Below are 288,358 nucleotides of genomic sequence, written 5' to 3' on the forward strand. Positions count from 1 at the left end.
GTTTTGTCTATCCAAGAACTTGACTTGTTCCTCTCAAGTTTAAGTCTCTTTAATGACTGGGAGGCACATTCTCCAAAAGCAGCTATAAAGCATAGTTCAGATTTCCATGCAAAGATAAAACCTCCACAAGTCAAACCACAGAATTCTTTCCCACAGTTCTTGGCAAGGCACAAACGCCTTTAAAACATTCCATACTTTAATTCAGGCAGCAGAGAAGTTTACAAAACATAATATGAAGTGTCTGCTTACCACCCATACACTGAGGACAAGCAGATCTAAAAGCATTGAAAATATTTACTTAGAGATTCTTAAGAAAATATTTATTTTCTCCTGTGGTAGCAATATTGTTTCTTTACTGTCCTTGATTATTACGGTTCATGTGTGTTTGGCAAAGTAGTAACCTTAGGCAAGGTACAGGTCGCAGACACGTGTTCTTATGTAAAATTTTTGTGAACTACACCTTGTCTTTTTTGGAAATTCATTCAAATTATGTAAAACTGTGAGGGCACAGCAGTAGTAACCAGTGAACTGGAAATGCTTTGAAGAATGAGCATGAAGTAGAGCACCAAAAGGCATTTAAGAATGACTGATAATAGAGCAAATTAGGCAGAGGGAGAATTCAAGAGGCAGTGGGAGGCTCATAGCAGACGCATGCTGTAAAGGCAGCAAAAGGCAAGCGCCAGCAAGATGGAAAGTGGATGTGCACTAAAGAACAGGAGTGCCAGCAGACTGAAGAACCATCTGCAAGAATCGGATGATACAACTGACCTGAGAACCAACAGCAGGTAACTTCATTTGGAGTAAGGAACCAGAACAACATCCTCTTTCTTTTACAGATACCGGCCACCCAACACAATATTATTTACTTTCTTCTTTGAGTCTTCCTTAGGGATGAATTACTTACAAAAGTTGTAGGCAAGCACTGTTGTACCTAAATAGCCTAGAATCACTTGTGTGAGGACCAAGGATCTTTACAGCTGACTCTGCGCAGTTGCAGAAGGATCTGGCAATACTAAGTGATAGGGCAATAAGATAGCAAGTGAAAGTCTATGATAGGAACTGCAAACTAATGTAAACAGTAATGAAAATAACCCTAACTAAGCACACATAATAACAGGCTCTAAATTAGCCTTTATAATTGGGAGTCTTTGTCAGTTTTCTGCAAACACTAGCTTGCTACTCTGTAGCAGTCTAAAAGGCAAACAATGCTAAAAATTACTCCAAAAGCAGCCAACAAAGCAAAAGAGTTCATTACATCCCTATGTAAATTTCTTGTGCACAAGTGCTCTGTACAGTTCCAGCTTCTTCATATGAAAATGTGTAACTGGTAAATGCATATACACAGCTAAATATATATATAGAGAGGTATAGGAATACATGTGTGGGGCAATCATTTCTAGCTAGAGAAAAGACTGAGAAAGGATTGTCTTCTGATATATAAAATCCTGGATGATACTTAGGAGGCCAACAGGAAACCAGCATGCACTATTTACCATCACATGAGAGTTTAGGGAGACTCAGCAGATGATCAGGCAGCAGGTTTAAAATAGCTGGGAAGAACTTTTCCATGGCAAGCGTTATTAAATCAGATGGCTTGCTGCTCTACAATGCTGTGGAGCTGAAGGGACAGATGTTTTTAAGCAGGGATTATACAAATGTGTGAAGTATATCCACAGCTGTTAAGCACAACAGTTCTCTTTGCAGTTCCTGCTTAACAGGTGCTTGCCCATTGTCTGGAGAAAGTTGCCCTAGAAAGGACACTACCTGCTGTGTTTCAATGCCTTCCCCAAACATCAGTTCCCAGTCACAGTGGAGAGTAGGACACCAGATAAAACAGACCTTTACACTGGTACTATACAGCCATTCATATGGTTTATTCTTTTCTTTCTGCTCAATTAGGTGTGAGAAACTGAGGACAGACAGCACCTCTAGATATGAAAGCATACTCCTGCCTTTCCCAACCTTCTGTGGGAGTAAACTTCGTTCTTCATCTTCTCATTTGGGGTTTTTCCAGTCCCCCAAAGAGACTTTGGAAAAACAGTTTTTCTCAACAGTTTTGGTCTTCAGTTTCAATAGTGATAATCCATATGCACTCATCTGTTCAGATCAGCACCATTTTTTCTCTCCTTTATAGAAGATTGGGGCAGTACACAGCAAGAGAAATCCTGAAGCATAGTAACATAAGATAGTCATAGAACAAAAATACCTTCCATATTGATAGATCATCACAGGAATAAAATAAAAAAGATGGCAATTTCTCCTCATTGAAGAAACTGGAAAGGGAACTAGAACCACCCAGAGATGTTTTAAAATTCAAATTACATGTAAACATCTAACATTGATAACCACAATTTATGAGGAGTCTATTAAGAATATCCCTATTAAATAGAAGAAACTAGAAATCTGAAAAGCAAATCTGAAACGCAGTTTGGCAAAACCTCAAGAATCCTTGAAGACAAACATATGATACATCAGCTGGAGTGGTTAAATCTCATATAAACAAAATCTGTATGGTTCATACTCTATATGGTTATTTATCTCCAGTCAAACATAAGGAGAAGAGTTAGTTTTGTACTTCATTTCAGCAATGGATACTAGTTCCATGGCTTCATCTTCACAGGAATGCACATGATTTCTTTATTGTGTAGACTGCAAAACCAAAGCCATATAAACAGTTTAATATATGTGTTTTAAATCACAACAACAAAAAGAAAGAGATCTCTGTGACTGAAAGACTTCTTACTAAAATCCTTATAACCCTGCTGGCTATTACTAGCAATCTACTTTCTGTTTGAGACCAAATTCCTTAAAACTTCAACATTTAAAAAACTTTCCTCTCAGTAACTCCCCTAGAATAACTTTTAAAAGAGTCACAGTGGTACAGTTTCCTCTGCACTCTGAGAACTACTTCATTGACTTTACCAAAGCCACAACAAAGATCACCCAGTTTGATTGTCCTCAGGATGAAATGCCAACAATGCTGTTATATATGGACTCTGAGGCCATCTTTGTATCTTTGTCCTTTAAACAGGCAAAGGAAAACCCTACTGCGATATCTGTGTTTGGATAACTTGTGTCCAGAATTCTAGCAATAATTTTAAGAAGCTAAGCTGGTATGCTGTCATGGAGAAGAATGGCAAATTTTAGTGCCCGCCAGCATTATTATAATATAATATTATTATATGAACTGAGTAGAATATATATAATATGAACTGAGTAGAATATATATAATATGAACTGAATATAAATGAATTCTGTAGACTTGATTAAAAGTTTAAAATGTCAGTGGGCCAAGACATATGGTGCATGTTTTCACATGCCTATGCCTTTGATTTTGTTTTGCTGATTAAATGTAATATCACTCCTGCTATCCTTAGAAATAACAGACACATTAGGAGAGGGATTTAGTGTGCCTTGGATAAGTTCAGTTAGAATTCTGATACTTAAAATAACTACCAGCAATCTCAAAATTTTATTTGTGAAGTTGCTTATAACTTCAATTTCAGAAAGTATGTCCAGCATATATTTGCACTTCCAATAGTCTGGATGTCCACATAACTGAATACAGTCTGTTAACATTCTCCTGGATTTTTTAAAAGTACATCAGAAAAAGTTACTTATTAGCACTTTCTGAAGACTGAACTCAGAAGAGTTGGAAGAATTCCCAAGGTATTTTCCTTATTCCCATGTTCAAGATTTGTAAACACTCTCTCTAAAGATAGAGCAGGGTCTGGTCAGCAGTTAACTCTTCAGTCTTAGTAATGTGCCTATTTCATCTTAGCAGATGAAATAGAAGTCTTCTATTAATCTAACAGTCCTGTGTATAGTTCAAAACAACAGCCCCACCACCTATGAGATGTGTGGATCACATGGAACTGAAGTGCTATTTTCAAGCTGTGATTTACAATGTCTACAAAGCACCAAGGCCATAAAGGCCACCATCCCTCCAAGCAGCTCCTCTTTAAAGCTTCCTTTAAGGCATTTATAACCAAGCAGAGCTGAGCAGCAGATCCGTGATTTGCATTACGTTCAGCTGCACATTTCTCTTTACTCTCGTACCCAGCAGAGCTGCCTGACACAGAGCTGCCTCCTTTTGTCTTTACAGCTTCAGCTACCAGAGCTGCCTGAAGTGTCTGGAATCACCTGGAGGTTTTGCAAGTGCAATACAGCATCACACTGGCTGCTGGAGGTCTGACCATGCCTGTAATCCAAGCTTCTGCTGCTGTGCCTGTCCGTGCCTAAAGCAGAGGCTATGTATGAATGACCCAATACAGATTTGTGCCACAAGTTTTTCACTGAGCTCAAGACAGCAGCAGCTGGGGGTGGGCAGTCAGTGCAAGGAGAAGGAACAGAACCACCACACAGGAAAGACATGAAGGAGAAATTGCCCAGCAACATAATGAAGCTTAACAGAAAGCACACGCTTTTGAGTAACAGATACTGCTTTAAAAGTAATACTGGTGCCATAATATTCATTAAGTCCATATCAAATGTGCGTGACAATCAGTATACTTAAAAACAACGGAGAAATAAGACACAACAGAATGACATTACTACAGACTAATGTAAAGGCTTCTGCAGCTCATTGGTGCTAGAAATCCATCTAGAAGTTTCTAAATCATAGAATCACCAGGCTGGAAAAGACCTCTTGGATCATCAAGTCCAATCCCTACATCCAACCTAATCTTAAAGAATTTCACTTCCAGAGCACCACAGTGCACTCCATCTTTTCTGTCTTAAGATATGAATCATTTGGATTATCCAGCTTTTCCCAATACCTGAATTGATTTTCCCTCAGAAACTCACCCTCCGTGCCTCACCTCTTACTAGAATGTTTCCTATTATATCGAACTTCTTTTTTATTATCTTCCTTATCTTTCCTTTGGTTTGACTCTCTTTCCTCTGCTTTTCTTCCTAGTTTCTGCTCATTATCTCACTCAGTCTTTTACAGGGAAATCGCAAAAACATCAAGAAATGGTATAAAGAAGTGTTCTGTATATGGTGGTTTCAGGTTTTCAGCCACAATAATTTAAAAACTTATTGGGCTAATCCTGCATTTGCAAAACTATGAAAAGCAAGACAAAAAAAATCAGAAATAGACATGTGAGACTTGTGCAAGGAAAAATAATCACTTGAGTTTCAAAACTAGAGGGTTATGAAGAAATTAATGGTTTAAAATATAATGTAGAGAAAATATTCAAGATAAATTAGGATTCTGTCTTCTCTTAACTAATTACTTTAATTATTTTAATTATTAAAGTATTTTAAATTACATGTTTAAAACTGATACACCTTTAGATAACTTTCTGTCTGTGAAAAAAATAACACAAAGATTTCTTTGGTTAAGAGATTCTATATATAGGTTGATTACCTTGGAAGCAGGTTGAGTTTCAAAAGCAGTGTCAGTTTTAAGCTGTAGCCTCCATCTGCACATCCAGACCACCAGTGACCTCTGCTGGAACAGGGGCGATTGCCTCGCAGCGCTGCGGGATCAGCACCACCCTTGTCCCTTTGCTCTAGTGATGTCAGGTGAACTTAGAATCATTAACCCTCCTCCTTTCTTTTATTGTTTCTCCAGCTTACTTTACATAAGATTTACCACTATAACTGCAGTTCAAATCTGATATTCTGTGAAAAACTTGAGTAGAATCTTTGACAAAGTTTTAAGTGAATGTTTAGAAAATAGGAAGTTTAAAAAAAATGGTAGAGTGAGAATATGAAATGAGTAGTTTTCCTGAACTGGAGTCATGCACATAATTGCACGTTGGTTTCATCTTCAAAAGCTTCCACTTACATATGACTATTCGTTCCGTCTCTCATTTACTGCTACCGTTACTGGACAGGCAAAGGTGCCTGGAATCAAAGACATTAGATGATATCTCTGCAGACAAAGTACCCTGGGTCAGCAAATGGCCTATTAAGAGGAACAAAGAAGGATGCAAAGGAAATCCAATTGCACTGCTCAGTGCAAGCCTGGGCTCTGCCCCACATGAGGTACTCTAGTAGTGGTTTGTACCACCAAAGAAAAAGGTCTCAAGTTGGAGCCCCAAGGTCAGTGAAGGGAGCTCATTGCAATCATCAATTCACAGATCGCATTTAATATGCACGGCCCTCTTGAGAACCACCTTTTTCTTTCACTTAATGATCAGAAATACCCTCACAAAGACATTCAGGCAACACAAGCAAATTTGTATCTTTCTCCAGTTACAAGAACAGAAAACCCCTCTGCTGACCAACTGGTTATGACTCAATTAATGGATAAAATAATTTCTACTTAACAACATTTAGTATAATGCATGAAAACTGCATTACCTCATTTTCAAAAGGTACAAAAGCCCCGTTCAATGACAACGGAAAATATGGCTGATGAACACAGCTGAAATCCAAGTCACTTGCAGATAAGCACATTAAATTCTACTTATCAAGATTAAAGCACTATAACTGCAAAAAAAAATTACAAAACCCCCAAGAGTTTTAGCCAATTTACTAACCAGCAGCAAAAGGAATATACATGACACAGTTTTTTCCAGTACAAGAAACTAACACTCACCCTCACGACAGGTTTTTTTCTTATCAATGAAATGACCTAGAAAAGCAGGATGCCAGCTACTTTTCAGTTGTGCTATAAAACACAAATACCAGAAACAATCAAATTTCTACAAATACCAGAAACAATCAACACTGCTGCAGGACTTGAAAATAGCAAAATATATTAACACAAACTGATATTTTTTGTAAAGCCTAGTACATCAATGCTTTCAGGAAATATACTGAACTCTAAGGAGGCCAAGTAACAATTTTGAAGGATCTTCTAAAAAATGTTACTAGATGACTACAAATTACTCCACATGAGTCACCTAACAGACTGATTCAACAGTGACTGGTTTCAGAGTCACTTCTTAGGGTATCTCAAAGCCTCAGTACTGATTTCCTCCAAGTACCAGCCCAATTCTATTCAGTTCAAGACCGACTGAACAAGCAGGCAGAAGAGTTCTGTAGCCTGAAGCAAGACTACATACAGAGCACTGATCTTCCATGCCCAGGGGAGTATAGTGGCCCGCTATTCACACAGACAAGCAGTAACAGAAGCAGGACTGAGAAGGATTAAAAACCAGCACTGTTCTATGGCTACTTTGTAGTGTTACTTCAAGTCCTAGACAGTATTTTTTAATCCTCTGCATGCATCAATCATTCCCTCACGTAGATGTAAAGATGATTCTAGCAGATGATTCTTCTCTCCCATCTTGGATGGCCGTTTGAGTTTTCACACTCCCAGGGATGTTTATACAACCTAAACACACTGGCATCCACCTTCAGTGCCACATTAGACTGGGGATCTTGACAGAAGACACTCATCAGAAAGGCTAATTCTAACACCTAAATGAGGCATTTTTCTTTTTACAGCTGACAGAGACTCTCAGTGTTTCACCTAGCGCCTAAATAACATGGGCAACATTATCCTATACTTAAAAGCACTCTTGAGGAGATACAAACAAGGACAATAAAGATTTGTACATACGCTGAAAAGATGCTTGCACTGGCACAGTAGCTCACTCCTTGCAGACTCTGTTTTCACTTACTCTAAACATGCAGATGCATTGCATCCCACACGTTCAGCAGCATGTGTCAGACCCACTCTACAAGCGCGGTTTCTCTGCCATGTTTGCACAGTAGGACTGAGGTTTTCTAAAAACATTGGACTCGCTGCACAAGTACACTGTACAGTTAAGGCTGCAAAGGTGCTGTTTTGATGGTTCCGAAGTCTTGGATCTATGGTAACCTGGTCAGAATTATTTCCCCTGTATAAATACAGGAAAGCCCCAAATTCTAATCAGAATTTATGAGGATGATGAGGGAAACAAAACTAAAACAAACCCAACAGGACTTTTCCAGAGGAACCTCAGAGATGGCAACACCCCTCAAAAGCGAACCCTAGGCTAGAGACAGAGATAGGATACCATCCTTTAGGCTCAACCATAAACCCGTTTTGTTCATTTTTTGTTTTCTAACATTTACAACAAATTAAGCAAGAATTTTACAGCCTGCTTTAACCATTCAGCCCTGACTGAATTTTGTTCTTTGTGCCAAATTAAAAAACTGCTCTTGGGGAAAAAGCTGATGGTGAGTCATCACGGAATGTATCGCAACACATACTAGGGGAATGGAGAGAAGCAAAAGGAGGTTTCTTAGTTAACCTTTATTCTGCAATTTAAAGTTGCAGCATTTGAATACTGATATTCTTTTAACATAAGAAATAATACTGCTTTGTATGGTTTTAAATACACAATTTGTCACATAAAATTCAAACTTCTGAACCAATTGCAATGATAGTGCTCATTCTCATATACCCTCTCTAATGCACAAATATTTTTACTGATACTTCTTGTGAAGAACAGGCAATGAAGAAAAGCTATTTGAATGTGGCTGTTTCTTGTACTAGAGACCTATTAAACAAACATTTTAAAGTATTTGCTACATAAAACCCATTTTGTATGCTGCATGTAAGTATTCTGATCGCATTAATTTGATAGCAGGTGAAGTACCTACTAGATAGCTAATCTAGGATTGTATCCTAGCAGTATTCTGAGACAACTGACGGTAAAGCACAGAAGGGTAAAGTTGTAAATTTAGAGTAAGCATATTTTCCAGTTAAAAAAGATTATACCAAACTCTGCTCCTCCTCCATTTTTCCATCTCCTCCTCCAAACTCCAACCAGGGACCTTGCTTTAATGAGTATGTATCTTTTGGTGTTGGAAAACGGTGTGGAAAATTAAGTTTCACCCACACCTTTCAGCTACTTACAACTGGAGGTATTTCCCAATACCTTGTCATTTCTTTCTTCTCTTTTAAAAGTAAATAAAACTAGAAAAGAATGCCACCTGTTTTAAGTAAAAACATAGTTTAAATTAATGAAGAGACACAATACAAATCCACTGATTATAAGGTGCTGTGCTTCTGCACGTTTACTATTCAGACTGGGAAAGCCAAGAGCTTGGAGCACCATAAAGTAGGCTGCAAGAAAGGTTTCCAGGTAAGAAGTAGCATTCTTGGAAAGAACAAGAGGCTGAAGAAGCAGAAGGTGAAGACTGTAGAAGTGAAGGATGATCCTGGAGCTCAGTAAGCTGCATGGAAATAAATGCCAAAGGCTGACCAGGGACACTGGCCAGTGGGACCCAAGACTGGTGACTGAGCAGCTGCACAGCACAAACACATCTTTCTTCCCAGCCCTCTTGACAATAGCCATCTCCCTGCTAGAGAAGGAATCTGAGGCTAAATAAACCTAATGCTGCTGGTGGGGAGGGGAGAAAAGCAGCTAAGAGCATGAAGTTACGAGGCAGGAGAAAAACTCAGCTCTCACTGGTTCTTAAATAAACCCCACTATCCTAGTCTACTTTGGGCTGTCAATCACTCTACCTCCCCCACGCGACTCAATCCCCCTTATCCATGTAAATAATTCTCCCATCACATTAAAACTTTACAGACTTTCTGTCTTTACTCTGAAACCCAGTTCACTATCCCATGCCTGGTAACTAAGGAAGCAAGACTTGCATTCTCACCTCTCTCTTCCTGTGAGCTAGGGATTTCTTGGAAGGAAATCTTTCTGAAGGTGCTCAGAGCCAGAGGAAGTTACAGGATGCTCCACTGTCTCTTCTCATATCAGTCATCAAGGGACCAGGACTGGATGGAGGATGCATCCAAAAGCATGCTTGTCCCATGGTGTGCATACAACTAAAATTTATAAATTTTATCTGCATAAGGTATTTTAATAATCAGGATATTTTCAATTCAACAAATAGTATTCAGGAATACACAAAAATGTATTTTGCATCTGAAAATTATCCGTGCAAATACGTATTCGAACTACCTTTATTTACTCTTCATCACTGTTCCTCTTCATCCTGCTGAAATGCTGAATTGTTTAATTCATACATAACCACAAGCATTGAAAGCTTCTTAAAAAAACTCAAAAAACAAATGACAAAAATAACCCAACCCAACCTCTAAAAAAATAAAAGACCACCCCGAACTCCATTCTTTCCCCATATTTATAACCAAAAGACCTCAGGACAAGAAAGGATAAATGTAAGCAGCTCTAGCAGTCTGACCCACAGTCAAATGTCTTTTTCACTAAACAGCATACAAAGCATAATCAATACTTTTGGCCCAATTCAACAGAATATTTAAGAATGTATTTGAACAATTTTCTGTAATACAGCTATTTTCCTATATATAGCTTAATGCCATCAGGTTTACCAGCACTTTTTCAAACAGTTTTTTTATCTTCTTTGCATTTACTGCTGTACTTCAGTTTCTGAGACAATTTGGATCATGTGAAATGTCTTCTATTTTAACTGTTATAATCTGAATCATTACCAATTAACCAGCTGAGCCACAAAATGCTGACTCCTTTATTCCCCCATCACTGTAATTTCCATCTTGGAGGAGGAATTCAGTTAAACACGAGAGATATTTCTGTAATACATGATTATAGACTACTAGAAGAACAACCACCAGTTTACAATTTGTAATGCCTGCATAGTTATAAAACTGCATGTCTGCATTTTCAAAACCAGAAAGTTCCATATATAGTGAAAGAAGATCCACTAAGTAACAATTAAAGTACAGAAAAGCTGTCACTGTCCACAGGAACCATGTCTAGTCACGTTTTCAGTCAGTCAGTCAGCTAGCTGAGGGTCATGTCATTACTTAGTTTCTGTAGAAAAAACACAAGTACAAAAATAGTATCAAAAAGCAACATACCTATTTTTATTTAAAAACATAATTGTTACAACAGCATATAAATAACGTTTTTAATGTATTTAGAAAATATTAAAATTTTATATATGCTTGCCTAGCTTTTAAAGTTCCACCTTTATTTTTGAGCAGTGTGTCACAGCCGGCAACTTTTCTGTAGTATAATGTTGATACAAAATATAGTTAACTTTTTTTATTCTGGAGTATATTTTAACTATGATATGAGTACTTTTTAAAAAACATTTTTGCAGAGAAATAAGTCATTATAAATATCCATGTTAAACTCCAGGATTTTAATAACATTTTAACTAGAAAAAATGAATGCAAATTAAATCAGCGTGCAGGAATTTTTCAGGACAAGAATAAAAGACAAGAGTAAACAATCATTTAATGACAGAATAAACGTTTTTCAACTTATTATTTAAAATATCACTAAACATTTTCAGAAGGGGAAAAATGCAGTGAATCCATCTGCTATCACTGAAAGCCAATCACCAACAATTATTAGGAGCCACAGAATCCAGCCCTAGATATTTGTGGTTTTAAGTTCTAATACAGTGCTAGGCAGAAGCTCTGCTTTCTAAGGACTTGTTGAAAACTTCATGAAAAACGTCTGGGATGGGCTGGAGGGTTTGTGGTTTTTGGTTGTTGTTAGTGCATTGCTGGGAGGCTTTTAGGGGCAGTGTAGCATATAAATAGAACTACTAGGTTACAACAAAGATTAATCCAAATTCCACAATACATTCTTCTGCAAGATCCCAAATTATTTCCTTCTCCTCCTGTTTTTGAGAGAAATAATTTGCACAACAGGTGACAGATAATTGCAATGAGGTTCCCACAAAATACTTAAAACCATGCAAAAACCTGAGTAGAGAGCATAAGCTAGTCAACACCAAGGACATTAAGATAGCTTCTGATTTTAGCAACTGCCTAGAAGTAGACATTGTAGTTGTCTTCTCAAGTCCACACCAACTCAAAGCAAGATGGTTTAAAGTGATTGTTTCAACCACTAATACTTACTTAGCATAAGAGGGGAGAATCTCACCTAGAAAAACCCTTGTATTAGAATTTAATTGTTAAGAGAACTTTATAGGTCTTTATCTCCATTTCTCTGCTATTCTAACTACTCATATAAAGAATTGAATTTTCAGGGACTTGTAGGAGATCCAGAGCCTGCAAAATTCCTTAAGAGGATTAGAGTATTAATATACACATATTCAAGTTCTCCTGATAAAAAATGGTTGTTGTAAAACAATAGAATGTTCCTAGGATCAGAAGTTTACCTTGCAGTATCACTATCAGTAGCATACCATTATCATAAAATATTTTATAAGGAATCACTTCGTAAATTGTATATAAATCTGTTTTTAATATAAGAAATACTATTGGGGGAAAGGCTTCAAAAAAATCAGACAGAAACTGTGTTGACAAAATCAATATTTGATTTAAATTGAATTATACAACTGAATTTTTTTCAGATTGATTCCATCGAATCCACCAGTCTTATCATAGATTTTAATTAGAGAACCTTGCATAGAAAAGACTATTGCAAAAATCCAGCCACCTTGTTAGAGATAAGAGGCAAGAAATGCAACAGAACTTTAGAAAGGATTTTAAGCGGCAATTACTTAAGTGAAAACTCAAGGACATTTTAGATAATCTTATTTCCTCCAGATAAAATTCAAAAGGAACAGAAGTTAATATTCTTAGATATTTAAAAAAAACCCCAAAACTATTTCAGAAGTAGAGAGAAGAATTCCATCCCTCTTCACGTGTAAAGCTTTAATTGGAAGCAAAATATAAGCCTCTAAGCTACTGCAGAACTTGCTTGCCAGTCAGTCCAATGCAGGGTCACACAGTGGTAAGCCCAACATAAACGTACAAGCTTTTCTAAAAAGGAGCACAGATGGAATCTTTTATGTATCTCATTTGATTTTGAAAAACTGGCTAAAGGAAAAAAAACAAGCAAATAATTTTGTCTGTCCATCCTAAGATTTAAATGCTAAGACAACCTGCTAAGCAACTCAGTATCAGACACCTAATGCACAGGATATAACACCTCACACTTAGAAAACTTTTCTGTGTTAGTGCATGGATGCAGCAGATAAATGGCTAACCAGAGTGGTAATATTCAGCAGTCATTTGCACCAAAAATACATGCAATCTGTCCAAGACAGATTTAAGGTGTCCTTCTTTGAATAAACTATAACTAGTACTCCTTGTTACTTGAAAATTTGCAGAAATGCAAAAACCTAGAAAAGGACAAAGAGCTCTGCTGTGATTTTGCATAAGTACAATAATTATTCTTCAAATATGGCCTTATTTCTCCAGTTTTCTAGTTAGGTAAAATTGTAGAGCAAGGAATGCATATGCCTTGCCCTCACCTTATAATGATCAGGCTTCTAAATAGTCATACATAATACACATATGTATTAGAGTTTCCAGACATAATTTGAAATATAAAGTAAGTTTTAACCTTTTAAAAATCCCATTTGGTGACCAACTGCATCTTTTAACAGCTGGAGACCTTGAAGAACCTTCTGAAAAATAACACTGCGAGAGTGTGTGCTCATCTATGTGTGCACGTGTGTGTGTGAATAAAATAAATCAGCTTTAGCTTTACAATCAGAAGAGAACCTCTCAGTCTTCTCGCTCTTGTCTTTGTTAAAAACAAATAAATGAAAAGTAAGGATAAATCATCTTTATAATTTTGGATCCTTATTGAGTCTACATTTTTCCAGTAAAAATAGTCAAGGTAGACCAGGTATTACATTACCCTTTACATCATGTTTTTTCCTGTAGTGACCAAGAGCCTGCCCTTTTATTATTGGAAGCAAAAGTCATTAAAACCAAACAAAACCGCTGTAAAAAGATAAGAGCATGAGTACAAGTTACTTAAAATTGCATTCACCCGAGCTGCTGATTAAAAGCTTCAAGTGAGTTTGAGGTACAATCCAATGCAGAGAAAAGGATGCAAGAAATCCATTTCTTTAAAAAGCAAGTTGTGTTCAAGTACTAAGGCCATCTTTAGTAACTGCTGCTTATCAAAAGAACAACATGAAAGTTCATAGGAAAAAAAGGAGGAAGAGAACACTGTGGGCAAAATCTTTTTTGGTCTTTGCAGTTTCCAGGTCACAAAGAATCTCTACACAAAGAAAGGTACAAGGAGTGAAACTCAGAAGTAAGATACTGATACAAAAAGAGTCAGGATTTCCTTTGATGTTTTCTAAATAAGTTAAAGCAAAACTGCACATTCCCAATAAAGTTAATATGGCCATGAAATGATATGAAATTATTTGGAAAATAATAATATGAAATTATTTGGAAGCTACCATTGTAGCTGGGAGTTACCTTGTAGAAAACGGGGATTAGCTTCTCGCCCCATATAGTTCTCTTTTGGTAAGAATCCTGACATTTAATAAAACAAAAATTATATACTCTGGATCAGAACAATGTTTTAAAAGCAAAAGTTAATTTTGTCCCGTGAAGTCTATAAAACCTCCGAGCTCAGCCAACTTTGAGGGGACATAAGCATCAACTAATAATTTCTTAAACTAATTGTCTTAATCTCACACCTCAATCCCTCTACAACAGGCTTTAAAATATATTCTTATCTATCATATTCCAGATATGCCTTATTCCTAAGAATATAGATGACATAAATATCCCAAACTTTTGGTTTCATCTGGCAACCTTTCCTGTTCTTTCCATCTCCTTTTTAATTTCCCCCTTTCCTCCTCTAACCTTCAAGGGCTACTGTGCATCTTTATTTAACACCACTGTGAGGGCAAATGGTTTTGCTGAAAGAAAGACACACACAAGCTGATCTCCATTCCACTGTTTATTTTTGCATACTCTTTTCAATATTAACTGATACTATTATGTACATAAAGCGAGTATTTCTGTGAACATCCAGGCTGATGTTAGTCAACTGGTCCATATTTGTTCACAAATTATAAAAATAGATTTTTACTGAAGTGTAAGTGTCCATATATAAACACACACACCCCATATATGCATATATATGTATACATGCATATCACAAATTAAATGTGAAGTTGCTAGCTGTTCAAATGCTTTGCCTATCATTATCTCACACAGTTGAACTTCAGTTTAAGTAAGAGCTCAGAGTGGGTACTCACCTGCTCAGTAAGTTCTCTGACGTTTATTAGATTCTTCCGTAGGCGAGTCTGCCAACCTTACTTTAAGCCTGACTCCATTTACAATCTTGCCATGTAACGCAGTTATGGCATCACTGGCACTTGCTCTGTCCGAAAATTTTGCATAGGCCACATTTTTTCCAGCCACAAGGTAAACTTTTATCAAGTTTCCAAAACGACTGTAAAAAAGAACAAAAGCTAGTTTGCAGGTTTTACCACAACACAGATACCTATTGTCCAATCTGAAGTATATATAGTTTTTGTAGCTACCAAATCACATTCTCATATGTACGGTGCATTTTCTTGTGCTGTCTTCCTCCACAACCCCCAATTTTCATACTCTGTGTATACAGAATTCCAGGCAGAATAAAAATAAAACCAGGAGTTCACAGGCAGTATTTTCTACAGAATATTACAAAAGAACCACAAGCATGAGTAATTTGTCTCTTACTTAGAAGAAAATGTAAAGCTAATTGATACCACAAAAAGCCCCAACCCAAACCAAAAACAAATACAAACCAGTAGGTAATTCAAAGGCTCAACTTGCACCTCACTTAAATGAGCTTGCTGAGCTGAGATTAATCTTTGAAAAGGTTTCACTGAAATGACTCAGAAAGCAAGTGCAACAGCTTTGTGGAAAAACCCAGATTTCCAAGTCCTCAGGAGATTCCTGGACAGTGTATTAAGAAAGGTTTTAAGAAAATAAAGTCTGCTTGCTTCATACTCAAGTTACACAAGTGTCAAGACTAGAGTGCACAGCCACCTCCTTGTCCAGCTTCTGATTAAGAAAATCCACTGTATCAGAACAATACAGTTTCAAATTTCACCCAGCTGCATACTGTTTCTTTTCCCCTCCTGGTACCTTGAAAATATTTTGGCTTTCCAAAGATCTATTGCAAATGCCAGCTATTAGAAGAGGGAAATGTTGTCTTTTTCTTCAAGAGAGTACTAAAAGCAAATAGTATAAAATACTGGAAAACAGTTGAACCATATTTTTGTTTTAAGATGGCAAAAATACTTTCTCAAGTCTTTGCTCCTCATAGGGAGGCAGCGTGAAAGGATGCTTGAAACAGTGTGAATAAGATGCAAACCATCAAAATGTCTCTGGAAATTTCAGAAAAAAACCACGCCCTACACTTAATCCCCTAAATTATTGTGGAAATTACCAAAACTCTTAAATTCTCTTAAATACGTAAAAGAAAATGCCAAATAAATAAAGCCATAAGAACAGAAAGTACTGCATTCTTTGATTTACAAGTTTTGAGACTAGACATTTAACTGCAGCTGACTGATGATACACCATCAGTGTTTCAAGGTGAATTCCATTACTTGCTTCAAAAAGCAACTGTTACCTATTGATCATTTATTAGCTGTGCCCTGTCTTTTTTGGAAAGGGTTTTCATCACAACAATCTTTGTTTATTTTCAACACTTATTTTAAGCATCTCAAGGGTTTGGTTTTGGTTTTTTTTTTTTGTTACAGAATATTTTTTTGTAAACAGAGCCTTACCAGAACACATCCTCCAACACATTTATGGGTAATGGATACGGATGAAAAAGTACGAAAAGCCTTTCTTTCACAGGAGTATCAGGTGGAACTTTTTTTTTGGGTGGTGGAAGTATGGCATCTGTTTGGGGCTGAAGTAACTGCGAGCCGGAAGTTCCTCCAAGTACCTGCTGAAACAAGGGAAAAAATGCAAGTATAAACTAACCAATGGCAGGGTGGTAAGTCATTTTAGCTCACTGACAATTTTTGTTTCTATCGCAGGACAGAGAAGCTCTACCAGTTCTCACCTTAATAAATTTGTCTACTTTGGTTATTTCATTAAATTGGGCAATAAATCCAGGTAAGGTCAGACACCTTTAAATGGAATAAAAATGTACAAACCAAACAGAGGTACATCTTAAAAACGTAGCATCTAAAACATTTACAGAAAAAATGAGCTGCGAGCGGTGTTCTTTTTTGACATGTCTGAAGTTCCTTACAATTACGAAGAAAGTTAACAATATCCATTACATGAAACTTACAGGTGGTATCCTATACGGCTGAACAACTGCATTGTTATTCCGCAACACTGCTGACACCTGTGCTGTTACCAACTGTGTTGCCATTTTTCTGATGAGGCTGCAAGCAGAAGTGATAATAAACTCTTTAAAAAAAAGAACTAAGTTACAGGAATTTTATACTGAACAAGAGAAAATTAATCTTAATGCACATCTAAAGGCATCTCTGAAAATCTGTAAACTCCTGCAGGTAATGAAAAATCAAGTCAGGCTTTTGTGACACACTAGCGATGATCTGCAAGCATGTATGCTAGCTGCAGCTAATTGAAAACACTCATGCGTGTCTGCACATAGAGAAACAAAACTCTTCTTCAATTTTTTTTTAATACTTTAGAGGAAGAAAAAATTAACTCTACAGAGCCCACGACATTTTGTTAAAGGTGCCTAAAAGACACGAGACAGAAAAAAAATCACTGTTTCTTTCAAAAAAGACCACAGAGATTCAATTCAGAAGGCAGAAAATTATCAGAGAAAGTTTACTTCCAGCTCTCATTTTCCAGTAGCTTTCCTTCGTTATGTTGGGGAACAAGAAAAAGCAATTGCATTTTTTGCACAGATTCACAGCCCATGCTGTAGCACCATGAAACTGCAGGAATTATTCAAGAATGAAGGAAATTGTGTGAAAGAAGGATGCCTGCAATTAATTATATTTTTTTTAGCTAAGATCAGGCATGAACTTCTGAAGTAAATCTCTCCATTGCCCCTCCTTACTGTCCTCATTCTTATCATGGAACAGGTTTGACAAGAACTAGATCCCTTTAGAATGAAAGTAAGCCAAAGTACTCACTGGAGGAGCGTACCTAAGCTGCTCCAACTTGTAATGGGCATTCAAATCACCAGAACAGATTAGAGATGGTCAAAGTAAAACCTTAATGACCTTCATGCAGTAAAGGTGTCAGATCCTAAGCACTCAACAGTTCTACTCTACATACGTGCCTCACAAGGTTACTATTTGCAGTACTGCAAACACAACCAAGAGATTGTGTATATAAACCTGATTTTAACAGAAAACCTCATCTCCCACACCTTTCAGCCTTTTTTACATATTACAGACATTTACAAGGATTCTTAAAACATCCAAGATTTTCCAATGTATCTTAAGAATATATATTAGAATATTTTCTTTACTAAAGACTAGCAAGTTGCAAAATGTTTACTCTGAACAATTAAAAAAAAAAGAAACACAGTGACATTGCTGCTGCTTCTTATATTAAAAAATTATTTATTTATTCTTTTAAATTTTGTTCTCCAGAACCCAACTTACAACTTTCCATCTCTATGTACTGGTACTTACTCTGAGCTATCACTCCCATCTTCTAGAAAAATAACCGTTAATCGATTTCCAGGAGGGTACTCAAACCCATGTAGTTTATACTTGGCATATATAGCTGATGCAGCGGTACTGTACTGAATCACAGCATACCCTACAAATACAGTGCACACAGCTTCAGCGAGATACAGGTAAATCCCAAGTACCAATTACATTCAAATAAAGCAATATGATTAAACTGCATTTTAGTGAGGTGTAATATAAAACTTAGTTCTTTTTACCAGAAAGTACATTACTTGATAGCAACATCAGTAGTATTTGTGAAGAAAACTTAAGTGGAATTAACTTGTGACTGATCAACTATATTTATACTAACTTGAGAAGACAGTAATAAAGCAATGCAAGTAAAAACATATTTTCTTCCCTAACCCTGAATTATAAACATATATACAGTTACATTTAAGATGCAATTATCCCATCAACAGTTAATCACAAGTAGTGTAAAATTATATTTTAACTCTTGAAATCATGTCCATTTCAAGCTTCTTGGACAAGAGATCTCTTGCATGTTTTTCTCAACAACAGCAAAACAACAGAGACTGAAATCAAAACAATCCTTCTAATACACAACATTATCTGTTTGGGGACAATTTAATGCCCTTTACTCATGTCAGCTTCTACACAGAGACAGACACACACCTTATTTCAGGATGAAATCAGAGATCAGAACTAGATACCTAATAATTTTCCAGTTTTCTCCTTTTATTCAGGTCAGAACCATAAACTTAATTTGACAAAAAAAACCTTCAAGGTTTTGATTCTATCTTTCTTTAGATTCTATTACCTATTAAAGGTATTAAGGTTACCTGTACACAGGGGTTCAAGCAAAACTAAATTTTTGGGTTTATGCATCAGTGATAGTAGCAGCCACTGATACACGAAACATTAATTCTTTCTAACAAGTGTACTGTATCTCGCAATACAAGCGAATCAAAATAGAATGAAGATACCTTCCATTCATAAAAAACGACAAAAAAAAAAAAAAGTCCTTTTGTACTTCTACCTACCACTATTAGTATGAGGATCTCGCTGAACATCACAATATTCCAGTCCTGGGATTAGATCAAAGAGGGCAAACAGCTGCTCTTGGATAAAGGGAAGCCGCGATACCACTGACAGGCGTTTGGAGACTGGCTCTTGAATTCTGCCCTCAGTTTTTTCAAAAATACAACACTCCGGCTGCCCACCTCAATAATCAACATAAAAATCAATAATTCAAGTCATCACACCAGCATGCCTTTATTTCACATGTATTTTTCAGTCAATCTTTTAAAAGTAATCTAGGTCACCTATATAATAAAGGTGAAGTGTTTATTTCACCAATACGGATCACAAAATAATTAACCAACCAGAGCAAAGCAAGCCATAAAAATACAGAAACAAAATACCTACCTCATTTTTAACTCCAACACCTGATATACTACTTAAGTGTTGATCTAAGCCTCCGTTAGCTTCCCCTCTTCCAAAGTGCATTCTTACTTTGTGATCATACTCATGACTACAAATCACTTTTAGTATAAAGAGCTGTGACTTACAAAATGGAAGCATATTTCCTCTTGGTTCTTGCCTCATGTTATTACTAAAATAATCCTGTTCAACGGACTCTGATGATTTATTTTTTGGTTCAGCCAAAATGGCCCTGTAGCCTGAAAAAAAAAAAAAACCACACAAATAGCAGCTCCTCAGCCCATCTGAATTATCTGACCAGATTTGCATTCTTCAATTAGTACATTTAGAAACTTGTTATTCAGAAAACACAGTAAGTGCTGTCTTTAGGAAAATAACTAACGCATAATTCTTGAAGCCTGCCATAACAATGTGAGAGCTAACAACTTCCACATAGGACTACTTCTAGTCACAAATTAAGCACAACAGAGTGTAATTGCTGTGAGGGTGACTGAGCACTGGCACAGGCTGCCCAGGGAGGTTGTGGAGTCTCTACCCCTGGGGTTATTAAAAAAAGCTGTCTGGACAGGACACTGGGCCACGATGCAGGGGGGTTGTGTAAGATGACCTCCAAGAGCAATCGTCCAACCTCAACCATTCTGTGATAGTTGACAGGATTCAGAGGTGCTCCAGAAACAGTCATCTGAACTTCCATACTATAACAGTAGCTTATGCATGTTTTGCACTGATTTAGGTTTTGCTTTTCTGAAAAAATTAGGTATTACTCTCAGGCTATCCAACTAACTTCACTTTAACTTCACAGCAGAAAGGAAATAAAATTTAACTGCTAAGTAATCTCAAGCTCCTATTCCTATGCAAGAATTGTCACAAATACAATTTTTGCAGAACCACTTATGACAGATAGGAGGTAGAATCACTATGTGTATTAATGGGGGGGACAGCACACAAGAACAACAACAGAAAAAAACCAACCACATCCCCTGGCCAAGTTGCTTCATATTTGTGATTAAGTGAACATCATCAGGAGGTTGGACTGGAAGGCTGTTGTTAGGTTTTCCCAAAAGTCTTTCTCCTCCTGGATTAGCAACACGCCACATGTTTCCACACCTAACAACTGTGGCCGCCTTCTACCAGACTCACCAAAACCCATTAACATTTGGTTAACATTGGTACTAGGGCATACATGACAGATGGCTGGTCATAAAACCCAAACTCTTTCATTTTGTCACAAATGAAAACAAACTTCAATTAAGATAAACTTGTTCTTAAACGAATGCAATCACACCAGAATCACTATGGATTATCAAATCTACTTTTATATAGAAATATAATAAAGACATAATATAATATTTAATTAAAATAAATTTGATATTTGACTAAAAATGCATAACCTCAGGGACACATTACAATGGCGTTCCCCTATGTATGAAACCTAGATGACACACCAATAATAACTCATGAAAGAAAACTCTGTATCCATTTCCAAAATCTTTTCACTGATTCTACTTGCACATTTTGCCCTGCAATAATATAATCAAGTGGCTGTAAATACAGGCCTTATGAGGAATGGCTGAGAGAGCTGGGGTTGTTTAGCCTGGAGAAGAGGAGGCTGAGGGGAGACCTCATTGCTCTCTACAACTACCTGAAAGGAGGTTGTAGAGAGGAGGGAGCTGGCCTCTTCTCCCAAGTGACAGGGGACAGGACGAGAGGGAATGGCCTCAAGCTCCGCCAGGGGAGGTTCAGGCTGGACATTAGGAAAAAATTTTTCACAGAAAGGGTCATTGGGCACCGGAACAGGCTGCCCAGGGAGGTGGTTGAGTCACCTTCCCTGGAGGTGTTTAAGGCACGGGTGGACGAGGCGCTGAGGGGCATGGTTTAGTGATTGATAGGAATGGTTGGACTCAATGATCCAGTGGGTCTCTTCCAACCTGGTGATTCTATGACTGTTCTCAATCCAGGTCAATAATGCTGTTTTTTACTTGCAAGAGAACTTAATCTCACAATGTATTTACATCATAATTTACATACAAACAAAACTAACAATTTAAAGGTACATTAATGATGATACACACTTATTGTGAAAAACTTGAAAGAATTTAATCAGGTTCTTACTTCGATCACACTCTTCAATTGCTCGCGCAGCTTGCGATGGTTTTAAATACCTCACATAGCCCAAACCTTTACTTTCTCCAGTAGCCTTGTTCTTAATAATGCTACAATATTCAATGTCTCCATACATCTAGAACAATTAAAAACGGTATTAATTTACAATATTTGAAAATTCCCATTCCCTGCGTTAAACCCTTCTAATAATTTTAGAAGCCAGTTAAGAATAATAATTAACAAATAGTGAATCAGTACCTTAAACTTCTCCCGCAGATCTTCCTCTGTGTAGAATTTTGGTATCATAACAAAAATCCGTGTGAGCTCCTCATCTTCAACATCTCGGTGGCTTCCAGAAGCTCTTGACTGTGCAATAAACACCTAACAAAATAATTACATAGACATTAATCACTGCGGAAAGTATATTAATCATGTATCAACCATCAAAAGAAAGTTTGTTTTAACAAGTCGCTGTATTTTTTCACACAAGCTACCTTTCCTAGTAGGGAGGGTAAAAAAAATAAAAATCATAGATGCATCTGTGACAAGAAACATATGAATACAATACATCTCAAATGGTTTTGCAAACAGGACAGGGGACAGCAGAAGTTCCCACGGAGAATAACAAAGAATGATTCAGTAGCACTGCCAATGTCACAGGTGACAAGTGAGGTAGCAACAAATGCATTACTGCAACAGGTCTAGTAAAGCAGTAGCAACAAAATATAAACAAGCGAACAAAAAAAGCCTGGCAGCTTAATAAAATGTTAATGAGCAGTTCACTACTCAACTAGGCCAAAGTCTGTACACATACATAACTTAAAATCATTTTAATTAATGAAATTAATTTAATCTCAGAAGCGCACCCCAGAAGACAACCAAGGGGAAAAAAAACCAAAACAACAAAAAAACCCAAACATAAGCACAGCTAATGGAATCACAGAATGATTTAGGCTGGAAGGGACCTTAAAGATTAAAGATTCAGTTCCAACCTCTCTGCTATGGGCAGGGGCACCTTCCACTGGATTAGGCCATCCAAGGCCCCATCCAACCTGGCCCTGAACACCCCCAGGGACGAAGCATCCACACCTCCTCTGGGCAACCTGGGCCAGGGCCTCATCACCCTCGGAGGCAAAAACTTCTTCCTAGTGTCTAATCTAAATCTCCCCTCTTTCCCTTTAAAACCGTCACCCCTCGTCCTACCCCTGCACCCTCTGACCAGGAGTCCCTCCCCGGCTTTCCTGTAGCCCCCCTTTAAGAACTGGAAGGTCGCTGTAAGCTCTCCCCCGAGCCTTCTCTTCTCCAGGCCGAACAGCCCCATCTCTCTCCGCCTGTCCTCGCACGGGAAGTGCTCACACACACAGAATAACCAGGTTGGAAGAGACCCACCGGATCATCGAGTCCAACCATTCCTATCAAACACTAAACCATATCCCTCAGCACCTCGTCCACCCGTGCCTTAAACACCTCCAGGGAAGGTGACTCAACCACCTCCCTGGGCAGCCTGTTCCAGTGCCCAATGACCCTTTCTGTGAAGAATTTTTTCCTAACGTCTAGCCTAAACCTCCCTAAACTCCAAGTATAACAAAGCAGCAAGAGAAGAGCCAGTTTCCAGGCTCCGCGTTTCCCGGGCGTTCGCAGCTCCAGGAGGAGCCCGGGGTGGCGGCACCTTGATGGGCTTGGTGTCGGGCGCCAGGCTGCGGCCGTGCATCTCCTCCATGGCCCGGCAGGCCTGCGAGCTGCGCGCGAACTTGACGAAGGCGATGCCGCGGGACTCGTTGGTGCGCTTGTCCCGCAGCAGCCAGATGTCCTGGATGTCGCCGAAGGGGGAGAAGCGCTCGCGGATCAGCGCCTCCCCGGTGTCCTTGCTCAGCACCACGAACACGCGGCTGTTGGGCGGGTCGTCCAGGCCGTCGGCCGAGGCGCGGGGGCCACTGCTTTCCTCCATGGCGGCGCCGCCGGAACCGGGCGGGCAGCGGCCGCCGCGCCCCTTCCGACGCCTCTGGACGCGGCTGCGGCTGCTCCGTGGCGGCGGGCGGGGCTGGGGGCCAGAAATGGCGGCGGGCGGGGCTGCGGCCCAAACATGGCGGCGGGCCGCGTGGTGCCGTTTGGTGGCTCCAGTGTGAGACGAGCCCGTAGTCAGGGGGACCCGTGACTGCGCTCAGTCCCCAGCACGGTCACAACGTGTTCCCTGAGTCCCAGAGAGGACCTGCCGCTGCCCTGAGAAGAGCCGGGATCTCTCCGCTTCACTCCTTCCCCGCAGATCTTTATACTGATGCTGCGAAAAAGGCCAAACTCAATAATCGATGCTGTGAGAAACACTCATTAGATGTGTGGTCCAAGTCTTCGAAGCGAAGACAATAATACTTTTATTTTATGATTCAGCGCTGAATCGGATGCCCTTATAAAAAAAAAGGCATAACATCTTACAAAAGCAGTGGGTATATAGAATCATAGAATAACCAGGTTGGAAAAGACCCACTGGATCATCGAGTCCAACCATTCCTATCAAACACTAAACCATGCCCCTTAGCACCTCGTCCACCCGTGCCTTAAACACCTCCAGGGAAGGTGACTCAACCACCTCCCTGGGCAGCCTGTTTCAGTGCCCAATGACCCTTTCTGTGAAAAATTTTTTCCTAATGTCCAGCCTGAACCTCCCCTGGCGGAGCTTGAGGCCATTCCCTCTTGTCCTGTCCCCTGTCACTTGGGAGAAGAGGCCAGCACCCTCCTCTCTACAACCTCCTTTCAGGTAGTTGTAGAGAGCAATGAGGTCTCCCCTCAGCCTCCTCTTCTCCAGGCTAAACAACCCCAGCTCTCTCAGCCGCTCCTCATAAGGCCTGTTCTCCAGCCCCTTCCCCAGCTTTGTTGCTCTTCTCTGGACTCGCTCCAGAGCCTCAACATCCTTCTTGTGGTGAGGGGCCCAGAACTGAACACAGGATTCGAGGAGCGGTCTCACCAGTGCCGAGTACAGAGGGAGAATAACCTCCCTGGACCTGCTGGTCACGCCGTTTCTGACACAAGCCAAGATGCCATTGGCCTTCTTGGCCACCTGGGCACACTGCTGGCTCATGTTCAGTCACTGTCAACCAACACCCCCAGGTCCCTCTCCTCCAGGCAACTTTCTAGACAGACTTCTCCTAGTCTGCAGCACTGCATAGGGTTGTTGTGCCCCAAGTGCTGGACCCGGCATTTGGCCTTGTTAAACCTCATATGTACTAGTCGTAGACAAAGAACCACATTTTTTTTTTTTTTTTTAGATTTTCCAACCATGTCTGGAGATGCCTTTCAGGTTATCTCCTGATCTACAACAGCTGCATCTTACAAGACACATTTATATGCTAAGATAATTAAACACACAAAGCAAATGCAGCAAAACTTATAAATGAATTCTCACGATGGCAATTTGATTATCAAGCAGGTATTGCTTTAATATGTAATATGACATCAGACACAGGGAATCATTTTATCTAATGTGTGTGTCCATTGAGACTGGTTACAGGACTTTTATATTGGTTAAACATACATATTCACATAAATTCCGAGAAACACTGGTTATATATTTGGGAAATATTGGTTAATCATACATAGAACTCATTATCATGTCTTATCACCCACTCTCAAACGTACATCACAATTCCTTTGTGTCTTCAGAATCCTCTGATGCTTTTTATCTTATCTCTTTTCTCACTGTGTCCTCTTGGTGAGCTCAGGTCTGTCCTTTGTTCCTGCTGGGGGACTGTCCTTGTTCCAACTAGTAAACAAGCTAAATTGTTACAATCAGATTCTTTCTAACTGCAAGCTGGACAAGATTTCATTCTTATTATTCTGAATGATTTATTCTTTCCTTCAATACATAGAATGGTTTGGGTTGGAAGGGACCTTAAAAAGCATCCAGTTCCAACCCCCCTGTCATGGGCAGGGACACCTCCCACCAAACCAGGCTGCCCAAGGCCCCATCCAACCTTGCCTTGAACACCTCCAGGGATGGGGCAGCCACAGCTTCCCCGAGCAACCTGTTCCAGCACCTCACCACTCTCATAATGAAGAAATTCCTCCTTATGTCTAGTCTAAATTTGTCCCTCTCCAGTTTATGCCTGTTCCCGCTCAACCTGTCACCACAAACCTTTGTAGACAGTCCCTCCCCAGCTTTCCTGTAGCCTCCTTCAGGTACTGGAAGGTCACTACAAGCTCTCCTTGGAGCCTTCTCTTCTCCAGGCTGAACAAGCCCAACTCTCTCAGCCCGTCCTCATTTGGGAGGTGCTCCAGTCCTCTGATCATCTTTGTAGCCCTCCTCTGGACCCATTCCAACAGTTCCACGTGCTTCTTATGTTGAGGATTCCAGAACTGGACACAATACTCCAGGTGGGGTCTCACAAGAGCGGAGTAGAAGGACAGAATCACCTCCCTTGACCTGCTGGCCATGCTTCTTTTGATGCAGCACAGAATTCCAGGATACTTCTGGACTGCGAGCGTGCATTGCCAGCTCACGTCGAGCTGCTCATCAATAAGCACCCCCAAATCCTTCTCATCAATAAGCACCCCCAAATTCTTCTCCATAGGGCTGCTCTCAATTGTGTCATCCCCCATCCTACATTGAAACTCGGGATTGCCACAATCCAAGTGTAGGACCTAGCACTTGACCTTGTTGAACCTCATGAGGTTCACACCAGCCCACTTCTCCAGCTTGTCTGGGTCCCTCTGGATGACATCTCATCCTTCTGGTATGACAACTGCATCGCTCAGCTTGGTGTCATCTGCAAAATCCCTGAGGGTGCACTCGATCTCACCATCTGTATCAACAAAAATATTAAACAGCACTGGTCCCAGTATGGGCCCCTGAGGGACACTGCTTGTTCTAGATTTCCATTTGGACATCAAGCCATTGACCACTACTCTCTGAATGTGACCATCCAATCAATTACTTATCCACCGAACAGTCCACCCATCAAATCCATCTCTCCAATTTAGAGAAGGATGTTGAGGGGAGACTACATCAAAGGCTTTACAGAAGTCCAGATAGGTGACACCTGCTGTCTCCCATTCCTGCTAGAAAGAAGGGTGTGAGTCTTAGCCCCATCCCATGGATCCTGCAATGGCCATTCTGAGGAGAGAATGTACTGAGTGTTTTCTCTGCGCTTGGATGTTGCTTTGATGACAACTGCTTTGACAGGGAAAGTGCGGAGCAATGATTTGGGATTCACCGGGTCTGGGGTTGCTGGGTGACAGCAGGGCAGCCTTGGTGCCCTCTGAAAGCCAGAAGGTACTTGTTTATCCATCCTTTGTGAGCAGGCATGGCCCTGGGGGCTGTCCCACAGGGACCTTCACCCTCTACTGGAGCTGTTGCCTTCGGAAATCCCCCTTACCATGAATGTGTCTTGACAGGCACTGGAGGAGGACATAAAATCTATAATTCTAGAGGCATTCTAGGTAGCACTGTGACCCTTGGGGTAATCCTGAGGCACTACTGTTACTGTGTTTTAGATTGGCCTTCCAGACAGAAGTACATTGACCCTTACCCTTCTCATTGAAGGAGCAATCATGGGACTTAACGCTACCTTAACCCCCGAAGGTATAAATGGCAAATCCCATAATTCTGCCTCTCTCAGAGATGTAGGGAAAAAAAAGGTGCTTTTTCCTAATTGTAAATTGGATAACGTAAAAAAATAATTCATGACCACCAGCAACCAAATAATGTTAAGAAACTGTGCAGCTTAATGTCTTACCTAAACTTACCTTTATAATTAAACCTGGGGCAAATTTTCATTAGAGACACATTATTTTTTTATTATTGTGCAATTTTCTAAAATTGTACAAGGTGATAGATCTGACCAACAACAATGAACTCTTCTGTTAACATTGTTCAAATTTCCTTTCTTAAAATATTTTTTACATACTTCAAAATGGGTGACATGGAAAAAGATTTTTACTCAGAAATGTTCTCAGTGCCACACTGTTGAAAAAGACGGGGAGTACAACACGGGACCAAATATTTGGGGTATATTTGGCTGCAAAACAGGACAAGCTGCAAGATTTTCTCACTCACATGCAAACAAAAGTAAAGCTGAAACAGGTGACATGGATAAGTTGCAGTGTTGGAGGGAACATATATAGGAAAAAAATATTTTTCTTTAGAGGTTCAATAGAAATCCTAACACACAAGACTTCCACTCTCACAGCTTGTCTACTTTGCATTACTTCAGATAATCTGCACTATAGTTTCAGAAGCAAAAATCCTTGATCCCTAAAGCAAAACCAATTTTTACCTGTATTTAGTATGCTATGTCAGAAGGTGTGTAGCTTCCACAGAATCAATATTACATAGTATCAATGGGTAAAGATTCATGTCTGTTTCTTGACTGCTTTGAGAATTTATTTGCTGGTCACTACCCTCTACTGGCATCGTGGTGTGCTGCAGTTCTTTTGCTCAGTAACCCTTGACTAAATAGTCTTACCTACTAGTAACTCTCATGCATTTTCTTGTGTTTTTCACAGTCAGTCTTGAAAAGCAACGGAACATCTAAAAATGGGAAGTGTGGGTTTCATTGTTCATGTTTATATTATTTGAATATAAATTATATAATTAGAATCAAGCTACCAATTACAAATACAGTCTTTTTTTTTTGGTTGCTACGGTGCTTTAGAACTGGCAGACTTTTATTTTTCTGTCATTTCTAGGAAATGTTTTGTGACATTCACTTTATACTGGGACTTCCTTCACACAAAAAATCGTCAGCATATATTAATTATTTTTTCTCAATAAAAATTTAGTAAACAAGTCATATTAGTGCAAGTTTTTAAAAGAAAGTCAACAAAGTGATATCGAAATCCACTTCAGACAATGGAAAAAGTCAGGTCTGCAGGAGTCACACCCTGGATCCATGAGCCAGATACTCACGTCCAGGACTGACTGGGGTGGAGGTCGTTTATCCATGCAGTGATATGGAGGTCAACAAGGTCACTCTTAGGGCGAAAATCAAAAGCAGTATTTATTTTGGCTCTGGCAACCATAAACAGACCAAAATACTGGGGTGCACAGCCGAGACTTGGAGGTACAACTTCCCAAAGTAACAGAAACAAATCCCAAACTGTTTAGATCACGATCTGATCCCTGAATGCAACCCAGGTCAATTGGATCCGATCCGACATGCACACCATAAGGTAAAGGGAGTGAGACAGAGAGAAAGAGAGAGAAAGAGAGTGTGTGTGTGTGTGTGAGAAAGAGAGAGAGAGAGGGAGAGAGAGAAGGAAAGAAACAACCATGTCAAAGGGCAGCGGCAGTTCCTCGGGAACACATGGTCGCAGCAGCAGCTTCTTCCAAGCCGCATGGTCCAGGCTGGTCCGACTGAAGTGATGCAAGAGTGAGAACAGCACCCACAGCTGCATCACCTCCCCCTGTAGCAGCCAGCTCCGGACCCTGAGCTCAGCCAGGTGAGGGAGAGCAGTGCTTACTCCTGCGCCTCTCCTCCATTGAACCCGGCTTGGGATATCTCAAGCTCGTCCTTGGGGAGGTCTGCTGCTGCACCACTTCCACTACTGGTTGCTAGCACCACAAAACAAACACACAAATGGGCAGCCTTCAGGCAAAATGTTGAAGGCAAAGAAAGAAGCAAAGCCGGGCTTTACACCAGTATTTAGTATGCTACGTCAGAAGGTGTGTAGCTTCCCCAGAACTTTGTAGCATCAACGGGTAGAGATTCATGTCTGTTTCTTGACTGCTTTGAGAATTTATTTGCTGGTCACTACCCTCTACTGGCATCGTGGTGTGCTGCAGTTCTCTTGCTCAGCAACCCTTGACTAAATGGCCTTACCTACTAGTAACTCTTACACATTTTCTTGCATTTTTCACAGTCAGTCTTGAAAGGCAATGGAACATCTAAAAATGGGAAGTAATCCTGTGTGGGTTTCATTGTTTGTATTTATATTATTTGAATATAAATTATATAATTAGAATCAAGCTACTAATTACAAATACAGTCCTGCTTTTCCGTTGTTATTTTTGGTTTTGTTTTCTGGTGGCTAAGGTGCTTTAGAACTGGCAGCTTTTCATTTTTCTGTCATTTCTAGGAAATGTTTTGTGACATCCACTTTATACTGGGACTTTCTTCACAGAAAACATTGTCAGCACATTAATTATTTTTTCTTATTAAAAATTTGGTCATCAAGTCATATTGGTACAAATTTTTAAAAGAAAGTCAGCAAAGTGATATCGAAATCCACTTTAGACAATGGAAAAAGTCAGGTCTGGAGGACAGAAGAGAAACTTGAATGTGTTGTCATAGGTATTCCAGTAGTCTTCAGTACAATGGTAGGTTTCTGTTGACAGAGTCAAGTATTAGCAGGGTTGGAAGGAAACACTAATGGTTTTTCAACTTCTGTCAACATTTTTTCTAATGCCCTTCAATGGAGCACAACCTTGATGAATTTCCTGTAAATCTGTAGATGTTCATTTTCAACAAGTGTTTGAAATTAAAGTTGGATCTTCTGGTTACTGGGATTACAAAGACACTTTTATAGTTTAGAAGCAGTTGTATGTGAAAAGGTGCAAAGAACTGCAACTCTCCATGATGCAAAGAGGATTTACGTTTGACTTGCTAAAGTGGCACAAGGTCTACCTTGTACACTTTATATTATGTATAAATTATGCTCACGCTCTTCTTGGATTGTAGACACCTTCTGTTCAGGAGCATCACACCTTTGATTTGAAACCACTGATATTTTCATTAATATATGATGTTGGGCCAGCCTTATACTTTATTATGGTTTGTTTTTCAGGAGTTAACTGGAGTGAGAATATACTAATGGAGTATTTGGAAAACCATAAGAAATACATTCCTGGTACAAAAAATAATTTTACAGGAATTAAAAAGCATAATCAAAGAACTGGTGTTATTGCATGCTTGAAAAAAAAAATGTACTTCATGAAATGTTGCTGCAGCAGCTGTAGTAACAGTGAAAAATGTTTTGAATTTCAACTAGCTCCTATGTCAAGTTTTAGTATTTTGACATTAATTACTCATTAGGGACTGGCCTTAGCAAAATCAAACCAGGATATGTTTTAAGGTGCTATGTCCTAATAGACAACATTAGGAGGTGAGCGTTCTTTATAATGTATTATATATAGTAGACCTTTGTGAAGGATACTACAGAAACACATAAGGCGATCCAAAAGCCCAGTTCTGCAACTAGTCATTCAAACACCCACTGAAATTGTTATTCAGTTGTGGCTATGTAAATAAGAAAGCATCTGTAAGTATTGGGACCAAAAACTAAATCAAGTTTTTTGTTTGGGAAAAAAAATTCTCAGTATTGTCATCTGTGAAGGGAAGTACCATACACAGTAGATAACAAAACGTAACTGTGCATTAAAAGAACACAATATAAAGGATGATGGAAGTGGAATATCAGGAATATCATATATTTTCAGGGGACGAGTAACATTTCAGTAGTGATACGGAGCTAAAAGAATGTTGAGGAGATACCTGAACACCCACGACATTTTTGATTTAAAAGTATAACCCCATTAATTATATTGTTAGTGTTCCTTTGAGTATTAAGACCCCATAATCATCTACCAGTCATTTTTCAGAGTTGTGGATTTTTTTTCTCCATTTGAGAATAATATATTAAGGTATTCTTATCCTCTAATGTGTAGAATGAATGAGGGCTAACTAGCTCAAGCAAATGATGGCAGTAGATATCACCAACAGCAGAGGATTGATGAAGGTGATTAAAGTCCTCCTAAAACCTCATGAATCTCTACTGTCTGAATTGATTTATAATTTAATTTGCTGTTTATACAAACCTAATAGATTACAACATACTTCACTCAAACAAGGTTTCTTTATGTCATTGCTGAAGGGAGCACTAGTACAAAACTAATTTGCGATAGCGTTTATTCCCAGGTACTCACTTTATCAGTATTGTTCCAATGCTTACCCACCAGGGGCTTTAACTGATTGTCTTACAGTGCTCCATACAGTTGAACTGCAGTTTTTTAAGTAAGGAAATAAGACGGAGTTGTGTAAAAAGATCTGTAACACAACTGGAGGAGTTCTTGTTTTGTTTTTCTTTTTTCGCTGTACCTCCTTTCAGTTTAATAGTCAGGGACTGTTCTGTTGACTGTTTAGACAGTGAACGCATCTGCCTGAATGACAGATTTTTCTTTCAATTGCTTTTCTCAGTTGCATTTTGAAGAGTCCTATGCCACTGCCTTTCTGAATGAAGAAACACAGTCCACCCAAGAAATGCACTGACATTTCTCGTGATCCTTTTAGAGCATCTCTGTATGTTTGTGACTGAAGAGACCAGCTGAGCCTGGCTAAGGACTGCCCTGCTGTTGGAGTTGGACCTGTGCATCCATGCCGATAAAAAATGTGTCATATTTAAGATGAATCAGGTATAAGCTGCCTGTACCTCACTGCAGCATACCTGTAGCATTACGAAGGCAGCACAATCCTGTGCAGCCGACAACATCCACTTGCCTTTTGGCCCTCCCACAAAAGGCTGCAACTAATCAATCTCAGTCCCACGCATGAAGCTGCAGCCCAGCGGAGGGTGCATGTGGTTTACTCACTTGGCAAACAGCGCTATGATTTGATGTGTGCCAGAACAGAGACAGATACACGTTTCCTCCTAACATCCACTGATGCGCACCAGGCCAGCTATCTGAAGCAGGTTTTACCATGACAGCACGTCAAAAGTCTGCTCAGGTTACAAACAGAGTGTGTTCTTTAATCATCTTTGTCACATTTTATCTTTTAAAAAAGAGGATTATGGTTTATACACAGATTAGGGGCTGCAGAGTTCTTCATAATTAAGGTGTTACACTAAGTTGTTCACTACGTATTTCATGCAAGGGACACAACTGGTTTTGCTTCCTTCAATCTCGACTCTGCTATTTGAAAGTTTGTCAATATGTGTATTTTTGCTGCCATCAAAGCCCATGCACAACCCCATCAGCAAATAAACTGAAGATCCCGCAAGACTGAAGAACTGCCAAGGGAAGGGCTTGTTTCTACCCGTGCCTGGCGAAATTCGAAATTGCTTTGAGTGTTTATATGCAGAACTATCACACAGTAACCATTTTGTTGCAAACTCTGGTGTGAGCCGGACATAACCCGACTACAGAAGCAAAAGCGGTAGCGATTGTTTATCTGCAATTATTTCACTTGTCTGCAGACGCCTAAGGTCACTGCTTGAGAGCTCGGGGTGTGCCATTTCCTTCTTTAAAGCGGAGGCTTTGTGCCAGCGCTGCAAAGGCGAAAACGCCGCTGCAAAGGCGACGGGGGCAAGCGGGCGCCCTTCGAGGGCGACGGCGACACCAGCGACGGCGACACCAGCACCCGCGAGCGGCTCGGCGGCAGCACCGGCAGCTGCGCCCGGCCCCCCCACCGCCCCCGCTCCGCGCCTGCGCACCCCCCGCGCCCGCCCCGGTTCTCAATGGACGCGTCCCGCTGCGGCAGCCTCCGTGCGCGGCGGGGGCTCCCGGGACGTGCGGCAACGCGGGCACCGGGAGGGGAGATCCTTTCGTCTGCCCCTCCCTAAGAGCCGCCGCGCGGGGCTCCTCGTTACCCCCGCCGGTGGCGGGAGACGCGGCAGCGCTCCGGGGACAAACCGCGCCGCCCTCCCGGCCCGGCTGGCCCCGCGCTGCCGACTCGCCCCCCGCACCCGCTCCCCGTCCTTGCGGGCTCGCTGCCTGCGCCCCCGCCGGGGCAGAAGCTGTTTCGGTCGAGGATTTGCCCGTGTTTTCCCAGCCACCCGCACTCCCATTCATGAATTTCCCGAGCCGCCTCCATTCACTCTTTGGCGAGCGCGTGAACGGCGCCTTTCACGTGTCGAGATCCATGACTCCGGTTTTTCAATCGCTTCTGCGTAGGCACCGGTTTAACCACGAAACGTGCTCCACGTGCGCACGGGAATGACCCCGGTGCGTCTGCCTCGGGGGCTGCGACCGGATTCCGCCCGGGAGCCCCGCAGCCCCCCGGAGGCTTCGGGGCGGCGGCAGGAGCGCTCGCGTTACCTTCCCCCGCATCGCGGACAAAACGTCTCCCTCGATGTTCCCGACCCGGGCGCCCGGCAGCGCGGAGCCGCTCGGCGCCCCCCGCGGGGCAGACCCCTGCCCGCCCCAGCCCCGCCCCCGCCCCCGCGGCGGGGCTCGCCCGCCCTCCCTCCGCCCCTCCCGCTCGGCTCCGCGTCCTCCCCTCCCTACCCAGCGCTCCGAGTTACGCAGCAGCCGCCGCTGACGGCGCTCGGCAGGAGCGGTTCGCCCCGGCGCTCCCGGAGCGTGTCCGGAGGCGCGGCGGCACCGAGGTGACCAGAAGCGGCGACGAGCCGAGAGCCGGCGAGCAGATAAACACCTAGACTAGTACGAAAACGGCTCCTAATAAAAAGCAGGAGAAGGAGGTCGCGGGAGGAGGCGCGGGGGGAAGCAGGGGGCGAGCAGCCTCGAAGGAGGCGCCCCTCGTCGTCCCCCCCCGTCCCCGGGGCGGCGGCCCGTGGTGGCCGCGGGGCATGGGCACCGCGGGGGCTCCCGCGGACCGAGCCCCCCCCGCCGCCGCCACCATGGCGGCCGCCGCCGACCTCGACGTGGCGGCGGTGGAAAGTTTCCTCGAGCGGCACCCGGAGCTGGTGGAGAAGTGGCTGAAGAGGAAGAGCGCGGCCCCTACTAACGCCCCCGGCGGCCCGTCGGAGGAGCGGCGGAGCGGCGGCTGGGGCGGCCCCGGCGCCGGGGGGCTGCAGCGGCGAGCGTCCCAGAAGGAGCTGCGGAAGAGCTTCGCCCGCTCCAAGGCCATCCACGTCAACCTCACCTACGACGAGCACGTGCACGGCCGGGCGCAGGAGCCGCTGAGGAGCGCGCGGCGGCGGGCGCTGCTGCGGAAGGCCAGCTCCTTGCCCCCCACCACTGCGCACATCCTGAGCGCGCTGCTCGAGTCCCGCGTCAGCCTGCCCCGCTACCCCCCCACCGCCCTCGACTACAAGCGCTACCTCAGGGAGCACAACGAGCGCCAGTTCTTCCTCGAGCTGGTGAAGGACATCTCCAACGACTTGGACCTCACCAGCCTCAGCTACAAGATCCTCATCTTCGTCTGCCTGATGGTGGACGCCGACCGGGGCTCCCTCTTCCTCGTGGAGGGGGCGGCCGCCGGCAAGAAGAGCCTGGTCTCCAAGTTCTTCGACGTGCACGCCGGCACCCCGCTGCTGCCCTGCGGCTCCACCGAGAACGGCGACGAGGTGCAGGTGCCCTGGGGCAAGGGCATCATCGGCTACGTGGCGGAGCACGGAGAGACGGTCAACATCCCCGACGCCTACCAGGTACGAGCCGCGCAGGCTCCCGGCGCTTCGCTGACTCCGGCTCCCCGCACCGCGGCGGCTGCCGAGAAGCCCCGCTTGCCCGCCGCCCTGCCTGCCCCCGGGGCATCCCTGCCTCCCCCCGGGGCACCCCTACCTGCCCCCGGGGCATCTCTCCCCGCCGCTGCCTCCCCCCGGGCATCCCTGCATCCCAACCACCGTCGGGGCGGCGGGGGCAGCGCTCGGGGCAGCTGGGGACGGGGCAGGAGGGGACCCGAGTCTCTCCTGCGTGGCTGACGGGGCTGAAGCGGCCATAAAATCGGTACAGCGGCACTTCTGGATTTCGCAGGAGTGGTAGATGGCTTCGAAATGCATTTTGGAATGGGCTGAAGAAAAGTATAATAAAAGTATAATAAGTAATGCTCGTGACAGTCCCGATGATAGCGTTCTTAAATCTGCCTCACTAAATGTTCCCTGCGTGTCCGCTGCTGAAATAATCCGATTGCTTTCAAAAGAGCACACATTTTCACCTTTGCATGTGCCCATTCAGCCCACACGGCAGGTGTTTTAAATCCTGTTTCTAGGAGTGATATAAGCAGTCCTGTTATTCCCCTACAGGGGCTTTCCCCACCTTTTACTTTTACAGATGCGTTAGTGTGAATTGTGAAAAAGCAGCTCTGGCTGCAAGGCAAAAATTCCCTTTGACTTCAGGAGAGACAAACTTGCCTTTGCCTGTGTGTTTTAATGCAAACCAGTGCATTCAGGTTACTACCTTGACATTTATCTCAGCCCTAGGGGCTATTTCTAGTGTGACACTATGAGCAATTACAGGTTCTTGAGATATTAAAGATTTTCCAAATTAGGATTTCGGAAAGCTTTAGGAAGGTGTATGTCTTTAAGGATTTTAGTAATAACCATTGCCCAGTGTCTAACTGCTCTACAGTAATAACAAAGATAACAAACATTTGAAACCTGATGATGTTTTATTAGAAGAAACTTGAAAAATAAGATTGGGTTGGTTTTGTTTGAAACACAGAAGAGGCAGGGTAAATGTATTTTGGGCTGAATATTTGTTTATTTGTCAAGCAGTGAAAAATACTAGGCATTTCAAAGATCTAGACTGACAGAGGATCCCACCCCACAGAGTTCAAAGAGAAAGAACAGGCTTTGGTAAAAATGCTGTAATAATCAGCCTAAAATGATTGAGACTGAAAAAAAATTAAGCTTTGTTTATTTATTTAGTTTTCCTTTTCTCTATTATACACTTTTTCTTACCATCTGATTTTTATTACTTCTAAAACTGTACTCTTCTGAAAACATCTGCTGTTGGGGGTCAAGCAGAAGATGTTTTCAATAGTCTCAAGTGGCTAAACAGATAAAGGATGTTGGAGTTTGGCTGGGAAGGAGCTTGATCTGTCCTTTTAATTCTGGATAGCTTCGGTGATCTTTCTTTTCGAGGTGAGAATGCCACTGGAAATGCAATGTGTTTTCTATTTCTAGATGACTGTATTTTTTTTCTCCAGTGTTCACTTCCCTGTGAAAAAAAAGCAGGTACTTTAAACAGTTTGTTGTCTCTTTCATCTGCAGAGAAAAGTGAAAAATGATCCATCCAGTTGCCATTCCCAGTAACATTTATATTATACTTTTGTCTGGCTCCTATTCAAAATTGATTAAAATATTATAAATAATACAATTTATTGTATATTTAAACTGTAACTACATTAGTTGCAATTGAAGGGAAAGTTCTAAGCCAAGTTCATCCTGTCATATGAATTGCAACTTCCCTGCTCTCAGTGGTTACTTCTAATTGACTGTAGTGTGAAAAAAACTTCAGATATTGCAACATTTTGCTTCATAATAAAATGGGGGGATGTGCTTTCTCTTACGTTTATGAGTTAGTACAATTTATTATCTCTTACCTGGCATATTTCCAGTGTGCGTCATTAAAAGGAGACCTTTCTTAATCTAGTAGTATAAAGAGCCCTATGGAAGACACAGTACACGTGCATAAAGAAGTGACATCTGTTCCATTTGAGATCATTGTAGTGCTTACAATACAGCACTTTAAAAATTAATAAATGTAATTTTTGTCAGCATTGTCCATGATGATGGAAGCGTTTAATCAACTGTCAGGTAAAAAATGCACCACCAGGAAAGTTGGTCAGGCTGACAGATGGAGTTGCAGGAACAGGGGTGACATCACAGCACCATTTTGTCCGTTGAAGAGAGTGCCTACGTATTTGGTAGGAAAATACCTTGTATTAGGCCAGAGGAACACTTCTAGTTTAATTTAAAGTTCTTTTGCATGTTTTTTAAATTAACAAGCTTGTTTAAAAAGAGGTAAATATACTTTCAAATAATCAGTTAGCTAGGTTACATTATTGGGAAATCTCATATCATTCCACCATCTTTATTTTCTCAGAGTCCGATCAAAAACCAGTCAAACTTCTAGCACTGAGTACAAATTGGGTTGCCTGATTGTATCATCAGCTACTACTGACATTGGTGAGACACCAGTGTGATCAACACTACCTTTAAATCCTGTCATAGCCATAATCTGCTTCACGCAGCCAGTCTCCTGTGCCCATACACAGACTGGTTGGTTTAGGAAATACTTGTAAGTGACTTACAGTGTAGTTTTCAGAAGTAGTGCAAGTTTTCAATTACACATTTGTTTTTCTAAAGAGAAAAAATACTAAAAAATGAATCAAGTAATAGGTTGGGTCCTTTCCATGATTCAGGAGTTTGGTACTTTTTTTGAGCCTGACTTTCAAAACCTGCTCATGTAAACATTTTTCTTTAATTAAATAAGCATACTTAGATACAAGGTTTGGAATTATTATTGTGTATTGAGGACTGTATAATAACTAATTTTAATACTAAACATTAACTATACAACAACTAACAGTAATTTGCTTTATGAAGTTCAACAGTGACTGAACAAACTTTCTGGAGTTTCACAGCATCAGAATTTGACGAAGAGTTTGTGCAAAAGTTTAGGTGAATGTTATATAACTGATTCAAAAGTTGCACAATTTCACACATGACCTTGAATCTTCCCCTGTGGTAATTTTGGGAAGCATTTCTGACTCCATATTCTTAGGTGAAAAATGCACTATGTCTTGAGTGAACACGTTGGAAGAATCCAACCAAGGAAGTTTGAGACTTAAGTACCCACTAAGGTTCCTTTTAACAGAGCACGGATGTAGCTTTTGCTTCATCTATGAAGATTATTAAGCATGTTGTAAGTACAAAGGTAGAGGCCATTACACCTTTATGTGCAGTTCTTATGACTTGTTTAAAAATTTAAGCTTTCTTATTTAAAGCTATGCATTTTTTCATGTCATCCCTTCTCGCAGGTCTTCTATGATGTTTAGCTGAAATTACTGATCATTTGAGTTTTGCTCCATCTCCTAGAACAGTATTTAAATAGTAAAAATTTTTAAATCACAGGTAATATTTGGTTATTGTTATACCTTTATCTGTACAAAAGATGGGAGATACATGAGTAGTATCAAGTCTCTCCAACTAGCAGAATAGTAAACATACATCAGTAGTGAAATGTATGTTCTGCCATTTGCCATTGTCAGCTGAATAAAGTTTCTATGTCTTATATTAAATCTGGAATTTAAAAAGTAGCTTTCAAAGATTGAAGAAAAAATGGCTTACCAGATGGATGTTTTAATAAAATGGGGAGTAGAGAGAAGAGAAATATTAAGTTGAGTCATGCTAAGACACGAGGGTTTGTAAATTTGAGAAAGTGCCATAAAAGGTGATCAGAAATTATTTTTCAATACAGCTCAAGTCTTTAAAAAGAAAGTTTAATTATATTACTGGAACTAAAATCAAGCAAAATTAGATGAATGGAACTCTTTGTTCTGGACACTCCTGTTACCTCTTTCAGGTTTAGGCCAAGTGTAATGCAGCTAACGCACGCACAACACTTTACAGTAAATTTTAAACATCCTTGAACACTTTGGTGCAGGCATCAACATTGTCTTTTTCAGGCCCTCTGGGTGAGCTCTGAGCATTCGTTGTCTCCTGATGTGCCAGAACAGCATTACAAAGTTCATGCTCATGGGTGCAAAACTGAGCCTAGGAGGGCCTGTGTTGGATGGGGTGTTAGGGTAGAAGGTCACGAACAGGTGGGAGCTGTATTTTCTACACAAGGTAGCTGTTTGTTATCACTATTAACAGCGTGTCTCTTTCAATTTTAAAGAGCAGTTAAAGCATTAAAACCATGAGCCCTGGGAGGTTCAGTTCTGCAAATGGGAAGCATTTAGGCACTCTTTTATTCAGCAGCACTTGAGCAGTAGTATCAGCAACGTGTTCATTTCAGTGCTCACTCTTAACAAGAACAGAGGTTGCTTTTTAGAGAACAGAGAGCACAAAACCTGGCAAGCAGAATAAACATCTTTTTAATGTTTGTATTACAATAAAAAAAGAGTTAAAACAATTATTGCTGTGCATGAAACATGACCACGAAGTACTACAGGGAATGCAGGAGATAATTGCAACAGTAAAGAACTAAACTGCTCTAATGTGCTTTGCACAAAAGGACACTACAACTCATCATGCAAAATTCAGGAAAACTTGGTATTGTAGGTGCACACCAGTACATTAGTGAAGGGTTGTAATTATCTCTGAATCTCCAGCCCAGCAGTTTGTGTCACAGGAGCTCTCAGGGCAGTAGCTGAAGAAGGCTTCTCGCCTCCTGTCGCCTCCCTTGCTCGCAAGTCTTCTTCTCAGGGAGCAGTTTCTGACTGATGTGTAAAACATCCTAAGGCCACACTGGATCACAAAACCACTGCTCTCAGCTTGGAGATGTACACTGGAGGCAGGAGCTCCTGGTAGATACCAGGGCCATGCAAAAAGGCATGTGTCCAAAGCCACCCAAGGGCTCAGATTCAGTTTTGTGTCTCCATGCTACTGTTCAGGTGGATCATGAGGACAGACAGGGCTGCAAAACACAGTGTACACAGCTGGTGATAGCCCGCAGGTATCATGAGAGAACAAACCTTCCTTTCCCTGCTCGTGTGAGGTGGATGAGGTTATCTTACCGACCCGGTGGGCAGTGGCCCATCCTCCAGGGTTGCACAACACCTGCTCGTTGCCTCATCGGTGTGAAACCAACAGCTGGTGGTTTGGGGGTGGCTGGGCACAGGGTGCCCAGGTGGGGCTTGTTCACTGCAATTCCCTGTGCCGAGAGCAGCGAGGTGTCAGAGCGCTGGGGGAAGGAGTCTGTCCATACTCACGTGCAGTGAGTTTTCTGTACTTCCCCCTGGGCTGTTGGGTAATTATCAGCCATTTTGTGGGGCTCCCACACTTAAAATTAATGGTAAGGGTGGTGTGCTGCCTTGTTTCAGTCCTGGTGTGAGGAGGCGCTCAGGGTGTGTATGGGTTCCCAGGCAAACACAAGCAAGTAGGACCTTAGGGCAGTAAGAGGTTGGTAAGCTTAGGGTTTTTTTCTTAATATGATGAAAAAGAAATTTAACTGGCTCATTTCCTCAGTAGCCTTACAGGGCAAATGTTCTGTGCCCTGGCACCTTACACCTCCCAAAAGGAGGAGCTTTACGGCCTGGATCTCCAGCTCTCCCTCCTGCAGCAGGCTCCTGGGCTGTTGGTTGCACAGAGCTTAAGCAGTAAAAGCTTTTTTGAGAGCTGGGGTGGATTTCCAGTCCCCTCCCCACCCCTGATAAAAACATCTTTTGTCAATATGATAGGTTTATTGCTCAGCCAGTCCATCTATCTGAAGAAGGCAGACACTTTTAATTTAAGTTCCCCCCCAACACTTGTAAACTTCTGTGTGAAATGGATATGGATCTGGTGCCTCTGTAGGCTGTGACTTCCTTATAAGAAGGAAATGCATGAATTTAATTAGAGCAGTTAGTAACTATGAGAGAGAATGCAGGATTAGGCCCTTCAAATCTTAGCCGAGATCTTGTTACAAGCAGAAGACTGAGTAGATCTGTAGTTTTCCTTAGTAAATGATTTTGCTGTTCTGTTTGATTGGTTTTCAATTTTTCAGAACAAAAAAAGTTTCATTTTGGTTATTTACAGTAGTATGCTACTGTGTAGTTTGTCTACAGAATAACAAAGTTAATAAATGTACATGCATTGTTATGCAAGTTAATTTGGTTTACTTTTATAAAGCAACCCTATTGACAAACTACGAACAGCTCAAGGTAATGACTCTATAGAGCTGTTAGTTAACAGCATAACAGCAGCTATGTGTAGTCTGAGCTTAATGTCTATACAGCGCACACTTTAAAATGAGCATGGCTTAGTTAATAATGCTACTGCTTTGACACAATAGGATATTTTCAATTTATTATTCAAGAATCTCATTATACTGCTTCAGTAACGATTTAAGCTGTGTGTTTCTCACTTGAGTAATCAACTGCTGGTGGTAGACTTAAACCCACACACAGACTTCTGTTGAAATGCCCAGGAGTCTTGTTGATCTCTTTACTCAGAGGTGTATCAGTTTTTTAAAACACCCTGTGTATGTATATATATGTTTTTATAATAATGAATATTTAGGAGATCAGCACTACGACCTGGCTGCAAGTATAGCTGGAACAAGAAGGGAATGTGAACGTGAAAGAGGTTGTGGTTTGTTCCTGGCAGCGCATGTGTCAGGGCTCCACTGTGGTGGAGCAAACAGTAGTGGGTGTGATCTCTACATATTTAAAATTGGAGACAAAATATTTTTCTTTGTAAACATTATTTCTTTAATAATGATACAAGCAGAGTGGAAGAGCACAGAAGCTGTGATTTGTAAGACCACAACTTGATTTACTGCTGTGCTATTGATGATCTAACAGGATTTTGTTCTGAAGGAAGAAAACGAAAGCCTTATATGATGAATCTGAGTAGTTCTATCCTACAGAACTATCTTTACTAATCCCTATTGTTGATCAGGTTAGGCCATGAAGCATGAAATGTAGCTATGCTTATTAGCTCAGTAGGCATGTCTGCAAACTTACTAGTGCTTATAAAGTTATTTAATCCTGTCCATGTTAATTTTGTGCCAGTCATAAGTAGACAACACATTGTCTAATTAATAAATGAAGCAGTGGTCAGGAAAGGGTATAAATGATAGAACACATTCCCACCGATCAAACTAATCAAGAAGCCCCAAACACATTAAAAAAAAAAAAAGAACAAACTCAAGCAGAAAGCCACTAAAACTTTAGTATTGTAACATTGCAAATGAACACATTTTTGTTTGTTTGCTTTCCCCCAGGTAAGCTATTATTTTTAGTTCAAACTATATATGTAGACTTATTTACTTTTAAATCTGGAATTACGAAATTTTTAAAGTCAATGTTCCCTACTTTTTTAAGAGTTGCTTTGGGAGTGAAGGAATAGGCTCAGCTGAGATGTTTTATGCATTCTTAACCGCTTTTATCTTATAAGAAATATTGCTGTCATTCTATAAATAGACACAATATAACTGGAATGTGTGTTTATTTGCTTGGGAGAATTAGATTTCAGATGCTGGGGAACAGTACTAGTTTGTTCTCCTGCTTCCGTTGTCTCTGAGGTTTTAGGGATTTTGGGGGTGATGACAGGAATAGCTGCAGCAATCCTTGCATCTCCAGAGAGTCTCCTCTTCAGAGACTGCTTTATTGGATTCGATGTGCAAGTTTCTTCTCTACAAGGTTTTGCCCATATCTATTGTAGTGGTTTATTGTTTGTTTTCTATTTCTTGCTTGTGCACAATGTAATTTATACCATATGTGATTTTTAGAGAAGAGTATCTAGGATAGACTGGGTAGCTTAGTTTTTTCTTTGTATTTAGGTTTTGTTAGTGTTATGCTTTGAATCTAGATAACTTACTATCTTTTGGATTACTCTTAATTTTCTGTAAAAGTTTGCATTGTGTGCGCATAGGAAGTGTGATTAAGGAATTTAATAGGTCTCTCCCATCTTCTGTTTCTTTATTTCTGTAAATGTAGTGGCTCCTGCAAGATGGCTTCCTATAAAGTCAATCAAAAGTGTGTTAAATCAAATTCGTCTATCCCATGCAGTTTGGTAGTATGATAACATTCAGGTTAACAATGTTATCAAATGTATTGTTCTCGGTACCTGGTTTTGATACAATGTGGCTAACTCAATCAGTAATTTAAATACAGTGTATGCAAAGAAATTTTGCTGCAAGTTTTGGGTTTTTTTGTTGTTTTTTTTTCCTGAACTCTTCCTAAGAAAAAAACTCCACACCTATGCAGAGTAGGCCAGGCCTGTTAGTTGAGCCTGTCTTGTGTTCTTCTGTTCTCTGTGATTAAAAAAGTATTTTCAAACCATTAAAAAAATTAGAAATAGCTTTTCCTTGTAGCTGTTTGCTTTGGCAGAGTCACTTAGTCCATTTCACTAGAAATATATATTCAACACTTTCCGCTTAGTCTTTGGAGAAGGAGAAGAATGTCTTTGTGGTGAAGGGTTAGTTCCTGGAAATGTGTGCAGACAGGTTTCATTCTCCATTACATTGTTTGGCTATTGGCTAACTTGATTTAGGATTATACTTTTTGTCCATTCTAAATCATGCTAATAATGCTTACATAAATTGTACTAGCTTTGATAAAGATAAAAAGGGACATATTTTCTTTCAAAGTTCAAAGAGCTGTCCTATGTTTAAAAAAACAAAACAAAACCAAACCAAAATCCAAACCCAACAAACCCCGTACCTGTACGAACAACGTGTGAAACACCTACTTAAACTGAAAATCAACACTGAAATTCAGTTGCTCAGAAGTTAAAACTGTTTTAATTTCTAATGTAACCTATTTTGTTGCTTTCAAGGTCTTGAGAAAAGAAGAAATGTAAGTTTATGTAAGATAAATAAGAACAAAATACTTGTTTTGATGGTTTCATGGGAGTTACGAGACTCTCTATGGCCTTCTGTGGAATAGCGCATGTCCTTACATTTTTTTTTAGAGTTTGTTTTGGTTTTTTTTTTTAGTTAGAAATGTGTAGATTCTTTTAGAAAGTGATAGAAATTTTAATGCGGTTTTACCTGTTCTTCCTGGTCTGCATGCATTATTTCTTGTAGGCCTCCTCTAAGTGTAACTGTTCAGGTTTAATTGTTTCAGGATCCCTATGCTTCCTAAACTCCTAGTGTAGAGGAGCAAGAGACACAAACAGTAAACTTCCAAAATCCACTTGAAAAGAGAAGCAATATAGCAGGAATGAGTTGTTCTTTAAAAACTTTCCAGGCTGCTAATCCTTACTGTGTCTATGGTTCTGTATAGCATCCATTAAGGAGCACAGGATTGATAGCTCATTGTTAAATCGGTTCCTACCACTAGCAGCTGTACTGCATGTATTCAGACTGACAAGCCCATCCTGTGCACCACCATCTACTGCAGGTCAAACAGCATTTGGTGTATTAAACTTGAGGCCTATTGAAAAAACAATGACTGTGTGCTACAGGATTGTAAATTATATTTAAATTAAAATACCCATACTACAGTGAACTTTTGTTGCCTAAACAAAAGAAACAGAAATAAACATGAATACGTCTTACTGATTTTTATCCCAGACCTGTTCTGTCTTACAACAATGTATCTCTTCTATTAGGCCCATAAGATGTAAATCAACAACAATATTATTAGTCAAAATATGTTGTCCTTCCAGTGTTTCCCCATTTAGTCTGTTTCGCTTTGAAAAGAATTTGTGCAGCAGGAACTGTCTCTTCAGTAACACAAAGCATTGTATCAACATTTAAGCAATAGTAACCAATTCTAAATACCAGTTCAAACGTTATCAAGAAGTAGTTGAAGAAATGATGTTTAATTGCTTCATTGGTGAAGCCTACTGTGTGATGACTGCACTGTATTTTGCTTTCTTCTGTTGCAGAAAAAACACCCCTTTCTAGGCAGCATTTTCTACAGCGTAGAACACTTCAGCTTCTATTGAAGTTGATATGAAACTGTTCAGGAGCATGTGGAAAGATCACAAGGTCAAGCAGGTCTGGGACCTTGATGCCATTATTATAAACAGTTCATCATTGGTCTTTTGGTTCTCTTAAGGAAGTTATTAGGCACAAATAATTCAACAAATTCTCATCAAAGCCTTATCAAAGACTGCATATTAGTAATCTGGTCTCTATGGAAGTGAAGACTGTTTAATACACTCTAGAGACAGGAATAGGTCCAAGGAAGAACAACAACTCTTAATAAAGTTACTGAATTAAAACAGAACAAAAGAAAATAGTATAGTACAAAAAGAACCAAGAGCTCAGTATTCTGTGGCAGAAGACCATTATAAACTGCGTATGAATACTACAGTTGATTTCAATTCCTTATGGTTGAAAGGCATGTAAACTTTCAACAAGTAATAAAATAGCCAGATATATATGTTAATCTTTATGATGAATGAGTGTGCAGCATTTCTAAATGATGTGTCTTGTTAGATGACTAAAACAGTCTATAGCATCTGTAATTTACAGCAGGGAAATAAAAATAGAAATAAAATTGCCAGGGGAAAAAAAAAATCTCTCAGTTTTTAGCATCAGCAAAGATTTAATGAATTCACTCTTTCTCATCACAGTTAAATCTTGTCTTGGGTTAAGGACTTTATGGATTGTTGTCATCTCCTGAGACAAATATGGATGTTATTTTACACCCTGTGCTGTCTAAACTTTTGAAAACAAAAATCATAGTTATATTTTGTAGAACAGCTGAGTTACCTCATGTTAGGGCTGTCATAGCTGTCTGCAGCATAAATCCTAACTTCACCCTGGAGGAACGGAACTGCTGCCAGTAAATACCAGTAGTTCCCTTCCTGGCTGAGAGAAGAGCTGTTGAAGTATATTCTCTAGGAAGATGAACAAGGATGCTGTTAGCGCTAACTCTTCTGAATGTTGCAGTATCCTCTGAGTCACTTTGTGATCTGCAGTTTGAGTTGTACTGTTCCATAGAATGTGTTTCTGTGTTCTGCTGCATAAACAAATGAGACCTGGTTAGTTCTGTTCCCTTTAATATTTGTCAATCTGGATTGAAAGTAATTTTCTGTGAAGATTAGAATTTTGCTCTCAGCTGTTTGCTTACTAGAAATGTTAACATATTTAAGAAAAACGTCAGACTGGATAGAGTCATAGAATGGTTTGGGTTGGAAGGAAGTTTAAAGATCATCTTGTTCTGCCCCCGCTGCCATGGGGAGGGGCACCTTTCACAAGTTCTGTAAACTCTTACTATTCTGGCAAGCATAGAAAATTGTACAAAAATATATCTATTACATCTCTTAAACACTTCTGTTTGTATGTACAGTATTTTTTCTCCAGAGGTAATTAGCTGTGTATGCTTGCAAAATTATTGAATAAATTGTTGGTGCTTGCCATACAAAGCGTAAGGGTAAACTCTTATAGTGGAGATTCAGTTACTCAGTAAACAGTTGTTTGTTAACACTAATGAGTTGTGGTGTTAAATTTGCACTTTAAAAGCTCTACAGATTAATGAAAAAATACTCTGGCTTATGTATACTACATTTTAGGAACTTTCAGACTACCCAGATATTTGCCCATACCTTTTCTGCCTGCTGCACAATGGTTTAGTTGGATGTTGGTATTGTGAGGCAGTCTCCATGAAATCTTTAATTGTTTCATAGTTTGTGTAGTGTTTGACAAACAGAAATTTAAAGCATTACAACTTCAAGTGGCATTTCTGTCTGAATTCTTCCTAGTATTTCTCATGCACTAGTTATAAGGTGGTATAACCTATAACTTACGATGCACAGCTAAATGAGAAGTTTTCGTTTTGTGCAGGGATCAGGCAGTTGAGTAGTGCAGATCAGTAGAGCAACTTGTATGTAAGTATGCCCTGATCACTGATGAGACTGAACCAGCATAAATTTCTGAAAAACTGATAAAAAACTTTGGATGAATATATAGTATTGTGCTGGTATGTTCTCTGTTTTACATCGAAGTCCTAATTCTGCAACTGTCTATGCTGTACATTGCTAATGGACACCCTTGTTCTACTCTGGAGTAAATGTAGTAACTTCCCAGCCATGAATAGTCTAGAAATTAGTACTTACCACATCTGTGTGGCTCATTCTTCTCCTCTGTGTTCTCAATTATGGAGTGCTGTGCCAGCTTGTTGTCCTTTCTTACAAACCCCAACATCTGCCTGCTTCACACGCACTATGAAAAGCTGTGTCTGGTGAACTGCAAACAGCTTTCATTAGTGTGTGCCTTGAAAGAGCAGCAGTGTGTGCACAGAGGAGTTCAGTGCCTGCAAGGTCTATGTGGTTACCTACAGCTCCACTGGTAGGAATGTACGTGGGGAGCAATATAGATGGAGAGTGAGGCAAGCAGTATTGTTTAAGACTGAAGAATCTGAAAACTGAGTGGTGAGCAGGAACCAGACCACAGCTTTAACCACTGATGGTTTCCTTATCTACGCTGAAACCTGTGAAAGCTATGGGCAAGGTGAGTCTGACCATATATGACCAGTGCCAAGGTCTCCGATGTGCTTCCAGATGGCCCCAGAGCCATCAAAGACAGTACAGTCACGGTGCTGAGCTGTGGATGTAAGGAGATAGTGCTTGGTCACAGCCCAAAGTGTGTTGTGTAGTCTATCACCTTTTTTCTCCACATATTTATGTTCCCCACATGTTTAATTTGTTTTCTTTTTTCTTGTTCTCCTGATAGCTCCGTTAATAGCAATCCTTTAGGTAGGTTGCTCTTCTAACTGAGGCATAAACGTGGGACTTCAGTGAATAGTTATGTAATGATAGACCTTGTACTGATCCACTGAGAGCTATTTTTCTTAGTATCCTAACTGAGGAGACCTAGCTAATAAAGAATGGGGTAGTAATACAGAAGCAACAACATAGCATTACTGAAAATACTATATAAGATACCGAGAAAATAAAGTACTTTGCCTGTAGAAAGCTTAGATGTATGACATGCATGTTAATGCTTCCTTATTTTCTCTTGAAGGATCGCCGCTTTAATGATGAGATTGACAAGCTGACTGGATACAAGACAAAGTCACTCTTGTGCATGCCCATAAGAAACAGTGATGGAGAAATTATTGGTGTTGCCCAAGCAATAAATAAGACTCCTGGAGGTGCCCCTTTTTCTGATGATGATGAAAAAGTAAGATTACGTTTACCTTTTGTACTTTTTTTATCTACTTCTGTGACTCAGCAGACTCTTATAAAGATACTTAATCCAAATAAGTAAATGGCACGACTCTTTTGTTAATGGTGGATTTTTCAGAAGTGCTTAACACAAAATGTACATTTTTGTTATTCTCAATGTAAAATATGTACCTGGTCTGTAAATGTGCAAGAACTTGTGGCTGAAATTTCAACTTAATGGTCTATAAATCTTAGATAGATTTTTTTCATATAGTAGATATTAATAGGAAAATATCTTTTTTTTTTTTTGAAATCTGTATGTACAAATCAGTTAATGGGGGAAATTATCACAGAGACACTCCTAAGCTTGTTGACCTGAAAAATCACTACCTTTTCTTAGTGCTGTCCATGGGATAAAAGGCTATAACATATGTAAAAGAAACTTTACTTTAGAGAAGATTATGCTATTCTGACATACAGCAGACTTACAAATGCCTGTGAAAGGACAAAGAGAAGGAAAGGGGATGCTAAGGGTGTGTATATATGAAGTGACATTTAGAGACTGAAGTGAGCTCGAAAGGAGAATAGAGGGAGCCACAAGGAGGGAACTTTAATTCAAGTAAGTGGAGAAAAAGGGAAAGGATGCTGTCGAAGGCAGACGTATACAGCTGAGCATTATGCTTAAAGCCAAAAGATGGGGAAAAGAATGGTAGAAAGTAGCAAGCTGAGTAGGAGCAGAACAGCAATGCTGTCTGCCAAGGAGAGAGAAAGGGAGTCCCCTTTAAGCATGTAATAGGGAAATTTACTTCTGTGTATTGAAATAGTATTGAATTTCAATTGCTGTGAAAGTGTAGTTAGAGGCAGACTTTGCCCATGAAAGATTTTTGTGTTCATTCAAAAGCAGATATTTGATGCAGAACCATTGTCGGTGTATTACAAATATGTTGACGTGTCTGTGCTTTGACAAAAATGTTAATTAATGCCCATTGGAAGGGGAAAATCTGGTCTCACTGGTTCATCTAGATAGATGAAGATGATTTTTAGAATAAAGATAGCTTGACGTGAATGAAATGCATTGTGGACCTAAACTAACAGTCGTTTACAATGACTGTGAAATATTGCATAAATGAAACTTCTCTTCCTTAGAAAAAATAGTAAATGGATTTGAGTACTGCTTGAAGTTACTGTTACATTATCATTTCTACCTGTTATACGCTTACAGCAATATATTTAGAGCATTGGGCATAACCATTTTATAGTTTCAGACAATTCTATGGTGAGATTAGAATACAGATATTTACATTAATAATGTCTGTTAATAGTGTCACACTCTGGTTTGCTGTGCAGTGGGAGTAATTAAAAATTTATTCACTTTTGAAAATTTCAGTACGTGAAGGAACTTGTTGCAGTCCAGGTAGGAAAATCTTTGTTAAGTGAAATATTAACAAACAAGTGCATTAAAGTTGGGAGAGAGTAAAAAGGAGTACTGATTATTTTTAAACTTGTATTAGTTATCAGACATCTTCCAAAATAAAGAGTTGCAGGCAAATGTCTTGATATTTTTTTATTAGATTCAGCATAGCACAACTTCGCTATCAGGTGGAGATCTTCCAGTAGTTATTCTTAGCAACACCTAATTACGTGTTAAGAGCCAGCTTTCTTGTTGTATACCACTGCTTGCTTTTGGTGCTTTTCCTAAATCTGTTTCAGCATTGTATTCAGATCTGATGTGCCCTTGAGCTGCTCGTTAATTTCTTGTTAAGCTTCAAGCTTCAGATTCTCATTAAGATTGAGCCATTTGGATCCAAGTTGAAAGACTAGACGTGTTTGGATTATAATCTTCTATAAAGTAAGTTCAACAAATACAAGGAATGGAGGATAAATTTGGCTAACAGTAAGAAAGCTTATGGTTTGACAGACTAACAATACAGATGGCTTAGCTGCCCAGTTATATGTAGTACCATAGAGTGAGCTTTTAAAAAATTTTTTATAAATGCCAATTAACTGTGATTACTCTTCACACCAACACTGTTAGTAATTAATTTTGAAGTTTTATAAAATTACAAGAACATTGCAGTACGTGTGCGTATCTGGCATCATCTCTTGGTTAGATGTTTTCTTCTAGATGTGTGTTGAGTAACAAGGAAGAAAGTCACAGTCCTGGCAGTATTGCCTGTTCTAGCACCACATTAAAAACAACTTTTCTTTTCTGTGAAAATGTTATAAATTTGTTTCCGTAAAAAGAATTAAGCTTTTAATACCTGTTTCTGCAAGGTGTCTGTGTAACTTATTCTGCATTGTGATTTATTTTGAATGATATAACTTTAAAAATAATTCTCAATTTTCAGATGCTACTTTTTCAGACATCTGAAGTGACCCAGTGCTTCTTAAATTGTTTCTTTTTACATTTTCTAAACTTGTGTAGCCATTAGTTTCCTTCTGAATTTTGATTCCTGAAAATCTTGGATGTTGAATATGGATTTATTAGCATACAACACAAATCTGGCAATGTATGCTACAATGAGTAGCCAAATGCAAATTAAACAAAATGAGACTTTCTCTCAATACGCTTTCCCCTGTACTTCTTTTTGTTAGTAGTCTGTGTAAATGGAATTTTGACTAAAACGCAGCCTTTATCATGGATACTACTGAACATATTACTGTAAATATATTACAGAGTCATAGAATCGCCAGGTTGGAAAAGACCCACCGGATCATTGAGTCCAACCATTCCAATCTTTTCCCCTCTGACAGTTGCTTTACTACCATTTTCCTTATTTTCCAATACATTCATTTACAAAATCAGAAACCCTTATTATGCTAGTACTGAGGCTGTGGTATGTGCTTCCATTCAGTGACTGCTAAATATTATCTAAAATCAGCAAGTTGCCTGTAATTTAATTGCTATCTTTATATTATTTTTACTGGTCATTTATATCATTATTATAATTATGAGCCTGTATGCAAGAACTCTCCAAGAATATATTAAATGGGATCTCGAATGTAGAGCTTGTGGAAAAATAAATGAGAAGATAAGCATTATCATGCCATGTAATAGATCTTAGATTTAATGAGGCCTGGCACTGTGTGCTGTTATATCCAAATCTGTGCTTTTAAGTTTCCTCACTCACTGGTAACCTAGAAAGCACGATATGCATTTGAGGAGCAAAAGAACATACAATTCTAGGTGAATGTCCTGCAAGATTAGCAAACAGGTTTTTTTATCATAATACCAGCAAAAATGGTTGTGAGGAAAGGGGATAAGTGAAACCTGGGAAATCCTTTTGAAAATAAGAACAATCTACCTGGGTATTGAAGTGGTTTGTGCACAAAAGCCTGATGAAGGGCTGGCAAAAGACATAAATTCAGCTTTGCTTATGTTAGAATTTCCAACAATTAGCAGCTTCAGAATGGTTAGAAAATGACAATATAAACTACTATTCCTCTCCCCATGCCCCCAAGCACTTTTAAAGAAATGTCAGTGTTAAGTAAGTCTGATTCTTCTTTGCAAGTGTCTATCATCTCTTAGTATTGTGCGAAGTAATTAAAGTAATCTGTTGGGTTTTGGTTTTTTTCTACAAACCTACATGACTGTTTTGTGTAATGAAATGTCACCTGGGGTTGCACTGCTGTCTTGAGTCAATAGGAAACAGAGTTATGTTTTCAATTAGAATTAAGTAGAAGCTGGCATAATTTTTATATACTCTTAGTTATTTTCAGGAAGTTAAAAGCAAATGAAATATTTAAGATTTGAGGAGTTTTTAATGCTCCCAAGCTGTAACCAAGTTTATATTTTGCGATATGTAAAATGGAGCATTAGATTTCAAAGTTTTTCTAGTTTTGCTGTTGCTGGCAAATTTTCAGGTTTTTCTTTTGCATTTCTGACCATGGTGGTGATAACACAGCACTAATAATGAGTCTAAGTGAATTTTCCACTTGTAATGATTGTTTCCCACTGCCAAATTTCTCCTTTTGGTGTAATGGATGTTTCAGCCAATGCATTATTGAAGTACAGAACTACACTTGACAGCCACTGAGAGAATGTTCTGGCTCACAGCGTGATTTGTCTCCCCAGCATCAATGGCTCAATTGAAGACTTATTTTGGAGATTTCCATATTGTTACACAGAATGGTAAAATACCTTATTATTTTTGTATAGCAGCCATCACTATTACATTATTATGTAATTGGTAATTTTTTTTGAAGAATAGGCTGATGGTATACTTCTGTGTGTATTTTGCAAATGAAGACACCATCTGCATAGATACAGAGTAGGAAGATCAAAAAAACCCAAATCCTGCAAGCATTCCCAGTACTGTCCTGAAGCTTCATTTAAGTATCTGTGCTGTTTGCTTGTGAGTCATACTTGTTCCAGGACTGGTGAGAAACTCAGTCTAACAAGAGTTTGACGGTCTGTAGTTTAGATGAGTGTATGCCCTTTAGAGTCTTCGGAGATGCAGTGCCAAAACAAATCTAATCCTCCGTTACAGAGGCTTAACAAATAGCAGCAGTTCCACTGTCCCTTAAACTGGCATCTTGATTCTCTCCAGCTCTGATGTCCTAGCCTGAAAGAAGTGAATCGACTGCAGAGGAAACTACCCAGAGGAACCAGCTTAAATTAAATCCTGCTTGACTTACTGAAAAGCAGTAGTCTGAATGCAATGAGATCCCTCCAGAGAGGGGGAAGGAAGAAATGGATCTGTTGTTGGTACTCTGTGGGTAGTTTTATTAAGATATATATCTATCCAGGTTCCAGGACTCAGTTGGTGTATATTTGGTTTGTGCAGGCTTGGTTCTCACGCTCCAACGTTTCTATTTTTTACATTCCTAATAGCAGCCATGTGATTCTAAATTGCCCACTTTAATGTGCTTTTCTTGGTCCATACTAATTAAGGCTTAAGTATATTCTATACTGGGTCTACCATAGTTCAGGGATTTTGTTGTACCTGCTAATTTGCCTTCTGTGAGTTTCTACTTGATGGGCTTAGAGTCATGCTGGCAGGTAGCAATTTCAAAGTCAGTTAGGACAGTTTCTTTGTCTTGGGGAAGTAATCATATGTAAATACAACTACTAGGGAAGGGAGTGATCCAGAACAGGCAAGCATCTCTGACTGTCGAGAAAATGATGACCCCACTCTGAATGTGTGGAATTTACAAAAAAAAAAGCCACCTGAAAATTATTTTAATGGATTAATGAGAAAGGAACATAAAGGTAAAGAATTTTGTTTAATGTATTGCAGTACGTAATGACCTCCTGACAACATCTGCCTTGGTTGTCTGAAAGTCTGTATGGCAGTGAGACTTCAAAACCTACTATTTAAAACTAGTGTAATCCTTAAAGGTATCGTGGTCTGTATGACACTTACATACCAGAGCAAGAGACAAATTTACTGGAAGAAGACAGAAAATGACAGAGACATTTGAAGGATGAAAGTGCTGAAGCACTACAACTATTCGGGATAACTTTAATGGTCTATTAGGCACAGTTCTTGGAAAGTACTTGCTATGCAAATCTAAATTAAAATAAATCACAGTAATTGAATTATCTTGCTGTAGAATTTTAAAACAATTTCTCACTTGAATATTTGCTTTATCAAGGCAGTATCACATCACTGGTTTGCAACCGACAGCATCAAATGACTGCAGTGACAAATATTTGAATGGACTTTTCAGTCATACATAAACCCCGTCATGCTTTCAAGTTAAGCTGAAAGTCTAGATTTCTTTTTAATTACGCAACTCTATAAATGTGCTTGAAACTCAGCATATCTCTATCAATATCTGTGCTTTGAGACTGGCAGTTAACATGTGAATTGGATGTCTTCATCTGTGAGGCATGGAAACATGTCTAAGATGTATTACAGTGATTTTGGTGAACTATTTTGTCTTTTTTAATATAAATATATATTTTCCTAGACTTTGGGGCTGCTTTGTTGCTGTGTGTTTATGGCATGTATTGCACAAAATTATTAATACCTGTTTGGGGCCTCTAGATGCTATCATAAAAAAACCCAGAACATTGTCAGATTTGGCATCAGGGAGATTTTCTCTATAGAACAGTTCAGTGAAGATTTTTGTTGTTTTTTTTTTGGGGGGGACTGGGGTTTTGTTCTCGTCTTGTTATGATGGTGAGAGTGGTGAAGGTATCTGGATTCTTCCTGCAATTGCCAGCGGGAATCTGAGGCTATTGGTTCCTCTCGTATTTCCTGTACTTGTATCTTCTTAAATAATTAATACAGAGCTCTTGCCTGTAAACCTTAACTGTCGTTTGGCTCATGTTTGTAGTATTTGACTCGAAGTTCAATAAACTAAATGAAAGATTCTCTGACTTCATGGGCTTTTAAACATCAAATCTCTATCCATTTATAGCATAGAGCCATTTCATTAAATGCAGACTCCCAAGTCTGCTTCATAGAGCTTAAATTCATCTCAGTCAGAGCTCCGTAAATAAATTGGTTAAGGATCAGTTTGGGCTTCTGTATCCTTCCACTGGATGTAAGTGGGCTACAGTAGGCTGAACAGCTTGTGGTTGACTGTGCTGTTGATCAAATGCCTCTCAGATATCTCAGTTTACTAGACGTAAAGATGACTCCTTAACTCCTTTTGTGAACATTCGTTGAAAAGTCAGAAAATGGGAGAGGTGGTTATGCCAAATGCATGTCTTCCCCCCCGCCCAGGTCAGTCTCCTTCAAGTTGAGTGTATTTTTTTTTTCTAGGAGTTATTTTGTCAGCTAGAATCTGAAGTTGCCTCTGAGTTTGAAAAAAGGTCATCAGATCTAGAAATGGCAGTCAGTCCTGGAAACTGAGCTGTACAAAGATGCTTGTGATCAAAACAATCTGGTTGGCTCACAGAAGAACCCTATATGTATTTCTTTCAATGCTGTGTTCAGCCTCATCTCTATTCAGCTCTGCAAGAACTATGTTGAATGTAATCACAGTATGGGAATTGCTGGTTTTATGTGCCTGAAGCTAGTGCAGGTTAAGTTAAATCCATCCTATAGATACATTAAATGATCTTTGTGTCTCCTGGATCAAATATTTCAAGTGGATTAGAGAATTGCCAAGGTACCATTGTAGTGGTTATTGTAAGGCAGCCACTGCAACTATGTAAGGACCCACGGTCTTTTCATTGTCTAAAATACAGGCACACAGCTAATATGGCATTTGAGAACATGTTTCTGCTTTCCTTCATGTTTAGTTCACTCGTATTATCAAAAATTATACTTGCAATGATTTCTATTAATTATGTCCCTGTTTGATAAAACTCCAGCAGAGTTATGAGGATAAGTGATCTATTAGAGATGCTAATTATGAACCACTCAGTAGTACCTGGGGTCTAAGTCTTCCTAAGAGACCTCTTCCTGCAAATTCTGAAATGTAAAAATAGACCTGGAGCTTTTGCTCCATTTTCCCCTTTCATTTGTATGCACAAGGGTTTGTAGCAGATCTGGAGAATGGAGTCCAGATCTCCATTGGTCAAACACATGAACAGATTTCACAGGAAGACTGGTAATGCAACAAAATGTGGTGATTGTGGTGATTGCCTTTGTGCAGCTATATCAGGTTCTTCAGTGAGAAGCAGAATAGTGTAAAGTTTTCAATAGGTAGCCAGAAGCCAAGAATTCTGCATTTCTGATAGTAATTTTCAGACAGTTCAGTAACTAGAGACTGTGATATTAATATTACTTTTATCTTTTTTATTAATACTATTAATTTTCACTTAAATGCTTTGAAAACCACAACAACCATAATACAGAGGCTCAGGAGGATTAGAGTTTTGTTTGGTTCATCTGTCAGCAGAAAGAAAATCTGCCACAAAATAGTCCCTGGGCTGTGATGTGTATTTGTGTTACAGTATAACTCTTGGGTATTGTCTATATAAGGAATTAACTAGAAAATCTGTGTTTTCTCTGGAGCAAACCATGTTAATGCATTACCTAAGGAATAAAGTTTTTTTGCCTTAGTGTTCTTCCTTTTCTTGGCCAAACTTCCTCAAACCAACTAAATGTTTTTGATCAAATGGCTCATTAGGAAAATCTTGTTTGCTTCAAGTGAAACCTGCATTAGGTCCTTGTTGTGGAAGCATGTAAAAGAAAACCTTTCTGGTTGGCAGCTGGTGAAGGCTTCCTTGCTGACAATTACTGGAGTTGTGCCCTGTGGGCTGAATGTGAGGACTTTGTCCCTAGTGAAGCGTTTTCTGAACTTCTGGCAGCCTATTCAGTTCTCCATAGCTGTTCTTCATAATAACTCCAAGGCTTGATATAATTTTAGAAAATAGCATTTTGCATCTCTTGTGAATTGCTTTTCTATCTTGAAGCAGGATGAAATGTTCGTACAGCAGTTCCTGCCATCAAAAGTATTTCCCACTGGAATAGTGACGCCGAGCCTGTCTGTAGCTATAGGTTACATGAGATAGAGAAAACTGCTTAGCAAATCATTTTGCTAAAAATTAAGTCAACCTCTGCCCTCCAACATGTTATTACAGGCTTTATAAGAGACTAATTAAAACAGTGTTTTGTCCTTCTAGCACTGACTCACAGTATGTCTTTGGCAAATCACGTTACAGTGGTCTCTTCTGAAACATAATTCTAAAAATGGCATTAGGTGGTTCCGTACTATCAGACTTTCTATTTTATGTGTTTTTACTTTATTATAAAGAAAATATTTTCCCTCTTGTTGAGCTCAGCCTGAGCTTTTGAAGCCTTATTGAATGCTTTCTTTGCACAGAGCCGCTGTACTCCGGATGGATCCGATTGGAAAACAAAACAATGTCACAAAAATCAGTTTCAGTGATTTAAGAGTCCCAGCTTTACAAATATTTGTTATCTCTGAAAATTGTGCCACCCTCCTGTACTCATTTGGTTTGCAAAACTAACTGGTTTATAATTGGTGAACTCAGTCTTCCTCCATGCTTTGCAGTTGCCAGCCTGAGGGATTCATGTCTGCATCCCAGCAGTTGGAGTGTGAAAGTGTCAGTGTAGCTGTAATGCCTGCTACGAGTGTGGAGGAATGAGTTTTCCTTCTATCTGGGAAAACGGCTGTTTAATTCTGTGGCCTTGCGTGAGTACAATTAGTGTCCTCTTCTTTCATAGGTACGTGAGAAGAGGTTGGCCACCTCAGACAAAAGCTCTGTTGTCATGGTTTAACCCCAGCTGGCAGCTCAATCCTACACAGCTGCTTGCTCATTCCACCTCAGTGGGATGGGGGACAGAACTGGAAGAGGAAAAAGAGAAAATCTTGCAGGCTGAGATAAAAACAGTTTAATAGATAAAAAGCTGCACACACAAACTAAAGCAAAACAAGAAATTTATTCACTATTTCCTGTCAGCAAGCAGGTGTTCAGCTATCCCCAGGAAAGCAGAGCTCTCTCCATCCGGCCTAACATGGGAAGACAAAATGCTATGACTCTGAACGTACATCACTTTCTTCTTCCCCCAGCTTTTTATGGCCAGCATGATGCTGTATTGTATGGAATAATATCCCTTAGGTCAGCTGGGGCCAGCTGTCCTGGCTGAGTCTTCTCCCAACTCCTTGTGCACCCCCTGCCTGCTCACTGGTGTGAGAAGTGGGAAAGCTCTGTGCAAGCACTGCTCAGCAACAACACAAGCACCCCTGTATCATCAACACTGTTTTCAGCACAAATCCAAAACTCAGACCCATACTAGCTACTGTGAAGAAAATTAACTGTATTCCAGGCAAAACTAGTGATCTCGCTGTCAGCTGCTGAAAGCAAATGTGTGGGGTGAGGTGAGCATAGGATAGTACTTTTCTCATGTACTCCACCAGTTCCATGTGATTTGCAGCTCAGAGCCAGACATGATATCTTTGTATTTAATGCTACCCTAGGGATTTTCTGCTTGTGAATTTATGCAGGCATTTCTTGAAACAAAGGAAGCTTCTAGCTTTCACAACATCCTGGGTATTGTGTGAAGAAATGCCACTTGACTTCCATGCTCTTAATATTATTTTTACTTGTTTTGCTTTTGGTGACACAATGAAGAGTCATTCTGTATTCTTTTTTATGCCAATTGTTTTGCTCTAAGAATCTTCAGCCTTTAAAAGCTGTGAAGTTCCCTCCTGAAGCAACAGTCTCCCTTGCAGTCAGCTGTTTGCTTTGGCAGAGGGAGGAGTGCCTGCTCCCCAGAGCCCAGGGCTGTGCTTCTGGTCTAATGTGGCTGTGGCAGTTGGTACTTTCTCTCTCTGGAGACTAGTCACTCGAACTATTCTGCAGTACACTCTAGCCTGAAAAAAAAAAAGGAACTGCAGTTCTCTTGGTATTGTAAAACTCTCAGGTATGCCCAGAACTGTTCTCAAAAGCTAGGACAGGTTTTCGTTGCTTGTTGGTGTCTTGATTCCTCTGGGACATTTAAAAAAAAAGAGGGTAAAAAGAAAAAAGGTTTTATTCTTAGTCTAACCTAGCTAGTCTGCTTTGCCAGCTGTTAACTTTTGCAGAAACTGTTGTTCTTATGAAGAATTCCAGAGCTCCCAGAATCATTGGGGATGTTGGGAAACATGGTTTTTTATGAGAAAACCTTACAACAAAGCATAAAAAACATATCAGGTCACAAGTGAAAGTTAGCAAAAAAATTAACAGTTACTGTGTGGCAAGATTACATATTCATAGTGGAGCTGATAAGAATTGTGAAAGCTTAAGTAGTTTAATCAACCAATGATAATGATTTAGCATATCTCACCTAGCTGAAACACTAAACAAGTTAAAACAATCAATGTGATTATTTTTTTCAGTTGGAATATTGTTGGAGTTGTCAGAGATAATGGAGCCACGTTGTAATCTTGAATGGTGGTCAGATTTCAGCAAGGAAATTATGCACTATGCTTTCAGGTGACTTTTAACAGGATAAACAAACTGGATTTTGGAAACTATTTCCTGTGAATGGTATAGTGATACAGGCAGGGCACCAGGAAGAACACTGCGTTCAAGAGTGCTTTGTGAAATCGGTGAGTTAACACCTTAATTTTCCATTCAGTTGGAGGGAACCCTTTTACTTAGAATGTTTATCCACATACATTGTTTTCCAAACAAAACAGTATTTATACTGGCAGCTATCAAGGCTACAGTCTTTGGACTGAACTTGACATGAATTTAACCCTACTATTAATTTGCTGGCAAATTACTATCTATGTGGTAGTATGGATATGAACAAATCTGGGTTTTATTTATTTGTTTGTTTGTTTAAGAAAAAAAGGCTTTTGCTTTAACAGACTAAAATTTTGCCATGCTGGTGTCATGGTTACAAGGCAAATGCAATGATAATAGCTCTCTGGCATGATAATAGCTCTAGGGTGTTGTGGTGTGCTTTTAAACTGGAAGGTAAGTGCAAATACCCTGGTGCTGTAGTGAACAGGGCCCAGTAGTAGGGCTGTGTTGCAGGGGCCCCAAGTATGGGGAGGCAAGTGCCCAGTACTAATGGACTTGGGGAGATGCGAGAGCTGAGGATGTCCTAGCTGCCATGTGGTGAGGCGTCAGGGTGATGTCCTACAGGATAGCATGGCCACGTGTTGTGGTCTGAGCCAGAGCAGCCCTGCAGACTTGTCTTCCAGAGCAGAATAGCTCTGAATATGGTGCTGCTTCCTAAGGAGAGAAGACTTTGAAAGAAGGAAGCTTGCCAAGACGTATTACAATAAACAAAATCTGACTTTTCCTCTTGTGTCACACACAGTAACATGTTTATAGTGTGGTTGGTGGGGGTTACATGCTCACTTTTGTGCTTGAATCACAAAGGTTTATGATCTGCTCTAGCTTAGACTTTCAGGGCTTCAGCTCAAGGTGTGAAGTCATGAGCTTTTAATGCTTTATGTCCAGAAGTTTCAGTTCTTGTTCATGGCAATGATTGTTACTACCCTACCGGATGTGCACAGCAGCTGAAATGCAGCCTCAAAAATACCACTGTCGGAAGGGTGAACTCAGATCTCTAGTCTCTTAAAGAATATCTAATAATTCTTAACTTCGAGAAGTTGGCAACATTTGATAGACCAGTAGGGATGTGGATGACTTAGAAACATTGAAGTCTGCCTGCAGAAAGGTCAAACCAGTAGGCCATCAAGAAGCTTCTCACTAATAAATTAGAGCAACAAAATTCTGTATCCAATTGAAGCTTTAGAAAAGCATGCAACGTAGAGACTGTAATTTTCCTTACAAGCAGAAAAATGATGTCTGTGTCTCTTGAACATCTGACAAAATCTGACCACTGAGTGGCAAACAAAATAGTTGCTGCCAGCCCAACCCGTTCATATAGAAATGAAAGCATTTTTATTTTTCTGAAGTATATTTTGGGAAATCAGTGTACACATGGAGCAGAGGCCATAATTATGTGATTCCAGATGTGATAAAGTGTTAGCCACCGTAAGAACCTGTAGGAATGAGCATGAGCATTTCATGTGGTCAGTTATCAGTCTTATGAGATTTGAAGTTGATGCATTGATGTTTACATTTGGAAGAATAAAAACAGAAGGGTTTTTTCCTTTTTATTTTTGTTCTTCAATCTATTACAACTTTTCACGTATTTTTCTAAAAGGTAGGTTCTATTTTCAGAGTAGAAGTAGTGGAAGAGAATAGTAAGAAACTTACTTAATAAGTCTCAGTGTTCTATATATAAGGAGGATTATATATATGTTAATCAATAAAATGAATTCTTCCACTTACTGATTGGCGATAATCTTCCTTACTGATATAATGCTAAATTAGTATGTCCTGAACATCAAAACAAAATATTTCAATTACTGTTTCACCAGGTCCTCAGACTTTTTTTTAATGGAAACCAAACTAGAGATGAATAATTGGATTGATTTTAAATTTAATTTATTTTAATTTACATGGCCTGTTTTTCATCTGCTGCCAGTTTTGTGGATTTTATGATAATAGATATGTCAAGTCAGACGCTAAGATCTATTTTTGTTTCTATAAAAAGATTAATTTAGATGTTAGATGCTTGTAGTAGAATGGGATTTTGAAGTTGAAAATATCTTACTGTTAAAAATATGCATGAGATACTGTTTGAAACAGTAACCTCCTTTTCTGGGTTAGTTGCTGTAATTCTTATGTGAAGTTAATCAGGCAGTGTGATTTTATGTGGATGTGATTATGAAAGCAATGAAAGTCAGTATCAGGAAAGATGACCAGAACATTGTGTATCTGAATGCATCTTTTACAGTAGCAGAGTTACAGCGGTGTAACTGTGTTGGTTTTCTTTTCTTAGTGGGATTATATTGCACTTACTTTCTTCTTCACATTTAATTTTTTTGAGTCAATCCTGCATCCTGCTTTTCCTGGAGGACAGAGGTCTCTGCCTGACTGGCAGTGGCTGCTGCTTCTGGGAGTATTTGTTGCCACGCCCAATGGTTTGGCTACGGTATCCCCCTTAGTCTTGCACTGGGACCACTGAACTAATACTCAAATTTTTATTCTCGTGATCAGTACTGTTGTGTCAATCAGAGCTGCATACTGACACCTTATCACTTTCATTTGCAGTTACTGTCACACAAAAAAAGCCCCAAGAATGGGCTGGTGGTAAAATAGCATTCAGAAGCACGTGTAGGAATGCAGAAACTGTTGTCTTTCTAAGACAGGTTTTTGCAGCAGAGAGAAGTGGAGGCAGAGCTGGGTGAGTAATAAGCTGGGTCACACCCAGACTGAAGGCACAGCAAGTGATGGAGAAAACATCTTGCGCTCTTGCATTTCTTCAGTCCAACACTCATGTGCCACCAGAAAAAGGTCTGAGATCTGACCCCCTCTAGTGGCTTGCATTCCTGCGTGGTTATGCTAATAAAATTAAACTAAATAAGCACGTATAACTAAAGTAGTGCATCTCAAAGATAAGTTGTGTCTCTCCCTTAGCTTAACGTTTCTGATATTTTTTCGTACTTTTTTAGCACTGAAAGATGACAGCATGTTTGTAAGTCTTAAATATAAATCAAGTTACCCATCTTCATGCTTCTTCCACGTTTTCTGATAGACGTTTACTACACATTAATGCAGCCCAACTTTAGTCTGAGAAGGTTACAAGTGTTCGCAGCTCTCTACGTCAACCGAGCGTTTTACATTTGAGGGTTGAAACCGTTCAGTGCTCGAAGTCTTGCTATGCAGGTAGTACCAGCCTGTTCACACTGCCATCAAGTGGATACCAGGCATTATGGCACCATCGTTGTGTTAGAAGTTTCTCATCACCTTTGGTTTGTATTGCATCAAAATCTTAATAAGCCTAACTTCACTTACTTGCTTATCTGATTCTGAAAACACGTGCAGAGGTCTCTCCTTTCTGCCCACAATACTGAAGAAGCAGAGTTAGATCTCTAAAACCATGTGCTTATGTGGGAAGATAAATTGAGATTAATTTGCTGCATAGTTTGTCTGTGACTGGCTTACCACATGAGGTTGATTTTGATATCCATGCCCTTACCACGAGTGAATAATTGAGGCATCATTTAACTAACACTGAAGCACTCAAGCATTTAGTAACTGCTGTAGTTGCAGTCATGTTCACAACTGCATTCAGAGCTTCCCATGGGTTATGTTTGCTTTATGAGCAGTATTTTCCTGGGGTTTTTTTCTCCTGTGAATCTGTTGTGTAGCCTTAGACCTTATTTGCCTCCCACTTTTCAGTATTCTGAAGGTGACAAGACGAGATATCAGATCAAAAAATGGACTCAGACATCAAAAGCAAGACTTTGAGTGTACTTCAGGCATATTCACTCAAAAATAGTCTTATGGCTAGCTGATCCAGGAAACGTCTTGCACTCAATAGCTACCTCCCTTTTCATCCATGAAGTTATCCAGTATGTCTGCGTACACTGCAGCTTTGATTTGGCAGCGCCATCTGTTATTAAAAATGGAACAACCTTTTCTTATGCCAGATGCTGAAAGTAATTGAACATTTTCCAATGAGATAATTTTTCTGTTATTTATCGCTGTATCACAATTTAGGTGTTTAAGGTAAATGTTTCCATGCTGATTTTTTTTTCCCCTTGGGCAGAAACTCCTTTGAATTTTGCCTTTTTTTCTTTTCATCTACTCAAAATATGTTTGTCTCAAACTATTTTTGAAAATACTGTTTTTGTCATCCACACCAATGTTCTGAAAAGAGAGCATTGATGTATGACTGTGAGCTGGGATACATGTGGCTGACTACACGTTGCAGGTATTGTGAGGAGCCCAATGCTGTCCATGTTGTTTAAAAAATTTTTTTTGGATTGCATCCTCTGAAGTGTTTCATTCTGCTTTGTATTTTATGGCTTATTCTAAAACACTCACACTTTTCTTCACTAACTTCAATAGTTATATCATCCTTTTTGCAACAGGCTACACAGCCCAGTGCTGTACATGAAGCTTATCTTTACTCCGTGTGTTCCCTTTTTTCTTATCCTGTTGCTATCCTTTTGCCAAAGGGTGATTTCTCCCTATGTTTTGTGCAGATGGGTGTGTCTGGAAGGGATAAGAGTTTGAATAGATCAGCTGTTTGCTAGAGCTCTCCATGTGTCGGTTCTGGTGGTAAAAACAGGTTATGCCAGAAAATCTTTCGGTGTGTTCAAAGGACTGCTAGATTTCAGACCAATGAAAATTGCTACTGGGGGTTATCTCAGGCTGACACTGTTTGTCATACAACATGGAACCTCTCCACTTTCAGGTAACAGTAGAAATGAATACAAGGATATAGAATATCCTGTGTCCCCACTAAATTATTTGCACATAGGAATAGCTAACTTAGTTGTATAAACTAAATGTAATTATTTGCATAGCTGAGGGCTGGTTGTATACTCTTAAATATGCAAGGAGAAGAAATGTAATGTGGAGAAAAAAGGAGAAAGGGGAGAGAATAAACCAACCAAAGAACCAACAAACCAACCAAAGAACCAACAAACCAACCCTGATAGCACTTGAGCTTTTTAGACAGGGTAACTTTAACTGTTGAAAATTTGTCTTGAAATAATAGGCAAAGCCTCAAAAATTTTAGTAGAATGTTTGCTTCCCCCTCCCCCTCTTTAAGAGGCAAAATTGGTGATAACTAATTCAGTTCAGCCTTCTTGGAAGTAAGGTTAAGATACAAGTGTATCTTATTTTTTCTTGTTGTGTTTTGGTCAGTACCAAGCCTTTTGGAAAGTGTTTTTGAGGATGCTAAGTGCAAGTATATTTCAGGACAGTTGGTTCTTTGAACTCCAGTTTTAAATAGCTTGCTGGTAAGGTTCTGGTTTTTGACTTCTCATCACTCAGCCAAAGTTGTCTGCAGTAGTTAGTGTTCAGACAAGTGGTAACAAGCTTTCATACAAGCTTATGAAGTCTGCAGGAAGTCAGCTTTTCATTCTTGTTTTTTGATGTAGCTAACAGCTTTGTTTACCAGAACATTAATGCCTCTTCCAAAGCCCTAAATTTGGGGATTTTTGTGTGGCAAAGATGAGAATGCCTGCTGCCCTAGGTTAAATTGGGAGTTTGAAGGGAAAGTATACGAGAAGAAGGGAGCTTATGTAGTCAAAAAGAGAAAATCCATAAAACAACCAGATTGTTCTGCTTAACTAGATTGTCCAAGTGCCCTGGGATATAATATATGCTTATAAGACCAAAATAAAAGGTAGTAGTTCTGATATGGAAGCTAATGTGTTTTTTAAAACATTTAAGTCTTTTTTTGTTTAAAGAATTTAAACTGTAGAAATGAAAATAATGCCATTTTTCTTGAGTAGAGTCCCCAGTTTATTCTGTGTTGTTTCTTAGCTCTCTGAACTATTTTTATTAGTCACTATCTCTCTCCTGCAGAGGACAGCTGCAAGGAGATCCTGAAGTTAATTTTGTACTTAGATGTAATCACTGGGTCTATATGGATTTCTTAGCTGGCTCTGGAATGCCAGAAAGTGCTCCAGGTAAAAAATGCTCTGGATAAAATTCACCAGTCAACTGAAAATGCAGAATCCAGGGTTCATGCCCTGGCATAGCTTTAACCATGGCAGCACCCAGATTGAGATCTGATCGGGGAGGCAAGGCAGTTCCTTCTCGGGTGCTCACTCTCTACAAGTTCAAGCCAAACCTGTAAGTAAAGATATGACATGATTTGTGTCATCATCAATATGTGTTGCTTTTGAATAGTCCTAAATGAAATTCTGTTTTATGTTGTGACTTCTCTGTAGGAAATTGTATGCAGTACATCAAATTGCTTGGGTAGATACTTACGTTCTCTCAAAGGAATAACAGGAGTGGTAATTCTAATGAGAAAATTTTCAATACAGATGTTATGGAGACGATGAATCCTTGGCTTTTTTTTAGGCACATTGTAGTTTTATCTTTTTTTGAAAGTGTGTGCCTTTCCTTTATGTGCTCGTATATTATTTATGGGTTTTTTTAACAGAGAAGACCAACACGTGGGCCCAAGACCTTAGTACAATAGGTGCTGTACAGGCAGCAAGCAGGAGGCAGCTTCTGCAAAGAGACAGCAGGAAGTATTACAAAAAATGACAGATTGGATGTCATATATACAGGTCTGCTGACCTCTTAGTAGGCTTCTGTAGACCTTGTGGACACTTTGATGGAATTTAATTTTTGTGCTTTGTAAACTTTTCAGTTGGAAGTAGGCCACAAAAAGGAACATCAAGGGAAGAGGAAAAATTACAGAATAGCAGTCACAGTTGAGAAACTGTAGAAGTGGCAAACTCTTCACCTCTAAAACATAGACTAGGATTGCAGATCACACTTGCTCAGGTAATCACAAGGTAGTAGCATTAGGCTGAAAGTTGAATCTAGTCTGTCTAGGGACAGAATGGTAGATAGATACCTCTGTCACATTTGCATTAATGCAATTGTATGTTAGTTGAAGGGTGCTGATACAGTGTTCAAGATTCCTTTCTGCCAAAAACATACTATGGGTTTTCCTTATGCATTATAGTTTAATACTTAAAAAAAACCCCAAAACAACAAAACTATATTGACATGGTGAATGTTTTCAGGAATTACTCTTGAAGTACTTCTTCTCTTTGGAATACTTTGTTTTTCCTGGAAAAGGTTCCATAAATTCTGTTTATTTCCCAGTCAATATTTTTTTTGATCGACATACTTCAGTACACCTTTCTTTCTTGTACTCCTTTTGACTTACAATTAATTAAAATAAACTCCTTACAATTAAATAAACTCCTTTTACTTGCAATTAATCATCATAGGCACTATGTATCCTAGAGCAAAGACGTGGATAGATTCACACTAACAATTTTTCTTTCTTTTTCTGGAGGCATGTGGATTCTTTTGGGCAGGAAATTTTCCTTTATTCTGGACAACTACAACTGTATTCTTTTGTAAAAGAAAAAATGGCATAACTGATTAATTATGCCCTGTTAGCAGCATTATTAAAATGTAGTAGCAAAATATTACTCAGTGCTGCACAAGCATAGCAATACAAACCATGCTGATGATAATAGGAACCCAGGGTTAAACCTATATATATTATTTCAAAAAGCTTTCGCTACTACCTTCCATTGTCACTTGTTTTTCCCTTGCTGTGTGGGGTTTTTTTGGAATGGATTTCTGCATTTTTTAAATTAGTGAAGGGAATAGGTATATCACTATCAGGTTGTTAATAAAACTACCATTGAAATTGTTCAATGTATTATGCAACAGAACTATACAACACGCGAGACTTGTGGGGGATAAGGTTTTATAGATGGATGTATTATATATTATAAATAGCCTATCTACTTGTAAATTCTACTCATCTGAGAGCATACCAAGCATAGAGTTTTGTTCAAATCTGCAGCCCTTAGGTGAGAATCTGTTGTACCTGGCAGAAGCATTATGAAGAGAACTCAGTCCTGGATGTTGAGAAATGAGGCATTGTTTTAAATTTTCAAGATTGTTTGGTACTCTGGAGATGACTGCAATGTTTACTAGATGGAACAAACTCAGTGAATCTAATTTATTGCATCTACTCTGGACTGTCTCTGCAGTTGGTAAGATCTCCAAATGCCACCTCGTGCTCTGTGCTACTGTTCTATCCAATTATGCATGTGATTCTTACCCATGCATGTCTGCTTTCCACCTATATGCATCTTCTCCCATGGCTTAGGGAGAAGAGGAGGTGTTACTGGTCGCCTGTGTTGGGACTGGAGGAAGAAAAGGTCAGAATTTGTCCCCTTTAACTAAAAAATCCATCTTTTAATTTGCAGGGAGCACTCCTGTGTGTTACTCTTTGTGAGAAATACAATGTTTTCCACATGAGGTTTTTATTCTGTGTGCTTTTTAATGCTATTGAATATGGACCCCAGTTGTATTTTGTATTATACAGGATAACGCAAATAATTGGGTTCAGTACCATTCGACAGTTGTATTAGCAACTGTATGAATGAGCAACAGTTCACATCCAAAGAGCTCTCAGATACTCAGGTTATAGACTTCACACAGCTGGAAGTAAATGAATGTGGTGTTCTGCAGTATAGTTGAAATCAAGACTTTTTAATGCAAGATGACTCATGCCCTAAAACACGGGGAGACAATCGCAACACTCTTTCATATCTAAAATAAGAAGAGTGCTTTTCCTTTCATTGGTTAATGGAATGGTAAGTGCATTCTAAATGTGCATATTGATATTGTCAAGTGTTGGTCTAAACCTTAAAGTTGGTAGCTTTAATCACTTGGCTCTTCATTTTTTGACAGTCATTTGGAGCAATTAAGATCCTTTGTGGAACATACAGCTTAAGTTGGCAGATGCCCCCAAACTGATACGCACTTGTCCTAGCTCAAAACAACGGTGCTTATGTGGTATGTGCCTTTGTAAGCAGAAATAACAGATTTGTGGGCACAAAATAGTGAGAAGTAACAGAGCCCCGAGTAACATGGAAAGAAAGCTTTTAACTGAAGTCTGACTCAAAGGTTAGCACTTAAAGCAAAAAAATATTTCCCTGTTGTTTTTCTGCTTGGTTCAATGTGATGAGACTTAAATACATTCCTTATATAAAATAACACTGCTTCAAAATAATGTTTGCTTCCTTAATGCAGTTCTCCCTTTAATGAAACCAACATGCACTCATAATTGGGCTAAATGGGCCTGAAATGAAGGCGTGTAAGTGTGTGAAATTCACTATCTCTATCCAGATATAAATACTAAATCTGTACCTGCTCTCTGTGGTTAATCTTCTTGTAATCAGAAATAGCTCCTTCTCAGTGAAACAAGTCCTTTCCCAGCTTCTGCGTTTGCAGTTTCCCCACACGTTTCTAGAATTTGCAGAAGTGTGTGCGGTAGCCATTCATGACCTGACTATTGCCTTCAAAAATCCACAAAGCATAAGATGACTGGTTGCTGCCCTTTCACATTTCTATTGCACTTAATGGTTATTTTGTGTGTTCCTACAAAGTATCAGTTTACTGCTGGTATTGTTAATAGAATGCCGTTCCGTTGTCTGCCTTCATACAGCTCTTCAGTAGACAGCTGGGTAGTTGGAGATAAGTAAGGCTATTCTACACAGGTGGCCAAGAACAGTCGCTTAGAACAGTGAGGGATTGTGACCTGCTAGGACAGTCTATGGGGCTGTAAAGGTGGATTTTTTTGCAGTGCATGTTGCAGGCCAGCAGGAATATGCCCTGTGTGCTGCCTGGGCAACTGCATCGCTGCTCTGCCACCAAGTGAGACTGTGCAAGTGCTGGTGGTGCAGAGATTGCCTGTAGCCTGGTGGATGAAAGCAGATAAAGTCAGAAATACCCCCATGGTCTGGAGCCTCTTTTTTCATGTCAGGATGGATGTAGTCTCTGCACAGGGGTAAAGAAGGATAGATGGGAAGGAAGGAGTGGCAACGCCAAGGCAAAAAAATGTCTAGTTGATTCCATGTTAGCTCAGCAGCTCTGAGAATAAGAACAATTTAAAAATGTGTGTGGTTTGAGGGGTTGAAAGGAGTGTCAGTGTTTGGTGTTTTTTTTACCCCAGCTGGCATTCAAAATCAGATTTAGTGTTGCTAATTAAAAATGAACTGTTTCAGAATCAAGACTCTTTGCACAGGAAAAGGAACAGAAAGATCTTTATTTAAATGCTTCAGGCAACTTGTATAAGCATATAGAGATCTTTGGTACTTTGGATTTGATAGGACTGGCACTATCTATTGGCCTTTTTCAGTGAAATCTGTTTATGCTTTGAGTTCAGTTTCTTGGAAACACCGTAAAATCCACTGCCATATAGGTACTGGTAAAAATTTAATCATAAAAATAGTCCCAAGAATAAATCCTTCTTACTTGCCTGCATAGTATTTCAGGACAATTGACAGGCTGGCATATAGAATTCACCTATTCTTTCTCGGACTTTTCCAGTTCCACGAATAAGGGGAAGACTTAGCAGTAGCTAAATTAAAATTGGTTGTTCTGTAAGCAGTGACAGAATAAGAAATAAGAATTTTGAGAAGGCAATAAACTAGCATTAGAAAAAGGAGGCAGGAAAGATGAAAAAAAATGAGTGGGTGTAAGGACTGCAATAAGACTGAAAGCCTGTTGAAAGGTAACCTAAGCTAACACTGATAGTTGCTTTTGGTTTTGTTTTTTTTTAAGTAGCTAAAGGTCAGATAAAGACAATGGACATGGGGAAAAAAGTTTAAGCTCATATGGAAAGCGAATAAAAGCAGGAGGAGACCAATTGTTGGCAGATGATGTGGAAGGAGCTGAATTTGAATTTCTCTTTACAGTTCTGTCATAATTCTACTTAGCTGTAAGAAGCAAGGGTGTATGACCAAAGGTAGTTACATGATCATTCAGCCTTGCCTTGGTTAGTATTCATGGCTCGTTTAATGACAATTTTTGCATTCCAAAGTTCTGGAGTCAGAAAAAGAGCCAGCCTACTGAAATCCTGTTTAAAACAAAGAACACTGCTCTTTTCTTGCATAGTGTAATAAAATATCTATGAGAGAAGAATAGCTTGTATGATTACAGAACAGACTGTTTTCCTATTATTTCTGTAGCTTAACAACCAGGTATCCTTACCTAATTTGTGAAGTGTTTTACTGCTTGGTAGTAAGGAATCATCTAAGGCTGAATGAATTATAATACTAAAAGGCTGCAACTGGAAGTGAATCCTTGTTTTGCTGGGTGCTCTGAAAATGTTTAAAATAATCTGGCCCTAGGTTGAACTGTTAATAGTGTAGGCAGAAGTAAGCCCTTAACATCAGTAACTTTGCACCAAAAAAACAGTAGCATATTGATTTCTGAACATGCCTGTCTGAAATCAAATGCTCTTCAGTCCACAGTTTGACAGCCATTAATACCCTACTGTTTTTCTTCTGAGGTATGAAGTATACACAAGTATATGGTTGGAAGAACCTTCTGTTGCTGGAAGCAAAAACATGTCTGTATAAATAACTTGCTTATATACCTTATCTTCTATATATAAAAGCCTTTATTTTTTCCATTTAACCACAGCTTTGTTTAGATTCACAATCACTTTAATCCAAGATTCAAAACATCGTAAGATTTTCAGCATTAAGGGGCAGATCCCGTGTGCTTACTAGGTGTAAGATTAACATCTTTGAAAATTTACACTGAAGCAGACCGCTGTTTTATATATCTGAAGATATAACTTACTGTATGGTTCATAATGTTGCTCTCTCAGAAAGGTCATTTAGGCAGTTGTTCTGAACTGGATTTTTTTCTATGCTCTTCACCAAATTACCCCAAAGAAAGAAAAGAAGGTAAATGTCCTCATCTGAGGCTGTAGTAAAACCATTTCATGCCCAATTGCAGAACAAGGAGAAAAACATATGTAATTGCTACTGAATGCTGATGCTTCTGCAGTCTTAACTAGTAAAAGACTGAGCACTGCAGAAGTGTCTGAAAGCAAAGACTGTAATGTGAAGGTTTGAATAATTCTGTGACCAGTGAGTGAGACGCTTCAGGCAAGACTGTAATAATAACCCTCGGCAATTGTATTTTTGCTTGAATAAAATATATTTTTTTTTTATACAATGCCCTGCAACGTGCAATTGTCCAGGTATAAACAGCCCATATGGCAAGTCATTCCTGTACCTGCTGTGAGAGATGATAGGATGTTTTCCTCTGTCCAGGAGACTTTGGAGGTCCATGATTGTGTTTATCACAAAAAACAGCAGTGCTTTACCACAACAGATCCATACCACTCTGCAAGCTAAAATTTAAATTTAAATGTGGAATTTTTTGGGGAGTAGAAGCTTTCAGTTTTCATGGCCCCAAAAGGAGAATGAATTCAGTGTCCCCAAATTGTCTAAGCTTCACAGACAAGTACTTTAGGTAAATCGTGATCTGTAAAGTTATTTGGCCCTGCAGTTCCAGTTTATAAATAACTTCGTCTAGAAATCAGATAGCAGCATGTGCAGGTATGAGTCATTAGTGCAGGAGACACAATGATGTGTGGAAAAAGTATGGCTCACGTCCAAACGAGCCCACACACTTTCGTCAGCCCCTTGAAGTCTGTAGCAGAGAAAAACTAAAATTTTTCAAGTCAGACTGCTGTGGCCCACCCAGTCTTAAAATTCAAAGGTGCATTAACATAGAATGCAGTGCTTCTTCTGAGGCTTTGCTGATCAGTCATGCTGAAAAGGCAGTTTTGGAAGACACTAATTTACTATCTCAGTTAATTACCACAATTTCAGCTGAAGAGATTAACATCCCCTACGTACAGGCAAAAATGTGTGTCAAATCATTGTTTTAGAATATGTATTTGTAAGTTTTAAGAAATGGGGGAAATATCCAAATTATTAACTTGTTTTTATTTTTTAAAATTGCATGAGCCTAAACTGGAAACAGTTAATAGTATTGATCTCCCTGATTGCAGAGTTAATAGAGAAGGCTGTAAGGAGGAAATCGGCAAGTACCAAACTAGCACTTATGATAAGATGCTTGTTTTGGAGATAATTCCGGGTAAAGAAAAGGAGCTTCTAGTTCAGGAATGTGCCTGACTGACTTCTAACTGATCTGGCAAGGTTTATCCTTCCAAAGCTTAACTTAAGCTGAAAGGGAATACCAGACTCCTGAAGCTTGTCACTGTCATCCATACTCTGATTCTTTCTTGCTGATGTCTAGTAAAGATTCTGGGCAAAACAGTTGAATACAAAAGTGCTTAAAGTTATTTTTTAACCAAAGATTAAAGACAGAAATAAGTGGATTTTTAAAATATAAATTCACATTTGCATTCTAGAATTGGTATATTTTCAATATTTCATATTGAATCATTGTTTATCTTCACAAGTTGCACATTTTACTATTTACTGGACATTTTTTTTCCCCATATATTTTTTTCCTATTTTTTACAGTGGAGTAAAGATAGAAAATTGAAGCACAAGTTTAGATCACTGTCTCTAAAACTGTAGCTTTAGATCTTACCAAAAGATACCATACATTTTTCTTACTTGGTGCCACTGAAATTATGAGTAGGATTCAAAGTTTTGTACAGATATAGTCAACTCCTTTCCTGTATCTATTGGCACATTCTTGTGCATGGATTAAATGGTAAAACATGAGATTTGGACATCCTGGTAGTCGTAGAACAGAGATACAGAGAAAGCTGGGAATGTCAAGTCAGTTGGACTGCACTGCAAATTATGTGATTCCACAGAAATTCTGTAAATATTTATGCTCAGCTTCTTCTGACTGGCGTCTGCCTGGAAAGTGTAAAGTAAATTTTAATGTCAGTCTGCCTTCTGTGAAATTGATACAGCCAGAGCTGATGAAAATATCCTTGAGGCATCAGCCACCTTTCTGCATTTTTAGATGACAATATTCTCAAAATTACAGCCACGTAAATCCAAATTAAGATGTCAGTGACATTACTGCAAGGCTAACAGTGATTTAGATGAGAGCAATATTTGGATCAGCTACTTCTCTGCTGTTGTTCCTTTAAAGTGTGTTCAAATTCAAGAGGAGGAGAGGTAACACAATTGCTCAACACACTTCTGTAAATGGTTTTCTTAAGAAAACAGTTAAAGATTTTTTCCTGTACTTTATGATGGTCTTTCAAAAGCCTCTTTCATTTGAAACTAATTACAATTAGCTTTTTTGTTCTTTCTTGTGGTTTAAGAAATTGTTCTATTGCTTTGGTAACATGTTAGTTTTCATTTGTCCCTACTTTAGTGGTTACTGACCTTAGACCACTAATAATAATACTGTCTGGGTTTATAGATGAGTTTCCCTCCAGCAAATTCTCTGTTGCTTTGCAAGGAAACTGTTCTAAAGAGGATATTACTACCACACACTGCTTTTTTCACATATGAGCTCAATGTGAGGATTTGTGAACTCTTTTCTTAAAGGCAGAAGTTTGTAGGTTTACTCTCCTACTTTATTTTCCTACATTAACAATCACACTGTAGTTGGTGGAACACATGTTGTGTTAGAAGTGCTGTTAATTGGATCTGAAAATGCTATAATAGAAACTATTTCAGATAACCTAATTGGTATAATCAGATTCACATAACAGTATTGTTTAGTATGTCCAGCTGTGTAATAACTTCGACTAGAATAAGATTCTGTACTTTTGCAGAAACATTTCATTTTTAAGGAAAAATACATGGGTAAAAATATCTGGCTGATGTAGCTGTAGAAGCCCTTATTATTATTCTTTACATCCCATGCCAAGTTCAGCTCCAGCCCTGTCTTGGCCTTCCTGGCCCAGTCCCTACTCAACATCCTTCTTGTGGTGAGGGGCCCAGAACTGAACACAGGATTCGAGGAGCAGTCTCACCAGTGCCAAGTACAGAGGGAGAATAACCTCCCTGGACCTGCTGGTCACACTGTTTCTGATCCAAGCCAAGATGCTGTTGTCCTTCTTGGCCACCTGGGCCACTGCTGGCTCATGTTCAGTCGCTGTCAACCAACACCCCCAGGTCCCTCTCCTCCAGGCAGCTTTCTAGACAGACTTCTCCTAGTCTGTAGCACTGCATAGGGTTGTTGTGCCCCAAGTGCAGGACACGGCATTTGGCCTTGTTAAACCTCATGCCATTGGACTCAGCCCAGCGGTCCAGCCTGTTCAGATCCCTTTGGAGCCTCCCTGCCCTCCGGCAGGTTGACACTACCTCCCAGCTTAGTGTCGTCCGCAAACTTGCTAAGGGTGCACTCAATGCCTTCATCCAGGTCATTGATAAAGATACTGAGTGTGTGCCTGTCCAGGCCAGTGGCAGCCAGTCAGCACATATTGTCCATTGGGTGAATCTGCAGTATAAAATCTTCCTTGTTTTTGAAATCTTTCTACAAATACATCAACAAAAAAAGGAGAGCCAAGGAGAATCTCCATCCTTTACTGGGCACAAGGGGGACATTAGTGAAAAAGGGTGAGGATAATGCTGAAGTACTTAATGCCTTCTTTGCCTCAGTCTTTAACAGCAAGGTAAGATATTCTCTGGTTACTCAGCCTCATGAGCCAGAAGACAGGGAGGGAGAGCAGAGCAAAGCTCCCGACTTGTTTGGCTAATTAGACATTCACGAGTCTATGGGGCCACATGGGATCCACCGGAGGGTATTGAGGGTATTAAGGGAGCTGGCGGAAGTACTTGCCAAAGTGCTTTCCATCATCTACCAGCAGTCCTGGCTGACTGGGAAAGTTCCACTTGACTGGAGGCTGGCAGTTATTACACCTGTTTTCAAGAAGGGCCAGAGAGAGGATCCAGGAAACTACACACCTGTCAGTCTGACCTCAGTGCAGGGGAAGGTCTTGGGACAGGTCATCTTGAGTGCTATCACACAGCACACTCAAGACAACTTGGGTGATCAGGCGCAGTCAGCATGGATTTGTGAAAGGCAGGTCCTGTCAAAATAACCTGATCTCCTTCTATGACACAGCGACCTGCTTAATGGATGAGGGAAATGCTGTGGATTTAGTCTTCTTGGATGTCAGTAAAGCCTTTGACGTGTTTCTCACAGTATTCTATTTGAGAATCTGGCTACCACTGTCTGCTGCTTAAAAAAAGCTGGCTGGATGGCTGGGCCCAAAGGGTGATGTTAAATGGAGTTAAATCCAGTTGGAGGCCAGTCACAAGTGTGTTCCTCAGGGCTCGGTGCTGGGTCCAGTTCTGTTTAATATCTTTATGAATGACCTGGATGAGGGGATTGAATGTATCCTTAGTAAGTTCACAGATGACACTAAGCTGTGAGGAAGCGTAGATCTGCTTAAGGGTAGGGAGGCTCTGCAAAGGGATCTGAACAGGCTGGATTGATGGGCTGAGGCCAGTGGGATGAGGTTCAGCAAGGTCAGGCACCAAGTCCTGCACTTGGGACACAACAACCCTGTGCAGTGCTACAGGCTTGAGGAAGAGTGGCTTGAAAATTGGCAGAGAAGGACTTGGGGGTGTTGGTGAACAGCTGACTGAACATGAGCCAGCATGTGCTCAGGTGATCAAGAAGGCCAATAGCATCTTTGCTTGTATCAGAAATGGTGTGGCCAGCAGGACCAGAGAAGTGATTCTCCCCTTGTACTCAGCATTGGTGAGGATGCACCTTGAATACTGTGTTCGGTTTTGGGTCCCTCACTACCAGAAAGACATTGAGGTCCTGGAGCAAGTCCAGAAAAGGGCAACAAAGCTGGCGAAGGGTCTGGAGAACAAGTCTTGCAAGGAATGGCTGAGGGAACGGGGCTTGTTTAGCCTAGAGAAGATGAGGCTGGGGTGAGATGATCACTGTCTACAACTGCCTGAAAGGAGGATGTAGAGAGGTGGGTGTTGGTCTCTTTGCCCAGGTGATAGGACAAGAGGGAATGGCCTTAAGCTGCAACAGGGGAGGTTCAGACTGGATGTTAAGAAAGACTTCTTCACTGAAAGGGTTATCAAGCAGTGGAATGAGGGGTAACTTGAGTTGCCATCCTTGGAGGTATTTGAAAGACAAGTAGATGAAGTGTTTAAGGATATGATTTAGTAGTAGGCAGGTGTGGTTGAACTTGATCTTAAAGGTCTTTTCCAACCCAGGGATTTTGTGATTCTATGACAAACAGTAATGTAAGGGAATGCAGTTGCTGTTCTGAGTCCCTGGCTTGATTGTAAGCTGTCATGCAAACAACTTCTGGGTCTCACTTACATAAGAAAATGAGCTTCTGGTTTTTTTTTTTTTTGGTGATGGTGGTGTTTTTTAGGTGAACAGAAGCAACCCTCTTTGTCCTCTTTGGACTAGTGCTATGAACAATGGGCAGTCAGGAGAGCTAAATTTATTGATACCAGGCACGATTTAACCCAAGAAATCTAGGAGGTTTTATGTATTGCATACAGGCTTTTGTGTTCCAGTTGGGGTTTCAGTTAGAAGGAAAGACTTTCACTGGCATTGCCTTCAGTTAGGCAAGAATGCCTACCCTGCCGAAAAAGGAGCTGAGTATGGCAAAGGATCAAGCCTCTGTAATGACCTTTTCCAGAAACATTCTTATGCGGTTTAACAAAGTCCAATATGAAAAAATAACAGGTTACTGTTCAAGTAAATTGTTGTTCAAAAATCATAAAACGCCTTTTGAAGTATATGAGAGAAGAACCTGAACAGAAGCTTAATCACTGTGATCTCAATGCAGACTGTTATGTATAGATGAGCTAAATTCTTTTTTGGTTAAACTGCACACAGTGTTTAAGCAACAGCAGGATTAAGTTTCATTTATGACTTATAGCAACCTGTCCAGTTCCAGGCTTCCCAGTAAAAGAGAAATGTGGATGTACTATACAGAGTCCAGTGAAGGTACACAAAGGTGATTAAGGAACTGGAGCATCTCTCCTATGAGGAAAGGTTGAGGGACCTGGGACTGTTTAGCAGAGAAGAGAACGCTTGTGGGAGGATCTCATCAGTGAGTATGAATAGGTGATGGGCAGTTGCAAAGAGGACGTAGCCAGGCTCTTTTCAGTGGTGACCAGTGACAGAACAAGAGGATGGGAATGAACTTAAACAGAGGAAAATCTGAAGGTCAGGAAACACTTTATTTTTGCTGTGAGGCACATGTTGCCCAGAGAGTCTGTGAAATCTTCATTCTTGGAGATATTAGAAATTTGTCTAGAGACAGTCCTGGACAGCAAGCTGTAGGTGGTCCTTCAGCAGGGGCTCAGACCAGATGATCTTCAGAGGCCCCTGCCAACCTCAACTAGTTTGTGATTCTGATTCTGTGCATGCACTCTGGCTCTAAATAGAAACTTTAATTTGTAGAGGAAAGTGAAAGAAGAAATCTTCATTCAATTATGGCTAAGCCAAGAATTAATAGAAGTAGTTTTCTGTTTGTGTACCCTAATACTGTCTATTTCATAGAATCACAGAATGGTTTGAGTTGGAAGGGAACTGAAGATCATCCCGTTCCAATGCTCCAGCCATAGGCAAGGGCACCTTCCACTAGACTAGGTTGCTCAAAGACCCATCCAACCTGGTCTTGAATGCTTTCAAGGTTGAGGAATCCACAACTTCTCATCACTGAAAAGAGTCGGGAGTTATAAGCAAGTATAAGTTAAAGTATATGATTCTTATACTAAGTTGTAAGTAAATTGTGACTTTAAGATGACATTTGCAATGTGTGGATGTATATGGAATTTATTCTTGCTTTCAGTGCCATTCAATTAACATGGTCAGTTCTTATAGGTAGAAACTGTCAGAGGTCAGACACGTGGTGCAATCTGAAATGTTAAACCTGGAGTCTGCAATTGTGTTGAAGGAAAAAAATCAACTTTGAACTGATTCTTATTAATTCTCCTATGCCAGTTTGAAGTTCTGATATGCAACTCTTTTTTTTAGCATTGATATTATGCAGTGCCAATACCAAGATCTTCCTGTCTCATGTAGTGACATTTATAAAGCTTTTATAACAGTGTCTTTGGGCAGGCTGCGTCCACTGATTCAGCAACAGTGGGAACCTGGAGATTTTGCAAAATTTTTACAAAATCTTTCTTTGTGACCTTTCTCCTCCCCTTGTATAAATCAGTTAATCATTCTTTGGGTCAATTTTCCTGTCTCTAAAAATAAATTACGATGCAAAATCGCTGCTGCAAAACTTCACTCATGATGTGCCAAAGTGTTTTTGGTATACTGCAGAACTGCCTGCCTTATGCAATGGCTGCGACCTTCTGTGCCTGTGGGACTGTCCTCTAGTGGCTCATCTTCAAAAGGGAGAGAAGCCACACAGTAGCAGCCTCTCTTACTCTCTCTGGAAAACATTACACCAGTAAAATGTCCTCTGTGAACCCTCTCAGCTTGACTTTTATTAAGCAGAGATATAATTTGGATGCGGCAAAGATGACCAACGTTCAGCCTTTGAAGGAGAGAAAGTTACTTGGTGGGTAGGAGTTCTGGTTTTGAGTGCATTTGTGACCTTTCATGATGCTACTCATTCATGTTAATTCACAGAAAATGATAAAAGCTGCCTAGCACTTATGGGTAAGATGTTGCGACAAAGAATGGTGCCTACCATCTTTCAAAACCAATGGATGGAAACACTAGACTTCATGAAGAAACATAATCTCTGACTGTTGCGTTAACTTAATGGCCTTCCAACTGCAAGTGGTCTCACAGACATGGTGCATACTGCCACTATCCAGGTTTGAGAGTCCCCAGTAGCCCTCGCAATGAGGAGTCTCCATGGCTTTCAACATGCTTATAATATAGAAACATGTTGGTTTACTGATTTAATGATATTACTTTAACTTTACAGCCCTCGCTTAGGCTGCCTGCAAGGTGACTTTTCCTTGTTTTCAAGCTTGATGTGTGTTTGCGGAACCCTCAGGACTGAAGGCTGAATGCCAGGCATTGGGCTTATGAATGTTTACACTAGCATGGTGATGCTCCTTGTGTCACTGCTTTTTTGTCTTTGACTGCTACCCCTATTCTTCCTCAGTTCACACACTCCTTATATTAATAGAACCACTAAGTAACACCTTGTGTTACTTCTCTCTTCCTCTCATCCTCATTTTTCCTGACAGAAAATCCTGGCTTAGTATCACATCTTGAATAACTGAATGGCAGTTTGAAGTGTCTGCTGGGACAGGCCTTACTGCTGAGCGTCACTGGTTCAGGTGCATTTAAAATAAGGAGAAATTTCCAGTGAAAATAGTTGGATTTTCTCATGCAGGAAATCAGAATATTGAATTCCAGATAGTAGCCATTTTACATTTATTTAAATTATTTTTCGCTTTCTAAACTTTAGCAGAAACATTTTCATGTTTCAGATTCATTTGGAGCAGCAGCATTTAAAATGAGGTGTTCTGTGGAAATCTATAATTTATGGTCCTTCCCACTTTATGCCAAATGCTAAATTCAATGTAATGTTAAAATGTTTAAATATGTCTTATAGAATATTGCCAAAAATTGGTTTAATAGACACTGCAAATATTTTTGTATTTTTGACAGAGTAATTCAGTATGGCTTGTTTAGATTTTTTTGAGCTTCACCTGTTGCTAGTGATGGCAGATATGTGTATTGCTTAACTGTGAAGTGGCTGGGGCAAGAAACCTCCAAATATCTGCCAGAAAAATGAAATAGTATCAGTAGATGTATATAGATCTAACTGTGTAAATGGTTTTGCAAATGTATTATTTTAAATCAAGTTAAAGATATTCATTTGTTTTTCTAGTTTATACATCTTCAGGTGTATAACAGAAAAGAGAAAATAGGGGCTTTGTGCTGTAGCAAGTGGAGGGCAGTGATGGAGACCTGGAAAAAGGTTGGAGCCTGAGGCTGAACCTGTTTAAGCTGCACTCCTGCCCTTTCCTACCCCTTAATCCTGCATATGATAGCCTCCCAGTGCTGTGGCTTTTGAAGACAGTGACCTACATAGGATTCAGGCTTCAAAACTGTAGTAAGTTTGCTCCTGCAGGAGATGTGTGTTGTAATCTGTCTGGTAACGCAGTGTGCCAGTAATTATATGAGGCAGCCAAGCCTAGAGTCAGTGCAGAAGAAATGTTCCCATTGTCCTTTTCAAGCTGTTTACAGACACCAAAATCTTCCATAGTTAGTGAGCTTTATCGGACAGAGATGCTGCCTTATGTTTATGAGCATTTAGGGCATTTCTATAGTATTGCATAGCATGCAAAACAAAGCTTAAAAATAAAGAATAAACAGAAGCAATAGGAAATCAGCCCAGGGGCCTCTGCAGGTTTGCTGATAGAAGTGGGAGCTATATGCCCTATTTGTATGTCCATATATAATTCATGGGATGTCTCTACCAAGTAATTGTTCTGTCCATGCTTGGGGTGGAAAAATAATTTTGGAAAATATTTGAGAACTGCAAACCTAGGTGATGATCAGATTTCCAGAGGCTTGATTAGCCAGACACTGCACGACTGGCAGAAGTTAATGGAGTTTGGATGAATGCTTGTGCTTAACCATTTTATGGTTGATTTTGGTTTATCGTTTTCAGTAGAATGTTTCGTTCTCTGAACCCATTTTTAATGCTTTATGAAGTGTTTCAAAGGGCAGCTGGCTTCTCCAACTTGGTTTGAAGAATGTCCACAAAACACTTAACTTTAAAGTGTAACAAAAACATCTGCTTTAAAAACCCTTCCCCACCCCGCTTTCTAGGAAGCCTGTACTAGCTCCCTTTCCCCATTGGCTTACCGAGCAAGCTGTGTAAAGAGAAGTAGCTCCTGTGGCTGCTAAAGAAAGTGGCTGAACCAGAGAAGCATTTGTTGAGAGCTTATCCTAGTGTTTGTGCCAGACTGGGTGAACAAGCCTTATTGAGAGGCTTCTTCCTTCCATCAGAAATCAAAATTGTTTCCTTTTGTGACCACTGGCAGGGGGGTGCTTGAAATATGTCAGAAACCATGAGTTAGACTGTATCTGTCAAGTAGTTAGGGCAGTGGATGCTCTCCAAGGATGCTCAGTGCAGGCAAAGCCACGTGCAGGGTAAGCACTGTAAATGTCAATGCGTTTAGCTGAAGCTGCACTCAGGGCTGCTTTCCAGCCAGCAAGTGCGAAGCTAGCGTTTTACCTCTGCAGTGTGTTGCCATTGCAGCGCTGGCTGGTTTTCCACTATTAGCTAATAACTTTATGCATTGCAGATCTGCATGCATGCAGCTTCCTGCTGCAATGTCTGTATTGTTACCTGTCATTTAAAATTAAAAAAGATATCTTGAGATCTGCAGATATGAACACGTCTATTCCTAAGCAGAGTAAGAAGAGTAACTTTTGTACCTTTTTGTGGTGGTTGTGCAGTTTGTGCCATTTGTGAGGGTAAAACAACACTAAGGCTAGGAAACTAAAGTCTTTAATGCTTTCTTGCCAAGAGAAATCTTAAACCTTATTTCCCATGAGATGCTTAATTCAATAAAATAGCCTTCTTTTGAACTTTTTAAGTAGGAGCCAGCAGAGGCTTTTTTGGGTAGCAAGGGAAAGGTTTGCAGGTTCTGTGAGGACCATCATCCTCAGGCTGTGCCTTAAAGGGAGTATTACATGTATCTCTTGAAAACAGGCATTGTCAGCAAGAACTTGGCCAGAGGTGGTCTCCTGCATGTTCCTGATGGTAAAAAATATTATATCATGTATGAAGTTATTGTGAAACTCAAGCCCAGATCATGAGAGAAACCCTTATCTTGTTTTATGCAGTCGAGAGGAGCACTGATAAGCATCTGATTAGCTTAGGCATTCTGAGTATGTCTAAGCATCCATGAAAAGTCAGATAAAAGGCAAATAACTGGCACATCTCAAGACATTGTGATGGTGTAGTGTACGTGTGTAGATGCTGATAACTATGCAACCAGGAACTTCTAGCCTGTAAAATTTGTGATCATGAAGAGGAGACTTGTGGAAGACTGACCTCTGGAATTCCAAAGCAGAATCGGTGTGCTTCATGTGGCTTTCAGAACTGATGCCGTAAAAAAACCCCAATGAAACAAGCACAGGCTGCAACTTTCTTGTCCTAACAGTTAATATTGCAGAATTTGGGAATGCTTTGTGCTTCCAAGTATCAAGCTCCTCCTTTACTTCATATTGTGGATTTAAAGGTCTGACTTTGGACATATGATTTTGGAGATGTGTGAAGACACTAAAGCAATGATAATATATCCTTCTCTGGGAAGAAAAAGTAACTATGGTCAGGGCAGTCATTTGATCTTAGTGGTGTAGTTTTACAGAAAAGATACATCATCTTCAGGACCTAGCTGAAAATGTAAGTAATTGCATAATTGCATATTAAAATTTCTAGTACTTATCTTGTTCATTCCCTTGGTAGTTTTGTTTTAATACCCCTAACATAAAATAACCCCATAAAGAAATAATTGAACTTGGAAATTAAGAGGATGAGATATTGAACCAGTGCCCATTACTTCATCTTCTTTTCATGGATGGTTTCCTGGCCTGTTAAAATATTGAGCAGTGTGTGAGTACAGCTTTTTAGCTTTTGTATGCCCCTGTGAATTTGTGAGGCAAGTGCAGATGCTACCCAAGGATGCAGTACTCACTGGGGAGTTAGATATGAGAAACTGGGTTACGTTACCTGGGCCCTAGATGTTCAAGTAATTCACAGTATAATCTTATTATGTTATTGTATCTGAATGCCTTATAGTTGGCACAAAAAACAATAGTAGTCTTTTCCAACATCTCATCAGGCTCACTAGATTAGCTTGTTATTCTGATTGAACATCATTTTAATAAAATATATTATTATATATTTACTGATTTGTTTGTTAATATGCCACAAAATACTGTGATGAATCTTTATGGCTAATCTTACTTAGGCATAAATAAATTTATGAGTTGTATCTGTTAAAACAGTATTTTTAATGTTTTTATATTCTTTTTATTTGCTTTCTTATGCAATTGCTTGTGTAATAAATATGCAGGGTTTTTTTACTGTCATTAGTTCAAAATAGATGTCAAAGGAAATTTTCTTTCAGATATATTTCATTTTGCTTCAAAAATAGTTTTTTAAAATAGCCTTCAGTATAGCAAAGGGAAAATATTTTACGTCCTTCATAAAGATGTATTAGGTGGTTTTTCTATGAGTTTTTACACTAATATTTTGACCATTAGTGTAGGGGAATCATACTGCATACTCAGCCTTTGGACCAGGTATCAATGGTTCCTCTAAAATCACTTCATTGTGTAATAAAAGTATTCAGTAAAAACTGTACAGATGTTGTTTGGTAGAGGGAGGCTGTCCTGGACTGTTCAGTGCTGCAGGAAGAACAGCAGACAGGGGAAAAGAAAACAGCTGCTTCTTAATGAGATTTTTTGTCTTGCCAAGGAAAATTAAAATAAATGTCATTTATCTATGTTGTTTCCTGTCACGTGCTGCTTGTGTATCGATGACCAACCTTACAATACTCTGTCCTTTCAATACAATTAAGTCATCTTCCTTATTTATTTGTGGTTACTAGAAGTCAGTATTATGTTACTGAAGCATATACATACTGAAGATAGGAAAATGTGGACAGTGCTTTATGCTCGTTATAAGTTATGTCCTTTAATTTAAGGCAAAATAGCAATAATCACCAGGAACGGAAAGAGAATTACAATGCATTATAGTTCAGTGGTTTTTACCTTGGAGCACCAGAAGGTTAGTAATTATATACCTATCAATTAAAAGGAGGAAAAAGTATCCAGCTTATGGTGGTATGTGCCATTTCCTCAACTCTGTGCTTTCTTTGGGAGGAAAATCCTTGCAGTGAATCTGGAAACAGTGCCAGATCCTTCCTTAATGTGGCTGAGTCAGATAAGACTTGAATATTTTTGCTCCATACCCGTATGGAGTGTCAACAATCATAGCATCAACGTATCAGAGGTGTTTGTAAAGTAGTCTTGAGTACTTCAGATTTAAATTTGTAATTCAAAGTCAGAATGTAATAACTGCTTTCTACTTCATTCTGCTATTTTGGTTAAAAAATCTTATTTTAAATTCAGTTACTATTAAAAATATTTTTCTTCTTTGTTTATTTTTATTCCAATTTGCAGCAGTCACCCTTACTGTTCAGAAAATATGAAAGAGGAATGGCAGCAGGCTTTTTTGTCAGTTGTTCTTTGGTAAACAGGGATAATTGATTTGTCTGTTATCACAGGGTGGTTCGTCTATACCTGGAGGGTGTTTCTTTTGGTTTTGTTTTGTTTCTTCTTCATAGCTGTGCACATATTAATTTCTTCTACAGATTATCTTAAACAGTTTGGTGTCTCTTAGTTGCACTGCACATTACATGATTAGATTGAGTAGTGAAAAGAATTATAGAAGTCAGCAGGTTTCCAGATTCTTGACATTTCATAAACCAGTGTTTTATGCATGTTAATTTCTATATAGAGTCAGTGCCTTGGAATTTGGAGTCCAGAGAGCACTGTTCTTCAATATTGCAAAACCATATTTTCTTCTCAGTAAAAAAAAAAGATAACTTTTCTAGCTGTTTTTGTGATGGCTCAAGGTTCGTAAACTTCTTGTGTGCTTTTCATTGCCACATTACTTTTGGGACTAGAGGTTTGAAAGTGGGGCCAATAAATGCTAACATTTATTTCCATCAAGTAAAAATGTATCCAATCTCATTATGATATTCATAGTTACACTAAAGGTCAGATTTTTTATTTTCATGCGCACCCTTAAAATTTGCAGTTATTCTGTCAGAATGGCAGCTGTGGAGCTACAAAATTCAGGAAATCTAAAGATCCTTTCGGAAGACTCATCGTTAAACACAAACTAAGTAGACCTGTAGCCAGTGTGGAGTTCAACGAAGATTAAAAGTAGAACAGCAGTTGCTGTTGTCTCAGATTTCTGGATGCTCAGTTTTGGATCAATGTGCTGTGTTCCACTCTGCTGGTATTCTCCAAGGTCTATATCCTCTAGAAATCAGCAGGAATGTGACTCAATCCAGAAAAGTAAAAAAAGACTACTTTTTCTAATGAAGCTGTAATTGCATGTAGCCTTCAGCAGACATTTTATAGACTTGAGAATCAGCAATTTTCCATACAAGTTATAGAGGATCCTTGCTGCTGGAACCTGTGAACTCCAAGAGGAGGTGGTCAGAGACTTGCTAGCCCGACTGGACAGTCACAAGTCTATGGGGCCAGACGGGATTCACCCTAGGGTACTGAAGGAGCTGGCGGATGTGCTGGCCAAACCCCTTTCCATCATCTTCCAACAGTCCTGGAAGACTGGGGAAGTCCCACTGGACTGGAGGCTGGCTGATGTTGTGCCCATCTACAAAAAGGGCCGCAGGGAGGACCCAGGAAACTACAGGCCTCTCAGTCTGACCTCAGTGCCAGGGAAAGTCATGGAACAGGTGATCTTGAGTGCTATCATGAAGCACATGCAAGAGAACCGGGTGATCAGGCCCAGTCAACATGGGTTCACAAAAGGCAGGTCTTGCCAAACTAACCTGATCGCCTTCTATGACAAAGTGACCCGGCTACTGGATGAGGGAAAGGCTGTGGATGTGGTCTGCCTGGACTTCAGCAAAGCCTTTGACACAGTTTCTCACAGCGTTCTGCTTGAGAAACTGTCAGCCTCTGGCCTGGACAGGCGCACACTCTCCTGGGTGGAAAACTGGTTGGATGGCCGGGCCCAGAGAGTGGTGGGAAATGGTGTGAAATCCAGCTGGAGGCCAGTGACAAGTGGGGTTCCCCAGGGCTCAGTGCTGGGTCCAGCCCTGTTCAGTGTCTTCATCAATGACCTGGATGAAGGCATCGAGTGCACCCTTAGCAAGTTTGCGGACGACACTAAGCTGGGTGGAAGTGTCGATCTGCTGGAGGGTAGGGAGGCTCTGCAAAGGGATCTGAACAGGCTGGACCGCTGGGCAGAGTCCAACGGCATGAGGTTTAACAAGGCCAAATGCCGGGTCCTTCACTTGGGGCACAACAACCCTATGCAGTGCTACAGACTGAGAGAAGTCTGTCTAGAAAGCTGCCTGGAGGAGAGGGACCTGGGGGTGTTGGTTGACAGCGACTGAACATGAGCCAGCAGTGTGCCCAGGTGGCCAAGAAGGCCAATGGCATCTTGGCTTGTATCAGAAACGGCGTGACCAGCAGGTCCAGGGAGGTTATCCTCCCTCTGTACTCGGCACTGGTGAGACCGCTCCTCGAATACTGTGTTCAGTTCTGGGCCCCTCACCACAAGAAGGATGTTGAGGCTCTGGAGAGAGTCCAGAGAAGAGCAACAAAGCTGGTGAGGGGGCTGGAGAACAGGCCTTATGAGGAGCGGCTGAGAGAGCTGGGGTTGTTTAGCCTGGAGAAGAGGAGGCTGAGGGGTGACCTCATTGCTCTCTACAACTACCTGAAAGGACGTTGTGGAGAGGAGGGAGCTGGCCTCTTCTCCCAAGTGACAGGGGACAGGACAAGAGGGAATGGCCTCAAGCTCCGACAGGGGAGGTTTAGGCTAGACGTTAGGAAAAAATTCTTTACAGAAAGGGTCATTGGGCACTGGAACAGGCTGCCCAGGGAGGTGGTTGAGTCACCTTCCCTGGAGGTGTTCAAGGCACGGGTGGACGAGGTGCTGAGGGATATGGTTTAGTGTTTGGTAGGAACGGTTGGACTCGGTGATCCGGTGGGTCTCTTCCAACCTGGTTATTCTGTGATTCTGTGAACTCAGATACATTTGTTCTTTCCTACCCATTTAGTCTCTGCTCCAGCTATTTTATGTGCACTGCCCGTGATGATTTTGTTTTGCTTAGTGTTCTGCTGGGAAGTGAGACCTTCCTAGTACATGTCATGTAAGTTTAGGCATCTTTGGTAGCAACATGAGTGTCTATTGCAATTGTTTTTAATGACTGCGAGTTTCTTTTGATACTAGGTGATGCAGATGTATCTCCCATTCTGTGGGATTGCCATATCCAATGCTCAGCTATTTGCAGCTTCAAGAAAGGAATATGACAGAAGCAGGGTAAGTAAAAAATGTATATCAGACCAATATCAAATTTTCATCTTTTGTTCCTATAGATTCCAGCTATGCAAAGCACGCAGTTTTAACTATGTTTTGTTTTTTAAAAAAAAATGCTTTTTCAACACATATCACTATCTTGACTGAGACAGCAAGTAGAGAGCATGGGAAGGAAATGTGCTTATGGTCATGGCTGTTGTTTCTTGGTGTCAGTTCCACGTTTTGTAGTGGTGAAACTATTGTGTTTGTGACAGTACAGGGGAGAGAGTTACTTTGGCAGAGATTCAAACTTATAAAATTCCAGAAATATCAAACTTTTGCCATCCTGAATTTGCAATATTCAATTCATGTGCAAATGATGTGGATATATCTTTATAAAAACAAGCAAAAAAAAAACCCCACCTCTATATGTGCAGGGTTTTGACAGCATGTGTCTGCATTGAGACATTACTCATGATTTGTTGCCATGCATGAGTTGGGACAGGAGGTTCCAAGGAACTAAAAATAACGCTGAGCTCACATCATTTACTTCTCAGAGAGGTCTTTAAAAATAAAATGGTAATCTGAGTTGGTTTTATAATTTTTGGTGGTTTTTTTTTTTTAACCACCTTTCCTGCAATGGTGGGAAATGATACTTTTGTTATTATGCATCACAGCTCACCAAAGCTTCAGTAGAAATACCACTAGTAGTGTTGAATTTACTCTTGCTTCACAAAGCAGGGGAAACCACAGTGGGGTGCATCTGTGTATTGAGCACTGGCATTTGTATTTTCAGAATTTTTGTGATTTCCATGTATGGAAACAAATGCTTTCCGCTACTTTGAAAACTAACAATAGCCATTTTCTAGTGGTGTATATATTTAAGTGTCATGAAGCATCTGAGCATGTCCAGATCTGACTACAGACCACTATGTTTTGGGGTGGAGGCGTGCAGACTTGGGGGGAAAAAAATGTTCTGCCCAAAATTCCAGGTTTTTTTTCTTTGATGTTCAAACAATATAATTGTTTGATACTTAGAGACTTAAAATTTACTGCAGATTCCCAGCCTACAGGGAACAGTGACGGACTTCTGAGGAGTCTGTGTTTAATCTTCTGAGGCAGACATTCAGCAGAGAAGTATTGCAGACATTCTTATTGTCCATTAGAAAATGGATGTTGGATACATCAGAAAATCAGATTAGAGATACAGATTCTTTGTTTCTTGTTGCTGCTTCAGCCATGAGAGGCATAAGAAATATCATTGCCACTTGACAGCTATGTGGTGGTCTGTACTTAATGGCATTTTTGATCTTCTGGTAGGCTTTAGTTTTACCTAGACCATGGCTGAAATTAGTTGACAAGTAACACTTGATGGTCAAGCCGATAACTATGCCTTCCCTACCAAACTGGTGGCAACTTCCACTGACTATGACCAACATTTTGCTGAAGACTACTGTGTTAGTAGAGCTAATGGCACTAACATTTATATTCTTACCTATATGGATGTTCTTTAGTGTCAGTGCCCTAAACCGGAGTAAAGGAAAAAGCATAGTTCTTTGGACCATGATAAAAAAGAACATGGCTTATTATCTTTAAAGCTGATTAAATGAGAGGGGAAACCCTTCATTTTAAAACATTGTATTTTGCAGATGTGTTGTTAGTTGTAAAGATTAGATCAGAATGCTGTTGGATAATGGAAGTATTTGTGTGTTGTTGTTTTCTCTTTCCAGCTTTGAGGATGGAAAATGGTAATAAATGAATAAAATGGTGTTTAAAAGTTTTAAATGTACTAGCAGATTCAATATAGCAAATAAAGTAACTCAATCCATACTGCGTACTTGAAGAGTTACATTGCAGCCATTGTTTAATTTTTATACCACAGTAGTTTGAATAGCTTGAAAGATTCCTGTCGTTTGCCAGAAGCTGGATTGTACCCAGTTGTGAGCTAAGAAATACTTCTTTCTTCAGATACCCCTGCCCCAAGACCGTTGCCATAATCAGTAAGAACTTTATTTGAATGAAGATTTCAGTGGATTGTTCTTATTAAAATCAATACCAGAGGTTATGTCTCTTTTGCAATTCTCCATGTATTTATTTATTCTACAGCCAACACAAGAGTTTTCTATCATTGTGTGCAGGCTTTACTGGAAGTAGTGAATGACCTCTTTGAGGAACAGACTGACTTAGAGAAAATTGTCAAGAAAATTATGCATCGGGCCCAAACTCTGCTGAAATGTGAACGGTGCTCAGTATTACTTCTGGAAGATATCGAATCACCAGTAAGTATGTCTGCACATTCTGTAGAAAAGCTAATACTTGAGTGGTGGACCAGCAGCTTGTATTGTGGTGAAGCTGTTTCATATCATATGTAAGTATTGGACAGCAAGTATTCTTCCAGCACATCGTTCTTAAATGATTCTTAACCAATAAGCAGCTAAGCCCCACAGGGAATGGAGTTGGAAGGTTAAAAGTGTTAAAACTCATAGGCTGTGATAAAGACAGTTTAGTAGGTAAAGTGAAAGCTGTGTGCACAAGCAAAGCAAAATAAAGAATTCATATGCTACTTCCAGTTGGCAGGCAGGTGTTCTGTCATTTCCAGAAGATCAGGGTTTTATCATATGTAATGATTACTTGGGATGACAAATGCCGTAATTCTTTAAAGTGCCTCAGTTTCCCCTCCTTCCCACAGCTTTTATTGCTGAGTGTGACGTCATGTGGCATGAGATATCCCTTTGGTCAGCTGGGGTCAACTATTACTGTCTGTGTCCCCTCGCGGTCTATTGTGTACCCCCCAATGTACTCACTGAGGGGGCAGGGTGAGAAACAAAGAATGCCTTGATGCTGTATGTATTGTTCTGCTGTAATAAAAACATCCCTGTGTTATCAACACTGTTTTCATCACAAAACTAGACTATATCGCTACACAAGCTGATGTGAAGAAAACTAACTCTATTCCAGCCAAACCCAGTGCGGCCACTTTTTCAAGTAGAAACAGAAAGGTACATTTATGATTCCGTGTCATTTAAAGGTGTTTAATGGAATGTCTGTAAGTTGCTGATGGATCTAATGATCAGTGGTGTGATCCAGCTGATGTGCTGTGATTCTCAGTTGTTTGTGTCATAGAATTAGTGCTTACTACAGAGCAGCCAGGTTAGCTTAACTGAGGAGCAAGGTGCTCCTCTGGCCTGCTAAAAAAGAAAAATTACCTAATTTATTATCAAGTTTTTTTTTGCTCAGTTCCTTTCTTTCATAGTATAACCATTAGAAGGAAAGAAAAATTCTGTATCTTCGTTTACATTTACTTGGAATTTATGATCTTGCTAATGTTTACAGACTAATGCCATATTAAACAGGTAGTGCTTGCAAGCAGTTTCAGAACCAGAAACAGTTGCATCATCAAACAAAACTTTAATGCTCATTTTTAGAACTAAACTTTTCTGCATACATTCCAATAAATAATTATCAGGCCTCTTTGCTGACGTTTCTAGTGTTCATACTTCTGCATGCCTTGTTGTTGTTTAACTGTTGCAAATTGAAATACTTATGTAGTTACTATTCTAGTATCTGATGCGGTACATCTTTAATCAGAGTACTGGTCCCTCAGAAATAACGGGTGAAAATGAACTTACTGAGAGTCTGTTGACTGATCATCCTGTCTGTTCAGCAACTCAGTGGTCTTTTCAGCGGTCGTCAGCTTCTGAACTTTTCATTAATGGGAGGGAGGTTGTATTTTAATGTCAAAAAACAGTGAGACAGTAAGGGCTAAACCTGCAGCACAGCGAGTTTTCTCAGCTATTTTGGTGGCCACTGCTCCATGGGATTTGTCTCTTCCTGAAAGTTTTCTACTTGCTTTAGCTGTGTTTGCATGGGTATGTCTGGGAGTAGCTACGTTTACACATTTTAACAAGTTTATTTAATACTTTCCAAAATAAATGATGAGAACCAGTCTCAGTTCCTAAATGATGAAAATACTGTGGAAAGATAAGTCCTCTTGTTGTCTTGAACTAGTAATTTTTCCCTAAGATATCAGAAAATCCATTGGAAAAGACGCATTTGCCTACAAATGTCTGGGTAGTTACGTACTTGTTCTTGTGACAGGAAGAAGCTTTTGCATTGAGCAGATGAAGTGAAACTATGACTTGAAGCATTACAGATGTATGTTTGGTTTTTGCAATTGCTCTGTCCACTTGACCAAGGAACAATTATTTTATTACAGAACTCTGCTAAGCTGAACAGATGGATATAAGCTATATGCAAGTGTTTCTCAAGAGCTGAATTTCTAGCAGTTTTGAGATGGGCTTTCACTGAGACTTTGTAGTAATGCCATTGGTAGGGTGTGAGAGCCTCTTAAAAAATGTTTAAGATTTTTATGACTATTGTTAGTAGTAGTAAAATAAGTGACTGCCTTTATACTGGTAGCTCCCTTCAGTGTTTTCAGACTATTCAGCACTACCAATCCTCCTTTCTACTGATATTAGAAGTGGCTGAAGGATAAAAATGTCACTTGTAATGTCATTCTTTTTTTTATCCAAGTATCTTTGGATTCACTGACTCCGTAATTGATTACTAGTTGCTGGGCTGTGACAGGTCTAAATGATTATCAGAGACAGAATCATAAGTTTGTGTGTTTGGCAGGAAAAAAACCCATTATTTTCTTTCCTGGAGGAAAGATATGATTCTTATTTAATTTAAACTAAGAAAAATCAAGTACTTTCAGTGAAGTGTGCCCCAAATTACACTACCATTCATAAAAGCAAGTTGAGATTTGCATTTTATCTCTGTTAAAGAATTTTAATGTTTCTAGTTTTGTTCTCTTTCTAGACCCCACACACTATCATAATTACAATGTAGAGTACTACCACATTCTTATGAAATGCCACTATGTTCGCAAGTATAACATGATTTTTGTTTTTCACACAACAGTACATTGTGTTAGTAGCAGGCTGCGGGTGGCATTGTTCACTTGATTTTTCTGTTCTGGGTGCTGTTTCTGCCTTTGCACGTGGAGGCCTTTTCTCATCTACCAGCTATGAGTTCTCATTCTGAAATGTAGATGGCTAAACTTTTTGTAAACAGTCATAGATCTTAGGTTAATTTGGAGTAGTAGAATGACATCTTGCCACCCACTTGGTCATTTTTACAAATGGCAAAAGTTGTTTTCCTGATTTCCCCATTTGGAAGCTCAACGTATACTTAAAATAGATCTCCATAGAGTAGCTCTATGCTGAGCTATGCCTAAAATATTATTTCTACATCACATTAAAAGCTTTTACAGTACAGAACTGAAGTGGAAGATGGGGACTCATACCAATATCCAAAACCATTGCTCATGTTCTATGTCACGTTAACCACTCTTAAAAATGTTTCGCTTATGTGCTGTTGGCAGGAATATTATTGTTCAGGGAATATTAGTTGCAATTAGTAGTGAAAATGGGTCTTTCTCTTTGTTATTTTAAAAAAAAAAAAACAAACGCATAGTTGAAGCTCCATGACTCCTATTCCAAAGTCCCTTGAAGGGAAGCATATTCTGTTGTAAAAAATAGTTTCATAAAGTAATATAGAGGTATAATTTGATTATATATTGTTTGATTTTGAACTGTGCACAGTATGTATTTTGAATATGAAATCTTTGGAGAAATACAGATTGATTTTTTTATTCTAAGACCATTGGATAAAACCAGTTTATACATAAGGATGTTACATTGCTGTTTTCTTGCATATTTATTCATCTTAACTATTCTAAGTTACTTTTTTTGTGACAGGTGGTGAAATTTACAAAATCTTTTGAGCTGTTATCTCCAAAATGCAGTGCTGATACCGACAACAGGTTAGTGCTTATGTCTTCTATGGGTAATTAATTACTTTATTTTTAACATAGTTTTAAATTTGCTTGATCTTAGATTTACTTTCTTACACAACTTCAGGTAAATTTGGTTGAAAAGTGTGAGGCTACAGTTTTTACATGGACAGTACTCCCACTTGCGTCAAATGGAGACTTGTTTGAATAAATATACATGCCTATATTTTTATATATATGTGCTAATATTTTATCAGTGTCTCAGAGAAGAAATCAGGAAATAACTGATAACTTTTTGTTACTGAACTCCTAGAGAAACACACAAATGTTGTTTAGTATGGTTAGTGCTGAATTAAAAATCATGACATTATTTTCGACTGCTTGTTTGTGTTACAAAATGCCTCCTTGCAGTTGTGTTGAAAGATTTCCAGTAAAATTTTATTTCTACTCCTGTTGTCAAGTTGGAAAGCCTAAAAATCTCAGAAAACATGCATTTCCTAGAAATTTTGTTCTTTCAACTAAATCTTGTTTGGGAGCCCAGTCAAAATAGAATTATATGTTTTTCTTAGTAGGATATTTATTTAACCATTGATAAAGGGCTAATTGTAAGCAGTAATAGGGTTTTGTCAATGTGGGGTTAGCGTATTAATTCCTACAAAATATTGTAGCTAGCAACTATTCACATAAATGTGAACACGTAAAATGTTCTACGCATCAAATAAGTGAATGAAGATCCAGGGCTATTGTGGGGAGATTTCCCCTACCTTTCAGGGCCCATACTCAGTGATTATCATACGCATTTTATGCAAATCAATTCACACTGGTTCTGTATTAGTTTTTTTTCATGTCAGGTGGCTGTCATAATGATAAACCTAGCCTTCTGTCTAACTTACTACCCATAGTTTAGCAAACTTGAAGATTACTTTGTCCTCTAAGCAGCTTTTACAAATATTTTTGGTTGCTTTGCCTTCTTTGTTTTATTTCTTCACCTCCAGTGTGGTAAGAAGCTACCACTTTATTAAGGTAAGTTGCACATTTTACTCTGGATTACGGAAGGTTGTAGTTGTTAATGCTTTTCATGGACTGATCTCACAGCACTGCAGACATCAGTAGTGTTATTTCTAAGATGTGCAGCAGAGATGAGGGCCACATAGTAAGAGAGGTAGAAGCTAAATGTCTCCTATGCCCTATCTTCTAGTTGAGGAGTGGGAATGGTGAGGCAAATGCAAAAGTAAAGCAAGTAATAAAAGTTAGGAAGTCTTAAATATGGATAAATAATCTGCTGATTCATCTGCAAGTTACTGCTTTTGACAAAAAGTAGCAGTTGATCTTTCCTAAGTTAATTAAATGGGTGAAAATACATTCCTTTTGTTTGGGGACAAGAGTATGAATCAAAGGATGTGGTTGTTAATCCTGTTTTTCTCAAACTTGATGTGAAGCCAGATTAGTTAAAATAATATAGAGCAGTGTCAAGATAACCAAGCTGGCTCATTTCTTGTTACCATAGTTATATTAGCACGTTACCAAAAAGCAGTTTGTTGTAGCCAGTTCTCCATGTAGTCAAGATTATTTTAACTTTAGTCTGAGATGTGAATAAACACATGTAACCTAGTAGCTAGGCTCTTTAAGATTTATGAAGGTCTATTTCTGTGCATCTTAATGTAAAGATTTATTGCTTTTTTATTTTGTTTTTCATCCAGTGGAGAGTGAAGTTGGTTTTACAAAGACCAAGGTTAGACTGGCAGATATGATGTCACATTTGGATCTAGCACAAGCACAGCTTGAGTTATTGGCACTACAGTGGGAAAATAAAGGTTATTTAGGATGCAAAACAATGCAGCAAGCCCTTGACATTTGAGCATTTTTTCTAGTGTGTTTTGTCCTTTTCATTCTACACTCTGCAGCTGTAGCTGATGTAAAGTCATGAGACGTTTCATGTGGAAAAAAGTGGCAAGATGAGTTTCTTTACCATGACATCAATGACGATGAATATTTTTTCATTGAATTTTTCTTGGAAATCCAGAAAGATTATAGGCTGTGAACAGTTCTAGTTATAAGTTTTATCTGAAAGAGAAAGAACCTCCAAGGATAATATAACTTTTCATGTGCTAACATATTTTCTCACACGGTTTTAAAAGAAATTGGTTTTTCTTTTACCTTTCGTACATCTGGCTAATAGCAGTTGACATTTTTAGTCCCTAAATACTATAATGAATACTTGTACATTTTTCTTTGTTGTAAGTTGTAAAAAAATATCTTGCAGGACCATACTTGCATTTGTCTGTTCAGTTTGCGGTTTTCCAGCACACGCCATGATCAGATTTGTTATCCATGGCACACTGATGCTCTCCTTTTTGCCAATAATTTTGTTCTTGAGGTGTAGGTTTGCTAAGTCTGCTAAATTTTCTCTCGGTTTTCATAAAAGATTACATAACTTTTAGAAACCCTGAGGGTTCAATTCTGATGTATTCTGGATGAGTATGAACCCAAAGGAAAGTGCTGTCAGCAGTGTCTTCCCTACACAAAAGAAATCATCTTGGCAGATGCTGTAGCTGAGATTAAAGGTCTCTAACTTGAGCACCACTGGTAATGGAAAGGTCAGCTGCCTGAGCCATTATGAGTTGCATGGGAGAAAATACCTGTGCTCCTTCTCAATGGGTCTGGCACAGAGGAAGTGCTGAAATTGCTGCTACTGGTGTTGCACCATCGCTGTCCCTGGGATGGTGCACACTCAGGTATCACTCCTTTCCCTGCAGTATTTTTATGCTTCATAAAGCTCTTCTAGTCCTAGGAGCTGGAAGGGGTTATGTCACTGTTTAAAGAGGATTGACAGTACCAATGATTTTGGCTACACCACTTTGCTACTGTACTTTTCTGCCATCCCTGTCAGGGAAGCTTTAGGGAAGATAGGGAGGCCAGCAGCTGCATAGGCAAAGCCTACAGCACTACTCAGTGCTGTTGAGCTGGATTTACTCTCATGCCTGTCCTTGTGGTGCTCCTGGTAGAGCGTGTGCAAGACGGGGACATGGTGGTATGCAGCTGCCTGCATCAGTCCAGCCAGACTCACTCATGGCTTTCCACAGTTTGGAGAAAATTGTTATTTGTGATTTTTAGAGTAGCTTCTGAGTGTTCTGAGCTGCTGAGGATGGAGAGGGAGCCAGCTGGCTGTAGTTTGCATCAGAATTAATAATTGATATTTCCTTCTAGTGAAAGTTGAGTGTTTCACTTGCTAGGAATTGAGACAACATAGTAGAACACACTTTTAAAACTTCTTCCTGAATTATATAATTTCTTGTTCTTGAATTCATCTGCTGCTTAAAATGCTTGACACCTACAATAAGGTCATGATTTAAAGTGGCTTGTATTATAATAATCATTCAGATTTTTAAGGTATGAACTGGGAGCTATGTATTTGAAATTAGATTCTTATCCTTAAAGATTTTTTTTGCTTCTCAAGTATTGATGTCCTGAAACACATTTTAAATTATAAATGTGAATTTTCTACTTGGCTCAGAAAACATTATATTTATGTAAAGGTTGCTGTCAAAGTATACACTTAACATTTATTATAGTCACTCAAAATTCTTATCCCAAATGGAAGTTGATACACTTAGACTTATTTGTGTAAATCATTATTATTATCTTTATTTATAGTCTTTTAAGAATATTGAGTTTTCTTTCAAATTACTGACTTAGCTGAAGTAGTCTCCAGGAAATCAATGCAGCCAACAAAAATCAATCCTTTCAGTTTGATTGAGTCTTTCAAGTATTTTAATGTGCATCCTTCTTTCATTCACGTGCGTTACTTTGAAGCTTCAAGCAACTGTGGTCTTTTCCATGGCTACTCAGAGTTACTGTTTTCTAAGCAGCGTTTCTCAAGTGTTGAAAATTGATCAATTTTCTTCTCAAAACTAAGGCAACTTGCATTCATTTATTCACACATGAATAGCTACACCTTGCCAATTGTCAAAAACCTGTTCGCAGTCAGTCATTGGTAACTTTCCTTCTGATTAGTTGAGGTCTAAGGTGAGGACTTTAAGGTTTGTGTAAATACTGAGACTTCTGAAGAAGCTGTGGTGGAGCGTGGTGCTTTCAGCCTATATTTCTAGTGCATTATGCTCATTTACTGACAACTCTCTAGCCCGTCAGCAGCTGTGGGAGAAACTCAGTCAGGAAAAAGAGAAAAAGGGAAACCTTCATGTATTTTATGTCTACTTGGATCCACCTCTGCAACGCACTTACATTATTGGTTTTAAGACCTATTTCATAATCCATTCTTCAGTCATTGAGGTCTGGCATTTCAGACAAAAATTTTTAAAATGGCATTTCCCTTGTCAGAAAAAATATTGGAAACATGAATTAAAAATACCCCAAATTATTAGACTAATTTCAAAAATTAAATTCTTAACATTATGTACTTTCAGGTAGCTCTACAGAAAATGTTATTCAAAATCAGTCGCTTTTGATAAGCAAGCCTTTATACCACAGAAGCTTGTAATGTAACCTCGCTCTTGACTGAAGTGTAAATGTATTTCATTATTAAGTGCTGTATTTATCTTACGTGAGGGATGGATGCTATTTTCAATAGAATGTATTGTTGGAAGGAGAGAATTTTGATGTACAGTTTCAATAAATACCAGATTATTTTTCCATAGACAATGCTTAGTAATCATTAATAACTGCGAGTGGTTCTGCTGCTCCTGTGAGTGTGCCTGTAAGGCATGTTGGACTTCCAAGCAATGTTGACTGTATTCTTTTCTTTTGCTATGCCCTTTTATAGTTTCAAAGACAGCATGGAGAAATCATCATCTTATTCTGACTGGCTAATAAATAATAGCATTGCTGAACTCGTAGCTTCCACGGGTCTCCCAGTGAATATCAGTGATGCCTATCAGGATCCTCGCTTTGATGCTGAAGTAAGATTTTTAGAAATGTAAATATGCATCATATTTTTGACATTACAACTAATATACCACAATTTTGTCATCATATTCAAGTGCCTATAAAACACGTGACTATTTTTAATTATCTTTGCTCTCCAGTTTTTCTTCCTTCTGGTCTTCTGGTGTTGATATGGCTTTATACAGTAAACACATGTGACTGAATTAGTGTCTGATTTAGGCAGTTACTTAGTCTGTCCATGATTAATATTTTTTTCTGTTTAGAAGTGATACCTTCCTCTATCAAGTACTTTAATATTTATATAAACTGATTTTTATCACTGAAAATTCCACTGTTGGTGTTCAGTGTTAGCAGCACCATCATTATTAGCTGTCAGGGTGACTGGGACCGTACACATATAGAGTGTAAACAGAACTGGTATTTAGAGAGATGAATGTTGTTTGTGATCTAACTTCGCCAACTGACCTTTCAATTTGCACAAATAAAATATGTACACTAAATTAGGTATTTCTAAAAGATACATATCGCTCTTTATAAAAACTGTTTATGTATCCTAAGGTATTCATTCCAGCCTCAATTAGGAAGTTGTAGATACAGACAAAACCACATACTTAAAAGTTAAATAAATATTAAAGGCATATGGAGGGACAAAATCTATACTGAGTTCTATCCAGTGAAGCAGTGTTACTATAGGGAAGTGGGCCAGCAGTTGGACAGCACATTAAGCAGTGGACAGCCTTGGTCAGCAAGCTCGCTAAACTATATTACATAGTAAGTGCTCTTAGAAGTGTTTCATATTGTGAGTTTGTTTGGTTCCAGCAATATTCCATGTGTGATGGAAGGAATTGTCTCTCAAACCAACAGAATTTGTGAAAGTGAGAGAAATAAAAGGAGCCTGCTGTAGAAGTGTACAAGAAAACTTTGTTGATGATAATTTGTTCAGACTTTCAAAAAGTACAATTAACGCCTGGGGTGTATTTCTTGCCAAAGAGAGATGCTATAATAAAACAAGCCAATCCTTGATATGTTTGCAGTTGTATTTTTAATGTATCATGTCCTGAAGAATTCAGCTATCTCTTATTTATTCCACAGTTAGTCCTTTCCGAGTTAGGGACACTGCAGTTTATATAGAGAAAAGAAAACACTTAATATAAAGGACAGTAATTATTTTCTATTAATGGGTTCCTATGCAAATTTAATATTTAAATTGAGTTGTTACAATCAATGATTTCTAGACAGTCAAGTGTAGTAGGAAAAATGTTATTGCTTATGATGTAGTTAGAATCAAATATGCATTTGTATTTATGAACAGATATTCTGTTCTCTGGTTCTATTAAACGCACTCTTTTTTACTCCTAAAATGCTGTCATTTTCAAATGTTGATGCTCAATTTTCAAGTCATTTACCGAGAATTTAATGCCAAAGCATTTTCATTGAACAATTGAGACAATTGTTCCTCCACTCCCATGGATTTTAGGTGGCACACTATGTGCATTTCAGTGATGAGTTCAGAGTATGTACGAATAAGCAGTACTCGAGTAAAATCTGAGGTATGTATTTTGCTATCTAGGAGATCAGTGTGTTCCCATACTGACTCCTGTATATGAATTATTGCTGGTCTTTTACTCTTCTTCTGTTGCAGATTGCCTAGAGCGCTGGCAGTTTTAGTAAGAGAACATCTCCTGATCTCCTATGAGTGGGCTCATTCCACTCTTACTCTAATCTATTTTGAAAAAAAGCATTTTCTTTACTTCAGATATTTTAGCAATGACACTAGTAAAGCTTATCAACCATTAAAAAGAGAGAATCAGTGACATTTACAATAAATTGCAAAGTTTTTTTACTATACTAGGCAGAAAACAATAAATCAGGCAGAAATTCTCTTAAGAGCTACAGAACCAATTAAACGTATATAGAAAATATCAAATCTTGGTTTTGATCTCATCCTTCCATTTCTTCCTAGCTTGCACTTCTGCACAGTTCCATAATTTTGCCTTTCCTGTGAAAATGTATATCTCCTGTAAGCCTCGTTTTATAGCTGCTTTGCTAAATCCAATTTCAGTTTTAACAATTGAGAAGAGTAATTCTAAGGCACAATTATTCCGTAGAGGTTGTCCCTACTGATCCACCAGTGCAAGTGATCCAGGAATTGACTGAGGACAGTCAGTTGAGGGCATTGCCTCAATTGCAGTTTGTTTTTTAACTCCATATCAAAGTCAAATAGTATAAGCTTTCTGTGGCAGATGTGGTATTGTTTGTATTTCCTTTGGCGATTTTTAGAATAATCCTTTGACTTTTGATTAATCTCGCTATGAATGAGGTTTCAGCAGAATGAGAACTGATCCATATGGAATGACATTTGTAAATGTAAACTTATTACTTGACATTTCTAATATTGGATTGTAAAAGGATGCAAATGGTACCTACTGTTGATGGTAGCTCTCATTTCCACATCTTAGGCTGACCAGATTTCTGGCTTTCACATAAGGTCTGTTCTGTGTGTTCCTATATGGAATAGCAACCACCAAATAATTGGTAAGACCTTCCTTGTTGCTGCATTGTTTTTGCACTAACGTAAATTTAATTATATATTTTTAATTCTGTCTTCCTTTTTCTTCTTTTTCCCACCTGAATATTGTTAAGAAGTTACGGTACCTAGTATGCATGCTTAGTATCCAAGAAGGGATATTTTGACTTGGGTACTGCATGGACTTTACAGCTTTCCCATTGTGCTATTGTTTTATGTTGTATTGAAATTTGAAGAGTAGTGAGGTGAAAACAGAAATTCTCACAATATTAGTGAAATATGTTTGATATGCTTTGATAGTTTTCTTGGGTCTCCCTTTTTCATACACAGCTTGGGAAATTTTCTGCAGTCGAGCAGAGGGGGTCATTTCTGTCTTTAATAATAAACTAGACAGTCAGAAAATACTTACCTGGAGAGGCTGTGGCAGCTGTCAGAGTTGCCTGTGGCAGTGGTGTCTGCTGGATCATGCCGTGACAGGGTTTTATTGCTTGTTCGATAGGAAACTTCCTAGCTATGGTACACCTGCAACTGGCTCTGCATTACTACTCAGTTTTCGCACAAAAAGGAGCACAATTTGTAAATAACAGTGCCAGATTCCTCTGTTAACTGTCCACAGAAGATTTCAAGTCTAAGCAATTTAAACCATCAGGGCAAGACTTACATCAGTATGTGTTGTGACTGTCAGTGAGAGCCGAGATCAGCAGTGCATTGCTGAAGGCACTCAGTGCCATGCGGGATCAAGATCTTCTTTGAGCTTGTTCAGCAGAGACAATGTGGGAATCGGGTCTTTTAAAAATATGGCTCGTTTTTTGTTGTGAATTGTGTATTACCTTAAGAAGAGAGAAAACAAACCCTTGACTGCTAATAGCTTGTTTTGCTAAGGGCATATTGGAGCTAAATTATATAGAAATAGTTTGTTGCAACAGAACTCAGTTTAGCTAGAGCCAAAAGTGTTGAAGACCTTTTTGTTTTCAAGGGGATTAAGGAAATTACATTTTTTTTTTCATTCATACAATAAATATGTGGACCAGTCATGGGGGTTGGGGGGGGGAAGGACTTAGATACCCAGATGATGCTAAACCAACTAAGATTTTAGGAATTAAGGTACTGATTCAGCAAATGATATTAGCAACTCTAAATTGCTAGGACAGCTTACATGATGGCTCTTAGCACAGTGCTCAAGCTCTTTCCCTAAGACATCTTTAACTTTTTGTGAAAAGCTTTGTGATTAACTTTTAGATTTGCAATATTACACTTCAGTAGTTAAGAGTAGTAAATTGAGTCTTGGTATCAAAACAAGCATACTTTTGCATGCTTGTCTGTTCAAGGATTTAAAAAATATTTGCAGTTTTTCTTTTCGGTCTGAAAGATGTTACCAATGAATAAGATATTCTGCATTGTGAATTAATGAATGAAAATTATAATTCATGTTATTTCTTAAATAACCACTCCACTTTCTTAAAGGAGTAGCTCAAGTGTTGAACAGGCTTGATGGGAAACCCTTTGACGATGCTGACCAGCGACTGTTTGAAGTAAGAGGAATTCAGTTTTTTTAGCAATAAAATATTTTCAGCAGGATTTTGTATTTCTGTGTAATGCTACTTGTATTTCTTGTAAGGCTACTCTTTGAAGCAGGAAAGAGTGTTATCTATATTTATGGTTTGAGATTAATTCTCAGAAGTCCTCACTTAATAAGGTTGCATTGTAATTAAAACAAGTTTCTTGCATCTGATTTTTCTTGTCTTGTTGAGGTCAGTGACTTCCCTGCTTAAGAGTGATTGTTCCTAGTACTTCCTTGCAATTCCTTTTAGTGATTAAGCCAGCATTCATATTTGTGTTTGTATTATAATTTGATTATAATTCACTTTCTTCTCTTTTTTCTCTTTTTAAATTTAGGCTTTTGTTATTTTCTGTGGTCTGGGCATCAACAACACAATTATGTATGACCAAGTGAAGAAATCCTGGGCAAAACAGTCGGTGGCTCTTGACGTAAGTGTACATCTTAATGAAACCTTTTCTTGATCATAAGTACCACATGTAAAAGAACCTACTGCTTCTGAATTTGTTGTAGTTAGCCTCATTTTGTGTATCTACCTCTGCCGCTTAGAGTGTTATCTAATTTAGGTAATGCTGAAGGGAAACTTTTCTTAGCTTAGCTATAGGGCTCATGAACAGCTTAAGTAATTTTGAACCTGAATATCTCATTTAATGCCTATGTTTTTTATATGAGAAGGGCAGACAGTGGTAATGGAGAATCTAGTTTCTTACGGGTGCAAGTGTTAGGAATTAATCTAGGCGTTACATGTCTTTTCTTGTCCATCAGGAACTGAATCTTCCTTAGAATTTATTTTAGCTAGCCTGTTTCTCTAGTTTTGTAAAGTTTAAGTAAAATATACTGTGAACAGGGTAAAATTTGAAAAAAAATAATCATAATCATTGAGTTTTTTAATATCAAAAGCAACACCTGCTGAACCCTTATCAGATATATGTCTTACTGGAATAAAGTCAAAGCAGGATGGCTGGCAGCTTTATTAAGTGCTATGCTGTGGGTCAAGGCCATAGAATGCTAGGTCCTGATATTCCAACATGTCATGTCTTTCTGTAAAATACGTATAGAGTAGCTAAATGGATGGAAAGCTTTCTCTTTTTTGCCCATTGCCTTTATAGAATTTTTTTTCCATTTTCTGCCTCCCTGCCATGAAGAGTCAAATCTGAGCTTATGTAAAACAAACTCTAAAATGCAAAACACTTCAAAAAGAAATATGATTTTTAAACTTCTGTAAGCTGATTCATCAATGAAGCTCTATTCTTTATTATATTCTGGAGATTTTAAACATGATCAGATTAAAAATAATCTTCGTGAAAACAAAACTTGGAGTTTTGAGAATAGCTTTAGAAATTTGTTATTCCTACTAAATAATTAAGAATGGTTTGAATGAAATTTAAGGTCTTTTAAAAACCATTATGTGAGACTGATTAATCTTAAAACATTCCTCTGATAAAAGGATAATGTCACTAAGATTTCAATATTATTTTAAATTTAACAAGTGATAAGAGAAGAAAATGATCTACCAAACCCTAATGTGTGTGCTCTTTAACAGTGCAACATCTTTGAATTTGTACGCTATCCAGCATTACAATAAGAACCACAAAACCAGCATTGACCTGAATTTCTCCCTATTCAAATGAAAATCAAATCATTGCTATGAAGACATTGTTTTTTCTTTGCATTGGGGTTATTTATCTATATATTGGGCATCTATCCTGTAAAGTACATAAGGCACGTTAAGGCTTCTTGAAGTCAATAGGACTGTTTGTGTTAGAAAACATCCTAAGCAGAAGTGACCTTTTTATTATTCCTGTATATGTATTCACTTAGGAAGAAGAGTTTAAGAACTTTCCTTTTCAGGCCTCCTGCAAGATTCCTGATTCTTTACATATCATAGAATCATAGGATGGTTTGGGCTGGCAGAGACCTTAAAGATCACCTAGTTCCAACACCCACCTTGTACTGGATCACGATGTTCAAAGTCTCATCCAACCTGGTCTTGAACACCTCCAGGGATGGGGCACCGATGTCTTCTCTGGGCAACCTGTTCCTTTGCCTCACCACCCTCACAGTAAAATATTTCTTTCAGCTTAAAAGCATTACCCCTTGTCCTATCGCTGCACTCCCTGATAAAGAGCCCCTCCCCAGCTTTCCTGTAGCCCCCATTTAAGTACTGGGAGGCTGCTGTAAGGTCTCCCCAGAGCCTTTTCTTCTCTAGACTGAACAACCCCAACCCTATGCCCCAGATGCTTGTATAATATGACACCTTAAAATGAATACTCCTCCTGGCAAGGGAAAAAAGCAGCACCAGATATTGCACTCAGATACATAGGGATGAAAGTCAGCATAGACATTTGTTATTAACTACTGAAATCAAGGAAACTTAAATTTCTCGATTTAAAACACAGTTTTGATCTAAAGAAGACTAATAGCCATAGGGCTTGAATGTAGATTATGGGTTTGATAAATGGCCACTATGCTTCAGTGAAGAGTAATACTTCCTATAAATGAGCAACAACTCATAATAGTATTTGTGTAAAGTGATTGAAGACACAATAGAAACATACTGAACAAAATAATAGTATATGCTGAAGGACCATGAATCCATTTTTCAGTAATAGAGTACTTTATTAGTATTTATGTATTTAGCTAGGATGGCAATAAGTAGTGTTTGAAAATGACATTGATACTAGGTGTGAAATAAATCAATTTGATGAATGCCATAATAAGGTTCTTATCCAGATGTACAGGTACTGTTTCTCATAAAGAATTCTCATAATACTGACTAAGAAACAGAAGACCAAAATGTAAGTAAATGATGGGGAAAGGTTGACAGTAGGATGCCGTATAGTTCAAAAGCTATTTACTACTTCATATATTAAGGATGCAAAATTTGCAAATTATTAAAATATTAGAATAATCAATATTAAGTAAGACTGTAAAAATAGAGGTTTGGAATGGATACACATGAAGGAGAAGCTTAAGAATTTTAGTATTAAGTGTAATCTGTCGTAGGAACAAGCAATTTAACTATCTTACTGATTTCTGAGAGAAGATGGAATATGGTTGGACAGAAAAATAGATGCTGTTTGAGGAAAGACATTATATATAGTTATAGAAAGTAAAACATGGGACAGAACAAGTGAATTGGTGTTTTTTATTTATTCTTTTATAGTGCAGGAATGATTTCCTGTTACTGTAAAAGATGACTCTTCTAAAATTGATATAAGTAAATACATCTCGGGACTTATTGCTGCAAGGCGTTGCAAGCCAAGGGCATTTCAGATAGACTTTAGGTATTTGTGTCAGTAATAAAGACATTCATAGATGAAAACAGTTTCAAAATTAGAAATATTAATCAAATCTTTAGCACATACGTAGATCAGGCGTTGCTGTGTGATGAGGAGGACCTGTCCTTGCTAGGAGTACTCTTGGCTCTGTGAGCTCCCTCGTGGAGCAGCACCTCGTCCCATGCACAGTCAGACCTTGGTGGGTCCAGTACACAGGATGGCTCTTGCACCTTCTGGAGTGCTTGTTCAGTGGCAATGTTGTCACTTAAGGATATAATATATCCCATGTAAACGTATGCATACTTACAGATAATAAGAGGAGACGTGCAGTACTTTGTGCCTTTTCTTTGATGCTTTCATCTCCAGAATGGTCTTGAAGAGAATGTCAGGCATAGCATAGAGGTGCTACTTTGTATGTAGTGATGTGCCACTAGCAAAAGTGTTAAAGCTTTACAGTATAGCAAAAGGCATTAAAGTTGTAAATCTAGTGTTATTTATACATTAAATTCTTTCTGGTTTAATTGCAGACCTTCAGGAGAACAATGTAGGAGTGCATATGATATTAAATTGCTTACTATCCATGATTCTGTATAAAATTCTCTGCAACATAAATGCCAAATGTGTACCTGATAACTTGCAATTAGTTATTATATGCTGACATTCAGAACTGAATTATCATTCATAAATATTAAAATTGTTTTGAACATCATTGATTTGACTGCAGTACAGAGCCCTATTGTTTCTACTTGTCAAGCCTACAAAAATGGTTTTTTTATCTTTTGTTCTGGGGCAGGTGTTATCTTACCATGCAACATGTTCGAAGGCAGAAGTTGATAAATTTAAGGTAAGGATTTAAGTTTTTAGTTATTTCTGAAAATATAACAGTAAATTAAAATGGATAATGGATGTAGACTGTCTGAGAGAAACTACTGACTCTTGACTGACGTGGCACCCATCAGTAATTAAAGACTTTGGAGTGACAATACAGCTTGGAAATAGTTATGTATTCTTATTCCTAGCTCAAGTTGTTTATTTCTATCTTTGTCATCTTATTTCTTTATAGTCTTAATGAAATGCTTTTCTGTTAATTTATATTTCCTAAGACCTCCAGAATATTCTGATATAAAGTGAAAAATTGCAAGTGTACTTGAAGTTTATTTTTCCTCTGGCTTTTACCAGTGAATTAATTTTATTGCATTACAGAAAGCCTAGCAAGACTAGTTAAAGTTGATTTTTTACTTGAAATTTTGTCAGTAATTTCCTAGTTCTGTTGGATAAATTCACAAATCCACAAATGTGGATTCTTTTTAAGAATTAAACAGAATCACTGTGAGCAGGTTCTGTAAAAAAAATAACATTTATTTTTGTTGCTGCTAATCCTGTTTGAGAATTAAGGAAACAACAAAAAGCCCACATTAATAAGAAACCCTTAAGAAGTAAAATACCCTTCCCCAGATGCTGAAAGGGAAAAAGTGCAGAGCACCATTGATTGTGAAGCTGGAAAAGCCAGAGGGAAGTTCACAGTGTGGAGCAATGAGCCATGAGTGTACGATAATGGACTATGTCATGCAATTAGCCTATTTAATACCTGATTTCTATGTCATGCAATTAGCCTACTTAATATCTGATTTCTACACTCATCTGAAAACAAAGCAGCAGCACAGATTCACATGGAATGGAGGGGTTTTTTGCACATTTTTGAAGGGATTCCAGTTATGGTTCTACTACAATATAGCTTTCACTTATCTGAAAAGCTAAGTTTAAAAATGCTTATAGAAATTGTTCTACTAGTGAGTGGATATTTTTTTTCCTCAGAAGATAATCCAGTTATGTGAATCATTGCTGTAAAAATTCATGTCACCAGTCTTTTCCATTATTTGCATTAAAGCTTTTGGGATTCATTAGCACTTAGGCTAATAGGCACACATTTCTCAGGAGGCCAGTGTGAGCAGGAGCAGTGTGAGGCTCAGACACAGTGTGTAGGTAGGTGCAGCTCTGCTGAACTGGATGGAGCTGCTCTTTCTGCTGACTGCACCCAGGGGAAGTAGGAATGGAAAATTCATGCCCTTAACCTAGTGAGCTTGTTTTAGCAATAAGAGATGGGGCTTAGCCCTCCAGGTAGACCCAGGTGGAACTGCAGAGGTCTGGGTTCAGAGCCTGAACATATCCCTTAGTCTCTGTAGGTGATAATCTAGCCCTGGGGAAGGTAATGGGAGGTTTGCCGTTATTTCAGGATGTTGCAGTCTTCAGCTTTGTTTGGCATTTTTAAAATTGCATAGTAACGTTCCCTCTCTCATCTTACATCTATTTATTCATGGGTATCAGTCTTTTGTATTGAATTTTCTGATAGAACAAGATCACTGCAACAAAAGTTAAGTTTTAAGATCCAGTTCTCTTTTTATGCCAGTCTAAAACATGCATTAAGTGAAAACAGGTAGCTTTTTAAAATGGGGAAAACCATGTGGAGGCTTAATTGGATAGAGTTTCAATAACAGCAATTGACTTAGAAATAATTAGTAACAGAATTAATCGTAGGGTATCTACCATTATTCCTGTGTTTGGGATATGCACCATGCTTCTGGGTTCTCAGGAAAAGGATGTAGGTTTTGTGGATGATTTATAGGGTTAAACCAAGAGCAATTTACAGTAATTACTATACATAGACTCTCCATGCTCAGATTATTTTGCATTTATTTGCAACTTAGTATTTTTCAACTTTTTTTAATTTAAATCATGATGGCTTCCAAAAAATTAAAAATCATTTAAATCTGATATACTACTAAGTTCTGATAAACTCTGACAAACTGCACATTTTGGGGTTTTTTGATATTTGCCACAATACTTCAATAGGTACATTTCTGATACGTTGCTCTAGTACATTGCTCTAGGTATAGGGAGAAAAATTAAAATTTATTTTTCCTGGGCATTTACGAGTAAAACAAAAAAAGAAAATCCACTTTGAGTGCAAACATTTCCTGCACGTTTGAGTATGTCTGCCTGAAGTCTTGAGCCTAATTTATCGCAGTGCTTCTCCTCACTTGTTTCTGCGTAACAACCCTAAACTCAGACTGAATTTTGGCAGGATAAGCTAACGTAATGCAGTGATGAATCATACCCATATAGATACTAATTTTATTTTCTTAAGAAGTTATAAGTAGGTATTATTTTAAAAACTGTGGCAACTTAGTTCTCTCTTGTATTTTAGACTTAAAAGACAATTCTATTATTTCCATTATATACTAGCACTAGTTGTTAGCTATAAGCATTTGTATTTTGTAATAGAAAAACGTAAGATTGGTGAAGTCTGTTCAGTCTAAGACTAGTACTGTAGTATTGTCCTGTAGTGCAAGGTTTCTTCCCATTGAAGTGCGGGCTATCCAAGCCTAAAAATAGTTGTCTCTTAGACAAATATAGAAAGCCAAGCTACCTGAGTAAAGAATGCAGAATTGTATCCAGGACAGGATATTTATAGCAAGAATTACTGACTTCTGAGACAATAATGAACAAGTCCTGTGATATAGTGAGCAGTCCTACAAACACACATCACCTTTAAATTTAACTAATATAGTTTCCAAAGGGAATATGTAAACACTGTCCTATTATGGGTAATATACAAGAAACTATTTTTAAAAAGCTAACCTAATTATGCAGCTGTGAATGGTATAAGCCAGATCAATATTTAATGACTGTGATGCATTATTTATAGCCCTGTGAGAGATTCCCCTTTTTAGGTCAGACAGCACACGGGAGAGCTACGCAATGGAAAACAATGTATCACCTGCCTTACAGAATCTTAGATTCAAAATGCAGCATATAACAATTCCTGTATTTCTCAGTTCCACAGCCCGAGGTATGGCTAGTTAAGACCTACCTCCACACAGGGATGCTTTTGTTTATCTCTTAAAAACACAGATGTTTAACTCAATAATGATGGAAATAGTTGAACAAAAAAAGGAAACAGCTTTTAGGACTGCTATGTAAGTGACAATATAAAAAATTGAATCATAAAAGGTAACAGATTTAAGTGAATTTGATACTTGGAGTGTGTTACACGTATGATACAACATAAATGTGTTATTCATGTCTTGCACTGTTACAATTTTGTACCCAACTGTAAATGCATAACAGTGGACAACATAATGAAAACCTGAATTTTAGGTATTATCTTTCTCTCCAATCTCTGTAAGGAGCCAGAAAGCATTCCTAAGCTGTCTTATTCTCTACCATGATGCCATCTTTCAATTTAGAACTATTTTAGTTGCTTTTATGTTCTGGTAATTAAATAATTTGTAGTGGTTTATAATAATTATATTATGCTCTTCCTCAGTAATTAAATTTCAGAAAGGCAAGCTGGCCTTTGTGTTTTGGACCACTTATGAAATATTACCATTTAAACATGTATAGCTAGAAGATCAGTTTTTTATGCACTGATGACGTTGCTGTTTTAATTTATCTGGTAACATGGTTTTACCTAGAACCAAAGGCATATAATCACACTGCAAAGTCAATATTGCAAGCCATGCTGCCAGCCGCATATACAGTGAAACATACACAGTTCTTTAGGGACCTACAGTTCTGTGTAATTGCATGAAGTTATTCACATGCTTAAGTATTTTTTCAGATTGTCCCTCAAAACTAGTCACGCAGACTCTTGGATTCCTCTTTGGCTGCCTGTACTGGCACAGCTGCTCGTGTTCCACTGAGTGTAACAGCAGTGGGGAAAACAATAAGGAGAAACCTTGAGGGTAAACAGGGCTTAAATGTTAATATTGAGCTATATTCCCTTTAGTGAAATGCACATGTTCACAAGATGTAAAACAGATTATTTTCTCTGCTTTTCAACATACACTGCCCACTAAGACAAAACCTAAAGCATAGTTTAAGGGTTTCATGAAACTAAGGTCTTTATTGTATTACATTATTTCATGCACTTTTACATGTGCCCGTGTCTTCAGTTGTCATGGAAACAAGACGTCAGGAACACATTGCATACACTGAAAATTATTAAAAATAATAAATAATGATTGCAAATAAAATACAGGGGGTTTTATACTGATTTCTGAGATGTGAGGCTGTTATCTATTGACATTAGGCTGGTGCTTTGTAGCTCAAAGATATTAAACTAATTTTATTTTTTTTTTCAGTGAAGGAAGAGAATGGCGTGAAGGAGTAGGGGAAGAGCGTTCATGCTCTTTTCTCTTACGATGTTTAGGTTTAGGGGCATCAAATGAAATTATCAGGGTACAGATTTTAATCTGACTAAAGACACCTCATCAGCAAGCATGTAGTTGAACTCTATGACCTGTCAGCATAGATGTAATGAGGTAAATGTGATGAATTAACACAAGAAAAAGGCAAATGGGAACTATTGCACAAAGACAGTTTTCTCTGGTTCAGGGAATCTCCAAAGAGCAGCTCACTGAAGCTGAGAGGGGTGCACCAAGGAGGTATGTTTTCTCAGTTCACAGTCTTCCCTGCTCTTGGTCATTCACAAAGCTGAGGTATAGGGTTTAGAATGACCTTTGATCTGAAACAATTCAATTGTTCCTGAGTTATTAATCAGTACTTTCCAAAAGTAGTGCTTGAAAAAAAAAAAAAGGAAATTATGTTCTTCACATTGCCTTTTATCAGCCAGAAAATAGACTGTGCCTTCTATATTTAAAATGCAAGGAAATGTTCTTTGACTTGATCATTGCTGTCATAAATCTCAGAAACTGCAGATGCTGGGATTTGATGAAAACTCCCAAGTTTGCCAAATAGTTTGTTTTAGTATAAGTCCTTACTTTTCCTTTCTCAACCACCTGCCCTGGCAGCATTTCTGGATTGTGCTGCTAAGTTATTCTTCAGCTACTTGTCTCAGTACTGAGACCTGTTATTCTCAGGTCCTCTTTTCCTAATACAACAGCCCTTCGTCATACAGGTATTGTTACCATCATGAAACCTATTCCAGTGTGATAGGTTCTATTGAGAATAAGTCATAGAAAAGAGTAATATGACAGCTTGTGGGGGAAAGAACACTTGCTGTGTTTGCTTTAATTTCTTCTGTGAGGCACTTTACCAGAAAAAAAGAAAGTGGGATGACTTCTGTGTCAAAGGCATGAGTGGCACCTGTTTACAGATTTCTTTTGGTGCTGTCCTACTAGACTAGTGTCATACTACAGTGTCTACCCTGGTTCTAGGGATAGTTAATAGAAAACATGAATGGGAATTCTGAATTTGCTTTCAAAAATTTAAACATTCAGTTTTATTGAGATGTCAACATTTGAATTTACTGAATTCATTAGCTGATCAAGATGAGATTAAATTATTGCAAAAGGTCACTGAAAGGATTCCTCTTGTATTTCTAAAATGACCACATTTATTGTTACCAGGTGAAAAAAAAATGGAGTTCTGAGACTAAATTGTTCCCTTTCCTCCAGGGCAGATGAAATATGAATTTTCCAGGAGGTTCACAAGGAGTAATTTAACCTGATGAGGCTCTGGTACTGTGGTGCTCTGAAGAGGCCAGCTCCCTTTGTTTGCTATAGAGTGGTAAATGAAGTTAGAGCAATCATGAGGAGTTACACCCACTCCATCTGCCCACCTATGAGTATTTGTAGCCTAAATGGGCAAGTCCCTTGCCCTCCTGTTGTCGCATCATCTAAGCAGGGCAGAGTACTTCATTTTTTTTGATGTCCCATCTGCAGAGAGGGGACAGCAATATTAAATCATCTCTATGAAAGGTTTCAACATTTCTGCTTTCTGACTGCAAAAGAATTGTATAATGCAAATATGTTGTATTTGTATGATAAGACTTCACAAAACCAGTTTGTTTTGTAGCGTGGGAGATAAGTAAATCCTGTTTAAAAAAAAAAAAAAATCTTTCCCTTGAGGAGAAGTTATGTGATTTGAGTGAGTTGAGGCAAAAGAAGCAAACGTGGCCAGGAAGCTAGATAAAGCTCATGATTTAATCATATGTGTGGGCCCAGACAATTCGTATTGTTCATCTGAGTTTAGCACAGGTCATTAAATGAATTTTTAAAAGGGATAGGGATCTTTCAGTAAGGAATAGGTTTTGGTCTGTGGATTACATTGGGACAAGGACGTAATGCAGATGTCAGTAAGGAACTCCCTCTGTAATTTTTTAATATGCAAAGGAAAAATCTATTCTTAAATGTTTATGGGATACAGAATATCTCTGAATACATTTACACTGTGAGTTAAAAAGAAGGGAATTTAAGGGTTAGGATTAGAATGTGAAAAATCAACATTGATGTTCTGTCTGCAGAGTAAAGACACACAGTAACTACAAGTATTAAATAATAAATGACTACTTCTAAGATCAGCTGCTTCATAGCTAGACCAGAGCTTACATCTCTTTGTTTAATACCTTGACAAGTAATAAACTTGAGTCACTGAAACCAGAAGAAAATTAAAATTGTGTGCATGGTCAAAGCCAGTTCCTCATACTGCTTTTTAAAAAAAACCTTCTTCTCTAAAGCTGATACAGATTTCAATTGATTTAGGTAATAATTCTAAGAATTTCTGCTATAATCTGATATTCTTTTTCAGGGCTTAAAAAACCAAAACATTCTAAGTAGTTGAAAATATTACTGACTTATTGTCCTTTAATAGCGGCTAGTTTTCAGTTTCTTAATAATTATGCACACTAATACAGTAGTACTTCAACAACAGAAATTTTCATCAGAGGTGTAATAAAACACTTATGGTTATTAATTTACCCATACTAGAAGAAGTGGGCTATTACTTTGCTGCTCTCAAATACAGTATTTTGTTATTTACATGGGAAGCGTTTATTTCTTGCATCTGTTTTCACACCCAAAACCACAACTGGCCCAGGGCATGAGGGTGCTTAGAAAAACAGATAAGAAGTAGCAATTGCTGGGGACACAGTATTTCTCACAAGTGAAGGTGAAATGATTTATTGTCCAACAGACCTGTTGTCTGGCCTTCAATGTGATTGGTCATCATGCTTCACAAGAATCTCTCATCAGCTGGAAAGCATCAAGGAATAAATACAGTTCAGCATTGCTATACCATTCAGCCAATGACCATGTGAAAAGTGATAAAGCATAGAATAAAATGTCATGGAAGCCTGAGGAATGTCTGATGAATGATAAAAAAAAAAAAATCAACACTTGTCAAATGATAAAGTAGTATGCTTCAGTCAGGGGCATACTTGGGAATTTATATTTGGAAAGGTTTTCAAACAGGAAGAAAAATCTGTGTGGGAAAGACTTGTGCACTTAAATTGGACTTGAATAATTCAAAAAATTGTGATACTTGAGTTAATGATAGTACTGTAGGAGTTCTTCACTATGGGTTTATCATGGTACTTTTACCATCAATAAAGAGCAAATTATTCCCCACATGTCCCTAGGGCTAGCCCTGTATGTGACAGCTCACTGTTCTGACACCTGCATTCCCAGACTGGCCCAGTAAGACCATTGTACTGTTGATTTTAACTTATGGAAGAAAAAAATCTTTAAAAAATCCATAAAAATTACATATTTCACATTTAGAATTATTCTTCATTTATCTGGGCTTGAATTCCTTTAATAGCCCCATCAGATTGACAGTTATAACTGGGAATTTTCTGGTTAAAAAAAATGAAGTTGCTTTTCACCAAAATTATTGGATAGAGATTTTCTAATTGGCATTAATATTATCAATTTTAAAATTAAGTAAGTTCCTTAGTAGTTGTACTGATTTTCAAACCAGGAAAACCTCCTTTTTTTCCCCCCAGTATATACCCTGCAAAAGGAAAATACTTCTCTTTGTTTATTTTTTGCCTCTCTACAATGTTCTGCCTGCATGGTTGTTTGTCATAAATGTTTCCTGATATTGATTTTAAATTATTAATGACAATAATTCTAAAGGCAGTTTTTTACAAAATATCGTACAAAAGGAAACACAGAGGTCTACCATAGGAAGAAAGAAATGTCCTTTAAAGGCTTTTGACACTGCAAACAAGTTCATATTGCAGCTAGAACCTTTTTAAAATTAAAACTCCAGAAAGTGAAGAATGGGGAATAGATGAGAAATGTTTTTCTGAGATGAATCTGTTTGGCCACTGGGTGCCATCCTTGCTCCACTTCAAGGCTGATCACCTCCCAGCATTTCTGTTAAGCTGTAAAATCCTGAAAAAGGTAATGCCAGTGCAATTTCACACCATCATAATGTTTGTGCATGTGCATGTAGTAGAATATGTTAGGAGCGTAAGCAGCGTGTCCTTCTAGCGTGAGTCACCAAGAGGCTTGGCAGAGATATCCTCCTGGGTTCAGCTGTGTTACATCCGCAGTCTCGTATCCAGCAAATTTTTGGTTTTTTGCATTTCTCCGTCAGCTGGTGAGAGTGATGCCTGTTTCCACATGAGTTGAGCATGCTCCTGTCAGGCTCTGGGATTATTTGAAGGAAAAAAATTACATGGATGCACACTTGTTTTCTGGATCAGTTCATATTTGGTGTACATGGACCTGTGTCATCCAGGAAAAACTATAGTATATATAATGTAAAAAAACATTTGCAATTACAACCTTCTACGGATTATTTATTACACCATTTCATTGTCTGCCTGGGAGGGACTCCTCTATTGTCTTAGTCTCAAGTCTCTTGTTTTTAGCCTGGGCAAAATCCCTGGCAGAGTATGTGTAGTTTCTAACAGAAAAACCATGTCAGTATCTGCAGTTTTAGTCTTTCAAATGTGAAGTGTAAACACTTTAAATGTATAAGAAATAGTCTGTAGTGCTTCTTTTTCTTGCTGCAACTGTATGGAAAATGTACCCCAGGCAAACCCAGGAAACTGAATATTTTGTGGCCATTTGTGTGAAGTGTTCAGTCACCTTGTTCTTCTTAACAAGCTACACCAAGCTCTGGAAACACACATCCCATACACAGTGAGAACATATCAGTGTTTTCCAGCACCTCTGTCATTCTTCTGTACGTATACCATCCTGTTTGGTACGCTCAAATGTAGCTCAATGAACCCTGTTTTCTGTGCTGCCGTGCAGCAGCATGATTTCTCCCAGGCATACAACAAGCTTGTGAGCACACAGGAAAACCCACCCCAAACCAACAAAAAATTATTTCTGTTTATGGCCTTCATAAACTCTACTGTTGAACTTATTCTAGGTATCTTCTTGTGTTGCCTCTGCTTTCCCGGAAGGAGACTAGTTGCTGTGGATGGTGGTAAGGAAAGATTTCAAATGGCATAATCCCAGCAATGCCAAGGCAAGTGGTGGCAAAACCTGACCTGTGGATAGTGCCTGTCTCATTGTCACATGGAAGCAACCTGGAGAAGACCATGGTGAGCTGGGTGCTGTGTGGCACAGTAATGCAGCCCCAGCACAGTTCCATATCTAGCTTCTTGCCTGGCTCATTTCTTGTTTATCTGCACATTAACTGCCTTTCTGTTTGAGTCAGTGATAGCTGAGGTATTTTTGCACCCCACAGCTTCATGCCAAGTCTGGACAATCCCCAGTGTCCCTTAAACAGAGTCATGCAGGTAGACATCTTCACTGAGATGCCTGTCTCCTTGGCTGATGCTGTGGCCCCTCTGCAGCACCATCTACACATAGGATAAGGCATTACAATAAAAACATTAATTTGGCCGATGGAATGTGTCTAGGGGAAAAGGAACAGTTATATCGGTCAAATATCATAAAGGTACTTTCATAGGAGGCAGTTAATGTGTGCTATAAGACCTTCAGTAAGAACCTCATGAATGACAAGAAACAAGTATTTATGGCTATGTTGCAGGTTTCACCTTAAAGTAATGATGAAAGCAACTTTTGTTTGAAGAAAATTGATAAAGCTTATAAGGTATAGGTAGTAAGTAAAGAGCTAAATAAACACAAGATTGAAGTGCGTAATTCTTGTTTTTGTTGAAAGAGGAGGATCTGTACATCTTACTTGCTCTCAGAAAGCACAATTAGCCTATGAGCTGTGTGTGAATTAGAGCTCTGTGCTGCTGTGTGTTCTGGCTTTCTCTGCTGGTATGCTTTGTGAGATGAAGGGTGCTGTGGAGAACATACATTCTGCAGTGGCCAGAGGAGTTGGGCTCTGTGTGCACAGTCTGCCCTGCAGAAGCATTGCAGCCGATAACCCACTTGGCTTGTTAAACTGTAGGAAGATGAAGCTCTGCTTTTTTGGAGTATGCTGTCTTGGGCAGTCCTGAGTGCTCCTGGGTTTATGGATTTGGAATAGGATAGGTGGATTTCTTTTAGATTTGCAATCAGAACTTGACAGAAAACAAGGAGAAAAAGACAAAGGGAAGACATTTTGTAAGGCTAATCCCTGCAAGGTTCTCTATAACTTTTTCTGTAAATGTATGTTGTAAGTTTGAAGGCGTTTTCATTATTATTATCTACCTGACAGTATTTTGCTGTAGCTGTCACTCTAGCAGATCTGAAACAGGACTTACTCCCTAGTGGAGCAGCAGCCTGCTTATATATTTGCATGACTTTCACCAGCTGTCACTGCCAGCCTGCATTCTCACAGGTGTTCAGAAAGGAAGTTTTGGTGGCCAGCAGGAACACTGCCCAGTGCTGTTGCTCTGCACTCTTGCCGCACGGCTATGGCCCCGTGGTGGCACATGACCAGTGGTCCTGCAGATTGGCCTGGGTGCAGTAAGTGCTGCTGAAGTACATTGGGATGGAAAATTGTGTAATACTACTGTATGTGCCATTGTGGCACTGATGTGGGTTTTGAGTTTTTATTGGGGAGACGGGGGTTTGCGTGTGTGTGTCTGGTTTTGGCAGCATCTTCACAGGGCACAATTTGGGCTGCTTCCACCAAAAGAGGCAGTTCATCTCTGTGCCTTCACACCATGTCCCTGTGAGAAGGACCCTGACCCTGTTCCTTCCACCATTAATCAGATTGTTCCTTTTCTGAGTCATAAAGGAAGCAGCTAGAGCCTTCCCTCTGCTTCCTAGGTAGTCTTGCAGAGGAGAAGGCTACCTTGTATCCCTCTTTTCTCTTGCTCCCAAATTTATAGGTGTAAGGGGGTCAGTCCACATTCCCCATTTCGCTCTTCACAGGAGCAACAAAGCTGACTCTCACTCTACCAAAACCAAGTACAGCACTTGTGGGAAATGGCAGCCTGCATGCCTGACACTTTTGTATCACTGAGAAATACTTGCCCTAGGTTTGCTTCTTGTGTTTGTTTAAAATTCTGGGACAGAGACTGAATAGACCCTTTTGTGTGAGCTTTTCATCTGTACCAATGGTCATAAAAAGTTGACAGTTGCTAGCCTGTAGTATGTGGCACACTGGTTATTTCCTAATCTCCATAAGCCAAAAGGACTTGAACGCTCCCCTGCGCGCCTCAGGAGATCATTGTGTCGAATGTGCATGCTCTGTAAAACTCCAGTCCAAGGCTGCTTTGGTTATGGACTTTGGCCTTAAGAATAATAGATGCTCAGACCATTAATTGCTTTTATTTTATGCCTCTTTCTTTTAAACTAAAAATTTTTTGTTCCTTTTATGGGCTGCTATATATTTTGTTTCTGTGTACTAGGAAACAACTTTAATGTCAGGGATTGTTTTTTAGTGACATAAATAATGTATTTTGTGTGGTTTCTATTATAGCTTGTAAGAAAATTCTAAATGTAATATTTTTAACTCTGAGATTTGTTATTCCTTTTGATGGGTCCCAGTTTCAGAAAGTGGTATGTTTAGACAGGATTGACTGACTGATTGGAAACATTTAAAATACTTTCAAATTTCTAGCTATTATTTTTGGCCTACATTTAGGAAGAGCATGTGTAATGCTGTGATGGCGCATCTTTCCTTGCAGTCCTAAAAACATAATTACAAGAAGACAAATCCTTTTCTTGGGCAGATACCAAAAGCAGAAAGTAAATACCATATTTTTGTCCTAAGCCTACAGTGTACAATAATAAAAAAGAAAAAATCCTAAATACTATATTTGATAGTGATTTATTACTTAATGGCTACTTTTCTTGTTCTAGAATAAACAACTTACTTAATGCCGTGAAGTTTCTTTTCTAGTTAAAGCAAATGCAAGTATTCATACTAAGCAGTAATTACATTTGCTAAATGGTCAAACCAAATACAACTTTTTGCAGCAAGACTAAATGCAACTTTTTTGTTCCATCTTTCCTGTCTGAATCATGTTGTGCTGTTAATTTGCCAGTTGAGGATGAAGCACTATGCACCATGTATATGTGCACTAGCTGGAGATTTTGAAGTGGGATACAAGAGCAGCATTATTCTCTGTGTACAGGTGTGGATCCTTGGCTAAAGGAATGAATGATCTTTTTTTTTTCCCCCCATCAAAGGGCTCAGATACCTACTGTGGGATTTCAGGCAGAACTTGGGCATGTGATTTTGCAACTGCAACCTTCTGCTTATCTGCTGGGTTACTCTGAAGAGGTTCAAAATACATAAATCCTGTTCCAGGGACTGCTGATATCTTCTACATCTGAACAGTTGTTAGATAAAACATTCACAGAGTCTGGTAGAGCTGACAATGGCAAAGCATGTTTATACAGCAGTGTGATGTCTCCTTATCTCATGTTTATGTCCAGCTGCCTTCAGCTGAGTCCAAAGCCCCACTCTTATTTCATTCCAATTTCCAGTTGTGATTATTTGTGTATCCTTTCATAGAGTGAGCCCGTTCAGAGAACTGGAATTCGGTGAAAGTTGCTGAAGGGCAAATAAACTTGGGATTTTTTTGACCCTGCTTGAGCAGGGACATTGGACTGGCTGGTCTCAAGAGCTCCTTTCCAACCTAAGTGAATGTGTGATTCTGGATGATTTCGCTCCTGAGGGCAGCAGTAAAGCTACTGTGATAATCATGTTAAAAAACATTAGAATCAAAATCTAGAGGAGAATATACATGCACACTTCAAGTCTCTTCCACACCCACTCCCCTTAATTGTAGATATTATAAAATTCCCTTTGAATGCTGCTATCCTACTTCTGCTGCAGTTGGTCATTGGCAAAAAGAGGTGCTAATTCAGCATTGTGAAGGGCAGAGAGATGACATCCACAGTCTGCAGTAACAGATGGAAGCCTTTAAAAGCTGGGTTGCTCTGGGCATTAAAACATCCCTGACCTGAAATATTTGATTCTTTCCCTGTTGGAGAGACTAAGAAACACGTCAGACTAGAATGTAACAGGCTTTGATCTTCCATGGCTATGAAGAAGTACAAAATTTGTCCACTACTGCTAGTAACTAACTATAAAATACATTTTAAAGCATGCCTGCAGCTATAAATATAAGCAAGTATTTCAAAGACCTTCATATATGAAAACAACCCTTTACAAATAACAATATTTGCCATCAGAAAATACTGTCTGTAGTATGGCTTGATGGAAGATAGGGACAAAGAATCAACACATTTAAATATTCTCCACTTTGATGCTTTCTGTGGAGGTTTTGATGATCAGCCTTTAAGGTTTTTCAGTTCCCCCTCTTCTGAGAGAGGTGCTTCTAGGTGAAGAGATACTTGGAAGGGTTATCTTGTTTTTTTGTGTATGTCATGTCATCTGAAGCTCCAGTTTCACAATAGAGTATAAATGAGGTCACATCCTGACCTGCTATTAAAATCATAATACGTGAACTCCTGACTTAAACAGTGCCCCTGGGAGCTGAGGAATACTATGTTGTTTTGCCATTCTTTTCCTACACTAGGACACAGATTTCATGGGTTATCTTTATATGTGTTATGTATATTCAAGTTTCTTGTTACTTTTTCCCTCATCAGTCTGGCAGTATTTTCTGATTAGGAAACCTTGCCAACCATTGCACATGTCATTGTCTAAGAGCTATATAAAAAAGCGGACTGTATTCAGTAGGGGAAGTTATTGTTACAGAATAGTTCTGATATCACATGGGAAAGAAGCTGAGCATGCTAAATGGCAGAATGTGCTATTTATTTTAATAAAGTCTTACTAATATACTAATCAGTAGGTTTCAAAATGCTTTCCTCACATAATAAGCACTAATGTTTTATCCACATAGGTAGAAAAACTGAAGTACAGAGAGTTTAAGCTGACACAGCAAAGTTTAATAGAATTTCGGTCCACTGTTTTCTGTGTGCAACTGGACTGCTTCCACAGTAGTGAACATTTTATGAGGAAAAAAAGTACATTCTGAAGAACTCGTCGGTTTCCTTACATTTGATTTTATCGCATTATCAAATATAGATATATAAAATTAGAAAGAATAGAAGCTGTCACACCTGTAAGTTACTCGGGACAGAAAGCTTGACACTTTTCCTTTCACCCATCTCCAAAGGATCATTCTTGTACTATTTATAACTGTAAACTGATTTAAAGTTAATTTGTAAGAGGGCATTTAATGGTATGCTTTGCATATGTTTTCTCAATAGTAGTATTGGCCATTGTGAAGGTGCTAGTGTGGTACATGACAGAAATCGAATGTAGGATTAAAAGGAAAGCAATTTGTTGTAGCATTAACCAAGCTGAATGTAAAAACTATCTCTTATTCAGGAAATATGCTCAGTAAGAGCAACGGAAATCTCCCCTTTTGCTTATGTTGTTTGATTATGATCACTTTATTCGGCCCTTACAGTAAGAAAATTGTAAAATACTCCGTGTATATATGTGAGCATATTATGTTGCATTTTTCTGACATACGTTTACATATGATCACATACTGCGCAGAAGAAAAAAATAGTATCTTTATTCTTATCTAGCTGCATGCTGAAACTAATTTTTATGATGTCTTTCATACGTTTAAGACTGTGAAATAGTTGTCTTTGGCAATACTAAGGCGTAAGCATCAAATAGTAGCTTTATTTCAGATGTTTAGCCTTTCAAAGTTTTCCTAAAACTTTCACTCTTCAGTTTCCTAAAGTTCTTCTTCATGCTTTTGTTCATCTGAGCAGCCCAAAGGCTTATTAATACTTAACAAGAAACATTATTTTTCTGTTCCCATGGACTGCCTTTTATGATGGCCAGAATTGTGACTTTATTGTTCGTAGACGCCACTTTGGTCTTCCATGTGTTTGGAAGCATGATGCTCATTAATCACATATAGCCTTTGTGCAACGGCTGATGGAAGGTAAGGTTCAACCTGTTGCTTGTCCCCTAGCTGTTCATATACACCAGGCGGGCTGTGAAGCAATTTACATGATAGCAAAGAGCAATGAGGAAAAAAGAATCTGTCTCCTATCCTGAACTGACTATAAAAGCGCTTTGCCTTCTTCCTGTATCTTTCCCACCATCCATGCACATGTGAGTGTGGGGTAGCCACAGACCTTGTCTTTATGCTGCTCTTCGGGGGCATGATGTCCTCTTTTTCAAGCTGCCTACAAGTGGTGATACTTTCCCAGTCTCGTAACTGCTGAGTTTGTACTTCATTAGTTGAGACCAGTTACCTTCCATGTGTTAAGCTCAGGTTGTATTCGTGGTTCCTTTCCAGACAAATTTTTGCTTTAGTCCCAGGAGATGTGGAGGTGTGGCCACAGGAGGCAAGTCCAGCTTTAATTTACCATAAGTTCACAGAAGAGTCATGAATTTTTCTCAAAGAAGAAGAGTCGAAATTGCTTAGGCCTCACAGTAAAAAGACTTCAGAGTATAATTTTCTTAATTGTTTTTAGAAAGGGGAAATTGAACTTCAAAATGTTAAAAAGGAAACAAGCCTTTTAAGTGATTCTAAATCACTGGGGTGCTTTAAAAAATAATTTGACTGTAACTTGCATTTTAATTGCCTGCCCCTTCCTCTTATTGTCATGGTACTTTGATCCCCTCTGTTTTCCTGGAAGACATTGTTGTTATTGCTGTTTATTTTAAGAAATCCACTGTAATTTGTCCTGCAGTGCTGCGAAATTTCAGGGATGGATATGTTTAAATATTCTGTATTATTAATATTTTTTATATCTTTGTAATTAAAAAAATGAAGCTTTAATGACCGCTTTCCTATAAACCCTGCACTGCTGCATATCTAGCATAAGAAGCTAAGGACAGTGCCAGGTGCAGCCAGAATATTGCTGCAGCCCCACAACATATCATTTTTTTTAACATTATTCAAATTAGTCTCAACACTCATAATTCTGTTGTTTCCTTTATTGCTGTTATAAAGCAAATGGTTCTTTTATACAAATGTTATCTCCTGGCTATTAATTCAGTAGTTATTTTGGATTATGGCACTCCTGTTAAATTTAGGAATGTAAAACTTCATAAATATTTAAAAGCTTCAGACTGACATGGGAAGAAATTGTTTTTGACTTGCTTTGTTAATATCCTGTTGTTCAGTTTGTAATAGATTTGGAATATATTGTTATTTCTCCACTGTTTGTCAAAGAGAAAAAACAATTGTAGTTGAGCAACTGCTTTAAGTGTTCTACCTTGAATTGTAACAGGCTGGTAAAAGTGTTTGTTTCCAGTAAAAAAATAGCAAGGAAATTATGCTTTCCTTTAAGAGGACAAAACCTGTGAAAATTTTAATCAGCGCCCGTTTCAAAGTTAATGAAAGTGCAGCACTAAGTTTTAAAGAGAGTTTTGACAAAATAATTTCACGTGGGCCTGCGAACAATCAGGTGCTTCAGTTTCAGCATCTTTGTTACTTCTCTCTTAAGAAACAAATGAGTAAGATGGACAAATGTGTTTCTTTCTTCAGGACATTTTATAGAGAGTGCATTTACTATGCAATGAGTGTACTCATAGAATAAATATGAGTATGCATCTTGAGTACCTCCCAAAGCTCTGAAGAATAACTGAATGCTAAAAGAGTCACAATTTTTGTAAGATGCTGAAGATCTAGACAGCATAGTCTCTGGGCCAGCAATCCTGTTTCACACCTTCCTTTCTTTACTTCAGAGTAAATACATAGCATTTCAGCCAGATCTTAAAGGGTGTTAAGGTGTAAGTCTTGTTGGGGCCATCTAGAAGTATTTAAAATGTTTTAATAATTATCCAAAAAAAAGATGCTGAATTGATTCACCCTGGAGAAGCACGCTAGGAGATGAAGTAAGTGTGCACTTAAGAGAGTTTATGTCTCTGCCTGCATGCTGCAGAGGTTCTTCAGCTGTGTCCTAGGATGACGCTTGATCAGTTTTTTGTATTTCCTATGTCAGTTAACCTCACTGGCGTAACACCATGACTTTTTGTGGTATTGGCATGGTTTACTAGGTGATGAACTGAAAAAATCTTTTCTTCTAGCTAGCAAGCAAGCTAACATTGCAATGCTAATACTATTTTATGGCAGGTTTACACCAATCTTCTCTTTCATGGTATAACTTAAAACCAACTTAAACTCTGCATAAAATAATTCTCAAGGTGGCACTTTCCCATTGCCTAGAAAAAGTCTTTTATATGTCAATAACTTGTTGTAGTTAGGGTGCAATCATTCAAAACATAAGTTTTCAAGAAGATAGTGATCACATACAAGGCGCAACTGTGAAGGTGAACATTAACATGTGAAGGTTGCATGAACAAATAGGTGTTTTATGCAAGTGAGTAGCTGGATGTGCCACACCAGCTGAGTCCGTGTGATTTTAACTAATTCAGCATGTCCAGCTCATGGCCTGTGCGCTGGATCCAGCGCCTTTGTGAGGTTTCTACCTGACCTGTCACCTATCTCACTGCAGGAGACAGGGAGCAGATGCTCCTTCAGCAAATGCAGCCTCTTCCATCTGCCGTCTCTAGGGAGATGAGTGGCAAATCCAAAGAGGTGTAAGGAAGGGCAAACAAGCCCGTATGGTTGTCAGCATCTCGGCCTGGCTCCCGCAGGGGCTGCTGCTGGGCAAGCCACAACACAGCTGTGTGCACAACTGTATGCATTAGCCAGTCCCACACACTCATTCATATGGTTTTGTGTGCATGAAAAGCTCATTCCTCTCTTACACACAGAACAAGAGTCTGCTGTTACATGGGCAAAGCAGAATGTAAGGCTTTTGCTCTTGTTTATTCACCTACTACATAATCAGTATGTTGAAAATTATTTTAGAAGTACTTCTGCAAGACATTTTTTGGATTATTCTTATTTGGTTCTGTGTATGTAAGCAGTATAAAGCAAAGGACACTTGTATGCTTATGAACGTAAAGACATTTGGATGAAGAAATTCTGCAAAGAAGTATATTTACTTTGCATTTCTGAGTAGTAGCATTTAAAACTCAGAGCTGCTGGCTGTCCAGATGTTTCTTGCATTACAGCATTGTTATTTGCATTGGATTATATTGTCTCATTGCTGTAGCTGTAAAGTGGTCAGCTCTCACAGTCTAAATGCTGTATATGGGCTCCAGTGGGATGGTGAGCGTATTTCCCGCTCATATCTGGTTCTTCTCCATCCCACTGTTTCCCTGCTCCATTAGCTTGACATGTTTTTATTTCTCAGATGAAGCCTTTATTGCTCAGCATTCAAATCAAGCAGTAGATGTGTTGGCAGGTCAGAACTGATGTATGGATGGTTTCTTGTAAGAGCGAAGCAGGAAAAAAAAACCCCCAGACTTTGAATCAGAAGTTTCCCTTTCTGTTTGGCATTTTCAGGCAGCAAACATCCCTCTGGTGTCAGAGCTTGGCATTGATGATATCCATTTTGATGACTTCTCCCTTGATATGGATGCCATGATTACTGCAGCCCTACGGATGTTCATGGAGCTTGGAATGGTTCAGAAATTTAAAATTGACTATGAGGTAACCATCTGTGCAGCAGAGATATCTGCTGCTTTTGTCTTGGCACTGCTCTGTCCATTTGTACACATTTAGTAGCCCTGATACAATTTGTACTTTTCATTTCAGACTCTGTGTAGGTGGCTTTTGACAGTTAGGAAGAATTATCGAATGGTTTTGTATCACAACTGGAGGCATGCTTTCAACGTCTGCCAGTTAATGTTTGCCATGTTAACTGTAAGTATCTAGCTACAGACATAATCCCATACGAGCTTTTATTGCCACGTTGCTTTACCTTTTCCAACATTTGATCTCTTTTCTAGTTATTATGATGCTCGTTCGTTGCCGATAGAAATGCACACAAAATTAGGTTATTCAACTTAAAGCAGCACATACTTGGCAAAACCTTATAGTGTTTTAGTGACAGTGATATCACAGGCACATTAAAGTGACTGAAAACAGATGGCAGTCTTGGAGTGAGCTTGTTATTATAGATCTTGATCTTACAAAAATGTTGTTCTTTTGGAACTCTTTGATTTGACATTTATTTCAGACTCTAAAATTTGGAGGTACAAAACCAAGGAAGATTAGAATCTGAGAAGTATTTATTATGTTGATATTTATTATCTTCTTATCCAGCTTCATCTAAATAGTTGTAGAAGATACTGCCTTAAAATATTTTAAGATAGTCTTCCAGCGTAGTGTTCTAAGTTAATCTTATGTCTCCACTGGACACTGTAACTTCTGGAATTTATTAACAAGTTTCTCCATCAGTACCTGTAACTCCTCTCAGCATAAATAAATTCTTTTGCTACCTCACAGCAATCTCACTGTGTGATATAATCCTTGTTTGGCTAGTTAATTCTTGTAAATGCATTAGTAAAAAGCTTGGTGGTCCTGGATGTTTAATATTCTGGTTAATATAGCAAAAGAGAAGCAAGATGTCCATGTACACACATTTGCTGCTGTACTTTATGTTTTGGGTTTGCTTTACCTCCAGATAAAAATAAGAAATCGAGTTTTTTGATATATTTTTCATGTTCAGGTTTAATGGCCACACTCTACCGTGAGCCTTAAAGTGGTCATATTAATAGCATTTTTGCAAGTGTTTCTTTATCTGGGATATCATGTGCTTGTTCTCTAATTTTTAATCACTGAATGTTTACGTTCTCATTGCTGACTGGTCTCGGTGGTGTGGTTAGCATTTGGACCCTGTCCATAGAGGTGGAAACTCCACAGCCCAGAGCATTTGCAGCACAGGTCAGTGCTGTGTTAATGTGGACTTGAGACAGTCCCTGACCTGCTCACGGAGCGCAGCTGTCTTGTGACCAGGTAGCTGTCTCTGTGGCACAACTGGGAGTGTTGCGTGAGTAAAAGAGTGCCATGTCCCCTAGCAGGTAGATGTTGGGCTAGTACAAGGTCCGTCACAGTTATGGGAGTTTGTTGGTCTGAGGCGTAGGAAAGCTGTACAAAAAGCAAGCAGAGATAGTCAAGGAGAAAGAAAGGTCCCCTTTTCTTCTGAGAGGCTGTTCAGTTGAGCAGAATTAACATTTCAGCAGGCACTTTCTGATGATTTCTGATTAAGTTTTATAAACTTTTATAAGCTTTTTACTCTGAGGCGTATGAGCAAAGTCAGGTAGTGCTGGGAATTATATTATAATTTCTTCAAATGCTGCTGGGGTGAGGAGCCCTCAGACCTCAGTGTGAGGACCTCTAGGTGGAGCTCCGAGGCCAGGTTTTCGGCAGGCTCTTCTTTCAGTACGAAAACCTCTTTCCCACCAGACATCTCCATCGCAGCTAGTGGTGACTACATTGGCAAGCAGCAGGGAGACAGCAGATCCCTGCTGTTTCAGCAGCCACCAGCAAGCGTGAGAGTCCTCAACCACAAACTGTTTTGACCATGGTACACAAAGCATAATTTCAGGATCCTTTTAGCAGTCAGCACAGGGATGCAAATGTGTGTGGGAGGTGATCCGGGATTTTCAAGCCAAGCTCATTTCATTGCTCACGCTCCTGGTAATAAATGGAATGAGCAATTCCACGTGCAGGGTTGAATGCGTTTGCCGATGGTATTGGATTCACCACAAATCCCACCCTGCTTTGTGGTGTCTCTGACTGAGAGCAGAATTGGTGGGTCATAAGGTATATGATTCACTTGGGTTGCTCACTTTTTGAGAGATAGGAACACTGATTTGTGAAAAAGGACACAAAAGACAGAGTCAAGAGACTAATAGTGGCATAAGGCTTGCTCTTACTGTGTTTGTCTTGGGGGAACCACATGAGTTACAAGGCCTGACACAAAAAAGCCCCAAGACTGTGCCTTTAACTCTTTTTGTTTAACAAGTTAAGAAAATCAACTATCATCACCTTCAAAACAGTTCCCTTCTGAGCTGGCCCACAGCTGCATGTGATGCTGGCACTGTTCAAAGCATTTCTGCATATCATTTTCTGAAAGGCTGTTGAGGTTCTACATTGTTTTTGCTTTCACATCTTCTACCAAATAAAAAAAATTGATTCCTTTGAGATGAGTTATTAGCTAAAAACTGCTTCACAGATAAAGCATTGTGGGCTGGCATGTGGTCTTTGTGTTAACTTGCTGTTCACTCTTGCACACCAGCGTTTTCTGACGAGGGTAAGAAAATGTCTATATTTGAACAAACGGCCACTCACACTGAGTGAAGCAATTGAGTTGAGCCTTGTCTCAGTGTGACAAGTTAGAACGTGCTCTGTAATCATCTCTTTGTCTTTCCCCTCCCACACTTGGTTCCTGAGCTCTGTGATTAGTCTCAGAGGTTTTTGTGTGTGCCTTGTTTTTTTGCTTGCGAAAAGAGCAAAATTCCTTGGCCATCAGAGAGGTCACCCTATTCCTGATTTCTCCATGACAGTCAGCTATATCAACTACACCACAAATATAAATCAATAGGTCTATTTTAGGGCATTTTCAGGTAGGGTTCACTGTAGCATAGTGATGTCTAATCTGTAATGTGGTAGAGCCTCTAATGACCTGACCATGCTCCCACTGAATGGAAAAGGAAAATTCAGCTCGGTTGAACAAGCCAAACAACTGAAATGCAACAAAGCTTAAACCAGTTTTTTTACTCTTGGGTCAGCCTTCTGCATATCTAAGGTGTGTTCCTGTCTATCTAAGTATGTATTTGCTCTCTCCAGTTAGACACTGAACAATTATAAGCCCAGTCCTGCAAGACATGCTTCTGTATTTCAGCTTTGCCCAAATACTCTGAAGACAAGCCCAGAAGCAAGACTGAGTAGTTAAGTAGTCCTTAATTTGTTGTCCTAGAAGTTAAGCACGTCACATGAGAGTAGACTGCAGGATTGAGCCCAGGCTTCATTGCCAATGCCTTTGCCTAACACAGTTCACACTGATTTTTATTTCAAAAAGTAAAAATGAACAAGTAAGCAATACAAAATTAAAATCCCATCTGGTGTGCTAATAACAAAACGTATAAATGTGGGGCAAGGAATAATGAATGCAATTCATTTCCTCACATGGAAGAATGACCTCTATAACTCACTAGAGACACTGCCACTCATGAGTTATGGGTCATTCCTTTTCTGGTGAAAATAAATTTTACTGCACCATCATCTATAACCATGTATTTTTTCTCTCTGTGTAAATTAAAAAAATGGGGAAATGTAATCCTCTGTTTTCTTGCATTATGTTCAAAGCAGATATCCCCTTACCATAACATTGTTTTAAATTAAATGTTTCTTATTAAATGAAATATGCTATATTTCTCTCATACATTCGATGACAAGACTTTTAATTAAATAAAATGTTGCATTTATTTTTGAGATATTGCTACTGTTAAATTCCTTAATCGACTTTCCTGCATTTGCAATGCAGGTTGAATCCTTGAGTATAATCAAAGGTTATGCTAAAGATTATTTATTACAGCATCAATTTTATATTATGGAACTTCTTATTTAAGTTGTTTTAACTTAGCCATGAATGTTTTCCCTAGATCGAAACTTGACACATGGCATATTATCAATTACAAACATGTTTTTTTAATCCCTTTTTAAAGAAATAGACCTTGATTATTATTTGTTAAACAAGAGCAATGTTTAAAAAATAAAAAAAGAAAACAGTTTTTTAATATATAATTTCCTCTACCTGGGTATCTGTTACTGTAAATAACAAAAGCAATGCTACTAGAAATTAGGAGAATCCCTTTCATAATATTCAAGTTAATCTGTACACCAGTGGATAGTACATGAAAGGAATATTTTTTCCTTGTAGTTGATTGTCTTTTCTGATATGGAAACTTTGAGCACAATTATGAAGCATTGGTAGCAAGTCCTGCACTTCCTCAATTCCCACTGAAATGCGTTCCTGAACATCTGGGGGAGCTCAGCTCCCTGCATTACCTAAGTATTAATTGCAGCCACTTTTCAGATTATGAAAACAGAGGCTCTTTGGATTTGAATGTGCATTTTTTTAAGTAGAATTTGTGGTCTTCAGGGTTAACAGCAGAGTTTTCATATGGTATTGCAGCAATTGGTGAGCATTTCTGTGTGGGTTCTAAGTTCTTACCAGCTAAGGACATCAAGTCCCACGGATATTCACTGTCTCATATCACTTAGCCCTCTTCTTGCCAGTGGGTGAAATTATGGCCCATTGAAAATCAATTAAATTCAGGGTTTCTTACACACTGTTAATGTTCAGCCTTGATTTAATATTCCAGTATTCATTTTATGTAATTTCCTTTCATACTAACTAGATTCTGTGGCTAATTGAGGAGTGTCGTTGGAGGCTGGCACTCTGGAAGACAAGTGTTATGATTTTTCCAGCCCAGCCAGTCATTTTTGCAGGCAATATGCCCTTATGGTTCTGAAGAGTTGAAGGGCCAGGTTGTTCCTGCCATTTGTGAGGTGCACAGCACCAAAGAGGTAGTGTCAGATCCAGGCAGGATCTGTTCAGGGTGTTTGAGGTTAGCCCTAGTGGTAGGTTTGGGTTTTTTTCTGACAGGAGGCAGTTCAGGCAGGAAAACTGCTAAATGGCAAATATGCACAAGGAGAAGTACAGCGGCAAAAAAAGCGATTCTAGGACCAGCTCCCCCATTCACATCGATGTATCTGGTCTGAGGCAGAAATTTGTGGGAAATTTCAATACATCAGTGTTCAAAATTCTCTCCCAAATTCAAGGGGGTATCTGCAGCAGAAATATGCCCTTTGAGACATTTCCTCTTTAAATCATGCAGCTTCATTTCATGTGTCCCAGATAAAAAAATCTCTTAACAGTTCATAACAGTTCAATACAGTATATTTTATCTGGTTTCTTTTATAGGTCTTTTGATTTAACATCTCAGCTATCTCTGACAGTAGGGATTGACTAAGACCTCAGGATTGAAGAAATCTGTCTAAGTACTTCTCTGAACAATAACTTCAAAATGTAATCAGTTTTGTTTTGTATTTCTCTGATATGAAATTCCCGTTCCTGTCTTAGTGTGTAGTTATTGGTGTGTTCATTTTCAGCACTTTTTGCCTTTAGTACCTTCTCAACAGTGGAGAAATGGCATGCTGGAAATGCAACAGAGAGATAATAACAGATCACTCCAAGGACATTACCTGTTCTGCTAACCATCTAACATACAGCAGGGAATATCATATGACAGTAAAGCATTTATCTTCTCCTTACTGAAATGCTCATGGTATCAAAACAAAGTTGACTGTTGCTTGATGGACTAACATTACTTATCTCTTTTGCTACTGATAGTTACAGCTGCTATTTTTTTTTCCGCTCTCAGACTGCAGGATTTCAGGAGATTCTGACTGAAATTGAAATTTTAGCTTTGATTGTGGGATGCTTATGTCACGACCTTGACCACAGGGGAACCAATAATGCCTTCCAAGCCAAGTAAGTTTTCTAATTCTTATTACTTTAATTTGGTTTTCTTCCACAGAAGATCAAAAGGTGACCAGGATAAAGAATGAAGCATTAATTTGAGGCCTTCTAGGCCAAGGCCAAGTATTCTTATTCTTGTATGTAGTGAGGGGCTATCCATCTTTATCATTTTGTGTTCTTAGGGGTAATTGCTGGCTTGTCCAGGCTGTTGATTGGGTTACCCCTTGTGAACTGGCGCTACATATTGAAACGTAGTGTCAAAACTTGATGTTTTCAGGCTCACATATTATTGATTCAACCTGGGAAACACTGAATCTGTCTGGGTTGTACTTGCTGGCTGGAATGCATGATGTTAAGCAAAACCCTGTTCAACTATTAAGAAGAAAAGAAAATGGGTAGAACTGAAATCATGCTTTCATAAAAATTTTCACACCAGTATAAGCAAGCACACATAAAATAGTTTCCAGCTTACAAAGTATGAAACCGCTGCCATCACGCTGGAGCTGTGATGTGTGTCGTCTGCAGCAGGTGGCTGGAGTAGTTGCTTCACCACACACCCATCAGTTGTGAAGCATACAGAGTCCCTGGCTGGCCCCACATGCCAGAGCACATGGAGCCTGTTCAGAGACACGCTGCAGTGGGCAGGGGTGGGCTGGCCACCCCTTGCAATGGTCAGTACCCACCGGAACACAAAACTGGATATGAAGGTAGACTCTTATGTCACCTATGTGAAATCTTGATCTCCAGATGGTTTTCAGTTCTAAAAATTCATTTTATTCTGTTCAAAGCAGCCTCGCCTTGCATTTATTTTTACTGTCCAGGCTGCTGCCTTCAGACACAGTGAAGCAGAAGCAAATTTGTGGAAGGTTTGAGGGTACTTCTTACTGTGGTGGTAAGGGAACTCCTTTGACCAAGATCAAAACCAGTGTTCCCCAAGAACAAGGAGAGACAACAGGAAATGTCCCCTGACAACATCATTACCAAGCTGTGAAATAAAGCTGTTGGACACAGAGATTCCTCCAAATCTCATCGTTTTTTTTCTCAGCTCCCCAGGTCCTCTACAGTCAGAACATAAAACTTTCTGCCTCTCTTGTCCTGCAGATCCCAGTGTGCATTTGCAGCTTTGTTTGTTCTGTGTTACTGCTAATCCTCTAGCATGACAAGGAAATGGTCAGGTGGTCGTCCAAAGATATTAGAAAGACAGGGTGATGTTGTATTAGTCTGCTTTGTCCTACCTTTTGCAGAAATACTCTGCTGCAATGTACATATGCATGGGCTGCTGCATTTCAGGGGATGAATTACCTCAGTGAACATCACTCAAACTGATGTTTCTGATATTTGCTAAGCTGCCATTTCCTGAGCTACTGTTGTTGCTGTACAGTCTCAATGAAACAATGACACTGTCTGGATCTTCAATCACCATAGCAAGGAAAATCAATTGCAGTGCTCAAAAGACAGAGCTGATGGTGCAAAGGTTACCAAGCACTGCTAGATGCCTTTTTGCAGCTTGGTCTTGAAGAGAATCAAAAGAGACGAGACAAATGGGAAGGAAGCTCAGCTGATTGATGTTTATGTTCCTAATTTACAAAAACAAGACCTAAGATTTACATCCTGACCGTTTTAGGCTCTGATTAAGTTAACCACTTCTCCAGTGTAACATTACACAACAATATCTCTTGTACAGAGGGATGGCTGAGTTAAAGGTAGCAGTTTCGGCATTAGATTGCTATCACTTATACTTGTTTGACAACAAAGAAGAGGCTACCATTTTATGACTCCATAAAGAAATTGCTGAAGACATTTAACAAAAGACAAACATTGCCACACATGTATAAAACATCTCTGAAAACAGAAGCTGCATTTTTCATAAGAATGGATATGATTTATTCTCTAACCCAGCTTATAAATATAAGCATCACATTTTCCTGTTTTATCTTCAGTGTTCAATACTGCTGTTCTGGGTGATGAAAGTTCAAGAAGTATATGATGGAGGCAATATCACAGTTGCCTGAAATGGCTCTATTATATATCTTAACACCGCATTCTCTAGGGATGATATTTCCTGGACATCCTTCTCTCTAATATAGCTGCTTCTGATAATTAAATATCAGTATGGTGCAGTTTTATAGTATATACTCCTAGGAGATTCCCTCTGTTTGTCTCTAGCATAATTTCTTATTCTCATTTCTTTGGAAAGTAAACTCATCCTGTCACTTTAGGCAGGGTCCCAGAAGTGAAGCAATAGTGAACAGTAACTGTTCTGACAATCCAGCCACCTTTTCTGCACCTCCCAATGATTCACAGTTTTATATTTGTATTCTGTATGGTTTTGGTTCTTTAAACTTAGAAAACCCACCTGCTTTGTGCATTTTGAACCTACTTTTGTTTTAGACAATAAATATTATGAGAAGATGCATTCTAAAGAGCTGCTAAACTTATGTTTACTTTTGTTTTGTGTTTACCTTAGTATTTTAAGTGCATGTTTTTACGTACAGACAGAATCTCATTGCATTTTTAGGTTTTTGTTGTTGTTGTATTTTGGTTTGATTATTTTTTTAAGACTTTATAATCACACATTGTAAGCCATTGTGGTTATATCTATTAAGAATTAAAAAAAAAAAGTAGTAGCAGAACAGCCACTCTGAGCTGAAGGGTGTTACTGTTTCTCTCTACTGCACAGTGGTGCACCTATGCTGTTGCAACACTGAGCACTTTAAAAGCTGCATTATGAAAATTTCATGTAGTTGCAGGAAAATCTTCAGTCAGTCAATGATATTTAGCAAGGTCTGGATCATAAATGCCTTGTATCTGGCTTTAAATTGATATTTTGATCTTGTCAGCTGCCTCAGGTGTAGTTGCTGAAATGGAGAGGGCGAGTGTGGCTATATGCTTTCGTTACTAAATTGTCTCTGGAACTTGCTTTGTAAGCAGATGACCGCTATTTGTTGACTCTCCATGTTCTGTTTCAGGAGTGGATCAGCCTTAGCTCAGCTCTACGGCACCTCTGCTACCCTGGAGCACCACCATTTCAATCATGCTGTCATGATTCTCCAAAGTGAGGTACAAAAGTGTTACTATTAATCTCACTGTAAACTGTTGGGCAGTTTCAGTTGGAGAAAGGAAATACCACACACAGTACCTTTTTAATGCCCTCTCCTTGAGGAATTATTTATTGGTTATCACAAAGGTCACAACTAGCACAAAATTAAACAATTACAATTGCTGATCATAGAGCCCAGAGATTATATTTGTCTCAATCAGCTAGGGGCAAGGAGAACATATCCTAATCATATTGTCAGCTTTTCTTAGTCGTCTTACATATATCCTGCTCTGTAGTTTATAGTATGCAAAACAAGCACTTACTTTTCCCCAAAGGTGTTGTTTTCAGAGTATCACAGCAATACTTGACCAATTTAATTCTTTGACAGTCATACTGTAATCAGTATTTTATGATGATTTTGCATAATTTTACTAAAGGTCTTTTCAAAATTAATATCAGTAATATCATGCTGTCCAAAGTTCACTAGCTGCTTTGCAGATACATTCAAAGAAATAATTCTTGCCTACAATGTCCTAGATGCCAACAGCATGGACTACTCCAGAGATGTAGAAATGAGAAAAGTAGAAGGATGGACGCACAATCCTTACAAAATAGCAAATGTATTTACTTGAATTACACAGATAGCTTGTTACAAAAAGCATTCAGTATATATAAAACGAAAAATGTTGTTCATGCAGAACAATTGGAGGCCATATGCTGATCTGCTGTAACTTTGAAGAGCATCTGGGAAGGTCCTGTGATCACAGATAAATGGAAACAGGATGATAGCTTCACCTCTATGTACAGTGCCACAAAGAATAGTCATGGGACTTTAGTGTTCAGTTTTGCAACATTATATTAAAAAAGTAGACATAGGAAAGGGGAGCACCAGCATGAGATCAGGTCAGTCTGTTTAGCCAAGCTTAGATTATCTAAAAGGTGATACTAGGAATTAAACGGCTTCTTATATTACCAAGGAAAGATGTAAGAAAAAGCAGCATTTGAAAGTTAAAACAGACTGGTTCAGAATAGGAGAAACGGAGTAAGGTTTTCAGGTTTTTTGTTGTTTGTTTGGGGTTTTTCTCCCCCTCTAAAGCAATGAGACTGTTCAGTCTCTGGAACAAGCTTTCTTGAGAAACAGCAATTTCTCTGGTTCCTGGAATCTTCATCGTGACTTAATGTTACTCTGAAGACATGGACAACTCTCTGAAAGTTTATAGGTTGTGTCAGTCTAGATCCTTTTCTTCATCTTTTCCAACTTAAAAATAAAGAAATTTATGAAAAATAAAATAGTTTTTCCTTGGAATCTACTCCAGCCTCTTTCAGAGATGTAAAATATTGCCTGAAATGCAAGTCTTCCTCTTTGATCATTCAGGCAGCTTCCTACCCAGGTCTTCATTTGTAGACCAGAAAATTAATCCTATGGGATTTTTATCCAATAGATGCTGCTTGCTAATAAACATAACACCCCTTAGTTTGGAATAAATGCAAATTTTTATCCTCCAGTCTACTTAAAGACATACTAACTTTCACCAGCTCAGCAGTTGATCTCCTCTCTCAAATAAGCTGAAATTAGATTATATCCCATCCACTAATGCTGACTATTCTGTCTTTGCTACCTAGAATGAAACATAGTATTATTTCTTTAGATTTTTATCACATTGGACAAAGGTGCTCTGTATCCTTTACTCTTGACATGCTAACCTCGGTATAAGCCATCCTGAGCTTTGTAACAACATGAAACATCATGAAACAGATCAGAAAGGCAACAGACATTCTAGAATAACAGACAACTTGTTAAATTACACCTGTTGTAAAAGCTGCTACTTTTCTGTTACACTTTCCTTTATTTTCTTCTGAGTGCATTGATTTTAAAACTGTTTTTCATAAATAAGCTTCAGGTTCTCAAATCCTTCCCAATATTTAGCCAAAAAGAAATAACAATTTAATTGATGCAGAGAAGACCATCTTTTACGCATAGCTGATTAGCTGATCTAACCATCTCTGCCTCCAGACCTTATCTTGTCTATGTCCTCAGACCATCATGGTTATAGGAATCCCGTTGCTGGAAAATTCTTGTTTTCAAGGGCATTTTAATCTTCCAAAGCAGAAGGTGGCAGTGCATACGGAATGTATGCATTACGGTGCTAAATGCCACCAAAATAAGACTCTGTTTAGCAAGAACCTCATTATTTCTATAGGTGATTAGAAAAAAAAATAAATAAGTGTGGCACCTCTATTTATGTTTATTTAGTTATATGCAACTAATGTCATAAAGACCACTTCTTAAGTTTTCATTTATAATTTTCCATTAATTTTATCTCTTTCAGCTTATTTTCTCTAGGGTTTTGTAGAGAAGTTATAGGATCTCCATTCTTCTTCATTTTCAGAAACACATTTTCAAAAGGACCTTCTTGCTTTTAAATAGCAATTATAAAGCATTTGTTTTCCTTTCATTTTGGCTTTGGAGCACCTTTCAGATTCTCAATCCATGATCCCTGTTTGGCCTACTAAGGGCATTTAAACTGCATAAAGTTGTGGGTTTTTAGCCTGTGGAGGGAATGTTTGTATACACTGTAAGACAACACAGTAATAGGCAGAGTGAGCAAATGAGCTTTTTTGAATGAAAAACTGATTTAGTGTCTTTGACTGCTCTAACAGCAGTTTGTGTGCCTGCAAGCAGCAGCAGAGATAAATCTGTTAGGAGCACAACTCAAAAGATGTAAGGCACAGCTCCCCAAAACATTTAATAAGCGGGAAGATTGAGATGTATCCATAGTTTTTCCCCATAAACTGAGTATGTATGGGGTCAGAGCAAAGAGTAAATCTTTTCTGAAGAGGCTATAATTTCAGCAGAGTTAGGAAAAACATCTCAGGTACTTGATTACAATTGTCAACTCTTTCACCCCAATGTAATCTCAGCAGTATTAACATTGTTTTGTTGTAGTTTTGCCACGAATCAGAAGAGGCCTCTGTTACAGGGAAGTAGTAGACCAAACAGTTAGAAAACCTTTTAAAAACCTGTATTGATTTCTAGCCCTTTACCTCTTTTATCTCTTTCATTATAGGGTCACAACATCTTTGCTAACTTGTCCTCTAAGGACTACAGTGACCTTATGCAGCTTCTAAAGCAATCGATATTGGCAACAGACCTCACTCTGTATTTTGAGTAAGTATTGGCTTTTCTTGTATTTGACAAATGAAAATTCGAAGAACTTACTCTAATGACCTATTAAATACCAATAAGTATATATAATATGGTTAATTAGTGTTTAGCTGTGGTTCAAGAGATTTAGTCTAATACTTAGTGTATCTTAGGCTAATAAAAATATCTCCTGTCCAAGAAGGTTTTGCTTAATGTGGAACATGTCTGTATTAACAAAAAGCAAGTGAAATCCTAGGCTTATACTTCAAAGGAATACCAGGAATCGGTTACATTTCAGTCCCATATTTCTAATGTCCCTTCTGTGATCATTTCTTCAGGCATGTATAAAATCAATGGCATTTTAGAATTAATTTCCACCATCTCAGAGTTTTTAAATGTATACGCTAAAAAATACTGTGTTCTAGACCCAGTTGCAGAGGTAATGAATGCATATACATTGCTTCTTTGGAGACAAATTATGCCAACTTGCATCACATGAGAATAGGTCTTACAAAGCTTAACTGAAGAGTAGTATGAACTCTCTCATCCAGTTTTCTTGTGTTTCCTTGTTTCCAAATTAAATCTCTAAGTAGCCTTCAAGTTGATGCTATTTCATATTTCTCAAATACTCTCAATTATCACAAAGCTCTTTTCAGTGAGAATGTGTGGGAGCATGCGTGTAGTTGAAGGAACCATGTCATCATCACACTGCACTTTTGACATCCCCCTCTCAGGGGTGGCACACGCCTGTGGCTGACTTACAGGGAGAAGTGCTGTCAGACATGCAGTTTCATTGTACTGCCTTCCCAGTCTTGGCAATAATTAATCCTAAGGAATTTTTGTTTAATGGCCATTAGCATCCTATCTCATACAGTGCTGGGTAGCATGTTTTTCTCAACTTTTGGGGAGGTATACCTGGATTCCCCCCTCCTTTGTGCAGATGACTGATACCAAACCAAGTTTCCAGAAAACTTCAGGCAAAGTCTTTAGCCTGAAATTTTTTAACAATTACGTTAAACATATAAACACAATTTAACTGTTAATTGTAAAAATACTAACTGGGATGCTGCAATTATTGCTTTGTCTTTTCTTCTCAGTAGTTAGTGTGCCAAGGGCTGTTTCTAAACACTACTGGCAGTAGATAACACTGATATTCATTGTTTCCTGCAAGTGTTTTCTCAGAGAAGCTGTATTAAGAGAGGGTTTTAATGAATAGTTTTATTATAAATGACATTAGTCCATGAAGCAATTTCTGCTTGCCAACATGAAAATCCTGAGCAAGACAAATAAACACTTTTAAGCATATTCTTGTTGAAGCAGTCTGTTAAGATCGCTTGTTATCTGGTGGGCTAGTGCAACAGGGGAATTTGCTGACAACTTTTAGTGAGATACAATGACCACAAGGATGTGTCAGAATGGGTTCTACTGGCTCATCACAAATAACAAACGCTGCAGAAATGTTTTGTGCTGTCAAGGAAGAGACGAGTGGCAAAGGCTGAGAGGGCAGCTGCCCTTGCACGGCCCCATGTGCTCCTCCCATCTGGGATCCCTCATCCCCTGGAAGAGCCAGAGAGAGCCCACAGCAGTGCCCTGGGAGGGAACCCAGTCCAGACCCAGACATGATGGAGCTCTTTTCCCTGCCTGCCTTAGACTGAAAAACTACATGGTTAAGATGTCTTTGTAGTTTTAATACAGAGAAATAATCACATCAGCTGAATTTCAAAATTATTCTTCCCTGCTTGCATTATTGATTTTAAGTGCTACACAAATCAGAAAACTTTTAGCAAATAGGGCCTCTTTACTCAGAAGTCTGAAAATAAGTTATCTTTTCCTCTTGTGTAATTATGATTCATTAGTTGGGTAGTTGTTATCCTACTTCATTTCCAAAAGTACCTGAAAATCACTCCCTGAAAACAGTAATGATTTACACTTCTTAAAGCCACCCTATGTGAACAGATGTTTCTGCACAAGAAACTAACTTGTTCTTTTTCAGTTTGATACATCTTCATATTTTTGTAGAGAAGGAAATTCTCATATCAGTATTCTCAGAATACCTAAACCTAATGATCACAAAGTCCAGCTAGCGAAACAGCAACAAAACTCCAGGCAGAGCAAGGATTTATAACTTGCTCAAAGCACTACTTTTGTATGTACAGACAAAAAGATTACTTTCAGCAAAAGATCAGGTGGAAAACATACTTGATTTTAGTAGATAATTCTACATAATTATGTTTGTAGGTAATACAACAAGCAAAAGCATGGAAACAAAATGAAGTTTATGGAAGTTCACTCAAATGATGTCTTGAGTCCCATTGGGCTCTAGAGCAGCTGTAGGAAGTTGTATAGTAGCAAGACAACTTTCCCTTCCAGGCAAAATACAACCAGAGTCTGTGTTACTCAAAGACACTGTAAAATTGTTATCATTTTGTTTACTTCTTAAATCCTGGCATATTAAGTTTGTTTAAGAATAGCAAACCACTTCCTTCTGGATACCATGCATAAGCACCCAGTAGGAAACACTAACTTGTTCCCTTATACATGGCTCTTGCCTCAGGCTGACTCCTTCCTACACTAGGAATTCTCTGTGGAGTTGGACTACTACTTCTGCATCCGTTTAAGTGGGTTTCAGTGAAAAATCTTATTTTAATGTTTTCCGCTTAACACAAGTCCTTGACACTCACAACATTTTCAGTTATTATTTAAATATCTCTGTATTTTAAATTTGAATGTTTAAGGTTTCTGGGATGTCCTGATTTTTCATCTTTAGATAGTCTTGCTGGTCCAGTAATATATGAACTGCCCGGAATATCCAGTACTTAAAAATGAAAGAATTATCAATTTTTACATTGTTTGACTGGGCACTGGAGTATAGGATGCAAAAATCCACTGTTCACAATAGAATATGTAGTTCATTATCTGCTCAGGATTAGCTTTGTTTAAGTCTGTCCGTTGATCAAGGGAAGTGTATATCTGCTTGTGTGTAAAATTCGTACTGGCTGATTGTCACACTGTTCTTTCTATAATCACTGTTCAAAATTTCAGTCTAGCTGAACCAAATGTAGAAAATACAGGCCTTTGTAAATGCTCTTCTGTTGGGGAATTTCTACTATGTTTCCACTTGAAAAAAGAAATAGCATGGTTTCCTATGAGGTTGGGTACTGGACTGTCACTCAGAACTTAAGTATTTGCTTTCCAGCTTTCATGCTGGAATATGTGGTGTCACCCTGGGCAAGTTGATCCATATTTTTGTATCTCAATTTCCACTATATCTAGGGCAGGATCTGTTTAATGTTGTAGTCACATTGTATGCAGTTAGAGCTGCTTGGAGTCTCAGTGCCTTGAAAAATTACAGGCTATAATGAGTCTGAATTTTGGTACTTAAAGGCACCAAGCAAGCATTAGCATGTTCTGGCTCATATTTTCTCCATCTTTGAGGAAACAGGCAGGATACTCCAGAGGACAAAGCATGGGCCCAACAGGGAGACCTAGTTTCCTGTAAATAAGAACTATTAACTCGAGACAGCTGCAGCTCCAGTGTCTCACTGTTTTGTTCTGTGTGTGGAAAATAACAGGAATTGCACATCTCTGAAAAACCCTTCAGGACCCAGAAGTGAAAAAAGCATTTTACAAGGACAAGTAGGGAAAAGTGTGTATATATTACAGGAATATTTCTATTGTCTCTCTGTCCACTGCTGTAGCTTCCATGGGAGACTGAACATTTCGGTGCCATTTATTTCCTTATCTGCGGAGCCCATAAATTCAATATTGTTTTACTAGGCAACTCTGACATTGATAACAGACATTTATAGAACATGTTGGGAAATTAGTACGTCTCGCTTAAATGGACTGTCAGTGTAACGACTTTAACAATAATACATAAGGAGCAATGATTATGTATCATCCAGAGAACTGTGTTTCTACTGCAGTGCTGCCCTGGAAATGTCTTATTTCCTTCTTTGATGATCTGTTTTGTTGCAGGAGGAGGACCGAGTTTTTTGAACTTGTCGGTAAAGGTGGTTATGATTGGAATATAAAAAAACACCGAGAAATATTTCGGTGAGCACTATTATTCTTGCTTTCTGGTTATTTCAAAGTACAGCCATATTTGTTTAAGGAATTCAATATATCCTGGAGTGAAGACTTATAGTAACAAGAGAAGGTATCTTTTATAAGAATATGATCTGTTGTGTTAAATACATGGTATGATTTCTAAACATTACCGAACAGCAGGGATGTAATCAGTGTGACCTCATCTCCATTCCTATTTCTGCCTTCAAACTCCATCATGGTTTTTTCCCTCTCTCCCAGCTGCACCAATTACTACTCAGCCTTTCCACTTCTTCTCCAGAAAGCATCAATATTCTGCCTCAGGACACAAAAATCTTTCTTGTCCATTTCCCTGTTCCCTCCTCCTCTCTGTTTTATTTCACTGGCCATGCTTATTTCTGCTCTTCTAGTCTCTACCTGGGTATTTGCAGATACACAGTATTCTTCTAGCCTTTGAGAATGGTCTAACCATGCATTCTATAGAAAACCTCAGACATTGTGTGTGGTTTGGGTACACCATGCTTTTGGGTCAATTAAATGTGTGCATTTGTGTATGCATGCCTGATTATGTCTCATTTATCTAAAATGTCATTAAAATTCTGTTTCCTTTTGGTCTTCAGACCAAAATATTCGCCAATTTTCTATTTTCCATATCATTTCACCTGTTTCTAATTTTAGATTCAGGCAATATATTTGATGCTTCATTTTCAGTGCCCTTGTTCTTCATTTAAACTTTCTTAGACTTTTATCTGCATCATGTACTGTACATAAACACATTCTACAGCTGAACGGTTTCTTTCTCCTAATGCATATAAAACATGGTTGTAGCTAGGTATTAAACTACTGTGGAACAGTATAGCTCATAGTAAATCTTAAATTTTTATTGTAGATGAGCTGTAGAAACTGCTTAAACAGTGTCTGGGATGCCTCCTGTGATTATAGGTTCTCTTGCTACAGCAGTCACTTACAAATAAGCATATAAATTAATCCAGTTTGCAAGTGTTATTAAGTAATAACATCCTTACTTATATCATGAAGCACATGCTTTCTAGTATATTATAGGTATTAATGTAAGTAGTGTTAGGAGTATTGCAAAATTAGCAGTTAATCCCTTGCAATATCATTTCTTTTCTAGTGTGCAATGCACAATACCAGAATTCATCATCTGATGACACATTAGCCTGCCTTGGCACAATTGTGATGTAAAAGCCATGCTGATGGCTGAGATTTCAAACATGTCATTCTTTCCTGGAGGAAAAGAAGATGCCAGGGCTGACATTTTATATATGTGTTATTTATTTATGCATCCAGAGCAGAGTTGTTTAGAAATCCAACAAAGGTTGATTCAGCTTGTATTGTTCATTTCTGTTTTTCAGATCAATGCTAATGACAGCCTGTGACCTTGGAGCTGTGACCAAACCGTGGGAGATTTCAAGACAGGCAAGTCATGATTAATAGCAGGGCTGTGAGGAGGCGGGACTGGCAGGACAATATTCCCAGGGCTCTGGCTTACAAGGGACCAAACCTGGAATCAACTTACAGCAGTATTAATGCTATAAAAAATAGCAGGAGGTTCCTGCAAGAAATGGTTTATTGCATAATATTTCCATGTATACATGCTGGTGAGCAGCATGTGGGTACCTGGAGAGATCTGGCTTTACAACCTCTCCTCTTATTAACCTTTTAAAACCATATAAAGACATGGATGGATTAAACAAGAAAAGCATTAGCCACATGTAGCAGTGCTAACTTGTTTTGTCCCTAAGTTTTCCTTGGCACGGGCAGAATCAGCAGATTATTTGTAAACTTTGATTAAGATAAAATCTTCAGTGTATTTGGTAAGAGAAATGTGTTTGTTTTCTCAACACTGAGAATAAAAATTGCAAGTATAGTATAGAGCCTTTTTTAGCATCCTGTACTTGGAAGCAAACAAAAATTCAGGCTTCTGTTGCTGGGTAGGCTCTTCAGAAATGTACATAAAGCTTGGGTCCAGCATTGGCAAGCAACTACTTGTTCTTTACCACATGAGGTGTCTTTCCTTACTGAGAATCCATCCTTAATATTTCCTGTACCCATGCTAATAATTCCGTGTTCTTTACTGAGGAGCAGAACAAGCCAATATATGGCAGACTGTAGGGTTTTGGAGGAATACACAGCATCAAGAAGTGAATAGGAAATATATTGGCACAGCTGAGTATGGGTAAGCACCTGAAGGGAGTTTCACTGGCTTTACAGCAAAGTGATAGTTAAAAAGATGGGGTGGAAAAGAGAAACTAGACCAGAGAACTAGTGAGGCAGGAGTAAGCAGCCAGATTTCTTGGAGAAGGACAAGGAAGTAACAGAAGCTGAAAGGGACTTGCCCATCTTTGTGGTGGTATGAAAGTTCCATGCACATTAACTCAGTAAAAAAACATTCATGTGGTTGGAGGTTCAGATCAGCTTGCAGTTTTCTCAGGTGAGGTTTTTTTTTGCTTTTATAAGCAGACTGTGACAATAGGCCTTTTAAGGCTGTTACTCTATTCAGCCAGAATATGGTCACCTGGCATGGAAATCGGCAAAGTTGCTCATATCCTGCAGTAAGAAAATGAGTCACAAGCTTTTTCTGTGCCACCTAGCCACAACTGCAGTGTGTGCAATCCCTTCTCATTTTTCCTCTAACTCAGTTAGTTTCTCCGTTTTCTTTGGCAGCTGAAATGACAGGTAGGGTCTGTTTTCTACATTGTCGATCTTTGTGCTACAGCGCTGAATTAGTGCTTAAGTCTCTGGCAAACTGGTTTTCTTAGCCTTAATGCTTTTGAGGTCTGCAGGTGAAAATTCCCCTGCAGCCTAGTGTACAGGTTTACTTTATACTGAAAAATCCAGTCTGGGATTGATTGAAACATTACATGGTTGAGCAGACAGGCTAGCAGGTCCAGAGAAGGAAAACAGGAAATAGTTGGACTTCAACTGTGCCAAAAGGAAAAAAGAATATGAAAAGTGAGGGAGAAAGGGATTAGAATATATGAATCAAAGAGAATAAATGCTACATGTAAGAAGGCAAAATTCAGGAAGATAAAACGGAAACAGGCAAAAGAAGAGGGAAAGGGACACAAGGAGAACTAGATCAGAATGGTGGTGATTCACAGGGGTGAGACTATGTCATGATTATTTTTATACAATACACTAGGCAAACCCTTAATTGCGGCTGAGTTGTTAAATTATTCCTCTATCTAGAGTATTGATCCAGAATTTTATTAGTGTGCTGGGATTACATATATTATAAAGTTCCAAACTCTGTGATAGCCTGGCTCAAGATTTAAGAGTACTTTATACTATCACCTAACCTACTTCCAATTTATTTTCGTACTCCTTATTTCAACTGTAGTAAGCTTAGGATGTGTGAATGTTAGCTACCATGCATTTCCAGACCAAGAAATTTTGAGATTTTATGAAGTGCAATTCTCTCCTTAGTTCAGCCTCTTGTGCCTTGGCATTATGAAGTAATTTCCTAGCTTGAAAACAATAAGGAGGCATGACAGGAGCTTTAGCAACAGAATATCATCTTCAGTAGATTAGTTTCCTTTTTCTTTTTTTTTTTCATTTCAAGTGTCACACATGCCTACCTTCTAAGCCCCACGCATGAAAAGAGTACAGCATATAAATGCTACTATATCAGGATTGTTCACTGTTTGACTTCTTAAAACTCCTGTTGCTTCTGTAACTAATTTGGTTTTTAAATCTTGTGTTCTTCTGTGAAGCGCAAACCTCTGCTGAAGAGAGCATCTTCATTCAGAAAAATCAGAAAGACACATTCCAACTTCCAACTCACCAGTTCTTGATTTTGAACATGATATGAACATCACAATTGGAGTTCATATTTAGATATTCAGATCTCGTAGTGATGACAGTCATGGGGAAAAAGGAAAAGCTGAGTGGAGGACAAAACCTTTATGATTTCACATTAAATTAAGAGAACATAGGTTATTGCTTAATTAAGTTTCTTTGACAAGTGAAGTTGTTTGTATAGGGCAACAGCCTTTAAACACTCAGAGAGGTCTCGCACATGTTAAGAAGTATTTTTACAGGCATAATTGCGCATGCCAACAAGAAGCTATAATTTTCTATTTTGTTCTCAACACTTGAGTAAGTTGCACAGAACTGTGTTGAGTGCTACCTTGATATTGCAATGTAATTCCCCTTGTCAATTCCCCATCCAAAAAGGCTAAGTGTGCCTATTGGTGGTTACAGCTGTTTATATCCCCTGAATGCCCAGTCCTGAAAGCTATATAAACATGTACCAGGCATCAGTCATATAAGTGGCACTGTTCACTTCTTTACAGTTAAGCACAGTCATCATCATGAAGTCATTACCTTAAAAGTTATGTAGCAAGGACTCTAATCTTTATCATGATTTATGTTTTAGGCAGCTGAGCTGGTAACCAGTGAGTTCTTTGAACAAGGAGACAGAGAAAGATCTGAACTCAAACTCACCCCTTCAGTAAGTTTTTATTGCTTTTGACATAATTACTCACTTGAAAAGGGTAAGAAAATGTCATTGGGTTAATTCACAAAAAAGTAGCTATTATGTATGTAGAAAAAAATTTGGAGTAAATAACAGCTCTATCCCATAAGCTCAGACATGCATTTAGACCCATATTTAAAAGCTGTCCAGCCAACTCAAGCACTTTTGCATTGAACTCTTCTCCCCATTTTCTAAACCTATATCCCAAGGTTATTCTGTCGACTAATTTTCTAAGCAACAGGTGTTGGTTTTAATATACAGTATTCAAATAAAAAATCACCAGCTACTTATGGAATCAAAATTGTTGGATTTACTTTATGCTATAGTTGTCTGTTATTTGATGTATCAAATGATGAAAAGCATTTCTACAGCTATACAACTAAATATAATACTGATTGGAAAAGATACATTGGTATTGAGTGGAATATAGCCAGATGGGTATAAAATGTCAAACAAGAACTAAAAAAAGTTTCATAAAGATTTTCAGTGAACAATTTGAAGGGAAAACTTTATCCATGTTAAATACCTCAAAACGCTGACAAGCCATTATCTGGAGGCAACGGGAGAAGGGTAACAGGAAGCATTCAAAAGAATTTAACTTACAAGCTATTCACAAATGTATTTATGCTTCCAAAAATTAAAAAAAGACTGATCCAGTGGCTCAGACTTGTTCTCACTTCGATAATACTTGCACGTGAGCTTTTCACTTCATGTGATGTTAGAGGGGCATTAATGGATTTCTTCCCTGTAGTAGTTCATAGAATCATAGAATGGTTTGGATTGGAAGCGACCTTAAAGATCATCTTTTCCCAACCCCACCTGCCACGGGCCAAGACACCTCCCACCAGACCAGGCCACCTGGGGCTCCATCCAACCTGGCCTTGAACACTTCCAGGGATGGGGAATCCACAACCCCCCTGAGCAACCTGTTCCAGTGCCTCACCACCCTCATTGTCAAGAATTCCTTCCTAATGTATAGTCTAAATCTTCCCCCCTCCAATTTAAACCCATTCCGCCTCATCCTGTCACTACATGCCCTTGTAAAAATTCCCTCCCCAGCTTTCTTATAGGCCCCTTTCAGGTACTGGAAGGTCACTTTAAGGTCTCCCTGGAGCCTTCTCCTTCCCTTTTCTTCCTTTCCCCTCTCTTCTCCAGGCTGAACGCCAACTCTCTCAGCCTGTCCTCATCTGGGAGGTGGTTCAGCCCTCCGATATTCTTCATAGCCCTCCTCTGGATCCATTCCAACAGTTCCACATCCTTCTTATGCTGGGGATTCCAGAACTGGACACAATACTCCAGGTGGGGTCTCACAAGAGTGGAGTAAAGGGGCAGAATCACCTCCCTTGACCTGCTGGCTACACTTCTTTTGTTGGAGCCGAGGATACAGTTTGCCTTCTGGGCTGTTAGCATGCATTGCCACCTCATGTCGAGTTTTTCATCAATGAGCACCCCCAGGTCCTTCTCCGCAGGGCTGCTCTCAATCATGTCGTCCCCAGCCTGTATTGAAACTGTGGATTGCCCCAACCCAGGTGTAGGACTTTGTACTTGGCCTTGTTGAACCTCATGAGGTTCTCACAGGCCCACTTCTCCAGCTTGTCCAGGTCCCTTGGCATGACAACCCATCTTCTGGTGGAACAACTGTACCACTCGGCTTGGTGTCATCTGCAAACTCGCTGAGGGTGCCCTTGATCTCACTGTCTCTATTACTGATGATGATATTAAACAGCAACGGTCCCTGTATGGACCCCTGAGGGACACCACTTGTCACAGATCTCTATCTGAGCATCGAGCCATTCACCACTGCTCTCTGAATGCATACGTCCAACCAATTCCTGAACCACCAAACAGCCCACCCATCAAATGCATATCTCCAATTTAGAGAGAAGGATGTTGTGGGGGACTGTGTCAAAGGCTTTGCAGAAATCCAGACAGATCAGATCCATTGCTTTTCCTGTGTCCACTGATGTCATTACCCCATCATAGAAAGCCACTAGGTTGGTCAGGCACGACTTCTCTTTGGTGAGGCCATGCTGGCTGTCTCTAATCACTTCCCTGTCCTCCATGTGCTTTAGCAGAGCTTCTAGGGGAATCTGTGCCATGATCATCCCAGGCACAGAGGTGAGGCTCACAGGTCAGTAGTTCTCAGGGTCATCTTTCTGCTGTTTTTAAAAGTGGGCACAATGTTACCCTTCTTCCAGTCACCAGGGACTTCTCCTGATTGCCATGACTTTTCAAATATCATGGAGAGCGGCTTGGCCACCACATCAGCCAATTCCCTCAGGGCTCTGGGATGCATCTCATCAGGTCCCATAGACTTATATATGTTCAGGTTCCTCAGGTGGTCATGAACCTGATCTTCCCCTACAGTGGGAGGGGCTATCACCCCCTGGCCCCCTTCTTATTGTCCATTGACCCAGGAGGGGTGAGGAGAGCTGTTATCACTGAACACTGAGGCAAAAAAGTTGTTGAGTACCTCAGCCTTCTTGTCTGTTGATATGAGGTCACCGTTTTTGTTCTGTGTATACATCACAAAAAGTGTTAGCTCTAATCCAGTAGAAGAGTAATCGGTCAGTCACAGTTTTCACAATTCTGATAGGAAGTCTAGGCCTGAATAACTGCAAGGACCATCTTATATAATGTGGATATAAGTGCCTTTCTTGTCTGGTATATAAAATTTGCAAAGTGTGTTTCTCATGCTAATGAAGCATAACAGGAAGTAATTTTATTTCAACACATAGGTTAACATTCATGTCTTCAAGTAGCAATGAATTCCAGTTTAAGTAGCCCGGGTCCAGCAACCTTAAGAAATATTGTAAGGTGTGTTATAACATCTACATTTTGGACATATTATAGACTAGGTAGAAGTGCAGAGAAAGATAAAAGCCAGAGCTTTCTTCTGGACTCGTGTCTTCTTAAAATATGCATCCAGCAGCCTAGAGAGGCAAGAAAGAAGAGTGTATTGCTATAATTATCTTCAGTGTTTCCTCTATCATAGCAGCCCTCTCACTCTTCCTTTGGACTTTACAGTCTGCACCAAGGAATACAGTAATTTGGGGTCCACATGTAGGATGCTTTGAAGCCATGCATCTTTAAGGAAGAGTCTTCCTCTTAGTTTGGCCCTTCAAAGTTTCAAAGAATCCAGTAAACTCATGTATTGTTTTGTGTTGGAAGATGAGGCCAGAAAATAATCACAACGTTCATCAGTTCCAACAGTTGATGGCTAAGGGTCACAATTATGTAGAGTTTTACCACAATAACGAGGAATTTTAAAGCAAGATCAGATGCCGATGTGTTTCATGACATATTGCTACGACAAGCCATCTAGATAGGTATTTCTACTAGTTAGATAGGAGAGTTGTTAGAAAGAAAACATAGTATTCTCTTATCTTAAAACTGAAAGATCTTTTTCTTGTATTGTGCTTATAACAATCAGAAAATGACAGGATTTTTCAAAATTATTTGAATGGGAAGTACAAAATTCTCCTAAATCAAACTCAAGATTCTAATTTAAGATCATAGAGTCCTTGAATCTTACATCCTGGTCTTATTTAGATACATTGTGTGATACCTGTTTATGTAAGAAAGAGCAGACTACAACTAGAAGTCAACCAGACATTTAATGTAATATAATATGTATAGTCTGGAGTGTATAGAAGGTAAGTAATTCTTCTCAGAAGACATCAACCTTGAGAAGATGGGCCAGAATAAGAGCAGACTTTCAACAGAAGAGAGAGATTTAAAACTTGGCATATTCAGAGAGTAAAAAAGGCATTTGGTAAATGGTATGGATAGGCTATTAGAAGGAGGATTAAAATCCTGTAAATAGAAAGCTGATGGACCAAAGTAATGTCAGGCAAGATGTGGAGAAAACTAATCTCACATTCAAACTCTTCAGAACTCAGTTTCTTCTGCGTCCTTTCAACCTCTTTAATTTCTTCTCTGGGCGAGTGCCACGAGCAATCAGTTAGGCTGGTTCCAGAGAAACAAATTGATAACTGCTCCCAAAACATATCTCTTAATTCCCCACCCTTTGGATTCACAGACAAGGCTGGTTCTGCAGAAAGAGTTGTAACTGGGAGGGAGTGAGCCAGCCCAGATCCATCACTGTTCATTTTGCTGAGCTGGAAAACCTTATATGAGAAAAGGAAAATTTCTGCTCAAAGTTATCTCCCTTTCTACAAGAGGTTTCTTATCAGCTCAGCTCTAACTGTGTATTATTTATTTTACATCACAGAATTATAAAATTCAAATATATTCAGCCTACAAATTTCAAAACAGAATTGAAAATAAACAGTTTACTTTTCATGCCAGACAAAGCAGTAGGTGCACTGCTGCAAAGATTGATTATGGTTTACAAAGTGTTCTGGTTGTGAGAATTTGATCATAGCTCCAAAGTGCTGGATGATGTGTCTGTAAAATACTCCAATGTAATAAAGCATGACAGTTTTGTTCCCTTCTCAATTCAGGCCATTTTTGATCGGAACAGGAAAGATGAACTACCCAGGCTGCAGCTTGAGTGGATTGATAGCATCTGCATGCCATTATATGAGGTAATTTTTACTTACTGCTCCTGTAGAGTCCAGAGAAGATTGTTCTTGCCTCTCTAGGGCAAAAGACTTAGCTTATGGTGCAGCCTTGAAGGCTATTTGAACTCTTATTTTTCTTTGACTTTACCAAAAGTCTAGATTCTATGAAGAAATCTTCAGATTTCCTGAAGGTGGTAATATCTGTAAACATAATTCCTCTCTAAGTGATAAAAGCTCATAGGGCACCTGTTTATGTTATTGTGTTTGAGACAAACTGATTCTTGTCATGGCAAGGTGTGGAGTGCTCTGCACAGGGGTGCTGGAGGGAAGAGTTTCATTAGTTGCTCCTGTCAGACCAGTCCAAGTATGTGTGACCCAAAGGGAAAATCGAAGCTTAGCCTTTGCACTCCCTTCTGGCTCCTTTACAAACTGTTAAGGGGCACTCTAGGCCAAACCTTTAAGGTCAGTGACAAATGATATGTGGTTTAACCTTGTGTGGTGTTTAACTTCGAGTTTACTCTTTTAATCGTGCTTCTGGAAAGACTGGTTGGGTGCTTGGTATAAAGTGTATAACCTCTCAAGAACTACTTTATTAGGGCTGTAGATGACCAGAATAATGCCTCTCTCTTTTGGAGAGCTTCACAATTTGACTTGTGTAACCCAAACAATTTTAACTTTTTCTCTTTTATATGTATAGAAAGCACACCTATACAAGCAGGATGATAAAAGAAAACAACACTATAGAAACTATAGTTTAACCATCAATGAATGTGTTGTTAGCCAGTCTTCCTCCTACTGAAATCACGCAGACTGCCTTATGCCACTAAAGACTTCCAGTTTGGCCATTGATATCTGAGAAAACATGGAGATATGCTCCCTGGGCATTTTTGGGGAACTGCAACAAGTCTTCCCTGTTATCATTGCACCCCAGACTGCCTCACAGCTCTGAGTAATGAATGAGTCAGTGACAACACAAACCCAAAACCTGGGAAGCAGATACCAGCTGCTATGTTAACATTAAAGTGTTGAACTGCCTGAATATAGCTTCCCCAAAACACACAGAGTAATGGATTAGCAGTTCCTTTTCATTTTACAGACCAGACGTGTCTCCAATAGCAAATGAGATAAGAATGATGACGTGCTTTCCCCTGCTCTCCAAAGTTTGTGGCATATGAGGCTGCCACTATGGCAATAATGAAGTGACCGCCCAGCACAGGCGACTCCTGTTGTATGACATGAGCAAAATGTGCTTGTGTAAACAGCAAGTAGATATTGTCTACTTATTAAGTCAGTCTTTGTCATGATGAAATAAACTAATCTATGGCTTTCAAACAATTAAGGCAAAGCAGGCACAGAAGAAGAAAATAAACCTTTATCTTTAAATATACCAAGATCATTTTGCACAATATGGGAAGGGTGTAGGACTGAACTTGGGTGAAAACTCTTTAAAAATAATGTTCCTTTCAATATAATAGTTCATATTGCACTAGAATGCATATTACACCAGAATTCATGGTTTGTAATAGCATCTGTAACCAAAAAATGTGCAATAAAGCAGGAAGATCTGATAATCAGCCCATCCTTTGCATGAGAAGGCTACATCTGAGCACTAAAACTCTGGTTAGTTAGCTCTATCTTAGCAGGAGATCTCTGGGGAATATATTCACATCTGATTTCCCTGCTTTCTGCTGTCTTTGCATCATGCTGTGCAGCTATTAGCCTGCTGCTCAACAACTTAAAAAAGAGACACCATCAAACCTGGAAGTCATTGCAGCACCAGCCTTAGGGGTAAACAAAAAACTTGATGTCATAGTATCACACTGCAGGAGATTCTCTTTTCAATGTGAAGCTAAGTTTTAGTTTTCATATCCAGCTTAAACAAACCTTAATACACTTAGCACATCAGCAGTGTATTCAAGCATTGTAAATCCTCCATTTAGGGCTGGCTGAACACTAGAACTACAGACAAGCCCTAGATTTCTTTTTTTTTTTTGTCTTTCCAAATACGTTCTTTAAAATTTTGCCGTTGTAATACATTGTAGGGACTGCATGTGGGGATAGAATGGATTACATCATTACAAATGCAACATAAAGAGGTAGACTGGCAGCTGACATATTAGTAGAATCTTAGCAGTACTTATATAGTTCACTAGCATAGTGCTTATAAAATCATATGTTTGAAACAAATTCTTGGCACTCATTTTGATACCAAAATTGCAACATTAAACCATAGAGAATAAATCAAGTCTTTTGCATGTATTTTTTTCCATGCTAGTGATTAGAACTCCTGAATCCGTGTGGGCAGAGTCATGAAGGGAACTCTGTGGAGATCACGTATGTCCATACCAATGCAGTTGCTACAGAAGGACCTAATGCTGTGCTCTGTTTCATTCAACATCTACACAGTAGAGAGGGTCCTAGCAACCAGTGAATGCTGGCAGCTTCCATCAAAGTCAGACAGGAGACTTATGGCCTCCCTAGCCTTATTTTTTTCCTCCGTTCTGAAATATTTTTTAGGAGTTGATCAGTCTTCTGGGGAGATTTGACTCTTCATCCTCCTTATGCATCTGCTCTGCTCTCTGCATTTCTTTCAAGTAGCTGAAGGCAACCCACTTTGAGGTGCAGTTCTCCCAAGTAAAGGATAATGAAATCTTCTTTTTTAGGGGATGTGTATCACATTTGTTTGCTTACCTGGCTAGAATTGTTTGCTGAGTTTGGCCCCTTTTTGTAAGATGGTTTACAAGAGACTAGCAAATCCTTAAGATCTATGCACCTTCCATTAGTAATCCTCTTTGACTACCCCTTGGAATGCCTGTCTGACCCAGAAGAAAGAAGATTGAAGACATACAAAATGTGCTGTATCAAAAGCTGACGTGGAGCTTGAAGCTAAATATAGATATATAATAATATCTGGGGATATTTAAAAAAATAGGAATTATACAAAGCTAGATTTTCCATATCCAAGTGTTTAAATCCAAAACCTTTTTGTATTTGCTTGGTAAGCCTGACTGCTTTTGGCACATGGTGAGCCATGGCTCTGCTCCCTTGCTCTCTCCCTCCCTGCTGCTCAGTGTGGGAATCAAGCCACCTCCAATTTCAGGATACCTTAGTTTTTGAAACTAAGCCTGTTTTGGAAAAAGCCTGTTTCCTTCACACTGTGGATCAAAGGTTTGTGAAGATAAAAGCTTCCCAATTTTTTGTTCATTGCTTTTTATTACACTTGGGACATAATAATTTTATTAAATTTACTTTTTTTGTTTCTGTAGTGTTCACTGATCAGACTATTTTTATGTGGCAGAGGAGGTTTTGCCTTGTGTAGCAGAACAGCTATCCATTTACTCTGAAGCTCGGATTTTAGGAGCTTTAGCTACACTACACTGCATCACATTTGCTTTTCATTAAAAATGCCAGCAAGATAAAAGTTCCATCAGTAGAAATGAGAAACAAGCTTATTAAAATAATAATTTCTGAAGAAAAATGCATTTTTTTTAACTGTAGAGCATTTCAAATCTACTAATGTAGCTTCAAGATGAGGTAATCATCCCCCTTTTTTGGTAGAATATTCTGTAAAGGGGAAGCACATGCAATTGAAGCAGAAAATCTAAGACATCCCACTGAAAATGAAACACTATGATTACACTGACAGCTGTGTTCACCACACAGAGAAAGTATTCTGTATGTATTTGGACATACATGTTCATTTAATGGGAAACAGAAATTTGATCATTAAGGCAAATTGCTTCTCTGACCCTCCAGTAAAGAGATGCTAAGAGTTTCATCATTAACAGATTTCTCTCCTGAACTCTGCGTTTTGTGTGTACCTAAGACAGGATCAGTCACAGATTTTTCCCAACACAGATCAGATTTCTCTGTGGGGAGCAGAGAGGGGGGGAGAGTGAAGATCTTATTCTTTTTAATCATTATTTTTCTCACAAACAACATCAAAGCTTCAATGACTCACATCAAACAAAAGATGATAACAGAAGCCCAGCTCTGTTCACAGTATTGTTAGGCAGAGACAGTAACACTATGAATAGCAGGGCCAAAGGCCACGCACTCTGCTTCTGGGCAGATAAATACATAGTCAGGTAGTCAGTGACAAAGACAGCAGCTATTTAAATTTAAGGGAGATGTCTTTGTGGAAGATAAAGAAGCTCATGGCTTTTAAAACTTATGCGTGCCTGAGATTGCCCTACTCACCTCTACCTCTGTTGCTCCATTGAACTGCTCCATTTTAGTGCTATTTTTAGTGCTATTCAAGATTTTCTTGAGTATTGGGAGCTTTAAACATACAATAGTATCTAGAGAAGAGAATTTGCATTACTCCATCCAGGATTCTAGGGGGAATCTAAGAAGAGTAGAAACATTTATGTTTAGCCTAGCAAGTAGTTTAAATGTTTTAAATGGAACGTGGAGGGACAGAGTCCTTTATCACATTGTCTGGCACAAAAAAAAATCTAATCACTCTGTCTGCAAGTCCAAGAGCTCTGATATGCCTGTCTTCCTACGGAAGATAATGTCTGGCCTGGTAATTAAATCTATCTTTAGAGTATGATGATGTAGCTGCAAAAGCATCTATTATTCTTGTAAAGCATACATTAAATGCACAGGATATCATAAATGGTAGAGCCTCTACAAAGCATAGAAAATATACCCAAAAATCTCCAACAGTCGTGGCTACCTCTCTGCTTTAACTTCTTCAGTGCAAGAGTTGACTTTGATACCTGAATTAGCAGTGAATATGCACAAGCAGTCATTTTTTTCCAAAAATTACAATTGTACTCTAGTATACGATCAACCCTAGTTATAAGGCAGGAGATTAACCTTTTAATATTCTTTTGCAGTGGAGGAAAATGTATGCTTTAAGAATCATGCTTACACTGCTATGTCTTACCACTTCTATCCCATTCTCTCATTCCTTCAGTTACAATTTTGCACAAGGAAACACTGATAAGAAATGCAGGGTCTGGACCAGTTCTTTAAAAGTAAATGGACTATATGAAATGGCTTAGTCCTTACTCGGCAAGAGTCACTAGATGCAGCCAAAACAATGACTTTTTTGTTCAGATGTTACTGTCCTCTCTATACAGTCAGAACTGAAAAACTTCAAAAATTATTAAATGAGCAAGAGTTTATCTGTGTTTATGGCTTGCTGTACCCACCATTCACCTATACCTGGGGCTGTTGGTACAAAAGTCAGAGCACTGTTGTTCTAAGTTTGCAGCTAGTCAGCTAGTCATGGGGAGGGATAGCACTAGGTTGTGAGCTGTTCACTGTGAGCAAGATATACATTCACCGAAATACATCCACAAGTTGTTGAGAAGATTTTTAACAACAAAAAAAAAGAAAGGGGAGGGGGGCCAGTGTTGGATCCAGACTAAGCTATTTGGAAAAAATGGCTTTACAGGAAGCAATTCAATCAGCTCTGTGTGATTCTCATTGAAATCAACTTTTCCTTTTTAACATGTTGAGGGAAGAGGAGGATAGCTTTCAATAGATCCTAAAGAATACCATAAAGATGCACACTTTTGGCTTCTTTCTGACATTTGTTTTGGAAACAGAATGAGATGATGCATTTATGCTTCCTGGACTGCCTGGCTGACAAGGATTAGTAAGTCAGATGACTCATGATGCAGCATGTGATACACCGTGGACTGAGGCTGCACAGACGCTGGCAGATCAAATTAGTCTCACTTTATGCTGAAATCCAGGGGGTAATATTATCCAAGGAAGAGCAGGTGCAACATATTCTGCTGTGTTTGTAAGAAATTTGCTTCAGAAGAAACTTAATCAGGCCAAATGCCAGCGCTGGGGGGAACTGGTAGCTAAGGCTTACATTAGGACTGAGGGTTTGTACCAGAGAAAGGAGATTTTGGCACAGCAGAAGTGCCTTTCTGAAGCCTTGAAATAGGAACTCAACTAGGTTCAGCACTTTTGTTGCCTTGTTGCTTGTCTACTAATGATAAACCTAAATGAGGCCACACAGAATGAATTCTCTTGAACTTTCAGAAAACTCAGATACTATTACAACTTCCAGTAACAGAAAAAGCATCAGCAAACTGGTTTTCTTACCTCACGCCCTTAACAGGAGTTTAGTTTTTTTCTGCTACTTTTGTACTGATAGAGAGAAGAAATGAGGAAGAGCTATCGAAGAAATCAAAACCAGGAAAAGAAGAAAGAATGCTTTTAATTGCAATTCCCTTCTAAGTCAGTCACTGTTTCATGCGTAATATAGAAAGTCAGTTTTGGTGGTTTCAGAGCAAGGATTTTTATTTCTGTAAGTATCACTGACACCTTTTTACAATGGGCACAAAGGTCCTGATCCTCCCTTTCTGTTTTCTGAGAGGAGGGAGGGATTCATTTTGCTTTTGAAAATGAACAGAATATTATTTTTGCTTGGACCTTTGTAATTTGGTGAGATTATTGATGAAACATTATACTATTATCAACAATTTGGGGAATTTACAAGTTTTCCAAAATTGCTTAGAGGAAGACGAAAAATGAGTAATTTTCCCCTTCAAACGAATACTTCAATTTACTTCTCAGATAGACATCTTCATGCCAAAAAGGCTTCAATTGAAAGGGCAGATCATCCACAAAGATATCTGGGAGAAGATAGAAAAAAATAACATTTGCCATTGACTTTAGTGCCTTCACTAAAGGCTTTCAAGCCTGGTTTGTGAAGAAAAAGTGAATAATTCATACTACAATTTCTGCTGCTGTCTTATTTAGAATCATCTGCCCAATGTGTGGCAAAGGACACACAGTTGCGTATGGAAATGTATATGAAGATTTGAGGAAGTAGATTGAAAAGTTGGCAGATAAGGTAGAAGAGACAGCCAGCAGAGGGAACTCAAATTGTACAGCAAATCCAAGAAAGAAGATAAATGGATAATTTAACAGCCATTCAGTTTTCAAGAAAGATAAAGCACAAACTACATTGCATCAGAAAAGGACTAGAAATGATGATGGATGAAACGCTTCAAGTGAGTGTTTAACACAACAGAATCACAGAAGCCTGCAGAATTCCCAGCTGAGGGAAAATTCAAAGAACTGAATAAGGATATGAGACTGATACGGTTTGAAGAGTTTTTCAAAATCCACTTAATAGCAAGGCAGAAGACATTGATCAGCTGCTTGGTTAAAATGTTGAAAGGAAAAGAGTTAGAAACATTCTCTCACATGCTTCAGATGTAGAATCAAAACTAAACAGCAGAGCAAAATAAGAATTTGTTTATGAAATAATAATTCTTCCTTTTCAGAGCAAACCCTTGGTTTCATGAAATTATTGTGAACAGATGAATCATTTGCAACTATAGCAACACATCAGTTGAGCTACTTCAGTAGTACTCTTTGACAGCATATCATACTTGAGACTGGTCGGAGAACATTTGGCTACTAGGAGCTCTGTACATACTTTCCTCTCTTACTTTATAATCATCCCTCTCTAGTACGCATATTTACTTACAAAGGAGTGCAGCATTATTCTTACTGGTGTACAACCACCAGAAAGAAACAAAACACTAATTCATAGCACAAGAGTTGAATGCTTGTGCATGTATTGGATCCCTTTCCAGTCACAATTAGTTTCCTTCCACAATGCAAATAATTTGTACAGAGAAGATAAAAGAAACTCCTGTTTTCTGTCAGGGAAGTTAGTAGTATATTAATTTAATCTAACTACATTTTTAGACTGTAGAAAAAAAAAGGCTGCCAGGAATGCCAAAGTAATACACTGATGCATTATGTACTTGATGATCTTAAGGTCTAGAAGGAATAAACAGGCACTCCTACAACTATGAGAAGATTGCAGTTTATTTATTTTGGTTTTTTCATGAACTCAGCCTCCTCCCAGACACAATAATTTTTTCAAGAACATGATGGTTAAATATGGTCCATAGGGCAGATAACTAATTCATATACGCACACAGTCAAAAGTTCATAGAAATCAGTCCCTATATCTTCTCTGTGTCGCTTTATCTTTTATATTCTACCTAGAGAAGGCAACATTTTACCAGTTTGGGGGAGGGGAGGGGTTAGTACCTGGGCATATATACAGAAACACTTTTGGATTTTCAAACAACTTCAACTAAATATTTGTATTATGAAGATCAAATCTGTGGATGACTGTAGTACAGGTTCCCTTTTATCTGAACTCATCTGAAGTTCAAGGACTTTCAGATAGATGGCTCACCTTTGGCCTGTGTATTCTCATGTGAAAGCTACTTCAGCAAAACTCAAGAGTACAATTCAGCTCTGCTGTAACTGGTCACAACTCTCTTGACTTCGGCAATGCTTCTTATGCTTACACCAGGTCTGAATTTATCCCTGTGGCTTCTCGGTCACTAGTCCTCCCTTCCAACTCAGAAACTGCCTACATAATAAAAGTGATTCATTAGAAACCACTGGGTTCCTAAGTAGAGTGAACACTGAGACCTATAACTTTTTGATATGTGCTCAGTCATAAAAATGAATTTATATGGTCTTAGTCCATCAACTCACTTTACAAATATTAGACCTGCGACCATACTTCGGTGAGCTGTAATTTTGTCAAAGCTCATAAATTAAGCAAGGTCAGAATTCATTAATATTTGGATGAGAATCCTGGGATGGGGGTGGGGGCAGGAGGAATAAAATATACTCTCTAGAGGCCATGCATTCTTTGTCGGTTCGGGTGTACCATGCTCCTCTTTAAAAGATTTTTTGTATTAGTCTTAGATAACACGAAAATGTTGTATTTGCTTTAGCAATAGTTTAGAATCTGGCCACATCTGCGCTGCAGCTTGGATGTTTCAGATAACATCCTTTCCCAGAGATGAAGGCGATGTAGCAGTCCACTCCCCCCATACCAACAAATGCTTACACTCCTGAATCACCCTCTTCCTGAAGTGGTTTGTAATTATTTCTACTATTTCTTCTTTCTCTAAGCATAATGTAGCAAAATATACCTAAGAAATAGACCTCTATACCCCATATAAAAAAAAAAAAAAACAACAAAAAACAACCAAACCAAAAGCACATGCTTCTCTCCCATAAATAGCTTCTTCCGAGTATCTGTGCTCTCCCCATTTTGAGCTCTTCCTTCAGGCAGCCCTGCCCCTTCCCAGGTGTGCCAAGATGTTGCTGAAGTGCCTTTAACCTTTTCTTTTACTGGAAGAGCTTCTATCTAAGAGGAGCTATATCCTGTGAAAGTATGCTGTGGGCAGAGCAGTACGTAATCACAAAAGGCACCTGAATTATTGAAGGTGGTAAGAAAAAGCCAGTGCTATGTAGTATCTTTCTGAAAAATAGCTTAGTCATACATCTGAGGTAATACATGGATGCAAGAGGGAACTGCAAACCTATCTAGCTTTTCGTAATGCCGGAGCACACAGCCACCAGCGTGATCACTCTTCCCGCACCCTTTATCACTCTGCAATTAAGAACAACTTTTATAGCAAAGGGGATAAAATGGGAAAGGTCACCAATCCTGTACCTACTGCTGTGTAGCAAGGCAGCTGCATTGCAGTGGAAGGACTGCAAGTGAGCATTAAGGTCCTGGGCGGAGAGATGCCCAAGGGCTCACAGCTGCCTTACTGCGCCAAGAGGGGACACACAAAAAGGGAGTTTCTGGAGCTATGATTTTATGTAGTGGTATCCCATGTCAGACAACTGTTGAAGACCTAGCCTCTTCCCACTGAAGCAAATAATAAATTGCGGGTTAAGAAGCTGGATACCAAATTAGGAAGATCACTAGCATAGCTGTCTGTATGAGTATCAAAAATACCAGCAAGTACATCAAGGGGTTTACATGCAATAAAAAGGAAAGTTAAAAGTGCAGCCAGGAGATAGAAAACCCTGACTAAGTAACGGCCAAATAAACTTAAATAGCTTTGGGAATAAATTGGTGGTTTAATCCGGATCAGGAACAGGTGCTATGAACGTAATTCAGTAAATGGTAGAGAGCCTGCCAGAAGGGAGAGAAATGTGTGGCTTTTGAGATAATTTCCCAGAAGCTTCATAAAAGAAAATTGATTACTGGAGTTTAATAATTAAAACAGGGCCAGACATATAGTAATCAAATGAGTTTTTAATTACATCTCAAGCAGAAATAAAATCCAATTTGTGTACTTTCTATCAGAAAAGTCCTACTGAAATGCTTTGGTAGCTGGAAAACATAAAATAAAAGCTCATGTCCATAGGAATTATAGTGGTTGGTTTAATTAAAAGAGTAGATCAGAATGAGAGATTCACAAAGTGAAAGGATACTAAATACAGAGGCAGTGGTTTAAACATCAAATCAATGTCTGAATAAAGACATTTTGTAGACTAAGTGCAAAATCTGCACTGCTGAGTATCTCTAATGTGTAACAAAATAAAGTTTCTTAAAATTACACTATATATTTTCTAAGTATTCTATAGAATTGATTGCTAGTGTTATGGTAAAACTAAATATTGAAGACATGGTTTATTCTTTCTTAAATATTGCTTTTAATTTATTTAATCAATCAAAGGTAATGTTATTAGTTAACCATTCTTGTTATTTTTCTGGTAACCTCCATTGCACCAGGGTTATTACACTCTGCAGTATGCACTTAGGTATATATTTCTAAGAAATATATGCACTTACTTTTGGGTTTAGAGTGTGTTTACAGCTTGTAAGATACAGTGATTATAGTAGAACTATGTGAGTGCTTCTTTAATCCGTTCCCAATCTACTTGGGCTTCTGGTCTCTCTTGTAGCTGCCACAAAGCTAATCGATCTAAGCACTCACAATCCTCCTGGTGCTGTAGGATGTGAGAGGGCTGTCTTTTAGCATTACAGTGTGGTGTATGCATAGGCCTAGAGGGACGGCACAGCAGTAGGTCACACCTGTACCTCTACATTTGCTCCCTGGCATGAGGATTGAAAACACCGTGTCTTGTGGTCAAGTCTTGGCAACAAAGCAGTACAGAAAGGACACAGACATAGCCTAGAGCTGTGCACCCATACTGAGACAGAGACCATTGTCCCTACAAGCTCCTTCTCCTCTACATTGCCTGTATCAGGCATAGATTGCTGATATAGCATTAAGGACAGAAACAGCCTATACTGCATTTTGTGCTTACAGATCCTGGGTCTGATGGGGTATGAGTGCAGAATGCCATCTCTGTGCTTGGAGATTTATGAAATACACTGCTTTTAATACACCAGGTTTTGGTGGGTTTTTTGGTTCTTTGTTTTTTTTTTCTTTTTTAATTTAAATTGTATATTGGAAAAATACTTCATGAAACCTTTTCAAGCTTAACTGCCAGTGGATGGATACTGGATTTGCATAGAAAGGATCTAATAAGTTGCTGTCAAGAGTTGAATATCTAATGTGCTACCTCCAGAGGCAGAGTTGGCAGTGGTAATGCAGAAGCTAATGACAGCAGCAGCAGTGAGCTTTTTTTGGTATTTATTACCAGCTCTCTATTTTGGACTCCACCAAACCAGATTTGGAGAATACACAGTGGCCTGAAATAAAGAGCTAAAAATGGGGAGCTCCAAGACATGTGATGAAAATGTTATAAATCCACATCAAATCAATCAAATGAATGACCATCACCAGCTAGCAGTCCTATACGTGGCAGAGACCACAGTAAACTCTGCCTCTTACTCCAGGCCTAAGGTTGCAAAATTAACTGTCCAATCTGTGCTATATTCTACAGAAATAACTTCAAGCAGATTTGCTTCAAGATTCACACAAATCAGCTACTTACTCATGGCATGGTTTTTCAGAAGTGCTGAGCATTCATATCTCCTATTGAAGTCAACTGAAATTGCAAGTTTTCAGCACATCTTAAAATCAGACCATTAACCCTTAATTATCGTATAATAGCTCAATTAAAAATCTACCAAGACTTACTTCAGTAGCAAAGCAAGCTCCCATGGCTTGCAGAATAGCTATAAAAAAATCCAGTTCTTTAGTGGTGTCTGGGCTCTGGGGACCATTTAAAGTGGTTCCTGTTAATCCTGCTGTTTAAAGCAAATAAAGAAAATGGTCAGCTCTGAAGTTACCTGCTCCCCCTTTTCCTTCTTCCCTTCCCTTCCCTTATAATTTTCTGCATTTTTAGAACTACTTTTGCTGTCTTCTCTGTCATTGTTTTGGGGTTTTTTTATCTTGCACCAACCCTTTATTTCAAATGATAGATATGTAGTTTCTGCACTATCACAAAAAGCATGATGACCAACTCTCAGCAAAACCCACTTCTTGCTAATCAAGAGTTGTGAAAGAATAGTACTTCTTTGTCCTGAAAGGGCATAGTACATGACCACTTGGGCAGTAACTGGTTAACCTTCTTCACATCTGAGTGCTGCTATTAATGAGATTCTGTCTCTCTTTAGTGTAGGGACAAAACGAAGTGAAGCACTTGTGATCTTTGCACGTAGGCATTTGATATAAAAGGAGAAGGTAAAATAAACTTCTAGCAAAGGTGTGCAGGGATTATATAATTTTGGGGCTTATTCAAAGGCAGCTGAAACCAGATAAAAGATTCTTACTGGCTTCTGTGAGCTTTGGGCTGGGCAGGTAGAAAAGTGGTGATTTCAGTGGACTCTAAAAAGAAAACTCTTATTTTTTTCTTTATTTTTGAGCACACAGAAATGGCACGGGGTGCCAGTTTTAGAAAGCACAGTACTGTTGTGGCTTACTTATCCTATATGATTATTTCCTAGCACTAGGAAGAATCTGAAGGTTATTTCAGCATTGTCCAACTTGTCTTGCAACCAGTGAACCTCTTGCTCAGGGGTGCCAGGAACCAGATAGCCTCAGGCACTTGGGTGAGGCCTCAAAAGGACTTTCTTTAATGAATACAAGAAAGCAAAATTAGTTGAGCGGCAACCCTGCCTCTAAGTGGGTTTTTTGACATTTTTGTTGGTTTACTTAAAGCCTCAGGTAAACCAATAAGATAAGAGATCTCAATGGGAACAATAAGCTTTACCTAAATGGGAATTTATAGCTGGAGGCAAAGGGAGTGGGGGCATGGTGCAGATTAAGCTCTTTTTATCTTGTTACTCCCTGGACTGTCCATCAAAGGAGTGGAAATATTGTCAATATTTTTTTCTCTCATCCTCTTTTTTTTTTTTTTTTTAAATTTATCTTCTTCCAGTGTTTAGTGAAGCTGAATGTGAAACTGAAGCCTATGCTGGACTCCGTGGCTGTAAATAGAGGTAAATGGGAGGAGCTGCACCAAAAAAGACTTCCTTCTCAGGCAGCATCCTCATCCTTCTTATCCGCTAGCTTTACCACATCTCTCAAAGACATAAATTAAGCCTGCAAATGTCAGTGCTGCTTTACGATAAGAGCTGTCCAAAAGATTTTCCAAAGCTTAGGCTCACCATTTTATTAAGAAATGTTTTCACAGACATGGTTAATTGACTGGATATTATCTTGATAGCAGAATAGTTTTCTTTTACTGGGAAGCTTAGTGGGACTGAAAAGAAGACCTGCGGTGAGATTGCGCTGGTATCTGGAGCGACGCGGAAGACTTAGCACAAGAAGCATTCATTCAGCTCCACTACATTTCAACTGCTGCTGTAAAAATCTGGAAAGCTGACAACAGACTGAAATATAAGAACTTACAGCTTAATAAAATTAATAATACAGAGCAGAACTGGGATGCAGGCTAGTCAGTACATATGTAAGGAGCTGCAGGAAAACAGAATAGTATGTAATTACATTGTTGTTTTGCATCTCTTCAGTACATGTAATGAATCAATTATGCCTGCTTTTGTGATGTTCTTCCCTCACTTTTCCCTCCTCTTTTATGCCAGAATGTTCTGAAAAGCCTGCTTTGTATTCTAAAGACGTATTTTTTTACAACAAAGCTTCTTAGTGATTGATCAGGGCCTTTAGAATTGCCTACCTTTGCTACATTTAAAACCAAACTTTATTATCTTTAAAAACACCAACCTGTCCCTGCTTCCCTGAGAAATTGATATTAACAGTGCAGTAAATTTCTCAGCAAGAGCAAGTTTGCATAAAGACAAAATATTGCATGGTAATTTTATGGTTTTGGAGTTTTTCTCTTTCTTTAAAAAAAAATGCACCTTTAACACATTCAATTTTTTTAAATTATAGTGTCCTCTAGGGAAAAGATCAGTGGACTTTAATGAAAATAGAGTACAAATAAAAAAGGAAATCTGTTGCCTTGTGCTTCAGGTTTATATTACATTGAAAAGTAGACCACAGATAAGTCTTCCTAGTATAATTTCCATTTTGAAATGGTGGAGAGGAAGAATCTCATCATACTGGACTGACTAACTCTTAGTTCTCTTGCAGTTCTTTCAGTACAATTTGAGACACTTTTGTTACACCTAGCACTGCACTAGTCGAGGCTCACACGTAGACATCTGTGGTAGAAGTGTTCATAAAAATCTAATCAAACCTGATGGGTCACAAACCCAAACATGTCTAGTTCTGTGTGATGAGGCTACGGTTACTGAAAGGTGGTCTCTTTCTATTAGTGCAAAGATCACTAGTGTAGCAAAACTGTGATCTATGATTTGAAGATGCCTTCTCTGCTGCATGACCGGACACCAGAGGAGTCAGTTGCAGTGCTTATGAGTTCCCATCCACAAGGGAAAAAAGCCTTTGCACGCCATGAAAAATGGGATTCTAAATATAGGATTGTCTGGCAGCAGAAATTAAAGCTGAATTCAGCTTAGTTTTACACCTGTGCCACACTCCATTTACTTCAGTGGAATTACCTTGAACTGGCACCATCTTAATGGAAATCAGAACCTGGCCCAGCTGACCAGATGCTATAAAGAGCTTTCCTCCTGTCTAAGGAAAGGGAGTCCTTAGCACCTTTGAAAAGCTGACTACATCTGTCTGACAATCAAACAGAAACAACAAATCTGCTGATCACTTCTTCAAAAAAAAATACAACAATACAGAACCCGTCTGTGCTACTAATCCTCTGTAGAATAGCTGGAAATCTGATTCGCTTTGCAAGCCAATCTGTTAGTGTGCAACTGAACCACATAACTTTCTCCAGCAGAAAGAAGTAGGGAAGGAACAGAAATGCAGGCTGCACAGCAGTGAATACATGTATTGAACAGAAATGTTTCTGCTATTATTTTACCACTTCTTTCTTCCCTGAATAGGGACAGATGCAGGATAGTAAGCAGCAAGCCATACAAAACACTAGCAACATGTACTTGATGGGAGAAGCAGATACTAGGAACTGACACAGTCCTGTTGGTGGGTATACGTAGCTTTCCTGAATTTTGATTTTGCATATTGCTAAGTATAACATAATTTATAGCGCATACCCGGTAGCTCCCCCCAAGGTTGAGTCTCCCCTCATTTCCTTGCCTTTTTATTGGCTTCAGTGCACTGTTGCCCATGGCAACACCCACCAGCAGGGATGGAGATTCAGCACCACTGCAACCTGACACACAGCTGAAGCTCTAACAATGTCAACCATCAATCAAGTGACTCCTTGTAATTGCCTCCATCTATTTCTCCTGTCTTTTGGTATCTTTGCTATTGTGGGTCAAAATTCAGAAACTGCTGACTAATGTTATGGTTCTGTTCCTCCATCACAAGGAAGAAAATGAGAGAGCATGGCGTGATCTTTATCAAATTGTTCTCAGGCAAAATGAAGCAGCCCTACTGAAACCAGGGGGGCACGGTTGCGCATCTCAGAACAGCATTTGGTCTCTGCAAGTGATATAGCTCCAGCTTAAAAGAACAAAACAAAACAAAATGAAACAACAAGAAAAAAAAGAAAAGACCAAACAAAAACAGACTTGCATTTTTGAGAGAAAAAAAGATTCTTTGTGGAAACATGCAGTACAGTAAAGAAATGTATTCCAAATTTCTCATCTTTTAAGATGAGAAAACACTTTATAACTAGTGCTTACAAGGTTGATAGACAGAAATTGTATCCACTTTTCATTATTTTTTATAGGGAAACATTGTCCCAGTAATTCAGTCAGTTTTGCCAAACTCTTCTGAGATGTGTACAGGAGAGATGATTTAGACTTTCCTGCTTCGCTTCTGGGAGATGTACATAGAAGGCAGGCTTTGGTGGAAGAGCTTACAGGGAGTTCGTCTGTTCATCCTCCTGGATTAAAGTCCTCCTCTGCAACACAACACTGTGAACCCGCCAGAAAACCAAACATTATTCAAGTCGAGGAGCACCTGAGGTAGAGGCTCTCCTGTAGCCAAACAGAAGGGTTTCCCACCTCCCAAGAAAGCCGTTCAAGAGGTGTCTTTGGCCATAGTTTGATTAGTGAAATCAGACAGTTTCCCCTCAAAGTGCTCCATCATTTTGTCTTTCTCCCAGCTTAGGACCAACAGGCAAAACAGAACAACTTTATAATGTGATCAAGATGGAGACATCTGCTTCTGTTAAGATGCATTTTTGCTCCTGCTCCAAAGCAGAATCGCGCTTAGTGGATGAGGCAGCAGTAGCTCACAGGTATTTAAACTGGATGCCTCATGTGGCAATTGGACATGGAACTCCCCATGTGGCTCTGTCACAGCCAGCTCCTTTGCTCTGCAGGGCTAGGGTGTACCCTACTGAAAACAGCCATAGAGTAGCTGAGTATGTTTCATTTTAGCTCAGGTATTCCTTCAAGACAGCGTCCTTGGTACAGCAGCCACATTTTCCTGGATTAGTGACCTTGCTAATTGCTCCTTCTTAGAGCACACTGCAGTCTCATAATGTGCCTGTAGTTATCAACAAAGCCAGTACAAGTACTCACAAACTATTTTTGAAAACTGCAACCAGCAGTGCCTAACGTCTTTTGTAATATTTAGACAAATTATTCCTAGTAGAAAAATAGGAGTGGTTCAGTCTACGGGCCAAATATTTATTTTCCCTTGTAAAATTAAAACAACTTCAGTTACTGACAGATCATTAATGCATTCAGTGAAATTTTAGAGATTTGTTTCAAGGTTATGTAAAACTTATTAATCGACACTTCCAATACTTAGACTGTTCTGGGCAAGAAAATGTAGAGCAAGACTTTTTTTATTATTATTATTATTATTGTTGGCTTTGTCCAAGAAACAGAGGATTTTAAGAGTAAAAGTACGTGAATTGTTTCTAACAAAACCATCAAATGGGAGATATAAATCAGCTGAGAGACTCCAGAGGCATCTATCACTTTAATGTACTAGTATTGGAATACATGCTGTATAGTGCTTATTACCTTCTCTTTCTTGGATTACAATATATTTAATTATCAATTTATAAGCATGTTGGCCACTGCATCTTAGAGTTGTGTGGGGAATATCACTATAAGTTTTGAATGTTTGGCTATGGGAAACAACTGACATGCACAGAAATACTGTGTGTGTATTCTGATGGAAATGAATACGATACAATTTCAAAAAATGTGTAACTTAAGACTTCTGCATCCTTTTTCCTTTTGCATTTTAAGACCCATTACCCTCATGTTTTGCTCTACTAGATCAAACAAGGTTGATGCAGCTTTTAAAAGCATGTGTTTGAAATGAACAACTTGGGTTTATTAGTCTCTCTTAAAAAAAATAAATCATTTTAATGGTTTGTTGTAATTATTATTTTTATTTGAAAATACCTCGTGGGGATGAACCAGGTCTGTATTGGGAAAAATTTCTTCACCATAAGGGTTCTCAGGCACTGGAACAGGCTGCCCAGCAAAGTGATTGAGTCACCATCCCTGGAGGTATTTAAAAGACTGTTTGATGGTTTAGTAATGGACAGGTACAGTTGGACTTGATCTCAAAGGTCTTTCCCAACCAAATGATTCTGTGAGCTATTGGCTACTGGATCACACAAATAGAGGAGCGGTGAGAACAGATGTAATTGAGCAGCTCAGAGACAGTGTTTGAAAGATGACCTTGTGGTACTCACACCTGGGAGCAAACCTGAGATCTCTGGATACATTTGGGGTTAGACTGGAACAAGAAGAAACCAAATCTGGCTGGTGACTCCAGCAGGGGTGCTTACACCACAGACACTGCACTGATGATACAGGTGGTGGTACCGCATGTACCACTGTTCAGTAGAAATGAACAACTTTTACTGAAACTGAGGAGGTGGGAAGGTTTGCTTCAAAGAACTATTGCGTTGTTGAAATAGTTTCAGAAAATCTGGGATTTCCTCTACTTTTTTAAAGCTGCAGGAAAGCTGGCAGACTGTGCCAAGGTACAAATCCTTCCTTCTGATACAAAAAGTAGTTACTATTACAAAAAGTGGAATATTTTGATTTAAGCTACAGTTAAGTTCATGGAAGCAACTCTATCGTTTTCAAGTTAGACAGAATGCCCCTCTGATAGTATGGGGGGGGTGTGTGTGTGTGTCACAGCATTTTTTTTCAAACCGTGCTGTTCCAGACACTGTTGGGTCTTGTGTTCAGTGTGATCTGTGCTGAACAGATTGTCTTCTATAATCACCTCCGTCTGCAGCCTCTCTCTTTTTCAAATGCAGAGTCAGAGAGCTGGAGCCAGCTCCAAGTTAGCAAGACTGTTGTTAAATTCATAACAGCATCAAAATCAGTCCTTGGAAAGCGTCTGGGAAAATTTACACACGAGTAAGTGGGGAATCTATCCTGTCCCTAGCTCTTGTCTCGCTGCACGCGATCGGTGGCGATGGCTCCCTCGTGTCACGGAGGCCCGATGAAAGCTGCTTGCTTTGTAGAGCTTCACAACGAGTCTTGGAGAGTTTTATTTGCCGGCATTTTGGTGTCTCTTTCGTGACAAACTGCGGATCGTGACGGGTCGTAGAGAGGCCACGCCGTGCCGGGAAGGCCCACAACAACGGCCTGCGCCCGGGCCTGCCTAGAGCACAGCCGGGAGCCCCTGCCCCGGGCACGGGCTCCCACTCACACGGCGGGGGCGGAGCAGTCTGTACAGCGCAGCCGCCACGCCCCGGGACAGGGGGCCAAGGGCTCCCCCCCACCCCGAGACTACAACCCCCAACGTGCCCCGCGGCCCCATCACATCCGGTAGGGAAGGGAAGAGGTCTTGGAACTACAGCTCCCAGCGTACCCCGCGGCCACGCAGCTCCTAGGTTCGGCGGTGCGGTGGAAACCTCTGCGGAACTACAATTCCCAGCGTGCCCCGCGACCGCCGCTTCCGGGCCGGGGGCGATGGAGACGGCGGCTGGCGACGGGCGGTTCACGGCCGCGGTGTACGGGCTGATCGGCGGCGGGCGCTACGCCGAGGCGGTGTCGCTGCTGAGCCGCGAGCTGCAGAAGAGCTGCCGCTCCCGGGGCGGGCTGTCCCTGCTGGGCTACTGCCACTACCAGCTGCAGGACTTCGCGGCGGCGGCCGAGTGCTACGAGCAGCTGCTGGCGCTGCCGCAGGCCCCGGACGCGTACCGGCTGTACCAGGCGCAGGCGCTCTACAAGGCCGGGCTCTACAACGAGGCCCTGCGGGCCGCCAGCCCCCTGCTCGACCTCCCCGCCTACCAGGGCCGTGCCGTGCACCTCCAGGCTGCCATCCGCTACGCCCAGGGCGACCTCCTGGCCGCCAAGAGCCTGGTGGAGGAGGCGCTGGCCGCCCCCGCCGACGGCGGCCCCGCGGCAGCCAGGGACCCCTCGGAGCGGGCCGAGGCCGAGATCAACCTGGGCTGCCTGCTGTACCGGCAGGGGCGGCACGAAGAGGCCAGCGCCAAGTTTTCCAGCGCCATGCAGGTGTTGGGGTACTGCCCCGAGCTCTCCTACAACATGGCGCTGTGCTGCTACGCGGCCAAGCAGTACGCCCCTGCCCTCAAGCACATCTCCGATATTGTTGAGCGCGGCATCCACCAGCACCCAGAGCTCGGTGTGGGTGTGACCACTGAGGGCGTCGATCTCCGCAGCGTAGGCAACACTCTGCTCCTGCACCGCACGGCCCTGGTTGAGGCCTTCAACCTCAAGGCGGCCATTGAGTACCAGCTGCGCAACCTGAAAGCGGCCCAGGAGGCGCTCACTGATATGCCGCCCAGGGCTGAAGAGGAGTTGGATCCAGTCACGCTGCACAACCAGGCGCTAATGAACATGGACAGCCAGCCCACTGAAGGGTTTGAGAAGCTGCAGTTTCTTTTGCTGCAGAACCCCTGTCCGCCAGAGACTTTCGGAAACTTGCTGCTCCTCTATTGCAAGTATCAGTACTACGACCTGGCAGCTGATGTGCTGGCAGAGAATGCCCATCTGACCTACAAACTGCTTACACCTTACCTGTACAACTTCTTGGATGCTATTATTACTTGTCAAACTGCCCCTGAGGAGGCTTTCCACAAACTGGACGATTTAGCAGGGACGCTGGCTGAGCAGCTGAGAAAACTCATGAAGCAGCTACAGGAAGCTAGGCAAAACTGGGATGACGAAGGTGTGAAAAAGGCAGCTAGTGAGTATGATGAGACTCTAGATAAATATGTACCCGTCCTGATGGCCCAGGCAAAGATCTATTGGGACATGAAGAACTACACAATGGTAGAAAAGATTTTCCGCAAATCGGTGGAGTTCTGTAACGAACACGAAGTGTGGAAGCTGAATGTGGCTCATGTGCTCTTCATGCAGGAGAACAAGTTTAAAGAGGCTATTAGCTTCTATGAGCCAATAGTTAAAAAGCACTATGACAACATTCTCCATGTCAGCGCCATTGTGCTAGCAAACCTCTGTGTGTCCTACGTCCTGATGAGCCAGAATGAAGATGCAGAGGAACTGATGAGGAAGATCGAGAAGGAAGAAGAGCAGTTGTCCTATGATAATCCCGATAAAAATATCTACCATCTTTGCATTGTCAATCTAGTCATTGGTACCCTCTACTGCGTGAAGGGAAACTACGAATTTGGTATTTCAAGGGTCATAAAAAGCCTGGAGCCATATAACAAAAAACTGAGCACTGATACATGGTATTACGCCAAGCGGTGTTTCCTGTCCTTGCTGGAGAACATGTCCAAGCACATGATCGTGCTATGTGACAGTGTTATTCAAGAGTGCATTCAGTTTCTGAAGCAATGTGAACTGTATGGAAGAAACATCCCAGCTGTCATTGAGCAGCCTCTTGAAGAGAAAAAGATGGACAGTGGGAAAAACACAGTTACCTATGAAGCCAGGCTTTTGAGGGCACTGATGTATAGGATCATTGGGTGGACTGCGTAAAGCATGTTCCCACACAGCAGGAACGAGAACTTTCTGTCTGTTCTTTCTGTACACTTAGGAGCTGATGCTCGCCCTTGCAGTCAATAGTGGTATGGGTCTTTCCTGACTGCTTACCTTTAAAGATTTTTCTCCTGTATTTTAGCAACATTCAGTGGAAAATACCACATGCACCAAATAACTAGAGGCATTCACAGTAATCTGTCACGCTAAACGTGCTTTAAGATATGTTGACCAAGTACTTCACTGCAGAAATTGAATTATAGTTTTCACCTATAAATTTTATCATTCTGAAATTTCAACCAAGTTTCTTTTCACTGGATGACAGTTGAAAATAATCTGTTATCCATCTCTTCTAGCACATAAATTGAAGAAACAGAATTTAATTCCTCATTTGTGACTGCATGTGAGTTGTTTCTTCTGCGTTTTCCAAGGTATTTGTAACATGCTACACAGGATGTTGATTCAAACACAAAAAAATAGCTTTGTAATAAAAAAACAGTCCTAGAAACATTGCCTTTTGCTAACTTGGTAATAATACGCAAGTATTCTGGTAAGTAGTGTACCCAACAGAGGGACCACAAACATATTCCAAGAAGGATATGTTAGGATAGCAGCTCAGTTTAGATGTACCCTTGCAGTGAAGCTTGTTCTGACTGGATGTAACTGGCCTCAGAGGCACTGCCCAGTGCTGCCCATCAGCTCTGGAGACAGCAGAGCAGCAGCTGTTGTCAGGCAGACCTGTTTGGTAGCAGGTGGTTACTTAGTAACGCAGTCCTCCCTTTGCAGCCCGGCCTGCCCCTTTAATCCAAACATGATTCTCTGTATGTCCCAGTCTGTGGTAAGAGACCTTCTGAATGTGAAATAATATTTTCCATATTTGTCAAAAAGTATGTAACTTCCCCTTCATGCCAGGCTTACGACTTCTACCCTTAAATGGAAGAAATCCTCTCCTCAGTTTCCTCCTTGTGTTACTGTTCCTGCACCTCGTAACACCTCTCTGAAACCCTGTGTATTTGCTTAATGCATCTTCATCACACTGGCGTCAGACACAGTATTTTCTCAGTACCTTTCCCATACTTTTTCAACCGTATTACATGTTCCACAGCAAAGTGAGACTGGTTTTATGCAGTCTCATTCTGTGCCCCACAGCTACTCTCTTTATTCTGCCCTCTGACACAATGCTTGACGTGTAGGGTTTTTTTATAAGGATCAAAGATCCACAGCTTTTACTAATTTGCTTACCTTTGATACTCACTCCCTGAAGAACTGACACAGGATAAACATTTTCTAAGTTGTTTCTAAGTTGAAAGAGGACAGCATTTTTGAAAGTAGTTCTGTTATAAAGCAATGGAATACTTAATCCTTCCAGGGAGGTAGTGTATGCAGGGACTGAACGCACCTGCAACCATTTCAACACAATCACAGCCAACTCTTCTCTCCCAGCAGGTAAGCAACCTGTCAGGGCTAAGCATACCTGCTGTAGCTAAAGGAAATGGCTGTGGGTTCGGTAGTGTTACAGTTCAACCCCAGCTTCCTATAAAAGTAAAGTAAAATTGCATTTAACAATCAAGAATGGGAAAATGTTCTAGAAAGGCTGGAGAGCAGGCAGGAGATGCGGCCAGGTGTTCTAGAGCAGCCTCTGTAGCTCATTACTTTTCCATAAAGCCCTCAATTATAGCAATATTAAATATTCCCCACAACTGCTTTCCCACTCAGAGGAGACCTGTGGTTTCAAATCTTGTTCTCCTACATGAAGCACAACAGCAGGCTGTAAAGTTTGTTTCTAATATACAGTGGAAATGTATTATACATTATGTGGCATAAACAGCATGACATTTAAAAAAAGTTTTTAAAAGTCACGCCACATAATGATGTCTGAAGTGCAGTAATGGGCAATGACTTCAGAAACATCCGCCCTTTATTTAATATTCATTCTGCATATTATGTAAAAGTCAGTGGACATTTAAAAAGAAAATTCACTTTGCAGATTTGTGCCTGAGTGAATGTTGAATGCCCTCTAATGGAGAGCAATTTAGAGACCTTTCCATGGCTGATGTTCACATGGTCTAGTTATTTCCATACAACTAGTGGGTGACTCATTAGGGCGCTGCAGCCCAGATTAGCTGCACTAAGCATTTCATCTCTTCCTTGCTTTGCACAGCCACCCAGGGGTCCACTGCGAATAACCAGAGATACCGGGGTCAGCCAATCTTGCCAGCCTCCAGGGAACACAGGGTACAGGGCTCTCAGCCACAGGGTGGGAAGGGTGAACAGCCAGGCTCCTCATGGAAAAAAATCCCCATAAAAGAACATGGGATTTGTGCAAGATGTGGCTGTTCTGGAAGATAGAGCTAGAGGGCAGTCATCATGCCTGGAATTTGCTTTCTGCTGTTGCATGTTAAAAAACCACTGGAGTACCCTAGGGAAAATGTCAATAGCAGTATTTTCATTCTTCTTCCGTTTTCCTTCTCTGTTTTTCTCTGCTTTTCCTCTCAGACTACACTGCTAACCTAGATAACCCAAGGTTTCTGAGCAGGCTGGGTGATGCTGAGCACCATGACCCCAATGTGGAGAAGCCTCTCCTGCTGAAAGGAAAGGGGGAAGAGGCAGAGCACAGATGCAAGGGGAGGAGACCCGGGACAAGTTCTGCTGCATCAATGGATGCTTCTGCATGGTGTCTCCTCACTGTCCCAGCAGTATTTTCCACACTGTGCACCACAGTCTCTTCCTCAGCAGCAGCCACCCAGCCTTCCCAAGGCCACAGGCCCTGGGGTCATGCAGCTGTCATCTTTTGCAGCATAAGTGTGCTGCTTCCTCCAGTGGCAAGCACACATTTATAGCATCTCCAGCTGCAAAGTACTTTGGTCATGAAAAATATATAAATGTTACAACCAGTTTTATAACCATCTTTATACCGCATTTAATGTTACTACTATGTGACTTACACACAAAATACATTTTTAAAGGAAAGCACATACATTTTTATATGGAGGAAAGGGTGGACACTGAATAATGGTTTATGCTCCTTAGAAATATAGTAAAATCCACCTAAATTAATGCCCTAGGCCAGTACAGATCTTTTGTCCACATCCAAAATATTGCTGCTTGCATTTGAAAGAATGCAGACAGAAAGCACTACTGAGAAACAGCTGACCATATTCCCTGGGAGGTGCACAGGGCCAACAGCTGCAGGTAAGCATGGATTCTTAAGCAAGAGCCTCTGGGATTTTTGATGGGAAAAATGGGAAAGAAGCCTTCTGCCTTCTGTCACTGCATCAGTAGCTGAGAGCTGAGCAGTAAAGATGCCTCGCCTCCCACACACGCCATTACAGTACCAAGGTGAGTCTCCAGGATTTTATTTACTTCATTCCTCACCTTGAATCCCCTTGGTGTTCAAATCTCTGTAGTTAATCATGTATCTGTTGACACCACCAGCAGTGCAGAGGTAGTAGATGCCAGGGACACTTGTGATCAGCTCCACAGTCAGAGCTGGTCAAAAAAATTCAGTAATCAAGGAGTGGCTGACTTCATGGTAAGACAGATATAAAAGATGAGGCGAGAGTCTTCTCGTTCAGTTCTGGGAAGAGCATGACTGTAGTCTTCCTTGGGAAAGTTTGGGGTGTTTCTACTGGGTAAGCAGGCCCCATTAGAAGATGGACAAGGAAAGGAATATTATTTCTCTAAAAATCATGAAGTTACATACAAGAATAAAAGCTGATTTGGGCGGCCTATTCCACAAAATCTTACTTACAACTTCCTATTTTAGATACCTGAGTTTAAAACTTCCACACATCCACTTTGGCTTTAGCCTCTAGCAAATGCAGCAGAGTGTGGCCCTGACCGATGGTTTGCAGATTTGGGGCATCGATGTGACAACATGGCTGTGTGAGCTGAAAGATAAGCACCAAAAGATCTATCTTCTCTTCTCACTTAGGCTTTTCTTCCTTTATTTCCCCTTGACTGTTCAGCAAACACAACCTTCGCTAAATTTTGTGCCTCTGCTAAATTCTGCTATCTTCTTAAGGAATTAATGCCTGGGACAACACATATCTTCTTCACATCATAAAGAAAGAAGATAAACATGTGAACACCAACTGCTTTACCAAGAACTAGTCCACGAAACAAAAACATCTTTTAGAGCAAAGAGATGGAGAATATAGTAAGACACCAACTTCTTCCACAAGCATAGCAAGGGGAATCTCTAGGTTTTCCTTGAATATCCACCACCTTTCAACAGCAGCCTCCAGTCAGGAGGCTTCAGCCAGGTACAGCCCATGCCTGCTGAAGCTCTGATGCACTGAGATGGGGCACGCAGTGCCTGTGCTTGTGCGGTGTGCACCTTTGTCAGTGCCCACATGAAGTGCTGCATCAACTTGCACAAGTCGCAGGCTGGCCTTTCTCAGAAGGCGCGCTTGGCTTTTTGCTGATGTGGGGACATGGACAAGGAAAGCCCGTGGCAGCAGAAATGAACATGGCTGGTGTCTGAGTGGGTAGCAGGGAGGATTTACCTGGATGTGGAAATGGTGAAAAGTGAGTTAGTGTTAAAAAAGTGTTAATTGTTTGAGAATAGACCTGAAGAGAAGGACTCAGGGGTGCTGGTGGATGAGAAGGTCAACTTGAGCTGGCAATATGTACTTGCAGCCTGGAAAGCCAACCATATCCTGGGCTGCATCAAAAGAAGTGTGACAGCAGACTGAGGGAGGTTATTCTGCCCCTCTATTCCTGAGACCTCACCCCGAGTACTATGTTCAATGCTGGAGTACTCAGCACAGGAAGGACATGGACCTGTTAGAGCAAGTTCAGAGGAGAGCCACGAAGATGATCAGAGGGCTGGAGCACCTCCCATACAAGGACAAGGTGAGAGAGATGGGGTTGTTCAGCCTAGAGAAGAGAAAGCTCAGAGGAGACCTCACAACAGCCTTCCAGTACTTAAAGGGGGCCTAGAGGAAAGCTGGGGAAGGGATTTTTATCAGGGAGTTCAGGAATAGGACAAAGGGCAATGGTTTTAAGCTGAAAGAGGAGAGATTTATATTAGATATTAAGAAGAAATTTTTAACTGTGAGGGTGATGAGGTACAGGAACAAGTTGGCCAGAGAAATTGTAGATGCCCCATCCCTGGAGATGTTCAAGACCAGGTTGGATGAGGCTTTGAGCAACCTGATCTAGTGGAAAATATCCCTGCCCGTGGCAGGGGAGTTGGAACTAGATGATCTGTAACCATTCTATGGTTCTATGAAATCCTGCCAGCTTCAATCAATTTGTTGCTAATCAGTAAAATAAGGACATCCAAGTGTGCACACAGTGTGGGAGACACTGCAGAGAACTAGAGAGATGTAACAAACAGCTGTTCTACAGTCTTCTGCACCTCATTTGGACAGTGTGATCTACTTGTGACTTCCAAAGAAACACTTTCCAAATAAAGTAAAAGAGGTTTTCAGTACCGAAAAACTTTTAGGCTTTACTTTTGGCAAAATACCTCTTTGTTTGGCTGACACTTTCCCATTAAGTAGAAAAATGGAGACATTTGGATTCATTTTCTAAAGAACCTTTGATTAGCGTCATTTTCTTAGGCCTTGCCTGAATTTAAACTAATAAAGCCCAGTCATACAGCAGAGCTTGCCAAAACCAACAGCTTCAGTCCAGAATGTTACTATTTTTGGGGTTCTTCCCCTAAATTCAGTATAGTTTATAGCCCAAACTGAAAGCCAGGGAAGCCAATAAAAAAGTTCTCATTGACTTCAATGAGCTTTAAATTGGCACCTTGGAAAATATCAATTTTCTGCTATTTCAAGCCATCTAAGAGCAGCTTCATGAAAGTACTGAACTGCTGCAAGCTCAGTCAAATTCAGTGACAAAAACCTTGTTGCCATCCACTTAAAATGCTGCTTAGAAAACAACTAACCCCATGTTTGCCATGGTGCTACCGCTGCAGAAAACATCGCTGTTGGCCCGCGTGGATCCAGTCGGACACAGCCTCCACTGAGGGCGAAATTCAGTACCCTATCCTAAAGCTTGCTGTTAGGAGGGAATCTGCAGCTTGCAGTGAAAGCGCTTCCAGAGGGGAGTCTAATGAGGGCAAACATTTGATGGTAGCAGCTTCCCTGCGGGAGATACTCTCTTTGCCAAAATCGCATTATTAGGCGAAAGTAAGTTACAATTCAGTACCCTATCCTAAAGCTTGCTGTTAGGAGGGAATCTGCAGCTTGCAGTGAAAGCGCTTCCAGAGGGGAGTCTAATGAGGGCAAACATTTGATGGTAGCAGCTCTGAGCGTAGGGCTGGGGCCTCCCACCCATGTCGCGTGTGATTGTCCACCCGGCTCAGCATCAGCCCTGGGAGACACCCACATCCTGACAGCCGCCCCACCTGATGCTGCTTGGGGAGGGAGATCGAGAATACAAGTGCCTGATTTTTCCTCTGGAACGAGGGAATCATCACTCAGCATCACAAACTTTTAAACCATCATCTGGGGTGAATTTACACACTGGCTCCGAACTGCTGGAGCTTCTCTGCAATGCTGTTTGCCTCTGCTGCACAGTCACCCCCTTCTCTGAATTCCTCGCTGCTCACCTTCTCCTTCCCCAGCACTTTGCCTCTAGGACCCTTGCCATCCTGTGTCACAAGCACGGAACAGGTTGACTAACAGCTTTTTATGAGTCAGTTTTATTTTACAGCCCTCTTTCCCATGGGAGAGGGCAGGAGGAGTTGGCTAACGCTCAGGTCCTGTTGGGTTGTACTGTTTCCTAACAGCCATCTCCCAAACTAAAATTAACACAGCTCGGGTTTGTCTCTGGTGCCTCACAGAGCTCTTTGTGTCCCCCTCCACTGATTCACGGCCCCTCAAACAGCCTGCGAGAAGAAACGCGAGAGCTCTGACACGGCGTATCAGATTTTCCTGCTCTGTCAATAGTATTTATCGCTGCAGCTCCCATGCGGAGCGGGAGGGTCCGCTTCTCCATCAGAGCCGAGGGGCGGGGGGTTCAGAGCGCACATAAATCCTTCGCTCTTCCCCTGCAGAACAGGTCAACGCGCATTTTTAAAACAAAAAAAACCCCAACCCCCCCCCCCCAAAAAAAAAAGCCGCATCGTCCGATGAGCGCTCCTTCAGCCACATGGCTAGCCCAGGGACAGCCTCGGCGCTGCCCGTGGGTGCGGGGCGGGTGCGGGGCAGCTCCCTGAGGCAGCTCCGTGAGGCGAACCCGCCTGATTTATCGGCGCCGCAGCGTGCTCTGCCGGGCGGCGCGCGCCTTTGTCTCTCCTGCAGGGCGGCGCCGGGAGGCTGCCGTGCCCCGGCCGGCCGGCAGGGGGCGCTGCGGCGCCAGGTTTTGCGGGGAGCTGCATCCCCGGGATATGCATCACTGCATCACAGAATCACCAGGTTGGAAAAGACCCACCGGATCATCGAGTCCAACCATTCCTATCAAATACTAAACCCATCCCCACCGGGGAGCTGCATCCCCGGGATATACATCCATCCCCTCTGGGAAGCTGCATCCTTCCCCTCTGGGAAGCTGCATCCATCCCCCCCGGGGAGCTGCATCCCCGGGATATGCATCCATCCCCTCTGGGAAGCTGCTGCATCCTTCCATCCTTCCCCACTGGGAAGCTGCATCCATCCCCACCGGGGAGCTGCATCCCCGGGAGCTGCATCCATCCCCGCCAGGGAGCTGCATCCATCCCCACCGGGGCAGCCTGGCTGATGGGAATGAGACCTTACAAATGCCGACAGTTAATATTCGCTCCAGATACCGAACGATAATATAATCCCCGTTTTTGTTTGTTTGTTTGTTTCTTTTTTTTCCCCTATCCCACGCTAGAGTTCGCTGTTCCTCCTGGTTGGAGAGAAGGAAGGGGAACAGAAAAGCCAAAAGGAATGGTGAAAGGAAGTAGTCTAGGGCAGTCTCTTCGGACCGCTGCTCCCCGAGGTCCAGTACTGCCCTGCCTTTGGCTTTGCAGGAGCTCCCTGCTGTTGTTTTCCTCGTATTTAGTTGGAGCCTCTCAGCATCACCACCAGGCAAGGGCGAGTAAGAGGGTGGCTGCAGTTTTTGGGTACCAGTGCCATCACCCAGAGATGCAGGCGATGCCGTGCACCCCTGCAGCCTCCTGCATCCCTTGCACACCTCTGTAGCACTCTTACATGGATCACGCTTTGGAGAACATGCCCTTAAGTAGGCAGAGGTCTGACCTACATGTATTTGTACAGTCCTGGGCATGACTCTGACTTCACTGGAGCTTCTCTAGACTTGTGCTGGCTTTACCGTAGGGAATGTTTGTTTACATGCATGAGAGCACCTTCCAGCAGTCTCTACTTAACCCTCATAACCATGTGCAAGATCAGAGTCACCCTTCCTGCAAACAAGGGGAGCAGCCACAGGGTTTCCTTCTGTAATGAGAAGAACCTTCTTTTCCACTGCACTTAATTGGCAGGCCTGCTTCTGCCCAAGAATCACATCAGGGCTTCGGAAGACATGAAATGCTGGTAGGAAGAGTTAATAGCAATGAAACAATCAACAAAATATAAAGCTGTTGGAGCTGGATGGAGTCTCTAGGGAGGGAGATGCAGGAGCCCTACCCTCTGCCTTTGTGCTAGTCCAGGGCAGAAAATGCAGACGCCTCCCTGATCTTGTGAAATGTCTCTGTGTGAGCATGTGTAATGTACTGTGAAATTTTTGTGACTTGCTAGGATATAAAGCTAGTTACAGGAGAATTTAATAAAAAAGGAAACCAGTTTATCTCTTTCTGATAATTTCTCTATGGCTTTAGGGTCTCGTTCTGGCTTCCTCTCTATGCCTAGAGAGGTGATCCTAATATTCAGTGTAAAATGTACAGATTCCCTAAAGGGAACTTGAAAGAAATTCTCTGCTTCAAATTCAAATTTGACAGCACATATCACATCAGGGGGTCCCTTTTATCAGCAGGATATTCAGAAGGGATGAATGATTTACTCATATAATCTCTTAAACCTTTCACTTGCAGAATCTAAGATAGAATTTATAGCATTTTTATCATTTGGACTGAAAAAAATCCCCAGTAAAATTCCTCTATGAAATCTGAAACCCTAATCACTGATTTTCTAGCTGATGAAATTTCAAAGGAACATGTTCTTCCATGATGGAGTAACAGCAGGCCTCTCCCTTGGCTTTGGTGTTTTCTCATGTTAGAAATCAGATAATTCCTCCCAAGGGATACACGTGAAATAGATACCTCCTATCTTTTGCACTTGAAAACACTGAGGATGTGTATTAACCTCCCATAATTTATCACTGTACTAAGTTTTGTGGAATTTATTTCTCTGATTTCTGTTTGCCAAATAGTTTGCACTTCTTTACACAAGAAACTTAAGCAACTAACACTTTCATTCTGAGTTTTAACCTAAGTAATTATCTTTGTCTTCAGGATAATGAGGAAGGCAACCTATACAACAACTTAATACTTTGCCATGTAGATAGTGCAGAAAAGTAAATGAAAAGTGAGCTATGAAATTTTCCCCCTTTCCTAAAATTTTTTTGCCTGATATGTTCTCCCTTTTTCTGATGAAAATATAAGCTGGTCTGAGGCTGGGATTTTTTTTATCCTGTTGTACCAATGGAGTATTTCTTTATTCTTCTAAAGTTACTCTTGAACTAAACAGAGGGAAGAGAGCCCAGAATGAGAATGCAAAACACATTCTCATCTTATTTCCTGGCACTGTGATTTTGTTTGTTGTTTGAACCTAGAACCATCAGGTGTTAATCTGGGGTGAGAGCTCATACAAAGAAATAATAAATAATAATGCTACTACCTATTTCTTCATTTGAACTTAAGGAGGTGTCAGAGGCAGAGACAAATGAGCATGACTGGATTAGTAATCATCACCAGAAGCATCAAGAAGTACAAACCAGTGCTATGAAAACTGAGATTTCTTTTTAGCTGGTGGTGGATGTTTACTCAGCCATTCAGAAAGGCATCTTTGTTTGTGAATTAATCTCCAGTTGTTTGTCCACAAAAGGTTATACAGCTCTATTTAGGACTCTGTTGTGACTAATTTTCACCTCAGGTCATGTTTCTACCAAGCCCCGTCCAGTGTTCCCAGGGAGATAACTTTATGCCTTGCAACTACATCCCTGTTTAGCAGTTCTCCTGTGAGAGCTATACATGAGCTGGTGATTTGCTTAGCTGAGATGCTGCTGACCTCCATGAGGCAGCAGCCCTCACCAAGCACTGAATTATGGTCACGCTTATCCAGTGCAAGCTGCAGAACTTCCATTCAATTCAGCAAAACACAAGCTGATTTACACCAGTGTATATGACAGCAGGATCTGGCCCCATGGAACAATGGAGCAGGCTCTGTAAGGCCAGATCCTCCACAGACATAAGTTACCGTGGCTCAGTTTGCATTTGTAGCGCCAAATTTATTTCTTCCCATTTAGCATATGGCCCAAGGTCAAGTTAAGAAAATATTTCACTGTCATAATTATTCCCGTGAAATCCAGAGCACTTTGTATTTGGCAGCTAATGTCATTTCCCATGCCTTATGAAGCTGGCATTAATTTCCTGATACTGAACAAAGACAGATTCACTTACACATTTTCCTGACTGCCATTTTCTTTGCCTCCTGTGTTTGAATCCCTGCAATCTGATGTAGTCCTGGAGGAGATTTCCTGGGTGCTAGTATAGTACTAACAATAACCACATCTCCATTTAATGAGGATTTGTGCCTCATTTTATTCAGTGGGAGTTTTACCTTCAGCCTGGGGAGTAAGCCTGGTGGTGCTGCCTCCTGAGAGCCCTTTGCTCCTCATTTGCTCCCTGAGACCCTGCCTGTTCTCATTAGAAAGCAGAGGAGGGGATCTCAGAAGTGAGTCACTTCAAGCCTGTCGCCATGTCTCTCTGCAGCTGGAGAATGCTGTGTGGTTGTGCAGCCCCCAAGACCAGCTCAGTGTTTCTGAGGCAGACCCCCCGTTACCTTCCCTCTCCGACCATCCTGTGTACACAATAGTGCCCAGTGCAGAGCTCCCCAGGGAGAAACACTGCACTTTTTCTCCCATCTGAAATGGAACCCTTCTTCTTTGCACAAAAGGAAATATTTCAGTCCATGATGTGAAACAATAAATAATTATACTAGCTAAGAGCCAGCATCCATTTCATATCTTCCTGATTATTTCTCACAACTATTTCTGTTTGTTTTCCCATAGCACTCAGTAGGCTGAGTGTCTTTTTCATGCAACATGGTAAGTTTTCACCGTAATCTTTTCCTCTATGGATTTGTTCATATTTATATATCTTGAATTCTCGTCACAGCTTCACACTAATTTAAACTGGGTAATGGTAAACGTATCCAAAGTGCATTTGCCCCAGCCTGATAAACAGAAAAAAAACCCAACCAGCCATGCCCTTCTACCCCCACCCCTAAAATAAAGGAATATATTCAAGTCCAATAATTCTGCACATCCATGGCAACAGCACAGGCATAGAAACAGTGGTGCGGACCCTCCCACAACCTAGCCAGCACTGCAGGATTTCAGTAAAATTTCCCATTTCTCAGGATATTAAGTTTGACTGCAAGGAAATCCAGACATCATGTAATCTCACTTCAGCATTGGAGCAGGGCTAATAAAGATGCATAAAACAGGCCACAGGCTGGAAGGTTGCTCAGAGGCATACATTTACGTTTTGAAATGAAGGCAAATACAGCGTGGGTGCAACGGGGACAGAAAGAGCAAGGGAGGAAGATTAAACTAGCATAAGGAGGCTCAGCCACTGGAAAAATACAAACCTTCATGAGCGGGGAAGGCCAGATGTGACTCAGGTTTTGATCATACACTTGCCATACTGTTGCTTGGCTGCTGCTGCACACCCTGCTCCCCTCCACTCCTTTGGCCCTGAGCAGGGCTTTTCCATGGCTGGGGATGCTCATGGGGACTGCCCTGGGGGTGTATGGCCCCCAGTGCCATGGGCAGCAGCTCTTCTCTTCTTCGGTGGTAGGGAAGTGGGACTTGAACCACACAGACACTGAGGCTGGGCCCTGAGTGCCCTGAGTGCAGAATTGGCTTATAATGATCTTTACACCCCCTCTTCCATTTCCCTCTCTATCCCAAGAACAGGGGTGAAGTAACACCAGATGAAGCAACAGAGCCCTTGGGCATTGCACGTAGGCACCTGAGCCTCGCCATTTCAGCAAGAGGTTCCCAAATATCTTTGGGAAACCATGCCATACAATGTGGCATGCTAAGATCCCACCTAAAAGTACACACACCCGCCTGTGGAGGGCGAGGAGCTGGACAGGCTACAGGTCCTGGGGACAAACAGCAGGCATCAAGGTGCTGGAGCATGCCCAGGAGAGGGCAATGAAGCTGGTGAAGGGTTTGAAGCACAAATCTTACAAGGAGCAGCTGAGGGAACTGAGGCTGTTTAGTCTGGAAAAAAAGGAGGTTAGGGAAGACCTCATTGCTCTCTACAACTACCTTAAAGGAGGTTGTAGCAAGGTGGTTATTGATCTCTTCTCCCAAGTAACAAGAGATAGGACGAGAAGAAATGTCCTTAATTTATGCCAGGAGAGTTTTAGGCTGGATATTAAGAAATACTGCTTCACCAAAAGGGTTGTCAAACATTAGAACAGGCTGCCCAGGGCAGTGGTTGAGTCACCACCCTTGGAGGTATTTAAAAGATGTGTAGATATGGTGTTTGGGAACATAGTTTAGTGGTGGACTTGGCACTGTTAGACTTATGATTGGACTCCATGATCTTAAAGGTGTTTTCCAACCTAAATGATTCTGTGACCCCAACCCCCACCAAGCAGGCAGACTTCCACCTCCTACTTTGAGCCTTGGAAATGAGATTCTGCATTTGGTGGGCCGTTGGTAATACCTTTTAAGCAGCTTGGTTTATTGTCCATCTGAAACCCTCTCTTTCTATGCTTGGGTTCCGGATGCTATCATGGAAGATGAGCTGAGGGCTGTTTATTTCTACACCAGTTCTGCTGTCATACACAGTGCTAGGGTCAAGCTCACCAAGTTTGTGACCGTGAGTTGTGGCAGTGAAAAAAAAAAAGGAGGCAAGGAAGGAACATGCTTTTTCCATTAAACAGCCTAGGTTTATGGCACACAAGGAGAACACTTTGTTACATGCTCAGGAAGCATAAGAGGGTCTCATCACACAGCTTGGTTGGCCATCTGGATCTGAGATGGGACAGTACATGAAGGCCAACACCCCACTGGTGCAGGACAGCAGGCCAGACAGAGGAATGAGAGGAGAGTGAGCTTCACAAGCTAGCGATGAAGGTTGGAGCATGGTGCAACTGTTCCCAGGGCAGCCTCCCACACGTATCTGACTTCAGCTGCTTTTAGAGGGCTTATCTCTTTAACTGGGATAGCTTTCATCACAGAGTAATGATTCCTGCCTCAGATTTTTGTAGGGGTGTTACAGCAGAAGTTGACAGAGGTGTTGGGAAACCTGATGATTTTAACAGAGTTTTGCAAGTTTCATACCCCAGGGCAGGTTTTATATATTCTGTGCTTGTTTACAGTAAATAAATTTGTTTCCCCCTTCCTGCCTCTTTCCTGTGCTGTTCCCTTTGAAACTGCACTCCTGTACTTGGTCAGTGATAGGAGCCACTCGTGTTCACCTTCTCCAGGAGAAAATTCCCAGCTGGACACAGGCAATGATTTGTTGGTTGATGGGAAAAACGGGTGCAGAGTGTATAATTCAGCTCTGAATCCTGATGTCCTGAGGATTTAGCAAGGAAATCTATCGACACGTGAGCTTTCAGGAGTTAAAACCATGTTGTTGGGGCTGTCTGCTGGTTTTGTAGAGCTGCTGGTGGAAGCCAGAATGAGGGGAATCCCCCTGGCGATTTGTAGGTTTGGAGGAGGAGGACTGGAGCTGCTGAACTGCCTGGAATTTGATTTCTGGCCGCAGCTGTTTATTCCATCTCATACTGTTCCCTCTCACAAGGAAAACCCACTCCTCCTGAAGAGGCTACAACACGCACTGCTTATTTTTACCACACCACAAGAACATCTGACTTAGCTCTCTCGCTCTATTTTTAATGCTTGCCAATTCTAACACCTCAGATATAAAACTTTCGAACCATCTTTTGCCTGGCTTGTGCTTTTCAGTTTGATTTTTCCCTAACAATGGCACGAGCCCCAAAGTGTTTCTGATGAGAGCAACTCTCATCTTAACAAATGAGAAGACCTTGGCTCTGTATGATATATGCCCTAGTTAAAGTAAACAATAACATTCATATTTTCCTGCAGGCTGCACCAGAGCACCGGTCAACCATTCAGTAAGTAGCCCATATTTCTTATTGCAATTTATGGCCTTGAGATGGACAGGAGCTAATGTAATTGTCCTGAGCTTTTGTGAGGGATGGTGTAGGGCACATAATGGTTTTGCAGTTACCTATGCTGAGCAGATATACAGTTCACTGATCTGTTAAGCACTTTTGAGATCATGCAGTGTGTCAAAAAAACACTACGTACTTGTAAATGTCAAGAGAAGTTACTGGTATTTATAGAAAAGTAACTGGTTTACTGTTTCCAGTTCTGTGGAGCAAATATGCTGTATACTTCAGGGTTCAGCTCCAGCAGCTCAGTCCTTTCCATGTGGATCAGATTTTTAAGGTCATAAATTAATTGAGATGACCCTGGCAATGCAGCACCATGCCTGAGTCTTTTAAAGCCCAAGGAAAAGCAAGCAACCTTTAACGGTGGGAAAGAAAGAAAACAAAGGGAATGAGGGGGGTTGTAATATGATAATGGAAACAAGGTATGTGCATTTCATCAGTTGGATTTCATAAAGAGCTTGATCTTGCAAGCTCTCTTTTGCAAAATATGCCTGGGCGTATGAATTTGTACATTAGCCCTGAACTCCAAACAACTTGTTAACAGGACTTGGCAAACACAGAATCAAGTCAAGCAAGAAAAGGAAGCATCAAGTCTGACAATAAACATGCATTCTGGAAATTGTGACTCCCTAATTTAATGCATCACATGGAAGGCTTTGAATTTTAATTTACCCGTTTAGTTTTAATTGACCAGATTAATTATTTCCACCTTGCCACTTGGCAGGTAGGTCACTGTTCCTTTTCACAGCATTAACGAACTAATTCCGGTTTTCCTCTTGTAATTAAAAGTGTGAGTTACAGAGATCACATTTATAAATTGGGTTGGGGCACAATAGAATTTACTCTTTATTTAATAAAATATAACATCATTTCCCATGCCAAAAGGGATTTCTTTTATTCACATTTCTCCAACAGCAAAGCATATGACAAGGAAATATGCCCTCAACCCTACACCTTTCAATCAGCAATAAAAATGGGTAAAATAACAACACCAGTGAACTCCTGAACACCTAAGAGTCTCCCTCGGGCACACCAAGCTCAACTACAAATGTGAAAGCAATTGAAAGTTTCACATTATCAATGTTTTATGCTCTAATCAAGGTCTCTCCTGATCAGGTCAAAAGGCAAGACTTGGCAGTATCCTGCTGTGTTTACTAAGGAAGATGCACTGCAGCTGGCCCATTAGCTTTAGCTTTAAGAGAAACTGGAGGAACATCAAAACTCACTCACTGCAACCAACACAAGTCAAACTCACTGGGGTGGGCTGATTTGGGGTCTGCCATACTTTCAAAAGCTCGTCTTAATTCTTGACTTGCCCTCTCAAATTGCTGTGCTTAAATGCAGGTTTTTCCTGCCTTTAAATGCTGTTGTCCAGTGAATTTATGTGATGGCATTTGTTTCAGGCAGAGGCTGGACCTCACTGGTCATACTGGCATGCATAGGATGAGATGTACAGGTTAAGATGTAAAAACTGGAATTATAACAGGAGGAAGAAGAAGGATCCAAGGAGTTGTACAGGTACAGGGCTAGACAGATACTACAAACATTTATCTGAAAACATTATTTTGTATTTCTAATGAATGCAGAACAGTCAGACTGAAGGCCTCTATGTTATGGTTTCTTGCATGTAATGCTAGAACGTGATGTTATGAGTAGTAAGTTTATTTGTCTAAAAGACACCTAGAAATTTCATTTCAAGATGAAGCCCACATGTATACAGTGGAATAACACACCCCACCACCCAGTATAAAATTCTTTCATGTACGTGCTGGCATTGAATATATTGGTATTTGTTCAATCAGAGACTGGACAAAAACCAGCTGTTTTACACCGTTCCCGGCCAGGTAATGTGTCTTTTGGGGTTTTTTGGGTTTTGGGTTTTTTTTTTAAGATATACATGATCTAGCTGCAAGGAAGTGTATATATATATAAAACATATTTAATTACATTTATGTGTTTCAGGAATGAGCAATGATGTTGTGTCTATCTGTGTGTTCTTGTACATGTGGGAAAAAGGCAGAGTCTTTTAAACATGTTTTCATATTGAATCTCTTGCCTTTCTCTAGTGGTCAGCGTAGTTATCACGGTGCTTGGACAGGGGATGCAAAGCAAAGGAGTATCATAAGAATGGCACAGAAATGAGGAGAGAAACAAAAGGGATAGGAGAAGGTCAAGGGAGGCTGGAAAGAGTTGGAAACCAGGGCACTAGTACTGGCCTGGGAAAATAAATATCCCAGTCAGCAGCATTACAGCTGCCTGAGTAAAAATGTGGCTGACAGCCCTCATCCCTTTCTGCTCTGCTGTGCACATCTGAAGTCTAGCTATTAAAAAACATTGATCTTCTCACCACAGATTGCATTTCCCCACCCCCCCAAAAATAGGCAAATACTTAAAGATATTAACCAGCCTCAGGGCTTGTTTTCTATGCATCTGTGAGACTGAGATGAATTCAACAAGACTGTGAATAAAAACAGAGCAATAGGTATTTCTAATTCCATTTCTCAGTGGAAAGCTTCTAATAACAGCTAATAACTAAGTCATACTAATCAACTCAGTGACAAAACCTCTAAAGTATGTAATATAACATACTTTCTGATATTTTTTTAATGGAACCTACATGTTGCAATCTCCTACTCTACAGTCATAAAACTTTATAGTCTTCTCTTTTGTCTACTGAGATTTCAGGTGTGTGTTTGGGTGGAAGTTTGTGGTTAAAGTCTGAAGCAACAATAATGCTATCCATGTGCTGCCATAAATGAGCCTTTCAGCTTGGCTGACAGTGGCAGCTTTTACATACTCAGGCAGACGTAGCGATCCAACTTCTGCTCTCAGCTGGTGGAACTTGACTGTGGTGTTCGTGTTTGCCAGTGGAATTACTTCTGATTTACATCAGTGCAACTGAGGAAAGAGTTTGGCCCAGTTTGTACATGTTTATGGAGAGAAACCTAGAGGACAGTGTCTGGTTTTGTTTAAGGTACAGCAGGTATTACAGTGTTGGTGAAGAAAAGCATGCATGCTGTGATTGCAGCCAGCAGTGACATTGCTATGGCACACGATCCTTGGGCCGTTCTTAAAATGCCTGGAAGTTTGGTACCTTGCCCACTGCCTTTGGGACTAAGGCATGTTAAAGTATTTATGTTAAATGACTTTTCAATTCAACTTCAACCCAGAGGCACCTCTGCAGAGACAGCGGTGGTGGAGGAAGAGGGATAGCTTATGGGAATCTGAAACAATTAAAGCTGTTTCTTGCTCTCCTAGCACACCTCTGCCCATGTGCTGCCTTCTATTATGTTCAAGCCTGGAAAGTTTGGTAATAAACCTGCTGCAGTTCAATTAAATAAACTCTCCAGGCATAGGAATGTAACAAAACTAGGGAGTCACCTAAACTTATTACCAGTCCTGACTGGCCATAGCATTGCTGCAGTGCTAAAGACTCATTACAAGTAACTATAATCTATTTTTCATGTCTTATCTTGTAAAAATGGTCAAGGGGCCCTTCTAGCAAGCACAGTCTCATTGGCCATGGGGAAATCTTCACTTGCTAAAGGTCTCCTCTTCTCCTACACTTTGGATTTCCTTTGGGTAGTAAGAGAAAGCAGCTACAGTACTCATAGTGCAGTTATGTATTATTGCAGCCTCTGCTAGCACAGCCTCAGTCGAAGGCCAAACAGTACATTCAATAAAATAACTTGTTTAGCAGCTTTGGAAATTGATTATAAAAATTTGTTCAAGGCTGAAAATCTGTGCTCTGGCACTAGAGAATCCACACACACAAAAAAAGTTAATAACTAAAATTAGAGCTTGATAGTTTCAAGATAGCAATGCAAGGAGAAGGAAAACAGAGCTGAGTTGGAACTGCTGGATTCTGTTCCAAAAAGTTCAGATTTCTGTTTTCTTCATTCATTTCTTGATAGTTAAGACCTGAACTCCAGAAAAGAACTGCCTTAACACCTGAGGAATTTGTACCTTTACATCTTTGTTTATATTTTAACACCACCCTTCCGAGTTTACAAGTTTCCCAAATTTCCTGGAGTTATGCCACTAAACTTAGAATGGCTTCTGCTTTTCCATCAAAAGTCTCTGGGTGTTTTGAGTAGGAGAAGCTGATGTACTCCTTCCACCAGATTACATTCACATGTTCTGCCTCCAAGTATCAGTTCCTGCTACTCGCTAAACACCAGAAACATGCAAAAGGAAGGCATCCTAACTTGAAAGGAGCAGCTTAATACACTTCCATACAGATGCACATACACCAAAGTGGCATTTCACAGCCTGTTAGTTCCTATTGGCCTCTTTGACAGCAGTGAAGACCAGTCAGAGCCTGCAGTGCAGCAGCACCACAGTAGACCTACGCAACCCCACCAGATTTCTTACTTACCCACCCACATGACCAAGTTAATTTTGAACAAAATCTAACCACATCTTTTTCCCTCCAAAAAAGTTGCTCCTGATGCTAGATAACCCATCCTCAGGTGTTACCACTCTCATTTCATTCCTGTGGCCAGGTGGAGTCACCAAATCTGGTAACAAAACAGAAACGCCTGCTCTGAAGCTATAAGGCACATTTCCCTGTTTGCCCCAAATATCAATAAGTGAATCTTTATGCAGCTAGTTACATGATTGGAAACAGCCTCTGCTGTGTTGAGCTCACCTTACAAGGTGAGGTGCATGAGGCACCTGTTGGGAAAATTTGTCTGTCTTACTCCCAGCAGCCTACATACCACGGACAGCCTGTATCCAGAGAAACAGCTGACCAGTAGGTGCACAGGGTCAACACAGGAGGAGTAAAGAGCTAGTGTAACGTGTTTGTACGGTATAAACAAACTCTGTAAAATCAGGTTTCAGGAGGTGATTGGTGTAAACTGCCAGGTAGCCAGTTATTTTGATTTAGAGATAGTTTATTTCAGTGTAATAGGAGCATAACCCCGATCCAGAGAAAAAACAAGTTGGAGTGTAAGAGTAATACAAAAGGAGATTTAAAATACACACTTGGCTTTTCCCTGGAGGGTGATCACTTACAGTCTAGTAGTAAGAAAAATGAGAAAACACTGATGGAAAAGGAAAATAAAACCAAAAAGCCAGTGCATGTGACCAATTTCTGTTGTTTCCAGATCTTCTGATCCCAATTAGTGTGTCTGCAAATCTATAGAGAGCTCTTATGATTTTATTAGTTGGAGCCATCCTCACAACTGGCTCACTGTGCATTATGGTCTGTGTACAGCACAGGTAATTAGCAGCACGATCTCTGCAGAAGGGTTTGAAGTCACTCCTGCCAGCCCAGATTTTCTCACAAAATTTTGTATCCAAAGAACTTCCAGTTCTCCTCCGACCAACAGACAAACTGCAGATGTTACAGAGGAATAAAGATTTTGCCTAAACAGGTTTCATTCCATTCCCAAGTACATCAGATGAACCTTTTCATCCATCTTGTAGTCCATGCAGGACTTGAAACCAAGCCCAGCCCTGTCCAAGGTGTTAGGCAAGAAACACTGAGGTACTTCTAATCCTATAACCAGGCGCTGGAACTCAGGAGCTGTATGTGCCTTCCACCAAAACTGGCAGAAAATTCCCTTTTCTTTTTTTCCTGTGGGAGTTTTCCACCAGGTTCATTAACTCGAGCACTGCAGCAGACAGGAGAGGTGACAGAAGTGACCAGGAGATGCTCAGAGAGGACCTAGCCCCTGCAGCTGAGGCCACGCTGTAGGACAGCATCCTGGGGAGGAGCTCATCATGTCAACAGGCACCATGGAAGGGAAATGTTGTGCTTAACTGCAGTAGATATTAAAAAGACTTTAAATTCATAAGCAAGGAAATTAAAATCTCTAGACTCAGCATGGAAGCTATTTAAGAACTTGAATGTAATCATGGAGAGCACAAAAAAAAGTGGTGTGCATAGTGGGGGAAGGAGGCAGGAAATTCTGGGGGGAAGCAATAAAATGGTTAAAAGGCAAAATATTGTTCAAGTCAAACAGGTGCCTTTCAAAAAATGAAAACCCAACTGAAAGCCAACAGAAAGGGAGTGTGAACTGGAAGAAAAAAAACGTCAAGGCACAAAAGTTAGGAAGGCTGAGAGTGATTATGAACAGCCAATAATGAAAGACATAAAAGTAAATAAATAGCAATTCTTTTAGCAAATCAGCTGGTTTACCAGAGATTGGAAGCAGAATTTCATAGTAAAGAGAGAACAGAGGAGCTGCATGATTTCTTCACATCAGGGAGAATTAATAAGAGACATCTAATGCAGCTGTAGCCTTACCCATTGTTAAACTGAGAAGCTGTCAAAAGAGTGGTTAATGAAACAGTCCAAAAACACTAAACCACACGGGTGTAGGTGGAGAGGCATGTTGCTTATAAAACTGTTCTGGCATAATAGGCTAGGTTTTTCCCCTGTGGTTGTTGGTGTTGCCATAACATAAACATGTTTATTGGTCTGAAGTGGAAATGTTTGAGTGATAACACAGGGTGAGATGATTCGTATTAGCACTTTCTCAATAACATTTCTATCCAGGAGAGACTAATTGCCATCCAGTATTGCTTTGGTGGCCCAGAACAGTCTCCTTTCAAGAGTAAAACAGAGTCCTTCAATGGGTAATCCACTGCCCACTAAAAATCCATTAAAAGAGAGTGTTCGGAATGGCATTGTAAGTAGTGTGTCTTATCACCACTCACCTTACTTCTCACCTACTTTAGGTAACAAATAAATACCTGATCTCAGCATCCAGTCTGGAAAAGAAGCCTGGTTACAAGGTGTCTTAAATTTGGGCTTTTCCTAATTCTCTACATACATCTGGCAACATTAGTTCATTGGCACATTCATATGAATATGAGCTTGGCCACTGCATTGATTATGCTGTGTGAGGCTTAATGCATGTTCTGTATCCCCCAGATGGTCTAAAAATAGAGATATCAATTACCAACAATATTAAAATATATTAATTCATAGATGAACGAAATCCTGCCACACGTAGGCAGACAGGCATGCTCTATATCCCTTGTCACTCTAATTTCAAATACGGTGAAATGAAGAAAAGGTGAAACAGACACTGAACATTTGGCTTGCATATTGAAGAAAATAAAAGTTTCTGCATAATAACTTGAAGTCCTCATACTTGCAGCATTTGGATTGAGCTGCTGTGGCCACAAGGTGTGATTCAATTTGTTTCTATGTTCCATTCTGCCACACTGTAAATGCAGTCACTGCTACAGGTCTCCGTAAAAATCGAAAGTGGGGTGGGTAGGCTGACACTCACGTGGGTAAAATATTCCCCTGGGATCTATAACTGTAGGGTCTGGATCCAAAAAACACTAGACAAGAAAGCCATCAAAAAAGAAGGGGGAGTCAGTGAACAAAAATACAAACCTGCCCGTTAAAAGTACATAAATATTTAAGAGTAGGTAGCTTGTAACTTCTATTTTGTTTCACTGAAATCGAAGGTCTAAAAATCTCTGCTGGTGGAGAGCACAGTCAGATCCACACACATTCAGTTCTGAAAAGGAGCGGAAGGGGGTTCAGCTGTGGGAGCTCAGCTATGGACCAAGAGCTTCCTTCTTCGCTGTGCGGTACAGCAATAAGACCAGGCAAAGGGTGATTTTTAAAAATATTTTTGAAAAGTAACTTCATCTATTCAAGAATTCAAAGCTTTTGAGGAAGGGCCAGGCAGAAGAGGGGACATGGGAAGGGTACTGTGAGATGCAGTAACTGTGGTTTGTGATTGAAATCAGAGTGGACAGGAGAGGATTACACAGGATTTTCCCATTTGGATCATTTGTCTGAGAAGACGACTCAAAAGAGAAATACATCCCTCTGGGCTTGGAACTAACCCAAATGCTAAAGGATTTTACCTTATGTTGAAGAATGACAAGAACATTATCTTTAGCAGGAGGATAATGTTCTTGTCATTCTTTTTTTTAGCAGTTGAGGTTTCCCAATGTTCTTTGAACTTGTCTGTTAGCTTAAAAGTGCCACTTAGAAACTGAAAAGCTTATTGTAACCAGAAAGCATCACCAAGAAGCCCACACAGTTTTTGAACAATCAGTGTCAATGGGAACTTATTTTTCCTGTTTTCTGTCTGTAGTATGCATTCATTACTTTACACAGAATATGTCAAATGTTTGGCATCACTTAAAAGTTCTTTTGTCTTGAAATGATGGGAGAGTGAAATTCAGTCATGAATCTGTCAAAGCATAGCCCTATACCGAGACTGTATGCCCTATTTAGCCCTGTATGAATATACACCCTATATAGCCCTATACTAAGCCTTTAATGCTGTTATTGTGCAAGAGGAAAAACCATACATCCAGTAACAGATGCTTTCAAGACACAATCCTCTGTGAAAATGCAGCCTAATCACAAAAGCATGTTCTGATGCAGTGTATTTGCTCTATGTGCAGGTCACACCAGATAGCATGGAAATCATCTCTCAGGCTGCAAATATCCTCACACTGGTCACTCTAGGGAGTTGAGTTAAACTATGTAAACAGGTATGGGAGCAAATGTGACAAAAGTGCTCACCTTTACTGTCATCCTGTGTAGAGAGTACAGCTCAACAGCAAATCCCACAAAGTCTGCACTCTGAAATCATTCATAAACAACATGGGAAAAATAGGTTTGTCTTGTGCTAATAGCCCATTCTGAAGTTATTTTAGCTCTTTTATTTCATATGAGACTTCAGATTCTAATGAAAAACAACCAGAGGAAAGTTACTTGTCATGCAGGTTTTGAGCTCAGAAACTCAGAATAAATCCCATTGTTTAATCTGAGACACAGTATTTCCACAATATATCTGCGGGCATAAAAGATTCCAGTATTGCGTGTATGCTGGGGTGAGCGGCCGATGCCTTGGTGTACCTGCAATATTAGCGGCAAGCACAGAACAAACAGCCTATGTTCTCATGCTTGCTAGCTTGCTGAGACCTTGGAATCTTTATTAAGACCCATGAGTTAATAACAAAAAATGCACTAGATGGAAAACATGAAGATAAAGGGCACATCTGTGGAAAACAGGGGGTTGCACTCTATCATTGTACTGCGGGATTCTCACAGGTGGAAATTCACTGGGATAGCTGTTACTGGATACAGAAACACTATATAAGGTTTGCATCCTCTCAATAAAGTTGATCTCACTTATTGCCTCATCAACAGGTCCATGCCTTAATTGCTACATATATACACGCAAACTAGAAAAATCCTGAGATGCTGTGAGATTTTAGAACATTGCTACTCTGAAACAACTACATATCAAAGACTGAAGTCAGCTCATGTTGGCTTTTGAGGGAGTGTTTATAAACAGCATGAGATGATGTTAATTGAAGATCAATGATTCCAATTTGCAAGATAGTTGGCCAAAATTACCACCATGAAAGAGAGGTCCAAAAGTGTGATGTAGAATTCATTACTTAATTGATAGGTCAACTCCAAATCACAGCACCCTGTCATTGCACTTCTCATTTCAAGACATACAAACTCCATGCTTCTGTTCCCACCCCTGGCATTCTCAGCAGGAACAGCTACTACTCAAGACAGGCATATTATTGAAGGGAAAATAACTGCCTTACATAAAGACTTCATGAAAAATGTTATGAATCCTGCTGATTTGGCGAGCAATGCTGTTTTCTCATCAGCTATTCTAATTGTGCAAAGCCTTCTGTATTAGAATCATCCAAATCGCAACAATCACATTTCAAATACACACAATGTGTTTATAACTCTCATGAGACACACTGTCCACTCCATTAAAAATAACAACCTTTGTAGTTATGCATGCTAAAGTATCAGTAATCAAAACTCATGCCTCATGGCGTAAGATGATCACTAGAAGTGTCAGGAAGAAATTATTCCCCTAAGAGATGGCATAGCAAGATATGTTTGTTGCCTTTGAATCACCACATGTTGTCAGTAACAGCGTACTTGTGTGTTAGATCATTGATCCCACAATTTGTTATAGCAAATTCTATCATCTGATGTTCAGCAAATCAATCACTTCAAGACCAGCAAAATATAAATCTACTTTCACCACAAAGTAAGCAGCACTAAATTTTGAGATGGTGAGGAATGCAAGCCTGGCTCCAGCACAAGTATTTAAGAAAGGAATTTACTTTTAGAACTGGCTAAATCAAAATTCCAGATCTAAAATCTCCTCAAGTTTTTTGACATCAAGATTTGGCTCTGAAATCTGCTGTTTGGGGCAGATCTCTCTCAGTATATTCTAAGTTTTCTGTAACATTTTGAAGTTGCCCAAGTCAAGCAGAAAACGTGCAAGGGCAGCTGTGTGGGAGCAATTTGTATGGCTGAATTAATTTCCCTTTGTCCCCTGCATTTGTGATTATTTCTTGGGAAATTAAGTGTAGCAGAACTGCCACTCCCAAACCAGACTAATACCATATAACAGCTGGAATTATGTAGGGGAAGGAGTGCTGACCCAGTGGTGTATTTTGCACCTCATATAAGCCTTGTTTGCTACTGATGGGCTTTTGGTGACTACAGGAGTTGAGAAATAATCTGTGGTTGATGGGATCCTTCCCAATAGATGAAGATAGCAATAACAAAGATGCATGATTTTTGTCCCTGTAATACAGATGTTAGTTTCTGGTGCCATCTGTGCATTAGTCCTACTGTAAATAGGATTTTAAATTCCTCAAAGACTATTTCTAGGAGAAGAGTAACAGAGCATTTGCTCATTGGTGCATCTATGCCAGCACTCTAGAAATCACCCTTACAAAATTGTCAGGTTTCTTAAAATTAAAATAGATGGCTAATTCCTGAAAGTGCCTTCAGAAGCAGCATTTTATTATCACCCTGGCACTTCTTGCTCATGCTGGCTGCTATTCAAAATCACCTTGGCACCAGAACCCTGGCCTGGCTGTGGCTTCATATCACCTGGCATCAATAACCTGGAAACAGTTCTTTGAGATAAATGACCACTGTGCCAAAGAGCAGCATAAAACTGGACAATAAAATGCTTCCTGTTCAAGAAATAAGTCTGATGCTGAGAAGCTTTGCTGTCCTCTCCTGCCAGCTCCCCAGAAGTGGTGTAAGCACCATCTACTTGCTGCAAGCACCTATGCAGAGCCTGAAATCTCCTTGCCCTCCAGAGAAAGGTGCTCAAGCATATGCAAAGCAGCACAGCCTTGTGGGGCTGTTCCTCTCCCAAAGACTCACATGACGTGGAAAGGATCTGTGGCTTGAGTTTCAGAAGACTGATAAAAAATCTTCCAGCCCAGCACTTACTTCTCAGCAGACTGACAGCAGGCATCCCACTGCCTGAATTTTGCAACCCCTCTCCATACCCACTGCTTGGTTCCTGTCAACCTCCAAGCCCTTGCACTAAGGAAAAGTTCTCTTAGCATTTCTAATTTCCAGACGTATTTTGGGCTGCAGGCAAGAAATTGAGTGCTAATGTGCACTAAGCTGTCTTGTCTGCAGTTTAATTTTCTTTGGTACAACCAAAAAAAGAATAAACACAGGTTTGATGTCACAACAAAACCAGCAGATATAGCCCAGGCTACAACCTACGAAGAAGACAAAACCCCCAGACAGATACAAGAGGGTTTGTCTTTGCTGAAACAGTTCTATTCTCAGTTCTAGGAGCTTTACGCTGGTCTAGCTGAAAATGCAGCTTTGCCTGCCTCTGCCAGACTGAGGCTGGAGCCCTGTCTGCAGCCCCGCACACCCACCTGTGCTGGCGTATGGTCCACACAGCTGCTGCTGGCTGCCGGGGCCAGCGTCTGGCAAAGCTTATCTGTGCTGTAGAGAACTGCAAAGCCTTTCTGTCAGCCCACCCATGCTGGACAGAGCTGGCAATTACATTGTTTGTACAAAATACCTTTTGATTAATGGTTAGAGAAATAAAAACTGTAGCATATGTTACCCTCTGTATAAAATCGTAAGTCTGTCAGGCTCATGGTGCATCTGGCCAGGAAGGGGGGGACAAAGATTTATTCCTTCTGTTATATCCTGTACCCCCCATGATTAGGTCTGAGCTCCCTCCATCATTTCACCTATTACACTGTCAACCAGTTCTGAGAAGACACCTACGTGTGGTTTCTGCAGCAAAATCTGCCAGGGTGTCAGAAAACAGGAAGAAGAAGGTGGGGACGCGTTAATTCTGACTGACCAAGTGGTAAATCTTTAGTAGAACTGGGCCTCAGCCCTGGTGTGTCTGGGACACCTGCCAGCAGCCACTGATGAGGATCCCAGCAAGGCATTGGTTTCTCTTGCTCTTAGGGGATCTGAGGAAATGGTTTCATTGCTCAAGGGGGTTTATTGTCTTTATACATGGGTCTTGGAGCACCCAGTGCCGGCAAGTGTTGAAAGGTTGTATTGCCATGTCTGCTTCGTTGGGGTCTGTCATACCGGTTGTATTCACAGCCAGAATAACACACCTACACCTGTGTTCACACACACTGACCTGGCAGTTCTGTCTGAAGAAAAAGAACCCTCACCTCACTGTGCCCTCAGGGAAAGCTTTCTGTGGTGCCACCACCACTGAACCCAGGTCCATAGAGGGGGACTCAAGACTGTCCACTCACTCAAACACTATTGGTCATCTTATTTTCAAGTCTCATTATTTGTGAGGCGTGAACAGCAGTGCTGGACACATGACAGCACAACAAACTGAAACTCTTCCTAGGACGTGGTGGAGAGGGGGGAGTCCCGGCTACCAGCCCACTTATGTAAACCTAATAACACCGTTTTGTGTGCTCCCTTCATTCAATGGAAGAGAAAAGCAGCACTATCAGGGAGGCATGGCCAGGTCCCACACCAAACCTAACAGATCAGCTCTAGGAAGAAACAGGGCCAGCTGCACAGGAGACTGTCAGGTCTGAGGATAGCTGACCACAAAAGTCTTCTTTTCCCCAGGTAAGACAGCTAAAATGAAAGGGGGGTGCAGTACAGGGATGAGCCCAGGACCCAGGAGAGAAAGCTCAGTGCTGCATCATTATTCACACTTTTTTCCTGCACATCTTTTCTGAAAGTCTTTTTGCTTCAGATAGACTGTATTAGCAATTTCTGTGGCATCGTCACAAAGATACTTCTCCCTGAAAAGAGACTTGCATGGCCCAAACCAACTCTATTTCCACACCACACCACACACTCCCAGCAAATAAATCAAGGGGATCTAATAAAAGATACTACCTCTCTCTGCAAATTTTATCTCAGTTATAAATAAGACATTGAGCCAGATTCTCAGCTGGCATAAATTTTAGGTTATTGAATCAAAGCCCGGTGGAATTGCACTGATCTGGCCTATTGTCTGTAATGCAGATTAATAGAGGGATGGGACTACAAACCAGATATCTGTAGCCAAAACACAATTTCAGGCACTTCCTTGCCAGTTCCTTGTGCCTGAGGCCATAGATCACAGAAAGTTACAATACAGATTAGAACAAAGTATGAATGGATGGACAGACCCAGCACGTTAATTTTTAAGCAAATCCTTATAATGCAGGAGAATCAGCCTGAGAAGGAACAAAAAAACCTAGTAAAATCTATCAGTGTTAACAATTTCAAATATACAACAGGTGAGGACCAGAGCAATTCTACCCATTCTCTGGTGAAACGAAACATTCATCAGCAAACTCCCAGCAATGCTGCTTCAGGACTCTACATGGCTGTATTGCTGCACAGCAGAAATCCCACTAAACTTCTCAGCTTGGCAGAGCAGAAACAAAAACCAGCAAAAGCGATGGGACAGGGGTAAAGCCACACAGCAAACAGACACATATTGAAGCTCTAGCGTAAGAAGAGTGAAATAAAGGCCCCAAACAAACCCTAACATACTCCAGGACAGGACTGCTTTAGCAGAGCCCATAACTGTAACCAGCATCCGCAGAAAGAATTATATTTTTGTATAGAACAACAACAAAAAAATAAGCTAAGCTCAACAAATCAGCAAAAGATAAATCAGAGAAGCTAATAGAAGCCAGCCTCAATTATTTATTTATTTATTTTAAAGAACAAGAGATGTAACATGAAGTGATGAACGTATCCTGAAACTTTGGAAGGGTCAGTCTGGAAAAACTGATGGACAGTCCTTGTTTCAGACCCAATTATTATGATAGCTGCTTGACTTGGTCCTGTGCTTCTGTATGAGAAGAGCAATTTCCCATGATAGGAAATCTCTTGTGAGCTGTGTGCCTTGTTGGCAGTGGGAACACCGTGTGGGGAGAGACAGGGAAAACAAACCTGCGAGTGACTGTGGTGAAACTGAAGGACTCGGCAACAGAGGTGACATCCTCTGTCACCTGGGCCAGGGAGAGGGAGGCAACCCAACAAGCTAGATCTTTTCAGCTGGGGCTTTTTCTCCAGGTGTTTTCTATGAGAATTATCCTTTCTGATGTTGCAGCCTCACATCTCATTGTTGCACTTCTGATTCTTGCCTAGGCCCTGAACTGCAGCGTTTGAATGGAGACTCTGAATGTCTTAGAGTTTGGGATCTTTAGAGCAGATCCTTTGGCTCAAACCACAAGAGAGATAAAGATAACTGTCAAAAGGGAAGCCAGTGAATTCACATTTATAGCGAACTGCCATGTGCGGGCTGAATTCACATCAGAGATCGTCACAAACAGTTCATTACTCATGACTGGGCTAAGGGCCCACCAAACATTTGAGGAGTTGCTGGCCTTTAGCAAGGCCATTAAAAAGGGACAGCAGTAATAAATACTCCTGTTGTTATGCCCCCATAAAGTCCGAAGGTGAAAGGACCTGGCAATTTTCCTCCTTCGACCAAGATTCCTCCAGATGATGATATACACTGTGAAAGAACTAATGGAAGAAGCTTGCCAACCCCAGCTGGTGCTTTTCTAGGGTGCACTGACATATGTAGTGATCAGGCTGCTCAGTTTTTCCTATAAGATGTTATGATTGCTGCATAATTTGCAAGCAATGCGAAAATGAAGGCAAGGACTTCAAAAGGCATTTACTCATATTAAAAAGAAAAGGCAGCAGCTTTTTAATTGTGACTAAAACTTTTGTGCTAATCTCAGACAACTAAAACTCATTTCAGAAAACTGAACTATCATTAGACTGATCTTTGGCTGCTCCATGGTGGCAATAGCAAATACCTTTTAAGAGCAGAGGAGAAGTCCAGAAACTCTAACTAAATACTCCATCATTCATTGTTTTTCAACATCTTTTTTCCTAGCATTCAAACCCGCACCATCTGGCTTTAAAGCATGAATTAACTTTCTTCGCAGTCACAAGCTGATCTGTGATCTGGAGTTAAATGACGATTTACTGTATTTTCAGACTGCTTTGGGCCAGGATTAGAGAAAACAGAAGAAACAGATTCCCTTGTCCAGTTTGTGATTCCAGCACGGCTGGTAGGAGGCAGCAGCAGACTTATCCATCAGAGAGTGCCTAGCTCAAGGGCTAGGAAGCAGGGTTACTTTCTCTGCCAGTGAGCGTGTAGATAGCTTTTGGTGTAGCTCTGCATGATAAAAAGGTTGGAGTCTTCCTGAAAGCAGCTCAGGAAGGAAATGAACCAAACTGCACGGCCACACAGCACTCAGAGTGACGGGCATGCCTAGAGAAGAGGCCAGAAACATCCACTTTAGTCCAGGGTGGCCAATTAGAAAACAATGACACATACATGTGAGGGAGGGGAGGGACCAAGAAGCTCGTATGCCACCCTGAATGCCTATTGTATTCATTTACAGGCCTGACACATCCCACCAGGCAAGCCTGTACTCTTGTCACTGCTTACTTACAGTGGTTTGACGTATGCTGAAGCATTATATCTTTCTGTGCTTCTGGTTTACATATATATTGTTTTTAAGGGAGGGAAGGAGGGGAAAAAAACAGAGGTAAGATCATGAGCATTTCCAGTCTTTTCACAATAGATTTGTATCACCTAACAGAGCTCACACTTTTTATTTTTGCTGAGTTCTGGTCAGCACTCTCCTCTGAAAGCGATCATTTTGCATAGCAGTTAATCTTGATCACATTCATGGCTGCTCAGATATTTTCAAATCTAATTTAAGAAAATAAAAGCCAACTACAGATCTCCCCTGGGCAGGCATACATTAGGCAGTTTTTGCACACTGTTTTACAAGCTAGTTTGCAGGTCTAAATGAAAATAAAAAAGCTAGGTAAAAAAAATATTATCCTTCTCAGAAGTGTGTTGACTTATGAAAACCTCTTCCCAGATATAAATCAGATATATGGGCCTTTCCCAGCCAGAACTAAAATCCAGGAAGATCTGGAGAGTTCAGATATGCTTCCTCCTGAGTATACTGCTAAGAGAAGCTTAGCTTAATCAAGGTTCAAGTTCAGCTCCAGGTCAGCATGTCATATGTTTCTCAGTGGTCTTAAAATCACCACTGTCTTATTGTGAATCCCAGCCCCTCCTGAGGCTCTTGTCTGGACTCATTCATGATGCCCTGACCACATACTCTCCCACTTTTTATTTGAACATTTTTTATATTTGGACATCACATATTCACTTATGTGGGAGACCCAAGTTCAAGAAAAAAAAAAAGTAAACATTTTTAGATAGTCTGTTAATGCACCATTAGCTTTTCATCCAGGAAAAAAAAAGAGGAAAGCCAGTGCTACACAACGGCAGGACTTCGCAGGTCCTTAGCAAGGATGTGGCAGAGTGCCAGGGGGTCCTTTCTCAGAGCCATTGAGAATTGTTGCCATGTGAAAATTCATTAATTATTTGGTGTAGCCTATGGGAGAAAGGCTAATAGTGTCGATAGGTTGTAAGATATGTGCTTGTATGGCAGTCAGTACTGCAAATGTGTTGAATTGGTCATTTTTAGAAATCTCCATCTTTCTTGTGAAGTGTTTAATCCTCGAAACAAAGCTTCATGTCCTTGGTACTATCCACCAAAAGCTCCACCTACCAAATGTGCTCACACATGTATGTTTGCACACATACCTGAACTGTGCCCTCCTGAGTCAGCTTGCGAGCCCTCACCAGCCTCAGCACTGCCTTTACTGAGGCTGGCATGGCAGCTGCTCTATAGACAAAACTTGTGTGTTTTCATTATGCACCAATCCAAATGGTAAATTTTGATTCCGAAGTTGGAGCTACCAATTTTTTTTTCTTTTAGCAGTAGATGCAAATCAAAGCAGAAATGCAGCTCTGTGCCAAAAGTAATTCCCATCGAAGAAAACATACGTACAACCAAAACTAGTTGTTTCTGGCGTGCAGTGTGGGCTTTGGGAACACTGTGCTAGGTGGAGGATTTGCTTATGTTCCCCAGTTTTCCTAGGCATTTGTACTTTCTGAGCAAACGTTTTAAACCCTTGAACACTTAAATGTACCTGTACTGCCCTCAGCATTCAGCTCCGTTCAGCTGGGTTCTTGTGCTTACTCTTTTTGGTACTTACTCACCTTTTTGGTGAACAAAACCTACTCTAACAGCCGCTGGTATGTGTATGTTTAGAAATGTAACTTCAAAGGCCAAAATAGCCTAATTTCAAGCTTAGTTACATTCCTAAATTGCATATTCTGATCCAAAATCTTATCCAACACACAGTTGTACCATTGTTCTTCAACTATTTCAAAGAGGCTTGCCAAATTTACAGCAAAATTTTCTTAGTCTTAGAAGAGAAATACGTACATGTTGCACCAGACATTAATGCATTTAAATCAGGTTTGGTGAACTTAAATTTGGGATAATTGTGTTTTGAGTTAATTGTGTTTTGGGGTTTTTTTTTATGCAAAGTGATCAGTATGAACATTGGCATCTGTTTTCGCTTTTAATCTGTTTAAAACATTATCAGCACAGTCATATAAGGTAAGTAAATATTTTTTTCATGAGCCTATAAAACATCATTAGTTTATTTTTTTCATCATGTCAGGTTGGATATGCATCTCACAGTGCCTGTGCATCTTCATGAGGATTTTAGTATTTATTTTGATTTAAACTAAGCTAAAATGAAGACTTGTCCCAAAGCCCTGGGCTTCTCTGACAGGCTGTGAAATATGCAGTAATAAAATTGAATTAACAGGCTCCCTCAGTGATTTCCAGATGGCAATACACTGGTAACAGTAGAGAAACCACAAGAGCTTTAACCATCTCTGTTCTGCCGCAGCCTTGCAGCAGACACATCCTTTGCATCTCTCCCATCCCAGACTGGAAGGACCAGAGAGACACAGTAATGAGACAGGCAAGAATGGGATCCTTGTGTCAAGATATTAGCCTTACCCTTTCCCAAATGCCAGGGGGGAGCATCAGCATTGCAGGCTAGTGCTTGTCTGTGCAATTTTTGAGAAACGATAGATCCAGGATAGATAATTTAGTGCTTTGTCCATATAGAGACGTTAACTGTGCCTAATAAAGTAGACAATGAATTAGCAACACAATAGTTGCATTACGGTAGTTAATCTGTGTTAATTCTCCATGTAGACTACCTTGGTGTGAATTTAGACCACAACTAAGTATGCAGCTTACCCCATATTTGAGGGGAGAAGGTTTTACACTGGGAGCATCAGGTAGCACAAGCACAGATCTGCTGTAGGTTCAATTTCCATCTGATGAATCTTGGGTGCTCCAGAGTGGACAGCTCTGACTCAGGATGCTTGGTTATAAATCTCATATTTTGTCCAGCTGAAATAACCTTAACAATTTGTCCCCAGCTATATAAACCGGGCACAACAGATGGTTTACTTTGAATTTATCAAATGCCAGGAGAATGACACAGATAAACATTGTCCTGCACGAAGATATTTGCAGAACTTCAGAAGTGTAGATCAAGTAATGTCCCTATCATTAAAAAAAAAGAAAGCCACCACCAGAAACACGAGAAACTCAAAACACAGTATTATATCCATACTGAGAAAACCTGTCCCAATGCCTTACTACGTATTGCCCCTGCAGCCTTTACTAGCCAACACTTCACAGAAATAGGGCAATTTTCAGTTATAAACAGGTGAAAAATTGATTTTTGTGCTTGAGAGCAACTATAGTACCTATGAAAGAGGTGCCTAACCTTGCCAGCCACCTGTGGATGGCACCACTATGTTTGCAGTGCAGCATTTTAGACTGACCGTAGGATGCAGACTTGAGCAAGTCCAGGGAAGAGCAATGAAGCTGGTGAGGGGGCTGGAGAACAGGCCTTATGAGGAACGGCTGAGAGAGCTGGGGTTGTTTAGCCTGGAGAAGAGGAGGCTGAGGGGAGACCTCATTGCTCTCTCCAACTCCCTGAGAGGAGGTTGTGGAGAGGAGGGTGCTGACCTCTTCTCCCAAGTGACAGGGGCAGGACAAGAGGGAATGGCCTCAAGCTCCCCCAGGGGAGGTTCAGGCTGGACACTAGGAAAGAAATTTTCACAGAAAGGGTCATTGGGCACTGGCAGAGGCTGCCCAGGGAGGTGGTTTAGTCACCTTCCCTGTAGGTGTTTAAGGCACAGGTGGACGAGGTGCTAAGGGGCATGGTTTAGTGTTTGATAGGAATGGTTGGACTCAATGATCCGGTGGGTCTCTTCCAACTGGTGATTCTGTGATTCTATGAATTAGTGGGTCTCCAAAGACATTGGTAATTGAAGGGGCTTGGAAGTTGGAGAACTGAGACCAAAGTTCTGCAAAGAAATGGGATGGAGGCAGAGAATGAACAAACTATGCAAGCAGAGCTAAATACTTATTCTATGGTCACTTTTTCTGTTCCACTCAAGTGATCCTTCCTTTTGCACGCATGGAAAACACAACATCCCTTTTGGATGCGAGATGCACCTCGCCCACTTACACACTTACTCTTCTTCCCTGTCCTTCTCCAGCCTTCCTGGCAGAGCACACTGGAAAAAGCTTTTTTACAGGAATTATGGTTTTGTCAAGGCAAAGATGAATAATTCAGGAAAATCTAGAAAGTAAACAAGGGTTCTCCCCTCCTTACTCCAGGAAATCCTGAAGCAAGAGAGAAGGCCTTCTCCAGTGAAGTCAAGCAATACACATCAATTATAGGTAATGCACTTCAATATAATCCAGATGTTTCACTCCTGCCACAGTTTCTTTTGAAGAACAGAGAAATGATGCACTGGAAACTGATCCTCACTAGTTAAAAAGACAGATCTAATAGTAATTGTTAACTTATAGTTAAACAGCCCCACTGTCTGCAAACAGCATCCTTTTGTCCCTTCTCCCTCTTGCCCCTGTGCTGCGTGCAGAGCGCCTGGATGGGGCTGGGTCTCCACTGATGTGTGGGACAGCAGCTGGGGCGCTGCAGCTCAGGCAGCTGCTCACCCACAAGAGCTGGGGAGCCCCAAGAGCTGCTGGATACCTCGCAGAGGGGCAGAGGCCCAAGGCTTCCTCCACTGCTGTGAAATAGGGAGACCTCTGGGCAGCCCTACACTGCACTGGTGCCAGATGGTAGCGAACTGGGGAGCTGCAATGAGCTTTCTGTGGTTTTCCCTTTTCCAATATATTCCCCCTACTTTTTCCATGGCACCCTGAAAGCAAAGGGCATCAAATACACAAGCCACCTCTGCAGTCTGAAAAACACAGGTATGCAACTTAAAAAAATATAACTCAGTTGTACCAATGAAATTGAAGACAGAGAAATGACATAAAAGAACGTACTTTATTTTAAATTGTAATTTTTTTATATGTTCACTTTATTACCTTGCTCTCTTAAAATAAATCCAGGACCTGATTTACTTTTATTAAAGTTTAATTTCACATCTTGGTTTCAGTTCTGTGCTCTTAATTTACTCTGTGGCCAGCCTTCCGACAGGAAAAGAGCTGGAGCAGCTGGAGAGTTTTATGGGCAAGTTATACCCAAGTCACTGTAGTACAGTGGTTAAGATCAAATTCGATTGCAGCTTCCACTATACAGGAATGTTTTATTCCTTTTTCTTTTCAAATGTATTGTTTTGAAAAAGCAGCAAATATTGAAATTGAGCTGTTCTTTACATCCAAAAATGTAAGCATGTGCAGTGACATTTCACATGCACATATTTCAAAGTTGCTAGAAATGTCATAGAAAAGAGGGATGGCTTAAAGGCCAAACCCAGAGCACACGAGATCGACCCACAGCAGAGCCACAGAAGCCTCCTGCTTTCAGAAGCCTCAGCATACCAAGCAAAATTTGAACAGGTTGCCCAGAGAAGTCATTGGATGCCCCATCCCTGGAGGTGTTCAAGGCCAGGTTGGATGGGGCTTTGAGCAATGTGATCCAGTGGAAGGAGTCCCTGCCCATGGCAGGGGCATTTAAACAGCACGATCTTTAAGGTCTCTTCCAACCCAAAACATTGTATGAAAATTTGGACAATACTTCTTTTTACTTTTCTTCTAAATATCACCAAGTGATTTCAGAGAGCAAAGGGAAACAATGACTGTCCTTGCTCTGCCACTGAGCAGTTCCTAACCTCAAGCTCATGCAAGATGAAAAAAATGGATCCATTAGCAAAATCAGGCTGGATATACACGTTGGCTGCTTATAAACAAGGGCAGAACATGATTTACAGAATGGTTATCAATAAACTAATGTAACTACATGGAAATGAATTCACAGAATTATGGAATGGTTAGGGTTGGAAGGGACATTAAAGATCATTTAGTTCCAATTCCCCTGCCCTGGGCAGGGACACCTCACACTGTATCAGGTGGAATAGCCTCTTTAAGTCATTTAAGTTCCCAGCCCATCTGCTACAAGCCATCACCTTACTATCAACAAACAGCTGGGGAGGCATCATAGAATCACTAAGTTGGAAAGGACCCACTGGATCATTGAGTCCAACCATTCCTATCAAACACTAAACCATGCCCCTCAGCACCTCATTCAGCCGTCTTTTAAACCCCTCCAGGGAAGGTGACTCGACCACCTCCCTGGGCAGCCTGTTCCAGTGTAACACAGTCACCAGCACCCTCACAAGCATCTCCTCTTACCTCAAGAGGGACTGTGCATCCTGCCAGCCTCTGCCCACCGTAGTCAGCCAAGCGGCTCTGTGGAGGGCCGGCTCCCCCAGGGGCTGCAGCCACACCTGACCTTGCACTGGGGCTGGAGAAGCCAGCAGCCCCTCCATCAGCACACAAAAGCTGTGGCAGAGGAAGAGGGGCCAGGTGAGGACTGGTCCCTGCCTCCCACCAGGTGCACCAATCTCTTCCTCACACAGCACAACTAAACCAGCTGTGACTCATTATTATCATTGAGGAGGGGAAGAACCAGGTTTAGTCATTTACAGTAGGGAAAGGGCCAACCATTGTCTTTCAAATGGGCAGCCTTCAGACAGTGGTTTCTGACTTTTCTTCTTTGCTTAAATATTCCCTCCCCAGAGGCAAGAGCTTTCCCTCTGTGGCTGCTTAGCCAGATGGGCTGTGTGCCATGTGGGATGTGACAGAGGCAGGTCTGATTTGCTTGGGCAGGTCAGGAAAAAAAAATTTCACGGAAAGGGTCATTGGGCACTGGAACAGGCTCCCAGGGAGGTGGTTGAGTCACCTTCCCAGGAGGTGTTTAAAGGAACGGGTGGATGAGGTGCTGAGGGACATGGTTTAGTGTTTGATAGGAATGGTTGGACTCGATGATCCGGTGGGTCCTTTCCAACCTGGTGATTCTATGATTCTATGAATCCAAGTGAAGGACAAAACCCGCCCCTTTTAGGGCCTGAACATACACAGCCAGAGCAAGAAAAGTCTATCTGGGGTAAAACAGCAGGCGTTTGCAAATGCAGAGATTGTGAGGAGGCTGAGCTCGCTGTGTGTTAAACACTCGGGCAGCCCAGCCTGGCAGGAGATCAGCAAACCTCTTCTGTCTGGGCAGGTGACTCTCCAGCCAGCTCCCCAGGGAGCATACAACCATTTTGTTTCTGAAGAGCTTATCTGCAAGCAATGAGCGAATCCCATCATTCAGACTCACTGTATAAGTGTAACACCATGGTTATGATTCATGATGCTGAGCATCATTACCAAACACACAGCTCTGCTTGCTGAGGCTAATGGATGCAAGCACAATTACTCCTGGACACTAGTCCCTGTGTCTATAGAACCTGTTCAGCCCGCTGTTAAAGGGATTTGTGTTGAACTCCAGCGGTAAGTACTTGTGCTCTGGCTTCTGAAGGTCTTGCTGATTGCTGTAGCGTTTCTGCAATCGTGTAACTCATTACAAATGCATCATTCATCACAAGGTACCCTACGCAACCACTCACAGCTGTTTTAACTTTGCTGTCTGCTGACTGCTCTGCAGCTGTAGCACATCGGCATGTGGGTTTAAAATAAACAAAAAGAAAAGAAAACTAAAGCAATGCTTCTGCTCTTCTACCATGTTCTTGAAGGAGCAGATAATAATCAGCCTATCCCTCCTGCAGTAGTGACAGATGGTTTTAGTCATGTAAATCGTGCTGTGCTAGAGGTCGGGTGGAAGGACCCAAAGCCCCGTAGCGTGGCTGAGCAGGCCAGCCCACAAGTGCTCAGCTGTAAACACCTGAATGCTGACTACCCAAGCCAGATATGTAGGGGAGGTATGTGAGCTACTGAAAAGAACAGGAAATGTCATGTTTTTTCATGTCTGCAGAGCAGCACACAGCTCTACAAATGAAGAGATCGTGATTTCCTCTCATCGGCCTTAAAAAAGTACTAAATTGTAACCAAGGCAGCAGATTTGTTACCATCTGAAATTTATCATTTCTCTATAGCAACCAGGTCCCTTCTGCCTGGCTGTTGCTGCCAGATGTTCATTTCAGTGTAATTCAACCATATGCACAAGACACTGGCTTGCACTGCCCTTGCTTTGTTTTCCCTGTTAGCAATTCTCTCTGCTTCCTGGTCCCTATTTCATTAGCAATAAGTCATGCAACAAACAGGTGAAGTTGTACAAAGAAGTTTTTATTAAGTGTGCTGATAGGCTGCACTGTCTGCTGAAACTTTGCAGATGGACAAGCTGTGCCTGGATAGCCTCCGTCTTCGCAGATGGGCATCTCATTTCTGCATTCCAGGCGGCGATGCTAACCTTTACCTTGCAGAGGAGTAAAAGCCTTCTCGAAAGCCTTTCTCCACTGCCCCTTGGTCAGCAGTCACTCATCTCCTCCAAGGCAGCAAACCCTGCTTCCTCAACCATGTGCTGTGTAACAACGTGGAAGGACTCCACACGTGTAAAGCTAGAGCAACTCTTCATCAGGAGAACAGCCAGGATATTAACACACATACAGACCCAGCTTATTGCTGTCTTCTTCCAACATCTTTCTTCTTTCCCCTTCTCTCTCCCCAACCCCTATTGAGAGCTTGTTCTTGTTCCCTGTGGACTGTTTTTAATGCTAGGCTTTAAAGGGATCTCACCTCTTGAGGGGAAGGCTAACAGCTACAATGCATACCAGGCACTTCTGTGCATATAAATTGAGCTCCAATACCATTTCAAGGAAGCCAGCAGCTTCTCTTCTTCATATTGCTGTGCTAGAGTATGCTAACCTGTAAAGCTGAGCACAACTAAGAACTTGGGCATAACATACCTATGAGTGTGAACAGAGAAAGACAGAACCAGTATTTATTAAAAAAACCTTAACTAAAAAAAACTTGATTGGAAGAACAGTGTTACCCTGTACTTCCAGAGTCAGCAGCTGTAAAAAGGCCAGTCAGTCTTGTTGCTGACCCACTCATCAGAGTTTTAAGGGTCCAAGAAGAACCTCAAGGCAGAGCACACTGACCACCAGAAGTGGATGTAAACAACGTAACCTTTGGGATTACGTGGTTTACATGGACTCTCTGGTATTAACAAGGGCTGATCTGACATTTCAACCTTTAATTTTCTTGCCAGCCCAAGTTAAGAACTGGTATTTTCCACAAAAACTGTGAAGAATTTAACGCATTAAGACTTCTGTTTTTAACTGAGCTTGGCTGAAGCTGTCCATGAAGCTCAAAAGCTTTGGTGGGGACAAAGGGAGAATGAGGAGCAAACTAAGGAGCAGAAAGATTGCATTTGCTTTGTTTTCCTAGCAAATCCTAACCCAGAATTTTGTCCTAAGTAAGCAAAGGAGCAAACATCAAATACACCTGGGATTATACTCGAAGCCTGTAGTATGGTCAGTATCATACCCAGGTCTTGTCAGCAAGCATCGTTCTAAACCTGAGATTTTCATGCAGCATTCAGCTCACCCATGTCTCCCTTACATTTGCTTTCTAACGTTAGACAGATTTATTTTCCTTAATGACCAGCTTTTATGGCCTCATCTTTACATGTATTTACCCAGCTGCTTCGTATTTGCTAGGTGAGCATGTGTGTCACTTCATGTTTCAGAAGGGCTGTTAACCCTCGCCTCTGGGCAGCCAGGATTTCCTGCTCCACAGCAGCCGGAACAGAGCGAGACAGGAAACGCTGCTGCTGGCTGCAGCCCCGGACTGCGAGGAGAGAGGTCAGTGGCTGTGCTTGTACCTTCTCATTATTCTCACATCCTCAGGCTTGCATCTAGTCAAGACTGCATTTATCAATGCCACTACAAATAACCAATTTAAGAATAACTGAGCTTACCAAATTGCCCTTGTATGTTTTCAGTATTTGCTGAACTTCTTTTGAGTACATAACATCAATGCCGTTCATTGTCTTCTAATAGCTTTCAATATTATGTTGCTGAGCTACTGACTGGTGCAATAGCAATATCCACATGCTCAGAGTATCCGCATTAGCCATGGGAACAAACCCAAGCTTTCCAGCAGCATGAAATAGGAGTAGCTTTATCAAGGCCATGTCTTGATACCATTTGCTTTATATTTCACTTTGTAGAAGCATCTTAAGAGGTCAGCCACGCTAGGACAAGCCATGTGGTATTGAACTGCAAAGCTGTGACAATCATTTGACATTCTTCATCACTGGAAAATATGGTTAATTTAAAAATCGGTTTCTTTAAATGCAAATATTTTTCGCTTACTTCTTAATTTGATCTGAAGTCCTAGAAGCATCAGTTTAAACTTACATGTTTGCAGTCACATCACAGGGTTTTGTCCATCTCATTTTTGTATACCTACAACTTCATTGTTGTGATCGACACTTCCATTTTACCCTTTAGTAATGACATTTTATAGCACTACAATAAATAAATTCATTTAAAAGCTATTACGTCCCCATACTTGGGCACTACTGTGCACTACCATGAAGGTAGAAACAGGTTGAATACTTCTCAAATAGGAACATTACAGTGGACTTTCTGAACAGCTGATTGAAACAAATTACCTTTATTCTGAATAGAAATGAAACATTCATAAAGTTTCCCATAAAAAGTGCGATACTTTGTTTTTCCAAAGTGCAAAACCAATTTCATAAATGAAACATTTCACAGCATTTCAGTAGAGGTATCTGTTATTGCAACTTGTATTGGCAAATATTGCAAGTAACAATAAGATCTAAAGTATTATATACTACATATTATTGAAACTGAATTTATAATTTCAAAATGACAGCGCTAGTATTTTTCAAAGACAGGAGGGCAAGCATTTCTGAAAAATACCTTTGACCACCTCTGCTCTTGAGCACCTCGGCAGACCTTAAAGCAGAAGACTAACAAAACAATCATCTACCAATTCAGGTCTCCATAAGGAGCCTAGGGAAAAGCATCAATTTATGTTAAAGGTAATGTGGAATTCAGAGTCAGTGTTGGGACTACAAAACCATAAACTATGAATCTATAGTATTTACACAGCTGCAAGTTCAGGTCCAACTTTTTATCAAACTTACTTATTTTAAACAATGGAAACATTGATGGAGTCTGGTTGTCATCCCAAAACAAGTACATCATCATCTAACATCTTCAAATTGAGACTATCTAAATCTTGGTGAAAACAAGGCATTTTTATGCTCTTAATAGAATAGAAATACAAATTAAATGCTTGACTGTCAGGTAGTTTTCACCCTCCTGTGAACAAGCACACAAAAACCAAGATTGAAAAATAGTTAGAGTTCTACAAATTAAATGTCATTACTTCTCCTGTGCCCCGCATACTATGACTTTTGCAGGTTCTGAATAATACTTGTGGAAGAAACTCCATTAACATAAGAAAATTCAACAGCTTTTCAAGCCAGATCTATTTTCAGCCATTATATCTTTAAGGGCATAAAGACTTTATAGCAATAATGCAGGTAACCGAGAAATACCTCTTCTGCTCACATGCAGTGCGTTCTTGTGCACAGAACTTCCAAGCAGGTTCCAGGACCTGTAGTAAGAAGGTTTTAAATGAGACACGCATGCAACAACACAAAACTATGTACTTGTTACAATGGCTTAATAAAACACGTCTTTGAAATACAGGGAAGCCAAGCAAGACAAGGTATGCCTCTGTGTGATACTAAGAGACCTTTCTGAGACCAGTTCAACATATTCCCCTTGCTGCCCAAACAGGAGGTGAAATTTCTGAACCAAGCAGACCTGTGTTCAGGTGTTGTTTTACTCTTCCTTTGCTGATGTCCTCTCATTTTCCTGTTTTGCATCACATGGGACACAAAAGTAGAAATTCTACTAGCATACGCTTACAAGTTCACTTTCCTTCCTCTCTGCAAGGGCCAAAGCTTTCCTAAAAATTTTCCAAGGATGAGTTCACCACCAAATAAAAATGACCCAAAGATGACAAGTTAGTAGAATATATTTGTTAAGTTTCAGGACAAAACCACATAGTTGTTTAGGCCCATTTTCTTTTTATTAATAATATAAGGTTCTATTAATCTCTTAACATTACAACTGAAGTTTTACAGTTAATCTCACACTAAAATGACAAACACTGTTTGGCTTTATTTGCAGAAAGTTAAATTACAACCTTGATAAACATACATTTCCAAGATTGAGAAGCAATTTGTGTTTTCTGGATTTCAGTGCTAATGTATCCCTGCCTTTGAAACTGGTTTCAGTTAATGAACGTTGCCACAGAAGAACCATTTGGCCTGGCCTCTGTTCACAGCTGTAAGGTGAAGATGACATCTCAATTCAGTCAATTTACTGTAAGTCACATCAAGAAGAGAGACATTTTTCTGTGACTGTACCATTTAGACCCTGGGATCAATTTCTAACAGATTTTCTTCTTTACCCTCAAAACTTCTCTGAGTCTCTAATGTAAATACATTTTGCAGTCAAACCCCACTCAATCTGCACCTTTCCTCCTTCAAAGAGAGCAGAAGCTGTGCAATCAGAAGTCATTACAAGCTTGTAACTTACATATGGTCAAAAGAGTCAAGTAAATGAAAAATTAATATGTTATGTCAAGATATGCTTCTCATGTGCATGGATTAAACTCTAAACAGGCTGCAGTTATGGCAAGTGAAATCTTTATAAAGAAAGTAGAGACTATAGAAGGAGGAGTGGCAGAAGAATAGTACTAGAGAAGGGAAATTTTCTTTTAAATAGGTAATGATCTGTGGGTATATAGGCTCCTGAACTTGCATTACGCTTATTTCTATTTTCATTAGGAATTTAAATGTGAAATTAAAGACAGGCTTTTTGACTGCATTTTTCACTAAACTCTGACCAGTTCATAAGATAAGAAAATATTCAGGAAGACAACCATAGGGTGGCCCTTAGGAAACAAACAAACAAGCAACCTCTTCTTCATTCATAGTTAATCTTTCCTTCAGAACTATCCAGTGACATTGCTCTGACGCCCTTATAGCCTGTTATTTCACCTTCTCACAAGACAACTGACATGCGATAAAAATCTTTATGGTATTTTAAATCATATCAGAAGCCAGTGGCTATTTAAAGGCTGGAAATAGAGTGTGAGGTGGTTTTTTGCCTCTGTAATTTCAATTAAAAAAAAAGGGGGGATAGGAAACTGTAGTCAGAAAATTAAGAATCTGGAAAGATGTTGCAGAGCTGTATAGTACCTTAATTCAAAATCTTAAGAGATCAGTATTACTGAGCTAGGACTGCTTGTTCTAGTTCTGTTTCTTCTGTCATTCTGTAAAAAAGGCTTTATATACTTTCCTTCAGCGTCGATTCTTTAGTTTGATGTGTACTTTCACTGAGGCACAGAAATACCCTCCATGTTGACCAACTCCTAGAAAGGTCTTTGTTTCAGTGATATAAGTCATCAGCAAGATGCCAACTGTGGCCATGTAGTCACCATCATGCAGTATGAGAGATGAGGAAGGTCCCTGTTTAAACATGTACAGATCCACCTTGCTGAGAAACAGCTGTGTACCTAAGGAACACTTAAGCACAGTGGGAAAAGTAACTTTCCTAAACCAGACCACACCTATTGTTCTGTTTGCTGCTGAAATATGAACTCCGGGGGCCAAAACCAAAGATACAGAAGAGCCGATTTTTATGTTAAAATGTTGCGAAACAAAGACCATTCAAAATAAATCTAGCCGCATTGAAAATATCACATTAACATTGTTTTGCAACCTGCAGATCATAAAAGGTTTTCCTTAAGAGCCTTGACAGCATGCATTTTAAAGTGATATTTCAAGGGTTCCTTTTTTTTTGATAAATTACAGAATTGAAATTAATCTTCAAACAAAGTTCAAAATTGTCCAGTATGCAGTATTTTTCCAAAGCCTTTTATACTGGTTTTGGTACATTACCAAAACAGAGCTAATTATATCGTATTCTAAAATAGTTTAAAAACAGAAATGCAGTTTTCTCTTTTTCTCCTTGTTAAGGGTACTACCAATACAAAAGATGTCCAAACTGACACTAAAGAGCTGTGAAGCGCTTGGCTAGAGAGACAGTGTCCTCAAAGGATAGTCTGTATGTTTTCTACCCTATGCAATCATATACATTAATTATCAAAAAGTTGGATAACTTGCTTTAAGAAAACAACCCACCTTAAAAATGGATCATGAGTATTGACAAATAGTGTTAGTTTTATTGATTAAGATTCGAGTTTCGATGTAAAAATGCTCAGTCTTATACGATACTGATCAAGAAAATATTTCATTTTCTTAAAGTTAGATGGACAATCAATATTGTGGCTACTAGTGAAGTTCATAAGTTACTCATAAAGGCCATAGGAAACTGTACAAAACTAAAATGGGAAATCTCACTTTCAGGATGACAGTATTGTTGTCCACTTAAGTGTTTTATTAAACTGTTGAGACTGTTTCAAAAGACAGTGCTGGGCAGTTTCATTTGAATAGCCAATTTTTTTTTTTTTTTTACTGAAAAAGATACTTTGCATCACTGCAAAAGAAACAAATTGGGAACAAAACTCATACGCACTAGGACTGAAGTACAGATGAAGACAAAGTTTTGTTACAAACCTGTTTTCAACATACAGTGAAAAATGTCCCTTGTACAAAAATTAATTGTATGTCAGTCAATAATATTATCCCAGCAATGCAAATACAACTTAGAACAGCTCAATTGCATAAGGTTTTCCAATAGTACTATGGTTGGAAACTACTGAGTTTTTAGAAGTAGTTTGACTTACGTTGTCTCGTTTGATCAAAGCCTATATTTGTACTTTAAGTGTTTACTGGTTAGAAGTCTGTTACATACCTAAACCTTCAGGATAGTGAAGTACTCCTTGGTGTTCTCATCTGTCTCCTAGCAGCTTTCTTTTAGCAAGAGACTCTGGGTTGAGCAGCCGCTTCTACAGAAAACACTGTTGTCAAGTCTTTGTTCTCCTTGCAGGGGATGCTTTAGTAACAAACATCTGGCAGCATCCAGCATTGAAAACACTGTCAGCTGTGTTGCCTATCTGAACTTGGGAAACCAAACATGTTTTTCCTGCTTGGTAAAACACTTTGTGCCCAGTGGGTTGTTTGAGAGTTTAACAGCGTTGTAAGTAAAAATCCATAAACATTAACAGTGAAGTTTACACTTTATTGGGGGGGAAGGTGGAGAGAAGGGGGTGGCAAAAATCAATGTGCGTTACTAGTTTTTAAAGTTTAGTCTATGTTATATTTGATTACTGGGATATCAATACAATGAAAGCAGAGGAATTTCAACAGTAATTTTGAAGAAGTTTTAGTACATCATGTGCAGGGCTTTATAAAAGGTTTTTATTTCCAAAGATGTTCTTGGGGTCCACATATTCTTTAACAGATCTCAGCATTCCAAGGCCAACATCTGAGATGCTCTCCTTCATCCAGTGCTTCCGCAGTTTGCCTACTGGAAAAACAAAACCAGCGTTTCAATATATGGCTGGGTTCTAGGAGCCAATCAATCTTGTGACCATGAATGAATAAACACTGTGTGATAAATGCTTTTATTCAAAAATGAGGAATGTTTTGCTTTATTTGATTTATTGAGCCCACCAGACTATCAAGCTCATTAAGCTCAGCATACTCCCAAAGGAAGACTGTGTTCCACACTGTCTACTTTCTTTAGAAACTATGAAATTTAGATGAAGCTTAGGCTAGAATCACATGTTCTATTAAAATAGGGAATCGGTAATAAGTTTTAAAAAGACACCCAACTCATTTTGAGAAACTGAAGAGCCTAAAAAGACTACAAAAATCCTAAAAAGCAGAACCCCACACCTCCTGATTGCTTTAAAGTAAAAGTATAACAATCAACAGTATTAATGTAAATAGCAAAAAAAAATATATTTAAAACTTCACTTTAAACCATCAAAATACTTTAAATAAAAACTTTTAGATGAGCTCGTAATTGCTCCTATTACACAACAGCTTAGCTTCCCATATGAAAAAAAAAGGATATTCACAACATATACCAAATAGAAAGCCAAGCTGAAACACCAGCCATTTAAGAACTCATTTCACAATAGTCTTATTAAATGGCCGAGCGTTCACATACTAATTAACCAAGTCATCAACTCTGATTTAACAGATCATTCAAAATAAAGGACATTTTTTCATTAAACAGACTACAGTATTTAACTTGTCAGCCTTAAACACAACCCATTTGTCAGTATGATGTGATATAGTAAAGGTTTGAGAGACAGATGCTTTCAGAGTATCTGAAGCTAAATTCAAGCCATCTTTTGTGCCTTGTTCTCAGGGTAACCATCAAACTGTCATCAGAATAATAAATTACAAGGATGCCTCTGGAGAACAGAGTATGTTTGTTTATACCTTAAGGAATATGAGCTAGTCACAATGCCAAAAGAAAAAGCAAATAATGTGAGAAAGAATGAAATTTGCAGTGTGTTAGGAAACAGCTACTAACAGTACGTATGTCAAGAGCAAAGATCATAACTGAAGGACAAAAGAATTTGTCATGTGGCAGGAACTGTGGTTGCATTCTGCAGCCCAGCTCAAGAAAAAAAAAACAACTATGTATAAACATACCATCACTAAGATTTGACTGAGCAAGCTGATGTAGTTGAATTTTATTTGGAGATATTTTAATGCCACTACTACATAAAGAATCACGGATATGGCTTGACCATCACACCTCAAGTCACTCAAGTCACTCACACTGACTCTTACACAAGCAGCTGAAGAACATTCATTATCATTCTCAACTGTTATCTGTAATATAGTTCCAGTGAATGTGTCCTGTGGTTATGGATGCAATTGTCCTGAAAAGACTGCAAACAACTGCTCCGACAAGATGGAGCACATTAGAATCACAGCAGGATGCCCAACAGCTAGCATGCCTGCCTCTTTTACACCTCCAGTAATAATGCAATTCCACAAGGAACTGAACTACTGTCTGAGCAGCACCAAACAGTCATTGCATATTTAATGAAGTCGCTCACCAAGTGCTGAAAAACAGAAGGTGCTTGGAGTGCATCATTAGTTCTGTCAAAGTGATAATTTACACATCTATCTTGTCAAATTTTCTATGGTTTATACTTTTGCAATAATAAATCTAACATACATTTGATTAGTGAACTGGAAAGAAAAAAAGCTGTACTAGTTACCAGTGGTCCTTCACAAACATGTACAATGGAAATATTTTAACCCCTTGATAAAAGCAGGTTGAGCCCCTGCTCCTGCTGTTCATGCTAAGAAGATATACATGGATTTTTCAGCTACAAGGTTTCATATTAGAGAAAGCACTGAAGCAGTCTTACTCTTAGAATGCTATGCTGGTCCATCTGATTGCATGGAAAATGGACCAAGTGAAGGAAAGGCTCTATGCAGATGAGAGTACCACTTAGAAAAGCAATGTTTATATTTGGTTTACTTCAGGTTAGTGCTAGTCTATAATATTTTGTTCCTCCTTCACAGGATGATCCAATTGGCTTTGACGATGAGAAGGAAAATGGGGAAGAAAAACGTCATAATAGTAAAAGATGTTCCCATGAACACAGAACTAAATCCAAGTGGCAAAGTGGCTTAACTCCACTCTAGGCCTAGCCAAAGAACAGCTCTGGGCTCAAGGAAGCCCTAACTTTCCCAACAGTAAAAAGTCTTAGTTAAGTCTTGTCTTACCATGGACTAGATAAAACCACCTTTTGGATTCCAGCCTAGAGAAAGCAGACTTCTTAGTTTTCGGTCTAGATCATGCTATTTATATACACCTGACAGGAGACAGTACTCAGAACCAGATTTTATCCAAGCATCTACCACTTACAGGCTCTCAGCCCAGTATACTTCTCTCAGTTAGAAACCGATCAAATTCACCGGATTCTACATGCTACGTCACATTATTAGTCAGATTCTCAGATCAGCATAACATTGTACAATCAATTTGTAGTAGCTTAACACGTAACTACTTGTCAATTCTGCTATATACACTGTTACACTCAATCCTTGTTGCCCTAACTGAAACAAATACAGCCCTTCCTTCCTGCATAATCTTCCTCTGAGGACACCTGATCTTGCACCTTAATTATCCAAGATGAAGAGTGACAGAATTAGTTTAGTTTAAGTTTTACAAGTGGCAAGCACTCTGTTCCTTAGCTCTGCTGAGCCATCTAATGTCTTAGAACATTCACTGCTAGGTAGCCAGAAGTCTTCAAGCTGAAGCCCAGTCTATTACAGAATACACACACCTTAGTGGCAGAGACTCTACTTCATACAATGTACTTCATATCAGAAAGCCAAGCAGCTTGTTTGGTAGCAACTCTCAAAGACGGTCCCAACACTTTTTGGAGTATTTTCAAATTTTTCCATCACTATAATCCACGTGTGAAAAAAACCATGTGAGGTGGATAAGTAACTTTCTCATTTCAGATACATGCTGGTCCAGATCTTAGCTGGTTTCATTAGGAAAGTTGTTCATGCCTCTAGCACCCTTTTAATCTGTTCAGGAATAAAATACACTTGCCACTCCTGTAAAACCCTCCCCCTTCCTTGAAAAAAAACAACTCAGCAAACATGCCCTGATGTTACATTCTCTGCCAAAAGTGACAACGCCTTCCCTGTGTGCATGGTTTTTCAGAGTAGTGCATTAGATGGACATCATTTACCTGTTGGCCACAAAGAAGATAAAATTGCAGTACAGCTCATCTAGCTCATAAGCAAACATAGCATTTATCTTTGAAGATGTATCTGGAAGGCTGCAAAAAAATAAATCTGGTTTCTAAGGCTGGAGGTAACAAGTATCAAGCAGCAATTCTTTTTCTCACTTTTGGAAGATGAAGTACTTGGGCACTCTTGAACAGTCTTGTAAGGGAAGTTTTAGTGTAGCTGAGAGATTCCAGGAATAACTGTATACCCATGCAGAATAGGCTCCAGTGGCACTGCACATGGCCTTAGGCTTCCTGTGCTCCAGCATCTTCAACTTAAAGGCAGTTATTGCAGAACAATAGCTCTGCAAAAGCAGAAACAGTAGCAGGTCGTAAGAAGGATGTGGCTCTTCCAGCTCTTGCGTGCTCTTCCTCAAGCTGACTGTCTCTAAAGAAAGAATCCCTCTGATCTTAAACTGCTTAATGGGTTATTAACTCTTCCAGAGAGAACTCTGCAATACTGAGAAAGTTCAGTGTACTAATCTAATACCATAGTAGTGCTGCAGTATATTAGATTGGTGTATCCGAAGCCTACTACATAATTAACATTTACAATTACCATAACATATAGCACATTTTCACTTGTTATCTAAACAACTTAAGTACTTGCAAGATCTATGTTGATGAATCAAAGGCCTCTGTATTCATTTGGTGGAAAAGGCACTGAAGATGACTTTCAACATACCAAGGAGGAAAATACAACTGTGTTATTACATTATTTCACATAAGGTTACTGCACATTTGAAAAATGCCACAGTTTAGAGGAAGCTCTAGCTTTGAGCTGAAAGTATGATCAGTCTCTAGTGCTTAAAGGTAAGAAGATACTCCTTTCTGCTCTAGGTGGGAAAAGTATGTTCAGCTTCCCCCATACTATATGGATATTAGAATTGTAGATTTTGTAGTTTATGTGGGGTAATTACTGCAGTGTATAGCTTAAGACACAGCCTCTTAATGTCAAAGAATTGCAATGAACTGCAGTGTCAATTATGCAATTGAATCAAATCAAGGTGGGTTTTTTTTCTTGTTTTGTTTGAGGGTGGGTGAGTGTGTTTAGGGGTTAGGGGTATTTTTGTTGTTTGGGTTTTTGTTTTAGTTTTCCTACCTCAGCTACCAGGAAATCTATATTCTACCTAAACCTGCGGAGCCCAGGCTACATTAAACTTTATTCTAGTCAATCTGTTTAGGAAGGGGAAGAAAATTAGTTCTGTTATGTAAAGCGACTGAATGGGGGTATTTTCTTCAAACCCGCAAGCTGATAATTATTTCCTTAAGTAACCATTTTTAGTTAGAACAATCCCTGCAAGGGAAACAATCTAAGTTTCACACTGTTTTAGTTTGGTAATACAGAAAGGATCAAGCTAAAATCCAACCAGCTCCCTTCTGATACTGTACCCTAAAAGGGTCACAGTCGTATTTACATACCAGTTGTACCTTCTGATACTTTCCCAACACGTGCTATTTTATGCATACAACAAAGCATGTATTTTATATAACAAATCCAAGAATGCAAGGTGTGACACATCATACAGATGGTTTAAGGCCTTGCTCTAAATGATTAGAAGAATCATTTATCTAAACTTATATTTGTATCTAACACAAAATAGTAATTCCTAATGATGCTTTTCAAATGCTAAATGAACTGCAGCCCTTACTTACATGATTCTCAAATCTAAAAATATGCACTGGCCAGAAAAGCAGACGGATCAAAGCTGTGTACAAAGATCACATCATCCCTTTCTAAATGTGAGACACAGTCAAGGCAAGGTGAAAAGTGTAGCCAGGATTGTTAAGTTTCATGTAGGGAACACAGACAAAGAATGCTACAACTGGGATATAACTCCTGAATACCTTTCAAAAACTTTTACTAAGTCACAAATTATGTCACAGCATTAGTTAAAAAGGGAAAAAAGAAGGCCTAAGTAACCACTTCAAAGTGACACATTAAAACCTGCTTTAAAATTACTAGGAAGCTTTTCAGCAGTTTGTTCACAACAAACTTAGTGAGAAACAGACCTACCACATTTAGGCAACACTGCCAGGATCATTAAAAAAAATCTGGTAATTTCCTCTATAAGGATCACTTTCTGATGCATTAGAGAATGGCAGAGGCTGGTATTGACATAGTTCTGCAATTTCTTTGTTGGAATGTTGTTCTTGCATATTGCAATCCATTGAGAAATAAAAGTTATGCTTCTTATACATTTTAAGTCTCAACAGTCACGAGGGGGAGAGGGCAGGGGAGAGGATCTTCTTGAAGTATTGCTACTTTTAGTGAGTCTTGCATAAAAGTTAGTATTTTTAATTAGGCTGGAAGGAGGGGAGGAGAGAATAAATACTGAGATTAAAATAGAATCCAAAGTGAAGCCTTTCTGTTGTTAATCTTCATAAAAGTATCATGATTTCAGTGCTTGCTGTAGGTTGTAGCTACATGTCTATTTGCAGTTAGTAGTTCCCCAGATGTAAAGTAATTTAGAGCTTTATGCATCTCAAACTGTCATATATGACCACTTCTTCACTCAAGGAGTGCATGAAGATTGACTTAAGTAGGCTTTGTATTTCCCATAGCCTCAAGTCCCAGACTACATCTGTTTTCTTTGATACACAAAACCAGAGTTAAAATAGCTCCATTTATCACAGTGTGATTGCAGGCAGACAAACTGGCCTGCCTGTTTCCAGATAGTGAAAACAACTGTTATTAATCACAATTACAAGACAAATACTAAAAGAAATTGCACCAGTATTTTCTTTTACCCCACACAATAGACTAGTCTTAGGAGTGCTAAGAGTGACAAGGCCAGAAGGTCAGTAAATAAAACTGATACTATTAGGCTAATTCTTAGCAGCACATCTACTAAGCACTGGAAAAAAATGGATCTTTAATATCAAACACAATGAACTGCCAGACAAAAGCACTAAGAACAGAAATTATTTATCAGTATAACAGGCAGTCAGGCATACAATGGGAGCATAAGTAGTCTAATAAAAATCAAGTCTTCCATACCAGAAAGTTCAAGTGTACCAAGGGTTTGAAAATGCTACATAAGAATTTTTTTTCTTGTTCAACATATGCCATAAAAAAGGTTTCGTATGGTGAGGGCAAATACATCCAAACATGTGACAAGCTCCAGCTGCATACAAGTTAAATGGATGAAATGCTAGTCGCAGTAAAATACAGCTGCCACAGCAGGGGATAGCACAATGGGATGCGAAGTTCCCCCTTGGTGTACTATGTGCAAGAGTTGACTCGTCCACTATACCACTATAGTAAAGATTTAATCAGAGCACAATAAAAATATATTAAACAAAAAATACTGAAACTGTTTTCACTCATGTTATCACCTACACATCTTCCAATATCCTGATATTGCTAAAGCAGAGTTCATTTCTGTTTCTATAAAACCTAGATGCCTGAAAACAGCCCTAGCTAAAAGTTAAAACGTGAGACTTCTTGAAGTTGAAAAGCACAGCTTCTGCCCTTTGGTTTTCCCGTGCAGAGCTTTCTTAGAATTAGAAAATTTTAATCTTGTTATAAACCATTAGACTTGTTTCTCTTCGCTCTTATTTCTGTGGCCAGACAATGACCCAAGAGAGTAGAAAGAAAAAATACCCTAAGTTAACCAGTTTAAAGAAGATAGCTACACAAATCAAACTGACTTCACAACAAGTCTTCCTGGCTTCCAAGTTCACAGCATTATATAGGACTCACGCAATCAAATTAAACTACCTAAATATTTGGGAAAAGCATTGGAAAGAATCGGGTATACGAAGTGCTACCTATACATAGCGTCGGTTCTTAAATGTACTATAAAAGCAAATAATAACTTGCAAAGAGGCTAGTAACTCAGGGCAAGTAATTGCCAGATTCCAAGGGAGGAAACTTAATGATCAGAAGTTAGCAGACAGCTAGACAGTAATATCAATACTCACATAATATCAATCACAATAAATGGTAGATGGCAACACAGCCCAGTTTAAAATCACTAGCTCTTTTGTGCGGATACATTCACTAAGTGCTCTGGAATTAGGACTAACATTGTTCACCTGGCCACAAGGGACACTAAACTGCCTTAAAACTCAAGAACTCTCATCTGAGGCCTTTGTAACTGACTTTGCCACTACAAGGTTCAGCAGAAGTTGCTTAAGACAAAGTGATCAGCTTGGATGGCCTGTAGATTTCCCATCAAAAGTCTGAAGCTGGTCCTCATAAATACATCACAATATGTGACTTGACATGGAGCAAACTAGGTCTAAGGACACTTTCCCTGGAATCCTGACAAACAGGTGGGAATTTTCTAAAAGATTGTCAGGTGTTTCCCACCCCCTCCCACAGCCTCAGTAATTTCAGTTAGTGCCTGTGAAATATTTTTCAAAGTTCTATTACAAACTATTTCATGTACTCATTAATATTTACTAAAATCAAAGAGACTAATATTAGACTGAGAACATTACCTCCATGGTGATGCGACAGACTTCCTCCATTTGCAAGTATTTCTTCTCTAGCAGCTCTCTAAATTGGAAAGATGAGGTATTTTATTCAACAGCAAGTACACAAGATTGGCTTTAGTTAAATGATTGCTAGCATGCTCATTTACACAGACGTATAAAAAGTTTCAGAAGTAATTAGGGCAAACAATGCAGGTAAACATCTCAGTCTGAAGATAAATGTAAGTGGGGATTTTCCGAAAAACCCTACCAAAGCCAATAAATACAAAAAGGCATCTGTTACAATAAATATATTATTCCAGAATGGAATATTCTGAGTCACTTCCCCCTTGCTGAAACTAAGAGGAGTCTAGTGCCTGCGATGCTCATCTGGAAGATGGTTAAGCGACTAATGAAAAGGAAATAGCAGTAAAGAAGGTTTAGAACAGGCTTGTCAGAGTGATTCAAAATCCTTATTCAGACCAAAATTTAGACTCAGATCCCCAAAATCCTGGTTGAGGCACTTTACAACTGACAATCCTTTCATACGTGATGTTTGTGGCAAAAAAAAAAATTAGATTTTTATATTAAGAAATATATGAACACTTTCAAGCTCTAGAATCTTCTTTTTCATCCAGCTCCAATTATGAGTAGACAGCTTAGCTGCAAAGGAAGCTTTCCTAAGCACAAGCACCAAATGTTTTGGTTTGGTTTTTTATTCATAGAAGTGTACTTTTATTAGGAATAACGTATATAACAACATCTATGCAGTCAAGAGATTTTTTCAGTCTGCCAAGATTCATTTACTTGGTTGGCAAGCTCACTTTGTTAGCTTAAATGTAGTCACCTACAAGGGAAGACATGCATTCAGGCAATCACACTGCTAACTACTTCCAATAAATGGTAGCATCTAAGTATTAGAGTGCTTATTTACTGAAACTTAAGTATTACATTTTCCAATGCCCTAGATTCAACAGCATGGAAGCCTCAGAAGTAGTAGATAAAACTTTGTATCCAGTTGTGAAGTTCAAGAGAAATCCCTAAAGAATAAGATCCTAGAAGAATGAGATCCTAGTCATCCACACAGACTACTTCTCCACATTCCTATAAGCAATTTTCTGGTCCTGAAGTCTGAGCACATGAACCAAAAGGCAGAATGAATAGCGGTTTGGCCATAGTCTATGTCTAGATATCAAGGCAACAAGGAAAATAGTTTCCCCTAACTAGTTAAGGACAGTGTTTCACCAGCCAAAGAGTTAAAGAAGAGTAAGTCCAGAGCGTACTGGTAAAAGCCAAAGCAATTTACAACTGGTCTAACACAGCTGACTTAGACCAGGGCTTACCTAGACCCAAAGAGAAATAACCATGACAGTTAATTCTTCAAAACAGCATGAAACACCCCCTTACATTCACTAGTCTCTACATGCAGCATTAAGAAAAAAAACAAGATATTGATAGTTTTACCATGTATTTTAAGGACTGAATATTAAGCGAAAGAAGTAGCTTTGTAAATAGCGGAACTAAAACAGTCTCATTTCCCATGGATTTCAGTTTTATGCTTGGCTGTTTCTGCCATTCAATAACAAACTCCAGGTAAACCTTCTATATACTTCAGTCATAATTATTCATTCACTGATGTCTAAAGTAGTTACCTGATAGTCTTTCCTCCAGCTGATGCACTACTAGTGTGCACCTCTTTTCCTAGGTACTAATGATCAAAGCTTTACAAACAGACTTTTGAGAACTTTCCTGCGAAATTTAGTTAGCTCAGCCAATGGGTTCAGCATATTTTATGGGACATCAGCTTCTCCTCCTCCCCCTTAACTATTGTTCTTACATACATTACCTCAATTTGTTCATAGACATGAATAGGATCACTAATTCCTCTGTAGTTAAAGGCAAAGTAGAAGTAGACACATGCACCTGCATCATAAGTTTGTGTCACCCTGTTGAAGAGAACTGCATTACAAACAAAGCTTTATGGTATTAAGCCAGCTACTATGTGAGGTTACACATTTCCTAATATTACATAGCTTATTTAAAAGGGGATCAATTTTTTTTTAAAGTTTTACATCTTTTTTGCTCATACTTCATGAGTGATTCAATGCTATGACTTTGACAGCTGAAGCTCTTAAGTTGTTACACTTGACTCATGCACATAAGCAAGAGCAAGTGCCAAGACAAATCAAGTGCTACTAATGCCTTGAATTAACCACTCAACACAACCCACTTTCACGTTAAAGAAGGTCAAGATTACTAGTGTTTGTTATATTATTAATAGATACACTTTATCCACTAGCTAGCAAGTTTAATGACTTCTTCCTTAGTTCTTTTACTAATGGGAGATTCGAGAAAAGTTATTATTGAGGTTGTTACATGGCTTACCTGCAGGTGGAAAGAGGAGGAAACTGAACACCCTTTTCTTTGCATTCTCTTACTATCCTTTCTTTTACATTTCTACAAAGGTCCAAAACCCTGTAACAGAAGACATGTATATAATTTTTATATAGGTCCCTAAAAAAACCACAGCTTCGGTAAGCTTTTTAAAAAAGTATAACCTAGTAAAACAGAAGATTGCCTTCTAGAATCAGGTTTAACTAGCTTAGGTTATGTTCTAAGAACAATCCTCCTCAAGACTTCACCAGTATTGGTTTTTTGTACTTTCAAAGCAAAGTATATAATGAAAGCTCTTTTCCATAAAGAAAAGGAGTCAAAAGTGTTCAACAGAAAATAGACTAACCTACTTCTGTACGTATATTTTGCAAAGTAGCTGACAAATACAGCTTGCAGTAGAAAGCTTGAGAACTCCAATACCTTTTATACTCTGCTAATACCATACCTTTGGTATGTTGTGAGGCCAAAACTAAAGATACTCCAGCTGTGTACTAGTTTGACAGCTTGAAATATTACAGTTCTAATATGGCAATGAGCTATTAAACCTTTGCACAAGCCATATTTGTTTTGCCTTATATTTTGTTTCTTCTAGGGCAGATGCAGGTGCACCCGAAGTGCTAGAACAATTGAAAGAAATCACTGTTTTTCAAGTGACCATTTCTTCAGTTATATGGTCTCCCACAAAGCTCTCCAGTGCTACAGCGTACAATTCCAATTAAGACACTTGACACAGATTTAAAACTACTTTGTAGATTGACAGAAGTAACACAAGAGAAATTTATTCATTTAGTGAATAAGCAAGTAAAGCTAAATATTTTATTCAAGTATCTTCAGCCTGACAGGAACAATGTAACTAACTGATTTATGGAAAATTACATAGTTCTCGTAAGTCAAAGTAGAAAAATTTTTGGAAGCATTTGCTTTGGTGAGGACGATGTTAAATATTTTCTTAAATTCTTAGATAAGATTTCATTCCCTTGTGAAATGAGGGAGAGGCAAAACAAACTAGTGACCAAGCAATTTGCATACTTTAAATCTAAAAAGCTAAAGTAAATTAAAGAGTACTTTTGCTTTAATGTTGTACTCAAATATCTGCCACCCATTTAAGATATGCCAATTTTCAAAGCAAAAGCTGGAACTTGCCACCACTAAATTCAGTAGCAAGGATTCAGGCTTGCCAGTGGTTATCATCACACTTTCCACTTTGCAATAAATACTTCAAAGTTTTGATTTGAGTCTCCTTAGCTTCTGCTTAAGAGGTTTCTGTCTTACCAAATGGACAGAAGCACCCAAGTCAACTTCCAGTATTAAACTTTCTTGTGGTCAAGTGTTTCTCAATCACAGCTAACAGATAAAAATAAGCTTAGGAAAAAGATCTTAATCTTAGGCAAAAGTTATCTTTTCAGCTTTCGTTTTCCTGCATTATTGGGGAAAAGAAAAAACTTTAATATATTTAAATAATTTCTTTGATCTCCTCTACAAGCTTTTCTGTTTGAAATATACTGCTGACCCCACACGTGTGGCTGCTCACACAACAGTTGTCACCATTATCTAGCTTCCTAAATGGGCAATTTCAAGTCCTGAATTTGTGACAGTAAGCTAATCTAAGCAGAAATATTATTGAATGTTTGCATGCAACGCATTTATAAAATCCTGATGCATAATTTACTAGCAACTTTATAAAGAACACAGGTGCAGAACTTCAGCCACATCAGGGAGCCTCCAATACACCTAAGGCCTAAATTAAATTAAGTTTCCCCATGAGCATGCATGGCTTATGAATAATAGGAATGAAACAAAGTACAAGTTTTAAGCAGTTCTAAAGAATTATCACAGTTTACCTATCCCATGGAACAGATGTCTCAAATGATTCTCCTACTACGTAGTAATCCAGGCCCAGGTCCTAACAAACAGAAAAAGGAAATTGTTAATAACATCCAGCATAAACATCTGGGATCCCAGTGTATGCTACACAGCTAACAGTTGATCAAGTTTAGTTTTTGTAAGAAAAACCACCCATCTGTCCCAGTGACATTATTTTATAATTATGAAAATACAGTGGCTCTTTTCAAGACAGATGACAAACACTTACATGTCATGGTTATAGTGAGCCAACTTGTCAGACTGTCAGTATGCCTAAGCAAATCATATTTTTATCACTATAGCGTCAAGCCAAGAGCTCCACTGTGCTAAACAATACCTAGTAGAATTATTTATTTGGAAAGTAATTATTTGAAATTAATTTGAAATATACTTAATTTGAAGAATTATTTATTTGGAAAGTAATTTGTATCTCACTACAATAAAACCAAACATTTTGCCCATTTTACATATAGCCTGCTGAAATAAAGGAAACTCAATGATTTGCCCCCGACTATAATACTCAAATAAAATCCAGCACTTGGAATGTGCATACTCTCTGAAAAAAAAAATATCTCTTCAAAGCAAGACTAGAATTCATATGAACAGTTGCAATAGTTCAGACTATGGGTCCATTTGTCCTGGAATTCTGATTTGAACTATGGCCACAAGCAGATGTCTAAAGAAGAGTAAAAATCAAGTGAGTACATGAGTATCTGAAGTACTCTCCCAGCCCCCAACTGCATTCAGCCTGTAGATTTGTAAGTCTGATCTGGTTTATTTAGCAACTGCTAGTAGATTCGTCAGTCTAATTTTCTCTGCCCACACTAAGAAAATAGTTTCTAATAAAGTGTGTAAATTAATGCTTTTATGGTGTTCTGCACATGAAATTCCATGAGTAAACACTAATCAGAAATGGCTAGAACCTCTGGGAGAAGTCTGAGATATCATCCAAGGTAACCTGCACTTAAATTTCTGAGCAAGCATCTTCAACAAGACATCTGTTTCTTTTATATTAAAAGAAGGTTCAGCAGGCAGACAAAAGGTGACCTACCCGAAGGTAAGCAATGACAAATGTCAGCATATATCCTCTCTGTCCATTATCTTCTCCTGCTGCCAAACCACTGCAATTAACAAGAGTTTAATTAACTTCCCAGAGTCACTAGTTTCCAAAAGGAAATAAAAAAATAATACTTTGATTATCAAACACATGTGCAAGTTTGGCTGTCTCTAAGCTGTGTCACATGAGTTGCAAATAGTACAGTCCTCTTCACTAGAAATGGTAAATTAGCTCAAACTAGACCTTTAACTCCTTGCATTTCTCTTTTCACTCCATAATCTGAAGAGATATTTACAACTGCCACTTCAATAGTAAACTGAGAATACATCCATACAGTAGTCACTATAAAAATATGGTAATCCTATTCTCCCTGGAGAGCTAATTCCCAGCTTCACATGAAAAAGTTTTTAAAAGCATACCCAAACTTGGTGGCAATATCATAGACTTGCTTTTCATGCTGAAGAACCTTCTCTCTGTCACCTTCAAAGAGCAAGGTAGCTACACACAGTACGTTGGGATCAAATCCTTTAAACTGTAAAGAGAGAAAACTTTGCGTTACATCATAGCCTATGTGCTAGAATACAAGCAACCAGATCTTACGTATCAAACTCACAGTAGGTCCTCTGGTTATTAGGTGTTGTTCTATCTAAGAGGAAAGACTAGGGGAAAAAAATCTTGCAAAAATTTAATCCCAAGATAATCAACTTTTTCCTTGACAAGACAAATATTCCCAAGGCCACTGAAATAAGATTATCACCTTTTTTCTCCTGTTAAAAATCAGGACAGTCATAACAGCTGTTTACCCAGGCTGAAGAAAGAACAGGTCTTAAATGCTTTGAGCAACAGAGACATTTATATTCGATCAACTATTCATGTATTAAAGCAGGAAGATGACTATGATGACCATAAATGTCGCTGTTCTCAAAACAGTTGTATCAGCAGCATGCCACAGAAAATCTCGATGCTGGGAAAAGCATTACTGAAGAAAAATAACTTCTAAACATGTAGCAGGGAGCATGTCCCAGTGGAAATGGGTAGAGAGTTATTACAGGTTTAACAGTAATGAAGTGATTCTTTCTGTATGGCTTTATTTCAGCAGTAGCAGCCAAGAGCTGTATTTTTACAACTAACTCAAAAAAAGCCTTATTTAATTTCGATATACCTCTTTATTACTAATTAGCTGCAGTGAAGTACCACTACTAAACAGGTTTCAGAAGGAATGCAGTTGAAATGAAGTTGAATAACTTTTTCCACAGTAGTAAAGGGTAAAAACATACTCTTAGAACAACATACTCTTTAACATGTATATAGACCAGCAATTTTTTTTTTTTAAAAGCTTTTCCCTTTCCTTCATCTCTTCCAGCCTCTACTCTGTTAACTTGTTACTAAGCATCAAGTAAGGTTATATGAGTTACATTTACAGTCAAGTGATTCAAATTCATCATGTGCAACAGTTACACTGAGAAAAATCCTAGTTAGTTGCTGCTCCTTTTCTTACTCCTTTAACTGAATAAACTAACTCACTCTACTGGAAGTCAACTGAAGGTACCAGGAGGGTCCAAAAAAGCAGCAAAGAGGCGAAGTATTTTGGGGGTCTCAGTCATCCAACCAGTGAGTTAAAGTTTGCTGTATAGTAAGCCACAGTCAGACACAACCAGATCAGTATTTCTGAAAAAGATATTGCATTCTTCCACCCCAACAAGAAACAAACCACTGTGAAACAGAATATACCTCCTCAGGCAAAGGATATGTCTTATCCATTAGTCCTACAGAACCACCACCATTAATATAAATAGAAAAAATACTGTTACTAAAGTAAAACTCCAATGACGGGAATAAATGTCTATTAAGATGCTATATAGTGTCCTTGGTTGTTCTAGAATCACTTGTGTTTTATCTAGTGTGATTCCTTTTGTCTATTCTGCCATCCTTTGTCTGTACTGCTCAGGTAACATCTTACAGTTCTCTTATTTAAGAGATACTGGATGAACTAGCTACAGTATGAACTAGTAGACAAGGAATACCTAGAGCATTCATGTACCAGTGAACAGTTCCAAACTACATCGAAGAGCAAACCAGAAAGATTTTGTCCCTACTCACTTAAGTCATATCAGTTCAACAACTACTCCTTTCAATGAAAGAAAACTGTTAGTCTGCTGTGTTGTGATGAGGGAGTGGGGAAGCGCAGTGCTGCTGGGCTTCGTGCTTTTGTTTGGGGTTTTTTTTGTTTCATTTCATTTGGGATTTGGTGCTGGTATGTTCATTGTTTTTTTCCATGGAGCAAATCACAGATGAGGTGCAAGATGGATTTGAGTATCTGTCCCAGTAACACCTGCAATATCAGTCTCAGGGTCATTAAACTTGCTCCTTCCTCTATTCCTGCCTTCTCTCCCAGCTGGGACTCTGAAGTAACAGTTACTCATACACACCAGGGGACTGAGCCCTGACTTAAGAACTCCAGACTGTCCACCACTCTGGAATCTCTGCATCAGTATTACGTGTTTCTCTCATTTCTCCACCTTCTTTTTCCTGCATAGCAGGAAGAATTGGAACTGCTATACAGCATAACTTGGTGACACGATATCCCAAGAAGCAACATGCTTCTGTCCCACTACAGAAACAGTAGATATTGCCCACTAGGACTGTTTCAAACCAACAGCAATCTTGTTGGCAAAATCTCTATTATTCTAGATATTTCTGCACTAAGGCAGACCAGAGACAGAAGGCAAAGTAATTTTGAGGCTCTCTAAACTTAACAGGAATTCCTTAGCAAAACAAGTCCCAAGAGACATGACATTTTCTACTTTAGTAGCTCAAGAAAAAGCAGAATCAACACTAGCCACTGTCTCTTAAGCAAATGCACTCCTTGAAGACACTCAATATCAGATAAGAATGGAACGTTTATCTCCTCCCATGCAACAGTTATCTAAATCCAGAATAATGCCATTTTCTACATATGAATACCCATATCTGCGGGAATTCTCTAGTTCATTAATATGGAGGGGAAAAAATCAGTAACAAGACAAATTATTTAACACAAAAGCCTAGGTGAAATCATTTTAGCATCAGATAATTCTGGATTAAAAAGGGTATTCATTGAGATGAATTCCAGAAAGACAAAACCCCAGTGTGTGTATATATATATATATATGGGTAATTCAAGACAAATATCTTGAGGTTTTCCAAAAATTCTAGCTCAGTGTAACAAAGTATATCATGCCTTGACAAAATCTGTGAAGAGAAAAAAGATCAAGTGCTAGTCTTAATCCATCAGCATTAACTGATGATCGGTGGTCTGCAAGCTAGATAAATTGGTACCAGTCTTCCTCTGTCATGACTCACCATTAGAGAAGGCACATTAATCTCATCTACAGATATGAACAGTGAGAACAGCTCTCATGGAATAACTCTTCAAACCGATAATCTCATTTTGAATTAAAACACCTTGAGAATCTGAAGTTAACCGATACTACAATGCAGAATTGATTAAACTCAGCTGCATTAGAGACAGCAGACCAAGAAAACCTGTACGAATAGCATGCAACTTCAAACAGTATTGAACCCCAGAAGGTTACCTTTGTGATGTAGAATTTTTTCAGTCCATCCAGAAATGATGTAAAAATGGAAGCAACTTGTGGTTTAAGAGCATGACCTTTGGTAAAAAGTGGAAAAAGATATGTTAAGGCAAACAGTACTCTTAAAAATCCTACTTCAATAGGCAAAAAAATACCTTAGTAGTCAAAGCTGCAAGAATCACTTGGAGCACTTTCATTATCGTAATTAATGAGAATTCTCTCTGATCATTTAGAAATTGATTTAGGAAAAGGTTTTTTATTATTTTTCTTTTAAACACATATGTAAAACTGTGCACAAGTATTTCATTTGGTGCTTTAATTGAGGCTGCCCTAGTTTATATCTTTACAAGTATATGGCACACAGAAAATTTTAAGAGCGTAATTCATTAGTTTTTATACTACAAAACTAAGCAAAATCAGTCACCTTTTTAAAAGTTATGCCAAAATCACTGAAACCAATAGCTAAAAATGACACAAGTTAGGAGTCAGGCAATTTTTTCCGTAACGGTTATGTCACTCGTGCAAAATTTTCTACATAAAGCTAGTAATTGCTTCCTTAATCACATACAGGGAACTAAAATTACCAGGATATATAAATGGTGTCTTGGAGTCTGTGAAATTAACATCTCTGCCTCAGGACTGGGTTTAATTGAGATGAAAGTCTTTTACTGTTTGTTCCATTGTTTTCAGTCAACAAGCAACTTCTGAACTCCCATTACTGCTTCGCTTTAACAGTCTTGCATCTGCCTACGTGCTGCGAGCCCAATTCACAAAAAAAGTTATGCACCATTTACATGATACTTTTTGCTAAAATACTTTAGAGTACTTCCTCCTGAATAAAGCATGAACTTCAGCAATTGATTATTATCCTTCCCTCTTCAGTCAAGGAAGACTCTTTCTGCAGATACACACAAAACCTACAGAGTGCACTTCCAAGCACAGAAAAAAAAGGATCTGTTAACAAACAGATATGAATTTATTAAACCACATCTGTAAAAACAAATGGATTTAAGCCTACTTAATAATGACTACAAGAAAAATCTATATTGACACACTTGAAGTTATGTTTTGCAGGTGGCTGTATAAGCTGCAACCTCAGATCATTCTAAAAAGTAAGAGCGATTTATTGACTGTTGGATTTAAAGCTCATAGTTGGTCAAACTCCTTCCCAATTCAAAAGAAAGAAAAATGCATGTCTTCTCTTGTACATGACTAAAAGAAAAAGAATGTAGTACAAGAGCGACCAAAGCAAGCAGCAAGGCTTCTAGGCTCTCAAGTCTTACAGATCCTGATTTCTTTGATTTGACAAATGAAGTTCAACTTTCTCAGCATCATCATACTAGTGCCATTTGAAGTCGAGATCCATCACTAAGGCTTCTGCCCAAAAGAAGCTGCATAAAGTTTGACTTAAACAAGTGGTATTGAAATAGAGGCTTTCAAGGTCAGTCATGCTTCACATTTTCTTCTTCTGGCTACAATCAAAATAGGACAGTCTCAACAAGATCTTCAAGTCCTGCAAACTATTAGCTTCTGGGTAATGGAAGTTTAGGTTCTCCCTTAGAGTTTTTTGTGCCATAACTTCTGCCAAACTGCCTATGGTTTAAAGGGACAGCTTTCCCTAAGAAGTGCTCAAAAATGATTGCTCAGCATGTCTGACAGTCCTATTTAGGTATGTGAACTACTGGAAATTTCAAGGAATCTGTGTTCAGTAATCTTCTAGTAGCTCCACTGACTTTCTATACTTAAAGCCTACTGCTGAATTCTATTTGCATATAGTTAAGGCATTTACTACAACTGAGCTTCTTTTGCACACATATGGATGGGATAGAGGCAACAAAACAACCGTTGCCACATCAGAATATTTTCCAAAAACCGCTACTTCTACAGAATCTGTATGCCACTCATGATGCTTTTATGAAATTTAAGAGAATTAATCAAATTACCTTCAAGGTATGGTGACTTCATTCTGATTACTTTTTTTCCATACCTAACTTCTCAATAGTACTATTAGCATGAAAGCATTTCAGGTACTGTGTTGTAAAACTATCATCACTGCTCCTTTACAGCAAAACAGAGGAAGGGCCTCCAGAATTTCAAACTCTCCAGTAGACTATACACCAAGAATTGAAAGGCAACAAAAAAATCTTATGTATTTATATACAGAGCATGGCCCTCTGACTGTTGTAGTTGATACTGTTTTCCCACAAACACAGCCCTAGGTTTCAAAATAGTACGCCTTATGGCACTATCTGGAATCTGAACTTTGGATTCATTGCCTTCTTTGTCTAGTTTTGAACAAAAGAATTACCATCTAATACAGACTTGGCCTACTAAACATGAAAAGCGATCTACATACTTACCAAACTGAAACTGTGCATTGTCAACAAGGCGAATTGATGCAGGAGCACATCTCTTGGAGGCAAAGTTAGGGGAAAGAAGACAGAAGAATAAAAAGATCATGCACACAGTTTTGCTGAAATTCTTGACAATCAAATTTTCGCTTAAAAATAGCATAGAAGAAAGCACACTGATACCACAGACCTACAGCCATCATCATCATCGAAGTGGGATTACTATAAGCTTGTTTTCATTTGAATAGTAACAGTCATTAGCTATATCTAGACATAATACATTGAGAAAATACAGTTTAACGTGAAGTCAACACAAAGAGTCCAAAGATCTTCAGCCTTCAAGTATGTGCTTCTTTCCAAATAGCCATATACATGAAGGATACCATACTTGATTGGAATGTCAAGGGTTATGTCACTATGAAACTGAAAATACACATATATCACAGATTCACTTAAAAGTCTAATTGTTGTGAGTTAACCCTGGTAGGCAGCAAGCACTATGGAGCTGCTCACTCACCCCTCGCAGGGAAGTAGATTAGGAAATCAGAAAAATAAAAGTGGGAAAACTTATGGGTTGAGGTTCACACCATTTAAGAAGAAAAAAAAAAAAAGCCCACCAAGAAGTGATGCAATATCCAGCCAGTCCCCAGGCAGGAGCTCCTAGAAAACTCTCCTCTCCCATTTTATCATATCCATGATGTTATACAGTATAGAATATCCTTTTGGACAATTTGGGTCAGCTGTCCCAGCTGTGTTCCCTCCTAGCCTCTTCTCCACTCTCAACATGCTTGTTGGTGGGAAGACAGTGTGAAAAGACAATGCGTATACACAGCTCGGCAAGAGCTGCAACAATGGTGCATTAACACAAAACATAGCACCACACAGTTGCTATGACAAAAATTAACTCCATACCAGCCAGACCCAGTACACTGATGTTCTACCAGACAGCAATTAAAATTCACATCCAGGTCCAAACTAGACTCCGCATTGTACAGAAATCTGAAAACCATTAAGAGCTGCCTTCAATTGGGCAAGTTTCTAGTCATACCTATGCCTATATCACATAATCTGTGCTGGCCATGGCCCTCACTGAAATGTATGGCCAGAGGAATATGACAAAGCCTGAATTTTAGGTTAGTCTTCATTTAGTTACATGGCTATGGAAGTACTCCTCTGTCACTGGATTTGACATGTTCACTGTCCATCACATCACTAATACACATTTGGTCACACAACAGGAAGAAAGAAAATAAAAAAGAACTAAGACAGCTCACTAGACAGGTTGACAGAAGAACGCTGGATGAGTGGTTTTAAATGAGACCAACCCATCCACAGCCTGCAGGCTGGTTATTTTTACGTTAAAGTAGACCAATACAGACATGAAATAGCTTTTCAATTAAAAAAAAAATCACTGTAATTACCATGATTAATGCAGGGAGCAAAAGAGAGGACTAAGAAGTTCTGGCTCAAGTAAGCAGTGAAACAGCAGCAGTAGCAATAGAAGCTTAGAAATGGAGCAACACTACGTGGCTAATAGTGCTTTTTTTTCCCCCCCTCTTCTAACTAAGCCCATAGCTAGGGAAGACACTAGTTCCTTAACTGACTTAAAATGCTGATGAGTCATATGATTAAGCACTCCCAAACAGTGTGCTTAGGTATCTTTAACAGGAAGAGCAAGCACTAGCAGTAGAAGCATGACAGAAGATCTGGCAAGTGCTGCTGACTAGTATATGCGTGTCATTCACATACCAGTATGAACATCTGGCTTGGCACATTAAGTCATTAATTTAGACCAATCACTGGAAAAAATGTAAAGCTGTGTTTAGTCTGGCATTAATTAAAACATTTCTGAAATTAGTTTCCAAACTCAGGGTATTTTCCACCATTCATAGAAATGATTCAATATGTTTTGCACAGAGCAGAGAAAAATTGAAAAGTTAATCCAAGGTCATGAAGAAAGAGGCTAGCCAGTGTAAGATTTGCTTGGAAGCACAGCCATAAGGAAGAGCGTCACACAATTTGTATACCTGTATCTGAATTTTGCTACCTGAAATCATCTTACCATACTACACAGAAGGCTCTACTTAAATACTACAGTGTAAGCACATCACCTCACAACATCCAGTTCTCGTGAACATATTGTGCTTCAGGAAACGTTCCCTAAACACAGGCTATTCCTTCCATTGCACGTCTTTGCTCCTTTGTCATTTCAGAGCCATAAATTTAAATGCCTTTTAATTCTAGGCTGCAACTTAATTCCCTTAAGTAGTGGTCACTTTTACATAGTCCTGAATTAATCTGAGAATAAAGCTCTCCATTAAAGGAGATGCAAAGCTAAACCTTCCAGTGTCAAGATAAGTAAATAACTTCCACTGAAAAGGAAACATCAGAAGCTACATCCACAATTTGGCTCAGAACACCAAGCAAATGCAGAACACAATCCTCAACTGCATAATTTCCAAAATCCTCATGGACCACATTCACTTATGAGGTTCATATTATCTCAGATTCTTGGTTACGAGTTGCCAGAAATACTAGAGCACCAGCACACACCTAGTGCTAGAATCTGTGTTCTTGCATAAATTCAACATCCAGTTTTTCTTTACCTGCTTTGCCACTTCCCTTAAGCAGGCCACTCCTCGTTCAAAGTTGGGGAAGACCACAGAGCCGTATTTCTGGTATTCAGGGACTGGGCGAATCTTTATTGTAACTTCAGTAACTACTCCAAGGGTTCCTTTAGGAAAAAAAGAAAAACCGAGTACAGTGTTGCAAGACGTACCTCTTGTTAGTTACAATTTGACAACTGTTTACCAGGATGTGGTAAGTTAATATAAACTAGGAATCCCAAAAATTCAGCAGTAGGTGATTTACTCCTGACTGTTTACTGTGAATTCTTACAAGGTAACCTCCAAAACATGATGCTTGTTACTAGACTTGTAGGCTAGCTCCACTGATTTGTTTTAAGCACTGTTCAGAGTTGCTTAGCTTCACAGTCCTATTTAAAGTCTCAATATATTAACTTAAGCCAATAAATTTGTACCCCTATAGTGCCACCCATAGATATACTGGAAGCCACAGTATTAAAGATGCTAAAATCAAGCCATTACAGAAGCCAAATAAGATGCAGTTATGTGACATTGGAGTGTTTATACCTTCAGATCCCATAATGAAGTGATGGATATCAGGTCCTGTTGACATGCGAGGTACTTGACAGTTTTTTTCTACTATTCCTCTAGGAGTTACCATTTTTATATGAATCACCTGTTTGAACAACACGCAGCAACTATAAATGCTAGCATTAAGCACACATTTTTTGTATACTCATCTTCTACAAAACGTATATTAAGCTTGATACAGTTCAACTTTGTAGACTTTCAACATTCTGTAGGCAGCCCCAAGAACTTTTGGGATAACCTGAGGACTGTTACAACAATTACTTCCAACACAGTATGGTTTACCCACACAGATTGCTTCCAGTTCTATGCCACATCAAATCAGCTGTTAGCTACATGCACACAGTACCAGTTAAAACTTTTCTGCTTCTCAGTGAAGGTGACACTTCAGGATTTTAATCCAGAATATATATAGTATTTCAGAGGAAAATTGAGGGCTTAAGTTTAGCTTAAATTTTGCTTCAGAACTGGTGCTTGATGAAATTAACATAATTCAGTCATCAATTGCTACAGAAATAATTCTATTTAGAAGACAGAAGTAAGTTTTGTGAAACAGATTATCAATATTAAATCTGCCCTAAGTGATATATATGTAAATCGGTAATTTTTTTGTTTTTTTTTTAACTATTTTCCAATGTTATTGCTTCCAGCTGTATTAATGTAGACACAATACATCCTTTACAATTATTATGCAATCCTTTATTTATACCAAGGAACGGCAGGCTTTGCATTTTTTAGTGAAGCCTTTAAATGAAGCAAAACTACTGAATTTCAACTAATGGTTTTACAAACTTCCAAGCACAGGTGGAGTAGGATAAAAATTACCTACCTAAGTTGTTCAAGGATTTCATTAAATGCATTTTCAAAATTGCTGATTCTACAATGAGTGGATTTTAGGCAGCTTATATAACACCTCATTTCTAGATAAAGTTTCCTCAGAAGGTAAACAATTTCCTGAAACTTTCTCATTGCATCATTTCAAAATGTACGAACTATGCTGGAACTATTTGCAGTCCTATTCCCTCTTAATGAAAATTTCAGAAGCTGTTTCAGCCTGAAGTTATGCTTCCATGATAGAAAAGCTTTCTGTTTCACATCTCCCAGTACAAGCAAAACTATACCCTTCAGCAATACTTCAGGCTGTATGGGACAGACGACACTTCATAAGTGTTAGTAGCTGTAGCTCAGCCAGGCCTACTGAATAAAAACCGTGTAGCTCCCAACAAACTCAGGCACTGAGAGTATAAGTCTCATGTCAGTGCACAGAAGAAAATGTTTTGTCTATGAACCATGAGATGATTGAAAAGCCTGAGGTGACGGGGACACGTTACCCAGAGTACACTACACGAAAGAAGGAAAAAACCCACATGTGAGGAAAGGCTACTGTACAAACTACAAGAGAAAGCTGGAAGTTTGAAGCAAAAATGCAGGCAAAGTCTCAACACTGATGATTTAAGTTCAATATATTCAACACATTTGTTATAACAGGAAAGGTAGATTTTTACATCAAATAGTATGCTTCAGAAAACAAATTGCCTGCATTAATATAAAGATGAACCTTTTCACTGCTTGTAACAAATTCAAGAGAATACTGCCATTCCCATCCCATTGCTTCCTTCCTCAGGGTTCCTACAGACCACATGGTGGCATTTGATTTCCCCATTGTGCATCCACACGGTCAATTAGATCAACCCACTGACTGGAAAAAACTGCTAGCCTGGGGAGGTAGAACGAGCTAGCTTGCTGTGAGAATTAAGATGATCCAACTAGACAACTTCAGGAATGCACAACAGGTAGGAGAGAACGTGGGCTTTCTAGAATCACCCTAAAGGTTTGACAGGATTATTACACTAGATTAACAGAGAGCATAACACAGTCAAAGATAGCAGAGTCAGGACAGGATAACGATTCCTTAACCTCACTAGCGAGCACCAAAATGAAATTGACTTTTAGATCAGTGGTATTACTAGTACTAATATCAAAAACAAGCAAACAAGCATTTCAGTCAAGATCTTATGCCATGACTGTACCACTTAAGAGAACTGCAATTTACTATTTCTTCTCCCTCTCGTTGTGAGTCATCACAGAAGTTAAATCCTGAAACAGACTAATTAGAAAAAAAAATATTAGAGCTACTTACCAGATCCTCAATGTTTCCATAGATGTTTTTTTTCATGCCTGATGCTCGTGTTGCTACCCATCCTCCTAGTGAACTGAACTCCATGGAATCTGGCTCATGGCCTGTACAAAAGCCACTTTCAGCAAGCTAAAGAAAAAAAAAATAAATCATTCTACAAAGCCTGCATTATTGGCTTAGTACTACAAATCTCAATATTTGAGGGATCATTGGCTTGAGGGTTTTTTTTCCTTAAAAAAAAAAGGCATCCTGACCGTACCCTGTTTTATCCAGGCACAAGTTTCATCTTTGGTATGCAAATGAAACTAAATTGATCCTGCTTCTACCATGACTATACTGTGCTACAGATCAACCTATAGTACTCCTCCCCAGATTTTCAAACTAAGACCTCTAGAGTTCATGAGAAGACACAAATTCAAAAACACATGGAAAAACATTATAACTAAGAAACTGCCAACTTTGCACAAATGCTGCCAATAAATAAGGCACTTAATCTCTTGTTTTTTTCTATCGTAATGTGATATGCAGCAGGCCTGCAGAAAATCTGAGCAAATTGCCTGTACTTAATTCTCTCAAGGAGTGATGTGTTTTAATATACAGCCATCTGGTTGGGCTTCCAGCGTGCAACTCTGCCAACCATTTGCGATGCAGATCACACATTCCTGTACATTAAGTAGTCACTTGTTTCTCATTTTTCTGTATTAGCTTGGCTTCACCATCTGCACAGCACCTGAGGTTGACTAGATGCCCTCAGAATCACAACACCAAAGCTGTCAGACAGGAAGAATTAAAGGCTCAGTCTCACATTAAGTGATAACTGTGTTATTGCATTTGAGATGATTAATCTGCACTGACCAACTGATAAATACCTATGTCCAAATGGATTGTTAAGCATACCACAAAGGGGATCATTAACTACATTCTGTTGTACAAAGTAGTTCTAACTTAAATGACTGAAAGTCATTTCTACGTAACACCTATGGTGATCCATCTAGCTCATGGTCCTCTCACACTAGAGTAGCTTGTGGCTTTAGATGCTTACTGGTCATATATGAGGGAATGGTTGGAGCCTGCACCCTCATTCCTCAAGAGGACAAGAAGTTTACTTCAGCAACAACTTATCAATTTCTACAAGTTTCATGAGCATAAGCACAGCAGAAGACTATGCTTTTGAAAACTCCTAACTTACTGTGCATGTATGAAGCACTTGATCTAACTCCTTGAAACCAGTTTTATGAACAGCATGTGCTAAAAAGCACTTTTAGGATGGGAAGAGATTATGCCATGTACTTTGCAGATGCAAGATACAGCCTCATCCAGAAAATATGAGCATGTACTAGCTTTTCCTACAGAATCATAATCCAACTGATAACGCTTATCACAAAAAAAAATTAAAATATTGTTTTATCTTCACTGTCCTTTTGTCACCCTTAGTCCTCATCTGTCAGCTCTTATCCCAAGTTCTGTTCTGACAAAAACAAGTAACTTAAGGTTTCTGTATATAAAGCCCACTAATATCTAAAGCACTCACTCCACAGAAAATAGTCTTAATCACACTAGAATCACTAGCTAAGTCAGACAAATGTGTGTAGTATATAATGGAGCATTCAGAATCAGTGTAAGACTTACAGTCTAACTTTTGTCAAATATCAGGTTTTCCCAATTTGTTTTTTGTTCAGAACTCTGCTCTTGATTTTCCTTACTGTTGTAAGGTTCATGATATCTGTAAGTGAGATAGTCTACTCAGTAACCTCAGCCTCAAACCCGAAGCTTACTTAGGACTAGCAAGTTACAAACTAAACCAAACCCTTTCAAACAGTTTCCCCTTTGCACAGTCCAAATGTGTATCTGTTTTTACCTGTGCATCAGTGGAAATCTTTATCAGCATTAACCATAATATTAAATCATAGTTACACTTAGATTGTACAACACAAAATCACAATTTGGACTCCTAGATTTAATCACATCCCCACTGGCTACTAATGATGAAATCCCATGATATGTAATAAATTTTTAATGTATATACACCCATTTTGAATATATTATCTGATTTTATATTCTTTGCACATTGAAGAAATTGCAGAGACGCTATATATTAAAGCCTTTGTATGAATAGTAGTTTATATTCAATATTGAACAAATTGACAACTAGCACTCTTTCCATAGCCAAAAACCTGACTGAAAAAAGTTTTTTGATCAGTAATATTCAAATGGAATAACTGCAACAGCAGTATTTCAACTCATAAGAGCTGCAAGCAGCAAGAGAATATTGACCCTTACTCTGTAAGCAGAAAGGCAGTGAGAATTAAAGCACAGGTAGTAGAGAAGTTCCAAACTACTACCCTAGAAAAATGTCATTTAAATGCAGAAAACATTCTCCTTGCATTTTAATTCCAAGCTTGAAACAAACAGATCTGGAAAGTTTAAAATATTATATCAAATGATAAAAGCGAAAATAAGAGGCAGGAAACTGTATCCTTATCATAAACAGCTCTGATAGTCAAGTATGACAAGTTTTCTTCTAAAACATGGTCTGGAAAAAAGCATCCAAAAAACTTTTCAATTCTGCATATTTATAAAGTGCATTTAGGCACTAAGAAAAGTTTAGACAACATTTAGCTCTCAAGTAAGTCAAGTCCTAGAATATTTTTTTAAAATAATCAGAACTGCACATCCATTGTGTTTCCAGAACTTGCTTGATTACAGAGGAACACCCAAGAAAGACTGAGAAGGGTGCTGTTGCTCATCTGATAAACAAGCAGCAGCATAAACAAGCATAAACAAGCAGCAGCAAGAACAGTAAATCCATTATATGCTCTAACCTTTCTGAGAAGACTAGCTCTGACCAAAGTAACTAAAACGTGCACCACAAAATGACAATTTGAACTCTTCCTAGTAATTGGTACCAAATGTCATGCCTTGCAAACACAAGGGTCTATATATCTAAGGTCTGAAAAACAAAGCAAGCATTACATCCTGTGTATTGTCAACTTATTACTGTAATGGCATTTTGTGATTAGAGGCAAAAAGAAAATTTAAAGTGTTCATAAATACAGCATTCAATATGATATGGATCATAACCAGGCATCTGGTGCTTACCACACCCATCTGCATAAAAATGGGCAAGAATTAAGCTAGAATTCAATGCCAAGAAAAATACAAAGTAGTATTAGATGCTTGACAAGTTAAAAATACCTGTTTTTCCAGATCTTGTCCAACAATGCCAGCTTCTACACAAGCTGTTAAGTTTTTCTCATCTATCCAGAGAATCCGATTCTGTTGAAAATACAATTAAAACTAAAAATAAGTGCTAATAAGGTTACAGTTTATGAAGTCACAACTATACCAGAGTAAGATACTTAGTAGTCAATTTATACTAGGATTGTTTACAGAAAAAAAATGCATAAAAGCCATAGACAATTAAGTCAAAGCTCTTGCATTAGTTCAGCAATAGAGGATTTTCACAATTAACATGACTAAAGTTGCCCCAGTCTGGCTATCTGGACATTAAGTGTAAACCAAGAAAAGTATCCTTAAACATATTGCATGTGTTAAATAGATTGCATTCAGTTATTCCAGTTCAGCTCTTGGATTCTGACACAGTGAGCTAGAAGCAAAATATACTACAGGATGTCAGAGTATGCATGCAATTTAGAAAATCAAGATACTTGGAAGGATTATATCAATTTATCTGATGACACTGTCCCGACAGTACATTCTACTAAACAAGAAACATAGCAAACACTACAACTTACATAGTGCTCTAAGCATGACTGGCAATGAGGACAATCTACTTGAAGGAGAAACTTAAATATGGTTTAAGCTTTGTTTACAGTAAGGATGACACAGAAGCTTCAGCTTCCAGTCTTCATTCTTAAGTACACCTACAGTGTGCTTCCATGATTTTGTATATGAATATTTGTGAAACAGCTCTAACTTCCCTTTGCCTTGATTTTTTAAACTAACAAAAACACGGGCATCTTGTAATCCAACTGAAGCTATACTTTAGAGCAACTGTCCCCCCTCACAACACATAAGGTAAGTAATTATTCCAAGTCAGCTATTTCATCTCCTTTCAGACACCTTCAGTTTCAACATAAACTGCTTAACTGACTTGAAACACTTACGTAAACCCTACACATAAGATGAAGATACCCATGAAGTATCTGGCTAAGTGTGCCAGACACACTGAGAAGTATCCCCAACCGTGCAGAGAAAATGGAGGCAAAACCCATGTCTTACCTTCAAGGCTAAAGGAATTAATACGCTCAGCAGGTGCTCAGAGTCAATAGAGCCTTATATCAAAGACAGCTATTTCTAAAGCACCTCATTACCATGTAGTCATAGAACAATCATTTTACAAGTATGAAGCTCCTTCATAATGGAAAGATTAAAACCAGCACTAAATTTTACAGAACTTCATCTCTAGACTGCCATAAAGCTATGCATTTCACATACTCAAGATAGTATCTCAAAAAATTCTAGCTTTTTTCTTTAAAGTTGATCTTTCAAGTTGATTTGTAAATATTATGTCACCTTAACCTTTTCTGTAAGCCTGCAAAAACTAGTCAAATCTGCAATAACAAACAGCTTCCTCTTGGCCTTTCATTTAACCTCAGATGACTTCCAACACAGAAGAATAGTAGCTTCTTCTGATTTTCACTTAAATCTGCTATAAGAATGCTTAACAGTGATTTTTTTTTTTTTCCTTCCTTATTACATAAATACAGGTCACATGAAGCAGTACAGGACTAACAACAGTAAAATATCACTTAAACTGAAGGAGTATCAATTTAATCATGCATGATACAGATTAATACTTCAATGCCTACTTTAGTCTTGCTAAGAAAGCGTTCATTCTCTAGTGATCACCATTCAAAATAACCACAGAATTATTAAAAAACCAAACAAACCAAAATCAACCCACAACTAAGAGAGACATACCATTTGTGATGTATCCAGTGAGATAATTGTTCTTTTTTCATCTTCAGGACATTCAAGGGCACTAGACACACTTGTCCCTCCTGCAAATATGGGAGTGACATACTGATCACAAAATTATCAGACAGCTTTTCTTCACACACCACCCCTCTCTTCCCTTCCAATACTGAATTGAATAAAGCAATATCACTGAAGTTAACTGTTTGAGGTTAGTGATTAGCTGATTAAGGCTGTCCCTTCTCCCAAACTGGTTTCACAAAATCATGCCAACATTAAAACTGACAATGCTCTAATAGTATTTGGCAACAAGCCATAAAATTCTGTGATCATCTCTGCTGTTTCTGTTAAGTCCAGAACAGTTTTAAAGACAAGGATAAAAAAACCCCAAAGGCATCCAAGAAATAGATATAGCTATGGTTTATATATATTCTGTTGAGATTACTACGGAAGCTGCTACACTTCTGGCTAGAAAGTTGGTTTAAAAAGTCTACCGAACACATGAATGCAATACTTAACTGAAAGCAAGAAACCTCAAGGTCATAACCATAAAATACAGATAAAACTAAATGTCAAAATTCTATGTTGGTTTCCAGTTTATCTTTATAGGATATCACACATTAGTCTCCAAGAAGCCTTTGAGTTCTCAAAGGCTGCAAAAATCACAGGAAGAGATCAGGATGTTAGAGATCCACAACAAGCTACCAGAAGAACAACCAATGGCAAGTACAGAGACAGTGACAACTAACAAAACACTCTTCAAGAACAGTAAAGCCTGTCAACTTTGTTTCCAAGTATGGGGAATGTGTCATTTTCCTTAAATACCAACCCAGTGACTCCCAGAAGCTGAACACAGTTCAATATAAATGGAATCCAAAACCAATCTGAAGATTTTTTTGTATCCTGGTCAGTGAACAAGAGATAGTGAACATTGCTGCTTTCAGCTATATCAATTTACTGGTACCAAAGGTGACTTGTAGCAGTCTTGCATCTCTCCAAATGTATCTGGTAAGTGTGAAAGTGTTTTAGGAAGAAATCAGCTCCAAGTTTGGTACTACGTTCAAGTGACATACTCATCTTCTCCAATAGCAAGTGTCCTTCCTACATGGGCTATACTCCTACAGTGTAAGCAAGTACCAAGAAAAACAGAGATTTATCCCACAGATAGAGTTTGAGACAAAAAGCTTCTCACGGAATGAGCTCATTAAAGCCAACATTCTATGTTTCCCGAGCTTTAAGTTAAAACAAGGTAGCTCACCATTCTACTTCAGCATGGTTAGAGGAAAAAGCATCCACGACTGAAAACCTGAAGTCCTTCGGAAATTCTTTAGGCTGAGGACACTGATTAAACAGGACTTTACCTGTACTCCAAACCTGCAACATATCCTGAAAGACCCTTGCCACAGGAGCCTACTCTTAACTTTCAAGCTGAATAATGTAATTAGAATTATGGTTAATGATCTTGCAGTACTGTGCAATATTCAAGGTGTTTACATATTTTTTAATGACTTGCACTAAATTGAATACAGTAGCTTTTTACAATGCAAGATCATAAAATAACACCATGCTTACAACACTGCTAAAAATGTATGGAATTATTCACAGAATTTATTAATAAGATGGTATATCAACATTGAATTCAAGTAGAATGCATTTTCACTAGTAATGTTAAACAGATTTGAAATTTCATCACACTTACCACCAAATGGTATTATGCAGAGATTGTGTTTGCAGGCTAATTCCACAATTTTAACTACATCTTCATGGCAAACTGGAAAAGTCAAAAAATGAAAAAAAGCAGAATTTGTGCCTAGCACTAAACATTGCAGTTTGAATAATAACAGCTTCCTTTATGACACAAGCAAGGATGACATTTCAAAGAGCTGTGCACTAAATAATAGCTGGGCTTGGAAGTATCAGTTCTGGAGTAAAGTTTAGACCTGAAACAATACTACATTTTAAGAACTAACTACTTCTGCCTCTTTTTATGCTTCACATGTGATTTTTTTCACGCTAAATAAAGCAAGCAACACTGAGACAGGACTAAGCTCTTATTAGAATTCTGGGGGTTTCTAATGCAGTGCAGCTATTGAAATATCATAAAAGATAAAAGATAAGGGAAGAGTTGGATTCATACAGCTGAACGCAAATTGACAGCTATTTCGACGAAATTACTTTTTGGTCAGCTACTGAAGAATGGCACAGGAAAGTAGCCCCTAGTGACCACAGAAACAGGACTCAAGTAGAAAATTCACATAAGTGTGCAAAGAGTCATATCAGTATTTGTATTCCTCTACCAGACAGAAGCAAGCATGTTTTCTGCTACATTATCTACAACAGCATTAGTTATTACTCTGTTTAAAATGGGCCTAAGCCTACACTCAGATTGCACTGCTCTTTTTTCAAGTTCTTTACCAAGTGTTCTGACAGGAGTTACACATGCTACTTTTTTTATTAAAGTACAGTATATCAAAGTTCAATACAAACATTTCACTGCTCAAATTACACTGTGGTTTCTTAAGTCATGAATTCAGCTGTCCATAGAAGTTACATTTAATAAATTTGACTTCTCCACAAAGTGATGGGATTTCACAGACACAACCTGCAATCCAGATGCTAAACAATCTTGATTACCATTCATGAAAATTTAATTCTGTTTCTGTAAAAACAATTGAAGTCAGTGCACCAAGAGACAGCTTCCACACAATAAGAAAGCATAGGAGTTTAATAAATAGTGGCCTAATCAAAGGAAGAATAAAGACAATTAAAACTTACCAGGCCATACAACTATATCAGGAATTCGCTTAAACATTCCTTCCCTGAGAACAAATATCTCATGCAGGCAGTGACCTGAAACACAAACAATAAGTTAAAAAGTTCAAACAAAGAAGCATGAAAAGCAGCACAGTTACATAAATGAAGTTGTCTTACCATGAGCTCTGAATATCCTATCTTCTGCATCCTGCGAATATGAGATTTTAGTGGCTCTAAGATCCTGAAGAAATTCTTCATTTACAATAGATGGAGGTACATCATTAACATTTAAGGATGTCTGCAAAGAAGAAAATAAGTTCATTAAAGATAGGTTCACTCTTACAGCATTTCTGTACAACAAAAGTAATCAGAACAGATTAACATCGATACCCAAATATCTATTTAAGATCAGAAACAGAGAAGTCCTTTTCCTCATCATCAGTTTTTGATCCCAGTTTTCCTACCTGGTACTCAGCTAGATGCAGACAGGAAGTTTGATTTCCATAGCACATTCTTACCCTTTTTTTCTCCTGAGAAATTCAGAGAAATGCACCAACTTATGAGTGCACGCTGAACAAAACATGTTTTTAAAGACTTCAAAGCCCAAGAAAAACAGCTACCTGAACTGAACTTGAGGGTCTCCTGTTGATAAAGAGGTAGAGATTGAAAGACGTAATTCCTTTTAGAATATAAATTCCTCCTCCAATACAGGGGAATACATACAAAAGCAACTACCCACTCTGCAAATTCCTCTATCTACAGTTCTGTTTCTATGAGCCCACTTCCCCTCCTCCTGTCCTGTACTGGAAGTCAAATGCATCTCAAACCAAAGCCTAATGATAACACCAAAGCAAGGCAAAACTAGATTTGACTGAGGTAACATAACTAGCATACTCCACACTGATCTCAGATTTCATAAAATTCATTTTCAGTCACTAACATGCAGGTATTTCCAGAAAGTCCTGATCAACATCTCAGAGAAAAGCTTTTCTTTCAAAGAAGCTACACTGGACATTTTGGCTTACCAACAGGCCTTGAATAAAGATTCTGTAACCCTAGAGGGAGAACCTCTGTTTATGGTTTTCTAATGATCCATTCTTCCAGGTTCTTAGAATAGATGTCTTGTATTCTCTTAAGGCTTCTCAAAGTGCAGACCTAGCCACTTAATTTTCTTAAGTCCACATAGATATCAGGAGCGTAAAAACACAGTTCACACGGTGACTTTTTAAACCCACTTATAGAATGAGGATTCTTTACAAGATCCTGTTCAAAAAATTAAAATCTTTGTAGATGTTAAGTACAATGCTTTTAAAAGCTGTGAAGATTTAAAAAAAAAAAAACACAAACCAAAACCAGCATGCTTTTTTCCCCTCCCTCCTTAAAAATGGAGCAAATAAACTCAGTGTTCCATGGGTAACCTCCCTAAAGGAATATGGGTTCTATTACAAATGGCCTCTAATTAAGGAGTTCTTTAATTAGATATAAAGCTTGTCTTCTGACTAAAAACTTATTTCCAGACATTCTCTCCTATTTTGAAAGAAATAGTTGGTCAAGAACCTTATTTTTAGTTCTCAAAGTCAACCAGGTTCAATGAGAAAAATTTTCAGTACCTCATCTTTTATTTCAAATACACTCTTAAGAATTAGGAGTTGCGCAAAAATTAGTTAAAACAGAGTGTAATGCTCTCAAACTTTTGTCATGAAAACCTTTCCAGCAAATTAACTCAAATAGAAGAACGTTGCCACAATTTTGTCATAAAGCTATCAGGAAAGACCATGGGCTGCCTAATGATGCCAGGAAGAGCTTCCTTACAGCCCTACCATCAACAAGTATTTTATACAAAACATTCCACATAGCCAAGAAACTTAGACACTCCTTTAACAAGCCTAGCCTATGCTTCTTAACAAGTACAAATTAAAAACAGCAAAATTGAATCCACTTTTCTTTCACCTACTGAAATTTCAGTGTGCTACAAAAGAATATACCCAGCCATCCAAGTTCTTCCCTGGAATGGAGTTTAGCCTGTCTTTGCTCTACATAATCTCCAGAACAGCTGATACTTTTTGCCAGCGTATGTCTTCGGATAAAAGCTTAGAGTTACAAAGGTAAAAGTCTGCTGCTGTGATGCAGATGGGAGCCTGTCCCAAAAGGGTTGAGACTGAAAGTAGTGAAAGCCAAAGAAAGGAAACAGGAAAGTTTTCAGGTAGTTAAAAAATTCATGGTGATGGAACTTGCCTACCAGCATTCACCCTACAAGAAACTATGTAAGGTTATGCAGAAACCAGGCGAATTTACAGGGACAATGCAGAAAGCAATATCTGCATGAGACATGTTTGGAGCTGACAGCTAACAACATTTAGAGGTTCAAGACAATAGCCAAGTGTTTGTTTTGGAGTCTTCATATGAGACACAATCTAATGAAAATAGTTTTAACAATGATCTGACTTCTAGAAGAGGATATAGCCTGTTCTGACTTGCCTTGAGGATAATATACTTCTTGAAATACGGTGTCTCACAGCTCAGGAAAAGGCTTTTCCCTCCCAACATATTCACTTTGTCACCTACTAACAGAGAAGCTGAGATTAAGTGCTGATTAGGCGAGAAGCATGCCACTACTGAGAGACCCCAAACAGGATAAGCAGAGAGGAAGTCAGGGTCTTGGATTGCTGCTCTTAGCTCTTACTATTCTGCTATTAACACATATTCACACAGTGCTGTTTGCTAACTCAAAGAGCAAAGCCCCCACAGAAACATGGGAAACTAAAAGAAACAAATAAGTAGGTGCCAAATAAAGATATTTAAACCAGTTTAAAAAAAAAACCCAAAAACATTCCCCACTAGCTATGCATACATTTTCCATAAAAAAAACCCCACTTTGTTTTCTTCATAGACTTCCATAGACAAAACTATTTCTTATCATTTCAAGTTGAACACCAAGTCCTTGAACATCTTTGTTCTCCATAAGAGGGACACAAACTACTTAAAGCTGTAACAATTCCTTGCAGATGGTTTTAAGTATCTTGGTTTTACCTCTCTTCTATAAGTATTTTAATCCTTTAGTTTTCATCTTCAAGTCTGTAAAATGAATATTTGTCCATATAATGGATGAATGCATGCAACAGGCAAGCCTCCAGCCTCATAGAAGAGAGGCAGGAAGAGAAGACAAATGGACCAAGAGATCCCTTCTCCTCCTGCTGTTCCTGTACTAGAGCTCCTTCATGCTCTGATGATAGAAGTTAGAAACCCAATATAGCATGACAATTGGCAATATAAACTAGGAACTATGACAAAAGTGTTTAAATGGGCGACCCGCAGTAGCAGTTAAGAATAGCTCTGAGAAGTCCAGATACATACTGGAGACTCCAAAGAGTCCTATTCTATGTTGAGATACTTAGCCTGTTTCAGATCACAACAAAAACAACAGAACCGGAGGGGCATAATGTGACAGGGAAGCATTCAACATTGCTGGCAAATAGCCTGAAGAGCTGATTTGCAATACATGCCGCTGTATCAAGATACTATTGAAGATTCCGCCAATGTGTACATGACCACTTTGTTCTATATTCCCTCTACATGCAGAAAGGGAACAATGTCTCTCAGAACCTCTTGTCACAGCAAATTAAAGCAGCTCACACTTAAGATCAAACCTGGTCAAGGAAAGCCCATCAAGAGAGTTTCTTTAAAATTTATTGGCAGATGCAAGTCATAGCAGATGAAAAAGTGTCTTGATTAACAGAAGACTGAAGAAATGTTCAGGTTTTCAGGGTGTATGAGATTACCTACTTCAGAAAAAATGCAATACTGAACTCACTCAAGAAACACAATGAGAAACCCAAGGCAGGGCTGCTGTAGTCTCTGTACAAGCACAGCCTGCTTCCAACGCTGTTTAAGCGGCTTGTCTAGTCAGAAATTCTTAGAAGAGAGTCAGGTCTCCTGACTCTGACACAAGCCATTTTTCTTGACAAGAAAAATATGGATGCTTCACAAAACCCAGAACATTCCAAATATGGTGTTTTTCTGAAAACATTCAGTTCAATCTTGAGCATTTCCAAGTAGCCAGTTTTCAGCACAAAGTTTACTGTCAAATAGGAACCTGGATATCATTAAATACACTGAAACACAGCACAACTTAACTCTGCTGTATCGTCTGTCGTTGTTATCATGAACAACATTGAAGTTGCATAAACAATTTCCTCCAGGCTAACACTCTACAATCTTGAAAAACAACCTACAAACACTGACCAAGAAACCCCTCTCCCTGTGTTGAGACTTTCATTCCGACATAAGGATTACCAGTTAACCTGGGACCACAAGTTGTGTCAACTTATTGAATATTTCATGTAGAACACTTTCTTTTGAAAACTCTGAGGTTATCAATACACTATATTTAAATCACATGCAAAGTGACCTTCAGGACAACAGCTGAATCATCTTTAATAATGTGGTCTTGATTATTACCAAGACTAATGTTCAGAGGAACTGGTTCAGCTCTTTACTTACTCTAGAGGTAGTTTTGTGCTCCAGACTTGCTCCAAAGGTTTTTTCTATCCATTCTTTAAAAGTTGGTAATACCATACCACCTAATCTGTACCTGAAAAGTCAATATCACACAGGGTCATTTTAAATTAAAAGACTGTATGTCAGATACACTTCTTTCAATTCTATGTATGCAACAAATAATTAACTTCTAAATAAAATTCTTTACTTACACGCCTGCAAATCTTCTACACATTTAGTTCTCATGCAACTGCACATTTCTAGTATTTAACTGTTCTGCCCTCCACACAAAATCAAATAAATTGTCAGCATCTTGGCTATGATTTTCCTTCATGATCTTTGGGAATTGTGGCATATCTCACCCCCCATCCTTACTTTTAACAAAGGTCTCTCCCTTTCAGTAGTGCAGAAAACAGTGTCGTCACAATTTATGTGCCAGTTACAACTAGGGGTCATGCATGCATGGACACACTGTGATGTAAACTAGTCGGACACAAAGGCAGCTCAGCACACATTACATGTTCTGAAGAAAATACAGCATTAAATATTCTTCCCTCATCTTCAGAATGCATCAGAATCTAGCAAGCAATAAAAATTTACTTCTATCACAATCTCTTTGGCAGGAGCTCAGCCATACAACAGAGGAAGACTTACATACAACAGACAGAGGAGTTGTTTGTGAACATGTGTACCATATATGAAAACAATTAAGGCTGGGGACACTTAAAAGGTAGAGCCTCTTGTTATTAATTGTATAAGTTTACATACCTTGTGCATGTCTATTTATATACAAGCATTCCCCAAGGAGGAAAAAGACCTCTAGGAGTATGAAAAGCTTTCAGCAGCTGAGAATCTTTCCCATAGTTTGCACTTGGGCCACTGTATTATGCCTCATGGGTCCAAGATTACTCATTCACTCTTAATCCAGTTATAACCCCATCCCTCAGAGCAGTTGCAACCAACTCTACAACTAAGTCACCTATTAAGCAGAAAGATCAATTCATTTTCATTTTGTTTCCTCATGTCAAATACCTTCCAGTTCTCATATTGCAAAGATACCCTACTCTATTCCCAGAGGTACAGGGCTACAACCATATCTCAACTCAAGCTGCACACTTCAGCTTGGAAGACAGCATTCAGCTATTCTTCCTGTGGCAGCTGTTACCATCTTATTGACATGAAACAATCAAGCGAATTCTATTAAAAGAGAAGTGCAATAAGCAATGGAAGTTTAATGCATTTGCATGAGGAGTTTGCAACAAAGGTACAGAGTCATTCAAGTCAGCTTGTTGTGTTTCCTCCAGATATCCTTCTTGGTATTGCAAACGTATTACTAGAGCCAGCTTGCAAGGGTAACCAAAATCACTTATTCAAAGGTCAAACTAAAGTTATCAAAAAAATGACAACTTTTAAGCCAAGACAGACAGAAGTCATAGCACAGAGGAAATTAGTGAGTTTACTGCACCAAATACAAAGCATAATTGCTCAGGAAGCAAGTTTAGTATGTATGCTGATGGTGCAAAAAGCCCCTCAGAAGACCTCCTCTCCACCCCAAAACCAGGTTTAGTTGCTAAGTCTAGCAAGTAACATCTGCCCCTGGTGAGATGGTAGAGTCCATAATAAAAGATCACTCGACACATGGAAAAGCAAGGTCTGTTGGGAAAGTCAACATGGCTTCCATAAAGGGAAATACTGTTTCACTAATCCTTGGAAATCTATCAGGGTGTGAAAACAAAGTGAACAAAGGTGACACAATGAACATAATTCCCTTATATTTCAAAAGGTGCTCACTCCAAAAGGTAGTTAAGAAAATACATTGCTACAGTACTGAAGGGAAGTTTTTTTCTACATGGTGAAAGATAAGAAAAGGCTAAGATAAGAAGTGAAGGGCAAGGCTTATTGATCACCATTGAGGACAGACTCAGGAGTGCAGCTTGCCACACTAGTACTGGAACCAGTTTTACATCAAGTCTTCATCAGTGACCTGGATTCATCAGTGGACTCTCCAACCAAGTGAACAATGTTAAGCTCTTTTGGATAGACAGATGGTACACTGGTAGGAAGGAACTCAGGACCTTAAAAAAACTGAGCAGACAAATGAAGATGGAAGATGTAGATAACTTCAAAAGAAAAAAAAAGCATTACTTGCACACTTTGCAGAATTAGACTGGCAGTTAGTATAGGAAAAAATCAGGGCATCTTCAGTGACAACATACAACAGCAGCCAGCAGTGTTATTGACCAGGCAGGTATAAGAAAGATGACAGTTATCACTTTTTGCTGCTCTGTAGAAGCCTGGTGCATCCACACCTTGAGTGCTGCATGCAGTTTTGTCCCGGTATCTCCAAAAAGATGCAGTATAGCTAGAGAGGGTTCAGAGAAGAGCAACTGTAAAGATCAAGGGGCCTTAGAAGCAGAGACTAAAGGGCCCAGGACTTAGCATGGAGAGAAAGTGGAAGAGAGTGTATGGTTAAGTCCTATATAATCAACAAGGCAGAAGATACACTCAAGAACTACTGTTTACCTAATACCGCAGCACAGTAAAGGACACTTGGTTTAAAACACAAGTACTCTACAAAACAGCAACCTGGAACTTGCTGCCTTGGGATACTGAAGAGGCAGACAGTATAAGCAGACTTGACAAATTTGTGGATAACAGATTTGTAAGTAGATACTAGAAGTATGAGGCATGTACATAGTCTTTGAAGATACCTATTCTATTTTCACTTCACACACTCTCCTTTTGCCTGTATCAAACTATTCCATAGAAACTACACTAGTGTCACCCAACAGGGCATTTCTTATGTTATCTATCAGTTGGAGAGAAAACACAGACGAGGGGGGAAACCAATACAATTCTCCCATTCTAGAACAGTGACTGGTACTCATCAGTCAAATAGCAGCTTCAATGCTTCCTAAAAAAAAAAAATAAAAATCCAGGTGCAGCTCTTTGTTTTTTTCCTTCAAAGCACACCACCTAAGTTTTCTGCACAGAATAATCTACCCCAGATAAATTAAAGATATCAGATGAAAGACAGTGACAAAGTGACAAGAGTCAGAATCCTGGCAAGAGGAGAGAACATCAAGATCTCCCTGAATATTACACAGTGAATTAAAGTGCCTAAATCAAGGCTCTGCATTTTAATCTTAGTTCGAAAATTAAGAAATTAAAGATTAAAGTACTCAATATCCTATTCAGTTTTTTACAGCTTTAACTGAAGCTAGCTTATATGAGTTTACACAAACTCAAAGACCAAGAAGGAATTTTTCTGAAGGACAGTACTTATTACAGACTTCTCTTCCCCATATGTTGCCCAAATACACTGCTCAAAAAAACCAAGTTTGTTGTACAAACAACTAGCAGGTAATAAATCAGAAGTGTTGCCACTATAAAAACAAAAATAAAAACTGCTCCTCAGTTTTTAAGCTCAGAACAAAGTAGCTCAATGCACAGTATTTAAGAAACCTAAAACACAAATTGGAAGTTTAATAAAGCACCTTGTTGATGCTCAAAGATTCTCAAAACTGAGAAAACTGCACTGACCTGCTGCACATTATCTAAAGCTTTAAAAGAGAGTGTAGATTCTCAATCTGATTCCATTCTCCAAGGCAAATTTAATGTAGAGTATATCAAGTTAAAGACGACTCACATTAATTTGTCTTTATAATACTTTTAATAAATGTTCCAATAAGCTACATACTTTATGTATGTGTATGTGTTTCTATACACAGACTACTGTGTATAGAATTCACTAAGACTGTTCAATGCAGGACAACTAATAACTTATTCTGTAAGATAAGCAAGTTTTTTGCCTTCAGTGGATAAACTGAACAGAGCAGTTCTTAAACACTTAAAAAAAAAATCACTAAATAAGATGCTCAGTTATATAAATTTTCAGCTTACCTTTTTCCTGTGAATTCTGCTTGACCCTTCTTATTGAAGATGAATTTGGAGTCATTATATCCCCATCCATTCCACTTCAGAAGTTCTTGCCTTAAAGCGAGAAAAATATGTAAGCAAGAACGTTAGCATATTGTAAGGTCAAAATGATTAAAGCCTTAATCAGATAGTAATTCAAGAAATCAAATGCATGTCAAAAGCACATAGCTTAATAGAGCAAAAAGTCACTCTACAGTCACAGCCATTCCTCCTCCAGACTAAATCCTAAGACTTAAAATATGCTTTATAAAACAACCAGCTGAAGTCAACCTACACCATACAGTGATATTCTCAGATTGGCAAGAGCCATATTTGAAAGATGCTTGGTTTTAAATCTATATGTAAATAGTAACATACACATGGGTAATAGCTAAATATTTCCAGAATGAAAGAATCATTTAACATTATTATCTTGACAAAGAATAATAATTTTAAATTTTAGTTGTTTGACATCACTACTGTAATCCCATTGCCTTCTTAACATTCACTTGATGAGGCTCCCAGAGACATATTAGGATTGAAAAATGCACTTAGGAAAGTTTAAAAAGCCCTAAGAACTGCAGGAGTAGAATACCAAATGTAACCTCAATATGACCTCAAAGCACGCCACTGTAAGAAAAAGAATATGAAAAAAGCTGCAAACCCACAACTGACAAAATACAACCAACAAAATTGAAATACCTCAAGTACAATCACACCAAAGCACAGGATCTCCTTCTTGCTTCCCTGCCCCCTTTCCAATAAAATATATAGCAAAGAGACTCATCAACACTTGGTTTTATTCTTGCTTTAAGCCTGACGTTACTCACCTCTGGATTGTACTTGAACTGTCATTTTCAGAACGCCTTTCCTATTCAGTACATTAGCTTCAAGAAAATATCAAGCTCACTAAACCTCACCTTAGTCTTTGACAGAAATACAGAATATTTTAGCCAGAAATATTAGAAAGTAACCAGTTCTTTCTTGCCTTTTAACTTAAAAGCCAGAAAATCACTACCGAAACATATGAAGCACTATAAAACAAAGCTCACAACATTTTTTTAGTATGTACTTTATATATATATATATACACACACATATACACACAAAAAATTACATTGCCTGAAGGTAAAAACTTAAAAGAAAATGAGTTACCATAGAAACAGTGACAATAGGAGCTGAAAACAGTGTGACTAGGTTTAATGAATTCAGCTATTTCACTTTCATCACAATGCCCAGCACTGAAACACTGGTTTGATTCAGTGCACTAAGGATACAACAAAATATTTGTTCAACAAGTACAAGCATTTTCTGCATTTTTCTAGAAAACTGGCTATGGAATAATCAAGGAGAGAGTGGGCAGGATGCTCTTCAAGTCACAGCACAAGGCACTACATTAAGCCCTAAAAGGACCATTACAATGCCTACAAACCAAGCAGAAGCTTAAAAGGTGGCAGCATGCCCAGGCCAGGTGGGCAGGAGGGTGGCCCCCAGCCCACCAGCTGAACTAGTGCTCCTGAGGCATCCAGTCACCAAGCTGGGCAGGCAGAGGCCTCCAGAGCTATGCCATTTCTGGTGAGGCAGCACCTTGAATACTGTATTCAGTTTTGGGCCCCTCACTACAACACAGACATTGAGCAGCTGAAGCACATGCAGAGACACCCGTGAAGGGTCTGGAGCACAAGTCTTATAAGAAGCAGATGCAGGAGTTTAAACAAAACATTACCAAAACAGTAACTTCTCAAAGCTACTTCAGGTGGATTTTTGGTTACCAATTCAGACCACCAGCTGGAAATTCAGAAGCCTTTGTGGTGATACCAGAAGGTCACGCTCCCTCTCCTCAGGAGCGGTTGCTCTGTTTGGCTTTGAAGTCACACTTCTCAACCAAGTAAGCAAGCCACTCCAAAGTGTTTCTTAAACCACTAGTAAATTAGTATCAGGTGCCTGGAAATTAGGAAAAGGAATGTAGCTGAAGGTATCCCTTCAATAACAACTCTGCAAAAGCATGATTTATTTGGAGAAGAAAGCCATGCTGTAGGCAGGGACTATCTGCAGTTTGTCATTCTTGCAATTCTTCCCTCTTGAAGAATCTTCCCTACAGCAAACCAAATGTAATCACTTTGAAGTCTGAAGTCAAATAATATCTGTTTTAAAGCACTAGACACGTTCAGGTTCTATAGACTACACTTTCAGCTGAACCCCTGCAGCCCCACATACACCCTATTCAGTTGATCATCTGTTTGCTGAATATCTGATATCACAACACAAATCTAGCTTCATATTTACAGTTTACATCTACTGGAAGTGGCTAATATAGATACACAACTTTAGGCATAAATTAAGACAAGGGTTTAGGTACTCCAAAGCACAGTGTGCTTTTTTTAAAACAACTGTTCTGATAAAACAAACAATAACTCTCCTTACACACATTCCTAGCTTCAACTATTTCATTATTCTTCATTTCACCACATGATAATAAAAAAAAAAGCCCAGGGGAATAAAAAAACTGTTGTTCCTCCAGTGTTCTTTTGTAGAACTCACAAATCATTTAGGGTGAATTAAAAATTCAGGAAAGCCAGGCCATTATACCCATGCTTCTCGCTTAGCCAAATGATGATTCATATGCAACAGAACGCTTAACTGGAAGTTAACTCTACTTCTACTACTTCAGTTGACACCAGTTTCACTTTTATCTTTGAAGAGACTGCTTTATTACAAAATACCCATGCACATGGCTACTTCCGGGCAGTAAACAAACAAGTACTTAAACATTTTCAAACACAGCAGAGATCAGTCCTTTGAGAAGTATTTTTTGAAAGCTCGCAAAATCAGGAAAATTTGTTTTGTGACATGAAAAGAGTTAATGAAGCAACCTATTGTCTGCCATTTACTGGCAAACCCAAAAATAATTCAATCAACAGTTCCTGGGCAATGCCATTTACCTATAGCATAGAGAATTTCTAGCATGCTCTGTAGCAAATACATGAGCTAACTGCTGAAGAACACTTTCTCCTATGACATCAACCCTGAAGACCCGCACACGACAGCCCGGTTTTGGATAGAACACTACAGAGGCATTATGTTTGTCCATCACATTCAGCCTACAACTGTTTTTTAATACTTTGCATTATTTGTTCTCTAACAAGAGGTACAGTAGCATTTCAGGAAAGTCTAGTTGGCTGCAACCTGTTACACTACAAACGTTCTTACTTTACTTCAGCTCAAAGTAGCTTCTGGAAAAGTTCAAATATTTACTTTAGTCTATTGCATTAACAGATCATTCTATTCAGTTTAAATAAACACAATGTTTAAAGAAATTGCTATATATACATATTCATTATCTTGTACATAAAAATTCATATCTTAGCAGATGTCAAGAAGCAGAGTTACAAAATTCTTTCAGTTTTTGTTTCAAATTGCTACTGGCTTTCATACAATAATCTGTATTTTACAGTACCTATTAAACATACTTTACACTTCTATTTTGTATTCATTTTTTTCCTAATACAATTTAAACAATGAATACATCCAGTTTGGTTTACTTTATATCAAATTACAATACCTATCATATTACTTGCATTCGTACAGATTTTCTGGCATGTTATTGCCTGACATTCAGCTAGATGACAGACAGGAATTGCTGTTGCACATGAAGTTACATTTGTCTTCAGATTATGACATTCTGTTATCAGACTAATGTTGTCATATGATGATAATCTTATTTTATCTTTCCCTCCACTTCAAGCATTAACATTAACTAGCAATTAACTGCTTTGATGCAGTCCCAGAGCATCCAGTGAATGGCCACACCTTCCTTACTGCAACAGACTCTTCTGATTTGTTAAGACTGTCTGGTAGCATCAACCCTTTCCTTCTCTGCCCTAAATCTCCACCACCTTAAGTTCATAAATCAGCTCTATCAAGACTTCATGTATTGTTGAAGTGTTGCTTAAGTGCTGTTGCCTAAAAAGTTAAGCATTTAAGTCAAGATTGCTCTGAGCACTGTTGTTAAAGATACCAAGCCTCTTTGATGTTATTAGGTTGGAGCGAAAATAATTGCTAGTTTTGTCACTGTAAATCATGATGCTTATTTTGGATTAAGCTTTTAATTAACTGTGTTCGTATAGCATACCGTTTTAAAGCACAAAATTAACTCTACTTATTTATGATAATTAGTTTGCTTTCACTGTTTATTTTTTTTTATATTATGCTGTCAAATTAAAGATATAAAAAGCAAATTCAAGTCACCTTGTTGTATAAGTTCAAAAGGGGGTGTAAAGCAGCAGAAACTGCTAGCAGTATCAACCAAGAATTTAGCCAGGGCTGTCAAGTGTACAGCTCAACAATGGTTTCAAAAATGTTGTAACAGAAATCAGAGCTTTGAAGATGAGGAAAGTTGTGGACATCCTGCTGCAACAGACAACAGCCAGCTAAGGGATATTATTGAAGCAGAGAAGCAGATCCCTGCAGAACAGATCGAGAGGTTGCAGAACTACAAGCTGATAATTCAACAATTGTTCCACATTTGCATCAAACTGGAAAATCAAAAAAGCTCAATAAATAGGTGCCACATGAGCGGAATAAAAACAAAACAAAAAAGCCATCATAAACTCAGCTCTGCACTTCTGCACAATAAAAACAATCCATTACTTGACTGTGTTGTGACATGTGACAGTAAATGGGTTCTATACAGCTATTAATGGTGTTCTGTGCAGTAGCTGGACTGAAGTGATGCACCAAACACTTCCCCAAACTTAAGCTGCATCAAAATAAGGTTATGGTCCCCATTTGGTGGTCGGCAAGTAGAATCATCCACTATAATTTCTTGAATCCTTGCAAAACCATCACAGCAGAGAAGCATTGACAGGAAATCAACAAAATGCATCAAGAACTGCAACATTTGCCTCCAACCTTGGTCAGTCAAAAAGGACTGGCCCTTCTCCACAACAACACCCAATCGCATCTCACAAATTACTCCACAGAAGCTGCATGAGCTGGGCTACCAAACTACCGCCCCCAGCTTACTCACCAGATCTCTCTCCCAGTGATTACCATATTTTCAAGCACTTCAACTTCCTGCAAAAGGTTTTCCATAAACAAACAGGAGTTAATTCACAGTACTGCTTAATATAGTCATAACCATTACTTACAATGAGAATTTCAGGACTCCATATAAAGGTATGGCAATACCAACACATCACCCTGAGCAACCTCAGTGTGAACTTCATACAGATCAGGCAGCTGACTATACACTTATCCCTTAGTTTATCCTGTATAGCACAATGCCCATAATAATTAAGAGACCCACAAGCCTCTCCATCCCACAGGAATGAAGCTTCTCCATCGCAGGGATAGGAAAATCATAAAAGCCTGCCTGGCTTTCTCTTGCTCCAGTACAGAAAAATGTTAAGCCTACAAGCTACTGAATGAACATTTAGTACAGAATCAATATTCCCTTTTAACAAGAGAAATTGTTTAAAGCTTGATTAGAGTAAGTTATAATACAAGCTATTATGGCAAGATTAACATCACTGCATGCTCCACCTCCGAGGCACTTACTTTCTAGCATACAGAACAGTTACTCTGGTACAATTGTGTTCTAGGAAATTGCAGTACCTTCCTGTTTTTAAAGCTGAACACTTCACGTAATTATCTTCAAAAAACTGTATGTAAGTTTTTAAGTTGCACCAGCAAAGTGTGCTTACTAATGACCAATACACAAAAGTCAGCTGCATAACACACAAGTTAAGAAAAAGTTATTTGAAGGAAGGGTTCTTTTCCAACTTGATTTTTTAGTAAGTTTTTCAGCACACCTATCATCCTGTAAAGGCTTCAACGTACAATATATAATGACAATCTCCATCTTCCACTGCAACACCAAATTTAAATGTTAAATTCAAGCCAGGAATGCCACCAAGAAATAACATCTCTCTACTCTAATACCTAATATTTCCCTCATGAGGACACTCATCCAAGAATAGATAATTGCCTTTTTTGAGGAATTTCCCCATCTCAACAACTGTCACTTTAAAAAGTAGAAAGCGTATTACAATCCTTTAACACATCAATTTACAGACACAGTTTAGCCTTCAGCAGCATTTTTATTTGGATACAGGAAAAGTTAGATGAGCACCTACACTCTCTCAGTCAATCCCACACACACTGCAAACACTGGTGATTAAAAACGTCTAGATAAGATCCTTACTGGTCTGGTGTTTGAACCATCAACAATAAAAACACTTCCACAGGTCACTGTCTAGTGACTATTGGATAAGCAGTCAGAAAAAAACAAACCCCATTTTATTGATGAGAGACATAAATCAAAAGTACTTTGCAGAAGAAATGAAATGCAAGGAGAGTGCATGCACCTAGATCTGGCATAATAGCGTTTGTAGTTCTGACACTATTTCAAACACTACAGAAGAGATGCAACAGGCATAAACAAAACTTGCTTAAAGTACTTTTGGCTGCAGCTTAGCTATGAAAAAAAAGTGATAGTTCAAAAGAGGCAGAAAACTGAATCATTGTACAGAAGACTGCAAGTAAAAAACACCTGGTTTTGGACTGTCCTGATATTGCTGATAAAAGCCATGCAGTTGTCACTGTACTCACCTATTGCTCAGTTATTTTTACCAGTTATTTCAACCAGCCTTCTAGGTCTCTTGAGTAGATCAACCAGCTCTAGATTACCTGGGAGTCACTAGATCAGCCCTCAAGTGTTCATCACTTGCCACCTCCAAATCAGTACAGACAACAGAACTGATCACTCACTTCAAAACCCAGGTGCTAAACACAAACTCTATGTAGATCCTCATACCTAAGCTACATGTAAGCATCAGAACCTTTACATGCTACATCTCAAACATGTTTCAACCACAACTCAGATGTTCAGAGGGAACCTTAGGACAGTGTGACCAGCAGGTCCAGGGAGGTTATTCTCCCTCTGTACTCGGCACTGGTGAGACCGCACCTCAAATACTGTGTTCAGTTCTGGGCCCCTAACCACAGGAAGGATGTTGAGGCTCTGGAGCGAGTACAGAGACAAGCGATGAAGCTGGTGAAGGGGCTGGAGAACAAGTCTTATAAGGAGCAGCTGAGACAGGCTGTTTAGCCTGGAGAGGAGGAGGCTGAGGGGAGACCTCATTGCTCTCTACAACTACCTGAAAGGAGGTTGTAGAGAGGAGGGAGCTGGCCTCTTCTCCCAAGTGACAGGGGACAGGACAAGAGGAAATGGCCTCAAGCTCCACCAGGGGAGGTTCAGGCTTGACATCAGAAAAAAAATTTTTAACGAAAAGGGTCATTGGGCACTGGCAGAGGCTGCCCAGGGAGGTGGTTGTGTCACCTTCCCTGGAGGTGTTTAAAGGACGGGTGGATGAGGTGCTGAGGGGCATGGTTTAGTGATTGATGGGAATGGCTGGACTCAATGATCCTCTGGGTCTTTTCCAACCTAGTGATTCTGTGATTCTGTTTATTTTGTTTCTATAGGTACAAAAAGGCTATGCTCTAGGTATATCAGAACAGTTGTACCTATTGTACAGGCAAAGGTTTCCAGCAGCTCACTTACAACTGCTGGGTACTTCCCTGGGGGAAACACATCACTTTGATCATAAGCTACTTGAAGCAATGTAATTTTTATTCTTAATCCAGAACATGATCTTTAGCACAAAAATAGCAACCCATTATGATCCTATAGCTAAACCCTAACATGCGAGAGCAATGTTAACACTTGTGCTTCTACAAGTTATCAAGTTCGCTATGCCTGTGTTTTCACAGAGAATGAAGCTATGTGAAGATGCACGCTTTGTCACATGCATCTTCACAACAGCCCGTTTCTCCTGCTTTGAGGATGCGATAACTGGCTGTAGAAGTTACACAATAATTCATTTAAAATAAATCCCTGAAGACTAGCTAAACTGGCATGCTTTTCAGAAAGTAATTCCCTTTTAAATTCAAACCAAAGAAGAACTCACTATGTAAGGCAACAAATTTTGGAACAACTCATTTCTCCCTATGAGCAGCACTGTTTGACACCTCCTGCAAGAACATCAAATTCCGCTCCGTGAGAGCTAAAGGCTTTCAAAGTTGTTAGCATCCAACTACATGCCCATGACATACCGGTCCTCCCAAAGCAAACAAGCTCAGCTTGTGGTCCTGGGCCACAAATCGCCTGTTACAATAACTCAGACTCCTGTCCCTTGCTCTCTTCAAGTTGAGAGCACACCAAGGGTTAAGTGAGTTTCCTCGAAGAAGCAACAACTCCCTTGTCCACTGTTTGCCTGACCTGCCTCTTCCACTGCCCCATATACTAACATACTAGTCCCTGTACACAGCTTGATGGAGAATTGTATGTTGTCTGTAAAAGAAATGTTAACATGCTCTTACAGGATAGCAAGCCAACACACATACAGAAAATCCACATCAGAGAACACAGAAATCACAAAACAAGTATCAGCCCAGCAGAAAGGTGGGTCACATCAAACCACATCATGGTATTATAGTTGTAGCATTTAAAGGAATCTACTAGAAAAATAAATCCAAGATCCAGCCAAACAACTTTGAATTAGACAATTTGACTACCTGTCTTCCCCTTCTCTCTCATGTGCTGAGGTTCCTTACTACTAAATACAGTAAGAAAAAGCAAAGGTAGTTAATATGCCTAAACCCATTCATTTCTGAGAAACTTAAGTTACACTCTAACGTACAAGTACATTTTTTGACAGCATTCATGTAACATGAGGGTTCCACATGTCTGCGAGCAGAGGAGGACTAAAAGCCCTTACACAAACATCACTTTTCAAGTGCACTATATTCTTCATTACAGCAGCCTCAAAGTATTTTTCAAACATTGAGCCTCTTCTCGATGTGGTTGGAAAGCTGCCTGGCAGAGAAGGACCTGGGGGCGTTGGTGATCAGCCGACTGAACATGAGCCAGCAGTGTGCCCAGGTGGCCAAGAAGGCCAATAGCATCTTGGCTCGTATCAGAAACAGTGTGGCCAGTAGGACCACATAAGTGATCCTCGAATACCGTGCTCGGTTTTGGACCCCTCACTACAAGAAAGATATTGAGGTCCTGGAGCGTGTCCAGACAAGGGCAACAAAGCTGGTGAAGGGGTTGGAAAAGAAGTCTTACAAGGAGCAGTTGAGGGAGCTGGGGTTGTTTAGCCTTAAGGAAAGGAGGCTGAGGGGAGACCTTGTCGCTCTTTACAATTGTGTCAAAGGAGGTTGCAGAGAGGTGGGCGCTGGTGTCCTCTCCCAAGTGACAGGTGACAGAACAAGAGGCAACGGCCTTAAGCTGTGTCAGGGGATGTTTATATTGGATATTATGAAAAATTTTTTCACAGAAAGGATTATCAAGCACTGGAAAAGGCTGCCCAGGGAGGTGGTTAAGTCACCATCCCTGGAGGAATTAAAAGGTAGGTAGATGAAAAGCATAGCTATATAACTTAGTAGTAGACAGGTATGGTTGGAGCTGATGATCTCGAAGGTCTTCTCCAACATAGGGATTCTAAGATTCTCCAGTTACTGAAGTGACTATGAAAGACTTTCCACTTTCATAGAACAGTCTGAGTTGGAATGGATCTTCCTTTAAGACCATCCAGTCCCAAACCCCGCGGTGCAGGCAGGGACACCTCCCACTAGATGAGGCTGCTCCAAGCCCCATCCGACCCGGCCTCAAACACCTGCAGGGACGGGGCAGCCACAATCTTCCCTAGGCACTCCCATTAAAAAATAAATACATAAATAAATAAAACCGTAATTTTTCACCTAAATCTCCCCTCATTCGGCTTAAGATCGCTACCCCACATCCCCTGCCCGCAGCCGCTGCCGCCCCTTCCTTCCGAAGCCCCTTCCCGGCGCCCGCCCCGCCCGCTCCCGCACCCACCGCTTCTTGGGGATGGAGCCCGAGGCGGGCCGGGCCGGGCCGCCCTGCGCCTTGCAGGGGCTCGGGGCCGGCGCGCCCCGCAGGTGCCCCGAGATGATGCGCAGCCGCCGCCGGGCGGAGGACGCGGACCCCCCGCCGCCGCCGCCGCCTCCACCTTCTTCTCCCGCCGCCGCCATCGCGCCGCGACCGCCGCCGGGTGAGAGGTCGGGGGAGCGGAAGGGCCCGCCCGCCGCTCCCCTCATATGGTCCGGGCCGCCCCGCCCCCGGCCCGCCCCGCGCTGCTCTGGCGGGGCTGGGGGGACCTGCCGGGCGGGCGTGGGTCGGGGGCAGCCGGCCCGGGGCGGAGGGAGGTGTCGCTGCCCCCGGAGGCTGCGGGGCCTCCGCGGTCCTTTCCAGCCCGAACCGCTCCGTGGTGCTGTTCAGTGGTTCAGGCTGGGGCGCCTGCAGCGGGCACAGGGGGGTTCCGGGCCGGTTGGAGTATCTCCAGCCAAGGAGACTCCGCCGCCTCCCTGGGCAGTGCTCCGGCACCCTCAATATAAAGAAGGGTTTTTCTCATGTTCAGGTGCACTTTCCTGTGCTCCAGTTTGTGCCCATCACCCCGTGTCCTGTCCCTGTGCAGCTCTGGCCCCATCCTCTTGACACCTGTGTGAGCATTAATTCAAAGAATCATAGAATCACTAGGTTGGAAAGGATCCACTGGATCATCGAGTCCAACCATTCCCATCAAACACTAAACCATGCCCCTCAGCACCTCATTCACCCGTCCTTTAAACACCTCCAGGGAAGGTGACTCAACCACCTCCCTGGGCAGCCTGTTCCGGTGCCCAATGACCCTTTCCATGAAATATTTTTTCCTGATGTCAAGCCTGACCCTCGCCTGGGGCAGCTTGAGGCCATTCGCTCTTGTCCTGTCCCCTGTCACTTGGGAGAAGAGGCCAGCTCCCTCCTCTCCACAACCTCCTTTCAGGTAGTTGCAGAGAGCAACAAGGTCTCCTCTCAGCCTCCTCTGCTGCAGCTAGTTTGTATGTTTAATTATCTCATCATATAAATCGGTCTTGTAAGATGCAGCTATTTTAGGCTAAGAGCCTGTCTTAGGGCTGTGAGAATGTATCAATATGCTTAGTTGCATTGTAAGATACAGCAGCTGTAGGAGACAACTTGAAGGGAGTTTCCGGACATGGTTGGATAATCCAAAAAAATAATGAGCGTTCTTTGAAGATTTATATGGTTCTTTGTCTAAAACTAGCATATATACCCACTGCTTTTGTAAGATGGGATGCCTTTTTTAGAAGGGCATCCGATTCAACGCTGAATTGTAAAATAAAAATATTATTGACTTTGCTTCAAAAACTTTGTCCTTTTCAATATTTTACCAGTGAATGAGTGTTTCTTACACCTATCACTTAGATATTTGTAAGTATTGATAAGATCCCCCTCAGTCTTCTCTTCTCCGAGCTGAACAGCCCAAGTTCACTCAGCCTCTCCTCATAACAGAGATGCTCCAGTCCCCTGATCGCCTTCAAGGCCCTCCGCTGGACTCTCCCAGTAGTTCCTGCTCTTTCTTGAGCTGAGGAGCCCAGAACTGGACACAGGACTCCAGATGGGGGCTCACTAGGGCAGAGTAGAGGGGAAGGATATACTCCCTTGACCTGCTTGCTGCACTATTCTTGATGCACCTCAGGATACCATTGGAGGTTACCTTGCTGGCTCATCATGAACTCATTGTTTACCAAGACTCCCAGGTCCTTCTCCACAGAGCTGTCTTCCAATTGCTTAGCCCTTAACCTGTACTGGTTCATGGGGTTTTTCCTCCCTAGGTGCAGAACTCTACACCTGCTTTTGTTAAAACTCATTAGGTTCCTCTCTGCCCAACTTTCCAGCCTGTCCAGGTCTCACTGTATGGCAATACAGCCTTCTGGAGTATCAGCCACTCCTGCTGGTTTTGTATCATCAGCAAACTTGCTGAGAGTACACTCTATTTCCTCATCCAGGTCATTGTTGAATGTGTTGAACAAGACTGGGCCCAATACTGACCCCTGGGGGGAACACTGCTGGCTACAGGCTTCCAGCCAGACCCTGCACCACCAACCACAGCCTTCTGAGATCTGCCATCCAGGCCGTTTTCAACCCACCTCACTATCCACTCATCTAACCCACACTTCCTAAGCTTACCTATGAGGATGTTATGGGAGACAGTGTCAAAAGCCTTGCTGAAGTCAAGGTAGACAACGTCCACAGCTCTCCCTTCATCTACCCAGCTAGTTATGGCATCTTATGGCTATAAGATTGGTCAAGCATGATTTCCCCTTGGTGTATCCATGTTGACCACTCCCAATAATCTTTCCTGTCCTCAGATGGCAATGGAAGACATGCATATTGCTGGAGCCTCCAAGAGAGGCCTGAGTCTGAGGCCTGAGTCCCTAAGTAGTTGTGCAGCCCCCAGAAGAGCTTCAAGCCTCAGTAGTTCAGGGCTTACATGACAAAACAAGAGACAAAAGGCTTTATTGGGGAGTTCTCACATCTTGTTTTATAATTATCACCCCTTTAGATCTGTAAACAGATTGGAGAGAATACAAAGGTGCATGTTCTGTAAAGGAGAGGATTGCATAAGTTAATGATGAAATGCTAATGAATGGCAATAACATAGGTGGGTTACTTAAGATATTGGTTGGTGAGGTGGCAAATAATCCTGCAGGAGTTACAGATTGTATCATTATTGTTGACAGGGACATAAAGTCTTGGTGAGCGACTGGAGGGCTGCTGAGTTGGGTGCATCTGTTTGTGCAACTTGGCAGTTCTTCTCACGCCATACATTGCTAGGAGAGACATCCCAGGCTCCCAGTGATCTGCACGCCACAGTAAACCGACACCATGAAATGAATGCTGACTGACTGGTCAGAATATATTCTGTACCCAGTACAACCTGCAGCTGAAGAGAGAGAAGAACTGGGATTTAAGGGGAGATACAGATGTGATGCCAACCCCAGGAGCTGTCTGCTACCATCCTGCACTAGAGTGCTTTGGTCAGGTTTGAATTTCCACTCAGGAAAAGATGTGGAGACTGGAAAGATTTTAAAGGAGAACAGATGAGAAGAGGGTTTATTTTCATCAGAGAATGAAAAAAGGCCAAACGGAGTCTAGAATGGTATGAAGTGAAAGGGAGTAATCCATCTGCCTTTCTTGTCCTGGCTATGTTGGTGAGAAGTAACGAGCTCAAACTGCAAGGTGTAACTTCTGTATTAGCATTAAAATACTTTCTAATGGCAGTGAAAATTAAAAACTGTTGCAGCCTACCAAAGTACAGCACAGTCACCTTCATTAGACAGCGTTAAAAAGAGACAACGTACATCTATCAGATATGGTACTGTTGTAAGCATTTCTGTTCAGGACAAGGTGATGGGCGAGATGGCCTACTCTTATTCATTCCAAATTTTTCCCTGTGATATGATATACCTGACACTGTTGAAGACTTACTCAGTTGTCACACAGGACCTACTTTCTTTCATGATCAGCTTTTGCAGTTGGATGGCCAGCTTTCTGGAAGTCCTGAAGTGGAATGCTAATATGTATGCAATTACTGTAATGACATTTTGCCTGTCATTGAGTGATTTGTTGATTCGTTCCTTCCTCATACATCCCTACATTTGTTACATCATGTACATGTAATAAAATCACGTGTAAACTCATAGAAATCTTACCTTGCCCTCTTTCGAATCTGTTTCAGGAAGCTATTTCTGTGGTGATATTTCAACATGATACCTTTCTATTAGCTAAGCAACTGGCAGAATGTTCTCTAGGGAGCAGCATCTAGCCAAAAGTTCTCTGGGGAGCAGTATGTAGTACATGAGCAGTGAGACTTTGGTTCACTTCCCTGGTTCACATGCAATTCTGGTGCCTCTTTGAGTCATAGCTCCCCTTATATAAACCAGGGATAATAATAATTTCTCCCTAGAGAGACTGATTTGAAGATAAATACACTAAGAACTGTTTGACAGTGTAAGATCAACTCCTATAAGACCTACTGATGAAAAGCAGTACATAAAAGCTACACAGGTATTATTACAGCTTGTTTTGTTTTTATTCTCACCATTGTTAATTGATTTTATGCCCTTTGTGTACTTCAACTAGAAAATAGTCTGTAATTTTCCTGGGGCAGGAACTGCACTAGTTGCAATGGGATCTCAACTTTAGGTTAGGTTTCTGGTATTACTGCAACATAAACAGCTGCTCCGGCAGTTTGATAGTTTGGTTATGGAGTTAAATTTCCCCCCTGTGAATAATTTGTATATTACTTTCCAGATTAACTCGTGCATATCCACATTTAGCTGTCTGCTGCTGTGGAGGCAGTCTGTAAGGATCAAACACAGGTCTCTTGACTGAGTTTTCATTCACATTGTTTACTGAAGTTCTGGCTATAGCTGGGGGGACTTTTAAGTCACAGTTATCTAAATCTTTCCACATTACTGAACACTAGCAAAGAGGTTCTAGGTTCATTGTAGCAGGCTTCAGCTTTTCCTAGAATACTTCTTTGTATCACTGTCACTTGTAAGGCACAATAATGATCCCATTGCTCATTTATTTGATCATAATCATAGAAGTTCCCAGTAAAAATTGAATTCAACTAGTATTGATAAGCAATATTTGTCACCACCTCAGAACTTAATCCTCCAAAAATTTCCCAATTCATTTTCAAGTGTGTGTGTGTGTCTGGAGACTTAACTGGGGGCGGTGGAGGCACAGTGGTACGGTTTGGAAACCAGTGAGAATCCTTGAAGATGTCCCTGGTCATTAAAGGGGGGTTGGACTAGTTGGCACTTAACTATCTGTTCCAACCCAAACCATTCTAGGATTCTATAGTTAATCAACACCTTGTTTTAGTGCAAGAGGGGTCTTTGCTTACAGTAAGAATGCTGAGTTCCTGCCAGTGCTCTCTATGCCATCCTCAGCTCCCTTGGAAGGGTGGCACTCTTCATAAAAAGAAGCAACAACATAATGTACTGGCAGATCATGAGGCCACTGTTTCTCATCATTTGCCTGAAGCAAACCACTGCAATATTTTCAAAAAATGTCTCATTGAGTCATATAAAGTCTGTTTGATAAGTAGAAGTGCTGTAAAGAAAACTTAGGAAACACAATAATTTTTAAGGTAATATGGTTGTAGCAACAAAAAGAACTAATTTCAGTAAAAGTACCAGCAGATCTACAGTGTGGTAGTTTAAAGTATGTTAATTGTTGCCGAACCAAAGCAGCAGCATTGACCATTCCATGCATGACCATACCTGACTGCATTTGCAAGCGTGGGTGAGAAGCCAGTTCAACGTGACACTCCTCATGCCATCAAAGACCTGTGTTCCCAGAATTCTGCACATTGGCATTTTCAAGAAACATAGTTTTAAAGACAGTTTACAGTGTGATACAAAATAAAGCAGCCAATAAAGCTCACTTTCAGAGAGCTCTTCACAACAAGGTGTCTCAGAGCTCTATTATGTAGTAGTCCCTAAGGAGAGCACAGAGTGAAAATGCTGCTAAGAACAAAGGCTACATTCTTGTACAACCCATACACAGCCTGTGAGAAGACAAAACTCTGATAAATTTTCTTGCTTTAAATGAAGTTCTTCAACAAATTGTTGAAAATCACCTGAGATAGAGTGGGAGCCCTTGAGATACACGTATCAGACGTGGAAAATTAGTTGATGGGATACACACTCAGCCTTAGAAGCTTCAGCATCTTACAAGTTACTGAAACAGCTACTGTACACACATCTAGAAGAGAGGGAGAGTACTGTATTGCACTTGCACTGTGAAAAAGGAGTTTGAAAAACATTATTTTTATTGAAACCTATGGAAGTTCCTGGCCCCAGCTGAAACTTGCAGCAATTGCCAGTGTGATAGTACAAACCTGTGCTGTTCTACTACTAAGTAGCAGAAAAAGGTTGGGGGGGTTATTTATTTATTTATTGCTTTTAAGGCAGCACAGCTTTAAGTTATGAGATAATTCTTGCCAGTTCTGAGGGCAAAAGAAAGACAGTATCATAATAGTAGCCAGTGAGAAAATGAACCTAAGGAATCCTTTGTTTCTAGAAAGATGGGAAATTAGAAAGTAACTTTTTCAAGAATCTTCATTCATGGCACTACTTACAAGGTTAAAACAGAAGGAAACACCTACTTGAATAAGGTGTGGTTTAGATGTTCTTGCTTTCTCCAGTTCAGCTATTACTCAGATATGATTGACACTAACATATTAAACCACCTTTTTGTTCTGTGCGTCTGTACAGAAAAACACCACCTACAGAAGAGGTGGGGTTTTGGTCGCCCTAGGTACAGAATGGGTGTGGGACTTCCAGGGCTGAATCATGGGCTCAGGCAAAGTTTATGAGGCAATAAAAGAGGGAAAAGGGCATCAGCCCTTGAGATCACCTCTGGGTTAATAATTTTTTCACTGGACAAAAGGAAAAAAAAAGCTTACACCTCTTCATAAAGATATCATTCAACACCAAGTAATTCATGCTGCAGGAGGAGCTTTGTTGATATTTGAATGGGTTAAGAAGTTTTCCTGAAAGGAGCCAATTTGTCTAAGACCTACAAAGGGTTTATGCCATTTTTATAGTGTCAGCAGAGACCCACGGAGAAAGGCATTGTCTTCATCCATCCACTGCCAGCTTATGGCAATATAAGGCTTAATGACACAGAATGAGAAAGGCCCAGGTTTCAGAACTAAGCACTAGGGAGAAGCTTGCAGGGCCTCAAGGCATTGGCAAGGATCAGCCTGGGTTTGGAAAGGTTACACAAGGATAGGAGGAGCTGAAACTAGGAAAAAGCTGATAAAAGCCTGCAGAGCGTGGGCCATGAATGAAACCTCTTATCTAGGGATCTCCAGCTAGAAGCTGACCTTTTTTTTTACATGGAAAAGGTGAGTGGGCAACATATTCTCCCTTTAAAAATATAAAAAATACATGTTTTTTTACCTGGTCATGAACTCTCTCCTGATAAAGAGGGAAAGTATCAAAGATAATCAATTATTTCAGCTTTCAGTGAACAAGATGATCTGAACAGTTTAGAAATGCCAGAGCTGTAAGTCTGTATCTAAACAAGAGCTGATCATTGAGAAGCAAGTGCCTAATCCTTGTTCATAACATATTAAAAAATGCATATAGACTCCTCTTTGAAACTGTTGTCACTTCACTAAGCCTTCCACTGGTGCCCCAAGGCAGAGTTATGGGTAACATATTGTTATTATCCACGTACTAGTAATAACTCCAGATCTGACTTTTCTGTGTGTCATATTTTGCATGAAAGAAAAATACTTCCTAAATTGTTAGCTGTACACAGGGGGGAGGTTGTGCATCAGTCAGTGCAAGACTGGCCTTCGCAAACTGAATGAGACACATTTCTATTTGTTTATTCTGTTTACTTCTGGTAGTAAAACAGTTACATTCTCTCACTGGTAGCAATAGTGGCAGATATGTTTATTAATGTATGTGCTTTGCAGGTTCCCAATGAGCTGATTTCACTATCTTTGTTTAACTGTAATGACAATCCTGCTGCATCCAAATAAGTGAAGGACAGAAAGGCAAACTTTGTAGAAAACTGCACAGAAATGTATAGCCCTGCCCAGTTCCAACACTTCCACAATGTGTGTTAAAAGTCTGTCAAGAGAAAAAGCTTTCATATTTATTTATTGAGGCAATTCAGTAAAACCAAACATAGTCACATATATGGCTTCCCACAGCTTTGTCAGTGAAAGTAAGCATAATTTGACATTTACAGACAGTTTTCAAGGTGCATATCCCAAAGGAGCTCAAGTGTGGTTTGCAGATTCTTTTTTACTGCCCAAGAGAACTGTCAATTAAAGTGAAAAGTAACTGCCCATCATGACAACAGAGCTTCTATGGGAACTACTTGCCTCCTCTATGCTTTCTTGGCTATTGCAGCTCTTGCACACCTGCATTTTATCTTGGTGACTTCATCTCATAACTATTCTTCGTTCTCTTTATTTACTTTCAGAACCTCCATTTTTCATTCCAGCTTTATGCCCCCCTGTGGAAGAGTCTGGCAGGAAGTTGTTGCAACTCTGAGAATCCCCTTTTGAGAAGAAGCACTGCCTTTCTCAGCCCAGCTCACTAATTTCTCTTGAATAGAGTTGATCATTTCCTTTTGAGACATTTAATTCATGTAATTATGATACTCTCCTCATTTTAATAGTTATGTATGTTTGGAAGGGAAAGATTCCTTCTACATTTTCCCAAAATATATTGTTTTGACAACCACCAGACAGTAGCCAAACATTCCATGAGGAAGTGAGCCAGGAGAAGCTGGATGTGGTAAACAGTAATCATGTTCAACAACTTGTCCTGATAATCCTATATCCTGGCACTCTCCTGTCCCCTGTGCTCTAATGTGTATGGCATGTGAGATCAACTCAGGATACTGCTAGGATCTCTATGTACATTTGATCCTCCAGGATGGTACTGGAAGCTATGTTGTATTATAGAATTTTGTTAAATAATCTATTCTAAGTATGCAGTGATGCACTAAAATTCTTGCACTAAAATTCTCCCGATCTGCCACTGTTGTGGCTAAGCCAAAAAAAAACTTTCCTACATCAGGTAGCAAGGCAACTTAAAAAAAACAAATGAGCTATTGCGAATCTTTCCTTGGAGTTTAATGAGTAGAAACAATTTGTTCTACTATCTATTCCAATTGAAGACAATTACCTGACTATGCTCTAGGGAATACGAAGGTATGCAACATCAGACACACAATTAAGCAACGTAATTGCGTAAACACCGTATTTGGGACAGGTGGAGTGTTTGAACAGACCATGCAAAAACTACTCCCAAGTGAAAACTGACAAATAATCACGTGACACTAAACTGAACAAAACACTCTTTAAAAATGTGAGTTCTATTTGACTGAATTGTTTGATTCTACTTTCAGGGTTCCCTTCATATAACGCCATTGTTTTGTTCACTTTTCATGTAAAACAATTGGGTTTTTTTTTTCTCTTTGCTTAAAACAATAGTTTTTCCATGATCTCAAGGGAAATAGATGTCAAAGCTGAACGAAACAACTACAGATTAGATTAAAACTCTGACTCTATAATATTTCTATTAATCTTGTATTATCTTATAGTACTTCATAATTATCTCTCACACAGTACTACAATGGTCTTGTAAAGGTAGCAACTAATGGGAAGTTAAGATTTCTGTAACTAGTATAAGGGAGAATTTTCTTAAACATCTGAATTTCCCAGTGAATGATAGGTGCTCTGTGAAAACGGTAGATGGAACACGACTACCCTGAAGCCTCTGTTCTGATATATGTAGGGACCCATATACTTTTATAATTCTGATCCACAGTCTTTCAACACACAGCTAAGAGTGATTACTGTCCCTGCCATTAAGGGCTGCTGGGGGCGTGGGTTAAGCTTCATCCTCATGTCCTGCAGCAGATTTACAGTGTAGGCACTAAGCTACGTGCACTGCTATCCGAACAGCGCCTCTTCCCAGCCCAAGCAACCACCATTCTCCCAATCCATTGCACTCCTGCCTCTTTTAGCCCATGGTGACATTCACTTCCCTCTTGCTTGGTTCCCCCAAATTTTCCTGCAATGCTGTATTATTATTGCTTGCAGTTTGGCCCAGTTTCCCTCTACATTGCCAAATCAGAGGTGTCTCATGACAAATCAAAACGCTTTCTCTGTATATTCTGACTAGATAGAAGGGAATAATACAGTTCATCTTCATTTTTAAAGACATGCTTCAGAATCATAAGTTTAGAAAGATATTCAAGAATACATGCAAAAATGATGACAATAGATTAGATGTTAGGCAGAGAGTAGACAGAAACATGTGGTGGGTTTAGGCATTTGAGGGGCTCTTTTCATGTGCTGTGCCAAGAAAGGATCAAGCACCCTAAGCAATTGAATGGCAAGATAGTGGAGGTAAACGGAATGTTCAGCTATGGCTTTTTATGTGTTTGAGCCACAGAAAGCTTCAGCAAGAGACTGCCAGTGCCACGAGCACCAGATCTTCAGTGTCCCTGTACTAGGTTTCTTTTGTATCTCTGCTGTTCCGCAAGTAATGGAATAATGGGAAGGAGGAATTGCAGTCAGCGAAAGAGGAACTGGAGACATGGAACTGTGAACAGGGAACTTAACGAGAGTGTGGTGAGCACCATCCACCACGTGGTACTCTTGTGGCTAACCACAACAGAAAGGGTGTGATTTCCTGGTTTACATTCAGCTAAATTATCGTTACGCCAGTACTATACCATTTGCATTTTGTTTGAGGGGAGAACCAAGTCTCTGACACTCATTTTCATTCTCCTTTTCCTGGACCTGGATCTAAGCTCTTCACTTTTGCCCTATTTGAGAAACAAACACCAGGAGGAGGAGACAGGCTGATAATAATGAGATCAAGTAGTAAATCAAGCAAGTTTGAACAAATGTAGCTAATTGTGTCATTCTGTGAAACAAAACAAATGTTAATTCAACTATAATTTAGGCTGAGGAGCCAAAGACAGCTGAACAGAATATTAGTATGAGTAAAAGCAACATTTCCGCTCAGATGCAAATCTGCTGCATTTTTAAAAATACAGTTTTGACATCAGAGATGCTAGTAAAAAGGGATGATTTTCAGGATTTTGCTAATTACAACACAGTATATTAAGAGGAATGAGTGGCAATTTATTTGAATATGCAAGGCTATAAACTAGAGCAGTTCAGCAGCTGCTCCACAGGCAGCTAAATTGTCTTTGTGATGAGAATGAGTGCCTCTTGGAGAAGGGAAGGGTGGACAGTCATGGGTAGGAAGCCTTAAAAAGCATGATTACCTATAAGTAACCAAGCACTGCCGGAGCTGACTGAATCATGAGAGCCACTAAAGAAAGCACCTTGGCAGCCTGTCTCCATTTTTTGAATTAGTGGTTATTTGTTGATTTAAACTTTTTAAAATTTTGTTTCCTTCCTGATGATGATGTAATTTGAATTCAGCTGCACACTTGATTGTTGTATTGTAGAAGTTTAATTAAGCATATAGAATTAAAGCATAGATTCAAGTCCTCTTGAGGAATTTGCACCAGAAGGACATCTTAAATGATCCTACTGCTACTGCCTTGCCAGACCTGAGGACTCCAGTCTTGGGCACTCTCAAGCCAATGCTGTTCACCAGTGCTTTGTTTCAATAGAGAAATGTGGTCCATACAAGGGATAACAAAGGCAGCTCCCTTTCTGAAGAACACAAAATAGATTAAGCTGGTCTCAGCTGAAAAGGATGCCATCAATTTAGACAGCAGCCTGCTCTTTCAGCTGAAAACATGGGAAATGGAGCAGCACAAATGGGTGAACTGCTTGATTCTCCGAAATATTTGTGAGATAATTAATCTCCACTGCTTTCTTTGTTTGGTAGGGGACCAGCTTACTGCTCCATTACATGTGATGATATCCCAAAGAAGGTAGGCATTTTCAAATGAGAGAAAAACAGAATTTATTTTCTCTTTAACATAACATTCTTTGTGTGTTGAAAAGTAAAAAAATCAAACTGTCCTGCTTGCAGCTCCTCAGTGCTGCAGCACTGGAAGTTTAGGGGCAAAGGAACAGTCATAAAACAGAAAGAAGGGGCAAAGAAAGCAGTGCCAAAAGTTGAGGGAGAAAGCAGTACTGTAAATATACCTAACGACTAGGCATAAAAAGAAGTACTGAGTGATTCCTCGTGCTCTTGTGAACTGAAAGCAGCTTGGTGAGAAACCTCAGGGCAATCATTCCCAAGCTTGCTGGAACAGCAAGACTCTATGATAATAGTGCTGGCTCCCCTGCTAGAGCACTCCCTCCTGGCCAATGTATGGATTAGTTTTAAAAGGGCAGTTAAGGATAATGGTACAACCTTGTGACCAAAGGAAGAATACAATGCCTGTTCTTGAGTTCCTGTGTTTTTCTTCTTGAGTTTTTCTTCCGTGTTTGAATTTTTCCTTAAATATCTGGAGATAATTTCTATCTTACTCTTTAAAAAAGATGTTTAAATTCCTCATTTACTGCTCAGCAGCCCCTGCAACACAAGCATCTCTCAGTCTTCTGGAGTGCTGAACTGTGATGAGCTGATTCAATTCAGCACTTCTGTGCTGATTTTTGGAGCTTTTGATGCAGTGTCCCCAGTCCTGCAAACCCCTGCAGGCAGTCCTGCCGCAGGCCAGGCAGAGCAAGCAATGGGTCTTGGAGTCCCCAGGTAGCACAGATATCCCTGCCTCACGTGCTGGAACACAGAGACTGAAGTTATACCCTGAAATCTGATGACATCTTTTCATATTTACTGTCACATCTGGGCACAGCAAGAACCTTCCATAGGCAGCATGTCTATGTGAAAGCCATTTAAAATTGCACATTACTGAGTTCTGATCTAGGGAGATCTGGTAACCTGAGGAGTGTGAGTTAACAAGACATTTTCTGGTCAGACAGCCTAAATGTGTCACTGGCAAAGAACTGAGGTGCACTATCTGTGACCTTTTCTTCCAAATGTAAAAAAGCATAGCTTTCCTTTTACACAACAGATGGCCAGCTACTCTTGGTGATAGAAAATAAACCTAAGAAGAGGCTTTCTCACTAGGATTTATAGCCCTGCAGATGGACACTTTAAAGGAAAGGCAGCTTTATTAAAATATAAAACAAAAACCTATGATAACTTTAAATTCAAGGCCTGATTATTTTGTGCTATGTGGTAGATTTCCCTTTTCTTCAGACAACTCTCTTTGAGTAGTAAAATACACGCAAGGCTTCTGAGAAGTGTAATGTGTGCTCCAGGGATGTGTGGTGGTTTGTTTCTACCAGGAGTGCAAAAGGCTGCATTAGCAGAAACAGTAGGCTTTGTACCCCTGGAAAAGCTTAGAAATATTTAGCTTATTTACAGGAGAAAATATAAACAGACTTTGAAGTTTTGTTCAATGAAACTCTATCTGCTAACCCTGGATCTTGTTCTTTCAGCAAAAGTTCATTGCTGTTCCCAAGGGCGTTGCATGTTTGAGTGGACCCAGCTGCTCCTGGTGGTTGCACTTGTCTAATGCCCGTGACTTTAGATGATCAGAGGGTGCTCCTAGGTGGAAATGTGAAAGTCTAACTTGAGCTGATATTTTCTCCAAAATTCACATTCAGGATTAATCCAGCAGCTCAGACAGTGCACTGCAATGTACAATTACTCATCCAGAGGGAGCACGTTCAACTCACATGCTTGGACTTATTCCTAATGTTTCGACTCCCACTACTAACTTTTAGACTGCAGGTAGTTACCAGCATAATCAGGCTGATGGACAAGCATCTTCTAGCATCAGTAAAGGTCTCACAATGCCATAATGAAATAGCACATGGAAAACAAGCTAGGAATGGAAATAACAAACTATCATGCATTGCTGGGACATTATACAGTCTAACACAGCATGGCAGCTGTTGGCAGGCACTCAAAAGTTGGAGCATGGGGTGCTTAAAAGGCTTAGACTGACCACAGTCACAGGCTTTGTCAACTCACATCTCCAGGAAGTGATGACACAGTAGTTGTGAGTTCTCCTCCCAGACCTGCTCTGTTTGCAGTAGTTTTCCCTCTTCTGCTTTTCCCACAGCTGTTACAGCCAGTGCTATTTAATCACCAGGGGGGTATATATACACTCTGTCAGAGATTACTGTAGTACAGAGATTACAGAAAACAGTTTTCTGCTTTATTTAATATAATTTCTAGCACAATTTGGGTTACTGTTTTATTATTCCTGATATGTCGCCAATTAGCTTTTTCTTTCTGAAAATGTCTCAGATGGCAACACAGCAAATAATATACATTAAGAAAGTATTTCTCTGCACTAGAAGGAAACTGGTAGGAATCTTACAGGCAGATGAAGTAAATAAAATAACATTACATTCTTAGCAAAGCATTCCAGATATTGAAATGACAAAGTCCTTTTTGACAATAAGATTTTTGCATTACTTAAACACTGACTGCAATGTGTTGTGCAAATGGTTTTATTGTTCTCCTCTTACGGAAACAGGTTATACAACTAGACCGCAGTACATACGTTGCCTTTTGAAGGCAAGTTTAAAAGGCAGTAAAGTATTATAGAGTGTTGTTACAGGAGCAAAAGCTCTTCAGAATCATTCCAAGTGCTCATTTCATAAAAGAGGGGCGTTGTTTAAACTCTGTGCTATGGTATAGTATGCAAGTAAGTCATAAAAAATTTCCTTGGGAGGCAGTGCCTACAACAGTCAATAATGGGTGCTGTAAGCACTTGCCTTTCAGAGGCGGCGAATGATACTGTAAGTTCACACACAAACGCATGTGGAAATGGTCTGAGAAATGCCAAACAAGTGGAATGAAAGGTTTCTGGCACAGAAAGCAACCAACCTGAGGGGAGCTTTCTAAGCAAGAAAAGTTGAGTGTGCTTCTCTCCCCTGCTAATGTTCTCTGCCGTTCTGCCCTTCCACCTTAGTACCTTTCACCTTGATATGCTTTTATTATTTCTCGCCTTACCTCAGGTGTCTCTACGCTTAGTATTTTATTTTTGGCACCCTTTTCCCTTTCATGCTTCTGCTTGTTTCAGGCAACAGCTGCTGCATTGAATAAATCCTTTGGGTTTTATAGAGCCGTTGTTCAAAGCTGTGTTTAAGAGTGCTCCTAGATGTTTGTGATAGTAAGCAACTGTAGAAAGAAGCTGGAATTAATAAAAACATAATAAAAAGGCAGAGCTAAATAGCATTATCCAGTGAAAGCAATTGAAAATATGCATGTACAAAAAGACTTTGATTAGCACATTAAGAAAGAATGATAATTTTTAGAAGATGGGCATATATTACTTATTTCATCTGTCAAGATGTGTCACTGGTTTTGTGTTTTGGATCTAATTTTGAATAAACACCACAGGGTAGAGATGTTAGATTTGCTTTCTTCATTTTTTAAGTAAATGTCACTTTAGGTTCTCATTCAACCAGGTGACCAGTACTCTTGTGCATACCGGAAAAGTGTGATGATAATCTAGTTCTTTTCCGACTACAGTTGTTCCAAAAGGATAGAGATTCCAGCTAAAAATAAGTGTCTTCCCTCTCCTCTACCATTTCCTCTTTCTGCAGAAGAGACGCATTTGGAATACAAATTATCTGCTAACTCCACACCAGCTCAGAGGCTGCCATGTAACAGAGCTATTACTTGGAGTCCATACTGGACCTTATTGCTGCAAAAAAATAAGTGTCCTGGTTGTAGCAGAGTTTTCTCTGTAGTCTTTTTTTTTTCTGAGTTACCCGTAAATCACTGATTAAATCAAATGGATCCTTAGAACGGATGATTTTGGAGTTACCAGTGAGACTTGCTCTTTCAAAGACTATTTTACATTTTGCAAGAAAGAAAAGAAAATGACAGTAAACATCTTTTGATAACCTTGCCTGTTGCATTCACATAGCCACCTCCTATTTTGTGAAAGGCTATATGCATAGTATGCACTTTTATATTTTCTAGAACTTCGGAACACAAGATGGCAGTGTACATTATAGTGAATTCAGGTTTTGAACTGCTTCTGCTACTCAGAGCACGTAACATTTTATTCAGTCATACATTAATCTGATCATGTACTTGCAGTATTAGAAATAAACCTAGAAGTATTTGTCAACAGCAGAAACAAATGCAATTTGCCAATAAAGGAATATTGCATGAACAAGTGTTAGGTAAAGCTTAATTCAAGATTTTATCATATGTAACAACACTCTGGAGACATTAAAAGCCTCTTATGGAACTCCTCAATTGCAATAACAAGAGGGTATCCCTTTATGAAAGAATGGAAGTTGGCTCAGTCGTAAGAGCTTCAGAGCATAATTGCCTGCTGGGGAACAGCACATAAGAGAGCTGGCAGCCTGAAATATGTGAAAAGCTCAGGGCTCTCGGAGGAGTAGTGCAGACCACTGAAGTGGAACAGGCTGAACAGTATCTAAAATTGAACAGGTGCCTTTCTATGAAAAAAACAACAAAACAGACAACTGTTTGGCATGACAATTCAGAGAAAAAAAAAATTCCACTGACAGGCATCAAATTAGAGGATACATCTCTGGCTGAGGGAAAAATTGCTGGGAGAGTCAGACATTTCTGAGCATGACTTCAGAGAAACTCAGTCAGAATCTCTGCATACAAGTGGCCAAAGAGAACTGCAGTAACCCACTTTCTAGGAAACCACCCTCAGTCTCTTTTCTTGGGTTGAGTTGAATGTTGGAATTAGTAGGTGCAGGAAAAAGCTGTCTTCACTGCCTTTCTGAGCTGAACTCCTAGAATTTGGTTACGAAAACATAGTCTTCTTAGAAATGTTTGCTACGTAGTAAAGAAAGCCCTAATAAAAACAGTAATGCTCCAGAGTATAAAATAATCCTGGAAAACATTATCCCCATAAGAAGTGTAACACTGACAAAATTGTAGGCAATCCTACTTTCTCCCTGGGGACAGTTCACATGACATTGCCTCCCTGCAGCTGAAGTCGGGGCTCCAACAGGCAAAGCGGACTGACCCAGAGGATCTAATTTGTAATTAGATCATGAAAATATATGTATTTATCTCTCCAGAATGGGGATATTTGTCAACCTCCACAGCAGTGTGAGTGAGCATGGCATACAAAGCTTGACCAGCATTTTTGATAGAAGGTGGAATTGGAAATACTTGTCCTGGAGTCTACTGTTCTTGTAGTCATTATGTACATGTAAAAATACCACCCTGGTCCCCATTCCTCAGACACAGCAGCTCCATTGAAAGTTGTCAGCTTTTTCATGGTGGGCCATTTCTGTCGTTACAATTGAATCAATCGCTGCTTGTTATTGCCTTATGTTCCCACATGTATAACATTGGGTTTATTCCAAGATTTTTTTTTTCCCTCTCTCTTTCTGAGTATGCGTAAGATTGAATTTGGTATTGATTCAAATCAAATAATTCAAGTGTCACTCTTGCCTGGTATTTAAATTAAGGCTGGGTGTGGGTTCATGACTAAAATAAAATGTTGTAGCTAGCAGTTTCAGTCATTTGGTCTATCTGTCACAGCAGAAAAGAAAGTGTGGTATGGACAGAATTATGCATGTATTTTTCAGCCATCTAAAATGGAGGATAAATTGAACACGTTGTGGTTTTAGGGCAGTAATTTATATTGAGTACAAGCTGGGAAGGGACAGAAGCCAAAAGCTCAGATCTAAATTACCTTGAGTTCCAGGGAAATTTTAACCCAAATAAAAACTTTACAGCTGTTCATTATATAGTTAAGTGAAGCAACAAGAGACTGTGTCTCAGCACTCCCAAACTAAAGAAATTACACCAGAATTGAAACTTTGTGGCTATGTCTGCAGTTGTCCTATACTGTCTGGGATGACCGGAGACCTGTGTATGTGGTTATTGCCTCTTGACTTCTGCTCTCTGTTGTAACCACTCCCAATGTCTCTGTTGGCTTTTCATATGTGCCTGTTCTCTGTAAAGGAACTTTTTCAGCCCCATAATATTTCCTCGCTGAGAGTGTGTTATGAGGATTCACAAACTAAAGCTTTCTTGTATATGGACTACTGAAGTCAGTCTCATGGCCTTCTTTTCATTACAGGTACTTATTCAAGGTTTGATTTGCAAGGGTGCATCTTCCCTTTGGCAACACTGGGAATTGCCTGTCTGTCAAATTTCTATGCCAATTACCATGAGTAATGTCCAGGTCTGGGAGGAGAAAGGACAACATTGTCTTTTCTTGCTTCTTCTGTATGGCCTTCTCTACAGCCTGTCCCATCTTCTTTTACTTCTACTGAAAACCCGATGACTTTTTATGTTAGTAGTCAGCCCACATAGATATACAGTGACATTCCTTCTTTAGGCAAAACAGTTCTTACTTTTCCATTTGGAATCATTCCTAATTCAACCTTCTTTTACCAGGTATAACAAATTTCCTCCTACTCAAATATAATCTACCTTCGTCTCTCATTAAAATTCAACTATAATAACTAATGATTAATACCTCCTTACCTAGTCTTTCACAAAACCACATTTTTGATCCAACAGAACACAAACTAAAACTGATTTCTTTCCCATAGCCCAAACCAACTTCTTTGCTGCAATATAAACTCTTCTCTTAACATTAAAGTCTAATGACACTTGCATATTCTGGAAGTCATGGTGCAGCAGGATGATACTAGTCCTTGAGACACTTTTCATTTACTACGAACATCATCTCTCTGCCTTTCATCAACCCATAATGCAAAATGTGAGGACTAGTCTATGAGTGGATGGAGCAGGAAACATCAGGAGGCTGGAGATTGCTGCCTTCTGGTCCAGCACAGGCAGCCAGGCTCCAGTTGGTGCTGCAGGCTTCAGAGCTGTTCAGGACAGGGAGTGACTGGGGAAAAAGGATATTGGGAAGTTTTGCTACCACTGATACATTCCCCAAGTAAACACTAATTGTAATAATGAAATTAAAAGGCAATATATTTAAAATTGGCAAAAGCAGTATGCCTGCAAAACATGCTGGCAAATGGTATCACTGAGGCCAAGTGCTTAGCAGGATTCAGTAAAAGGTTATACATACATATTCATACATTTATGTGGGGAATTAGATTGGACCTGATAAAAATTCATAATGGATATAAATGTTCACTACTCAGGGCATAAATCAGCCACTAGCCCGAGGTTAGAAACTAGCTTCCCCTATGGTCAGGTTGTTATATAATTATCCATTATATTTGTGGAGGGGGAAAGGAGGTTGAAGAATAGAGCAATTTCCTCAGAGACATCTGGGAATCACTATTGGCAGACAACTAATTTAGATTTGATCTGGTATGAAAGTTCTTATTACAGCAAATAATGTAATTTAGAATTAAAGCATATGATTCATTTTGTATTTCTTACTCTTTTTGTAATCAGGTTCATGCCTGAGGGTAACTGCAACCCTTTCCCTTATAAGCTGGCCAAAGTTAGTGAAATTCACGGTGCTATGTTTTGTCAGAGAACCTCCCTAAAAACAGCTTCAAATTTTCCGAGGAAGTCAGGCAGAGTCCCAGGAATTTAGTTTGTCGAAAAGCTAGCCAACTCATATAGCCAGCCTAGTGTCTGTATTAGCAGAGAAAAAAAATGTGTGCATGAACTGCAGTAAAAATCTCATATTCTGAGAAGTTCTCATTCTTGTCAAGTTTGCATAATAACCTAAAAAGACTTGCAGAGCTCCTGAGCGTCACAGATTACAGCACATGAGTTACTTCAGTCCTGCTTTTTTCTGCTTGATGTTGTCAACTCACCTAAGCAAAACAAGTGTTCAGTGGGCTTGTTTTCATCAAGCAACATCTCTCCAACTCTCTTGTTGCACTTGCAAACAGCCTGCAAGCTAACGTAAAAGACATTGCACAGTAATAAAAACAACCTTTGTGACCTTGCAGGCAGATAGGTTGATTGAAAAGTGAATACAGAAAATCATTTATGTTCACTGTAGGGGTCAAGGGAGGTTAGCTGCCTTCTGCTGTGGTTTCTGGAAGGCATGTGATACACTTATTGTGATCATCATCCTGATAGATGTGAGAGCATTTATTAACCAAACATCTCACCGATTTTCAGAAGAAAAAAGACTCGTACTTGGCATCACTCTCTCTCAAGCAAAATTTCTGTTCCTAGTGAGTAATACTGGAAACATTGCACAATGATCACTAAACATCTGGAAGGTTCTAGGGCCACAAGCAACAAACACTGTGGTCTTACAAAAAAAATTCTTGCCATGCAAACTGAAGTGATCTATTAGGACAGATTTATAAAAGGAATGGCTGAAGAGAAGGCAGCAGATGTAAGGTAGTAGATTTTTTAAGGTTTCAAATCATATTCCATAAAATTCCTAGATTAAAAATGAATTCAAGCTGGCTTTGCTGGGAAAGCTTTATGTCTGTTGGGGAGCGCTCTAGAAGGGTGTGGGGGGACACCCCTTCCCAGCTGGGATTCACTCAGCTATGTGCTGAGACACTGTAGGATTTGGAGGCGGGAGGCTTTGCAGGGTTTACTTACCAAGCTGTCCTTATTTCATGTGCAGGGCCTGCAGAAGTAATGCGACTGCTTTGTGGTTTTCTCGGAACAAACAGAGCAACTCCCTTAAGCCTCTTAACGTTGGCAACATTATCAGCCCTATAGAGCTGCATCTCAAATGAGGGTTATGACCGTACAGGGTGGGCCTTGTTGGAACCATTTGACAGCAGTCTTCTGCCAGTCACATACGCAGTTTTGTTGTGTCTCCTGCCTCCTTATGTCCTCCTGCTGCTACTAATGACACCCTGCCAGCAGCAAGCAATTTCCCTGGGAAGCTCCCAGGCTGCTTACAGCCCAGCTGCCTCCTCCTGCCAGCTACCAGACTGCTGCTCCAGCTCTCATGCAGGCTTCTCCCTCATGACCATGGCTAACAGTATGCTGGAAACCCTGGTACATACTGGGAGCCTCAGTACAGTGTTACAAAAACATACCATCTATTGAGCTGTGAGACAGTGTTTGGGGTGTGATAGATATGGATGTGAGAGCTGATTTTAAAAAGTATTTTCATCAGGAAAATAACTTCAGCATGCGACTGACTGTTTACAATTGTACATGGCAAAAACATTGCCAATATCGATGAAGAGAGGATTACAGACAGGGTGTAAAGAAATGATGCACTCAAAAAGTAATCACTTCGATCTAGAATAAGGCAAATTGATAAACAGTGTACAAATAATCCAAATAATATTTCAGTGGAAGAAATAGCCCAAATAGCATGAATTGGAAAAGAGAATTACAGGAAACTCACCTTCTCACTAGGCAACTAGATGGGAGTTTGCACAGGGTATGGCAAGGCAGAAGAGAAATGTCATTTTGGACTCCACATGAAGAGCTGTAACAGCATCAGGTTAAGTAATTTTCTTTATTATTTTGGCCTAAAATATTCAGTCCCATCCACAGCACTATCAAAAAGATGAAAGATACATGAGAAAGAGCTCTGAAAAAAACAGAGTAACAATCAACTGCTGTAGGCCAGATTTATTGGAAATACGTGTAGATGTTTAACTTGTCTGAACCTTTAAGAATTATTAAGGGGAACACACAATGGACAACTTCTTCTGAAGCACAGTACTCGGGAATATGAAGTAGGAAAAAAAAGGGTCAGCAGGTCACGGGCTGCCATAGATCCCAACACTGCCTTGTTAGCTGCTGCTGCTGAGCAGGTGCCAAATTAGTAGCAGGTCCCAAAAGAATGCATAAAAATGAAGGTTGCATTTATATTCTGAGAATCACGCTTAGGTTTTGTTTCCTCAGAAATTCACTTCCAGAGATAAACTTCCCTGTTTAAACAGGGAGTGCTGAGGATCACACCAATTGCTTAGCATTGCTTCCTATTCAAATAGGAAGTCTTCGTTCATCCCCAGCCCTGTATGTTTTGCTCTCCCCAGAGAACACTAACAGAGATAATATCAGGAATGAGGGTAATGGGTGGGAACATCATGCACACAATGACATATTTAGGAGAGAAGAAAGAAATGCAAGTTAAGCTAGAAAGGAAAAAAGAAGAACCAGGCAAAATACCAACAGAAATATCATGACTGCAGGGTTTCTGCATATCTGCCTATTGCCTTCATACTGAGGCATGGAGACTGTGTCAACAATGGAAGCCAGTCTGTGCAACTTGTTCAAGGTATTACCTCTGCTGCCCGACTGCACAAGCACTGGCATCTGCCCTCCTGCCTGTGCCCACTGTCGCAGCCCTGAGCACATTTGGAAGTTTGCACCCCACCAGTTACATATCAGGACAGGCTCAGCACTGACAGTTGCTGACAGCTAACAGGCTGCCTGCGGAACAGCTCTGCGGAAGAGAAGCAGAGCATCCTGTGCACAAGGCTCCTCCAAGAGCAGGTCTTGAAGAGCAGTGTGAATAGAGTCAGCAGGTGGCTTATATTTTAAACATGGTAAGTGAGGACTGCTTGCTGGGTTAGCAGAATATATGGGGCATGACAAGAGGCTGAAGGAGTAAACAACGCATTATATTTCCACATCATGTGACTACCAGAAGGAAGATCTCAACAAAAAATAAAAATAAAAAGAGAAAAGACCAAGAAAAAAACGTGTCAA

General features: G+C 39.7%; 4 protein-coding genes across 10 annotated transcripts; 2 read left to right on the forward strand and 2 right to left on the reverse strand.

Moving 5' to 3' along the window:
• Positions 1-8,220: 8,220 nt before the first annotated feature.
• On the reverse strand, positions 8,221-23,821 carry RBM45 (RNA binding motif protein 45). 2 transcript variants are annotated; one of them, XM_069861058.1, is made up of 10 exons: positions 23,489-23,821; positions 22,078-22,200; positions 21,829-21,955; positions 19,845-19,955; positions 19,317-19,496; positions 18,274-18,403; positions 16,944-17,040; positions 16,426-16,589; positions 14,899-15,095; positions 8,221-10,715 (listed from the first exon to the last, which is right to left on the reverse strand). In XM_069861058.1, the coding sequence occupies exons 1-9, from the start codon at positions 23,765-23,767 to the stop codon at positions 14,903-14,905; spliced, it is 1,404 nt and encodes a 467-aa protein (XP_069717159.1). In that variant the 5' UTR covers positions 23,768-23,821; the 3' UTR covers positions 8,221-10,715; positions 14,899-14,902. The 2 variants fall into 2 exon arrangements, with proteins under 2 accessions (XP_069717159.1, XP_069717158.1); XM_069861057.1 differs by having other exon boundaries at positions 16,426-16,592.
• Positions 23,822-34,349: 10,528 nt separating this feature from the next.
• PDE11A (phosphodiesterase 11A) lies at positions 34,350-165,429 on the forward strand. Of its 6 annotated transcripts, none has more exons than XM_069861041.1 (21): positions 34,350-35,133; positions 48,056-48,214; positions 86,820-86,909; positions 89,024-89,164; positions 92,648-92,712; positions 97,463-97,598; positions 100,044-100,119; positions 101,576-101,643; positions 102,008-102,100; positions 105,744-105,794; positions 124,431-124,577; positions 124,683-124,790; positions 130,322-130,431; positions 133,389-133,479; positions 136,528-136,628; positions 140,583-140,660; positions 142,028-142,095; positions 145,058-145,128; positions 149,619-149,702; positions 162,789-162,849; positions 163,077-165,429. In XM_069861041.1, the coding sequence occupies exons 1-21, from the start codon at positions 34,384-34,386 to the stop codon at positions 163,082-163,084; spliced, it is 2,556 nt and encodes an 851-aa protein (XP_069717142.1). In that variant the 5' UTR covers positions 34,350-34,383; the 3' UTR covers positions 163,085-165,429. The 6 variants fall into 6 exon arrangements, with proteins under 6 accessions (XP_069717142.1, XP_069717143.1, XP_069717141.1 ...); XM_069861042.1 differs by having other exon boundaries at positions 163,080-165,429; XM_069861040.1 differs by having other exon boundaries at positions 165,233-165,429.
• Positions 165,430-168,745: 3,316 nt separating this feature from the next.
• LOC138722637 (intraflagellar transport protein 70A-like) lies at positions 168,746-171,446 on the forward strand. Its single transcript, XM_069861049.1, has one exon. The coding sequence runs from the start codon at positions 168,769-168,771 to the stop codon at positions 170,764-170,766; it is 1,998 nt and encodes a 665-aa protein (XP_069717150.1). The 5' UTR covers positions 168,746-168,768; the 3' UTR covers positions 170,767-171,446.
• A 44,300-nt stretch (positions 171,447-215,746) lies between these two features.
• AGPS (alkylglycerone phosphate synthase) lies at positions 215,747-266,457 on the reverse strand. Its single transcript, XM_069861006.1, has 20 exons — positions 266,271-266,457; positions 256,373-256,462; positions 252,473-252,563; positions 248,150-248,270; positions 247,994-248,068; positions 246,918-246,989; positions 245,225-245,304; positions 243,476-243,556; positions 240,284-240,409; positions 238,123-238,231; positions 237,577-237,704; positions 234,980-235,031; positions 232,620-232,696; positions 229,464-229,576; positions 229,039-229,108; positions 227,966-228,027; positions 226,116-226,205; positions 225,577-225,676; positions 223,758-223,815; positions 215,747-216,055 (listed from the first exon to the last, which is right to left on the reverse strand). Exons 1-20 carry the CDS (start codon positions 266,444-266,446, stop codon positions 215,934-215,936), a joined length of 1,893 nt encoding a protein of 630 aa, XP_069717107.1. The 5' UTR covers positions 266,447-266,457; the 3' UTR covers positions 215,747-215,933.
• Positions 266,458-288,358: the final 21,901 nt, after the last annotated feature.

Source organism: Phaenicophaeus curvirostris, chromosome 7, assembly GCF_032191515.1.
Source record: "Phaenicophaeus curvirostris isolate KB17595 chromosome 7, BPBGC_Pcur_1.0, whole genome shotgun sequence".
In the NCBI taxonomy this organism is placed as follows: domain Eukaryota; kingdom Metazoa; phylum Chordata; class Aves; order Cuculiformes; family Cuculidae; genus Phaenicophaeus; species Phaenicophaeus curvirostris.

Excerpts from the sequence above, each read along its gene's own strand:
- RBM45 (XM_069861057.1), bottom strand. The coding sequence starts at position 23,767 with ATGGAGGAAAGCAGTGGCCCCCGCGCCTCGGCCGACGGCCTGGACGAC. Across the intron at positions 17,041-18,273 it reads GATGGGAGTGATAGCTCAGA|CCTCATCAGAAAAATGGCAA; the intron begins GTAAGTACCAGT and ends TTCTGCTTGCAG. Across the intron at positions 16,593-16,943 it reads AGCCGTATAGGATACCACCT|CAGGTACTTGGAGGAACTTC; the intron begins GTAAGTTTCATG and ends CCCTTGTTTCAG.
- PDE11A (XM_069861038.1), top strand. The coding sequence starts at position 34,384 with ATGGCGGCCGCCGCCGACCTCGACGTGGCGGCGGTGGAAAGTTTCCTC. Across the intron at positions 35,134-48,055 it reads ACATCCCCGACGCCTACCAG|GATCGCCGCTTTAATGATGA; the intron begins GTACGAGCCGCG and ends TTTCTCTTGAAG. Across the intron at positions 97,599-100,043 it reads ATCCTCGCTTTGATGCTGAA|GCTGACCAGATTTCTGGCTT; the intron begins GTAAGATTTTTA and ends TCCACATCTTAG.
- LOC138722637 (XM_069861049.1), top strand. The coding sequence starts at position 168,769 with ATGGAGACGGCGGCTGGCGACGGGCGGTTCACGGCCGCGGTGTACGGG.
- AGPS (XM_069861006.1), bottom strand. The coding sequence starts at position 266,446 with ATGGCGGCGGCGGGAGAAGAAGGTGGAGGCGGCGGCGGCGGCGGGGGG. Across the intron at positions 256,463-266,270 it reads GGCTCCATCCCCAAGAAGCG|GCAAGAACTTCTGAAGTGGA; the intron begins GTGGGTGCGGGA and ends TCTCGCTTTAAG. Across the intron at positions 226,206-227,965 it reads ACATCTGTTCCATGGGATAG|GGTTTTGGACCTTTGTAGAA; the intron begins GTAAACTGTGAT and ends CTTCTGTTACAG.